The sequence below is a fragment of the Taudactylus pleione genome, unplaced genomic scaffold (assembly GCF_031769625.1).
Source record: "Taudactylus pleione unplaced genomic scaffold, aTauple2 ptg000201l, whole genome shotgun sequence".
NCBI lineage: Eukaryota > Metazoa > Chordata > Amphibia > Anura > Myobatrachidae > Taudactylus > Taudactylus pleione.
The window spans coordinates 48,474,411-48,762,768 of record NW_028284603.1 but is presented as its reverse complement, the minus strand read 5'-3'; the positions used below and the strand labels follow the sequence as shown (position 1 = coordinate 48,762,768).

The following is a 288,358-nucleotide window of genomic DNA, read 5'->3' as shown; positions in this document are numbered from 1 at the left end:
GTGGTTCGGAATGGCACCAAACACGGTCTGTTTATCATGTACTAAACCTGAGATCATAAATACAGTTGCTTTATTACATAATTAATAATTAATATAATATTGGATATTAACCTTAATGCTGGAGAACCTTTCTATGTAAGTGTGTAATGTGTAAGTATAAGGATATTAAGGAAAGATGCTAGTTAGCGTTGTATGACTACGTATTTGTGGAGTACACCGTGGTACGTGTTTTGCAGGGTTGTTCATATTATATGTTTTAGTAAATGTATGTATTTATATAATGAGGATTTTTAACATTGTTCTATTGCGTGGGAATCGCACGGCGCTAAATAATATAATTGCCGTATGTACTGATATTGTGGGATTCGCTAAAATGGCATTGTGCGGCCATTCGCAAAATGGCGTCTTGTTGCCATTCGCAAAATGGCATTGTGCAGATTTTAATTTTAACAGATTCCGTCTCAGCCAATTATCCGGCTTCGACAGTCCACCCTTTGATAGCAAACAACATGCTATCACACTCTGATTTTAAAAATTAATTTAGGCTTACACTATGACATATTATTTAATGTTATATTATGGGATGGCATTAGGTGGTTCATCAATAATCTTGGGAGATCATGGGAAAGATGTGGGGATGCATCTAACCTATAAAGGAAGTCTTGGAGGGGATAGGGACTTACATTATTTAAGATGTTTAAAATAACATTTCATAATACATCATCTGATGGTACATTCTAGTTCAGGGTTGTAATGTAGTCTTATGTAGTCCTCAGTATTCATATTGTTACTACTGACCACCATCATAATTTCATTCCTTTGATTTACCTTATCTTTACATTTTCCATATTTCAACACAGTAGGAACACATTTGACACATAAGCCAATTACTATGATGACAACCAATATGAGGATCAAGAGTTTACCTATACTAGCAACCATTTCCTGGACCCACTCTCCTAGACCGGAGAACCATTTCACTGGGTTCAACCATGTGACCCATTCCTCTACCTTCTCCTCTACTTCAGCCATTGAAGCATTATGGTTCTTCCGAAATTCCCATTTCAGCTGCAGAATTTTCGTCCATCTTCCGGTCTATCACCTTCTTGGGGTCACTAATATCGTTTGTAATATATGTGCAACACTTTACACCAAATTGGGTGGCCAAAGTTACAGAATACCCTCCAGTGACAGCTGTTAAATAACACTAGCCTATGTTGCACAAGTTCTTTCTTATAAGCTTGTAACGCCCTACCTGTATACCTAAATGTGTCATCATACATCTCGGTGATATTATCTATTAATTTAGCAAGATCTTGGATATATCTAAAATGTAGTGTACCCCGAGCGATCCTGGTGCGATCTAATGTGACTAAAACTTGAAAGCCAGTTGTTTCACTAATCAATTGTGTGGCTTTATGTACATCACAGGGTATCATATTTCTTTTGTCTCTATGTTCATACTGTGTGTGAAGATATGGTGATAGTGCAATGCTGGTATTCATAAAAACGCACTATGTGTAAGGGTCATAACCTCTGGGAGTACTCTTCCCAGATAACACAAACCTTCGGAACTTGGAGAGAGCCACTTATACGCTTTTCTACCACATATAAAATATACATCATCGGGGAGAACATAAGGGATAGTAAACCTCATTCTCGTCACACACATTTCCCTAGCAAGTGATCCTATTTCAGGTTCTCCCATTTGACTCATGCAAGTTTCTGGCTGTAATACCTTGGCACAATACTCTTCTGGTACCCTACCAACCATTTCTTTGGTGGAACTTAGTGTATATTTATACCGGAAGTGTCTTCCACCTAGTCTAATTGTGCGTAAGAGTTCAAGATTTATAGGTTCACTATCAGCTCTTAGTGAGAAGGTCATCATCTGGTTATTCCCCGCCACCTCCCAACTTCCTGGTTTATTGAAGTTAGTGATGTTCAAACATAAAAGTGATTTATCTACTTGGTACTGGTGGAGTTTAAAATGAGGCGGTTTGGATTTAAGACATTTTCCATCCAGTGCATCCCCTCTTTGCAGTTCTAAGACCACAGAGACATTTAATGGGAACAGCACTAACCCTACATTATGCTGTCCCTGAGGCACATGAGAACACACTCAACAGTCAGTCTGGTTTAAAACTTTGCCCACCATAGTATGATAATCCTCTAAAGGATACCCACCCCAATACTGGTTATACTAAGGCTAGCACCATTGGATGCATCTCTCATTGACTACAGACCCACAAAACTCACACATACAATAATCCTCAGACAATAGACTTTCACAGTCTCAGAGTTTCCAGAATAACAGATCTCTTAACAATTACTGTACTGGGTTTGGTCAGGTACTGCCCTTGTGACTGTATTGCTTCTTCTCCCAACTCCACTCCATTGATATCACCATCAGCTCCCCTCTCCATCCTCTGTCCTCCATCCTCCATCACAGAAACCAGAGATCCCGAAACAACCCAAGATAATGAGAACTCTGGGAGAAAACACAAAGATAACCACAGCAGACCAATCCATTGCTGAAAACAATGATCTACAAATTTCTTTAGCTCAGGTGTCTCACTGTAACCTTTAACCTTCCCGAAACAGACTCGCAATTGACAGGTCTACGTTATCTGCCTCGATTCCGCCTTGTCTCTCCACTGGTTAGTTGACCTTCTTACAGTGAGTGGAATGAACCCAGGTATCTCTCTCCGCCACTTTCAATGAAGTTGTACTCGTCAGCAACACCTGATACGGACCTTCCCACCGATCTGTCAAACAACCTGAATGCAAGAAATTTCTGATCATAACAAATTCTCCAGATTCAACATCATGACAGTTTGTTTCTGGCATATCATGTGACAACAATTTCAGTTTCTGCTGTTGCTGCTTTAACTGTTTACTCATTGTTATAAGATACCTTACAGTAACCTCCTTGTTACTTTTCAAATCTTCCTGTGGGCTTATAATCAAATGAGGTTGTCTACCAAACAGTATTTCAAAGGGGGACAGATTGAGAGGGGGTCTAAGAGTTGTCCTGATACTATGAAGGACAAGTGGTAGTGCTTCTGGCCAACCCAGTCCAGTTTCCACCATTTCGCAGCGCGCATGTAATGCTGCTTAGCGTTGCGTGCGCACTCTCCTGCATCGTGCACGTGATGCTGGTTTGCGTCGCATGCACACCCCTTAGCCACGTATCCCCCTCGTGCTGCCACAACTTTAAACAATCGAGAGAGCACCATACAGATGCTATATCGGACATTGTTCAATACCTCCTTATCAAAGCTGCCAATTTTGGGAAAAGGTCATTCTCGTCATCTTAAACCATACATCACAGTACATAGTTGCATATGCACCATACTTTGTATGCATTATATGCCGTGCCGAACCAATTGGCGCCTCCAAGAGCAGCACATCATCTAACATCTCTACCATTTGCTTGGCTCCCATCTTGGGAAAATAACACTAAACTTTTCAATAGAGATTTAAATCGGTGAAAGAATGTCAAGGCTACTTTCACTTACCTGTGGACGATATTAACAGGCCGCGTCCACACACCTATGGAAGAATAACCAGGCTGCTTCCACGCACCTAAGCCCTTTTTGAGTACTTTGCACTGTTAGAATTTAAGCATTCCAATAACACTTACCCTTTTCAGTGATTTCGTCCACCACTACTCAGTTGACAATCACAATATGCCGCAACTGTGCGGTTCATTCACAATGCCCATTAACCCTAACTGATCACTGGATGCTGCGATCACACTGAGAGCCGATACCTAACAGAACAACAACTACACGTGTTGTGTGTATAGACTTTGGTATCTACTACCGAGCCACTAGGCCGACACCAGACTCCTAGCCCCTAAGGGTCCTACGATACCCCTAGCTAGGGAACATGTTACCTCTACCAACACACATTCACTGTTACACACCTTTTTCCTGTGCAGAAAAATAAATGTTTTCCCAGATCTGGCAGCACTGACTAAGATCTTTAAAAAATGCTATCACGCTATCAAAATCACAATGCAATCTCAACAGCTTTGTTTAAACACGCGGCAGCAATACAGGAAATATGTATACGCTATTGTGCAACTAGTCGCATACACAATAATGTGACTGCTACACAAAACATATTACCCTTACGCTATTGTGCGACTTCCCCTTTTAACATGAAATTTTATCAACGAAGGAATACAAACTTTTTCCTCCCTTGTCCCTGGATTCTACTCAGCGCTCCTTGAACTCACATAATAACGGATAGCAGTCTCTCAGCAACAAAGTGGTAGCTGGTATTCGAAGACACAATGCGTTCTTTCCTGCGTATGGCACCTCCACCCTTTTGCTGAGAGATTGATAACCGTGTGTTACCATGTGAATGGTAGTGTGATTTTACTACGAGCCCCCATCTATTGATTCCTACCTATCTATACACTCTAAATGTCACTATTTATCGTTATAAGTCGCACAAGAAATAATTGCTTTCCAGACTTTGATTGTGTTTCCAAAGCACAAAGATTTTATTCACCAAAAAGCAGATAGTTACACGCTGTGATCAAAATACAATTAGTGCAAACAGATTATACAATCACTAGGTACAATCGAATACATACGCATACGCTCTGAATCCAGATTCCTGGCATCAACTATGAAACCTCCGTCAACAGCAAAGAAAAGATGACTGACTAGCAGATTCAGGGTACTTGCATATAAACCCTTGCAGAGACAGGCAATACAATAGAACAAGTTGGCATAATCCCATTGGTTCTTCTTCTTGGTTCTCCTGTTACGATGCAGTTCATAGGTCAGTTTGTATTGTAATAGTTCAGCCTCCAACAGCTTCTTTGTGTCTGTTTTCCCGCCGAAGAACAAGTCTAAACTGGCTAATAAACATTACATTACATGAAAAGAGTACATTTCAATGCCTATCTCTCTATGATCCATAATTCCCAGACGCATGTTGCGATTTCCTTTGTTGATGGAACCGAAAATCTGCAAATAAACAGTGGTTCAGAATGGCACCAAACACGGTCTGTTTATCATGTACTAACACTGAGATCATAAATACAGTTGCTTTATTACATAATTAATAATGAATATAACCTTGGATATTAACCTTAATGCTGGGGAACCTTTCTCTGTAAGTGTGTAATGTGTAAGTATAAGGATATTAAGGAAAGACGCTAGTTAGCGTTGTGCGACTACGTATTTGTGGAGTACACCGTGGTACGTGTTTTGCAGGGTTGTTCATAGTATATGTTTTAGTAAATGTACGTATTTATATAATGAGGATTTTTAACATTGTTCTATTGCATGGGAATCGCATGATGCTAAATAATATCATTGCCGTATGTACTGATATTGTGGGATTCGCTAAAATGGCGTTGTGCGGCCATTCGCAAAATGGCGTCTTGTTGCCATTCGCAAAATGGCGTAGTGCAGATTTTAATTTTAACAGATTCTGTCTCAGCCAATTATCCGGTTTCGACAGATGGGTCAGAAGTACTAATGAGCTGTGGAGCCACAATCAGCTGAAAAGACAGTCATAGATTTACTCTGGGATGGTACAGGGACATCACTGAATTATACTTTGTGATCAGGCAAATGTGTGTCCTTTGTTACTTCCCAACTTTAACCATATTACCTGGAGCCCTCATCCGCATGGTGCATTCTTCCATCCAAGACCTTGGTAGAGGTTAAGTAGCTGCCCTCTATTATTCATTGCCCAATCTAGTGGGCCACGCTGGGCCCAGGTAAAGAGGGGGCGTGGCCTAATCGTGGGAGGCGTGGCCATGTCCCCTTGAAAAAAACCTTAATGCTGTGAGCCCCTCAGCCCTGCGCAAAGCCAGAGGGGGGCGCGATCACTGTGATCGCTTCCCCCCTTCAGGCATAGGAGATTGCTGTGGCTGCTGCTTAGCAGCCACCAAGCAATCTCCCACTGCGGAGGGAGGAAGTGAGGAGCCCAGGTAAACTGTACCCGCTCCCCCCCTCTCGGCGCCCCTGGGCAAGTGTTATCTAGCTTCAGTCCCATCGAAACTACACCACTGTGGGCATTGGGCCAGATTTAAAGAGTAGGCCCATCCACCTTCTATTTCTGGGCAAATTGGCTAGGAGTCACTACTCCTCTTGAACTGGTCCAGGATCATGTCCAGGTGAGCATCAAAGTCTCCACTGACTTTGCTTTCCTTGTGGACATGCCAAAAGCAGGAGGACATTAAACTTGGTTCTTGCCCAGGCTTGGACTGGGCCGCCGGGGATTCGGGGAATTCCCCGGTGGGCCCCAAGTGTAATATAGCCACGCCCTCTATAGCAGGAGGGCGGGGCTTTCTGCATGTCACCAGCGCCTTTGTTTAGCTGCTTGCTGGGTAGTCATACAGCTGACTAACCAGGCGGCAGCTGCAAGTTGCGGGTGGCGGTTACGGGCGGCCGGCTCCTTTATCAGTAGCATCTCCTTTATCAGTAACACCACTGATTCCAATTCCGGAATCAGTGGTGATGTCATGGGGGCGGGGCTTAGCGCATATCACCGGCGCCGTTGTTTAGCTGCTTGCTGGGCAGTCGCAGTCAGGCTATGACTGACTTGGTGGCAGCTGCAGACTGTGGATGGTGGGTACGGGCCGGCAGCTCCTTTTAGCGGTAACACCACTGATTAAATTTCCGAAATCAGTGGTGATGTCACGGGGGCGGGGCTTAGCGCATGTCACCATTGACAGCTGCAGACGGATCTGATCGTGCACCACTCAGAATCACTGGTGATGTCACGGGAATTGGGAGGGGAAACAGCTTAGCAAGGCTGCTGCAGACAGGAGACAGTTCCCTTATTTGTTGGGTAGAAGCTCCACACTTTTAAAAAAAAATTATTATTCAGATCCAACTTCAAAAACGATTCATATTCAAACATACCACACTACCTAGTCAGTACACTCAGATTCATCTTGACATTCCCACTAGGAACTAGGAACAAAACACATACCCCACCCACAAGTCATATCGCCTAGCCTGCCATATGCGAACTTAACACATATGTCCACTGTGCATATGTAGTTAAAGCATTCTCTAATCAATTCTGTCACACAGAACAGGTGACCAGCACCAACTACAATCCGTCTGGAAGCTGGAACTCTCTCTGAAGCAATAATCATCAATATACACTAGACATTGTTTAGGCTTATGATTAGAAAACTATTACCAGTGGCTCATTATCAAAATCAAATTAGCACTAACACACCATCGCTAAAATACCCCTTATACGGGATATGTTCAATATCCCAACACATGGGATTCCAGCAGTCAGAATCTTGGTGTCAGCAACCCGACCGATGGAATCCCGAAAGGTAAGTAGCGGGATTAGGGGGAGGGTTAGGGTTAGGCACTAGGGAGGGGAAGTGTTAGGTTTAGGGTGCAGGGAGGGGGAGGTTAGGTTTAGGCACTGGGGAGGAATGGTTAGGTACTAAGTGGGAGGGTTAGGTCTAGGGTGCAGAGAGGGTAGGTTAGGTTTAGGGTGTGGGGAAGTTAGGTTTAGGCACTAGGGGGGAGGTTAGGTTTAGGCAAAGGGGCAGTGACAAACGCAGGATTTCTAGAGGGGGGTTTCCAAATACTTAATTTTAGAGCGAGTGTGGCCAGTCAATGAAGAGGGCAGAATTAGTACTGAACCAGCTTTAATAAGCGTCATACAAAGTGTATTTTGTGTATGAATTCCAGTATATACAGGACCAGTGATCACAGTAAGCCATTAGATGTGGCAGTAGGGCCATCCTGCCTGGGCTGAACGTATGTATTTTAGATGTGGGTATCATTCCAGACTATTGGAGAAAGTCCGGGAGCCTGGAGGAGCAGCAGAAGAACCTAGCACTGCCCCGGATATATATGTACATATTGGGCTCTATAGCAGTGTATCTCTAACAGTGCATGTTTTCCAGATCTTCTAGTTGGTGCACAGGTTATTTATTACTGGTTGATACATGTTAAAAGATCCACAGGTGGTGCTAATTATTTCATTTGTGATGCTGAGAAGAACATGCAGCACTAGTAACAATCTATTATATTACTATTTCTATTGTGGTCATGGTGTGGGCTGGGGAGGGGGTTTCCAGGCAGACGGAAACCCCCCCTGCGTTTGCCTATGAAGGGGGGAGGGTAAAGATATCTACCGACAGGTGTTGGTATCCTTACCCTGTCAGAATGCCAGCATCGGAATTTTGAATGCCGGCATCCCATACCCAACCCCCCTCATACAAATGTTATGTACTTGACACAGCTCAAATTAACATTAACAAATAAAAAGCCCAGCATAATCTGGAGCACAGGTTCTCAAACTCGGTCCTCAGGGCCCCAAACAGTGCACGTTTTCCAGGTCTCTTCACAGAATCACAGGTGAAATAATTAGCTCCACCTGTGCATATTTTAAAATGTGTCAGTGAGTAATGAGTACACCTGTGCACCTGCTGGGTTACCCTCCCTCCTCCCCACTTCTTCATTATAGCACATTTGTCCTGCGTCCATCAGTCCCATTCACAAACCCCTATCCTCCCATTGTTATGTTTATTGTTACATGTTTGTCCAGCTGATGTGTATATGAATTGTGACACAGTTGGTTAGGGGGTCCCTCTCCTGGGTAGAGGACTCCTTCCTTACACACACACACAGCAGCAGGGAAGCAGCACACCAGTCTGGATGCAAGTACAAGCTGGTCGGCGCCAGTCTTTATTGTACAATGTCAGAAACAAACATAAAGAAAACATAAACATAAATCCTAGCCCTGTCGGGGCACTAACTTCACAGGTAGTTCCCTCACTACCAGAACCTGGCAGGGCCTAATGCCCTCACCAGCAACAAGGGCACAGCACAACACTTACAGTTAGGTTTTCAAGTGTCTCTGAGCAAACTCCCTGTCTGCTCTCCCAGGTGAGACAATCAGCCCTCAACACACTAGGCTTATATTGGCCACTCTCAGGTGGAAACCCTAACAAGCCTGTTACCAGGCTAAGAGAACCAAAACCTGGAGTGGCCATGGGTGGAGCCCTCTCTCTCCTCTCACCCACAACCCCCAGGTCCCAAACCGGCTTTTCAAAAAGCCGAAACTCAAGCCTGCTATACTGCAGACTTTCTCCTGGGGGTTTAAAACACATAAGACAGGAATCTGGGACAAATGTACCTGCCACAGACCACTTTACCAATGATTCTATCACATATCCCCCCCCTTTGTTTCGACCTGTGGGGCGGAACAACTGAAGCCCCCAAACAATGAACGCGTGACAACGCATCAGCATTGGCCAGCTGGCTTCCTGGCCTGTGTTCCACTGAAATTTAAAAGTTTGTAACGCCAAGAACCATCTCGTAATTCTCGCATTACTGTCCTTATTTTTGGACATCCACTTCAAAGGGGCATGGTCAGTGATCAATTTGAACTTTCTTCCAACCAAGTAGTACCTGAGAGCCTCTAATGCCCACTGTATGGCCAACGCCTCCTTCTCCACTGTGGCATAGTTTCTCTCATGTACATTCAACTTTCTACTTAGATAGAAAATAGGGTGTTCCTCACCCTCCTTGTTCTGGGACAGGACCGCTCCTATACCTACTTCTGATGCATCGGTTTGTACTATGAATTCCCTTTCAAAATTAGGAGTCATCAGGACTGGTTGGGAACACAACGCTACTTTCAACTCCTGAAAAGCTTTCTCCGCCTCAGGACTCCATTCTACCATGACTTTTTGTTTGCCTTTGGTCAGGTCAGTCAGTGGGACTGCCATGGTGGCAAAGTTGGGTATAAACCTCCTGTAGTACTCCGTAATTCCCAAGAAGGCTCTCACCTGCTTCTTATTCAGAGGCCGTGGCCAGTTTTGTATGGCATCAACTTTATTGAGCTGAGGCTTTATCAGGCCTCTGCCAATGGTGTATCCCAGATATTTTACTTCCTCCATGCCTAGACAACACTTTTTTGGGTTGGCTGTCAAACCTGCCTTATAGATGGAGTCCAAAACTGCTTGTACCCTGGGTAAGTGAGACTGCCATTCAGGACTATGAATGACCACGTCTTCCAGATAAGCAGCCGCATACCGTCTATGGGGCCTTAGAATCCTGTCCATCATTCTTTGGAAGGTAGCAGGTGCCCCATGTAGCCCGAACGGCAACATCTTGTACTGAAACAAGCCCTCTGGCGCTGAAAAAGCTGTCTTTTGTTTGGCGCTCTCGGTTAACGGTACTTGCCAATACCTTTTGGTTAGGTCAAGAGTGGTTAAATACCTTGCCGTCACTAGTCTCTCAATCAACTCATCCACTCTTGGCATCGGGTAGGCATCGAATTTTGAAACACTGTTCAACTTTCGGAAGTCATTGCAGAAACGCACACTCCCGTCAGGCTTTGGAATCAACACAATGGGACTTGACCATTCACTATGTGATTCTTCAATAACCCCTAACTCTAGCATATTCTTAATTTCTTTCGACACCGATTCTCTTTGTGCTTCTGGCAACCTATAGGGCTTTAGATTAACTTTAATCCCTGGGTCAGTGATGATGTCATGTTTAATGACCGAGGTTTTCCCGGGTACGTCAGAGAACAGCACCCTATTTCTGATCAGAAACTCCTTGGCCTCTTGTTGTTGAATTGCCGACAGGGTTTTTGCCACTGTCACTTCGGGAACTAAGGGCCCTGGATTTACTGGAGGGGCTCGGACGGCCGACAGTGCCGTTCTATCTTTCCAGGGCTTTAACAGATTTATATGGTATATCTATTCCGGCTTTCTTTTCCCCGGCTGGTAAACTTTGTAATTGACCTGCCCCACTCTTTCTAAGATTTCAAAGGGCCATTGCCATTTAGCCAAAAGTTTATTTTCCACAGTGGGAACCAATACTAACACTCTGTCCCCAGGAGCAAAGCTGCGTAACTGAGCATTGCGGTTGTATACCCTCTGCTGTGCCTGTTGAGCCTGTTCCAGGTGCTCTCTCACTATCGGCACTACCGCAGCAATTCTCTCCTGCATTTGAGAAACATACTCAATCACGGTTTTGTAAGGACTAGACTGCCCCTCCCATGTCTCTTTGGCAATGTCTAGTAACCCCCTTGGGTGTCTCCCATACAACAAGTCAAAGGGTGAAAACCCGGTGGAGGACTGGGGAACCTCTTATGGCCAACAATAAATACGGCAATAAGTAATCCCAATCCCTACCATCCTTGTCGACCACTTTCCTAAGCATGTGTTTTAACGTCTTGTTAAACCTCTCGACCAGCCCATCGGTTTGGGGGTGATAAACCGAAGTTCTTAACTGTTCAATTTTGAACAGGCGACATAACTCTTTCATGACTTTTGACATAAACGGTGTACCCTGGTCAGTTAGTATCTCCTTGGGTATACCCAGCCTGCTAAAGACATGAACTAGCTCTCTGGCAATGGTCTTGGTTGACGTATTGTGCAACGGGATCGCTTCCGGGTACCTGGTAGCATAATCCATTATGACCAGAATATACTGGTGTCCCCTGGCAGACTTCATTAAGGGTCCAACCAAATCCATCGCTATTCTTTCAAACGGCACCTCTATGATAGGCAATGGAACTAGTGGACCCTTAAAATGTGGCCTGGGAGCATGATACTGACACTCAGGACAGGATGCGCAAAAGTCAGACACCTCTTTATGAAGCCCGGGCCAGAAAAACCTCTGCATTATTCGCTCAGTGGTTTTCTCTACCCCTAGATGACCTGCCGTTATATGACCATGGGCCAGATCCAACACTGTTCTTCTGTAGGCTTTGGGAACTATTAGTTGTTCCACAATATCTTCCCCTTCTTAGTCACCTGATATAACAAATCCTGACACATTGCCATGTGGGGATAGGACAAAGGACCATCAGGGTCTACGGGTTTACCATCAACTACTTTTACATTCTCCCTGGCTTTTACCAAAGTAGGGTCATTCAACTGCTCCACGGCAAAGACCTCTCTTCTGACCTCTAAATCAGGCAGATGATCACCTGGCCCAACAACACTTCCCACCTCAATGGGAGGCACATCAGTTGGCGGGCCACCATCACGTTCTGCATTCTCTAGTTCGCCAACCATAGTAGAAAAAGGGAATAACTCTGACTCAGAAGAAACTCCCTCCTCCACTACATCGACAACCTTCTCAAATGGATCGGGGTTGTTCACCTCTGGAACAAAACGGCTTTCCCACAACTTCCAGAAGTGAGCAAAGTCTCTCCCCAATATTGCATCGTACACCAGACCATGCACCAAACCCACAGAAACTATAGCAGAGCCACATGGTGTCTCGATGTTCACCTCGGCTGTAACATAATATCGAGTATCCCCATGTATGCAGGTCACACCAACAGTTTTCCCCTTACGCCTCAAGGGGTTCACCAGCTCAGCTTTTATAAGTGTCACCAAGCTACCAGAGTCTAACAGTGCCTTTACTCGGTTGCCATCTACAGTGAGTACACACATGTGCTTATCAGTCTCAGCCTGCCGGTCAGCCGTACAGGCTGTCTGTGCAAAGAAAGACCCCCTGCGGTAGACATGAGCAGTATCACATTGCATAGGTTCAGTTGTAAGTGAACAATTAGCGGCAATATGGCCGAAGCCACCACATCGGAAACACTGAGTCATATTAATGTCTGGTCGTTTACGGTGCAAGAACCTTCCTGGCCTGGCAGGCATGTCTCCAGGTTCTACACCCTCAGTCTTAGGTAAATTCCACCGCCCAGCACCCTTCTCCCCTGGAACAGTCTTACCAGTGTCTGTGGGAGTTCGCCAGTGCGCCATCGGGGCTCGGTGGGGCATACTCATCAGCTCCTCAGCCGCCACATACCTCTCCACCAGCTCGACCAACTGGTCCGCGGACTTAGGGTTTGCATGGCTCACCCACTTGCACAGAGTCACAGGTAATGATCGAGGGTAGCGGTCCATCACGACCCTTTCCACGATCCGTGGTCCCGTCAGCGTCTCGGGCTGTAGCCATTTTGAGGACAGATGGACTAGGTCATGCATCTGTGAACGTGGAGGCTTGTCCCTATGGAACTCCCAGCGGTGGACCCGTTGGGCACGAACAAAGGTGGTGACTCCCAAGCGAGTTAGGATCTACTGTTTTTGCTTTTTATAGTCCTTGGCATCAGCCAGGCATAAGTCGAAATATGCTTTTTGTGGCTCCCCAGACAAAAAAGGTGCCACCAGACTTGCCCACTGCTCCTGGGGCCAACTCTCCCTTTCGGCCGTTCTTTCAAATGCGGCGAGATAGGCCTCCACATCATCGCCCGAAGTCATCTTTTGGAGGAAGTGACTGGCTCGTACGGAGTGAGTGGTGGTGGGAGGACCAGTATTAACATCTCTGGGCCGGGCGACCAGGTGCTGTACCACCTCTCTTATGGCCTGGCTATTTTCCGCTAAGGCCTGGCGGGTTTCCTCAATGGCGACCTGTTGAAGTCTGTTAGTCTCCTGCTGAGCTCTGGTAGATTCCTGCTGAGCTCTGGTAGATTCCTGCTGAGCTGCTGTAGCTTGGAGCAAGGCCTTAATCATGTCCTCCATTTTGTCCTGGGGTGTAGGTTGGAAGCTGAACCTTGCCTCTCTAAGCATTGGCTGACGCCTCCTCTATGGGACTCCAAGGACACAGTGTTATTTCCACACTCACAAATTGGGTGTCTGTCCCTTTAATTTTTAAACGGAAGTTTTCCTCTTGCTGCAACTTCAGTGTGTGTGGTTGCCCGCATTCTCTACCATATTGTGACACAGTTAGGTTAGGGGGTCCCTCTCCTGGGTAGAGGACTCCTTCCTTACACACACACACAGCAGCAGGGAAGCAGCACACCAGTCTGGATGCAAGTACAAGCTGGTCGGCGCCAGTCTTTATTGTACAATGTCAGAAACAAACATAAAGAAAACATAAACATAAATCCTAGCCCTGTCGGGGCACTAACTTCACAGGTAGTTCCCTCACTACCAGAACCTGGCAGGGCCTAATGCCCTCACCAGCAACAAGGGCACAGCACAACACTTACAGTTAGGTTTTCAAGTGTCTCTGAGCAAACTCCCTGTCTGCTCTCCCAGGTGAGACAATCAGCCCTCAACACACTAGGCTTATATTGGCCACTCTCAGGTGGAAACCCTAACAAGCCTGTTACCAGGCTAAGAGAACCAAAACCTGGAGTGGCCGTGGGTGGAGCCCTCCCTCTCCTCTCACCCACAACCCCCAGGTCCCAAACCGGCTTTTCAAAAAGCCGAAACTCAAGCCTGCTACACTGCAGACTTTCTCCTGGGGGTTTAAAACACATAAGACAGGAATCTGGGACAAATGTACCTGCCACAGACCACTTTACCAATGATCCTATCACAGAATATACAAATCCAATACCCTCCTAACATATCTGAGGACTGTCCATCCCCTTATCTGATACATATTAGCCTTTTAATACAACTTTAGTGTGACAAATGTTTATTCAATAAAATCATTACATTTTACATCTGCATCCATTGTGTTAATGACATATTTAAAGGTTTAGCGCTTGGGTATACCATACTGTACTGTACCAATTTTATAGGGAAGTTGGTTACCTCCTAACCTAAAGCAGCTTCTGCCACAGGAGTGACTAGACTTTCGCGCTTAAGCACAGAATACCAATACCACCAGAAGCTCCACACTGTTGACTAACCCGTCTAGCTTGGGGTGCGGGTGGTGTACACAGGACCTGATTCACTACGGATCACTATTCTGCTTATATGCACACAACGCAGTTGCTAATATCAGCGGTGATATTTAAATGTTTGTATTCGCAGTGCAATCACAGCCTGACGTAAGGACGCCCACTTCCCCTTACTCACATCTGCATACTTGGCCAATATAGAGAAACATTCGGTAACATCGGACAGTTAATGAAGACCAGACCTTGCTCAGGAATTGCCTACTTCAGAGCATGATATGAGTTCTCGGACGGCCTCTGGCTAATTTATGCACGCGCCGTTGAAAGTTGAAACACACTGGCAAGCTTGTGCTCGCCCGACCACACCCCGTCCTCACCCACAAATGGCACTTCTTGTCACTCACTCTGCCATGGGTCTGTGTATCCTCTGTGAACGCTGTCACGATCGCAGTGGCTAGTTTGCGCACTGCGATGCATACGCATTCGCAGTACGCAACAATCGACCGATTGCATGCGTATAAGCAACTGCGTTCCTTGCTGAATCAGGCCCACGGTACAGTTCGACGGAGTCAGTGTACTATACTATGTAAGCAGCAAGGAGGTGGATCCATGGAGCCTTCAGCCAACAATGTCAGTGTTGTTGTAATAAAGAGAGAGTGGACTCAGGAGTAAATGTTTAATTTTAAATTTACTGAGCTGATTATAGATCAAACTGTCAGTGGCAGTGTTATGAAGATGCATTACAGATCAGACTGTCTATGCTTGCTAACACAAACTATTGAATTAAATTGCTGTATTGATAATCCTTTGTATTATATTTGGGGACATACACTGTCAGTGTGTCTCCCCAAAATACAATGCAACATAGGATTAAATACAGTAGTAAATGTGAATCTGGCCTTATTTGAAATGTAAAATTTTTTTCTTTATATACTATACTATGGCGCTCCTATAATGGATGGCCACTGCTCTCTGGTCAGATGGCCACACCCTCTTTCAGCTATTGGCCAAGCCACGCCCCTTAGTGGGCCTCTGTGGTTCCATTCCCCTGGTGGGCCCTTCATGCCCCAGTCCGACACTGTTCTTGCCCCACGAGTAGAGGAGGAAATATGGTGTGGTTTGGTGGGCGGTAGTACTCCAGAGGATAAAGTGACTATAGGCCATTTAGGGTAGGGCTGATATTCCTTTTTACTCTGCGTAAGCCCAGATATATCTATGTGTTATATAAAATAAATGTACTTTTGTATCTTCTAGTTGTTTGCCTAAGTGATTAGAAGAATTCGCGGAAGTGAATTCTGGCTGCACATATGGCATCTTCATGTGACCAGCCCACGCTGAGTGGATATGAAGAGCTAAGGGTTAGCTAGATATACTAACACCACATCCTCACTATTAAACAAACATGTTATCATTATTATAATGTTAAGTTACTCATTTTGCTACACTTATTTGAAAATAAAGTATTTGTATTTTCAGTATGTATATTTCTAGACATTACTTTATACCGCATCTCCATGCAGTTCCAATATGCATCCCCCGTCGGTAACCATTGGTATGCATGCGCCGTGTTTCTCGGATGCATTACCGATTCTTACTTATTAATGCAGTCATTTACTTGATGACTTTCGCTTTGATTGACCTACAGTACTTAGCAGATATACTCAATCACTGATATATCAATACAATGATTATGTAAAAGCATTATAACAGCCAGGGAAGAGTGTTTTGCTTGTATTGAAAAATGTAAAAATGAGATATGTTATGTTGAAAATGATAATGACCCATACACCACTACCTATTTGTGTGAGTTAATTTAGTGACTACCTAAATAATGACATGCGTGTGCCTATTTCTAAAAAGATATACTACTTCAAGGATATTAATATTAATAAGCAACACCAAAATAGTTATGGAGAATTGAGTCTATAAGCTGTTTGAATAATTTATGATGTCTTGATATAAAAATCTGAACATAGGTTACAAGGGGATGCAGTACAGTGCCTGAGAATGAAAGGTTTGCCAGCCACCAAAGAGGATAAGAACCATTATTATAAAGTAAAACAACCATTTTAAAGGAAATATCCACTGAAAATACACTTTCTGAGCCTGATTCACTACGTATCGCTATTCTTCTTATACGTACGCAACGCAGCTGCTAATATCAGCGGTGCTATATAAATGTTTGCATTCGCGTTGCGATCGCAGCCTGACATAAGGATGCCCACTTTCCCTTACTCACATCCGTATACTAGGGCAACATAGAGAAACAATCGGTATCATCGAACCCATATGCAATGTAGCCCAGACCCTAATCAGAAATTGCTTACTTCTGAGCACGCTATGAGTCCTCAGTTGGTATCTGATATCGCAGTGGCTAATTTATGCACGCCCATGCAACAGCGTTGAAAAGCACTGGCACGCCTGTGATCGCCCGACCCCGTCACCACCCACAAACGGCAATTCCTGTCAATCACTCTGCCATGGGTCTGCGTATCCTCTGCGATCGCAGTTCTGTACGCAACATCTCGCTCACGCACTGTGATGCATACGCATGCGCAGTGCGAATTAATGTATGTGATTTAATCTCTCATCATGCTTACTGTATCTACACTCTGGATAGAACTTCATGCAATCATATGCAGTATTAATTGTATGTAAATTAATATTTTGCATATATTTATTATTACCTGTTAAGGCTATATTGTTCAGTGAAGCATAGTTTATGGTATATATCTGGCCTGGTTTTTGCTCCAACTCAGAGCAAGTTATCTCCTTTGATCTGCAGACCAATTGACTCAAGCTGGCCACACATCTAAAGATTACACTGTACAACAAATTAATACTTTTAATTTGTTTCTTTTCTAAAAATAGTCATACATTACTAATTTGAGGTCAAGAAAAACTAAAATGATTTCAGAATGTTTTTACTAGCTCTATCTTTTGAGCTACACTACTTGCACTACATTGTAAGTACATTAGTAATATAGTCATAGTGAAAAGCTATTTTAAAATAATCTGATATTTTCTTGATAGAAAATAAATAACAGTTGTTTTAATTCAATCAATCACAAATAAGAACACAAAACGAAACAAACATACAGCATACGAAACAAACATACAGCATACGAAAGTACAATCTAATATAGTGGCCTATTCATGAGGGTGCTTTCTCTTTACTTGTCGCTTGTACTCTTCTGGGGCATCTCTTGTCACTGTCCAACAGTAGTGATCACCTACCCTGATATCTTTGTTCCATTGCTGAAATGTCTTGGTGGAATCGCTCACTATGCTTGTCACTCAGTGTACCACAGTTATCTTGTGTGGGTAATCCCGTGAATCGCATATATTTGAATAGGGGAGGGGACAAATAACTGATTCATTTAATTGGATCATTAGGTTCCGCCCCCTCTGCGCGGAACGCAGATTGCTGGTAAGATTCTCTCCATTCTGCCCACTTCACTAGGAATACCCCTACATCGTCAGTTACTGCCTCACAGCACTGAGGTCATGGGTTCAATTCCCACTACGGACCTGTCTGTGTGGAGTTTGTATATTCTCCCTGTGCTTGCGTGGGTTTCCTCCGGGTACTCCGGTTTCCTCCCACACTCCAAAAATATATTGGTAGGTTAAACTTCATGTAAACTGAAATGACAGCCATGGCTTTCCACAGTAACAAAACACTTACTAAAAATCTAACGTAAAGTAGAATGTCAGTGGCGTAAATTTCTTACTCCAAATAGTAGGAATCCAACCATCTCTCATCCTAACCCTCCCATGCTCACTGTCTACCCGTGTCACCCCTGTCTGTCTTCCCCATCCTTTTACAATGTAAGCTCTCACAAGCAGGGCCCTCATCCCTCATGTGCTTTTCCTTTCTTTACTTATATTGATATCTACTCTAAACTCCTTACAACAGCACCTAACCCTTGACATTTGCCATACTGCTACTGTTGCAGTAATGTTTATATACCATGTACTTGTCCTGTAATGTCTTGTACTGTGTGTCACTGTATTCTTGTTCTGTTTATGTTTATTTACTTTGTTTATGTACTTTGTAAGGCGCTGCAGAACCTTTGTGGCGCCATATAAATAAAGGATAATAATAATAATCGACCGATTGCATGCGTATAAGAAACTGCGTTCCTTGCTGAATCAGGCCCTCTGTGAGGACTACTATACCCAATCAGCTCTTATACTTTTGGAGCTTAGTAAATTGCCCTAGACTGCAGTTCCCTTTCAAAATAATGGATTTGCAGTGTTAGACTTTTCTTAAATTGCCCCAATACTTATAACATGCAGAAACAGCCTTTTCTACTTGGTTTTAGCATTAATATATAGACCCCTATATCTAATATACAGGGGCATATCTATATACCCTGCACCCATACTTTGTAATACTTACCTCTCCAAAGTCCTGAGTTGTTTCCCAGTGCTGTTCAAACGCCGGAAAATGTCCATGGCATTTTGCGCATGAACTGTGAGATCTCCGGGAAAATGGCAGCCGCGCCATTTCCCCAGCAATTTGCGCATGCGCAATAGACCCTGGGCACACTCTAGTGCCCAGAGTCTATTGATTCTGCAGTGGCCGGCCAGCCGCCTCAGTCGGTTGCCGGCCACCGGAGTGAGAGGAGGGGGCCCATGACGGATGATGCACACAGGCCTCCTCCTATCTAAAGACGCCCCTGCTAATATATGGTATCGGTATGATTGGTTGGAATCCCGACACCAGGAGGCTGGCAGAGGAGGAAATCCCAATCGTCGAAAGTTAAGCACTAACCTATTTCTAACCCCCTAACCCTAACCCTCCTTTATGGTGTCTAACCCTAACCTTCCCCCCCAGTGCCTAAACCTAACCCCCCCTTCCCTGGTGCCTTAGCCTAAGTCCCCCGGGGGAGTGCCTAACCCTAACCCTCCCTCCCCCTAGCCTAACCCTAACCTCCCGGGGGGGTGCCTAACCCTAAGCCCCCCCCGGGAGCCCTAAACCTCCTCCCCCGAGGCTGTCCGCAGCGGCGCCCGGCATCACTTTTATGCCGGGTGCCGGTCTCCCGGCGTCAGTAAAATAAGGACTTTGATAGCAATAGAAAACTAGTGCCAGCAATTATGTATCCTAGACACAGAAAAGTGTTGTGCGATGACAGCCTCAAAGACAAGTCAGGCTATGGAACTGTTGCACAGGTTCTGGATGGAATGGTGACGCGAATAGCCATGAGTGATACTAAGAGACCAGCGTGAGAGCTGGTTAATGGGTAAGCAAACCCACTGTCTCTTCCCAAAGTCAGCAACAAGAACTGAGGCACCATCAGCATTGGTGCAGAACAAAATGGCATCAGTAAGCATGCAAATTACACAAATGTGGGCAGTCTATGCTGAGTGATGCATGCTTGGAGAAGCAGTGTCTATGTCAGTATACGTAAATAATCGGGCACCCACAGTTGCTGTAAAAGGCAAAACACCACTGGAGGCATAGTATGGAAACAAGCCAAATGTCAATCATCTCAGAGTGTTTGGATGCCAAGCTTAAGCACACATTCCATAAGAAAAGAGACGTAAGCTGGATACATAGTCAGTATAGTGTATCTTGCTTGGATTCGGTCAAGAGAGAAAGGGATACATACTATGGGACATTATAAATAAAAACGTATAAAGTCCATGGATGTAATGTTCTAATCACAGCACAAGTTTTTTTCGTTGGATATGCCTACAGCTTGAAGCGTGTCTGATTTGGAGACAGGGGTGTATCTATACTGGGTGCAGGGTGTGCGATGCCCAGGGGGGCCCCGCACCACACACCCTGCACCCATACTATCTAAAACTTACCTCTCTGAGGTCCCGCATCGGGTTGTCTCAGTGCTGCACAAAATGCCGGAAAAAGGCTGCTGGGGCCATTTTTCTGGTGTTTTGCGCATGCACAGTGAGAAAATCACCAAGAAAATGGCGTCAGCGCCATTTCCCCGGCAATCTGCGCATGTGCAGCAGACTCTGGGCATACCCTAGTGCCCAGAGTCTACAGATGCTGCAGTGGCCAGCCAGCTGTGTCAGTCAACTGCCAGCCGCTGGGGAGAGAAGAGGGGGCCCCAGACGGGGAATGCACATGGCCCCCCTGTTCTCTTAAGGTGCCCCTGGTTGGAGACTGCCAGTGTGGATACCCAATAGCAGAACAGTAGTTCTGTAATAATAAACAAAGAAAAGCCCCCCAAAGAGATATCAGAGTTTGCAAATATCGCTTTCTGTGAGACCCAAATTATCCAAGAGGCAAAATCAAGCAGCATCATTGCAAGACAATAATATGTGGACTCTTGTAAACAGGCAAAGTCACCACAAGACTTTCAAAAACAAATGGGTCTTCTTGTAAGAAGTTAAATATAGACTAAACCGTTTAAAAGCCCACCTTGTCGCTAAAGGATATACACAGAAATCTGGCATTGACTACAGTGAAGTCTTCTCACCTGTGGCAAGGTACAGTGCACTGTGTTTAGTCATAACAAATTATGCCATGTGTGATTTATTGCTGTAGATTCAGCTTTTCTGAATGGAGATTTAGATGAAGTGATTTATATGGAACTTCCTGAACATTATAATGATGACATGTTCCAAAATGAAAATGTTGGAAATGTGTGTACAGATGGTGGATTTGCAGAGTTAATGTACACACCAGCGGAATGTTTAATTAACCCAAGGATAAGTCCAGTGTAGTTTAACCAGCCAGTTCATTGAGGAAATTATAGTACGGCTGTACTCACTGTTACACTGTTTGGAAAGCATGAAGTGGAGCGGGGTTCAGACAAATCACCAGCCAGTGACTGTCTATTGGATGCGGTAGCAGTAAGAGTGCTGGAACAGTGATATTGCGGGTAATAGGTCACAGGTGCCAGGAGCTAAGGCAGAGATATCTGTCTCCCATTACTTCACTCATACACAGTGGCAAAATGGCGCCATGCATGTGCAGTAGTAGGGTTCAGCGGCAATCTTTGTAGGGGAATAAAGTGTCATCTCTGGAGGAGACACAGCACAGTAGCACTCTCCTATTCTAACAGATATTGTCTGTCTATTAAAGAAAGCATTGTACGGTCTCAGGTAAAGCATCCGCTGCTGGTTTGTTAAGTTATACGCATTAGTACTTTTACAAATGGACTTTGTGCATTCAGAGACTGATCACTGTCTATACCACAAAACAACAGAGCAGCTCTTCAGTAGAGACTCTTCATCATTGTTGTGTATGTGGATGACTTGTTACTAGCAGGTTAAAAAAGGCACATAGCCAGTGTCAAGCATCTTTTAGAGCAGACGTTCAAGTTGAAAAACTTAGGGCCTGCACATCACATCAGACTTGTGAAGCTGGTAAAATTTGACTAAAGGAATCTTCACAGTTGAAAAATAAGGATATATTAATGTAGTAAATAATAAGTATGCAATGTCAGAAGTAAAGTCAGTAAATACTCCCAATAACAAAGGCACTAAATTAACAAAAGCCATATCACCAACAAGCGAGGAAAACATAGAGGATATGATAAGGATTCCTTATTAGAGCACTGTTGGGAGCTTAAATGTATGCAAGTATTGGAACTCATACTGACATTATACATGCCATAAACCAAATGAGTCAGTTTGCAATTAATCCTGGGAAGCAACACTTGGTTGCAGTTAACAGAATCCTGAAGTATCTAAAGGGTCCAAGTTCCTTGAAATTGGTGTTTTCAAAGCATGGAATCTCTAAGCTGAAATCCTTCTGTGATGCTGACTGGGGAGCAGATGAGGCTTTCTCTAGTTCCTACATGGAATATCTATTTGTACTGGCAAGTGCAGCCATCAGCTGGGCAAGCAGGAAGCAACCCACTGTTACCCTACCCACCCCACCACTGAGGCAGAGTATATGGCACTTACAGAGTCAGCCAAGGAACACGATGAAACTATCAACATAAAGCATAACAATAGAGTGTGTTCCTAAAAGCGTGTGGATATGTGTTGATATCTTTCATTGTTTTTTGATGCATAACCCAAATGTTTCTGGTTACAGGATGACAGGATGCCAAATGATTATTGATTAAAGTGTGATATATGTTTTTATGTAACCAGAGATGGCCCAGAGCAAGGGCAGCTGTTAGAGAGCAGTGCACTCTGGTACGGTCTTCCCTCTCTACTATACATGCTGGGTACGTGGATCTAGAGTCAAAGGGAGACGTGACCTCCGATCTTATGATGTCACCGCTGGGGTACTGCTCAGGTGCACCAGGCACCATCTTTAAAATGTAGAGTGTCACAGTACTGTGAGGATGCACAGTATTTAGCTCCTGAGGATGAGACACCTAAATAGTGCTGTTAACTCCTGCGATTTTGCTATTCTGCTTACCGGTGATACCGCTATGTTATCACTGTTACCTGTTAGCCTGTTGATATCAATAAACCTGGCATCCTGGTTAAGGACTCTCTGTGTGGTGTAACAGTCCCTTTCACATTTCGCCTGACACCACCACAATAGGCTATACCAATAGGACTTACCATAATTGTGCACATTCTTATGTAGACAGCAATGCAGAAAAACTGTGCTGATTAAAATCAAGGATAGATGGGAAGGGTGCTAGTATCAGGCAACAGGAGGCTCTACCTTCAAGTGAACTTTATATATGCAAAAATACTGACAAGGGGGGGCTGGACTGCACACCCTAATTTTAAACATAATAAGAAGTGCTACCATGCTGAGCAATGTTGTAACAGGGCTTTACGGCACCCTGTGCCGGGCACTCCCCCTTTGAGCATGATGTCGTGCATAGGGGGCGGGGCTGCCACCACCCGGAAGTGCACCAGTTCCCGGAGAGCCTTAAAGAGACTTAGTGCAGCTGTACACATGGCAGGGTGCCTGCCTGTTGTGTCCCAAGGATGCTATGAGCGCACTGCCACAATTATCCTGGCTACAGGGTGCAGTTACAGGCACCCTGCTAGTCAGAAGCAAGGGGTGGTGACGGTGCCACCCACAGGGCCCCGCACTCTGGACCTCATTCAGAGTCGGTCGAAGCGGCCGTACGGTCGTACGCCACCGATGTTCGCTATACTGCGAAAACGTAAAGTTTGCAATGCGCGTGCGCAAACTAGCCACTACGATCAGAAATTTCTATCTCCTTGAACACAGCCAGGTCGGTAGTTTGAGTGACAGATGGAGGCGTTTGTGGGTGGTAACAGGGGAAGGTGCTTGAAAACGGGGGAGTGGAGATCCGAACGCAGGCGTGCCTCATTATGCGAACGGCGTTTTATGGGAGTGCATACGGATTATGGGAGTGCATAATTAACAAAGTAGCGTCATGGCACATGTGACATGGGAGGTTTTTACACTGACATGATCGTAGAGCTTAAGAGAGGGTATGGTCAACCTTAAGCTCTACGACCAGTTCCGATGGTTCCCGATGGTCTCGATTAATCCTTATATGCCCGGAGATGACGTGCAAAGCGTACGAGAAGGGGGCGTATTTTTTTGTCTTCCGACCGCATCCTCCCCTTGGTCGGCGAACTACCGATCCGAATTTAGGGACGCAACTTGCAAGGGAATCATTTGAATATCCGGCCCCTTTTTCCATACGACCGTGCGGCCGCTTCGACCGACTCTGAATGAGGTCCTCTGTGTGGTAGCACTGGTCACACACCCCTAGTTATGGCCCTGATGCTGAGACTTGTAGTGCCATGCAGGAAAAATAAATGCAGGTGCACACTCTAAGCACTAAGAATACTGATAGCGTATTAGCGATGCAGGAGAATGACATTAAAAAATGGGTCTAAAGACCTATTAAATCAATTACCATGCAAACTGGAAGCATTGGGATTAATGTTATGCTCTCTTTGCACATTGCGCCTTCAGCAGGATGGGTAACTATAAATAAATAGATCATTTACAGTCTTGGTATAAAATATTTTGTTCATATGAAAGAAAAATGGCCAATGCTTTTTAGATGGATAATCCATGTAATTATTTGTCACTCGCTCTAACTGTGATCAGAGTTGAGCAGAGGATGCTTTTCCCAGTACCTTCCTTGGATGAACAAAAAACTTTTTTCGTTATTGTTTTCACTAGGTCAGTGACCACATAAGAGTGTTACAATCCGGTTCATTCTCTTGAAAATGATACCTCTTATTGGTACCTGATAAAATATCTGAATAATTAGATCTCTGCTTCCTCCAGAGCCAAGAATAAATTGTAATTGTCAAAAGCAAACCATAAACCCAAGCAATTCAAATTACAATTATCCTAAATGAAAGTTATTATTTTGCTAATCCTGGGAACAGCTTGCAAAGGGAGATTTGGGTCTTTCTTTAATAATGTAAAGTTAATACGTAGTCCTCTTGTAATTATCTTTATCAGAAGGCCCTTGTTTAATCTGCATGTTTAGCAGAAAAGGACCAAATCAAAAAGAGATCTGCTTTAAAGCAGTTGATGTAAGCTGTTTGTAAATCGTTTGCATAAACAGATGAAGCATGGAATTGCAATCCAGGTGCAGAAATGGAAATCACATAAACTGATGTGGTTAGGACACTTCTAAGGTCATGTAACATTTCTTCTCATTTCTTTACAGAGTGAGAACACATGGCACTAGGCTGCTGCTGCACTCTACTGTCAACCATAATGACTTGGTCTGGGATGATTTCAATGCAAGTAGAATAAGCTTAAGTCTGCATGTAAGGACCAAGATCATTCACTCTCTATAGGATGTGACTGCTGATATTTTTATTATTGCTAGAAAAAAATATATAGTACTATAGAATAAAAATATCAGCAGTCACATCCTCTAGAGAGTGAATGATCTTGGTCCTTACATGCAGACTCATTTGCAGTTACAAAACCCACAAAAACTAGAAATACACAAAAAATATATATACATTTATAATAGTATAGGCAACATGTATCTCTATTATATCTCTATTTTTTTTACAAGTCCAGCAGGAATGGAATAGAATACCGATGGATCAAAAGCCGCTGGTTCAAATCCCGACAGTGGAAGGCCGACAGTAGGAGATCCCGACGCTCGGTGGTAAGTATCCTAACCCTCCCCTAACCCTCCTTTAGGGGTGCCTATCCCTAACCACCCCCCCAGTGCCTAACCCTAACCTCTCCCCAGGGGTGCCTAAACCTAACTCTCCCTCCTCGCACCCTAAACCTAACCCTCCAAGGGGGTGCCTAACCCCAACCTCCCCCCGGTGGTGCCTGACTCTAATCCCCCTCCCCTAGCCTGACCTAACCTTCCCCTGGGGGGTGCCTAACCCTAAGTCCCCCCGGGGTCCCTATACCTAACCCCCCATCCCCGGGCTAAGTGTTATACTTACCTGGCACATGACGATCAGGATGGCAGGGGTCAGTCTTCCAGCGTCGGGATTAAGATAGGTGTTGATATTTCGATGCCTATCTTAAGTCTGTGTTGGGCAGGTACTATCGGGATTTAATCTATTAACTACATCCCGTCCAGCACGCCTTATCAGTTTTTAATTGAGAGAAGTTACTGAGAAAATTATTACTGTAATGTAGTATATTTAACAAATGTAAGTACCCTGCGGCCTGCTGGGACTAGTTTCATAAAAACTGTAGATACGCAAATTGCCTATATCTGCATTAGACTGTAAACTCATGTTCTTAATATTAATCTTGAATCCACATGTCAGCTTCTTGCTTTGTAGGGTACAGCAAAATATTTTGGTTTAATGAAAATTATATTATCGATAACACCACATAGCAATGTATATGTTTGCGCTATAATAATAGCACCAACACAAAATACGCCTACTTTAGCTACATGAAAAATATTGAAACAGTAAAAATTACATGATAAAATACTATAGATATTAATACCCTTAACATGGCTTTGTAAAAAAAAATTATACTATTATTTGTAAGGAAAACAGGACTGACAGCCAACAGAAACAGATAAAAATATCAAAATCTTTTTTAATAAAGCAAATAATTTTAAACTGCTATAAATATGTAAGATGACGTGTTTCAGAAACATGATGCCTACAAATGTTCAGTAATAGGGGTCGATTCTATTCACCAGTTCCTTTTGGCATAAGTGTGTCAATATGCCTGCGCACAAAAATCTGCAAGTCCAGGGTGAGATGGTCTACACGGTTCCAACGTCAACTGGCCCCCCTCGCACTTGATAGGATCGACCCCATACAATTATATAAGCCAGAGGTTCTGATACTTTTTGTCTACACTCACATGTGTCTCTGGAAATCAACTTTGAGATCAATTATTCAACCAAAATTATTTATTGCTTTTTTTATTAGATAGAGGTAGTATAGTATTTTTATTGAAATGCAACTGTTAGGAAAGTGGGTGTTGTACAAAATAAAATATAATTAATTGCTATGCAAAACTGTGATTCCACATTATCAATATGTGGGCCCATTTTTGGGTCACAACTAACAACCCATGATCTAAATTATTAAATATAAATTACTTTAGAGAGTAATCCTTTTTTAATTTAAAAAACAATGCATTCGGGGGACTGGCTTGTGAGGTAGTAAAGGAAGCTCATTTATTCTGACTGGATTCCCTTTCCAAACCGAGCCAGGAAAAGTGACGCTGCGTAATCTTTTCTGAGAAATGTGTGTCCCTGCCAACTGGGATTGCCCACTTCGTGCTCAAAATGCCTGGCTCTGGTTTCACATTGGAAATATGCACCTGGTGAGGAGACACTGCACCAAACTGGTCAGATGTGTAAATCAGAACCTGGTTAGTCCAGCAATAGTCCACATGACATGCTTTCTCCTGTTACTAAGTTCTATATTAGAACCGCACAAAGTTAATTCAGATTAGAGATGAGCGTGTTCGGTTCTCAGAGAACAGAGCCCACTCGAATTTGGCAGATCCGGGTCGGATCTAAGCAGGCTCGGAGTTTCCCGCCTGACTCGGATCTCGAAACTGAGGCAAAACCATAGTCGGAAATTTCGCAGTTCGCAAGCTTACGTCTCTATGATCAATGTAGTATATAGGGACCACGCGGTGGACGCCATTTCACTTCGGCTGTGGAGACTGAATAGGGAGGGTGGGTAGTGTAGGGCTGGGAGAGTGGTGCTGTGTCCTGGGCTGGTGCACTGCTGACCCATTCCGGGCTGGTGCTGCTGAGTGGTGATCCATTCTGGGCTGGTGCTCTGCTGTCTTCTGTGTCCTGGGGTGCTGCAGTGCTGATCCATTCTGGGCTGGTGCTCTGCTGTCTGATGTGTCCATCTGGGCTGGTGCAGAATACATCTGGGCTGGTGCTGCATCCATCTGGGCCCAAGTTCTGGACTTCCAAAAATATATATATACATTTAAAAAAAAAAAATAATAAAAATAAAGTGTCTTCTAGTGTAATATTTTTCTCTATGTGTGTGCGTGTTAGGCTTACTGCACAAGATCCAGCCAGCAACGCAAGTTGCAACCTAGTGCTGCCCAACTCCAGTCGTGATCAATCGGTGCTCTGGGCCCAAGCTCTGGAGCATAAAAAAAAAAAAAAATTTCTTTTTTTTTTTATCTTTAACTTTAACTGTCTGTGTGTGTGCATGTATCCAGCCAGCAACGCAACTTGCAACCTAGTGCTGCCCAACCAATTGGTGCTCTGGGCCCAAGTTCTGGAGCATAAAAAAAAAAAAAAAAAATCGTCTTTTTTTTAATCTTTAACGTTAACTGTCTGTGTGTGTGCATGTATCCAGCCAGCAACGCAACTTGCAACCTAGTGCTGCCTGACTCCAGTCGTGATTAATCTGTGCTCTGGGCCCAAGTTCTGGAGCTGAATTTTTTTTAAAATATATTGTCTTTTTTTTGTGTGCGTGTCAGCCACACCTGGCTGTCACTGTCATCGGTGTAGGTGCGCAGGGGTGCTGTGCTCCTGTCTGTCGAGGGGCTGCTGCCCAGAATAATAAACAATTTTTATTGTGTGCATGTCAGCCACACCTGGCTGTCACTGTCATCAGTGTAAGTGTGCAGGGGTGCTGTGCTCCTGTCTGTCGAGGGGCTGCTGCCCAAAATAATAAATAAACAATTTTTATTGTGTGCATGTTTGCCACACCTGTCATCGGCGTAGCTGTGCAGGGGTGCTGTGCTGCTGTCTGTCAAGGGGCTGCATGAATATTGCAATAAAACTTTTTTTATGAAGTTATTGGGTTACAACATTTTTTTTAATCTTAAACATAGCAGAAATGTTATCCTAACAGCTTATAAAGTTATATGCTCTAAAAAAACTAAACCCTATATTTATTTACAAACCTATATAGAGTAGACATCCTAAATTCTAAAACTGTTCTATTCAAAAGGGTAAACAAAAGTCAGGAGAGGCCTCAGAGAACATGAAAAATATGCTCTAGGTGCTGAACTTCAAGCGATTTCTCCATCATGTTCTGCAGTGTGGAAAGTTTCATTCACATGTTTTCTATAAAGCAGTTCAAAGTTACAGCCTACAAAGTGTCTGGCTATAACACCAGGAATTACCAAAGATTATTACAAGCAAAGGATTCATCTGTCCGGAATCTGTCTGGGAATTCATGGATCGTATTTGGCCTGAATGCACTAAGACATCCAGTGATTCTGTCACTGTGTTCTGTAGCCGACTTTATTCCTACCTGAATCGCAAACTGAAATACAGAATAGTAAGCACAGACAACATGGAGGTCTTTGTTATTTCGCTGCCTGCACGCCAACCAATACCTCCTAGACTACACCCACTGGGGGGGACCAGGTCTTGATAATGACCATCCCCATCTGTTGCTAGGCCTTCTTCTTCCAAACCATCCATCCTGGACTTCCTGTCCAAAAAGGGTGAGCAGGGTACAGAAAGAGGAGCTAGATGTCCCGATGTCCCCGATGACATTTTTTTTTATCTATAATAGATGATGTGGAGAGATAAGAGCTTCTGATGTTGGAACAGGGGCTCCTACCTATTTGGCTCCCCTCCAGAGAACAGAGCTCTGTTCCTCAGGAAGTGTCTATGCCTGAGCTGATAGGTAGGTAGTCTCTGTCTGTTGGTAAACACCCTTCAGGAGATGGCAACTCAAAATAACAACAACTATAATAATGTGTCCACTGATAACCAGCCTGATCCCTTAACAGCAACATACCCCATATGGCCAACTCATAACATGATACCCAGTTTGCAGCCTCCTCTTCCTTATGACACTAATCCAGTCGCCATGGTTGATCAATAAGCCATGTGTGGAGAAATTCCGTTACAGAACAGAAGGTTTGCAAAGGATTATTTAAGTCAATTGTTTATTTATTTTTGGAAAGCACGCTTCCTGGTCCCCTTCTGGGATGAAAAAAATCCACTCCCAGCAAGCAGGCATGGCACTCAAGAAAGAATTCCCTAGAAAGACACAACGTAAGACTTAAACCTTAAATCTGAAATGTTGCATTTGCTGCTCTGTTCCGCTTGTTCACATATCTCATATGGTTAAGTGGACATTGGGAACAAAGGCAGTTTGAAGGCCACTTATTATGTTTTTTTATGTCCCTGTACAGGTTGGGATATGCCTTTATAGAAGATTTGCAAAGCATTATTTAAGTCAATTGTTTATTTTTTTGGAAAACACTCTTCCTGGTCCTCTTCTGGGATGAGAAAATCAACTCCCACCAGCAGCAGCAGCCATGCTCAAGGATGATTCTTCTGTGGCAAGGACTGATGTAAATGTACTGTATCACAATTTTTTGTAAATGCCTCCTCCCCTCCCCTTCTCCCTCATAAATTTTCTTTTGAATCAAAAAATGAAATAAAATTTACTACCAATCAATCCTTCCTGTCCCTTCCCTACCTTCAACTACATACATACTTCAACTCCTTCAGGCCTCTCTTGAATAATAAAAGTGTTTCCTGATGTGCCATGTTTGAAGTTGAACTGCCATGTGTTTGTGCCGCCCACTGCTGCAGCTTAGCTTAGTCAGCCAGCTATCTTGGTGGAAATTTTGGGCCTAAACAAGATGAACAAATCAATATTGTGAGCTGTGAGGTGGTCAAAATCGACTGGAAACGAGTGGAAATAAATGTTATTGAGGTTATTAATACTGTAGGAACAAAAAGGCCCATTTTATGTGATTTTAGCTGTTTTTTTTTATTTTTTAAGAAAAAATCCAGATCCAAAACCAAAACACGAAAACAAAACACGGAGGTGAGATATTGGCAAAACAATCCAGATCCAAAACCAAGGGAGATCCAGATCCAAAACACAGGGGTCGGCGCACATCTCTAATTCAGATGTGTGTAATAGCTACTCTGTTTCTGGAGGTGCAGACATTAATATAATTTCTTTCCACTGATTATGCAATTGTATTTAGAGTGAGTGCTGAAGGTTTCTGCAACGACTGGGAGTTGTCCGAGTACAGTGATTAAGAAAAAATTGTTGGCCTCACTATGACTGTAAAAACAAAGAGTCCCTGCCTAATTTACTATTGTTAATTAGACTGTCAAAGATGTGCAAGGTCTGAAGACATGTAAGGTGGCAGGGTTTAGAGAAGAGCAAGTCGCATTGGCAGTGCCCATTTTACTAACATATTGGCTGTTTTGTATGTCGTGTGGGAGAATATTTCCTACTGGACTAAAGAACACAGCAAGGTGAAACAGTTACAGTTTGAGCTTATTATGAAACAATTATTTTTAATTCAGTTTCCACCAGTTTCATTATATCAACACTTGTAAATATATACATTAGAGATTGCTGTTTCAAACGTATCTATAGTGGGATTATGTTTTATTCATGATTGTTTTGCAATATTTTCGTTTATTTATTTTAATATTCCATTCTTACAACACAGTCCGTAAAGCTGGGTACACACTAAACGATGTGTGTACCCAGTGATCTGTTGGATCGGGCGAAATATTGTCTAATAATTTATACCCACCTTAACCTTTTATTTTAGACTGTTTTTGTTACTTTTCTCTATGTTTAACAATCATTCTTTCAGTTAATATTAATGGCCCCTCTGGTAAAAAAAAATTTTTTGGCAGTTAAACCTTGTTTTAGTGATAGGCAAAGTGTACAGTTTATCTGGAGGGATAGTTTGTTTTTCTGTAATTGTATTCTTGTGGGGGATCCAGGGAACAAACTATGGCCCTCATTCAGAGCCGTACGCTCTGAGCAGAGCGCACGCTCTGCATGAGGGCCGGGCTCCATTTTCATGGAGCGTCCTCCTGGACGCTCGTATAGCTGTGGGTCACCACCCACAGGCTATACGAGCGTGCATTTTGATGGCCGCGATGGTCGTGACCATCGCGACCATCGAAATTGCGAGCCGGAGCCTGCGGTTGAGGTTTTCAACCGCAAGCTCCGGAGTGATTTTGGCTCTATCAGAGCCAAAATCACTCCCACTGACATCACTAGTGATGTCAGTGGGCCGGCTTCTGACGGGAGGCGTTCCCGTGGGAACGCCCCCGTCAGGGAGGCACGCCCCCGGCACGCCCACCAAAGGGGGCGTGCTGTCAATCAACATTGACAGCACGCCCCCTTTGATCGGACACAACGAGCGAAGGAAAGTCCTTCGCTCGTCGTGTCTGGCGCATGCGCACGACGGAGCTCCCTCCGTCGTGCGCATGCTCAGTGCAGACCATCGACCCACTTGCGAGCGGACAGCCGCTCGCGAGTGGGTCTGAATCAGGCCCTATATTCCACTTTTTATACTCTGTAAGTTTTTGCTCAAACTTTCTGACTATAGGTCAGGTGGTTCCTACTATCAGTGGACAGAAGTTCGTAGGGGAGAGAGGACTTAAGGGGAGAAACGAATGACTGCAATTAGTGGCTACAGCCAGATCAGTCTATTGCATGGATGGCTATTGGTGGGCTGTCCACCATCGATGGTTCAATTGGTGATTACCATTGATGGCACAAAACCATCTATGGTGAACAATCGATGGTTTGCACCCCTTGATGGCCACCACTGCCTGGAGTCACGGCAGACTGTGAACCAATCAGCACTGAGGCTTATCAGGTGGGGCTTAGTGAGCCACTGGGGGCAGAGCTAAGCCCAGTGATGTTGGGAACCAAAAAAAAAAAAATCATCCATTCCCAGTCTGCTATCGAGGACAGAGAACCATTGGATCTCTGCCATTGATGGCAAAAACCACCAACTTTCAATGGTCGATGGCCATCCCTAGTCTTTTGGTTGATCAGGTGCTGCTTGCAGCTGGGCTACTGCTTTAAAATAAATAAATAAAAATAATTATAATTTCTCCCAGGGTCAATAGAGTTCCACAGGGAGACATTGGGGTGTAGGTGGGATCTGGAGGACCGGACACCAACAGCAAAGCTTTTCAATCCCAGGATGCTCTGGTCCTTAACCCATACCCCGCCCACAGCCTGAGGGCACTTCAGTTTCGTTGGTGTCTGGTAGGAGCTGGACCACCATTATAACAGAGGGCTACATTAAGCAACCCAAGCTTTAATTTTATGATTTCATTTATTTTTTATTTTTTACCAAACAGGTGAGCAGTCCTCCGGACGTCTGTGCTGCCACCCCATTACCTCTCCACGGCGCTGTGACACCAAGCCTGTGCTGGGTACTCCCGGTGGGGCTCCAAGTGGGACTAGCCAGCAGGCTCACCAGACCCCAGACTGCAGCCTGGAATCCAGGGAACAGGTAAGGCAGAACCCCATTCGCGGGTACCCACGTCTTAGTGCAGTCTTGCCTCCGGTCTCAGGAGATTATGTCCACAACATGAAATAATAAGTGTTGCCCTCATAAAAAATATTTTTTTTATTGCCCCATTAACAATTAAATCTGAATTATTATAATTTATAAATAACATTGTCCTCTAAATATAGGTATGCATTAATATTAACAATTGCCCCCCCTTAATCAATAAATAATGAGTGCCCTCATAATTAACAAGTGTATTGTGTCTTTTCTAGCTCAGACAGCATGCTGTTATTCTGAGGCCTTTTCTCTGGGCAGAGAGAGGACATGTACAAGACGTACACTTCTGTGAGCCGACACATATGTGCAAGTTCTGTTCCATGTGATACCCTGTTTATCTTCTACTAGCTGTGATACCCAGCGTTGCCTGGGGTTGAAGACTGGACCCTGAAGTACACCTGCAGCCTTTATTTGTTTACATTGTCCTCAGCTATAACCCCATTCCATTGATCCTGAAAAGGACCCCATTGTTTACTAACATGCATGCATTTAGTGGCTGCAAGGGGTGTGGCTGCTATTTAGCTACCTCTGTGACCCACTGCTCTCCCAGCACCCTGTCACACACACAAGGTGGGCTGATTCAATCAGTGCAATCAAGAGGGCCCAGGTGACAGTGGTGTTGATTTGGTGCCGGCCTGCCAGCTGATTACAGCTGGCGCACCGGCAGGCAGACATGGAGAGACATGGAGTGCCGCTGGTCTCGAGGCAATCAGAGCCAGCACTGTCTGTCCATATCTGCCGCTGCCTGCTGGTGCACCAGCTGTAATTAGCTGGTGGCCCAGCCCCAAATTCACACCTGCTGGCTGCTTATGGCAGGTGAGAGGCTGCTGGAGGGACATGGTGAGGTGTGTTGCTGCAGAGGGGGGGGGGAATGTTTAAGGGGCATTACTGAGTGGTATAATGTTATTAGGGACATTACTGTGTGGCATAATGTGTAAGGGGGAACTACTATTGTGTGGAATAATGTGTTACATTGGGCACTGCTACTATGTGGCATAATCTGTAAAGGGCATTACTGTGCAGTGTAAGGGGCATTACTGTGTGGCAAAATGTATAAGAGGCATAATGTACAAGAGAAGACGGATCTCTGTCCGTGCTCCTGTGTCTAATAAAAATAAACTTGTGCAAAATCAAAATAAAAAAATGGCGTGACCCCTCCCCCAAAAGAGCAACCAGCCCCAGGCTTTAGTGACCCAGTGCTGGTTATGCAAAATATGGGGGACAAACAACATTGGGGGAACCCCGTACTTAAGCACAACCAGTACCGGGCTATTCAGAACAAGTCCTGGTTGCCAAAATACAGGGGGCAAACAACGTAGGTGTCCCCCGTACTTTAGCAACCAGCACTGGGCTCTGATCCAGACCTGGTTCTGGAAATACAGGGGAAAAAAATGCATAGGGTACCCCTGTATTATCCAGAACCAGCACTGGACTTTTTTTAGCAGGGGGCTAATGCCACAGCCAGGGGATCCCTTTCACTGCCCCCCAGCCGAAGCATTAACCCTGACCGCTAGTAGGTCTCTGTCCAGTCCATAAAAAAATAGAAAAGAGAATTTAGGAAAGAACAGAGCTATGGGCAAGGGATCAGGAGACATCCACTGTGATAGAATACCTTTCTTTGCCGCTGCTGCCAGTTTAATTAGTAGTATGCAGTTGCCTTTTGGCAATATACACATATTCCCATGGGGATAAATACCCCATAAGGCCCAAGTATTATCAATTGTGAATTCCAACTTTAAAATATTAGTAATATATACTTGAAGGGCTGTCCATAATGCTTGTACCTGAGGGCAAAACCATAAACAATGCATAATATCCGCATCAGGTATCCCACATTTGTAGCTATTGGAAATAAGGCGCCTCACCTATAAGAAATGTCAATTTCGGGGTAAAATAGCATCTATGTAGGATTTTCTGATGCAATTCCATATATGAAATAGAAACCAAAAGATTATTTAATTTAGTATCAGCATCTAAAATAGTTTTCATAGAGAGCTCAGGGAAATCTATCCTCCAGTTCAATAGCCCCACAGTGCCCAACTCTAATGCCGCACATCCACTAGGCGACTAGGGAAAGACATCGTAATCGTACCGTCGTTCCCCACCCCCCTGCAGTGCCTACACTGAACGACTAGTCGTTCAGTGCAGGCACCCTCCCTCATCCCCGAACATGCCCAATCTGTCGTTATCAGCAGATTGACCGGAATGTTTGGCCGATGATTGATGTCGGAAACGACCAGCGGGAGCGCGCATCGCTGGTCGTTTCCAACATTATAGTGCACAATTTGTGCATGATTAATGAGCGATTGCACGATTACGATGTCATAATCGTGCAATCGCTCATTAATATCTGCTAGTGGATGTGCGCCTTAAGTTGAACACAGGGCACGAATGTTCGTATATAGACGAGGTAGAAATAGGGTCTCCAGGTCTGCGATATGTCAATTTATCTAAACCACATATCTGATTTAAATCTCGCAATCCTCGTATAATAGTTTGTACATTATTAATAGCTTGCAAGAACCGCAAATAATGTTTAATAAATAGACCTCTCAATGAGAAGTATATAGACTAGAGCCTTCCACTTCAGTAGAGAAACACAATTGCAAAGGTATCTCCTGAAAGCAGAGAGTAGGCATCTTATTTTTTTTTGCCACAAAAAATCATCTTAATAATACACATCATAAAACGTAATACACACAGTAAAATATAGTATGTAAAATATATAATAAAATTGAGACTATGAAAGAGGAAAACACAGGATTCTTATATGTGCCATTCTACACTTACATTTAGTCAAATCCTATATCACTGTTTTCTATATGTGCATAGTAAGTGTGCGATACATGTACTGTGTCTAATATAGTTTACAAATTATATTGTACAATAAATAAACTGTTTCAATAAAAAGGCCCTGCATTGCTCCCTTTTTGTAATAAGCATAGCCATAACTAGGGGTGTGCAAGCAGTGCCCCCAAACAGAGTGCAGAGCCCTATGGGCGACACTGTCACTGCCCCACGACCCCTGCATCTGGCTAGCAGGGTGCCTGGAACGTCAACATGTAGCCAGGATCGCTGCTGCAGTGCCACCTGGAGTGTCCTTTGGCTTGTGATGTTGTCATGAGCTCAGGGTGCATGGCAGCAGTGGCGCCCTTACCTGTCTTTGCACCCGATGCGGCTCCGACTATTGAGGGCGCATGGCCTCACAGGAGGGGCATGACCTCACGGGTGGGCGTGGCCTCGCGGCCCAAACACTCATTTTTATTTCACACCGAGGGTGTGGGAGGTGCAGGCTGGCTTCGGGCACCAGCCTGTTTGAGTGCCTGCTCCCTCACTGTGCTAGGAGCCGAGTGCTGCACGTAATGCAGCACCCAGCTCCTGTCACTGCAGGGGAGCCAGCACTTGGGTGTCGCCCCTCACTTGGTGATACCGGGTGCAGCCAGCACCCCCTTGTTACGTCATTGCGTGGCAGTACCAGGAAGCTAGTCAGCCCTATTATGGCATTGGTAATAAGTGATATTATAGATATATATTTCTTTAAAAATTGTATAAATGATGTAAAGGAATGATTAAAGTTACAAGCCCTCTGACTTTTTTAGCATCTTATAATTATTTCTTGACTTTAGGGAATTGCAGGCATCTGTAATCAGGACCGTAGAGAGCCAACCCGGGCTCCATTACTATCGAGGGGGCCATGCCCCCATAAAAAAACCCCTATTTGCAGTGCCGCGAATCCAGGGGGGCGCATACAGTGTGATCGTACCCCCCCCACGGGCAGAGGAGAGGAGACTGCTGCTCAACGGCAGCAGTAAGCATTCTCCCAGTGTGTGCTGGGCTGCTGACAGGTAAGAGGTTGGGGAGGTTGCATCAAACCCGGACCCCCCAACAAGCCAAGGCCCAGGTAATTAGTACCTGCTCCCCCCCTCTCGGTGCCCCTGCCTGTAATCCCCAGTCTTGCTGGTGAAACAGACAAATGTGTAGTGACCATGGTATAGAGAAAGTCATACTAAATGTATAAACAAACATGATACAATTACAAAGCTATTTTACTTTTACACACTTTCCTATATCAGTAGATCACAGAACGTCTGACAGTACATGCATGTAGTTTGTATAGGATAAGAAAAGGTATTATTGGCAGAGCCGCAAGAAGGGTTCTGAGCATCCTGTGCCACCCACTTTGCGCATGATGTCATGACGTCGTGCATAGGGTGCAGGGTCACCGTCACCCGGAACTGCAGCAGTGCCAGGAATGTCTTGAAGACAGTCCAGGCATCTGTAATTATGGCAGGGTGCCTATCTGTAGCGCAGGCAGCACTGCAGCAGTGATTCTGGCTGCAGGATGCCATTCCACCCTGCTAGCCAGAAACAAGGGCCGTGGGATAACAACGATGCCGTCCACAGAGCCCTGCGCTCTGTGCGGAAGCCTTGGTCGCACACCCCTAGCCCTGATTATCAGTATATGTACTGTGTACAGGTGCATATTTATCTGTGGTTGACTTCTAACACCTTATTGGTTCTACTTGTCATTCATGCAGCTTCCTGTTTTTATTAGTTCTATTTTCACCTGTTATCATAGTGTGATTTACAAGTGCCCTCCCTGCATTGCACTTTCAGTGGAGACAAAGTCAGCAAGTATTCTAATAGCATAAACAGCCTCATGTTAGTGCCTTTGAGAGAGAATAGAAAGTAACAGCAACACGTTTATTTTAGGTTTGAACACAATTAATTACAACACAAACTCTTATTAGGTGTATGTGTAGGTGGCTATACATTTTATACAGGATATCGGTTTCTTCATATAAGTTGTCTTTTTGGATATTACAGAATTGTGTTGCCTCAGTGCAAATCCAAGTGATATAATACTGATCACAATATAATTATACTGTATTTTGCAGGAGAAAGAGTGTTGGATTGCAATGGAGCAATAATGCAAACAGTCACGTAGAGCCAATTACAAGGGATGTATAGTCACTACTCTCATACAAACATGGGCCCTCATTCAGAGCCGCTCGTTAGCGGCAGTACGCTCGTTCCGAGCGATGTTTGCACATCTGCGCATGCGTACGCTTTTTAGTACGCATGCGCGAACCAGACAGTGCGGCCGAAAATCCTTTGTACGCTATATAGCGAGTGCCTGCTATTTTGAGTGACAGAATGAGGCGTATGTGGGTGGTAACAGGGGAAGGTGCTTGAAAATGGGGAGTGGAGATCCGAACGCAGGCGTGCTTAAAGGTCAAAACGGGCGTTTTATGGGTGTGTATATTTAAAACAGCAGCGTCATTGACCACGTCACTGGGTTATTTTATAGCCAGAACTGCACGCAAATTTGTGGTAGCAAACACCAACCACAAGAATAGCGAGCAGTTCATACGCTGGTCGATGTACTCGATTAATCTAATAAATAGCGGACATGACGTAGGATGCGTGCGGCCAGGGGGCGTTTTTAACAAATAAACGAGCGTATGTTTTGCTCGTTCGTTCAGACTTAGAGGTGTGAACAGACTGCAATGTGCGTACGGATCATTTGAATAGCCACCCCTTGTTTTTAAACGAACGACCGCAAATAGCGTCCGGCTCTGAATGAGGGCCATAGTTCATAGGGATTTACACAGACACATAGGCAAACGCAGGGGGGGGTTTCCGGTTGCCTGGAAACCCCCCATCCCAGCCCACACCATGACCACAATAGAAATAGTAATATAGTAGAATATTACTAATGCTGCATGATCTTCTAAGTATCACAAATGAAATAATTAACACAACCTGTGGATCTTTTAACATGTGTTAGCCAGTAATAAATACACCTGTGCATCAACTAGGAGATCTAGAAAACATGTACTGTTAGGGGTGCACTGCTATAGACCATCAATAGGCTTAATTATTAATACCATATAATAATACACTATCCAGTGCATAACGAGACCAATATGTACATACAGTATATATCCAGGGCAGTGCTAGGTTCTTCTGCTGCTTCTCCCCCAGACTCCAGGATTTGCTCCCATACTCTGCAATGGAGCCTACATCTGAATCAAAAACATTCAGCTCAGGCAGGATGGTCCTACTGCTGCATTTATTGGCTTAGTGTGATCACTGATCCTGTATATGCTGGAGTTATGACACTCAAAAGTTCAAAACACTTTGTATGATGCATATTAAAGCTGGATAAGTGCTAATTATACCCTCTTCATGGGACTGGCCACACTCGTAAAATTAAGCATTAGGAAACCCCCCTTTAGAAATCCTGCGTTTGCCACTGCAGACACACACACACACACACACACACACATTCTATGTGACTGTTTTAATAAAGCATGTGATAAAAGTAAAATAAGACGTAAACCCCAAACAGCTACTTGTTGGCTGCATTTCCCACAACACAGGTGATAGTGTCGATGTAAGTCTTTCTATGCAACTACATGTTAAAAAGTGACAGTATTTACAAACAAAATACGCATACTGACAGATATCTTTCTTTTTGGAGCAAACAATGACATTGCAGGAAACTATAAGAAAAATACTCTTCTGGGCTCATCCTGCTTTTTTCTAATTGTATTAGTTTTCTACATTGTATATGTGTGTTTATATATTTACTAGTATTCACTACAATCTTCATATATAACTACAATCTTAATGTATCACTACAAGCTTCTCCTTAACACCCCAAACAATAACTTATATAGGACAGCATGGAAAGAATTCTGTTATTATTGCTCTGAGTTGTGTTTGTGTAAAGGGGGAAATACTTAGCATTTAACCTTAAATAAAGGTTGGATTAAAATTGACTTTCTTCCCTCAATTGTTCACGCAAGGATTAACCCTAAACATGCTGGATCACTGGTCACTTCAATGTCAGTAGGGTTAGGCTTGTGCTTCCCCCGTTTCCTCATGGTGTTGGTAATATCAGAACCCCCTGTTGTGGTCTGGTAGTTATGTGTCAGAATCAATCAGAGGGCAATGAAAGGGAGGGGTTTTAACTCACTGTGTTAGGTCACTATGTGCCATTCACTAATAGACAAAGGGTCTTCTCAACAGATGTAAAGTTAAGTGAAATCTGTCATCCTGGGTAGAAAAAAATGACCACAAGGAGGAGGGAGGGGGAGAGAGGAGGTTAGAGCCAGGGAATTTATTGGATTGAGAAGGATGGCTGGGAGGTTGGGGGTGAATTGGTGCCAATTAATCCTGTGGGATTGGGAGAGAGGTGGAACCCACTCTGAACACTGTGAGGGGCATGTCCAGGAGCTTATTGGAGCCAGGGAGCAACATAAAAACCCCCTGCCTGGCACTGACCTATTCTATCCTTCAGATCAGACTGATAGCAGGAAAAGAGAAAGTAAACTTATCATCTATCCACACAGTCATGACTGGGCGAGATGACATCTCAGAGGGAAAATCAAAAGTAAAGATCCTGGTCCCCAGTGCAGGAAATGAGAAGTCAGGACGGTTTCATGGACCTGGAATGAGATCCAAAGGCTTTGCCATCACTGACCTGCTTGGTCTGGAAGCGGAGCTGCAGCCACCATCAGTATCTCTGCCCAGCTGCGAAGGTCCAGGAGGTGGTCTAGGGGGGGTCTCCTTGACTAACGGCTCACTGCCCCTTGGGCTGGGGTTTCTGTGTGGTTTTGCCTCTCAACAGCCCACTGGGACTACCTGTCTTCTTCCAACCCACATTCCATTTCTCCAGCCTAGAACAGAACATCATTACCTCCACAGTTCAGATAAGCACAAGGAAAATATCTCTGGTAACTGCAAATTCTTCATATATCTATACATTCATACAAGTCATTCATACATTTCCTCTAACTGCAATCCTAACTTTGGAAATGGCCCTTTATAGATGGCAGCCTTGTGATGGGATTATGTATTTCATTAAAAAGAGAAAGTACTTTACAGTATTATATCTAAAAGATAAGTTCCTGTATAAATAATGCATAGTTCTGTACCAAACTGCATCTTACTTTTGAGCTATAAGTTGTATATGTACATTATAATTGTCATGTATTTAATATGACATGTATACAGTTGCTGGGGTAGGCTGCTTGCTTGAGTGACAGCAGCCTGAGAAAGTGATTGCTGTAGGAAACGGGATGCTCTGGCTGAGAGAGCTGTCCAGCCTTTGTGACCTCTCTGTGGTGCTGAAGGGAAAAGTGCAAATACAGCACACAACTTTCCCCTTTCCCTCATACACAAATCATGTTACTCTAATCACTTCCCTAAGTGCTCACGTGAAAGCCAAATACAGTATATTTAAATCTGTTCCCCAAACAAAATTTTGTACCGTAAAATCGAGCATATTTTTTTATTTCAAAGAATTGATTTCACTTGACTGCCTAATCGCTTTATTTTACCATGTGTTAGTGCCACAGCTGAGGAACTCAGGGAAGTTACTACAGCCTATGAAATGCACTGTTATAGAATGCACAGTTAGTAAGAATTCTAAGAATACTAAGTAACTTATCCCAATTCTTGCATTTCTAGATGATGACAGCATTCTGGGTGATAAAAGCGATTTGAAGGCATCTGGCTCGCAGACAAAAAGAAAGAAAAGACGACACAGGTAACATAAATAGAATCCCACGTGGGTTCTTTTATGTAATAACAAGTTACCTATTTATACTGTGCAATCACACAACATTTAGTGCACATTCACCTTGTTGTGAAATATCACAACAAAGAAACATGTAACAATAGTAGTGAATATTAAGCAAATGATAAATTGTCACAAATGATGTCTTGAGCAGACTTCCATGATAGCTGTTTACTGATGCCACAGACTTTCTTGCAGCATTTACAAGTTATATACAGTAGATTAATATCATACTTTTTCTGTAGACTTGTGGTATTTAGCATTTCACTGCACTGTAGAATATGAACTAAAACCTGCTCCATCTGTGCCATGTAGGGTGTACATGTCTATCTAATGTATCTATGTCCCCCATATAATTTAGAACTATGAGGAATTTCATCTTTTTACAATATTTTATAAGAACCTTAATTATTTGCACTAAGCAGAAGTATTCTCTTATTGTATATTGTACTGTATACTGTACACTGTATATTTTAGAACTGGCTGACAGTGACTGACCAGGGCATGTTTATTTCTGCAGAACTGTATTTACAGCTCATCAGCTGGAGGAATTAGAGAAAGCCTTCAATGAAGCTCATTATCCGGATGTGTATGCCAGAGAAATGCTGGCTCTCAAGACCGAATTGCCAGAGGACAGGATACAGGTAACCGCAGTCTCAGTTCTATATTTACAATTACCACAATATATCTACCTGTAGAGGAATGAGACTGGGATGTTTCTACACAGGGCATAATTCAACATTATTCCATTATTAATTATGGTGTTTTAACAACTATCACCACTGAAATATGTTACGTATTGGACACAGTTAAAGAAATGATCTTATTTACTTAACTTTTAATTATATAGAAACAGCGACAACAGCTGATAATATTTTGTTTATATTGTTGGTGTTATGTAACTTTATCCAGTTATAACAGATGTTAGAATAAAAGTATTTATGACCTGGCAGAGGGTTTATACGATGTCCTTCCAGACAAGTAATTCTGCATGGGTTATTAATAATCAGAAAATAAAGTTATTACGATTGCCAGTGCCAAGGAAGTGCTTGCACTGTGTGCTGTTTGCAAATAAGTTTGATTCACGGCAGGAAATGTGTTTACTACAGTATACACATCTTACACAGTAAGAATTACGGAGCACAGCAAAGGTGGATCCTCTCCTGTAGACATTATATGCTCCCCGCTAATATACGTACAATGTAGGTTGCAACCAGATAGACTTAGGAACCTACCTAGCAATATACACAATAACGAATTCAGACCATCATTTTGTACAGTGCATTATAAGTGAGAGCAGTGATTGCCATTATAACTTGTGCACTGATTGCATTTTGCTGGAATATTTTACAGGTTTGGTTCCAGAACCGAAGAGCTAAGTGGAGGAAACGTGAGAAGTGTTGGGGCAGGAGCAGTGTCATGGCAGAATACGGCCTTTATGGGGCTATGGTCAGGCACTCCATCCCACTACCTGAGTCCATTATCAACTCAGCAAAGAACGGACTGGTTGGCTCCTGTGCTCCTTGGCTATTGGGTGAGGACCCCCTTTTTTTCTGTAGTTACTACAGTAAATTGTAATTTCAACAATGTGAAAGGTTACAATAAACAAGTATACTGATATTTACGCTGAATAAAATAAACCTAGACCGTAATTGATCATTTGTGCTGTATGGTGAAACTTGTACCGTGATTTGGTTCTAAATAAATAACAGGTGTCCTCACTATAGCTGTTGGACCATGATTTCTCACCTCCAGTTCTCTGGGAACCCTAGCAGTGCATGTTTTCCAGGTCTCCTCACAGAATCTCAGTTAAAGTAAATAGAACCACCTGTGGATCTTTTAAAATGTGCCAGTCAGTAATGAAATCACATTGGCTCCTGCAGTGGGTATGGAAAACATGCACTGTTAGGGTTCCCTAAGGACTGGAGTTGGGAAACACTATGTTGGACTATTATTGTAACACAAATGGCAATATGGCTAAGGTACAGCTTGGGTGGAGTTTACTGCAGTAAATTGTTTTCTCTGCAGAATGTTTTAATATTCCATGCTACTCACACATAAATAATAGATCTTTCACAATAAGATAGCATGAGCCTTAGCTATAGAGCTGCATTCACAGCAATAAACATTACTGAATAAATGTAGCATTTGCATACTTGTCTTGTTTACAATTAAACAGCCTAATAATGTATATGAACTAATGTATCACTTGTCAGCAGTTTTTGGTTTAACATCTTGTAAATGTATAAAGAAAGTTCTTGTTTTTTCTCAGGCATGCACAAAAAATCTGTAGACATCTCTAGGAAGGATTTGGAAGAAATGGCAACAGATAGTTGCAGGGCGGAACAGCATCATATTGACGCATTGTTATCCAGACCAACAGAATCCCAAAGAAGCACACAGGACAGAAGCAATACAATGGACACTTCAGAAGATAGAGCCATTGACCTCTCAAGCACAGCAAAACTAGAGACACAATGCAATATAAGGCACAGATCCTCTAGAGACAGTCACAGTGAGCTTACAGACAGTGAGCACTGATCCAACTGCTTCTTAGATGAAGAAAAGCAGGTAGTTGGGGTCGGAGCAAGGAGGAGAGTGGAATGGCCATGCCACACTGATATCGTGGACTTTAATTATTGTAGATGTATTTCAAGCAATATTTTCAGAAATTTTTTAAGTGACGTTTTATAACAAGAGATTTTTATTGAGCTGTTTTCCACATCAGAACATAAGCTAATGACGTGCTTGTGTAAATTATTATTTACTTTCTTCATTTCATTTGTATCTATCAGGAATAGGCAGTTGTTGATGCTTTTGTACAGACAACTTCTGGTGTTTTTGTTTTTGTAAATAGGTAACTGCAATTCATGCTATCTTCTGTATCATACCATCACAGCAAAAGTATAATAAGCAAACAACACATAAAACACCTACTGTACATAATAACCAAGTACACTGTATGCTCAGAAAACTTACACATACAGTAATAAGCAAGCATCCTGTAAATCTCAGCAAATATACAGTACATCATAAGCATGCAAACTGTAAACTCAGTAAATATATACATAATAAGCATGCAAACTGTAAACTCAGTAAATATATACATAATAAGCATGCAGACTGTAAACTCAGTAAATATATACATAATAAGCATGCAGACTGTAAACTCAGTAAATATATACATAATAAGCATGCAGACTGTAAACTCAGTAAACATGTCCATAATAAGCATGAAGACTGTAAACTCAGTAAACATGTACATAATAAACATGCAAACTGTAAACTCTGTAAACATGCAGACTTTAAACTCAGTGAATATATACATAATAAGCAAGCACACTGGCTGTAAGCTCAGTAAACATATACATAAAAAAAGCACGCAGACTGTAAACATGCACATAATAAGCAAACATACTGTAAACTCAGTAAACATACATAATAAGCAAGCAGAATGCAAAAACATATACATAAAAATCAAGCACAATATAAGTTCAGTAAACATACATAATAAGACAGCATACTATAAACACAGTAAATACATACATATAATTAAGCTTTGGTATATACTATTTTATACTCCGCTTATTCTGTATATTAAGTATGTTATAACATCCATGCTAAAATATCATTCACTTTAAGATATTATAAATTACAAAAGTATACTCATGTCAGAAACATTGCATTATATTTTAATTTTATTTCTATGTATAGATTTTGAATCTGCATAGATTACATATTCATGTTCCAGACAGAGACCTTTACATTTCTGCAACATATTTTGTGACTGATACTAGAACATTGACATTTGCACATCCCTAATATATATATTTTTTTTATTAAAAGGTGTTTTCTTCCCTTCATTGATGTGCCTAGCATTGTATTTAGGTGCAAACTTGTAATGTCAGCAGTATGCAATGTACTTAATAATGTAGTTTATTTTTATATAGTGAGAAGGAAAATATTTATGATAAAAAAAACATTGTCAAGATATTATGGGAAACAAACTGCAGATATACTTTCTGTATTCAGAAAATAAATGAGTTCCATAAAATAACAATGGATTTGAATAAGTGATTGATTTTAAATATTTGTAAGATAACCATATTGCTTGCAGTTATGCACAGAATGGGGTGGCACCATTAGACAGTCATTCTCAATATTACTTCACAGTTCAGTGTTGCTGTGCATACTGTATATGATCCTACTTGCACATATAAAATAAGCTTTTCTACCTAGAAAAAGGTATTGAATCTGCTGAAGTGTAACAATGTGCTCTGGACTTTTATCCAAATAACTCCATAAACTTCTCCAACAGGATTCAAGTATACATACTTTGTAATGTTTTTCAGATGAGGATATGATATAAAGGTCATTTTGTGTAAAATATGTTTAGCATAGATATACCATTGGTTTTGGTTTTAGATATGTATTGCATTTATAATACAATAAATTATGGATGTTATTTTTAGGTGAACCCTTTCATTCTAAATGATATGACAATTAAAATGTTGTCTTTAATAAAATGGGAATAATTACAGATTATGAAAAAATATATTGTTTTATCATAACAAAGTACAAATAACTCAAAGCCATATATAATATTTGATCTAGTACAAGTTAGACAACAAAAGCTAATCAGCTATATTGAGTTACTGAATATTGACAGCTTTACATTTTGTTAATACATAACTGGCAGTATGTAGTTTGTGTTTTTTGCATAAAAAAAACAAAAAACAAGTTTCATTATTCTCCACTTGCGTTTTGGGAAGGATATTGATATTTCTGCACTAGAGGTCTGGTCAGTATGAACCTCAGTATCTGTAGTCAACATTGGGGCTTTATTTGACTTACAAATCACTTCTGTCACTAGAAATAATTTAAGTTGCAGCCTTACTGACAGTTGGGGGTAAATTTACTAAAGGTCGATTTTAATTGATTAAAATCGTTCTATATCGAACAACATTAATGTTGTGTTTCAGGGGCTAAATCGCACATTTACTAACACTTGAATAATCAATATAAAAAATTGTCTTTTAGTAAATGTGTGATTTAGCTCCTGAAACACAAAATCGATGTTGACCGATTTACTAATAAATTAAAATCGATCTTCAGTAAACTTACCCCTTGATGTATATTATTTATATAAATATAAATCTGTATAAAAACCCATCTAGATACTTATTATCTATGCATAGCACAAGGCAAAGTATGCTGAAAATATTGAATAGAGGACTTATGTTTCTAAGGAGAAAATGCTCTATATTTTGAGAAAAAATATTAGAAAATGTTTTTTAATTATTTGAATTGTCTGTAAAACAGTATGTATGAAAGCCTTTTTATATTTATGTATTGATGCACTTTGGTAGTAAGGATTTTTTCCAATATGTTTGCTATATTTGATCTTGTATTTATAAAGTATAAGGCAATAAAATATTCTGTATCTTTCAGTTTCAAAAATCAGTTGTGTTTATGAGGGATGACTGAAAATAAGGTATACGTTCAGGAAGCCGGCGGACGGAATGCCGACCGCCGGCTTCCAGACACTGTTAGCCCGACTAGGGACGAATGACAGGCGTCTAAATCTAGACACCTGTCATTTCACCGACGTCGGGAGACTGGCGCCCGGCATCCCGATCGAGCGGACAGCCGCGGGTTGGTTAGGTTTAGGGCTCCCGGGGGGGTCTTAGGGATAGGGACGCCCCCCGGGAGGTTAGGGTTAGGCTAGGGGGAGGGAGGGTTAGGCACCCCCGGGGAGAGGTTAGGGTTAGGCACCCCCCTGGGGGACTTAGGTTTAGGTGGCGGGGAAGGGGGGGTTAGGTTTAGGCACTTAGAGAGGGTTTAGGGTTAGGCACTGGGGGGGAAAGTTAGGGTTAGGCACCCTAAAGGAGGGTTAGGGGGTAGATTAGGTTAGCCAATACTTACCTAGGGACGATCGGGATTTCTTCCTCTGTCGGCCAGGCGCTGTCAGGATTTGAACCGCCGCAAGGGGTCCAACGGTAATTCATACCGATTCCGACAAAATGGATTTGACATGACAGAAACACAGAACTGCCCGGTACTATTTCAGTTTCAGAGAATCACATAATATTAAAGTGTTATTTTAATACATATCAATTACCAAATTTTAAAGACAACGCATTAATATATTACTTTTTAATCTATTCAACAAAACCTTACATGTATAGGTACAGTATCTTTTAACACTACATACATCTTAATTAATATAAAACATAATTTTAATGTATTCACTTTAATTGTATATAAATATTAAGTTACTCCTTTGACCGACGTGTTTCTATAATAAATAAATACTTTTACAACTCACAGTGCATGTCCAGCCCTTCATTAATGTATATTATGTTATCCAGTGGATGTGGCCACTTTGTGGGTGAATTAATTTTTATCAAATGGAGTTTATCTTGTTCACTATCAAACACTGATATCATTGAGCCATGAGGTACCATCTGGAATTTTGAACTAATTAGATTAGAAATGGATTCAAATTTATTATTTGTACATAGGTCAAGGAAGAAATTTGAAGCTTCTACAGAGAAATGAGTTGTTGGTTTTTGCTCCTGAACATTTGCAGAAATCTAGCAAATCTAAATGTTGTTTGGAATTGTATACCAGTATTTCAGTTTAAAAATAACTGCTAGATAGACCCGTAAGTGCAAAGAGTTATGTTTATTATTATATCCAATGATTTAATAAAGAAATGTTAATCTGGCCAGAGGCAAGAGTTGCTTTATGTACTAAAACATGCAGGCCTCTCGCATTTGACATCAAATGGTTTGTAAGTGTTGAATGAATAACAGAAATAATCTTGTATCCAGAAAAACAATGGCCCTCATTCAGAGCCACTCGCTAGCGGCAGTACGCTCGTTCCGAGCGATGTTCGCACATCTGCGCATGCGTACGGTTTTTAGTACGCATGCGCGAACCAATCAGTGCGGCCGAAAATCGTTGGTACGCAATATAGCGAGGGCCTGCTATTTTGAGTGACAGAATGAGGCGTATGTGGGTGGTAACAGGGGAAGGTGCTTGAAAACGGGGAGTGGAGATCCGAACGCAGGCGTGCTTAAAGGTCAAAACGGGCGTTTTAAGGGAGTGCATAATTAATACAGCAGCGTCATTGACCACGTCACTTGTTTTTTTTTAACTCAGAACTGCTCGCAAAATAGCGGTTGAAAACACCAACCACAAGAATAGCGAGCAGTTCATACGCTGTACGATGTACTCGATTAATCTAATAAATAGTGGACATGACGTATGGTGCGTGTGGTCAGGGGGCGTTTTTATCAAATAAACGAGCGTATGTTTTGCTCGCTCGTTCAGACTTAGAGGTGTGAACAGACTGCAATTTGCGAACGGATCATTTGAATAGCCACCCCTTGTTTTTGAACGAACGACCACAAATAGCGAACGGCTCTGAATCAGGCCCAATGTGTTCGTTCTGGATCTGAATTCATTCCAGAGGATGAACTGCCGGAGACAATGGAGGCGGTCACCTCCGGATGCCAGCCCTGAAGGGGGCACCTCTTCTCTATTGTCCCAGCCAGCTTCTTCCATCCTCTAACAGTAAGTACCCGCAGCTAGCGCAGCACCGCCACCCCCACAGCCAGGGTCGGACTGACCTGCTGGGCACAGTGTAGCAGTAGCTGCTTCTTGGGCAGTCAGCTGTTCAATGACCCAGAGGTGGGACTTCATCTATGTGTGTGGCTGTGTCCATCAGCAGCACCACTGATTCATGAGGGGAGGAGACAAGATGCTGCCGGCGCTCACTCAGGGCTTCCTGCATCCACAGACACAGATGAACAACTCCCTGACAAACATCCACCCCCCCCGCCTTATGCTGCTCACATACAGGGGGTGGGGCCAATATGGAAAGCTCTGCCCACTCCCAATTCCCCGCTAGCCAAGGGACCATTCATTATACAGTATATCCAAATGTGTGTGTGGTATATATGTATATGTTGTATAATATATATATATATATATATATATATATGTGTGTGTGTGTGTGTGTGTGTTTTCATTTGTTTCTTTTCTGGGATGATGTGCTTTTATACTGTCTGTGGTGGTGGGGTGGTCTATTAATGTGTGTGTCAGGGGGGAGGTGTTAAATGTGGGTAACTGTTGATGGTCTCTGCATTATATGGCAGACACTGCAATGCTCTCTGCATTACATGGTGGGCACAGCAACACTGCATTATATGGTGGGCACTGCAACACTCTGCATTATATGGCGGGAACAGAGCCACACTGCATTACATTGCGGGCACTGCAATACTGCATTATATGGTGGGCACTGCAATGCTCTCTACATTATATGGTGGGCACTGCAACATTCTCTGCAAATGGTGGGCACTATTGGTCTCTGTATTATATGACAGTCACAGCGATACTCTGCATTATATGGTGGTCACTGCAATGTTATATGGTTTGCACTGATGGCCTCTGTATTATATGGCAGGCATTGTGATGCTCTCTGAATTATATGGTGGTCACTGCAACATTCTCTGCATTGTACGGTGGTCGCTGGTGTTCTCTGCATTATATGGTGGTTACTCAAATGCTCTCCGTATTGTCTGGCCGTCACAAAAATTATCTCAGTGGTGTATGGCAGTCACTAAAATGCTGTAAGTATCAGCTGTAAGGTACCAGGCTCAGACTGGGTTGCCGGGGATTTGGGGGATTTCCCAGTGGACTCCAGTGATTTACAGCCACTCTCTCTGCTGTGAGACCAAGCCCATGTCACCGGTCCCTAGCCAGTGTTACCTGTGCAGTGTTACAAAGATTGCAGATAAATCCTCTTCATTAAAAACTGCAGCTGCTTGCCGGGCAGTCAATTTACTGATCCAGCGGCTGTTGGGAGTGGGCAGTGAGCGGCTGGCTTCAGGTGATGTCATGGGGAGGAGCTTAGGTAAGCCACTGCAGTGCCGATGTTCCCCTCTTGCAGGGCAGTCAGAGGCTCCCTGTTCACTGACCCAGCTGGCAGCAGGGAGTTTTGCGGCGAGCGCTACCTGACATCTTTGTTGTGGCAATCTGTGTTTTATAATTGCAGTAGCTGCACTCTGATTCCTGTGTTATGTCACATGCAGCCAGCTAGGGGAGGATCCCAGGGCAGCTTCACAGACACAGAGCAGAGGAGCCAGGTCCATCCATCACTGAGAGACATATACTCGCTCTGAGCAGGTAAGTAGAAGTGGTGGTGTGAAAAATGTTTTAGTGTTATCCAGTGGTGTAACTAGGGTATTTGGAGCACAGGGCAAGATGTAAAACGGAGGGGCCACTTCCCCCCCCCCAACTATGTGAGGACGCCAAAAAAGTGGGCATAGCCACATGCCACAAGGGCCATGACCACTGAAAATAGGGGCAAGTCAACATGACACACCACTGTTTTCATCACTCTGGAAACATTCCTTTCCATTCCATATGCAACTCAATGTCCCCAGTAGTAGTGCCCTTTATGCAATGCCCCCAGTAGTTATGTGCCTTATGTAATGACCATAGTAGTAGTGCCCCTCATGCAATGCCCACTGTAGTAGTGCCCCTTATGCAATGTCCCCAGTAGCAGTGCCCCTTATGCAATTCCCCCTGTAGCAGTGCCCCTTATGCAATGCCCCCAGTAGTAGTGCTCCTTATGCAATGCCCCCTGTTGTAGTGCACATTATGTAGTGCCCCCAGTACTAGTGCCCCTTATGCAATACCCCCTGTTGTAGTGCACATTATGTAGTGCCCCTTATACAGTGCCCCAGTAGTGCCCCTTATACAGTTCCCCCAGTAGTGCCCCTTATGCAGTGCCCACAGTAGTGCCCCTTATACAGTGCCCCCAGTATTGCCCTTTATGCAGTGCCCCTTATACAGTGCCCCTTATGCAGTGTCCCCAGTAGTGCCCCTTATACAGTGCCCCCTATGCAGTGCCCCTGCAGGGTCACTGCATTGTCCTCTGTATTATATGGTGGTCACTGCGACACTCTGCATTATACGAGGTCTGTCTAAAATGTTCGGTCTGATATATCTGTATGAAACGCTTGCAACAGGGTCGCTCATGTGCGCTAACATGCATGGACCTGCCCCTAGTCGGGGTTTGCCCGAGGCCGCCACCGCACTGCCATTGCATTCATTTCAACAGCAGTGTGCGTCGGAACAGCAATGGCGTTAGTCTTCCACCGATTCCTTGCCACTGTGAAAGCGTGCAAACCAATCGTACACACATTTTCTACTCACAGCATCCTGCCCATACACTTTCACCAACATTTTGTGCGTCTCCAACGCCGATTTACCCAATTTGAAGCAGAACTTAATGTTATGTCCCTGCGCCCTGACCCTTGGAATTGATTGGTCTTAAACTGGCTCCTATTAAATTTCCTAGTCCCACCAGGTGAAGTGTTAATAACATACTCATGATTGTACTTCCATGATTCAAGGGTATGCAATCATAATGTCATCATTCAGAATGTCATCCTCAAAATGTCAACATGGTCTGAATGTCGGCATTCATATTGTCGTAATATCGACAGGAAGAATGTCTACAGCCTAGTTTAGTGTTAGGGTAAGGCTGCATTTAGGGCTAAAAACAGCTGAAAATGTTGACATGCCGACAGTTAATATGCACGCTGTTGACATTCTGGAATTGTTGACTGTAAACATGTCGACATTATGGTGTCTGAACATTTTGTCACACTAAGAGCCCAATTAAGACCCGTTCGCTAGATGCGTTCGCACGCAGCCAAAGTATGCAAATCCCGCGATCGCACGGGAAAGACATTAGCACGCCCACTATGTCTTGGCATGCGATCGTGGTGTGTATCTAGACGCCCACCAGCCTGTCTTAAGACGCCCACTTTCCCACGTCATCTCCAGGAAGTGTATGTAACAATCGGTAACATCGAGTAACATTGGACTCATACGCAGCACTTGTGGCTGACCATACCTTACCGCAAGCACTGCGAGTGCTTCAGTGTTTAATTCAGCCATGTCATGTGTATTATGATGCTGCATCTTAATAATGCACGCCTCTGAAACGGCGTTAAGAGGGTCAGACACACCTGCGTTCGCACCACCACACATCCGTTTCCATCGACCATCCCGTCACCATCCACAAACGGCTTTTCCTGTCACTCATTCTAGTGAATATATAGATAGGGGAAGGGGGAGGTATGGAAGGATGGATTGCACAGGAATATTGTTGGGTAAGGAAGATCGTTATAAAACAATAAAGGTGGAAGGTGCACCCTAGGAGTAAATCATATATATCAGAGAGGAGAGAGAAAGGACTCCGTTTGTGGGGCACACTCCTATAGAATTAACAAGTTATAAAAAATAAATTTTATTGATATTCATTAAAAAAGGAGGAAAAGAGAAAAAAATGGGCAAAAACACCTATCAGGTTTGAACAATACAAACAAACAATTCTCCAATCGTAGGAGATACACTACAATATTACTGCAATTTGTGTTGTATATTTTTTGTCAATACCTGTGGAAAAAATACATCATGTTCATATCTTTCAAAAACCACAAGGCAGGACATTTGGTATTAAAATATACAATTTGGAAGTAATCGGTAATCACAATTGTTTCCTGTGTATATTGAAATGTATATAACAACTGGTGATCACAGTTGTTTCTTTTATATATATATATATATATATTAAGGATACTGAATTTAAACCTCTATACGCTCCTGCCTATACCTTCTAAAACCTGCCTATACCTTCTAAAATTAACGCTATTTGCGTACGCAGTCATACAGTAAAATAAAAGCCTTCAGACCTTGAAAATGTGTTTCCAAAGCACAAAGTATATTATTCAACATAAAAACAGTAGGTTACACGTTGTGATCTAAAGACAATTTAGCGCAAAGAAATTATACAGACCCAAGGTACAGTTATACATACACACGCGCACTGGGACCAGTTACTGGCATCCATAAGAAACCTCCATCAACAGCATCAGCATGAAGACTCCAGATTGGGGTCAGAACACACATATATACCCTCACAGAAATAGACAATACAATAGAGAGGTTTGTTGCGATCCCATTGGTTCTCCATCACGGTGCTTCTGTTACAAGACATTTAACAGGTCGATTCAAATGGACAAAGACCAGCCTCCAACAGCCTTTTGTCTCCGTTTTTCCCACCTCATGCAGATCTAAGCTGTTCATTTTACAAAGTACATTTTGGTATTTTAACTCTCTAAGGTCCATAAGTTGAGAATGCATGTTGCGATCTTCACACCGATGATACCGGAAAGCTGTTGAGAAAGTGTAGATCAGTATAACACCAAACACAGTTTACTTATCACGTATTAAACCTTAGATACCAAACAGCCTTTATTTCACAGTATTAGTAATAAATTAATAAAACTTGAATCTTACACTTTGAAGCTATGGAACCTTTTATGTGAGTGTGCATGTGTAAGTATTAGGGGTTTGGGAAACAACGCTAGTTAACTTGGGGCAGATGCGGACACATGCAGGATATTATGCATTCGCTAATAATAGCATCGCCATATGTACTTAAGTGTGAATTTAGCTAAAATGGCACTGGGCGGCCATTTGCAAAATGGCGTCTCGCAGATCTCATTTTCAAGATGGTGTCTTGCGGCCATTCACAAGATGGCGTAGTTTCGATCTAATTTTAACCTGATCTTGTCTCAGCCAATTATCCAGCTTTGACAATATATATATAGCATTTAGCAATGCAGGTATTCAGGATTGCCTCTGAGCACTGAGGAACCCCCAGCAGGCTGATCGACACGTGTTTCGCCGGGGCTTTGTCAAGGAAGCACAAGATTGTGATGATCAGACCAGAGCTAAATAGCCTGCTGGGGGTTCCTCAGTGCGCACTCTGGACTCCGCACCACGGTTACCACATATGAATGGAGACTAGGTATCAGGTTCTTCCTTCTACTCCCTACTGCCAGCCGCCGGGACTCCCTACGCTGCTGTTAGGCAACAGGGACAACGGTGTGAATTGGCTTTAAAAGCAGAAGCACCTTATCTTACTTCATTGTGCCAGTACTGGGGACTCTCATTTTCTGGCCTCTGTATATTTATAAGAGAGGAAACAGCAGAACCCAGGTGTATAAGTACACAACTCTTTCATCTATATCTATCTTAATTTTGTTATACTCGGTCTCATAGGAACCAATATTAAATATATTACTGTGGTTATCCCTGGTGTATAGCAATTTTAATTGAGTGTATTTTTTTCACTTTCATATGATTTATTATCTATTTGTTATTTTGCCCTTTTTTGCACTCAGAGTGCTTATTTCACTTTAATATGCATGTGTTTTATTGCTGTTACCACACTTAGGAAGATTCCCTGCTTATTCCTCTATTGAGAATGGATGCATAGTAGAAATCTGCTCAGAGGCAATCCTGAATACCTGCATTGCTAAATGCTATATATAAGAAACAACTGTGATCACCAATTGTTATATATATATACTGTATTTCACTATACACAGGAAGCAACTGTGATTGCCGATTACATCCAAATTGTATATTTTAATACCAAAAGTCCTGCCTTGTGGTTTTTGAAAGATTTGAACATGATATATTTTTTCCATAGGTATTGACAAAAAATATACGACACAAATTGTAGTAACATTGCAGTGTATCTCCTACGATTGGAGAATTGTTTGTTTGTATTGTTCAAACCTGATAGGTGTTTTTGGCCATTTTTTTCTCTTTTCCTCCTTTTTTTAATGAATATCAATAAAATTAATTTTTTATAGCTTGTTAATTCTATAGGAGTGTGCCCCACATACGGAGTCCTTTTTCTCTCCTCTCGGGTATACTCATTCTAGTGAGCTAGCTATGCGTAGCGAACGAACGCTTCCTAATTGCATGGACTAGTTCATGCACTGCGACTTATACGCATTCACACATTGCAATCATCGGCAGGCTACGTGCGAACGCAGCCTAGCGACCGGGTCTGAATCAGGTCCTAAATTCGAGCTATCATGTATTGCTGGAAAAGCCATGGAGAAATAGTGTAAGAAAGAGCAGTAAGCAGGAGGTGCGGAATTCAAACACTGAGCCACCAGCAGGGAAGCCTTCCTTTGGGGAGGAAGATAACTACTTCCCTTCTCCCATGGCCTGAACTGGGGATGAACGGGATGCAGTCAGGAAGCCGACGGTCGCAATGCCAACCGCCGGCTTCCCGACTGTCTAATCCCGGCAAGGTACTAATGACAGACGTCAAAATCCCGACGCCCATCATTAGACCTACGCCGAGAGCCCGTCATCCGGCATACCGATCGAAGGGAAGCCGGGCGCCGGGTGCGGACAGCCGCCAGGAGGGGAGGGTTAGGTTAGTGGCTCCCAGGGGGGACTTAGGGTAAGGCACCCCCCCCGGGAGAGTTAGACTAGGGGAAGGGGGGGTTAGGCACCCCCGGAGGGAGGTTAGGGATAGGCACCTCCCCGGGAGACTTAGGTTTAGGCTGTGGGGAGGGGGGGGTTAGGTTTAGGCACTTATGGGGGGTTAAGGGTTAGGCACTTGGGGGTGAGGTTAGGGTTAGGCACCCCTAAAGGAGGGTTAGGGGGTAAAATAGGGTTAGTTGTACTTACCTTTTTTACCTTCGGGATCTTCACCCCTGCCCGGCTTCCGCTGTCGGAATTGAACCGCCAGCCATTCCGGATGAACTACAACAACCTAGCCACAGATGAAATAATACTGCAAGATGCTTAGTTGTTTTGCTTATTATGTAAATGTACCTGCTACTTTATTGAAAAGTGGACAAAAACATAGCTGCACAGCTGTCTTCATCTACGGTACACAGCCATTCACACCTGGCAAAGTGTAATGAATATTTTATTACATGTTCTTAACTTTTTTATCGGGATTGACAGTTATTGCTTTTGTATCCTTCCTTTTCTATTTTTAAAAAAATATAACATTAGCTATATAGGCCAATCACAAGTAAAGTATGCAAACCCTCCAAACATGACCCCTTCCACCAGGTACAAAACGCTCTGCTCCTGGACTTTCTACTTGATTTCTGATTGCAGACACCTGTGTTGAACTGATTAATTGATAAGAAGGGAGTTTTAGCACAGGTGACAGCAATCATAAATTAAGAGTGAAGTCCAGGAGTAGATACTTTTGTACCTGATGGATGGGGTCACGTTGGAGGGTATGAGTATGCACATACGATGAATGCTGTGTACTGTGCTATAGCGTATGTCTGATAATGGTCTGCATTGGTACACCTGCTCAGCTATTTTTGCTAGCTACTTATGGTTCCCATACCATACATGCTTCATTTTAATAAATATAAGACTAATTTTTCTAGCCACTCACACTGGAATGTTGCTGCAGATATTGGCCCGCTGACTCGAAATGTGTGTAGTAGTACGAAGACTGTATTGCCTAATAATAATCTGATTTTGTTAAATGAGGATGGAAAATGGCTGCACTTTAATTGGTCTGTGTGTTCGGTCACCTTCCAACCACAATAACAGGTGCCAGCCCATGTCACAAGTGATCCCGACACTAGGTCTGAGGGGGCCGACTGGCAGGATCTCATCTAATTTGGCCAGATATGTGTGTACGGCTTAACATGCAAACACAAGTATAAACAAATGAAGAGGGTGATTATATACATTTAGACAGATTAACATAAGTAATCTGTGTTTGCGTACATTGATAAAGACATCTGTGTTTGTGTGGAAGCGAGTGTAGGCGGTAAGCTTCAATGGGGCAGGGACTGATGTGCATGTTATTATCTGCACAACACTCTGTAATAGGATGGAACTGTATAAATAACTGGTAATAAATAAATAAATAAAAAATAATATACATAAACCATATTTCTTTAAATACATTTCAAATTAAATAAACCTAAATTTAAACAAACACACGTATATTACAGCTCTCTTTCAAAATGCTTTAAATACAGACTTCGATTTGGAATCAATAATACAAATATTGCTTCTTTCAGTGTTGCCGTTAGACGTGGAGCACACTTTCAGTTCATCTCTGAGGAGCTGATTAGAAAAACAAGTCCAGTAAAAAAAAAAAAAAAACCTGCCACAAAGTGCCTTGTTATCCGGAGGAAATCAAGGCGTAATTAGACTGACAGTACAATACAACAGCCTTGAAACATTTCCAACAGGATCTGCTGGCCAACTTGTAACTGAATAAAGGACAAAAGATTTATTAATTGAAATCTGGGTAATTCCCATTTGGACTGAATCCCAAAACAGTTCCACACATGACCTGCATATTAATAAGCTGACCCATCTGCCTTTGGGTTTCTTCACTTATATAGACTGGGACCTTACACCAGCAGACACAGTGATTATAGCTGGTATATATGGCACAGGACAGCATACAGTTGTGCTCAATATTATACTTATTAGGGAACTGTCAGAGCTGTAGATAGATCAGGATCATATACTGTACAAACCATTTATGCCGTGAGTACAAGGAGCATAGAAAGGAGTAATCATTTTCCCACACTTCCTTCAGGTCCTTGGTGAGTCGGTGGAGCTGGCTGCTGAGTATTTACACTTATATGGCACTTGCCCTATGGTTTATTTGTTTATTGAATTGTTTTATGAAACTTTTATGTCTAGTTCAAACAACAGTAATTTAAATAAACATGTAAAGCATATAAAAAAATAATTATGTACATTTGCTCAGAAGCGCATCTTTTATGTTTTCAGTATCATTTATATTCAAAAATGACATTTAAAAATAACAATATTTTATAAACATAATAATAATTTTATAAAAATAATAATGTTGTAATCTAATGCGAATTAGAGAAGGTGTTGCTGTTAGCTGGACATCTCCTGCTGCAGTAATGTATCTAGCGGCACTGGTATGTCTTATGCCGGATACACACTAAGCGATATGTCATCCGATCCGGTGGATTGGAGCGACATATCGGGCACATCGGCCAGTGTGTACCTGCTATGTCGCTGCCGATGCCCGCTCCTGGGCGTCATCAGCAACATCGCCGAACGGACCTGCATGCAGGTCCGATGGGTGACATCGTTAGCCCCTGCCGTCGCTTCCGGCATCAGCAAGTGTGTACGCACTTGCTGATGCCGCCACCCTGTCGTCTTCCGTCGTTAGGTCTTACCAGTTTTATTTGTACTATTTCCTTTAAAGAGAGGTGAAAAAACTTTAAGTTTTTATTAGAAGGGAGCCGTATTTATCTATATATGGTACATTTAACGCTAATACCAAATGTGGCAATTTTAGATGAATTTGCATTTTGAGGTAAGGCAGTATATGTGGGGCCCTTGTATTTATACTTACATTTAACTGACAAGTTCATAGTCTGATCATTAGCTGGGCAGGCGAGAACTCTCTGTGGTTTCCTCACTGATCATGTCATCAGTCTGACTGGCTAGCATGGTAACTGTTTAACCCTAGAAGTCTAACCTTAAACAAATCTGTAGTATCCAGAAAAATAACATTTACTGAACAATGCTGCAGTACATGGCTTATATATATTCTATTTAAAATGACAACTAAAAAATAAAAAACAAATTCATTCAAATACACAGAACAAATCATTGCCGGTGTTCCATGCACATCTGCTTGTGACACGTTACATTGGTATTATGTATGTCGTTCATTTTTAAATGGACATATTCCACATCTCTTGGCCTTTGGTAGAAAATAGAAATTGATTGGTTCCAACTGCTGGTGTATTTTTTGCAGAATATCCTGTAACGACATCATAACTGATCCAGGTAATGATGCCATGAATGTTCTTTAATGGTCAAAGTTGCATATATTCAGCAAAGGAGCAGACGTAGCATGAAAATAGTAATATCCATCTGCAAGTTGTTTTTAACCGGTTGTATCAGTGCGAGTGTGAAGGTGTAAATTCCCACATCTACACTTGGCTTTTCATTTTACTTTATTTTATTAATTTTTTTCAACAAAACAATTGTTCCTGGTGTAAGCAACCAAAGTACTCTTGTGCTCACTAGGGAATGACTAAAACAGTACATAAAATTATCCACATATGGGGACAATTTAATGTCCTGATCTCCCCCATTTAATGCAGTAGGTTTCTAGTTTAAAAAATGGCGGCCTTCGTGTGGCTACTTTATTTTTCCTATACTATGGGGCATATCCAATAACTAATTATCCAATGCTAATTATCGCGCTGGGTGGAATTCAATTAGCGGGGAATGCACGCGCGGGTGTCTCCGAGACCCCGTGCGCGAGTTCCCGCTGTTGGGCTTTACCCCGCACCTCATGTAGGTGAGAGATAAAATCTGCGTGAAGCCACCCTAATCGGCCTCGCGCGAGAGGCAATAACACACTGTTTCCGCATTTCTCACGGTAACAGTGTGTTCCCGTGCGCGAGAGCCGATTTAATGGCGTGGGGAAAAAGCTATTTTATTGAATAGCTTAACCCCGTGCCGCGGGACTTTCAAGCCACAATTACTCGCGGGAAAAGTCCCGCGGGTAATTGGATATGCCCCATTGTGTTTAATTCAAGACAAAGTTGGATTAATGCTAAAGCAAGAACTGCAAAATATTTCTTTGTGGATTTTTTTTTTTTAACTCACAAGTGCTTTGTTCATTTTTAAAAAAAATGTCAATAAAAAAAAAAACACTTTTTGGCCATCTTGGTTACATTTTATTCTACGTATTAAACTAGCTACACACTGTCACATTTTTTGATTGGGACGAGTAACGGGGCAATTTTTCTGCAAATTGAAAGCTCCAATATCTGTGCTACACATTATGACATTTTTATTAGAAGCTACTGATTTTACAACACAACACACTGATTTTGCATATGACCACAAACAAGGAGGATGACATAGTGACAGGAGAACACGGGGAATATGGGCAGATTATTGAGAATGCACACTCACTGCTCGATATCAGGAAATTGAGGTGTTCCTTCTTTAGCGACAGATCGGATAATCAAAGAAATGTGCTTGTGGATGTTTTCTAACCTTTTTATCGGTGAAACTCTAAAAAGATCGTTCATATACACTATACAATAAATGAGGCCGATCTCCCGATTATTCACAAAACGGCCCAATAATTGTATGGTGTGTAGCTAGCCTCAGAAGACTAGTGATATTTACAAAAATACGTCTTCTAAAAAAACAAGTTGTACTTTGTGCGGGTACTGCATTGAAAAGGTTTCTGATATTGATGTTGGAATGTTTAAAAAGCGCAAACGTAAAAAAATGGCCTAAGCCCAGGGGTGAGAAGACCCTCAGTAGAGAAGGGGTTAATAATATATCAATGGTTTTGAAATAAAGTGTTCAACAAGCATATAGGGAGTGATGTTTGTGTCTACATATTACATACTTACTGGTGGCCTTGTAATGTATCTGCTAATTGAAAGGATAAAGGCTTAAATACAATAGTTGTAAAATACTTATGGAATGTAATAAAATATAACTAGATAATCTCATGCTGACAGATAATAATTAAATGATGTTTACTATTGTGTGTATTCTAGTCTGTAAATTGAGGGCAAGCATCTTCTGTATTCCTCTGTTAAATACTTAGGGGCATATGGCTAATTGTCGCGCTGGACGGGATTCAATTAGTGGGGATTCCACACGCTGGTGTCCCTGAGAACCCGCGCACGAGTCCCTGTTGTTTGACTTTACCTCGCATCTCATGTAGGTGCGAGGTAAAATCAGCGTGAGGCCGCCCTATTCGGAATTCGCTGTTCTCATGGAATCAGTGTGTTCTCGCGCAGGAGTCCCGGTCTAATGACGTGGGGAAATAGATATTTAATTGAATAGCTAAACCCCGCGTCGTGGGACTTTTGCCTGTCAATTAGCCGTGGGAGAAATCCCGCAGCTAATTGGATATGCCCCTTAGGGGTCTATTTATTAAGGGAAACATATCCCCTGTGATAATTAAGGACTGAATTTGCTGCAAGGACTGAATTTGCTGCATTCATCATGCCTCTAATACTTATCACTTCCGAAAAGCTGCTCCTTTTGCGGAGATAACTTTTCGGAAAAAGGAGACATTTCTCCTGCTTTACTGTCTAGAAGTTGCGCATGCCCAGCTTGAAGACAGGCTGTAAAGAGACAGTGAAGCAGAAGGGGAGAAGTCGGGGAAATCCAGTCCCCCTCCCCCGCTCGCTTAGGCGCACCTCCCTGCTCATCCCCAGCCAACCTCGCTGTCTATCCCGCCACCGCAGAGCTGCAGCCACCGTGGGTGTCTGTGACTCCCGCTGAGACCGCGCAGCTCCGTAGCACCAGTCCCCCGCCACCACTGCTGTGCCCTCTCCCTTGCTCTCGGCTCACAGAAGTAGAGCTTGGGGAGCCGGGAAGGAGCTTTAGTAAGGTAAGAGGACACAGCAGGGTGTACAGAGTAGTATATAGTATCACTTTTAAGTTAAAAAAAAAATGCTATTTTGGAACTTATGGGGACTGTGGAAATAATCGGGGGACAATTGTAACCAGGAAATATCATTGATCCTGCAATACAAGAATGATTAATTATCCAGGCACTTAATTTCTACAAAAATAGGTGAAAATCTGAAGTGATGATGAATAGACCCCTTAGTAACTGTCATTACATTCTCTATTGCATTGTAAGGTAAACAGTCATTAGCACTCTGAATGATTGAATAGCTCTGTACTATTTTACAGGCTTAGAAGGTAAAATGACTGTAGAATGCTTGTACTATCTCCAAAAGATGGTCAAGCTCGCCCTCTGGTGGTAGTTTCTCAACAATTCTAGTGTACTAACATTCAATTGTCTCTCCATTTTATGTTAAACTAATTGATACAAAAGTTCATAATAATTCTAGTAGTGATAAGAATTGTTGATTCTCTCTATCCGTGCACTGTATACACAGGACAAAGCTACCAGTCTGGCAATTTTTGGCATTTTCCCGGACTGCTGGTTTGGTTGAGAGTGTAGTAGGCTGGTCTTGGCTCTCAAACCATTGATGAAAAAGGCTTCACAATAGAAGTGCAAATAATAATGTCATGTAAACTGTTTATATCCAGGGCCATAATGAAGGGTGTGCGAGTATCACCACTGCCAGGGAGCAAGGCTGAGGGAATGGCATGGTTGCTGCCCCGACAACACCCTACAGAGGAACTATACTGTACAGAAGGGCGCAGTACACATCTTTAGGTGCTTGATGCCACGTGTGCAGAGGGTGAAGGGTGCTGCCCCAGGGCTCAGTACCGCCCTTCTAGTGCACTGTATATATCTCTGTATTACCTGTGCCTCTTCTGTTTATATTATGCTTACCCTACTGTGCATGTATGAAAGTCTTAGCAAAGGCACTGAGACAGTATTCAGGTTGTTTTGAAGGAAGGCAGCCAGGCAGGCAGGGGATGTAGTCAGTGGCGTCCCTCCCCGGTGCGGGATGCTGACTGTGCCGCTGAACAGGGGCGTGACCCCGCGGGCATCGAGCGTAGCCACGTGGCCTGTACCCCCGTGGTCCGTCTCATCACCGTGCTTATTACTGGGGGGCCGGGGGATTTCCGGAGGTGCAGACTGCCCTGTGTGCAGTGCAGGCCGGCTCTCTCACAGTGGGGCAGATGTATGAAGCTCTGGGAAGTGATAAAGTGGAGAGTGATAAACGACCAACCAATCAGCTCCTAATTGTCATTTTTCAAACACAGGGGTCTAGTTACTAAGCAGTGTTAGGAGACAGAGTGAAAAGTGATAAGGTGCCAGCCAATCAGCTCCCAACTGTCATTTTTCAAACACAGCCTGTGAGATGGCAGTTGGGAGCTGAGTGGCTGGCACCTTATCACTTTTCACTCTGTCTCCTAACACTGCTTAGTAACTAGACCCCGCAGCCTGTAACATGACAGTTAGGAGCTGAGTGGCTGATAGTTTATCACTTTTCACTTTCCATAGCTTCATTCATCTGCCCCACAGTGTGCCATGAGCCGAGTACAGCACATAATTATACAGTGCAGCACCCGGCTCCTGTCACTGAGGGGGAGTCTGCACCTTGGTGTCAGACCTTGGCGGTAGCCCCCCAGGGGGGTGCGGCCCGCACCCTCCTTGTGACGCCACTGGATGTAGTCAGGATCCCAAAGGTCAGAATGCAGACGGTCACAATACTGACAGATTCTGACGGTGAGTATTAATGTTAGGGTTAGGTTAGGGTGAGGCACAAGGGGGAGGGTTAGGCTGCAGGAGGGGACAGTTAGGGTTAGACTGTGATAGGGGACAGTTAGGGTTAGACTGCGGTAGAGGACAGTTAAAGTTAGACTGCGGTAGAGGAGTTAGGATTAGACTGCGGTAGGGACAGAGGGCCTCATTCAGAAGCGGTCGTAGGATACAAGCGGTCATTCTGAAACAGGGCGGCCGCTTGCATCCTGAACGGCCGCCTCCATGTCGGTCGTTAGGCTATGGGTTTACACCCACAGCTCTAACGACCGCTAAGGGTGATGGTCGCGATGGTGAAGACCATCACGATAATCGGGGCTTACGACGAGACCCTAAGGGTCTCGTCAACCTTAAGCCCCAGGGAGCTTCCTGTTCTGTTTGAGCAGGAAGCTCCCCACTGATATCACTGATGATGTCAGTGGGGCCGCCCCCAAACGGCAAGCGTTCCAATAGGAATGCCTCCGTTTGGCCAGGCACGCCCCCGGCCCGCCCAGCAAACGGAGTGAGCTGTCACTCAACATCGACAGCTCGCCTCGTCTGCTACGAGACCCCTAACGACGGATCACCCGTCATTAGCCGGGTCTCACACATGCGCACGACGGAGCCGGCTCTGTCGTGCGCATGCGCACTGGAGCAACATTGACCCGGTTGCGAGCTCGTAGAGCTAACGACCGGGTCTGAATAAGCTTCAGAGTACTAGAGACGCTGGTCTGTGACTTTAACCAAACAGGATTTTACACATGTACAAATTTGCAGATAACGAAGCATGCCGTGAGAAAAAGCAGCGTCCGCTCGCATCTGAGCCTTTTTTACACAGATGCACATATATATATATATATACACACATATATATATATATACTGTATATATGTATATATATATATATATATATACGCACACACACACACCTTGGGGCCAGTATAAGAAGCTTTCAGCTCCTTCATTTGACTCGTCTAGATGCAGGTCTTCACTATGCAAGTTCTGCATATGGCCGATATTCAATCGCCACATGTGCATTAAGGCCCCTACACACTAAACGATATTGTGAACGATTTGGCCGATTCCGTGGCATCGTAACGTCAAATCGTTAAAATGATCAAGTGTGTAGGCACTATGCGCACTCCTGCTGCATTCGTTGCAGCTTCATATCTTTTGTATATGCAGGAAGACCTGTCAATCTACATGCAGGAAGGCCTGCATGTTCGGGCGATGAGCGACAAAGACAAATGACCAGTGGGAGCGCGCATCGTTGGTCGTTCATCGTTTTTGCACAAAAATGTAACAATATTTTGGACGACTGAATGATAATGATATCATTATCGTTCCGTCGTCCAAAATATCGCCCAGTGTGTACGCACCTTTAGTATAGTACAATAGTGTTATCAGAAACTACGTAAGCTAACTAGGCAATCAATATAAATTTGATTTTCTACATGTTTTCTATTTCTATAAGTTTGTTTAATTGAATTCAATTTATCGCTATTTTAAAAATAAACATACTATTAAGTTAAGGTATCATGCTGCAACAGGATCTTCTTCATAGCCTTTTGTATGGTAACTTAATACATATTTTTTATTTTTCATTGAAGAGTCCTTCCTGTCTACGGACTATGAAAAGTTAACTATATTATATGCCGATATTTTCACAATATGTTAGGCTATGTAATAATACTTATATTACATTTTGTAATGTATTCTCTCTAAAACTTTAATAAATTGCGTTATAAAAAAAATTAAATAAACATACTGAGCCAAATGTAATAGTTGCCGGAACTGATGGTATTTCTGCAAAGTAGCCATGAGATTTAAAGTAGCTATTTTGTTTTAGGCAAAACCATGTTTGTTTTGACATTGAAAAAATACTGATTTAAATCTCATGGCTAAATAACAAGAGATATGGTAAGAACTTACCTTTGTTATCTCTGTTTCTACGAAGTCCATAGGGTCCACAGGGTTGATCTTGGGGTATAGCTGGATCTGGATCCACGGGCACCACACAGTTAAATCTTTAGCTCCCAGGATGCAATGGGTCCATCCTCCTCTATACCCCGCCCCCGAGCCACAGGCACCTCAGTTGGTAAGTAGCCAAGGCCGGAGGAGGAAAAACAGAGAGAAGGAAGACTGGAACACACAAGAACCATACTTACAGAAAGGAAGACGGGAAACCGGTGACCAGCCACATAGCCCATATGAAGCCAGGTTTTTTCAGGCGGGTGCCCTATGGACCCTATGGACTTCGTAGAAACAGAGATTACAAAGGTAAGTTCTTACCATATCTCTTGTTTTCTTCTTCATGGTCCATAGGGGGTCCATTCAAAAAATGATTGTTGCTGCTAGTTGTCCAAAGACTGCACCCCCGCAGAATAGTACTTATGTGTGATATGAGACAAATATATACATGAGTTGAAATCAGGGTTTTTTTTCTGGTTCTTATACCAGATTTATAACATAATATAAGTACTGGTGCAGTGGATATTTTGGTTTTTGTATCCATAGGGGGTCCACAGGGTTGACCTTGGGGATGTCCCAAAGCAGTTCATCTAATGGCGGGGACACTCCTGTGCTGAGAGGAGAATCCGGTGCCCGAAGGATGTATCCTGAGAGGCGAAGGTGTCAAAAGCATAGAACCTGAGAAAGGTCTGGATGGAAGACCACGTGGCCGCCTTACACAGCTGAACAGCCAAGGCACCACGGCTAGCAGCCCACGAGGGACCCACAGACCTAGTAGAATGAGCCTTAACAGAGGCCGGAACAGGCAAACCATCCTGTGCATAAGCCTCACAAATAACCAAATGAAGCCAATGGGCCAAAGGTTGTTTGCCAGCAGGTTATCCTCTCTTGTGAAAACCAAAGAGGACGAACAAGGAATCCGACTTCCGAATGGAACTAGTCCAGTTTACATAAACTTTGAGAGCAAGGACCACATCTAAGGAAGCCTCGCCAGCCGAGAGATCAGGTGACTGAAATGCCGGCACAACAATTTCCTGATTAATGTGGAACTTAGAAACCACTTTAGGTAGAAAACCCGAGCGAGTGCGAAGTACCGCCCTGTCCTGGTGAAAAATCAGAAAAGGAGGACAACACTAAAGCACCCCCAATTCTGACACCCTTCTGGCCGAAGCAATCGCCAGGAGAAAAACAGTCTTAACTGTCAACCACTTGAGGTCCACCGACTCAAGAGGTTCAAATGGAGGACCCTGTAAGGCCCGAAGCACCACCGCCAAGTCCCAAGGAGCCACTGGGGAAACAAAGGGCGGCTGAATCCTCAGAACACCCTGGAAAAAGGTGCGGACATCTGGTAAAGTAGCTATCCTATGCTGGAACCACACAGATAGGGCAGACACATGAACTTTCAAAGTAGGTAGGTGTAAGCCTAGGTCCAAACCAGACTGAAGGAATGCCAAAACCCTAGAAACACGAAACGCCTGAGGATCATAATTTCTGGACTCACACCATTGAAAATAAGTATGCCACACTCGGTGGTAAATCCTGGCGGAAGCAGGCTTGCGCGCCTGTAGCATTGTGCTGATGACTGAGCTGGAAAAACCCCGGGATCTTAAGATGGATGTCTCAAGAGCCACGCCGTCAAAGACAGATGACCCAGATCCAGGTAAAGGCAGGGCCCCTGAGACAACAGGTCCCAACATTGAGGCAGAAGAAACGGAGCGTTGATGGAGAGGCTCCGAAGATTGGAGTACCAATGATGTCTGGGCCAAGCTGGAGCCACCAGCAGAAGCGTGCCGTCGTCCTGTTTGAATTTCTAGAGGACCCGAGGCAGCAGGGATATTGGAGGGAATAGATATGCTAGCTGAAACATCCATTTCACTGACAGCACTTCGACCAGGCCTGCGTCAGCGTCTCTTGTCCTGGACTCATACACGGACAGCTTGTGATTGTGATGGGAGGCCATGAGGTCTACCTACGGCAGTTCCCACCTGTCCACGAGTAGTTGAAATACCTCTGGGTGAAGCGACCATTCCCAGGGATACACGTCATGATGGCTGAGGAAGTCCACCTCCCAATTGAGGACTTCTGGAATGAAGACTGCCGAGATGGCCGGAAGGTGGCACTCCGCCCAAGACAGGATGCGTGACACCTCCGACATCGCTGCTCGACTGCGAGTCCCCCCTTTGACGGTTGATGTACACCACCATGGTGGCGTTGTCGGATTGAACTTGCACGGCTTCCTAGAAGAGCGTGACTGGACAACTGGAAGGCCCTGTACACTGCCCAAAGTTCCAGAATGTTGATGGGAAGACCCGCTTCTTCCACCGTCCAACGACCCTGAAGCGTGGACCTGTCACTGCACCCCAACCCTGGAGACTGGCATCTGTCGTGAGCAGAACCCAGTCCGGGATCCAAAAGGGGCGACCCTTGTTGAGATGTGATGTTTGAAGCCACCAAATAAGCGACAGGCACACCTCCGGAGATAACACCAGGGTGTGGTAACCCATTCCATTTGGATAGAATCAGCCCCTGCAGGCATGGAATTAAACTGGGCATACTCCACCATGTCGAATGCCGACACCATGGACCCCAGAACTCTCATTGCCGAGTGAACCGACACCTGGGAACTCTTCAGACAACTCGTAGTTGTAGGGTGGAATTCTTTTCTGGAGTCAGAAAGATCCGTTGCTGACGAGAGTCCAGAAGGGCTCCCAAATGAACCATCCTTTGTGACGGAATCAGGGAGGACTTTTTCCAGTTTATCAGCTACCAGTGCGCTTGCAGACAAGCGATCGTCAGGTGCAGATGTTGTAGAAGTACCTACGGAGAGCCAGCCAGCAATAGGAGGTCGTCCAGATATGGCAGAAGCCGTATACCCTGGCTGCGCAGATGGGCAGCCATGACAGCCATCATTTTGGTGAACACCCTTAGAGCCATGGAAAGGCCAAAGGGCAGAGCCTGAAATTGGAAGTGAAGCTGGCGTATAGCAAATCTCAGATACCGCTGGTGTGAAGGTACTATAGGAACATGGAGGTAGGCGTCCTGGATGTCCAGGGAGACCATATAATCCCCCGGTTCCATAGCCAGAATGATGGAAAGCAAAGTTTCCATCCTGAATTTGGGCACTCTGAGGAACTTGTTCAGCGACTTCAGGTTGAGGATAGACTGATGAGACCCATTGGGTTTCGGAACCAGAAACAGAGAAGAGTAGTAACCCGTCCCGTGTTGAGGAAGCGGAACGGGAACAATGAACCCTGCTTTCAGCAAGGACTCTATGGCTCCCTGAATCTGCAAGGCCTTGGTCTTGTCCTGAGAAAGACTCGTGCAGAAGAACTGTTGGAGGGGGGGTCTGTGACGAAAGGAAAGGGAGTACCCATGAGAGACCACTTCTCGTACCCAAGCATCCGTGGTGGTATTGCACCAGCACTGGGCAAATTGAAGAAGTCGGCCTCCCACTCTGAGATCCCCCAGAGAGAGGCCAGTCCCATCAGGCTGAAGGCTTATCCTCTGGCTTGGAAGCAGGGCGTCTAGAGCTCCAGGCCTGCTTCTTTGGTTTAGGGGCAGCCTTGATGACTGCCTTGGGAAGGACTGACCCTTGGACTTACCCTGAGTATGAAAGGACCGAAAGGCCGAGGTCCTAGCCTTAGAAGGCACAGCTGCTGATGGCAGAAACGCAGACTTAGACTCTGCCAGGGTATCAACAATTTTGTCCAGGTCAGGGCCGAACAAAATCTCTCCATTAAAGAGTAAGGCCTCCAGGCCCTTCTTGGAATCTGCATCCGCTCTCCAAAAACGGAGCCACAAAGACCGGTGAGCAGAAACTGCTGCCACCGAAACGTTGGAAGTCAGAAGACTGGCATCCAAAGATGCTTCTCCAATATAGGAAGCGGCATCCCTCATCTGTCCCACTAAAGCTCTCTGAACCTCCGGAGCGTCCTCAGGAAAAGTAATTTCCAGGACATTGGCCCAGCTCTCAATGGCTTTAGCCACCCAAGAGATGGCCATGGACGGACGGGCCACCGCCCCTGGGAGCGAATAAATTGATTTTAAACAAGTCTCCACCTTCCTGTTTGTGGGATCCTTTAGGGATGAAATGGAAGGTATAGGCAAGTTAGCACTCTTAGTTAAGCGAGTAACATGAGAATCCACTGCAGACGGGGTTTCCCACTTTTTGCAATGACTTGCAGGAAACGGATAACTAGATGCTAAACGTTTCTGTGGCTGGAACCTCTTACTAGGCAACTGCCAGGCCTCCGCCATATGATCAGTCAGCTGGTCAGATAGAGGAAAAACAGTCACTTTTGCCTGCTTAAAATTTGGAGACTTGGACTTAGGAGCCGGTGCGTCATCCTCTATATCAAGAATGGACCGCACTGCTCTCACCAATGCCGGCACATTAATGGAATATTTCGTTTCCACTTCCCGGACATGGGAATCCCAGTCAGAGTCCTCAGGCAATTCCCCCTCATCCTCATCTGCGCAGACTGGGATGACATAATAGGGCGTTTGGACGACTTCTGAGGCTTGTCACTCCGTAACATAGGGGGTCATTCAGATCCGCTCGCAAGCAAAGGACACTCGCAAGCGGGTCGATGTTGTGCGCATGCGCATGATGGAGGGAGCTCCGTCGCGCGCATGCGCGAGACCCGGCGAGCGACGAGGAATACGTCACTCGGGGTCTCGCACCAAAGGGGGCGTGCTGTCGATGGTGAGTGATAGCACGCCCCCTTTGGTGGGCGTGCCGGGGGCGTGGCTGCCAGACGGAGGCGTTCCCATGGGAACGCCTACCATCTGAAACCGGCCCCACTGACAGTCAGTGATGTCAGTGGGATGTCTGATAGAGCCAAAATCACTCCTGGGCTTGCGGCAGCGAGACCCTACCACAGGGTCTCGTCGCAAGCCCAATGGTCGCGATGGTCTTGACCATCGCGACCATCTTTTTGGCCGCTCGCATATGCTGTGGGTGGTCACCCACAGCTATGTGAGCGGCCAGGAGGCCGCTCCATTTTCAGGTAGGAGAGCACTGATTCAGAGCGAGCGCTCTGGTCAGAGCGTTCGGCTCTGAATCAGGCCCATAGTTTGAAAGGTGGAAGATGAGGTTGCCAAACTCTGGACTGAACTGGAGAACACAACCACCCATGGTGGTTGACCCACCTGCGGGAGACCCTGGAAGGGAATGACGGACTGCTGCGTCAACGGAGAAGACTGAAAATACTTAGGTAACCCCGTATATGGATTAACAGTCTGAGGCCCAGGGGGGGACTGCAATAATTGCGGTATACCCTGAGAAGGGGGGATGGCTGTCTGGGGTAACCCCCTATGGGGGAGAGCAGTTGGGACCGCCATACGGTCCGCGATGGAAGCCAGCACCTGAGAAAACACCACCCAAGGAGGATCCTGTCTCGAATTTGTGAGGTTAGAGGGACCAGGTAACTGACGGCACCTCACACACAGCCCATCCTGTGATAAATCCTCCATATTTACCCCTGCAGCGCAGCGACTGCAGGAGAGCAGAGTGAGAGCCGCAGAGCGCTCAACTTCCTCCTCAGACATGATAAAATATATATACAGATATATATAAACACGACAGGAAAGCTCAGTGTTACTCTTGGCGTACCCACAAGCATGCAGCATACAAGCCCACAGATATGGCACCGTGTAGCACACAACTGTATGTGACCGACCTCACAAATACATAAATTTATATAAGTGAGATCCAAGAAAAGCCCTTCCCACACACACCTGCCAGGGCTGTAGCAGAATAAAAGGGATAGGTATAAACTAACAGTAAGTAGAAATAAAGCACAGACAGTCAGCACTAGCAAAAGTCACATACAATGCAGAAAGTTAATACTCACTGCACCTTTACCACTACATTCAACCTGCCCAGATTCAGTGTTTGGGAGGGCTATAGGGGAGAGGTACACAGGGGGACAGGTCCACACGCTGCCCGAGAGATCTGCGATGTGCCAGGGAAGATGGCCGCCGGAGAACTCACTGGAGGTGTGGCCGTAGGAGAGCAGCACAGCGTCGCCAGATCCAAGCGTAAAGGCGCGCTGAGCTGAGGGGAGGAGCCGCTAAACATGGAAGGCTGCCTCCCCTGGCTGGACATTAACCCCTGGGATGACGGCTCCCGCTTACCGCCATATTTCCCTGGTGGTCTAGTGGACATGCGGGCCATGTCTCTTAAGAGGGGGAGCCCGCCGCCACCACCAGCGCCTCCGATCTGTCCCCAGAGACCAGAGGCTGAGGACTGCAGACTGTACACGCAGGTCACCAGCAGCGGCGACCCGCGCGTCTTAACTGATCCCCGTCGATCTGGCCACAGTCCAGGGATCCCCCAGAGTACGGCTAGTACAAACTCTGGGGTCCCACCATGATCCCCAGATCTGTACTGATGCCACAGCCACTGGACAGTCCGACGCTGCCACTCTGATGAGTGTAAAGTAAAAATAAAACTAAGAACACAAAAAATAATAAATATAAGCTTAGGGGCTGCTAAGCAGCCCCCCTGTGCAAACGGTGACCCGACTCCGGCCGGCACCAACTCAAACTGAGGTGCCTGTGGCTCGGGGGCTAAAGCTTTAACTGTGTGGTGCCCGTGGATCCAGATCCAGTTATACCACAAGGTCAACCCTGTGGACCCCCTACAGACCCTGAAGTAGAAAATCAAAATATCGACAGTTTCGGCAATCCGCAGGCTATTACATTTGGCCAATTTATTGGAAACATTAATGAGGCTTTCTGATCACTGCCTGTTGGTGGCACAACATCTATCTACTTATCAACTTACTATAGAGTTAGAAATAACTTATATAATATGCTGACAATAATAGTTTACATTCCTGTAATAAGTACTAATAGAACAGTATTTGAAGGTAGTAAAAACAAATGTATTTTAATATTTTAATACTGCACTTTAAGTTGGAAATAGTGTATTGTCGAGCCCCAGAGCTAAACACGTTGGGGCCGAGCGATGCTACTATATAGCCTCCTGGGAATCACCACTTTGCAGAGGGAGGAGCTAGGAGGGGGAATCTTCTGAGCATGTGCACTATGCATTTGTGACACTGCACTCTTCAGAGCATTGCCGGGTCCCCATTGCCGGGTCCCCATTACCTCCAGGCCCTATAACTGCCAGATCCCTGCACCTGTGGCATTTTTGCCACTGCTGCAATTTATTTAGATGTTTAAAGATAAAGGAGTAGATGTACTCAGCCTTGGAGATAGATAAGTGAAGAGGGATCAAGTATCAACCAATCAGCTTCTGTCATTTTTCAAACACAGCCTGTAATGTGAGTTACAGTAGGAGCTAATTGGTTGGTACTTTATCTCTCTCTACCTTATGTCTCTACAAGGCTTAGTGCATCTCCTCCACATTCTGCCTCTGTAATGGAACAGAAAGTCCTCTAATGTACTTAAGAGAGGTGTCTCAAGCAATGCTATTTTCCATGTCTCTCCTTCTCTTTCCTAAATCATGTCATCAATTACAACTGCCATAGCACAGTAAGCATGCAAGTCTAGCGCCAAGAGAATACTTCCAAGTCCTTGGTGATATTGAAGCTGTTCTCTCCTGGATATAAAATGATGTATGTGTATTTTATATATTTCACTATTTCCTTTCCCCTATAATGTTGTGTGCTTACACAAATGAACCAAACAAGGCAATCTGACCCGTGCAGGATTTAAGTTTGCTGCGAGTTATCTAAACACCCAAATATCCTAATGGAATCCACAATCGCTGCCTAAGAGAAGGATAAGCAAAAGTAAGTTTTTTAATCACTGGAGTGAGAAAATAAACAAATGCCTGCAGCTAATCCTGTGATCATCGAGGCTTTTAGTGGTCTAAACTCTTTAACCCAGATAAACTTGAAGAAGGGTTCACTTTAATGGACGTGATCCCTCCGTATATCCCCTCATCTTAATAATGCCTTGAACTATTTTCAGTTCTTATCAGCTGCCCTGATGAATATTCTATAGAGATGGTGACCTTAGGGATTTCAATGAAGCTTGTATGTGTGGAGTCAATCAGGAAGTCTTAAGCTGCCCCATTGCAGCCAGTAACTTTCTCACTTCTCGGACAAACTTGCTAATATATGTAAAAACACATTGAAACACTTCATTAAAGTATAATAAGTACTAAATTGCTTATGAGAAGTTATGTGTTCAAAAATGTTATATCCCAACATAACTGCTTGTATCTTTGATGAAGCAACAATTTAAATAGAGCAAACTTATAAGTCTAGCACAATATATATACCCTGTTAGTAAATGATTGTATTGCTGTAAGTAAGTAGACGGTATGGACTTGGCCATACAGATGTGTCCACATACATCTATCCTCTGTGCGCTACAAGTCACACCACACATAACGCGGGAGCTCCTTGTGACTTGGTAGCTCCGAGCGTCTTTTGTGCGACTTTTTACCTTCAAATACGAAAAGATAGCACAAACAGCTTCTGCTGATTAAAATGCTATGCAGCATGCCTATGTGTGCATCTGCGAGTGTATCTGTATGTGAAATGCTACGTTACAGTGTTACAGCCGCTGACACTGTAACGTAGCGTTTCGCATGCAGAAACACATGCACTTGTTTACAGAACATAGGCATGCTGCATATAATTTTAATTAGCAGAAGCTGCTTGTGCTATCTATTTGCATCACTGTGCGAATAAGATGCATTTGAAGGTAAAAGTTGCACAATAGACGATTGGCGCTACCAAGTCACGCCACGGCATGGCGCGACTAGAAGGGCTGTTTAATGTGCAAAGAGGCTAGATGTATGAGGACCCATCTTTATACGTGTTTTAAATACATTGTGTGAGGTGGGAGAAAAATGAATGTCACTATTTGGCGGAAATGTGATGAGATTTTCCAGGTTCTTCAAAAATAAGCCCAATATCCAAAAATAAAGTTTCTGCTACAGGCTTACTTATTTTCAGCACATTCAGTATATAGGGTCTCATTCAGAATTGCACGTAAACCCGATGGTTTAAGTACAACTCCGATGGTGGTTAATTTGCGCATGCGCAAGATCTGCACTGCTTTTATGCCGATCTGTGTCTGCTCGCTCGCAGTGCCCGGATGCCGCAGCTTGATTGACAGGCTGCGGCCTTTTGGGCGGCACCAGTCAACTCCCCAGGACTGGGGCCGTGTTGGTCCCATTTTTTTGGCATGCTGAAGCCAGTGGCTGCCTACATGTACGCCGCATCACTGGCTTCAGCTGCGTGCAAACACCGGCCATCCTGTTTAACCTGAAAGTTACTCAGATGACCGATGGTCACGTAGAGTGGTCTGATGCTGCGTCCTCGGATGCAGTAGCCGATCACAGAAGCCAGCAGGAGGCATCTATTTAAACAAGACATTTCCTGTGACATTAGCATATTTTAGCATTGCTGCTGTGTCTTTGGATGTAGCACGGAGGCACTAGTGGCCATTAGGAAGGATTCAGCATCAGTCACATATTGCTCAGGCTCCTAGGGAGTCAAGAGGCCAAAGAGCTGTGCAGGCAGACCCAGATGTGCTGGCGAATAGCTCCTATGGGGAGATGCATCAAACCTTAGATGAAGTGGAGAAGTTGCCCATAGCAACCAAACGTCTGTTGTTTTCAAATGATAGTTAGAAGTTAGGCAGCTCCTCCCTGCAGCCACCAGGCTGCCCGATCACTGCAATCCACAGTGATGGGGGAACACCTTGAGAAGAGCCTCAGATGTGACCATGCCAGGAAAAGTCCAGCATCTGATATGACCATACCAGGCAAATGGTTAATGTCTTCTGGTATCATGTAATACGTTTTCTTTTCTGTAACACTTTGTGACTTGACCTACGAAAATCATTCATCATATATGTACAGTAAGGCTTTAATAAACCCTATGTATATTGCTGGATTATCATTGCTATTTTTTCTATAATGATGTTTTTTTCCTGTCACATAGAATTAACTAATATTTTTTTGTGTCCTTTCCTTCTAATTTTTTGTGAAATTTCTTTCTAATTCCTGAGAAGAACCCACTTACTATTCCTTTAATGGAATATTTCTCATACAAAACCTTTTTTTCCTACTTGTTTCATTTTTATATTTGTGCTGAGTTCTTTTTTGATAACACACTTTATAGTTTGAATTACTGTGTATGGGAAGTAAGAATGTGCTGTGCAGTCTTGAGCTATATCTGAGAAGGCTGAAGCCTTACTTTTGACCATTTGGATGCAGAAGCCATCCTTAGATCTCAACTTCCTATAGTTCTGGGTCTCCGGTGGTTTCCAAAAGCCTTTTTCTTCTAAATCCTTTGCCTTAAGAAGATAGGCTGATTTTGATCTCCATTCCATCTCACTATTCCATCTTTAGGCTTATTACTAGAGGATTCAGAATAGAAAATGTGTCTCCCACTGGCAGGCTGGAAAAGTGGACTGCCATCATCAATAAATGCTCTCTAGATTTGATGCTTCTGGTAATAGATGAAGTTAAAAAGCACAGTGTAAGATCAATATAGTATCTGACCCCAAGATGAAAGGCATGCCTTATCAAACCTAAAAGACCTCAAGAGGTTTGTCATCAGGTTTAATTACAGATAAGAAATTATTTTGCAATTAAGTTGCTCTGATATATATAGAAAACTGGAACAAGATACAACTATGGTATTCAAACAATAATTTATCTGGTTACAATGGGTTACAATCATCCATCCCAAAAGGCCATATATATATACCCTACTGAAGATCCATGATACTGTACAGCAGATTAGAAAACCTATGTGGCCGACCTATCATTTAATCAAATTAATTTCTTTACTAAACACTAGCACTATGAGTGGACACATTCCAACAGTGCATCAAAGATCAATAGTTTCCTCTTTGATACTTCACAAATTGTTGCTATCCTTACAGGATTTACCGCAATTATTGATAGACTTGGATGTATCCAGTTTATAAACACGTATCCTACATGAACATGGCATAAAGTCAGTATGGAAATGACTCTAAGTCTCTTTGTATACTGGTCCCAAGGTTGAATTTATCATAGAACTTTTGAAAACTATCGTGAGCATCAACTATGTTGTATTTGAAGACACAAATTATTTGCAAATGAAAGGGACAGCCATGGGTTCTGCCATTGCACCAGCATATGCTAATATTACATGCAATTCTTTGAATAGGATTACTTATTCAATTCAAAATCTAAGGAACTGAAAATGTTGAAAATAAGTCTTTCGAAGACACATTTTCAACATATTCCTCATTTGGACAGGACCGTTTGAGACCACTGAATCAATGGTTAAGAATATAAATACATAATGTCCTATTAAGTTTGTGATGTCCCATAATGTCGAGCTACATTTTTTTATGTCCATGTAAACATTTTCGATCAGGCAATCACTACATTGTTGATTGTAAAATAAACTGATGTTATTAATGTCCTATTGGACACAAGCTATAACCCCATGAATCCTGAAAAGAAGTTTCCGATGATCTAAATTGTTATGCATCAAAAGAATGACTTCAAACACATAACAAGCAGAGGAGAACATTCATATCATGGGTGATACATTAATTGAGCATGGCTACAGCTACATGTAGATCAACAAAGCAATAAGTTTTGTACTCAATATTCCCAGAAATTCACTTCTCCACCAAATTCATGATCCCAAGAGGCAGATTAAGAAGTTTTTTTTTCTCATAATATCCAAGTTCAAATAGAAATCTAGCATCTTAATAAAAATTGTTAAGTCCAGTTATTGAAAGTGATGAATCATTACCTGTGTTATGTCCAACTCAACCATTCATGAGCTTTCAGGGAGGACAGAACCTTAACTATGTTAATATACCCATTAGAGAAAACCACAGAAGGTATTTTTCCTTCTAAATTACCAAAGGCTAAGTGAGCAGCTAAAATTTGCATCTGCCCTCTCACTTGCTTCTCGGTTTATACAATTGGATCCTCTTGGGCCAGGAGTTTGATGTGGCCACCACCAGAGTGGATATTGTTGAATCTCCAAAAAAGGATGTGACCCCAGAGTGTGCTCTAGCTATAGACAATATCTCTCTTGAATGTATATTTAACTTTTTGTTGCAGCATTGGTTGATCCAGATCAGGTTGATTTCATCCCAGTCCTCCAAGCGGCTGATAACACCCAAAAAGTTTGGCTAATAAGGGATCCCTTCCTGCTCTGGTGGTGGCCTTGGATGCAGAGAAGGCTTTGATAGAGTAGATTGGACCTTCATGTGCGTAACCCTTCAAACATTAAGATTCCATAAGATCTCTGTACGTGGAGTTGCCTTGTTGTATTTCAACTCTTTTGTCTTGATCTTAGCAAACGGTTTTGTCTCAGCCTCTTTTCAATATCAACAAGATGGGTGTGCATCCTTTTGCCTCTCTTGTATGCTCTGATTATGGGGATTCTGGTATAAAGATTACGCAATCACCCTGGGATTTAGGATGGCCCCTGGGACCAGCTGGCTCTTTATGTGGATGATGTCCTGCTCACAATGACACAAACTCTTGTCTTGCTTTCCTCTCCTCAGCAAACTACACAAATATGGAAAAGTTTCCCATTTCTTAAATTAATGCTGATAAAACAGAAGTTCCTCTCTTAAACACTGACCCCTAATTGCTCCATCAATTCAACTATATATTTTTGATTTTCACTAACGACTATGAATACTAAAATATTTAGGTATTCAACTCACTAAATTCTATAGCTAGTTATTTGCTGCAAATTTCACTCACTCATGGAGACTGTCCAGAAGGGACCTGGTGAAATGGAATTGTCAATTTATATTTAGGATTGTTCACATAAGTGCCAACAAAATTTATGAACTCTTACAATTTTATTATCTCTTCAAGACCCTTCTGGTTTATGTCTTGAAATTCATGCGGTCTAGTAAACTAAGGGTTCGGTTCTGGATTTTGTGTAAGTGATTTAAAGGAGGAGACTTGGATTTGCCTATTTGGCTGCCCACCTTACCCAAGCCATTCTTGCTCATGCAAATACTAATTTTAGTGTGGCTAGATATAGAGGCTGATTCTGTTGGTTTTCTCTCATCCTATTGCCATTTTTAGTCTCCACCCAAACATAGGCCTCCATCTTCTTCCCACCCTTAGATCTACCCTCTTGATTTCGGACTATAGTGCTAGAGTATATGGTCTGTTTCATATTTTGCCTCTCAACTCCACTATGGAATAACAAGGCCTTCCCTCCAGGTATCGATGCACTGGGGACCAGAAACAATATAACATTATAACAATATAACATTACTGTGAGATCTTACCCTTGGACCACCAAGAAAGATTTGGTATCCCCTCCAAGACTTTTACCAATAACTCCAATTCTAACGCTTGCACTCTTCCCTTTCAGGCACCTGCTGTAGACCACGGTATTCCCTGCTAGAATAATTTTGTCTGCTTAGATTCAAATCAAAAGGACTCATATAGTCACTATATGGTCTCTTGATTTCTCATAATCATCCCCTGAAAGAAGCACATGACTAGGCCTGGGAATGAGACATGGGAGACCCTGGAGCAGAAGAAGTGACAAAGATGGCACTTTGTGCCTTTATCACTTATGTACTATTTTTCCTCAAACCTCTGATAGATGTTAGAGGTGATGCAGGGAAGTGAGTGCCCTGGCCCACATACGGTTGTGTTGTCCAAAACCTAGGTCTATCCTCAATATATAAATATACACAAAGTTGATCACATACTTACTGATTGCAGAGTACAGAACTTTTCTCAACCACTTCCCTGTACAACTCGGTTCAGCATATATACCACTTAGTTCACATCACTAGTATTCTTGATTATCGGCTCAAAAAATGTTTTCAGCATATGGTTAACATGGATCTCATACAGGGCGGGATGTACTATGACTGAAATGTCATCCTTTCCCATATGTATCAAGTTTGAGAAAGCTAAACTTTCTGGAGCTCGTACCTGATAGGTAACAGCATCTATAGATGGCATTGCCTATTGAAGCCTACGGGCTTCTTTCGAGTCAATCCCTGAGAGGGATCCAATAGGATTCCTTCCAGGGTCCCCCATGGCTTGTACATGAGATGGCCGGCCGCCGTGCATGCGCAGAAGGACTCCCGGGTCATAAACTATGCATGCAGTATGGCGGGATGTATCGCATTCAAAATGCGATACTTGATACATCCCACCCACAATGAGGCCTCAAGCTAAATTCAATTCACAGTTAATTTAATTTAGTCACCGTTAACACCAGCACTTTCCTTTCCGATTCTCTCCTCCTCCTTTACTATCATTCTCTTACCTTTGTCTGCCTCCCTCCCTCTCACTCTAATCGCTGCACCCACTTATCAGCTAAGGGCCATATTCAATTAAGCTGCGAAATTCGGAATCGGCGATAATTTATGGCCAATGACGTCATTTTCGCATTTTTTAATTCTCCGTGTATTCAATTTTCTTTAAAAAAAAACGGGATAAGTTTTCACCATGTTTTACATGGTGAATAAAAGTGCAGAATTGGGGTTTAGGGGTGCAGGATTTAAAAAAAATAGACTGCACCCCAGGGCATAGCCCCTAAAAATGAACTGTGTCAAAAAATGTAAAAAAAAAAAAATAGGGACACCCCAAAAAAATTATTTTAATTTGGGGGTTAAAAAGAAGGAAAAATATGGGAAACAAGTTTTTAACTAACAAAATAAATTCAGGGGGGGATCCCAAGTAGGCGGCAGGTGTTTTAAAGAATGCGGGTGGTAGCGGCAGGTGCATTTTTGAAGTTTAGGGACTTACACCCATTTTCATATACCCCAAATATGCTGGGCATATTTTTTTTTCCCCCAAAAAAACCTAAGTGCTATTCTTCACTCTTTCTTCTCAGGCGCAAAAAAGCACCTTGCGCGAGTGCGTGGCCTGACTGTGAAACAGAGAGGAAGCACCTTTGGGATCTCTCCCTGAAAAATAGCCCCTTTTAGTCTGTATTTGGACTACCCAGAACCCCTCTTAGCAGAGACCCATCTCTTACTTGTAGCACTACTGAGTGCCCTGTACTTGAGGACCCCCTGAGCTATCCGGACGCCTTTTCTCTATTCAGGCCTAGCTCCACAACTGAAGCCAGGGACTGGAGTCCGGGACCGGAAGTCCCGCGGACTCCTGCCGGGCGCTACAGTGAGACCTCCGGACCTGCCTCCAGCGGTACAGCCTAGAAGCCTCTTACCCCGGGTGTGACGGCGGGACATCTCCACGGTGCTCCCGGGCTGCCTGCCTCCTTATCAAGCCTGACTGCTGCTGGTGCGTCTATGGCCGGCATCTTGGAAAGCGGACCCTGGCTCCCGGCTCTTGAATACCTGCTCCCTGCACTCCTCTCCTCAATTACCGCGGTGAGTGATCTGTCAGCTGGTCTGGGGTCTCTGCTCTGCCTCCTCCGTTGCACTGGGTGTCAGGGCGCAAAGCGGTGCTCTCACAGTCATTGGAGTCACAGCTGGCCTTGAGCATCCATTTACTTGCTGCCCCTATATCCCCCTCACCCTGCATATGGATACCCTTCATGCTACCACCTTGCAGTGAATAAACAGTAGTATTTTTCTACTTTATTTATCTTCTCCATTTGGCTATGAGTGCATTTAACTCCTAATGGTCTCTAACAGTGAAACTCTACTGCCATCGTGTGGCTAATGTGATTCATTACTCCACAAGGAATCTCCTACGATTCAGTATGCCCACAATACTCTGATTCCTCTTTAATGTGACTATTTTCCCACCACCATTGCAGCTACACACCGCATAACATATCCCCATTTCTTCAGTGATTACTCAAACGCTAATTCTCCAATCAGATCTATAACCAGAAAACATGGGGCCTAAGAAAAACAACAAATTGGCTAACGGTATCCCTCCAGTGAGCTCTCTCAAGACTACATCTGTGACCCCTCCGCTGTCAAGAGATTCCACACATTCTTCACAACCACGAATGACAGAAGATAAGCCTGCCTCTCCCCCTACAGCTTCGTCCCCGCAAGCTTCCTCAGATGATGCCTCTATGGACGAACAAATCCCTGTGAGGCGCATTCTGCAGCTCCTCGGTGATCTTAAGATAGATATCACAGCTGAATTATCTTCTACTGTTGGGGAACTGAAGCATGATGTCGCTGAATTAGGTGGTCGCACAGACCTTCTCGAGAATAAGATGGGAGAGGTGGTCGCCTCTCACAATGACCTAATATCCGCCCATGAAACTACCCAAGCGGAACTTTCTGCACTTCGGGATAAACTGGCTGATCTTGAAGACAGGGTACACAGTAACAACCTTAAAATCCGTGGAATTCCAGAAACGGTACTGTTTTCTGAACTTTCTGAGTTTGCTGTGGCTCTATTTCAGAAATTACTCCCGGACTTGCCTCCCACACAATTCCTCTTAGACCGCATTCACCGTCTCCCTAAGGCTCGCAATGCCCCTGAGGCCTCTCCGCGAGACACTATCATGAGGATGCACTACTTCCATGTGAAGGAGCGCCTACTTCAAGCATCTAGAGATGCTGGACCCTCCTCCGCTGCACCAGGCAACTTACAAATATTTGGAGATCTTTCCCCAGCTAGATTAAATAAAAGAAGATCCTTCTTCAGCATCACATCAGCTTTACGCCAAGCTCAAATTCCATATAGATGGAGATTCCCAACGAAACTTATTGTCACTTATGATGGCTCTACAAAAGTGCTAAGCTCCTTGGAAAACGTTATGAAAGTACTGGACCTTTGGCGGATCGTATATGCTACCAAATCTACTGAACACATTCCTACAATTAGTTCAGATTGGTCCATAGCAGGCAATAACGGCTGATTGTTTTACTGCCTGCACTTCCTCAATTCAATTTAGTTCTTGTTTCTATGTTTGCGGTGTTTCACCTATAGTGGCCGTTGGACATCTCTTTGGGTCTTTATAGTTCATACAGTTCCTTACAACTCCAACTGCCTTCTTTACAAGCCGCTAAGATATGGATCATCGTAACTATATTTTTAATTATATTTGTTTTCAATGTTGATTGAAGCAATGTGTATTTGTATTGCCATTTTCTATGTTTACTATTGCCATAACAGGCTTAATTTCAAGTAATATATGCTATTTTAGCTATATATGGTGTGTCTTATACAATTGTTAAGTGCTATTTGCTATTTCCCCCCCTTTGTGTCCTTTCCCTCCCCCAATTCAGTTTACAGGCTATATGATGTTTATCTTTTCTGCATTTCTCTATGTCAGTGTTGATCGACCCAGTTTAGATGGGATATTCTTGCTTTGCCTCCGCATTTCTCTAGATTTGTTAAGATGGTGAATTTTATATCTATTAACACTAATAGGGGTATTCAATATGGGTGCGATAACATCGTTTTTTGCGTTAATATCGCACTTTTTAACTTTTTTTTGCGTTAATATCACTGGTTTTAGTTTTACACCGTATTCAATTGCAAAGACTTATCGCAGTTTTGAAAAGTCTTTGATAAAAAAGGGTGATAACTTTTCACCATTGAATAGGTGTCGAAAAAAGTGCAGAATTGGGGTTTAGGGGTGCAGGCTTAAAAAAAATAGCCTGCACCCCTGAGATTGACATTTAAAAAAGAACTGTGTCAAAAAAAGTTTTTTAAAAAAATAGGGACACCCCAAAAAATTAATTTAAAAAATGGGAAAAAATTGTTTAACAATAGGGAAATAGGTTCAGGGCTATTCTGCATGTATGCGGCAGGTGTTTTCTAGAATAGAATTATAGCGGCAGCTGCACAAATGCAGAATTTTTAAAAAATTACTTTAGGGACACCAAAATATGCTAGTACCCATTTTCATGTACCCCAAATTTGATGGGACCACTTAAAAAAACGAAAAAAATAACCTAAGTGCTCTTCTGCATCACTTCTTCAATGTCGGGAAAAAAACACCTGCTGCGGCTATTTAAATCCCCGACTTTCAATTAAAGGCTAAAACGGGGGTACCCATAGTGTTCCCCCATGTTTTTACAACTTTAGGGGGGTCTTACAATTATTTTAAGGAAAAATTAGTAACTTTACGCAAATCCAACTTCGGAGTTTCCCGTTTTCGTTAATTTTATTTTGAATACGGGGATAAGCGGGAGCGCGCACCATACCTTTACGCAGAAAAAAACTCAGATATGAAACGTTAACTTCGCCAGGGAAGTTAACCTTTCATATTGAATACCCCTCTAAGGGTTTAAACTCACCTCAGAAACGTAAGATTGCCCTCCACTATTTTAGAACCCACAAAATGGATTTTATAGCGATTCAAGAAACCCATTTCGCCAAAGATGCCTCTCCTACCTTCTCTGACCCTTATTACCCGTCTGGTTATTTTGCTTCTGGCCCCACTAAAAAAAAAGAAGTGGTAATCCTTTTTCAACGCCACTGTAACTTTGTTTTAAAATCCCAAGTAGCCAATCCCCTAGATAGATATCTTGCTCTGATAGGGGAGTTAGAGGGGAAAGCTGTTACTACAGCATTTGTATATGCCCCAAATACTGGTCAAATGTCCTTTATTAGAAAATTTTTCAGGGTTACCCAGAAGGTGTGCTCAGGTTAGATTATTCTACTTGGTGACTTTAATCTAGTCCTAGATCCTCGATTGGATAAATCTAATAATGCAGGTGGTGGTGCTTTTGCTGATCCTACTGGTGCTTCAGGGATCTTTAGTCGGTTGGTCCTGGAGTATGGTCTGTATGATGTTTAGCGGGCTATGCACCCTACGACCCGTGATTACACCTTTCTCTCTCGTGTGCATGGATCATATTCCAGGATCGATCTTGCCCTTATGGATAAATGGTAACTACAACAGGTTAGAGGCTTAAATAGCCTCCCTATCACATGGTCTGACCATGCCCGTGTGACACTTCAATGGGATTGTAGTGGGTCTTTCCCCTCCACCAGACCATGGAGATTCAATAACTTTCTTCTATCCTCTGTGGAGGCGAAGCAGGCCATCCAGTCCGCTCTTTCAGATTATCTCCAAAATAATAAACACATGGATACTACACCCTTTAATTTATGGTGCGCCCTTAAGGCAGTTCCTAAAGGATCGGTAATTCAGGTAGCATCTAGAATTAAGCACCAAGAAGCTCAAAAGCAAAAGGAAGTAGAAGCTAGACTTCGGGCCCTAGAAGATCAACATAAATCTGACCCTTCCAATTCCATACCCTTACAAGGAATTTTAAAAGTTAGAGAAGAGTTAGAGGTCTATACTTTGAAAAAGATCAAATTCACTATTGATAGGATGAATCAAAGATTCTATGTTGATGGTAATAGGGCATCCCGCCTCCTAGCCCGGAAGCTGAGAGGAAAAGAGGCTCATGCTTCAGTTCGGGCCTTGTATAATTATTCTGGGGCCAAACTGACCAATCCACTAGACATCTCTAACACTTTTGCAGAGTATTACTCTCGCCTTTATAATCTGAAAGATGATGTACACACAGCTCAACCCACATCAGAGACTATCTCTGCTTTTATTTCAGATCTTTCCCTGCCCTCCCTTACCAACTAGTCTTTAGACTCCTTAAACACTCCCTGGACAGAGGGAGAAGTGAGAGATGCCATCAATTTCTTGAAATGTGATAAAGCACGTGGGCCTGATGGCTTCTCTAATAATTTTTCTATGGAGTTTCAGTCAGATCTTATATTGGCGCTGGTGCAGGTGTTTGAAGCAGGGACCAATTCAGGCTCATTCCCTCCTGAAATGCTTGAGGCTCGAATTATTACCATCCTCAAACCAGGCAAGGACCCCACACATGCCCAAAATTATAGGCCCATAGTGCTACTGAACACTGATATTAAATTATATGCAAAAATGGTAGCCAATAGATTGAATCCGTTGCTCCCTGATTTAATCAACCCAGACCAGGTGGGCTTCGTGTTGGGCTGACAAGCTCCAGACAACACACGAAGAGCCTTGAATATTATTGAGCATTTTACACAGGTAAGGGACCCGCTTCTGGCGCTTTCATTAGATGCTGAGAAAGCCTTTGATAGGATACACTGGGGATACATGAAGTCTGTACTTTCCAAATTTGGCCTTTCAGGATGGTTCTTAGATGCCATTCTTGCACTTTATAGTTTACCTGGAGCACGTGTTTGTTGCAATGGTTTCCTGTCTTCTTTATTCGTTATAAGCAATGGCACCAGACAGGGTTGCCCCTTATCTCCCTTAAGTTTTGTTTTAGCAATAGAACCTTTAGCAGAACATATCCGCACCACCTCCCTCCTTCATGGTCCTCTCATAAATGGGTCACAGAATTTGCCTTTTTGCGGACGACGTCTTTCTGTTTGTAACACATCCGGAAACCTCTCTCCAAAATTAAGAACAGTTGCTTCATGATTATTCTGCGGCCTCATATTATAAATTAAAAACACATCTACAACGGAAGTATTAGCAATAAATGTTCCACCCCAGCTCCTGTGGGAGGCAATTGGGAAGCCGACTGCCTAAATACCGGCAGCTGGCTTCCCGACTGTCTTATCCCGGCAAGGGTGAAATGCCGGGCGTCTAGATGTAGACGCCCGCATTTCCCCGATGCCGGGAGACTGGCGCCCGGCATCACGATCGTAGTGATGCCGGGCGCTGCGAGCGGACAGCCGCGGGGGGGAGGGTTAGGTTTAGGGCTCCCGGGGGGACATAGGGATAGGCACCCCCCTGGGAGGGTTAGGCTAGGGGGAGGGAGGGTTAGGCACCCCCCGGGGGGGACTTAGGTTTAGGCAGCGGGGAAGGGGGTGATTAGGGTTAGGCACTTAGAGAGGGGATTAGGGTTAGGCACTTGGGGGGGAAGTTAGGGTTAGGCACCCCTAAGGAGGGTTAGGGTTAGGGGGGTTAGGTTAGTGGATACTTACCTATCCATGATCGGGATTTCCAGCACTGTCGGCTTCCGCTGCGTCGCACTCTGCTTCTGTCGGGCTGCCGCTGACGGGAATAGACCGCTGGCCATGCGGCCGACAGTATTTCATACCAATTCTGCTCCTGTATTCCCTTAAATCACTCTTCTTGAATATAATTATGGCACTCTGTTGAACCAATTTAGTGCCTTCACAAAAGATTGGATGAATCATGAGGTCTCCTGGATGGGCAGAATGGCGGCCATCAAGATGACTCTTCTTCCTAAACTCATGTACTTATTTAGGTCAATTCCCAGGACCCTCCCTCTCTCATGGTTAAATAGATTGTATGAAGTGCTGAATAAATATATTTGGAATAATAAAGAGAGCCAGGATTGCTAAGAAATATCTAATGATGTCTAGATCGTCAGGGGGCTTGGCTTACCCCAATCTAGCACTCTATCAAGCTGCGTGCTTGGTCAATCAGCTTAGTGACTGGTCAAATGTTCTTAACCCTAAACCTTGGGTTAGGCTGGAAAGCGATATGCTAGGCAAATTCCCCCTCTGTGACTTACTCTGGATTTCATCCAGCTCTAGAGTCTCTTTAAAATCTATGTCCAGGGCGACACTAGCTTCCCTCAGAGCGTGGGATGGATCTACTCTTCTACAATTTAACCTGCCATCTCTCCACCTTTCTATTCAGGGTTTATCATATTTAATCCCAAATCTAAATTTATCCTCCTGGCACCTCAATGGTATCTGTATCCTCCGTGACCTCTTTATAAATAATACCCTCCTTTCCTTCGCCCAATTACAAGTTAGCTTTTCCATCCACTCTAGAGATTTCTATAAATTCCTTCAAGTCAGGCACTGGATTCAATCTTTTCCACACTTGGTAAGCTCGACTGGTCTGATTTCGCCTTATGTTTTTTCACGTATATCTTCAATCTCCAGCAAAAGAAGTATATCTTTTTGGTACTCTCTAATACTTACAGCGGAAGAACCAGATAAGTTACCAGTTATTATTAAATGGGAATACCACCTATATATGTCTAGATCCGCATGTATGGTCCCAACTATTCTTTTCTATATTTAAAATGTCTAGATGTATTTCACATATTGAAATGTATATGAAATTACTCTACCGCATCTATTTGACCCCAGATAGATTACACAAAATTTGGCCTTCCCAGTCTAGTTTATATTGGTGTGCATGTGGTCAAATTGGTGAGATCTTCTGTATTTTCTGGAATTGCCTTCTATACGCCCCCTTTGGCTGGAAGTAGAGGATTTGATCCTGAAGGTTACCAGACTGCGGCTGTCTTTGTCCCCCTCCACTGCTCTCTTACATATATTCCAGGATGATATCCCAGTTAACCACAGGTATTTTATAGGTCAAGTACTTATTGCTACCAGGGCAGCCATTGCTCAGTTCTGGAAGCAGGATAAACCTCCCCCTCTTTCTTTGATAAAGTCCAAAATAAATTATAGTTTCCTGATGGAAACTTTGAACTGCCCATATTCTTCTTCTGCTAACTCACCAATGATAAAGTGATTCAGCTAGCATGAATTCATCACAGTGGGTCCATGCCTTCCAATAAACACAAACTGATATTTCAAGGTTTTGATGTGTTCTGTATTTTGGTTTGTCTATTGCAGTTGTGGAATGTCCTCTGCTATTTGTGTATGCCATACACTGATTTTGATTTGTGTTTTGGTATAATGCCATGTTTTATTTCTCTTGAATGATATTTGCCTGTACTCCCCCATGTTTTTTCTTCCCATTCTTTTTATTTCTGTACCCCTTCCTTTCTATTTGCAAAAAAAAAAAAAAATTCAATAAAAATTATTGTTCAAAAAAAGCACCTGCCGCGGCTATTTAAAAACCCAACTTCCCTTCAGCAGCCAAAACGGGGGTACCCATAGTGATCCCCCATGTCTGGACATCTTTATGGAGGTCCCAGGACCTTTTCCCAAAAATTCCATTTTTATTCCGAAACTTACCTTTCCGCCGGCTCCCGTTTTCGCTGATTCCTAATTGAATACAGGGATAAAGCGGGCACGCGCCCAATACTTTATCCACGTAAAACCTCCGATGTGGAGCGAAAAGTCCAGCACAGACTTTTCGCTCAAATTGAATACCCCCCTAAGTCTCTTTGATACCTTTATTACTGCTAGTTGTCTACTATATCTACTTTGTCACTCATGACTCCAACATCCTGCTCCTGGGTTTTTTGAGTGCTATTACGTATCTTTCTTGCAGTGTCACTTCCAGGGGCGTTTCTAGAGAGGAGGGGGCCCGTGTGCAGTCTCCGACACGGCCCCCTCCTCTCCACCCGGCAGCGCACTGAGCTGTGCGCGGCCAGCGCCGCAGTTATAGACTCTGGGCACTAGAGTGTGCTCAGAGTCCTTAATGTATGCACAGGTCACCGGGAAAATGGCCGCGGCAGCCATTTTCCCTGTACTGTGCATGCGCAAACAACGGGAAAATGGCCACCGTGGCCATTTTCCAGTCGTTTTACAGCGCCGGTCCCCGATGTGGGACTCCGGAGAGGTAAATAATATTATGGGTGCAGGGTGTGCGGTGCGAGGCACCCCTGGACTCAGGGGCCCGTGTTCCCCGCACACCCTGCACCATTATAGAAACGCCCCTGGTCACTTCTGTTTTGTGTGAAAAAATCAGTAAAAATGTATTTTAAATAAAATCTGGGCTGCTTTAAATGTGTAAAGAACCTCACCTGCCAATCTATGCGCACAGGTAATACTTCCTCTCAATCCAGGTACTGTATGACTATCCATTTAAAATCAAATATTCTCTTTCATTTCTGAGTGCACACTATATAGCCTATATATAATTTGTTTGGCCAATGTCAATTATTCTATGTAGACAAAGCTGAGCATACCTTTAATTAACGCATGGCTATTCATCGCTCTGTATGACGCTAAGGAAAAAAACAGCCAGTGGTGGACCAGGATGAAACACAGCGCAAATTCCCTAACTCACCAATACCTGAGGAGAGATGACAGAAGCAACATACCTTTATGTGCAGAGGCCCAGTGGACCCACAAGCTTAGACTCTGGGGGTAGATTTACCAAAGCTTCCATAGATTAACCATAACAACCAATCACATTCTATCATTTTCTAGGATGCAATATAGAAATAATAGACTTAATCCGATTGGTTGCTATGGTTAACACCACCACTTTCATGTTTAGAAGCTCTGGTAAATCTACCCCCTGGAGGCCTGAATTAAATTTTGTTTGAAAGATTGACCTGATTTATTGCTCTTCGGTATCTTGTCGGTTGGGGTATTTCTCTGTTATGTAATTGATTTTGGATTGATGTTTTTCTGCTTCTTGTATTTTAGTCATGCATAGGATATTTGATAACTTTAATATTGATGATATCAATATATGCACTATAGTGCTAATCAGTATAATGTTTGTCCCATATTACAGCCCAGTCCTACTCAGACTTGGGGGTCTATTTACTAAGACTCTGCGTTAATGCCACTCCTGCTTCGCCTGCTACCGCTGCGAAGCAGGAGCTTGCTAACGCAGCAGGTACTGAAAATAGACCAGCCGAGGAGGGTGAACGCTAAGTCACCCCCTCGGCGGTAACAGCTGAGACTCCCTTCCCCTACAGCCCTATGTTACTCACCATCTCCGGGCTCCGGCCGGCAGCGACTTTTTTTTTCCACCAAACTTTATTTAAAAACGGCCAACCTGTCACAGCTGAAGTCCTGCTTCTCCAGTGAGGAGAAGCAGCTACCGGCAGCTACAGGAGGCGATATCAGCGCTGGAGAAGTCAGCAGACGGTAAGTGACATCTCTCCACTTAGTAATACCTGGGATACTAAAGGTGTATACACACCTATATATATATCTGTTCAATCTGTCTGGTGGGAAGGAAAATCTGGTCCGTTTTCCAGTGTTTGGTAACAAATTTCTATTGTCATTTGCTCCCATACATTACCAGATTTTCCATCCCACCAGACGGATTGAACAGAAATATCTATAGGTGTGTACGCAGCTTTAGCGCTGCCATAGGTGTCTATGGCAGCGCTAAGTGCCCCAGGTGCAGTGTGATATTGTAGCCTGCACTTAGCACTGGCAGGCTGCAGGCAGAGAAAATCCCATTAGTACATACTGAGAAGCGGTGTGTACAGGGATTTTCTCTGCCTTTAGCGTTTTTCCCCCTTTTATCCCCTTAGTAACTAGACCCCTTGGTGATTTGGGGATTCGTATCAACACACCTTGCTAATCTAATGTTTCAGTGGTTTGTTTATACTACACATCACTAACACTCCCTGCTGCTTTAAGAGCATGTAAAACAAGTTACACAATTTAAACTCCCTTTCACAGTATGTTCAGAAGTTCTCAGTATGATAATAAGCTCTGTATAACGGCCATTATATCATTGCATGAATTATTTTTTATTAATTGTGGCCATTTATATTTAGTTTTCATGGTTTAGTATTATGCTTTTATACTTCCTACTTGCTACCATATTTGGGACTATACTCAGCATGGTCATGGTAATATAGCATATTTGTGGAATAGATCACTATTTCATGATCACTGAGATATTATGGGGTCTATGTATAAGCCTTGGGGGCCCATTTATCATTGAATATTTGGGGTAAAATCACTGAAAACACTCATTTTCGGGGGTTTATTTTGAATATTGAGTTTCCCCCGGTTGTATCAAGGAGGGACCACAGCATGTTTCTGCTCCATTCCCGCAGGCAGCCGCATCCCCCATAAGTTTCTATGGGGGATGCGATGCTGCCAGATTTACTAATATCCCGATATTCCGGATATTGGCCCCCGCAGCTAACCCCATGTGGACTACCACCGCATAATTAGCCGGCGGAGGGCTCCCCAAGAACCCTCCGCCGGCAATGGCCATCAGTCACCGGGACTGCGCATGTGCAGCAGCCCGACACTGGCCGGCAGCTCTCCGGAGACATCGCAGGGATGGTCTCCTTCAATGCCCGTGTCCCTGCATGTCCCGGATGATACATCCGGCCGTTATGATCCCATTTTGCAATGCGATCATGGGCGGTACTGACATGCCCTGATCACATTGCAAATGCGATTATTAATAAATGGGGGCCCTGGAGAGAAATAAAGTTAATTGAGATAAAGGGTGGGATGTACTAAGGGCAAAGATGCAGTAAACCCCAAAATGCAGTTTTGGGGGGTTTTACTGCATTTCTCATATGTACTAAGCACCCCGGTGGGTAACGCCATCTTTAGACGGCATTACCCAATAAAAGCCTATGGGCTTCTTTTCGTGACGCCCCCTGGAAGGGATCCAATTGGATCCCTCCCAGCACCCATGTGGTGCACGCGTCCTTCTGCACATGCGCAGAAAGACGCCAGAGGGACTTCTGGGTAATAAACCAGGAAGTCCCTCTATCACAAAGGACGGCTCTTACCGGGAGATCTGTCCTTTATGATTTTTTAGGTACATATTATCACCAATAAATGTACCCGATAATGGGCGGTATGTACGGCATCATGGATACGATGCTTATTACTTCCTGCCCAAAGTACCAACCAATCAGCTCCTAACTTCCTAACTGTCACTTTACAGGCTGTGTTTGAAAAATGACAGTTAGGAGCTGATTGGTTGGTACTTTATCGCAATCTACTTTATCTCTCACCAAGAGGTTTATTTACTAAACTTTGTTAGGAGAGAAAGTGAACGGTGATAAGGTACCAGCCAATCAGCTAATAACTGTCATGTCACAGGCTGTGTTTTAAAAATGACAGGAGCTGATTGGCTGGTACCTTATCTCCCAGGGCCGAACTAGGGTAGTGTGACCAGTACCATGGCACAGGGCACCGCAGGACAGGGGACACTGTTCGGGCCTGGTGATTTTAAGATTGCAGGTGGGCGTTAGAGGCGTATTTTGAAGGTTTTTTTTTTACAAGTGTCTTTAAGTGAGACAAATATACACTTATAGGCATTTTTATGCACCGCCAATTTAAAAAGAACAATTATTTTGCCAAAAACCCACTTGTTTTCCATCATTATTTCACTGTTTCAGAAATATGCATATAACAGCCATTTGACAGAATTTAAGAACCCCAAATACTTTTATTAGGGCCACTAATGCATTTCTATATTGTTATCCTATGTCAGATAGCCTTATTTTGGGGTACAGACAGATTTCCCCATTTCCACCTATACTTATTGCGGGCAAACCAGGAAGAATTTTCACGTGAATGCCCCATCGCGACTTTTGGAATTGGATTTCGCAAAAACGTGCATGGGCATAGATGCGATATACAAATTTTGCATACGAACGGTGAGAAAACTTAACGCGCATAAAATTACCACATTATGGCGACTGATTGAATTCCCCCCTTTGTTTCCTGCTATAAGAGGGATGAGACTTTCTCTCCTCATTATTATGTCCTGCTAGATCTTTTTATTATGTCCATTTTGGGGCTGATTCTGAGTCGGACGCACTACCGATGTCAGGTGCAGTTCAGCTTTTTTTTCTTCTATGCTGCGCATGCGTCCAGAGTCCATTTGCACCGAGTCACAGTTGCCTTGAGATGCACAGGAGACGCACGGTCTCAGTAATATCTTGAAAATGTATTAGACGCCCCTGGGAGTTGACTAATGGTCTTGTGTCTTATGGGCGTGTTATGGGAGTGTAGCTGGCGTCTCGCTGATAGAGGTTGCGTTACGTAATATGCCATATTCAAACAGATAATCTGCCCCTGCCATACGGCCGATGCAAATTTTGATGGTGCAACCTTTTAAAAAAGCTCAAAGTGGGCGTCTCAGTCCTTGCACATGCAGACGCACAGCTGTACACCAGGGAAGGGCTTGTAGTGGTTTATGCATAAATTTGCAGCGGCAATACCGGCAAAAGACGCACACGTGGATGCTGCAGTGTCATACTCAGAATCAGGCCCTTTGTCGCTATTTTGTTACGTTTATTATTATGTTTGTTTGTTTACTTTGATTCATGTTTGAAGCTTACATGATTGTGGGCGGAATGTACTAAGCATCGGTACATTCCACCACTTATCGGGTACATATGCCGGCATGTACCTAGAATTGAGATTCAAATTGCAAAAAACAGATCTCCTGATAAGATCTGTCCTTTGCGATAGAGGGACTTCTGGGTTTATGACCCAGAAGTCCCTCTGTGCATGCGCAGTATGACGCGTTTACTGCTGAGGGTGCTGGTTTGGATCCCTCTTAGAGGAAAATGCGGACAGAAGCCCATACGCTTCTATTGGGTAATGCCATCTAAAGATGGTGTTACCCACCGAGACCAAACTCTGGAATGTGTCACATTTTGGAACTTGGTACATATGGAAATGCGGTCAAACCCCCGAAAACTGCTTTTTCTGAGTTTTGGGGGCAGTTTTACCCTTAGTACATCCCGCCCTATGTCATTTGAGCCATTTGGTTGCTCAGTTTGTACATTTAATGCTGTCACACACACACATATATCAAGCTGAAACCTCAGTGTGGTGCTGAAAATCTTAGGGACCTATATTTTTTTACAAAATGATGTAGAAACTGCAGTTTCTGCATTATTTTATGAATTGTTGCTATGTGCTAATAGCCTAATACAGGAGATTTCACCTCATCAATGGGGACTATGGTCTGATCCTTATGTACTATACTCCAAAAAGCTAATTTGGCCCCGTTAGTTTACACTATCTTCAGATCATGTTAACCGCATTAAGCCTATGGAGACATTCACAGGAGAAGGATCTTCTGATCCCTCTCCTGTAGCCTCCGTCTGGCAGCAGAAATTGGCAAATAGTGAGCAATGTCAGATTCCCCATTCACAAATGTGAAAGACTCCTCCAAAATGCCAGGGAACTAACTTGCAGGAACAGTAGTTATTGCTACCGCTGTCCCTGCGGATTAAGTTTAGTACATAGTGGGGATATTTTAATTAAAAATTAAAATATCATTGTGAAACAGATTGTTAATAACAGCGCCAGTGCCATGATTATTAATACACAGGCCTCTTAGTGACAGCTACTGTATAATGAATATCCTGGATTGCTGGTGAAATTTTCCTATGTGATGCGCACACATTTGGCACATACTGATAATATACAAGCATTCCCTGCAGAGGAGATAGTTGTGATAAGGACAATTGCATCTGCATACAGATAAGGAACCCTCACAAAAATGATCAGAAGTGGAAAGACACAAAACCACATGTGTTATTTGCACAAGGATTATATAAGGACAATGAACTGCCATAGAGGTGCAGAAAAAAGTTTCAATTTACATTTCCTGGATATGAAATGAGGAGGAGCTCCTAGCTGTAATTCTATCAGTACAGCTATAGCAGATGGTTAGCAGTTGCAGTTATCATCAGCACTGAGGTCCTTCCATCTGAGAACCTGTTGAAACTTTTTTTTTTATCATTTCTTTTGGAAAGTTATGTTGCAAGTGTAACCCTGAAATCATGGCAGCAAATCTCACCAGCAGACTTCTCCTACAGCAGCTATTCTGCAAGCAACACAATCCTGCAAGGATCTGTCCCTGGAGAAGAATCGGGGTCAGATACTGTGCATCATACCAGAAACAGAATGTTCAACCATCACACCAAGTTACTGGCCCCCAATGGGATGTCCATGCCTACATGCCAGAAGCCACGGCTTTACCCAGTGTACGGACCTACCAGGATCTCCTACGGTTGTCACAAGAAGACCCTGAGACATTTTGGGGTGTCCTTGCTAGGGAGAGGCTGATCTGGGTAAAACCACACCAGACAGTCAAGGACTGTGACTTCACTCAAGGCCGGGTGAGATGGTTCCTGGGTGGACAGCTGAACGTATCCGGTGAGTGATAATCCCCTTTCTGTGTATGAGGTGGAAGATTAGTAACATGAGGGATTATTCTTGCGCAAAGATCTGATTTAACGCGAGTGACGCAAGCAGTCATGGAATTGCGTCACCGGTTTAATGCTTAAATACTATAGCTGATATTTTTGGTGCTCTGCAAAGCAGCTATTGTTACTTTTTTATGCATTACTCTGCATGATGCATTTGTATAACTAGAAGCATATGCTATATCACATGTCAGCGCATCACTTGCATGCACGATCTAGGAGGGATCTCTCTCCCATATGGAACGTCTATCTCAGCAATGGAGGCTGCTCCAGTAGTGAAACGACTCTAGTAATTACAGCGATTTCCTTTTGGTTAGGTGCAAATCCACATTTTCTCTGCAGCGTGTTAAAACTTGAGAATTCACTGCAACTCTTTCCATCGCTGGAGCCGTTTTAGTGGTGACAATGTAGAGTTCTCTAGTCTGCATACTAAACTATCAATCAACCATATGATCCAGCAATTAGTGATCACATCTTCTGTGTGTAATTAAATAATTGGTTTTATTTTATTGATCTGATTTATGACATTGTCTGTTTCTTCGTTTAGGTAGCTTTGTTGCACTTTAATGCATCATTTATACTTGTTTTTGGGCTGCGATCATTGTTTTGTAGAAGCAGGAACTGAAGGGGTTAATACTGTCTTCTCGACTCCTTGGCATGCGCACTGTGACGCTGCTTATGCTGCGCTCAGAGGAGTGGGATGGGCTCGTAGATTGCTTCGGATTGGCTGAGATCACTCCCGAGTGTAACACTTCTGCATCTGTCACGTGTTGTGCTCTGGGTCTGGCTGCAGCAATGTATCAGGCTGGTTTCTATATAGCCACACAGCCATAAACTAGTATTTCAGAGAGTCTCAGCCTAGAACACAACACAATAATAACACTTGTGTCTGTTGTATGCTTCATGGACTAAAGTTCTGGCACATACAGCCTATAGATGTATTATACTTCACTGAGCAAATAGAAAATTCTCTTACTACCCTATAGTGTACACGGTATTGCAATACTCGTTAATTGTGTTTTGTTTATTTAATGCTTATGGTTATACTTATTTGCCTTGAGAGAAGATACTGTATATTGTGTAAACTTCATATGATTGCATGAGTCAGCTTTATGGGTGCAATATTTGTACTACCTTGGGGAAGCACAGTTGGTGTAATAGTTATCATTAGTGCCTCACTCACTGCACTGAGGTCTTGGGTTTGATTCCCACCAAGGTCTTCTGTGTGGAGTTTGTATGTTCTCCCCATGGTTGCATGGGTATCCTCTGTGTGCTCCAGTTTCTCCTCCACAAAAAAACATACTGGTAGGTTAAAAACAATGATCATGTATATGTCCACGTGATAGGGTATATATATTGTAAGCTCCGCTGGGGCAGGGATGTGAATGACCAGATATTCTCAGTTAAGCACTGAAAAATATGTGTGCGCTATATAAGTAACTATTAATAAATACCTATGCCACTAACCATTATTATGCATGGCACTACTGTCATATGGGAGATGTAACAAGAGCACCCCCATTTATTTTTTAAAGTTGTCACTTTTGCTTACAATCCACCTTCCTTTACGGAATGACTGTGTGTACTGGAGATATGCGATTATTAATGGTACATGGTGTTGTCAGAGATAAGATGCTATAAAATGACATTCTAGAGTTGCAGAATTATAGATTTCTAGGCTCCTATGGAAGATCTGTAAGGACACTTCCTGCATTCTCATGTTCCAAAACATATCTCTGCTATCGGCTTCCTGACTACATACCCTCTGCTATATCCGCAGCTCAATAGGATATCACAACCATTTAAAGGTATGAGAGAGTGTGATGGATTTCATCATGATGACAAGGAGGAAGTATTAGCAGGCGTACCTTCTGTATTCATAAGAACTGCAATAAAACCATTTGATATGCTGCAAGTACTCCCACCAAGGCTGATATCATACCAATCATTTACCAAGCTGACTATTTCTTTCTGCTGCCTAATCTCAGGAGCATTTTCATGAACTTTTGCAGCTATCCTACAGCACGTCATTGGCTTTTTACAATGTGTGTCACAACCTAGAGTAGTTTACATCCAAAGAAATGGACCTGGATATCAGCAGCTGTTAAATTAGCGCTAGGTGATAATGCTAAGTGCAGTGTTCCTGAGTTTAGACACTTTAGAAGCAGCTCATGTGCCAGTAAAGAGACTTTAGTGATATCAACAACAGATGTTTGCTGACTTTTATTGATACTTAAAATACTGCATCTAGAATGCTGGTCCGACACAGGTCTAAAGTGTCTATTTTTGAATCTGAGAAAAGCCTTTCCTCATGTAGCAGCCGCTCATTGGCTGGGACCCACGTGGGTTACAGCCAATGAGTTGCCGCTATATGTGAAGCGGCCACTGATTGGCTGGCGGAACGTGGGAAATCCTGTGACGTCCCGTCAGCTGGCATTCGCGAAGTATCGGTATGTGTGGCAACACACATACCCATACTTGTCCGTTTGGCTTCAGGAATTCGTGTTGTTATTTTGCAAAGACCCCCCTGGATCCTGTGGAGACCAGCGCAGGGATGGAGGTGAGTATAGGATCTTTGTTGCAGGTACTTCCATTGGATTGTACGGGGACTTGGGGACAGAAACACCTGGCAGCAGGTAAGTATGTATGAGGGAGATATGAGTGTACTAAACTTGTACTAAATACGGTGTGTGTGTATTGTCTTTATTTAACTATTTATTTTACAATGGGGGTACGGGTGCTGGCCGCCTGCTGGCACTTGTAGTTCTACAAGTGCCAAAGGGCAAGCATGCTGGCACCTGTAGTTCCACTGTAAAATACAATAGTTTACTTCAATTTAACACTTTATTACCCCCGTACCCACAGCCCAGGGGTGCGGGGAAGAGCCTCAGGCTCCAGACCAAGCCTGGGGTTTTGGGAGAGGGGGGGACCCCTTTTTTAGGGGGTCCCCACCTCCCCTGAGATCACCGGCTTGGCCTGAGCGGCTTGGGGTGAGAATGCTTTGGCCCTGGAGACCTGGTAATAGGGTCTCCTGGCTGTGGCATTACACCCCCGGTTGTTTTGGGTCCGGTGCTGGTTTTAAATATAGGGGGACTCCTACGCAATTTTTCACCCCCTATATTTAAAACCAGGACTGGCCCTGCAGCCTGGTGCTGGTACCTAAATTACGGTGGAACCCTACTAGTTTTGTTACCTGTAATTTTAGGTACCAGGACAGGCTGACAAGTCCGGGGCTGGTTATGCTTTTGGAGGGGGACCTCACGTCATTTTAAAAAAAAATAATTTATCCCATTTTTAACTAATTAAAGGTACAAACATACACAAATCACAATGATTTGTGTATGCTTCAGGCTCCTCGCAGCACAGGAGGAGAGTTTGAAAAGTGATTTGGCCAGAGAGTTTGCTGTCATCTTACCCGAGCTTGTCATCCCGATTTTTTGAAAATTTGAGAGATGTATATTTTAGGTGAAAAATGCTTCCGATTTGCCCGATGGTGAGTTGATTCGAGTTAGCTATCTCCCCCGAGTTTTACGAGTGAGAAGAGAGAAATCTCTCTCTCACCTGACTTTACCTTTAGTAAATTTGCGAGATGAAAATCAACCCTTAACTCACCCGAGATTGACATCTCGACCAATCTCGATTGTTAGTAAATTTACGGCCATCATCTGCTTGTGCCCTCGGGTCCCGGCGGCCAGTGGGGGGGCCGGAGCATGTCCCGTCCCCCTCCTCGCGGCTGCCACTGTGTGTGTACCCCCTCTGCAGACATATCTGTCCGTTGGCTGGGCAGCACAGCCAATGCGATATGTTTGTGAACGACGACATTCACCGACATATCGTGGCTGATATGCAGCAGATATATTGGCTGATCAATTGATCGGCCAATGTGTCTGTCAGTGTGTTCCCAGTATTAGACTGCCAGCAATACAGAGAAAACTCTTGCAGAGGTGCTGGGAATTCTCATTGGTAAATTGCATTGCTACTAAAATCTGCACCGAAACAATAAGCAGCAATGCAGATTGTTAGTTCTGACTCTTGATAAATATTGCCCTAAACTCTAATGCTGGCTACACACTGGCTGACCCTTACAGGCGTGCAGCGCCGCATCGCAGATGTTTTTTTTTTCTCCTGAAGGGGGCGTGGCCATGCCTTCCGCAATTACGCCACGCCCGAGCTGCTGCAGCATGCAGTTGATGGTCGTACAGTGTGTATGAACGACCATCATCTGCAGACATATCTGCAGATCACTCGATCTGCAGATATATCTGTCAGGTGTGTACCCGCCTTAAAGAGCTCTGAGCAAGTAAGAGTTCATTCACCCTTATTGTTTCCTGTGCAGCCTAAGGCACAGGCACGGTACATTTGTATACAACTTAATGGCTGTTTGCTTATGAGTAATCAATAATTTCAGGGAACACATAGTTTTAGATTATACTACTTCATAGCCATTGTTACTTTCACCAGGCATGGTACCTGCTGACATCAAGCAGGGGAACAAACAAAGCAACACGGACATAAAAACTGTGCCAATGAATGGCATACCTCCTGCATAAAAATCTCGGAACATGTGCTCCTTATAAAGATTAGTAGAGAATGGTTCACTAAAGATCATATTGCAGTATAATAGTACATATCTAATCTGGAATTCTTCCTTTTTATTATATGTCATACAGTATTTGGAAATCTTCCATTGATTCCTCCTAATTCTGACCTGGCAGCAGCATACATTTGGAATGTTTTTAAAAGTACTTTATGCTAACATTAGAAATCTTTCATGAAGTGCAAAATTGCACAGAGATCCCATTTGGAGCTGTGCATTTAAATTTGAGTAAGTGAGCTAGATTCCTGCTAAAGTGCATGTATATGTATCTGTATCTGAGAGTACAGGGGTTCACAGCGGCTGATAAACAGTTTGGTGGAGGGAGAATCTTCCATTCTCTGTACACGGTATTCAAAGCCAGGGGTGAAAACAACAGTGGTAGCAGGGGATGCAGCTGCTTCTGAGTTTGTCACTATTGTCAAAGCAACCACTTGCAGGCCCTCTATGAGGGAGGTATATCAAACCTTTGTGAGAGAAAGAGTGGAGAGGTTTCCTATAGTGACCAATCAGCTTCTAACAAGCATGTTATAGACTGTGCTAGATAAATGCAACTTCTCCACTTTATCTCTCTCAAAGGTTTAATACATCTCCCCCTGTATTGAACACGGGATGTAGTCAGGAAGCCGACGGTGTAAATGCCGACCGCCGGCTTCCCGACTGTCATATCCCGCCATGGTAATAATGACAGGCGTCGAAAACCCGACGCCTGTCATTAGACCTACGTCGGGAGCCCCGACACCCGGCATACCAAACGAAGGTAAGCCGGGCGGGGGGATTAAGTATCAGGGCTCACGGGGGGACTTAGGGTTAGGCAGCCCCCACAGGAGGGTTAGGTTTAGGCTAGGGGCAGGGGGGGCTAGGGTTTAGGGTTAGGCACCCCCGGGGAGAGGTTAGGGTTAGGCACCCCCCTGGGAGACTCAGGTTTAGGCTGCGGGAATGATGGGGTTAGGTTTAGGCACTTAGAGGGGGGTTAGGGTTAGCCACTAGGGGGGAGGTTAGTGTTAGGCACCCCTAAGAGTGGGTTAGGGTTAGTCATACTTACCTTATTAGCGATCGGGATCTTCACCCCTGCCGGGCTTCTGCTGTAATACTTACTACACCCATTGAACACATGTATTTAAGGGTTTTGCATAGTTATTTTGCATAATGATAAGCACTAAAGACATTTGAGAATACCATTTATTTTACATATTGTTACAGTCGTGAGAATACACATTTTCCCTTGTAATGTGTGATAAAAGTACATTGAAGATGAAGTCTTGCGACATAGGACTAAGGTGTCAGGTCTGGATTATTTTTTTAACCCGGGGTGGATGCAGGAGAAGAAACAGGAACGGGTTTGTAGTATTGGAATGCAGCAGGTTTAATAGGAGTATTATTATTCATGAAGTGGTTACAAATATATAAACTGACAGAAAATAAACAAGTCCAAGTGAAGTGAGGCTGAAAATAAATGTCTGGCAAGGAAACAAAGTCCAATTAATGAGGCTGGAAACAGGTGTCAGGGAGAAAAAAGAAAGCCCTATTAGTGAGGATGGGAGCAGGTTTCAGACAGAAAAAGCAAAGTCCAATGGAGGTGTGTCTGAGGAACAGTGGTCTGAAGTACTGGAGGGTACACAAACAGGGGGGTGAGTAACGGGGTATAGCAGGGTAGATGCGGGTATCCAGGAACAGCCTGTGATGGAGACAGAGCAGGAAATGGAGCACTGCTGGGACTGCAATAATCACACCAAGCTAAGGAGCAAGAGAACTCTCACAGGGCTTGCGCTGTGTATACATTGCACTGGCAACTAGAGGGCATGCTGAACACCCTTAAGTACCATGGGAAAATGCATGATAGGCTGCTGAGAGTAAACACAAGATGCTCCAACCTGATTGGCCCATTCAGGTCACATGCCCAAAACCAAGATGGCGTCGTCCAGCAATCCTCAGCGTGGCAGCACTGCCAGTCTTACCTGTCACCACATGGCTTGTACCCCTCAGACATCCACGAGCACCTCACGCCAACCTCTAGGCACCAGCACCCCACAGATAGGACCGCGCCAAAGCACCCGCACAGGCAGAGACCGCAACTTACCAGGTACAACAACTCTGGTCGTGACATAAGGAAATCACACAGAGCACACATGAATTTGTAAAAACATTGCTTGATCTTACATGCCTACTTTTGAAAAAGCATTTCAGGGAGATGCATCCAAATGTAAAGAAGCCCCAAAGCAGTTATGTCCCGTACACACGGGACGATCAGAAATCGTTGTCTGATCGTCCTGCATGTGCTGGATGTTCGATATCGAACATCCAGCACATGCACCAACCACCAAACTACTATAATAACTAGAGATGAGCGGTTCGGATTCTGTGGAATCCGAACCGCTCCGAACATTGGGGATCCGAGTCCACCCGAACCCTGTTCGGGTGTTCACCGCCTGACTCGGATCCCCGTTTGGGGCCGAACGGCGGCTGCCTGATGTCGGATTCTCACTAGAGAATCCGACATCAGGGCTCCTATTGTGTAGGGCAGAGCGCTGTGATAGCGCTCTGCCCTACACAGACACAAACACACAGCCGCCAGCGGCAGCTGTGTGTTTGTTACAGCAGCCAATGAGAGTCACACAGACTCTCATTGGCTGCTGCACGGAGGGAGCCGGCTGGAGCTCACACATGAGCTCCGTCTTCCGGCTCCCTCAGCGTGTGACAGCAGAGCGGACGGCGCGGGAGCGGGGATACAGGTAAGTTTTTATTTTTTTATTTTTTATCTGTGCAAGGGCCGGGGGCGCTACTGGGGGGGTCTGCTACTGGGGGTGCGGGGGGCCATACTACTGGGGGGGGTCTGCACTACTGGGGGGGCTATACTACTGGGGGGCCATACTACTGAGGGGCCTGCTACTGGGGGGCGCTATACTACTGGGGGGGCCATACTACTGAGGGGCCTGCTACTGGGGGGGCCATACTACTGGGGGGGCTTACTACTATTGGGGGGGGCCTGCTACTGGGGCAGCCTACTACAGGGGGGCCCATACTACAGGGGGGGCTACTACTGGGGCAGCCTACTACTGGGGGGGCCTGCTACTGGGGCAGCCTACTACTGGGGGGGCCATACTACTGGGGGGGCATACTACTGGGTGGCATGCTGATGGGGGGCATACTACTGGGGGGGCCTGCTAATGGGGGGCATACTACTGGGTGGCATGCTAATGGGGGGCATACTACTGGGGGGGCCTGCTAATGGGGGGCATACCACTGGGGGGCATTCTACTGGAGGCACTGCATAGTGGACCCTACTACTAAGGGGACTGCATAGGGGGCACCACTGCTGGGGGCATTGTGTAAGGGACACCGCTACTGTGGGCATTGTGTAAAAGGGGCACTACTGTGGGCATTGTGTAAAAGGGTCACTACTGTGGGCATTGTGTAAAAGGGGCACTACTGTGTGTCGTAACATAAATAAGAGACACTACTTTATGGTGTAATGTGAATCAGGCCCTAAGTGCGGTGTAATGTGAATAAGATTGTGCACTGTGACTCCTTGGGCCGTAGCCCACTATGTAAACAAGTACTGTGATTCTGCTGGCCGTACCCCACTGGGTGGTTGCACTTCTTTTCATTTCTGCCATTGCTGTGTGGCAATGTGTCATAGATGTGCTTTATACTGTGGTGTCTGTGTCGTTGTGCCGCTGCTTTGTCGCTTAGTAACCAGTCAGCTCACTGCAACCTTTGGCCAATAATGTTGAAAACAATATTATAAGCTGTGATATGGTCTAAATTGACTGGAAATTAATGTTATTGAGGCTAATAATACTCTAGGAAGAAAAAAAAGACCAATTTATGTGATTTTAGCTTTTTTTGTCAATTTTTGTAAAAAAATCCAAATCCAAATCCAAATCCAAAGCCAGTCACCGCAGTTTGGCAAATCCAAATCCAAAGCCGGACGACGAATTAGAACCAAATCCAAATCCGGCAAAAATGGTCCGGCGCACATCCCTAATAATGACCCATGATCAACGATCGTGGGTACCTATAGTAAACAGTATAAGAACAAACAGATATAATTTGCGCTCCAAATTAGGAGTGCAGCCACTCGACTCAAAATATGGAGGTCACTATCTCCAAAATGAACTGAAATAAATACAAACAAAAAGTTGGGCGCTCTCCACTGGGTTACAATCAAAATCTTTTGTAAGTCTCACATATAAAACAGTCTTATTTGTTCTAGTAAAAATTCCAATTTCCATCCATCGACGTAGGTGATAATAAAAAACCTTTTATTCAATCATAAGGCTCACAGGAACCGCACATAAAAGAGAAAAAAAAAAATATATATCATTTTTGCTCTGTTGATGGGATTAAAACAGTGGTTGGCATTAAACAAATTAAACAACATTGGAGAGAAAGAGGGATTGATAATGAGTTAGCCAAAACTGAAATGAAAATGATTTATGAATTACGAACATTGGCTCCATCAGGTCTCAACAGTGAATTTGAGATCAAATGGTTTTTATGATTTTGATATGACCTTTTAGAATTTTGCATTTTTATATTTATTTTTATGTGTATTTTTATATCCACACTTTTATTGTAAATTATGAGCATACTACTGTCTGCACTTTATTTGTTATTTTGCACATCATTAATAGCACTTTGCCCAGAATCAGTAACATTTCCTTAGACTACTAATAAGTACTGTATTATTTATATTCCACCTATGGATGGATACTTGTTTTTTATGGTTCACTCCAAATATGCACATCCAATTTATTATGTATGATATTCCTCAGTGAGTTAAGCATTATACCAGTTCTAATAATATCTTATTAGATATATTGTTTTCGACTACCAATTCCGGTAATTTTATTTGCGTTCCTTACTATGGAACGCATTGTTGATTGACAGCTGACCCGCCCCTGGCACCGCTTATATATGTTGCTCACGTGACCGGAGAGTCTTGACCACGTGGTGCGGTCTAATGCAGTCCTCCTTGGGGGTGTGGCAGCCTACTACGCATCCCCAGATACCCGAGTCACGTGACCGGAAAGTTCCGATCCTGTGACAGTAAAAGATCCACCTGAACGCCCGTAGATGCGATCACGTGATGCGACCATGGGAGGTGTCTATGTTAATAATACGTTTTGCTGACTCGTGATCGGACTATAATGATCACGTGGTGGGGTTACTAGGCAGCGAGTTGAATACCCACCATCCTTCAGGTGCGTGTCACCAGCCATCCGAACCCGGAAGTAACGATTTTACTTGAATAGGTTAGTAGATGTATTCTATAAGAAAGTATTTATGTAAGAAAGTATTATGCTCATTATGGTCTTGTTTATATATATATATTGCACTGTCCAATTAATATTTTGGAAAATGAGTATATCTTACCTCCCAGCCAATAACCAATGACAGGAAGGGAGGGGGTATATAAGACTGTATTTTATTCAAACGCATACACCTTGACAAAGACCCTGGCGGTCGAAACGCGTTGGTGAAAGGAGGGAGCGACTATCAGAGGGGAACATCCTGGAGGATTATCTGCACTAGCTTGTGCTGGAACAGGTTTATATTCCGGATTTAAATCTGTTGAATTATACGTATGCTGGTGTACTGATTACACCCCTACCTCTGGTACGCATTTTCAATCCCACTAATCGTGGAGATTCTTGTTTTAGAAAGTTTTAATATTTACTGTACTTCACTATATATATTTTTATTTTTTTTCTCTTTTATGTGCGGTTCCTGTGAGCCTTATGATTGAATAAAAGGTTTTTTATTATCACCTTCGTCGATGGATGTAAATTGGAATTTTTACTAGAACAAATTAGACTGATTTATATGTGAGACTAATGGAGCGTACACACGGTCAGATTTGTCAGACTTGTCAGATTTGTCAGATGAACGACTGAACGATTAAACGATTTGAACGATTTTACCTAAGTTTTGAACGATTTGAACGATTGAACGATTTTTGACTGCACTAAAATGAATGGAATCGTCCAAGTCTGACTGCAAACCCATCAGATGTCAGATATCGTTATCTGACAAACGGGAATGCGCATCGTTGATCGTCCATCGTTCAGGCATATCAGATATGAACGATTTTCCTTCAGATATGAACGACTGAACGATTTTTAAATCGTTATCGTTCATATCTGAAGGAAAAATCTGATCGTGTGTATGCACCATTACAAAAGATTTTGATTGTAACCCAGTGGAAAGCGCCCAACTTTTTGTTTGTATTTATCCCTATAGTAAACAGGCTAACCTGGTCGATATAACCTGGTGAATATTTCGACAGAGTTAGTAAATCCTTAACTTAAGGGTTCTCGTCGTGCGTCCCACATATTGAAGCCCACATGAGCACTCAAGTAAATATATTAGATTGTCACTGTCGCATGTCGCATGAAAATGTACCTTTGATCCTATATTACTTATTGGTTTGATTTGATTTAATAACAGTTGTGGGTCTTGTGCTTGTGTACCCCAACAATTTGCAATTGGAGCATCTCCCACAATGGTAGAAGCCTTCCCCAACATTTTTCCCATCAATTGTCTTCTGTCTTACATTTTTGGTATTAGTAATGTCTTTGAGATGGTTATGTACTAATTTTTTTTTTATATCAGGGGCTTTGCGAAACACTACGGTTTTTCTTGTATGACAGTTTTCAAACTATTATTCAGATGCAAAATGTGCCAATATTTTTTAAGGATACTCTGCACTTTATTAGAGGCACCTGAATAATTGGTCATGAAATACACTTTCTCATGTTTTCCAGTCAATGCTGGTGGTTCCGTCTTGGAGTATTCTAACAACGTATCTCTAGATCTAATTTCTAAATCTCACCTGTGTCAGTGGTGTTAGAAAAAATACTCTGAAGAGGAGAAAGGTAAGGAAGTCCCAAAGAGTACAATAGTAAAGATGAAACAAAAAAGGTAACGCTAAGAATTATCCATATAAAAAAAACGAGTGCTAATGAGAAAAAAATAACATAGGAGAGCGAAGAAGTATATTGAGTAAGAGGGTGAAAGAGAGGAGGAGAAAAAGAGTGGGAGGAGTGCTGAAGAAAGAGAGGAGGAAGATGCTCAGACTTAAGTGATATCACTCTTTGCTAATCTTAAATGGTGCTCCAACCAATCAGTCCCTAACTGACATTTTTCAAACACATGTCAGTTAGAAGCTGATTGGTTGGAGCACCATTTAAGATTAAGAATATCACTCGTTGATAAATCTGGGCTATAGAGCTAGGAGGAAAAAGAGAATGAAAACTCAGGCAGTGCCATGGACAACATTCAGAGCCTCATTTATCAACGAGTGTTCAGGCAAAAATGTTTACTTCCCTGGCAAGACACACATCCCCTGCCCATAGCTGGCACAGCAGATCTGCATGGAGCAGGCACCATGAGGACATAGTATAAGGGGTCCCACCATCAGATTTTGCTTTACAATCAAAGTACGTATCCCCCCAGGTCCCTCTTTTGTTGAGTGGGAGCCATAGAAGGTGACAAGGTCGACAATAATGGGGGATTGGAAATGGGGAGATTGTCGCACAGATAGAATATATAAATCTGGTATCAGTTAGTAAGTAACCACTATTCCTATTACATAGCTTAATATCTAAAAAGAGAAATTACTGAGGTAGTGGTGGTGCTCACTAGGGTTGGAATCACTGGTGAGAAAAAAACAAGGAGAGGAAAGAACTCTGTGTTGTGAGCACTCTTTGTAATTGAAAGATGAAGATAATTTAAAACATAACCTTTAATATTATTAACTTAAAATAAATTCTTTATGACACCAAATAGGCAAACATACCAAAACACATATAAAGGCCATTAATAGCATAAAATTCAAAAATATCAAAATGCTTAGAGGTATGAGGCATAAGTACCTTCTAAGCCATAATCGGGGCAAAATATTAGATGACATCAATTTTATATCTCAAGCTTCAATGGCGTCATTTGTGGTGTACCCAGTTTGTATATTCAATGTTGCATGTGAAACAATTAGATTACTTGTAAAAGAGAAGTACAGTATCAGAATGGTCAGGGAGATAGAACTGCTACTCTCAACTGTACTACACCTCACTTGGCCAGATGGCCATCTATGAAGGGTGAGAGATTTGATTGAGAGCAGTTAACCCTTAGAAACAACAGAGTGGGTGGCACGTTACTCAGGTTTCCCTATCTGCTTTCGGATGTCTTACTTATACGCAGAGGCAGAGCCGTAGCTAGACTTTTTGGTGCCCTGTGCCAGAAAGAGCATTGGCACCCCCCTCATTTTTCAAAGGGACAGAATGCACCCAAAAAAGGGGAATGGCCTCATGGGGAAGGGCCAGGGAAAAGATAGGGGAGGCCAGGAGATGCTGGGGATGAAATAAGAGGAATCTACAAGTGAGAATGATAATAAACAGAAATTTGACTGGCCCAAACAGCGCCCCCTGACCTGTGGTGCCCTGTGCGATGGCACCGGCCGCACTACCCTAGTTACAGCTCTGCGCAGAGGACATCCGATGAGAGTATTACTCACCTGAGATAGTTGCCACACAATTAGAGCAATAGTACTAGACTCTAAATTGTACCGAATGACCCCTTGGTCCTAAAGTCCCATGTTCATTTGAGGGGCACACATGAATATCACATCAATGTTTCAAGGATATTGCATCTAGTACTAACAATCTAATATGAACACACAGGGTATTATAAACTGCAAGTGCTATTTGAGGCAACCAATCTGTTTGTGAACGCACACCTCAGCACAACTGTTATATTTAGCAGCAAGAAATAAAGTGCCTGTGCATAAATTAAGTAATCACAAGTAATCCAATTCATACATAAAACATGACATTATCACAAGGCTATTAATGCATATATAACCAGTTTAATTGATGTATCATGAGTACATGCAAATGAGATAGCTCTAATGCAACAGCCTCCGTGTGAAATTCTATAATAAAGTGCAAGTGCTGTAGAAATATAACCCCTGCAGAATACAGCAACTATATAATAGTAGTAAGAAAAACGGGAGAATACCTGTGCATAAAGTATTGATATATATCTACAGTAAGTAGGTCAGTTTGCGTGTGCACAGTACAGCAGCTTGCTGTCAACACGGAGCTGTACTTAAATAGGAGAGCCTGTGGGGTCCATGTACAGATGTGTCCTGCTACATCTTTGCCGATCGAGCTACAAACGTGTGCACGCATCGCGCCACGTGATTACCTGCAGCAGCATACGCTATGCTGCGCTATGGCGTGAATTGCGATCACGCAATGCATTCCTATGGCGGCACGGGTGCGAACGCAGTGCACGTATCTATCTGCTCGCGGACACACGCCTCGCGCCATGCGTAATGCGATTTGCTGCGTACGCAGTAAAAATGTAGCAGGACACATCTGTACTTAAGTATTACTTTGAGCAGAGAAACAGCCGATCCTGCTTCATCTGTTCCCTTTGCGAAGCAGGAGTCGGCTTTCACGATTATTGCTCAGATTTGAACTGCCAAAGGATCAGTGAAAACTCAACATCTCAGGGGATGCTGGTCAGACACACACTTCGCAAATTGATGCGTTTCTGCGCATGCACTAAACCCATCATCCAATTAAATTAGCCCAATAAGTACTGTCATGAGAAGCGCAGCAGCTATTAAAAAACCCCAAAACTTTATTAACAAATGAACAAACAATGATGACGTCAAGATCACAACTCTATACACTGCAGGAGCCAGATAACGTCAGCTGGAGAAGACAGCTGATGGTAAGTGACCTGTCTCTTTAGTAACAGCTGAGACACTCCATAGATGCCTATGGCAGTGGGTAAATCTAGCCTTCACAGCGCAAACAGCCAAAATGCAGAGAAAATCCTTTGGTACGTATAGAGAAGTGATATATACAGGGCTTTCTCTGCCTTTTTCATTTCTGCCGCCTTATCTCCAGTTACTACATAGACCCATGTGATCCCCCAGTTATTGTGGCACCATGGCACCAGCCGTGGTTTGTTAAGCTTGTGCTGGCTAGTGGAAAATTTGGGGGGCCCCAATGCTCTTTTTCTATATTAGAGAAATTTGCCTATATTAGGCATATTTGGCCACACCTCCTTTCATTAGTTTACGTCCCCTTGCCAGTTCCTGGGCCTGGCTCTCTCCGACCCTGATTACACTGTGTGTACAAGTGTACAATGAGGATGAATAATGTGGTTAGAGGGAGGGACTAGATAAATAATAGTCAGTCCCTCTACGGTCCGGCATCAGCATCTCCACAAATCTGCCATGTCCTACCAGCATGCTATTTCTTGGGCTCCTAATTTTCCTTTTGAGCTCTTCATGCGGTAATCTGTCACTAGATGTACACAATACAGTGGCTAACCAGTCTATAGGCACATGACTTATGTTTCCATCATTTCCAAGTTTATTTTCCTGAGGAAAAGGTGGATGTAAACACATCACACGTGGTACACTTTCTGTGGACCTTTCACTGCAATCTCCTTATGACACGTTTGCTGAACTTGGTATTACTATGCAATTTCGGTCCTTCCAAAAGACCCCCATGCATTAAATATAGGGATTAAGACTATATAGTGAAATATGCATACATTATACTGATAAATATTATTGGATAGTAATGTTAAAAAGGGATATTTCCAGGTACAAAACTCTCCATGATACATCCTTGGAAAATAATTTGGCGCCTATGTGCAATAACTGTAACACATACATTATTAATAACTTAGCACCTGACCTAATATATCCTTATTTACTAGTGATTGTTTTCTTGAACAATATAACTCTTATGTAATGCTAATATCTAGCTACTGTAGCTAGACTCTGCATTCCCATACATACTCCTATTAACTGAGCAGTCATAAATTTAATTTGTCTTCAATAGCACCTCAATAGAAATCTGTACTTGCTGTTTTGTAGTGTGTGTTGCCTTGGTGACAATTGTGCAAGTTACTGTATCTATTATCTTGCTTTGTCCATGTATTGTGTCTGCATTCTTCAAATAAACCAACAATTGCAATCAAAAACCTTAGATGGATATTACACAGTACATTATTTCGGGCTGTTAAATAGAGACACTACATTACACTTTATGGCAGTTCCTGAGACTACTTTATAATTCCAATTTAACTAAATATATCCCATATAGTGATCATAAGGGTTGTTAGCCCATATGAAAACAAATAAAACTAATACAACCTGATTTTTGGGCTAATTTTTTTCACTTGCTGACAATCGCCATTCATAAAAGCAATATATTACAATAATGCAAAAACGAAAACTTTTTCAAGTGAAGTTAAAAGCTTGAAAGAGATTAAAATAAACTAATACTCTGAGCTTGTCATTATATTCATTTATTCTCTGAACAAACAGACATTGCAGTATATGTAATAGGGGCCAATTCTTGGCGATTAGATTTAAAGCAGCAATAATTTAAAAGGCAAAACCAGGTTGGTATTGCCTTTCTTAATATTGCCATTTTAAATCTACAGGCTTAATCTCCAAGATGGCTCCAGTTCACGGAAATTGCCCCCTATTATATGTACACAATGTCTGCACCTAGACTTGCTACATTTTGTCCTAAAAAGAAGTGTGTGCAGGATTTTCACATGTTAAATAGCTATAGCTGCTTCTTATCAAATGTACATGTAAAAGTAACGTTTCAGAATATTGTAACTCTTGTTAAAGTTTATATAAAATTGTTATATATATATATATATATATATATATATATATATATAATATATATATATTTATAACATATTTTTTTCTTTAGGCTGAAAAAGGCATGAATGCATCACATTCAAACTTTCATCCTGTATTGCTATACACTGTATTCATATCCACCCAAATGTCTTCTATATGGTAAATACTGTAAATATACCTCAGATGGTCTATCATCATTATTTAGATTTTCCCCAGCATTCCCTATTCTTTATCCAGTTCCCAGGCATACTATGTTTGACTAGGGCTTGACTACCTTATTGTATTCAGTCTTTATCTCAGCTTGTCTGTGTGTATCTTGATGACAAGGCTATCTGATCGGGTTGGGTACGTGATCCCGGGATGTCTGCAGGCTAGCTTATCAGATCACCAGTAAATTCATATGGAAAGCAGTGATCTGTCCACTTGTGTCACTGCGTAAGAGAGCACAGGTCTGCATGTCATGGGCAAAGTCATGATGTGAGATAGGGCCCTTCCCCCGACCTAGATAATGCACTTTATTTCTCCATAGGACCCTGACAAACCTTAATTTTCCCTTATATGTACTAAGGCAATCTTTTCTTTGCTGACTGCAGGAGGAGACATATAGTGGGGTGTGAGGTCCCACGCCTGATCCGCTCAAACCCTGTACTAATCTCCCCAGACCTACCACTTGTATGGGAATGTGTGTTAATAATAATAATAATAATAATAATGAAAAGCAGGATTTTACCAATTTTCTTTTTCTCCATGTCCTAGCAAATAAGCCATTGTCCTACACAACTTGCCCACCGTGGTCTTTTTCAACTTTTTATTTTTCTATAAGCTTGATATGCTGGACTTGACTATGTGGTTGGCAGTCAGCAACTTGGAGATAATTTGGTGTCTGTTTCGGTACGCAGTCACATCGTCAACATTCAGAATGTCAACAGTATAATGTCAACATTGTCAGAATATCTAAATTGTGAATATCGACAGCCAAAATTTCAACACCTGAATTTACTGTTAGGGTTAGGACTAGGGTTAGGTTAGGACTAGGGTTAGGTTAGGACTAGGGTTAGATCAGGGCAAAGGTGCATATCCACTAGCAGATAGTGGAACGAAAGTACAATTACAACATTGTAACCGTACAGCCGTTCCTCTTCCCCACGCAGTGCCTACACTGAGCGATATGTCCTAGTTTTTATGCTTGTCCCCCCACTTTTTACTTTTTCTCCCCCAAAATGAAAGTTCTTAACTTTTTTTCGGATTTTTTGACACAGTTGTCCTTTGGGGGGCTGTCCCAAGGGTTCTGAGTGGCTTCCCCACCTGTTAGGGACCCACCTGGTGAGGTCACCATGAAGTGGGCAAACATCTTTGGCCAAACATGTACTAAGAACCTCTATATAACACCATGTTAATTGATAGTTTTATTATATATTTTTGATATTTATTATTCTTAGTACTTAGAGTGTGCATCAGCTTCCCCCCTTTTTTTCTGGATTTTCCACCTTTGCACCCAAAAATAAAAATGTTGCACTTCTCTTCTCCTGCTATTCAGAGGCAAATCTTTTTCGCCTATTACATTTCATTTACTTCGTGCATACGTGAAAAGCAGGTGGAATTGAATACGAAGATAAGTTTCCGCCACGCGAAAAGCCGTGATCGGCGATACTTTTTCGCGGATCGCGGCTTTTCACGTCTAATTGAATTGGCCCTCAGCATGAGTTCCTATCATAACCTGAGTTTGCGGTGTTCTTGCGTATTTTCTACCTGTTTGTAGTATCCTGACTGCTGTGTACCCGCTGATGTGTACCCGCTGATGTGTACCCGCTGATGTGTATCCGTTGATGTGTGTGATTAACCCTGCACCGTAATAAAAGACACAAAGTTGGAACTTTCCAGTCTCCTCCCCTCCGGCTTAGATAGTTTGTTCACATTGCGCTCTTACTTTTGGTTAGACATCTCCATCTAGTACAGTGACCTAAACCTAAAACAAATTCTCATTTTATTAATACAGTAGCTCGAGTGGTAGAAGTTGAGTCAAGTAGTTGTAGCTTGAGCAGTAGATTTAAGGTTTGGAGCAACCCCCCGGGCTACAACAAAGATCCCTGGAGCAGTGTGGAGCAGATATTAAGAACTTGTCTTGGCTCTGGAGCCAGCCTAGAGTGGGAGCCAGTGTGGAGCCAGAACTGGCAGACCTGGAGCATTGCCATGACTACTACAGTGTAAGTCCTGGAACTCTTAGGGTGGCCATGTTGGTGACAAATAGTCATACAGATCACTTCCAAAACAAACTGAGGCCAATTTCTCCACACATTCCAATTTATAATCAATTATTATTGAGCACCCAGGTCATTTGGTGGCCACATTTGCTGCGATAGTGGCCAGTCACCAAATATTGGCTACTGTATCACAGCATACCGTATGTGCCAACATTAGAAGATACATCAGATCTGCAATATAGATGTGGCTCTCCATTGAAGGCACATCATATACAGGTAATGTTATGTACACTTTGCTAGAGAGTGTATACAACCAATGAAAACAGCTTGGCAGGTACTGGTATTTTCATGAATGAAGCCTTGGATCTATAGGGGTCAATCCAATTAGCCATGAAGGGTGCGAGTTGCCGTTGCAACGGTGTTAAAACGCCGGGATCGGACCGGCATGTCGCACCCTTCGTGGCCCGCTATGAGCCCATATTCGCAGAATTTTGCAAATTCGGGCTGCCGTAAAGTGCACCCATTGCCGCAATGACTTACACCGGCGAGATCATCGCGGCTAATTGGATCGACGCCTAAAAGTCTAATTTAGGTAAAAAAAACCCCTCAAATATACACACCCTTTAAAAAACTGGATGTGTGTTAGAGTTGCACTTTCAAAATATTGGCAAACGACCTTTGAGCTAGTTATTCTGTCTTCTGTATGGATTGTTAAACTATGTGATAACTAATCTATTCTGGTTTCTTATGGAATTATTTGTACATTAACTTTTCACAGTCCATTTACAACAGTACACATGACAGGCCTGGAAGATTATAAAGCTGGTATGGTTGAATTCCACTGGGCTGCTATTCATCTGAACATACGGTTTCAGGCATTTTGCATTATACATTCTATGGCATAAATTTACTAAAGTGAGAGTTTTTAGAAGTGGAGATGTTGCCCATAGCAACCAATCAGATTGTAGCTATTATCTTCTAGAAGGTGCTAGTTAAATGTTAAGTAGAATCTGATTGGTTGCTATGGGCAACATCTACCATTCTAAAAACTCTCACGTTAGTAAATATACCTCTATGTGTTTATTTATATCAAGTCAAAGAAAAATGACAGCTAATATACGATTTGCCAAAACCAAAACAAGAAAAACAAAAACAGTGTGTGTTATGTAAAGGGCCGGCTCTAGGGTGTTCGACCACTCATAGAGGGCGCACTCCTCCCCAACATCCGGATTTCGGCTGGACAATACTGTCCCGCTGTTCCACCCGTGGGCCGAAGTGGCTCGCGGGTGGTAAAATCGGGAGGTTGGGGACCCCCACTGCCGCAGCTGTGCGGCAGTGCCGGACCCAGGAGTCTGAATGGATGCTGCGCGCATGCGCGCGGCATCCATTCAGTGTCGGGAGAGGGCTGGGGGAAGCCCAGCTAGTGAGGCTTCCCCCCAGCCTGACGTTATTTGGAGGCGTGCCATGCAGGCACACCTCCAAATAACGTCACGTAGGGGCGTGACCTATGGTAATTTGGCTACACCCCCATTTTCGGCCACGCACGATGTAGGGGCACAATACAGAGAGCCGGCACAGGGTGCTCCAAGTTCTAACCAGGGTAGTATCTAAAAGAATCATAAAACTACATTTTATTAAATTACTTTATAATTGTATCCTAGTTCATACATGTATTATATTACTACCGGTAAGTAAAATATTTAATAAAAAGTACAAAAATGTGAAATAAAACAATTAAAAGTGATGTCTCCTTATTTTGATATAGCATATAGAACAAATTGCTCCTTATATTTTATTTCAGTTATGACCAACGATCGAGGGTCTCGATATCGATACCGGGGACAAATCTGGGAGGTGTGGCCATGCACCCCCAGTAGAAAATAATGGAAATATTCTCGGCGCTGCACGTTGCAAAGGGGACAACAGATGGCCCTGGGCCCCTCGCCAATACCCTCCAAGAGGCCAGAGTAATTAGTACCCCCCCTCATCAGCGATCAGCTGCATCTGCCCTCCAGGCACTCTCATGAAGGGGAATAAATAAATGTAGGCAAGTTTGGCTTTACCCCTAATTACATCTGTATATTTCATGACATAGTACAATCAGGGGCAGATTCAGTTTAACGCCAAAGCTATTCAATTATTAGTCAATTTCCCTGCGCAGTAAACCCAGGTGTAGCGTATGTTAACCCATAGATTCCACGTTAAGTGCTCCAGTCTGTGGGTTTCCCCATGCATTACGCCCCAGAGGATGCATGTAATGCAGATTTTGTTTCCTCGCAGCTCCTGAGATTGAGAGAAAAAATTGCATTAAGTGCACCCTCTGCGGATTAATGCTTGGGGATGTGGCACTTAAATAGCGCAGGGCTGACAATTAGGCTAATTGTATCTGCCCCTCAATTTTGATAAAGTCTCTAATAAATAACTATATTATTTGTGTTATGCTGCATACACACAGGACCTCATTCAGAGTCTCTCGCAAGATGCGATCGCTCACTGGCAAAAAGGGGCTGGATATTGTAATGAAGTGCTCGCACTGCGTCTCGTAAGTACGTCCACTATGTTTTATCCAGCTACGTCAAAGTGCGCTCGCAAGTGTCTAAAGACGCCACTTTGCCACTCGCAACAGACGTCATCTCAGGGAAATGAAGGATTAATCTGGACCAACGAGAGCCATCGGAGCTGCTCGCAGCCCTTGGGGTTGCCTTAGCCTTCCGCAAGCTTACGCTACTTTGTAAATTATGCATGCCCTTTAAACGGCGTTTTGGTGGCCTGACACGCCTGCGTTCGCACAACCACTCCCCCGTTCACAAGCACCTTCCCCTGTTACTACCCATAACGGCGCTTCCTGTCAATCAACTATCGGGAGTCACTTCCAGCTCGCAAGCCGTACAAGCGACGGATTTTGTGATCGCAAGGACTCGTACGCACATGCGCACAACGAAGCGTACGCATGCGTGGTCTGTTAACATTGTCCGCGTACGAGAGACTCTGATGAGGTCCACAGTACGATCTGCACAACCAAAGATATCGCTGATAGATTTCCCTCCAACTTTCTGTAGTGCAGGGCAAACGATTTTGAGTAGATATCTATGATAGATATCTATGATAGATATTTCAGAAGAGCCATCCGTTTACAGGCAAATCTTTACAAAATCGTCCCAAGTTGGCCTGCATGTACGGTTGACCATAGATATCGTTATCGTTCATGTGGGAACGCGCATCATTGGTCGTTCGTCGGTCGTTCACTGCTTAAAAATGAATGATATGAACGATTTATCATTGAGCGATATCGTTATCGTTCATATCGTTCAGGAAAATCCTCCCGTGTGTATGCAACATTACACTGTTGGTGGAAATTCCTCACCTGGATTATGTAGTTATATAATTTTAGTTGCTATAGTAATTACAGGAATATGTATTGACAGATTGATATGTAGTGGAATGTATTCATATATCTCGAATTGTTGCCACACAGAAAAGCTCCAGTGGAAAGAAGGTATACAGTATATCTATTTGTAAACACGGTATAGGTATACTAAAATAACATCCTGTGTTCCCTCCACAGTGAATTGCCTAGACAAGCATGTCCATCAGTGCCCAGAGAGAGTTGCATTGATCTGGGAAAGGGATGAACCAGGGACCCAAGTTAACATCACGTACAGGTAGGACATGTATATTTTAGTACATTTCATTTAAATCATATAAATCTTTGTGCCACAGTGTATATAACCATAAATGTACTATCTAGATGTACTCACTTGACAAATACAACTGTCTCCTGATTGTCTGTTCCTGAGGATTGTGCATTACTTAATTTTGCGTAAACTTCCATCATTAGGGGCTTATTTATCAAATAGCATTTGCGGGTGTTTTCGTGGGGTACCTGCAAATATTAAGCACCCCTGAATTTAACATGTCAACAAAATCTGCCGCTGTCCCTCCATTTCCAACAGCAGAACAGCCTCCGTAGGTTTCTGAGTCGCACACAGCAGCTGCATGCCATGCCAGTGCCAGTTCCAGGGTGCCCCTGCATTGTCATTTTTGCCACATGAGACCCTGCTGGTCCTAGGGTTGTAAATGTAGTATCTAGATAGTGGCAGAAGGCAACTCGCAGATTATTCTGTCTTTGAGTAAACAGACCAGTACACGTCTACTATTATAATTATGGTCAAATAAAGCTGTGACCTGTTTTATCCAAGAATGTCTGCGTGATTTGATCAGTTATGTCTTCTTCTTACCAGTTATTTATATAGTGCACACATATTCCGCAGCGCTTTACAGAGAATATTTGGCCATTCACATCAGTCCCTGCCCCAGAGGAGCTTACAATCTATATACCCTACCCTTTCTACACACACATACACACTAGGGTTAATTTGCTGACCATTACACTGCCTGTGCTTGGTCAAACATTTACTAATAGTTTGCGTATGTCCCATATATAAAATCATCAGTGTCCTAGAATACATTTACTGACGTGGATTAACATTATGTATTCATTTATTTCCCTAGATTGTAAGCTCCTAGGAGCAGGGTCCTCCCCCCACTGTCTCACAGCCTTCTTCTCTAGCACTTCTATGACAGCCTTCACCTTCATTGTGTTGCTAATTGTTACTTGTTCTCTGTTTATATTTTGGTTACTGTACTGTAATGTAATTTTCTGTGTACCCTTTACTGTATGTACGGCGCTGCGGACCACTTGTGGCGCCCTATAAATAAAATGTAATAATAATTATAATTTGTTCTATACATACATTTTTATAGATTTTTGCATTTTGAAATTGAATCGCTTACAAGTTTTGCAACATTTTTATCATCCTTGCATTTTATTGACCCCTACATTTTTCTCTCATATATATATATATAGCAAGTCCCTTAGGGTGGCACTCCCAGGAATTCAAAACAGCGTTGCAGGTGCCTTCCAATAGAAACCATAAACTGGCCCCATATACAGACATTTAATGAATAATCACCGATGTTTCGGAGCCTCATTATTGCTCCTTCATCAAGGTCTTACCTTGATGAAGGAGCAATAAAGAGGCTCCGAAACGTCGGTGATTAATCAATAAATGCCTGTGTTGCCTGTATTGATTGAGTGCCACCTATTAGGACTTTATATATATATTTTTTTATATTTAGGTTTATTTGCTTTTTTTTATTTATTTTTTGCTGCTGAGTACCCATGCAGAATTACTGGTATAACTGTTGGTGCCCCTGAAAAATGTACGCCCTTTCAACCCCCCTATCTGCTATCGGTAATCTTGCTACACAAATATCCCAAATTATTTAAAACTAGCATCACTCCGGCAGTGTCACTTTAGGTCCTCACTTCTTCCATAACCTTCATCATTCTGTTAAACTCAGACCGATCTCAGCTGGCCCAACAGCTGTACACCAGTGATTTTGAAATCACTAGTGATGGTGAAAAAGTGATCCGGGGCTCTTCTGAATCCTCCGCTTTTTGCATTGTGCAGAGTATATCACAATATCTGGTTAAACTAATGCTGGGTACACACTGGCAGATATATTGGCCGATCAATTGATTGGCCAATATATCTTGTGCCCGTCGGCCAGTAGCTGATGCCCAATATAACTGCAGATATATTGAGGCATCACGCCGTGTGTACGGATGGTCAGCCGACCACCGGCACACATGCTGCAGAGTCCGCGGGGAGGGGGGCGCAGCACGCCTCATGGCCAGCGGGACCCGCGGCCAGATGACAGATGATAGTTGTTCATAGTGTATGAACAACCATCATCTGCAGGTATATCTATTATGGTGTGTACCCTGCTTAATTCTCTCGAGCTTTCACTTCTGGAATGAACTAGAGTACAGAAATCATCAACACATAAAATTACAATTTCTATTACAATCCAGCCTTTGTTATATGTGCAGATCATAGGGCAGAAGAACATGTATTTCTTGTTACTGTTGACTAAACAAAGCAAACTGGCAATGACTGTGAAACTTTTTTATTTATGTTGAACACTGAGCGTCTCAGAACCCTGAGCTAAGAGATATCTAAAGTGCTCTGTGGCAAAGTTATATCTCTACTCTACCACAGAAATAATGAAAATGATAATGTATAGGTCAGAATCTAGATCTTTCACTGCAGGAAATGTCCGATCACAATGGGGGGTGATTCAATGCAGCACGATGCTGAATAGCCCCAGGAAGGAGTTTTTAGAGCTATTCAATTGACTGCGCTGTAAACCAGACTAAAGTGAGGGATGCTGTTTTCGGGCTTAGCCCGTGCACATGCAGTATTGCACACGCCATTTTAGTCGGAGAATGCATGTTACCACGTCTAAACACCCAGCTTAAGGCGCGGTAACCAACATATTCTGACTTAAGTGGTTCTAGTCGGGCTAAACAACGCTGTCAGTTGAATAGCTCCAGGAATATCCTTCCCAGGGCTATTCAACATTGCGCTAAATTAAATCGCTCCCAGTCAGGGGCGTATCTACCCATTGGCCAGGATGGCACTCGCCGGTGGCACCAGCCAAAGGGGGGTGCCATCCGTGGGTGCCACCCATGGCCAGGGGGTAGAATGAAGACAGAGCCGCCAGGACTGCAGTCCCGGGTACGCCCCTGTGGCTCGGCGGCTCCTCAGTGCAGCAGTGACGGCTGCCCGAACCTTGACATCTAGGAAGTTTCTAGATGTCAAGGTCTGGGCAGCCGCCATCGCTTGGTACACTAGTAACATTAGTTGATCTGCCAGCACTTAGCAGTGACAGATTGTAGATGCCAGTGCAGGGGGCAGGAGCTCAGAGTTAGTGTCGGGACTCGGCAGCAGGTACTTACCTCTGTGTGAACCTGAGGTGCCTGGTTACCCACTCCTACACGGCACGCGCTCACTCCGGGCCACCGTACCACTGACTATGTGACTGAGTGGCCAGCTACGCCACGTCCTTTCTAGAGCTGACAACACTCAGTTGTTTGGCTAGAAAAATCAGTGTGGCAGGAACATGAGCCAATCAAACTCATGGAGACGTGACCGTAGGCGGAGGACCACGGGAGCGCACAGCACCATGGATAGGAGTAGTATTAGCCAGTAGTTAAAGACAAGGGGCGGGAGCACTGATCCCATGTGGCTGGTATTTTGGGGGGAAGGGAGAAGGATGAACAAAGGGTATTAGAAACGGGGGAAAGGTGAGAGAAGTGGGAGAGTATTTGGTTATCTTTTATCAGGGTGTGAAATACACTATATATATATATATATACACACACATATATATTAGAGCTACATATATACTTTGTGTGTATTTCTCTCCATGGAGCAGGGGGTCTAGGGACTGGAACAGTGGGCTGGACCTGTGGGCCAGGGACTGGAGCCCCACATTACAGGCAGGCTAATGGCTGGGGAGACGGGAGGGGGTGACTGGGGACACAGAAGTGGGATGGTGCGGTGGGGCTGGGGAGACAGGAGGGTGATGGCTGGGGTACAGGAGAGGGGTGGCTGGGGAGACAGGAGGGTGATGGCTGGGAAGACAGGCGGGTGATGGCTGGGGAGACAGGAGAGGGGTATGCAGGGCAGCAGTGAATGGGACATACCTACTAACTTCCCTGCCACTGTACAGACTTGTCAATGGGTGAGACTATGGGGCTGATACCTCAAATCCGGGCTGTCTCACCTAAATAGGGATATTTGAGAGGCATTACATCATGACCATGAATATACAGTCAAAACATTTATAGTTTATTGATAGCCAAACAACTCCATAAACTGCTCCATAAACTCATGATTTTGAACAATAAGTTAAAAAGCTTATAAGATTTTACAGAGGATACTGTTCCGATCTATGCAGACCCTAACAATCCATATATTCTTCAAGGGTACATAAATTTTATTTACAAATATTCTGGAGAACTCAGACTCAAGCCTGGCTCAAAAGTTGAGTAAAGCTAGTATATCATTTGGAATACCTAGCCACCATTACATAGGTCATAGTAAATAAACTGCATGATTATCTGTACCTTTTGTGGTGAGGACAGACAATAATCTCCATTCTAATGCCGGGTACACACTATACGATGTGTGTACCCAGCGACAGCAGATGCGACAGCACAATATATTGGGCGGCCCACACACATTGCACAATCCGGTGTAAGACGCCCCAAATATCGTTCCCCCGCCACATCCAGAAGCATGGTGTCGGCCGCCGGATCTTCAGATTGGCCTGCACTACAGGCAGATCTGAAGAAACAACGAACAATGCACGGGAGTTCTCAATAGTGTGTACACACTGTACGATGTGAACGATTTGTCGCTCCGATTCGCCTCAAAACGACATATCGTCCTAATGATTAACAACAGTTAGCACCGTATCTAATTACCAATTCATCTTGAAATACTATTTAGATCTAATAATAATTTAGGGACATATACCCTATTCCGAAAAACTGGGGGCCTGATTCAGCAAGGAACGCACGGATGCAGACGCACGCAATCGGTTGATGGTTTTGGTCTGCGCATGCTGGCCAGTGCGATGGAGTATGCGTACACAGGGAGTCCGCAGCCCCAGAGACAAGTGATTGACACGAAGTGCCATTTGTGGGTGGTGATGGGGGAGTGGTTGGCCAAATGCATGCGTGGCGTGCATAATTAAGCCCTTGCTGCAGCGGATGCAGCCTGAGGTCTAGTTGCATACAGGAAGTCTCGCTATGCCTGCGGGTGGGTCAGGTCGACCACTATTGTGCGTATGGGTCCGATGGTTCTCGATGTTACCGATGTTTCCGCTGTCTTGCCAGGTATAGAGGAGGAAGTGAAGGGAAGTGGGTGGTATTATGTAGTGCTCGGCGTCTGCTTATTTTGCTGCGATTGCCATGCGTATGCATTCAGTAGCATATTGTCGCAGCAGCTGGGTGCGTGTGTCTGCATCTGTGCGTTCCTTGCTGAATCAGGCCCTGGATTTTTCCTTACAATCCCTGCAGAATGGGAGCCAATATCATGCCTGGTGTTACTGCTTTAGTGGTAGTCATAGATACTCATGATTGCCACCCTGGGGACAGTGCCTGACAGTGTTTCCGCTATGTGCAGTGTTTTCCTGACTTGAGGGTGGATCCTAATTAGCAGATGAAAGACAAGGTCAAAGCTCACCAGGCTAATCCTTTGGGTTTCCCAAGAAAACAAGATTCACTGAGAAATACTTTTTTGTATATGGGTCAAGTTTGAAATCAACTAATGTCTCCTTTACTGGGTTGTTCTACATCGTAATTATCCAGGGATAAAATAGCTAGTATTGCTACTTGAAAACTAATTCTATGCAGTTTACATGATAATCCTGGCCGCACAAAAGATTGCCTTAGTGCCCTTGATAGAGGTGCAATCAAGTTACTTAAATAGCTATTGGGCAGATGAGTATATATTGTTGTGCTGGTATCCCAACCTTGGATTGAGACTGATGATTGACATAATTCAACCAAGCACCTTAATGCTGCCACAAGAATTTGTTTAGAGCAATTTTTTTAATTTGCGCATGCATCGGCGACGCAAAGCATATGCATCCCTATAGTTGCAGTCAGTAGACGCATATCGAAATTGCATGGAGATCTATTCCGATATACGTTCCTGAGCGTGACTGGGGTGGGTGGATTTGTTGGTGGGCGTGTCAGGAACAGAACAATCAAAGTTCATGCTGCCACTTAAAACCCGCAGCCGGTAGGCGTCTCAGTAGGAAGCCATCGGCTGCATTAGCAGAAATTTGCAGTAACAGCTGCAACAAAAAATCGTAGTGCACCTCCATCCACCTCCAAGTCAGGCCCAGGGTTTGGTGTTGCTACTCTTTTCAAATCTGATGATCTCTGCAAGATGAGGTGTTTGAGGGGACTGACTGTAATGAGTCCCCTGTACCCCTAAAGGAGCTTCAGGACTGTAAAGTGCAAATGGGGTGGAATTGGTATAGCTCATTTTGTTAGATCTAAGAAAGGAGGAGTCCAAACAGGTCAGCATGAACAGACGTGTTCCTCTCACACATTCAGAGCCTTGAATTACCGTTTATTTTGTCAAATTACCACATGCACCATGTCAAGACAATCCCTGATACTCCTCTAGGTAGTTATTAGAAGCGCTGTACTTGAAAGTCAGTAAATCTTGTCTATGACACCTGACCCTTACCTTTACAAACTGCTTTGACCTCCATTCTTAACATACCTTCTTTACAATGTATCAAGATGAATTGAGCGTTTATGAATATTTTCAGTTTCTACAGATTCAGGATTTAAAAGATGACGTGTACAGAAATGTAACACCAAATGAAAAGTTATCCTCCATTTACCTTACCACATAGTGACAGGAGAACATTGTATTGCTGAACCTAACATCACTAGTATTTAAAGATGCAGTAGGGTTGGAGTTGTGGTTAGTATTACTACCTTACAGCCCTGTGGTCTTGAGTTCAATTCCTGATCATCACACTGTCTGTGTGGAGTTTGCATGTTCTCCATGTTCTTGCATGGGTTTCCCTTGGGTGCTCTGGATTGTTGCCACATGCCAAAAACAATCTGGTAGATTAATTGACTTCTGGCAAAACTTATCCCTAGTGTGTAGTGTACGTGAGTCCACGTGATAGGGAACATAGGGCCTGATTCAGCAAGGAACACACGCTAGCAGACGCACGCACCAAGCCGCTGCGAGAATATGCTAATCAATGCATACACATGGAGACCGCAGCACAAGATGCAGACGCCCAGCCCCATATTAAACCGCCCATCTCCCTTTACTCAAAGCCTGATCAGTACGCTAGATAGCGTAAACATCGGTAACATCGAGAACCATCGACCACATTTGCATAATAGTGGTTGACCAGACCTTGCACAGGATCTTGGCAACTTCCTGTGTGCACGGAGTCTCATCACTGCGTCCGTTGACACACTGGCTTAATTATGGACGCCCCTAAAACGGCGTCCCAACGCACAGGCACGCCTGCGTTCGCACGACCACCCCCCGTCACCACCCACAAACGGCTCTTCCGGTCAATCAATATCGGAAAGGGTCTGCATACACGCTGCATGTAGTCTGCGTACGCTTACCCGATCGCACGGGCTAGGTCGCGCACACGCAGTGCAGTACGGAAACATCGGCAAGTGCGTGCGTTCTCTCCTGTGCGTTCCTTGCTGAATCAGGCCCATAGATAGTAAGCTCCACTGAGACATGGACCGATGTGCATGACTGAAATATTCTCTGTAAACCACTGCAGAATATGTATGCGCTATACAAATAACTATAAAAATAGAAATTAAAATGCAGGACCAATCTTCCACATTGTGTCAGTACTTTTGACAGTGGTGTAAAAGGTAGCTGAGTGTAAGATTAAGTACACAGGGCGGGATTTACTAAAGCCTGTAATGCGGTCAAAACATTGAAAACCCCCGTTTCCATCGTTTTGGTCGCATTTCCATGTGTACCTGGGGGTGGGCTTCTTTTCGCGTTTCCCCCTGAGAGGGACCCAATCGGATCCCTCCCAGCACCCCTACGGCGCACACATCATTCTGCGAGGGACTTCTGCATCATAAACCTCTATCGCAAAGGACAGCTCTTACTAGGAGATATTTTAATCGCATTTCTAGGTACATACTGGCAATATTATCACCGGTATGTGACTGATAAATGGCGTAATGTACGGTATCGCGGATGCGATGCTTAGTACATCCCGCCCATGGTCATGTGATGATCATGTGGTAACTATTAATATTTCCACTAGAATATTGTTCAAATTTGTATCAAACTAAATAACCGATAGGAAATGAGGCTGAATAAATCCCATTTGTCAGCAACAAAGCAGCTGTGTTATGATGTAATGCATCAATTCTTTTATGAATGTTATTTCTCAGATCCATTTGACAGAAAGTAATTTACAAGAATGGCCAAGATACTCTTCCAAATGCCTTTTCAACACTGAAAGCTACTACCGGGGAGTGGAGACGCTGCAAGTGTGATTCATGGGTTGAACTATTGGTTCAGCGTACAGTATGTTATCCTACGGGTAGGCGACGTATGGCACTCCAAGTGTTTATAAACTATACATCCTTCACAACATGCCCTTCCACAGTTTTATCATGGAAACAGGAGATTATCCCCGGCACTGAGAAGGGTACTTTATAGATCAAAACTTCATTGTGACACTTCCACTGTGCAGCACCAGTCCCTTACTCTCTATTAATGGGAACTGAGCAATATAGCACTGTTAAAGCTAGTGTCAGCACTTAATATATAAGTGGTAAAACATCCTCTTATCAAAACATGAAATATGGGCTGCAATTGGCAAATAAGGGATGACCCAACAACAAATAAATAATAATCAAATGGTTTATTTGTTAGATTAATGGCTTCTTAATACAGCTCACTATTGTCATGGATAAATTAAATGTAAAAATAACTAAATAATTTTCACTATTGTAGACAACCATGGTTAGAGGGATAACTAAAACTACAAATAATTTTAAAATAATTTAAAAACACAGCGTCACAAGTTAAAAATCAGACATAAAAATAAAGCATAAAAGAAAAATGTAATTCTCACTTAAAACAGCAACGCATTTCACAGCACCTGGCCGCTTCCTCAGACAGTGTTGAATGAACCTGCGACAAGGTAAGGTGAAATGCGTGTGCTGATTAATTTGATATAATAATAATAATAATAATAATAATGTTATTTATATAGCACTTATCTCCTAAAGGACTCAGAGTGCTTTACATTTGCCCTTACAGCACAAAATACAAAACAAGCTAAACAAGGGACATTACAGAAATGCTTGGGTGAATAGGGGAGTCTTGAGTCTATTTTTGAAGGATTCTAGAGTGGAGGCCTCTGAAACTGTGCGGGGAAACGAGTTCCATAGAGTTGGAGCCACAAAGCTGAAAGCTCGACCCTCGGATGAATTCCCAGGGATTCTAGGTACTGTTAATAGTCCTTTGTCAACGTATCGCTGTAATCGAGTGGGACAGTAAGGGATCAGAAGTTGCTTCAGGTACCTTGGGCCCTCGTCATGTAGGGCTTTGAAAGTCAGTAATCCAATCTTTAAAGCAATTTGCCATCTGACAGGCAGCCAGTGATGGGACTAGAGAATGGGTGTTATGTGGCTGGAACGGGGCTGCAACACTTGTCTCTCAGTCAGCATGCGAAGTGCTATGATGCAGCGGCTGCATCTTTCTTCAACGCCAAGTTCTGTTTACAGACAGATATACAAGTGTCAATTATCAACTTAATCAGCACAGTCTCCTGGTGCAAGTAATGGTGCATACACACTGTCCAACTTTGCAGGACGATATGAACGATATCGTTTATCATTATATCGTTGATTTTTTTGCATTGAACAACCAACGATATGCATGTCCGTATGGACAATAACGATATCTGAGGTCGACCGTACATGCAGGCCAACTTGGTCGATATCATCATTTAAATATTGTCAGATGTCATTCATCGTTCATGAAACCGTTCAACGATAACGTTCATTTTTAAAATAGAACAAAATCGTTCAACGATATCGATGATCGAGCAAGTTGGACCGTGTGTATGCACCATTAGACGCATTTTCGGCAAAAAAAGACGCCAGGCGCTAGCAGAGTTGCACAGGACCTGGCGGCTCACTCACGCCAGGCACATCGTGCTGCATAGCGTATTGTGGCTAGATGAACAAGGACACATCTGTAGTGTGGAGTATTCTCTAGACCAGGGTGAGACAATGTGTGGCACTCCAGCCATCTGCCCGAACTACACATGCCGGCATGCCCTTCTATAATCTTGAATGTTAGGGCATGCGGAAACTGTAGCAGGGAATGCTGGCATGTGTAGTACCACAGGAGCTGGAGTGCCATGCTTGTACGCCCACTGCTTGTGTCTGTACCTCTATTCCAGCCATGGTCTTGTCCCCCTAGGTATCAGACCCTCCAACATTATGGGCCCCATCCATCTGCGATGGATTGCTACGATCCCGCGATGCTGCACCCCGACATGGCAGGATCACAGAAATCCAACATGTTGGATTTCAGCGATTTGACGATCGCGATAAAAAAATGATTGCAATCGTCAAATGGGGGACATTTAACATGTCAAATGTTCGCGATCCGGCGACGGGTCGCTGGACATGGATTATGGGCTATCGGAAATATCCGATGGTGATCGGAAATTTACGACCGCATCCCTGCATCGCGGCGATCAGCCGCAGATGTATGGCCACCTTTAGCTACAAAATGCTCTGCTCCTGGACTTCCTTTTTTATTTATGATTGCAGCCAACAGTGGTGAAATACCTATCTCATCGATTACCTAGTTCAACACAGGGGACTGCACTCATACATTAGGTGGGAAGTCCAGGAGCAGAGCATTTTGTACCTGATGGAAGGGGTCATGTTGGAGGGTAGAAGGTATACGCCTGAAAAAAGATGCACATACAGGCTAAAATAATAATAATAAAATAATAATGCAAGTTTCCAAAAAAGCCTCTGAATAAGGCCCCAATTGTGCTAAACTGTACTGTTCTGCAGAATAACTTCCTGCTTTCCTGTGTTCCTGAATGTTTATGAAAAAATAAACCTACTTTATAAATAAACTATATTTTACTATGGTATTTTGTCTTGACTGACTGTTAAAATTGTGATTGGTTTAAAATGCCAGTGGAGAGAACATACAGCTGGCAATGTATACGGAAAAATGTATTAGAAAACCACAAAAATAAAAACCAATAATCCCTATTCTAGAAGGGGGATTATGTAAATGTTTAATTCCCCCCTGTACTTGCTTGCGGGGACCTGTACTGGACCATAAACTACAAAAGCTTACTGCATGTACTGCATGTACTGTTATAAATGGCTGTAGCCTTTCAGTGTCCACTCCAGCTTTGCCCACTGAGACTGATTAGAAATATGCTATTTTGAAAAGCAGAGTTCAGTGCCAGGTTTCCAGTGTCGCAGGGGTATATAGAAGTTCAGTTCCTCTTAGCAGCAAGAGATGGTGTAGGAAAGAATGCTTGTCACTGGAATGCAAATACAAAGAAGTTAGGGGGAGATTTAATAAAGCTTGGAGAGAGATACAATTGGAGATAAATAGCACCAACCAATCAGCTCCTAACTGTCACTTTACGAGCTGATTGGTTGGTGCTATTTATCTATAATTTCTCTCCAAGATTTATTAAATCTCCCCCATAATCTGCAAAATCATTGGCCACTTCTGTTTTAACGCAGTTGTTTAGTGGTGGTTTAATTCAATGAAGTAAGGGCCTGATTCAGGTTGGATCGCAAGGCTGCGTTCGCATACGCAGCCAGCTGATTTGCATTCTGTGCCTGCGTATAAGACTCAGTGCGCATGCGCAAACCAGGCGCTGCGATCGGGAATGCGATCGCAGGCAGTACGCAGACCCAGTACTCAGTTATTGACAGGAAGTGCCGTCGAGAGAATGCAGACGTATCAATGCTGTCGAACGCCGCTGCAGGGGCGTGCATAAATTATCCACAGCGAACCCATACGCAGCCTGAGTATTCACTGCGTGCAGGAAGTTTAGCAATTCCTGCAGGAGGGTCAGGTCAACCACTAATCTGCGTCTTGGTCCGATGGTTCTCGATTGTACCGATGTTTTCACAATCTTGCACATTATTACGGATGTGAGTGAAGGTAAGGGGGCGTCTTTATGATGTTCTTGGCGTCTTCATAATTTGGTGCGATGGCAGTGCGTATGCATTAATTAGCATATTTTCGCAGCTAGCGGGTGCGTGCGAATGCAACAGTGCGTTCCATGCTGAATCAGTCCCTAAATACATTTCCATCTAAGTAGTTTTTAAAAAAGAAGAAAAAATAAATCTGTAGGTGGGATGTGCTCAGGGGCATGATTAGGACTATTGAAACTGCTTATCAAATTTGGAACACCCAGGGACATTACAGATGTGTCCTCATACATCTAGCCTCCTTGCGTGTTAAACAGCCCTTCTAGTCGCGCCATGCCGTGGCGTGACTCGGTAGCAACGAGCGTATTTTCGTGCAACCTTTTCTCTTCAAATGCGTTTTATTCGCATAGGACGCACAAGCAGCTTCTGCTGATTAAAATGATATGCGGCATGTCTGTATCGCCTGCGGCTGTATCTGCATGCGAAATGCTACATTACAGTGTCAGCGGCTGTGATACTGTAATGTAGCGTTCCGCATGCAGATACAGCTGCAGTCACACACATGTTATGTGTAACGCGACTTGTAGCGCACGGAGGATAGATGTATATGGACACATCTGTATCTCCTTACCTTCTTTAACTTAGCTGCCTCCTCCTCCGCTACCGTGCACTGCATATTTACCTACTTAGAAATTGTGTGTCTTTTCGGGAGATCCGGATGGGGAGATACAGGTGTGTGGATCAAAAATTTGTGTAACCCAAGACCCTATGTGGAATGTCGTAATATGTAGCATCATGCAGCTCGGGAAGAGGGATATGACGTCAATCATCACAATTTCCAATTGATAAGGCTGCTCTACTCTCTCCGGAGTCCGGGAGAGCTCCCCAAAATTCGAGAGTCTCCAGGACCAGTGGCGGCTGAAGGCACAGGCTAGCAGGGCGGTCGCCCGGAGCGCCATAGCCTGAAGGGTGCAGCCCTGCGCTCTCACAGAACAGAGGCAATCACTATCGCCCATCCGCTGGCATTATTGGGTATACGCGCAGAGAAGCCTAGCACTGGCCCAGTCCAGGACATACTGGGATATACTTGGAGAGTAGGAAATGATGGAATGCAGGCACTAAGCTCCCTGCTTACAGCGTACAACACAGAGGATAGCAGGGCCCCAGAGCAGCAAGGAGTGGCACCTTTATCTGACCAGCTGATATGCTGGATATGCTTTATTTGTGCGTCTATCATATGTTTTTTAATGGTTTCTCCATGAGTATTATAGTATGACAAAATGGCATTATGTTTGTACTACAGCACAATGGAAAGACCATGGTAATGTACAAATATATTATATATCTACCAGTGCCGGAGGAAGGCGATTTTGCACCCAGTATTGGCCCTGACCCCTGAACATGTGACATCATGATGTCATACCGAGGTGCTAGGCCGCCGGCACCAGGAAGTAGCGCACTGGCCGGCAGCTCTGTACCGATTTTGTCACTACAGTCCTTATTTCAGGGGATTGTCCCATCGTCATTTCTCCTGACTCATAGGACGTTTATCTGTATGTCCCTGTTTGCCAAGGTGAGAGAAGACATCATAATGGAAAGTGGAGCAGTGTGGTACACCACATGTGGTAATCCAAGTGTAATTTGAGGGGTGATCGGATGGGGGCAGCATGCCCCCTATATGACATAACCATATGCCATTTTTGTGTCCTATATTATATTATTGGGAGGACACAGGCAAGGAAAGTGTCACTTGTCTGTTTTAAGGCTCGTACACACTTAACAATATGCTCCATGAGTGATTTCGTTAAGTGTCTCCCCTGCACTGCTGGGCTCAATGTCGTTAATGACATTGAGCATACACACTGAACGATATCGTTAGGTTGCCCTGCAAGTACGGGCGATGAAAGACATCATTAGCGATCCGCGGAGCACGCATCGTTAACGATATCTTGCATACACACTGGACGATATTGAATACGATGAATGATGACGATATCGTTATCATTCATATCGTCCAATTTATCGTCTAGTGTGTATGTGGCTTTAGACTGTGGCTGACTCTCCAGGTGAGAAGGAATACTGAACTCAGGTGCATGACATTTAGAATTAACTTAATGACTTCCAACCAAAAATCTATTTACTGTTTTGCGTGGAACTGTATTTTACATATCCAAGTCATCAGGTTGTATTTTCTATAATAACTATTCTGTTATGACATTTTTCTGTTTTATTATGTGTGCTTGTTAGTGGACTTGTGATGACTGATTAGATTTAGATATATGTTTTTAAAACTATGGCCCTCATTCAGAGCCGTACGCTCTGAGCAGAGCGCACGCTCTGAATGAGGGCTGGCCTCCATGAAAATGGAGCGTCCTTCTGGACGCTCGTATAGCTGTGGGTCACCACCCACAGGCTATACGAGCGTGCATTTTGATGGCCGCGATGGTCGAGACCATCGCGACCATCGAAATTGCGAGCCGGAGCCTGCGGTTGAGGTTTTCAACCGCAAGCTCCGGAGTGATTTTGGCTCTATCAGAGCCAAAATCACTCCCACTGACATCACTAGTGATGTCAGTGGGCCGGCTTTTGACCGGAGGCGTTCCCGTGGGAACGCCCCCGTCAGGGAGGCACGCCTACCAAAGGGGGCGTGCTGTCAATCAACATTGACAGCACGCCCCCTTTGATCGGACACAACGAGCGAAGGACTTTCCTTCGCTCGTCGCGTCTGGCGCATGCGCATGACGGAGCTCCCTCCGTCGTGCGCATGCTCAGTCCAGAACATCGACCCACTTGCGAGCGGACAGCCGCTCGCGAGTGGGTCTGAATCAGGCCCGATGTCTCCTGCATCCAGACTTTCACAGTGCATCGCCTCCTAGGTTGTCAGATCTGCCCTACTGCACAGAAGATTTGAAGATGCGATGTGCGACCAGCGGTGACGCGCATCGCATCGTGATCGTGAGTGGGAACTCACGATTTACTCACGATTTGGCCATATTTTACACGATCTGTTGTTCCAATGTGTTGGAATCGGCCAGATCGGGTAAAATATCGCTGAATCAGGCCCTATGTTACTTATTGTGTATACTGTAATCTCGTGACTTCTCTATAACAAGTGACCTTGTTGCAGGTACACAGTAAACCTGCTTTTTTTGGTACTAGAATATTATGCAAGATTTATAGTCATATGGTGTAGTAAGGTATATTAAACAGTGATGCGTATAAATGTAAATCACATGAAACCCTTATTCCTGTGGAGTAAAAGTTATTCAGTGTCAGTGTAAGAAGCTATATGACTTGAACCATGCAGTGCTACTTTCCATGCCTGAGGTAAGCAGAAGATAAAACTGGCAGGCACTAGTTTGATCCTACCATGATCAGTATATTCACAGAGACAAATCCATTGGTTTCACCCTGGGGTGCATAACAAGCTGTAAAAATGTTGTAAAGGGACACCATCCCAAAACATAACTTAGTAAACATTATTAAACGCTATGGTTTAATATTATGAATTTTCATATTAAGAGTTCCCCCCTCAAAGGATCTGTGTTTGGGTTTGTCCCCTTACAAAGAAACACTCCTAAGTGTGTTATGTACTAAATAGCCCTGGGGAGAACCGCCAACTTTTGAACACTCGATATAACTTTTGAGAAATATATATCTAAGCACATTTATGGCGTGACTATTGTATTGTACATTTTCCTGTCCTGTGCAGGGTAACAAAACTCAACGTGACGACATTGTCAGAATGTCGATATTAGGGTTAGTATTACACAATAGAGGGAGGGCTGGGGTAGGGATTAGGGTTAGGCATAGCGGAGAATTACTTACCTGAATGCCAGAGGAACACAACTCTAACCTGGAAGTAACAGTCACATGACCATTGGGACCCAGAAGACTCCACTGCAGCTGTCAGGTAAGTCACTGCTTGGCCACTAGGAATGATTTGTCGACATTAACATGTCGAGTTTTCAACACTGTTACATTATGACTATATAGACATTCTCATGTCGACACGATGGATGCCGACATTATGACTGTGGACATATTATACCCCCCCAAACTGCTGTAGCAACCTCCATTTTATCTTATATACCACAGGACATTGCTGGGAACTCATTACAGCTGATTACATACCACTTCACAATTTTGCTTTGTTAAAAAACACTCTGTGATCTTCTGTATGCAAGTAGTTAAAAAAAGACTCACTTTGCCTCCATCATGTATATATTTTGCATACCCTTATCTCAGATATTGTGGCTCTGCCCAAAACTTCTCCACAATGAAGGGTGCAATAAAGAAATAGTCCATAAGCTGAATCCATGTCAGCAAAATCTCATAATGCAAAGCTCCAAGCCAGTGATACAATGCACAGCGTCCTTTCTAATATATACTATTGGCTCTAATGGCGTTGTGGGGAGAGCTGATATGGGACTGGCTTTCAGACTTTGGTGAATTAAGTTGAGCCTGCCACTGTTGAAACCTGACAACATTGTAAACTCTGTTGCTGTTGCAATGAGCCAGCAGCCCTAAGGGGGAATTCAATTGTTTTGGCTGCCCATAGCTCCCATCTAAAGTAACCGGGAGCTATTCAATTGTTTTGGGCGCCCATTACTTATCGCGGATTTCAGCTTGCAGCCTCTTGATGAGCGAGCAGAAATCTAACCAAAGTAGGGCTTTTGGGTGCCTTAACTGCCACTTTGCATGGGAGAAGCTGTTTAACGGGACTAATCCCGTGCATTTTGGGTGCAAGAAAGCAGCGTGGGGCTGGTCGTACAAACAATGGAATAGCTCCCTTCACTTTAGATGGGAGCTATGGGCATCCAAAACATTTGAATTCCCCACTAAAGCCCGTATTCAATTTGGAGTGAAAAGCCGGAATCGGCGAAAAAGTTTCGCCGATGACGTCATTTCGCCAGGCGGATAAGTATCGCCGTATTCAATTTGAAAGACTTTCCACCTAGGCAGAAAGTCAATGCAATGTAATAGGCGTAAAAGTTTCGCCTATGAATAGCAGGCGGAAAAAAGTGCAGAATTGGGGTTTTGGGGTGCAACATTGCGGGAACCCCTGTGTTGCCTTCAGACAGTCCCCCAAAGGTAAACTGCGTCAACAAAATAAAAAAAAAAAAACTTAAGGACACCCCAAAAAAAAATCACTTTCAATTTGGGGGCGAACAAAAAAAAAATGTTGGGGGACAAAGTTAAAAACTAGCGAACTAAACTCCAAGGGGGTCCCCAAGTATGCCCCAGATGTTTTTTTCATTGCAGGGGCTTGCGGCAGGTGGATTTTTCACGATTTTTTAAACTTAACTTTACCAACTTTTAAATATGCTGGCCCCCATTTTCACGTACCCCAAATTTGCAGGGATAAGTTATTTTCAGCAAAAAAAACTCCCGCATACTATTCTGCACCACTTATACGAAAACGCTATTTAGTAGCTATTGAGCCCATTTAAAAACACCAAATACCTTCAGCAAGCCAAATTGGGGGTAACCATAGCTAACCAGTGGCGTCCCTCCCCGCGGTGACACCCGGTGCGGGGAGGGACGCCATGCGCGCGGCACACGCCGAAATGGGACGTGGCCTTCGGGAGGGTGTGTGTCGGGGGCATGGCCTCGCAGGTTGGACCTTCGGGAGGGGCGTGGCCTTGTGGCGCGAACCCGGCCCGTGGCCGTGGTAAACAAAATGTATGATACATTATGTATCAATGGGGTGGTGCCGGTGGTGGGTGCGGGCATGGGCAGTGCTGGCTCCCTCACTGACAGGAGCCGAGTGCTGCACTTAATGCTATACCCAGTAATACCCCTTTTTCCACCTAAATTCCGGGTCTGACCCGGAGTTGGAACAAAGTTCCTATACGGATCAGACCCGGAATTTTGCCGGCGCCGACTCGGGATATTCCCGAGTCAGCGCTGCTCACACCGCAGTCGGGTCTGCGTAGACCCGGCTTTTGCAGAGTGAAAGTGGTCGCTTGGAGATGACGTCATCTCCAAGCTCCACTGAAGCCGGACCAATCGGCCGGCTAGCAGCGCACTCCAGGTCATCGTGACCCGGAGTGCGCTGTTCTCACAGCAGGGTTTCACGGGCTGGGCCCGTGTTAAACCCTGCTAGTTACCTGGGTTGGATTGCCGGGTCACTCGACCCGGCGATCCAACCCTCTCCCCTTTTACACCAGGGAGCTGCCCGGGTTAACCCTTCAAAAACCCGGGTTTTAGCTTCGGTGTAAAAGGGGTATAAGATAGCATATAGCAGAGGTTCTGAAACTCGGTCCTCGGGACCCCACACAGTACATGTTTTGCAGGTCCCCCAGCAAGTGCACAGGTGTATTCATTACTCACTGGCACATTTTAAAAGATCCACAGGTGGAGCTAATTATTTCACTTGTGATTCTGTGAGGAGACCTGGAAAACATGCACTGTTTGGGGTCCTGAGGGCCGAGTTAGAGAACCTGTGACCTATAGAATCTGCGTAGGCTGCTATGATTATATACTAGTGGTGATAAAGGTTTTTCCTCTTAGGAGATAAGGAAAAGGAAGATTTTTGTAATCTAGCCATAGGTTTTATATCTTATACATTTTCACCTCTGTCTCAGCACGTGTCATATTTATTCTGCTGCCTGAGGCACGTTCTAGTATAACACCCTTTCCTTATTCCACAAATTACCAGAACATTTGTATATGACCAATGTAATATATGTATATATTATATATATATATATCTCTATCAATCATAGGTTAGTGTGACGAGGGCTACAACAGGCCAGAAGAGCAGTCCACTATGGGGAGGTACAGAATGACTGTTTTTGTGGCACTCTGTATGTCCTATTTTCTGAAGTGGGCTTAAGATCTTCATCTTCAGCCTCCCAGAGTTCAATGAAGCAGGGAAAATTCTTTATCCTGCCACATAAGTAAAGAGGAAATACATTACATACTGCCACAGTAGAGGATATTCTTTCTCTCCTGGAATGTGTTCACAGCTAGCTGAGCTTATTGCTTAGGAAATTGCCTTTGCAGAGACATTGTCTGACATTTTTATTAGGGCATAGTTTTGGTTGCTAATGTATACTCCTTGTCCAGTGGACTCTGCAGCCGCTTATCCTAATAATCAAGTGCTGAGAGCTTCCTTTAGTCTATTGTTAAGACAATCTTTAGTGTGTGCACAGAACAGGACACGAGCAACGGTGAGAGGTGAGTTCGAAAATTGAAGTCAAGAGATATTGATCTGCATTTTATAAAGCCACCATAAATATGTTCTGTTTTGTAAAGGAGTTACAAGTGATTTGGGGGAAAATGTATGAAGCGGAATCGGTATGAAATCCCGGCACTCGGGCTGCCTGCTGTCAATATACCGACAGCGGCATCCCGATGCTCAGGATCCCGACAAGGGTCCGGTAAGTATGGTTCCCCTTCCCTGTTTCACTCCCTAACCCTAACCCTCTGTTCCTGCATCCTAACACTAACCCTCCCCCGCAACCCTAACCCTCCCCGTTAGTGCCTAAACCTAACCCTCCCCCCTTAGTGATTAACCCTTACTCTCCCCAGTAGTGCCTAACCCACTCCCGGGGTTAAATTATGTCATCGGAGCCTAATTGACGGCTTTTCGGAGCCTAATTGAATACTGCCCAATATCTGTATGAACTGATTAATGCTAATACACACTGATTCAGGGTTGTGAGGCACAGCAGGGAAGCGGCTGTGCAGTACCGTACAACATATGCAAATGCAGCAGGAGACATCTGGTGTAAATAGAGGACTCCTGACTGCATTGCAGATCCGATCTGATCTTCTGTGATACCATCTGAGGTTACTCAGATTGCCCCTCGCTGCTCTGTACCCTGGCCACACCTACAAAACTGGGGCGGCATCGGGTTTGCATACTATACTGAATCGGGCCCAATGTCTTTGCGTAATAAGTCTTCTCATTTCAGGGAGCAGCAACCCTATGTACAGTATACTGTTAGTTTTTGGTTAACAGACTCTTGTATCATGTGTGCATATACTGTATATAGTAGCATATTACAGTATAATATAGTATAGTGTAGTATATATATTCTCATCCTATGCTGAGCGAAAAAGTGCAGAAAAAAAAGGACTAACATGATGACTCTCCCACGACACAGCTGTTTCATGCATCTGAATAGTCTCCGCCCTGTTGCCACCCAGAAACACCTATTTCACGTTAGACTCTGTCTGCTCTAGATACGACACGGACAGAGCGACCTGTTACTGCAGATGCAACATACAACGCATACACAGACCCCATTTTCAGTTTTGCACGCATGCGCAGTCAATGGAATATCGCGAAATGCGTTGTTTCTGCAGATGTATCCAACTCCGTATCAGGTCCTATGTTTACAAAACAAATAATTATTGCTCAATCTTGCAAAGGAAAAAAAAAAAAGAGAGACTAATTAGTTACACAATTATAACAAAAGGTATTACTACACACACAGTAATTCTAAATCTACATAAATAACATAGAAATACACACAGTCACAGTGATAAGCAGGGATAGGTACTGCCAGTAAAACATTCACAGGGTAGCTAACCCTAACCTCCCCCTCCTCTAGCCCAACCCCCCCGTGACGCCTAAACCTAAGCCTTCCCCATGTGGCTAAGACCTAACCTGCCCCGCAATACTTACAATCGGCAACCTGGCTGTCGAGATTCCGGTGTCGGCATATCCACTACTGTTGGTATTCTGGCGCTGGTTTTCTGGCCGGGTAGTGGCATTCCGGCACTGGGATTTCGTCAGCCGGGGTGCTGGCTGTAGGTATAATAATTGCATCCCGTATGAAGCCTTGGAGAGAAATGAAGTGGAGAAGTTGCCCAAAGCAACCAATGAGCTTCTAACTGTAATTTATCTAGGAAATTACAATTATAAGCTGATTGGTTGCTTTGGGCAGCATCTTCACTTTATCTCTCTCCAAGCCTTGGTACATTGCCCTTTTGGCATCTATGTTGTAAAGTAGCTACCAAAAACTTGGATTTTGGGGTCCACGTACTAAAGTGATCTAACCTAGCTGTTGAAATAACCTCTGGCATGGGCACACTGCAGGACCTGGTACTAGTGAGCTTTGATTCCCCCAATTCAATTGGGGTAGATGGGACCATTGGTTTCCATTTGTATAGTAGCTACCAGTCATTTGGGTCCTGCTTTGTATAGATATATATAATCATTCTAGTGATCTCTATATGCTGTTGTCCCTGGCAATGCCTTCTTTCTTTCTTTCTTTCTTTCTTTCTTTCTTTCTTTCTTTCTTTCTTTCTTTCTTTCTTTCTTTCTTTCTTTCTTTCTTTCCCTCTCCACTCTTTTTCTTCCCTTTTTCTATTCCACTTGCTTCTAACAAGATTTGTTATCCAATCTATCTTCTCAGATTTATATAGTAAATGAGCAAGAGGCCTCTGATGAGTAGGCGCTTTTTTCAAATAGGGACATAAGACTCGCACTCGAAAAAGGAGTGCCCTGTGGGACAGATAGTTCCATGTGTAAGGTTTCTGATTGCCATGTGAGATGTGATGGGTTTGAGTCTCTCGTATGATGGTATTTTGAAATGTGTGTGTTGTAAATAAAAGAGGATGTGATTGAAGGTGCTTGGGTAGGTGGCCAGATGGAAGGGGAGTCAAACAGGGAGGGAATGGGGCGGCCAGGAGATGCCATGGATAAAAGAAAAGGAAACTAAAAGTGAGAATGATTCTAAACAGAAAATTGACAGGCCCGAGCAGTGCCTCCCACCCTGCGGTGCCCTGTGCCGTGGCAAGTCTCACCACCCTAGTTACGGCCCTGCCCAATAATATTGTGCCTGGAGGCAGCCTGATCCCTAAATCCGCCCTGATACATGGCACCAGTGTGACTGTTTGAGGACAAGTGGAGGAGCTGGAAATTAATAGATGACTATAGTCTGGAGCTCTTGGTCACCAAAATGAAACTGTGCATTGTATATGGTTCTCAGAATTTGTCAGCAATATTTTGCTTTGAAATTGTAATTTGTCTTCCAAAACAGCTTCCAAGCCTGTATACATATTTTTGGTGTACATTTTTTTTACTGGGTGTGACTTGTACCAGAAACTTGAGAACCGTTGGCATGGGTAAATGTGTAAAAGTGAAATTGAAGCTGAAGCAGATATTGGTAGAATGGTTGATTTTAACAAAGGAAACTAGGGAATGGTCTCAATTAGAAGGAGGATGTATTCTTAAGTAACTGTATTTTAAAATTAAATAGAAACAGAATATAAACTGCTGCAGTCTATTCATGTTTTATTGTATAACAAGCTATAATAAGTTAATTATATCAATATTTTTATTACCAATTAAAGGTGATAGTCATTATATTGTAACTTGAAAATAATGAATAAATGGAAATATTAGCATGTTTTGTTGACAAGGGAGTGTGCTACCGCACAAACTCCATTTTGTTCCTCCAGAGAGGCTTTATTCCCTGTTCCAAGATGGCCGCCGAGGTCAGTACATGTGCAGCCCCATCTTGCCATAAGAGTGACATAGTGGGAAATGGACATCTTCCACATAATTCTTCGCATATTACCACTATCACCGCTGTTCCAGCATCCTGCACCACTACCTACTAGAAGTATACACTCACTGGCTGGTGAGCTGTATCACACCCTGCTTTGCTCAAGCTTCTCTCAATTACAACCACCCCAGTGTGAATACGGCTGTACATCACCTATCTTCTAATAAGCCATCCCACTGGTTAAGCAACTGGGTCTTCTGTAGTGATAAGGCATCCGCTGGTGTGTACATAACTCTGCCATACCTCTGCACCTGTACCCACATATTTCCAACATGTTTAAAATATCATTATTTTCTGAATGGACAACTGGTATTTCATTTACATCAAAGATTGTGTAAATTAAATACAAGTGTGCTAGTCATGCACACAGCTCTACTTGGTTAGTTCTGGAATTTGATATTCTGAAATTCAAGGACAGCAATGTGTTTATTAATTGCATTACATTTTCCTTGCTTCTTGCACAATATAAATTTCATTTGTGAACGTAAGAGACGTAGCCTGGCTACAGTATATAAAGCCATTCATAATTTACTCATTTGTATTACTGTATGTCCTGTGACAAGGTCATGTTTGGAGACTGGATGTCTTATTTGCATTTAGCGATTACAAGTGAAAGGCATTTCTTTAACACCCTGTTACATAATGAGAATGTGCTCCTTGTTACAGGCTGCTCTACAAACAAGCACTTTTGTTTGTTTTTTAAGACAATGCTAGTTATACCCATTTGCAGTAAGTTTAGTATTAGTGCTTTTGCTAACTTTTGGAGCTCACTATAGGCTTCCCCAATGGATATATCCATGGTAAATACAAACAGAATAGAACACGATACATTCAGAAAAAAGGAATAGTAGTAAACACAATTAAAAATGGCTCAAGGTTTGGTGACATAAGAAACAATGGTCTCTAGTGACAGACCCATTTCTATAAGTTTTTAGAGCATTAAAAATGTTAGTGAATTGCATATAAGTGCATGTTCTATTTATACCCCTTTTTACACCATAATCCTGACCCGGGAATTTGAACACTAGTCAATCCCGGGCCGAACCAGGCTTCAGACACCGTTTACACTGTACCTCGACCCAGGTTGTTCCCAGGTTGACCCCGTTTACACTGAACCTGGGTAATCCCTGCTTTTCCCTATAGATGTCATTAAAAATGTTTTTTTTTTTTTTTAACTAAAAGACATAATAATAATGTTCCAAACAAGTTTTTTGTTTATTTGGTTCGAAAGTTGTTTTTTTGAACAATAAATATGTGCATATATTAATGTTTTAAAATACAATATAAAAACAGTATTAAACAAGTGTCAAGTATCGTTTGGCCACAGAGGGAGGCGATCCTGGGCCACGGTATAAATGGTGCTTTGTTACACACTGTATTAATATATAAAAAAAGTGCCTTTCAGATCCCTGCAGACAAAACTAGACACAATACAAGAGTACGAAATACAGTTTAAAAATAGTATTAAACAAGTGTCCAGTAACGTAGCCAGACAAGGAGGAGATCCCGGGCCACACTATGAAATCTTACTTTGTAACATATGAAAATATTAGAAAAGTGCCTTCACACTAAACATTTTACATTTACTGACACAATGGAAAAAACAATAATAAATAGTAAAAATGCCAGTTGGTACAATGAACAGAATTTTGAAAATAGGCAAGTTTAAGGCAATTGCCTATACACTGTATACTCTGGTGACTCTAGGTTTATTTGTGTTCTATTAGTGCTAGGGTTGTAATAATTGGGCCCCCTATTGTACTGCCCATATGTGTGTTCTGGGTACACTGGAGCCTGTGGTTTTTGGTATGTTTGGTTTGCAAAACCACGAGCAAACGTGCTCTCAAAGAAAGACATTTGTCTCTCCTGCATAGCCACTAACTGCCTCATAAATGACTGCTGCAGTTGCCTTTCTGACTCTAGAAACCTCTCCATTCTAGCATCCTCCTGCCTCTGAATGTCGGCATCCAATTCACAGAGATGCTCCACGATCACAGAAGTCATCGCTCCAGCAGCTTGCTCCGACCTGTTTAGCTTCTTCTTTCTGGGCGGCACATTGTAGACTGCAAAGGGGAGAAAGAAAAAAACAAATTATAATATATGTAATATGCAGTGAGGCGATATAAAGATAGCAGTGGTGTTTGCGTACATGTGCTTGTGGCCTTGTATCTACCTGCACGCTAGCAGCACTCTGCAATAGTTACTATATGGATTTAAGTGAATGTAGTGTGTGTGTGTAATGTGTGTGATTTTAATTTATACTTACTATTGTAGCGGAGGGGTCGTATTGGGGTGCACTGTCTCCGAGCTTGCCTGAACTACATCATCTATGGTGGTAGTGATACTGTCAGCATTCACAGATGAATCCATCCCACTACCTTCTCCAGGCTTGTCGGTCAGTAGGAGCTGTGATGTTGGTCTGCATTGTGAGGACGGCAGGGTAACCTGTGTAGCCGTTATCGCTTGACTATCCTCCCGCTGGCTGGAGCAGGATGGTGCGTTTGAGGAGGACAGTGCTTTGGGGTTTGTAAGCACTGTATTTCCAAAAGCGCTGTAGCTTAATTCGTAATGCACCCATTCCTGGCGGCCTGCATCACTTTTGTTGTGGTTATGATCGTGCACTTTAGTGAACTACTTACACAAGGCCTTCAATTTATTGACCACTTGCTGCTGCGTGCGTCTTATCCCTCGGGACTCCAGCATCTGGGCTATATTGTGGTACACTACCGCATCTTTCACTGTGCCGGTCATCTGGCGTTTAATTTCTTTCTCCGCCCTGATGAGCAGTAGCTCTCGGATCTCGGTATCGGTCCAGTTCGTGGGAGCACACATGCTGCTGCAGGAACAGGCTGTGGGTCAGGCTGCTGTTCTGGCTGTGGCTGTGGATGAGGCTGTGTTTGTGGCTGCTGGTCAGGCTGTGGTGCAGGCTGCAGTTCTGACTGTGGCAGGCTGTGTATCAGCCTGCGTTTGTGGCTGCTGGTCAGGCTGTGGTGCAGGCTGTGTGTGTCTGCCTGCTTTTGTGGCTGCTGGTCAGGCTGTGGTGCAGGCTGTGTGTGTCTGCCTGCTTTTGTGGCTGCTGGTCAGGCTGCTGTGGTGCAGGCTATGTGCCTGCCTGCTTTTGTGGCTGCTGGTCAGGCTGCTGTGGTGCATTTGGTTAGGCAGGCAAGCGATGGCTGCATGTGCATGTCTCTCTGCAGGGCACTGACAAATGACATCATATGCCAGCGCCCCAGATGCTCCAATGAGCATCCGTCAGAGCTAGCCGGGTCAAATAGCTAGCACCCGTTTACACTGCCGCATGACCCGGGAACAACCCGTTTTCAACCCTGCTCTCAACCTGAGTAAGATTGCCGGGTAAATCGTCCCGGGTTTTTTTTGGGAGCCGTTTACACTGAGGCTCGACCCGGATCGACCCGGCAATAACCCGGGTTATTCGGTTGATGTAACAGGGGTATTCTGCATACTGAATGCATGTACCTTTTCGTCTCATTTTTTCCGCTTTGTAAGTTAATATTATATTTAAGACGAGTGTATACAGCACAAATGATGTGTAATGTTTAGTAAATATGAGTTGTGGAATTGTAGTTACCAAAGTTCTTCCTAGACCAGTCCAGCAGCTAAGTGTTACTGGAAAGTATTTTAAAAAGTGTTGGTAACTATGTAAAATTACGTGTGTTCTTTATTTGTTAGACATTTGCACTTTTGCGTCATTTTGGACTTTTCGCTCCACATCAGAGGTTTGACGGGGATAAAGTATCGGGTGCGTGCCTCCTTTATCTCCATATTCAATTAGGAATCAGCGAAAACGGGACCCGGCGGAAAGGTAAGTATCGAAAAAAATTGGTGAATTTTCGGGAATTCATCCTGGGGCCCCCCTACTAATATCCAGACATGGGGAATCACTATGGGTACCCACGTTTTTCCCAGCTGAAGGTAATTAGGGTTATTAAATGGCCGCAGCAGGTGTTTTTTTTGCGGTTCAGAACAAGTGATGAAGAATAGCACTTTTGCAAAAAATAAATATGCCCATCAAATTTGGGGTACCAGAAAATGGGTGCAAGCATATTTTTAAGTCCCTAAAGTGCATTTTTAAAATTCTTCTAAAATGCACCTGTCGCTACTACCCGCATTCTGGAAAACACCTGCTGCATACATGGGGACCCCCCTGAATCAATTGCGCTACTTTAAAACTTTGTTATCCTATTTATTTATTTTTTTACCCCAAATATCGAGTTCATTTTTTGGGGTGTCCCTATTTTTTTAATTTTTTTTACACAGATTACTTTTAGAGGCCATTCCCAGGGGTGCAGGCTATTTTTTTAAGCCTGCACCCCTAAACCCCAATTCTGCACTTTTTTTCCGCCACCTCTGCATTGGTGAAAACTCATCCCCATTTGTTTACAAGGACTTTTCATACTGGCGAAAAATCATTGTAATTGAAAACGGGGATAAATAAAAATGTTAAATTATGTCATCGGAGCCTAATTGACGGCTTTTCGGAGCCTAATTGAATACTGCCCAATATCTGTATGAACTGATTAATGCTAATACACACTGATTCAGGGTTGTGAGGCACAGCAGGGAAGCGGCTGTGCAGTACCGTACAACATATGCAAATGCAGCAGGAGACATCTGGTGTAAATAGAGGACTCCTGACTGCATTGCAGATCCGATCTGATCTTCTGTGATACCATCTGAGGTTACTCAGATTGCCCCTCGCTGCTCTGTACCCTGGCCACACCTACAAAACTGGGGCGGCATCGGGTTTGCATACTATACTGAATCGGGCCCAATGTCTTTGCGTAATAAGTCTTCTCATTTCAGGGAGCAGCAACCCTATGTACAGTATACTGTTAGTATAGTGTAGTATATATATTCTCATCCTATGCTGAGCGAAAAAGTGCAGAAAAAAAAGGACTAACATGATGACTCTCCCACGACACAGCTGTTTCATGCATCTGAATAGTCTCCGCCCTGTTGCCACCCAGAAACACCTATTTCACGTTAGACTCTGTCTGCTCTAGATACGACACGGACAGAGCGACCTGTTACTGCAGATGCATCATACAACGCATACACAGACCCCATTTTCAGTTTTGCACGCATGCGCAGTCAATGGAATATCGCGAAATGTGTTGTTTCTGCAGATGTATCCAACTCCGTATCAGGTCCTATGTTTACAAAACAAATAATTATTGCTCAATCTTGCAAAGGAAAAAAAAAAAAGAGAGACTTATTAGTTACACAATTATAACAAAAGGTATTACTACACACACAGTAATTCTAAATCTACATAAATAACATAGAAATACACACAGTCACAGTGATAAGCAGGGATAGGTACTGCCAGTAAAACATTCACATTATGCAGGTACTGTATGTATGATGTCAATCTAATAATGGTACTTTATCTTAATGGATTATTAAATAATCATAAACAATGACCACACGCTGTAAGCACTGGCCATAGCTGTCAGACCATGTGATTTATTGTAATTATACTGCAGATAAAGAAGTTCTCCAATACAGGACAATAGCTACATAATATCTCATTTTTAAGCAAATATTTAATTGTGTGACAGGTGCAGGAAAAAAAAATAAACCTCTGTAAATAACCTTTTTACTACTGACTGAGCACATTTCCCGCTGGCCCTAAAAGATGGGTTTTTTTTATAATTAACAACTAAAATAGAAAATCTGTTTTTGTGACAACCTCCGGTAAAACTCATGTATTTCAGAAGGACAATAACTTAAAACAAATATTTTCTTCCCTACTAGATATATAATGGATGAATGGTAATTTTACTGTATCCAACAAAGCTTCTCATTTACTGTATTCCATATGTGAGCCTACAGTTACCAGAAACCAGATGAAAATCCTAAGTCACCCATAGTTTTATTATTTTACACAACACTCTTAAGCTATAACTTAACTAAATAAATAAGACACAGACAACTGTATAGAATTGGTAAAAAGAGGTCACAGCCAAATTTATTATATGAAATTAGAATTGATTAATTAGTCCTGGTGGTGAAAAAGCAGTGCTACCTCGGTCCACAGCTCATAATTAATTGAACGCTTTACCAAAATGGGGTGGAGTTTTCCCCACCCTCTGCGCGAGCTAACCTGGGTAGAACCACCCCCCCTTAACTAGCATAGTGCTGGCCCCTCCCTAGGATGAAGACCTGGTTCTCCCTTAAGGTAGCAACCGACTCGCTTTTCTCAAAGGGGGAATGCTAGCCAAGCCAAGCTCTGCCGCGCTAAATTGAGCCGCCGAGGAGCACTGCTTTCCGCCTGCTGCGCCTCACCTGTTGGAAAAAGAAAACATAGCATATTCCAACGAGAAACGTATTGGCACACACCAATTTTCTCAACTAATAACTATTGGTACAAACCAATTCCTCACCATAAATAAATATTGGTACAAACCAATTCCTCAATATGCCGGGTGGGTGGGAGGGATCTCAAAAATGGCAAGAGGCAGTTGACTCCTCCTCCAGCCTTAAAATACAGATGTTAAACCCCGCCTCGACGGGGCAGCTAATAGGCTAATCAAATAATGATTGGCAACTGACCTCAACCAATACAAACTATCAACAAAACCAGCTCTAACTAGTACTGTACCAAATAACAAACAGTGTGCTTATATCTTCTCAAGCTTATTCAAGCATTCGAATATTCTAAGTCACCCATAGTTTTATTATTTTACACAACACTCTTAAGCTATAACTTAACTAAATAAATAAGACACAGACAACTGTATAGAATTGGTAAAAAGAGGTCACAGCCAAATTTATTATATGAAATTAGAATTGATTAATTAGTCCTGGTGGCAAAAAAGCAGTGCTACCTCGGTCCACAGCTCATAATTAATTGAACGCTTTACCAAAATGGGGTGGAGTTTTCCCCACCCCCTGCGCGAGCTAACCTGGGTAGAACCACCCCCCCTTAACTAGCATAGTGCTGGCCCCTCCCTAGGATGAAGACCTGGTTCTCCCTTAAGGTAGCAACCGACTCGCTTTTCTCAAAGGGGGAATGCTAGCCAAGCTCTGCCGCGCTAAATTGAGCCGCCGAGGAGCACTGCTTTCCGCCAACAACGTGGACAAAATGAATGGACACGTAACGCCACCAAACAAAAAACACAGCCCCTACTAACTATTCCAATGAGGCTAGAATGTCAGATACGAAAAAACCTAAACCTTCCTCAGTGAGGTGCACTCCATCTGGCCTATATAAATGTACCTCCTCATTTCGAAGACGAGGGTGCTTGATAGCACGCCCGCCCAAGCCAACCACAAACCGAGAGACTGCAGCATTCAGCTTCCTTCTTACTCTGTCTAGGGCCGCCCCACCTTGTGTACCCCGCCAGAACCTCCTTGGAATCATCTCAGACCAGCAAAGTTTAACTAGTGGCCAACGTTCCGCTACTAATTTCAAATCATGCTTAATGGCAATGATCAATTCCACTCCTTTACACGTGCCAAGGTCATTACCACCCAAATGCACGACCAGACAGTCAGGGGTCCCCCACTTACTCTCTGACTGCCATAGCAGGTCCAAAAGGCCGCTCCACCTGAAACCTCTCAACCCTATCCAACGGACCTTGAAATGGGCTAAACTGGCCCCATTATGCCTGCTAGCCCAGTAAACAAAAGAATGCCCAACAATCCACACCCGGCAATCTTTCTCCAAAAAACCTGTGATGGGAAAAAACAGTATAACATAACGTTAATAATTTTGAATTAACTTTTAAACAAAACTTGAAAACAGAACGAAAACATGGAAGGGGAAAACTGAGTTGTCTAGGTGACCCAGATGGAGGTGAACAACACCAAACCTCTTTCTTTGAGGGAAAAGGTGAAAAGAACTCCAATCCCCCCTAGCGGCGGGTAGCATAAGGCACTGGGTTTCCTAAATAACAAACTCGCCAGGGGCGCCACTACTTCTGTAACTTATCACCCCTTATATAACCCTTATAAGCTGCCGACTTCCATCTACCCAAGTGCTTGATTGCCTCCGCGGAAGAACCTGATGCCGCAGCGCAAGTTGCAGCCCCAATCCTAAATGAATGGTTGCCAAACTCTTCAGTCGGCACATCCAAAGCTATTAAGCATCTATCGAAAACGCTTGCAAACTGGAACTTAGATAAAGGGGATAGATCTTCATGAATAAGCCATTGAGCTCACCCTTTTGGACGCTGCTGATTATATCTGTTGGCTAGAGTGACCGGGCAGATGCATGGCTCAGGGTGCGAGGGAACAGAAATCCAACGCCCCCGACCCATCTGATCCGTTTTTGATTTTTGTATTTTTAACAGTATGGCACTTTCTTTTACTACAACATTACATAGAAGCAACCCTGAGTTGACTGATGTTTTATTTTTGGCGACTAACTCCCCAACCCGTAAAGCGCCAAAAAATGCCAGCACAAAAGCCAAGCTAAACAAATTTGCCTCGAATTCACCTTTAGCTACTCCTGAGACTGCCAAAACTAAATCCCTCAACATGCACACATCTATCGGCCTACGGGAATCGCCCGGAGTCGCCTGTTCCCTCGTCCAGCCTCTCATCGCCTTAGAAATTATGAATGACTTCGTAGGATCATTCAAACCGTACATTCGCGAGAAGTACGAAATGCCAGCTAAGGCGCCCGACATGGAAGATTTTGAACGACCGCTCTCATGCCCCTGCCACACAAATTCAGACATACTGACATGCAGCTCCTTACCCTTCTCGGAATTTGCAAGAAAAACCTGCCATTCATTCCAAGCTGCGGAGTAAGACCTAAACGTACCTGGAGCGAGTGCCCTCAAAGCGAGTCCCTCCATGCCGGATTCATGATCTGCCAGACAAAATCAGGACAAGGCAAACCATGAATCCTGGCAGCCGGTGCCAATGCCCTAAACCTACCCCACTGGAACCGTGACAAGGCATCCGCTATCTCATTCTCCACACCAGGAATATGCCTGGCCTTAAAATCAATGTTTCTCAACAGACAGACAAAAATTAAATGCCTAAGCAGCCTGAGCACTTGGGGGCAGACCGACCTCTGATTGTTAATGGCTTGGACCACCCCCAAGTTATCGCACCAAAATACTATTCTCCGATTGCTAAACTTTGAAGCCCAGAGCTCCACCGCCACCACAATCGGAAATAGCTCCAACAGGAGTAAATTGCGTGTCAAACCCTCCAAATGCCACGACTCAGGCCAAGCTGCCGCGCACCACTCCCCACCAAAAAACGCTCCAAAACCTAATGCCCCTGACGCATCTGTGAACAATTGAAGCTCGCGATTGTCGACAGACGAAGCGAGCCAAATGCGAACCCCATTGAACTCTCGTAGAAATCTTAACCATACCTTAAAGTCTTCCTTCATGTCCGCCTAAAGGCGGACCATGTGGCAAGCCTTTTTGACGCCTGCAGAGGCACGCTCCAGCCTGCGACAAAAAACCCTACCCATGGGAATTACGCGACAAGCAAAATTTAGCAAGCCTAGCAGCGACTGCAGCTGCTTCAGAGTTATTTTCTTAACTGATGTAAAATGCAGTAACAACTCGCTGATCTTCCGCACCTTTTCACAGGGGAGCCTGCATAAACTCAAATCAGTGTCGATTTCGATACCCAGGTAAGATAAACTAGTAACGGGGCCTTCGGTTTTTTTGTGAGCAATGGGAACGCCCAACGAACTGAAAAGCGCCTTTGCCGAAAAAAGCAGGTCACTACAGACTGCGCTATAGGCCCTACTAACAGGAAATCGTCAAGATAATGAGTGACGCCCGAATGGCCAGTGCCTGCTTGCAGACACCACTGAAAAAAGGTGCTAAAACACTCAAAAAAGGAACAAGAAATAGAGCAGCCCATAGGTAGACACTTATCTATGTAAATGGAATCGCCTATCCGAAAACCCATTTACGTAAATGATTCGGGATGCAAAGGGAGCAACCTGAAGGCCGATTCAACATCGATCTTTGCTAACAAAGCCCCTTTACCAAAATCCCGAACGATACCAAGTGCATCCTCAAATGACTGGTATGTGACACTGCAATCGCCCGGATCTAAAGCGTCATTAACTGACCCTCCTTCCGGGTAAGACAAGTGTTGTATTAACCTGAACTTTCCCTGTTCCTTTTTTGGTACCACGCCCAGCGGGGAAATGCAAAGATTTTCCACAGGCGGTGAGGCAAAAGGGCCACACATGCGCCCCAAACTCAGCTCCACCTCTATCTTTTCCGCCACAACCTCTGGAAAATCTCTAGCTGACTTAAGATTTCTTCTAGCTACAACTAAAACTGGACGAACTAGTGGTAACCTAATACCTTCTTTAAAACCTTGTAGTAGGAAGGCCGCGTCCTCCTTAAGAGGATAACGCCTCAACCAACGCTCTAATATCTCCAACTTAATTGGAGACACCGCTTTATTTAGCACCTGTACGCTGATCCCCTTTTGCTGCTGCGGAACCACCGGGGCGATTGCAATCCTTTGCAGTGTGACTTCCCACACAAAGCATGCACACGTGCCGGTAGCGGCAACTGGCCCCTCTGCTACACTGGGCGTTATTGAAAGCGTAGCACTTCCTCTTGCCTCCGGTATTATAACCGGGGCGGGCTGGAAAGGGATGTTTACGTCCCAGCGCAGGCTCGACAGCTGATCGGGCCTGCTGCGTCACCTCCAGCCACACCTCCACGTCCTTGAACCCAAAACTTAAAATCTTTTGGCCATCCTGTTTTTTCCTAAACAGTTCATCATACTGCCTCCAAACATTATGCCTAGCTGCGACCTGCATACCCTGCACTAAATGCAGGTACTTCAGCACATTCAGACATTCAGCTGGGCGTGTCTCGATATAACATGCAGCAAACACATATATACCAGTCAGCCAATTCTGATAGCTCCTCCTGGCCTCCTCAGCTGCCACTCCCCCCTTTTTTGCTGCGTCTAACGCCTTCTTAGCGTCATGAGTAATGGCGAACATGTCAACATAACGACCCTTACGAATTCGCTCTCTGATTTTTGACCTAACTCCCCTTAATATTGCCGTGTTTGAGCAATGGACCGCATTCCCCGAAGCGTCTGGAGCCGAACTGGCCGCTATACTACCCGCTTTTTTGGGACTCTTGCCCTTACCCTTCAACTGCTGTACAAAGTATTTCATGAGCTTGCGCGGCCTCTCACCAGAACTAGAGGAGTCTGAAGACTCATCAGAGTGTGATAACTGCGCAATTGAAGGAACTGTAATATTCGTCTCACCTGTTCCAGACGTCGACGGGACCTCGGGTAGATGCCTAGAGGAGGAGGCTTGACTCTCGTTGTGCGGCGCGCCCACCGCGCTTACATCAGTGACGACGACCCGGATGCTAGTGGCTGACTTAATGTAACCTGCGGGCTCGAGACATTTGCGTTAGCAACGGGAGCCGAAGGAGGACATACAGCAACAGGCGCGGGGGTTGTGCTCTGTGGCGGGGAAGATAATGGGGGCTGCGCAGGAGGAGGAATTGCTGGGGAAGGTGGTAGGGGCGGGGCTAGAGTAGGGGAAGGTGGACGCACCACTGGGGTGGATGGCGGGGGCGGGGCTTGTGGAAGGGGGGGTTGACGCACCAGCTGCTGGCTTGCATGCTGCCCAGGATTAAATTGAAACTGCTGGTGCATGGGTGCAAAATTGCCTGGGGCGGAGATGAACTGTTGGGGAAAAAACCCCGGCGCTTGCCCGTATGGGGTGGCATAAAATTGCCGGCTCGGACCCATGAACGGGTTTGGGATTGACTGCTGGTATACACCTTGGCTAAAATAAGGTGAAAACCCAAAGGGAGGGGTGGGGGCGGGGCCAGGCCCATAATTCAAGAACTGCTGCCCCGCATTTGCGCAGGCCGCAGCGGGTGGGAGGGGCGACATTGGTGCCAGCAATCTGGGCCAAGAGCTCTATCCTGCTGCGCCAACGGCCTAGGGAAGTGGATGAAAGGGGGCCGGTGCAACAAATCTGCGGGCCCGCTACCTTGGGACCTATGATAGCCCTGCGCCCTAGGCGCTGTGGCAAACCCCAAAACTCCAGTCCCTGAGACAGAGAGGGGGGAATCTGAGGAGGTAAAAATCTCCTCAGCATCCAAAATGGCCACCGGAGGCGAGGGGGTGTGGCTGCCGGCCGGGGAGGCCTGGCGCACAGCCCCTAAAGCCACCTGGGTCAAATTAAAGCTGGGGGTCCCTGGTGTACCCGCCGGGCCTGGCGGGTTTATAATATAAAACTCGCCTGCCACTGCAGCCGCAGCGGCGGGCGGGAGACAGGGCCCCGCGTGGTCCAAAATGGCCGCCGGGGATAGCCGCGCCTGTGGAGCTGCCGGGGGAGCCGGGCGGGCGGTCCCGCCAATGTCCGGCGGAACGATCTGGCGGGGGGTGCTGGGAGCGCTCTCCGCACTCCTTGCCAACCAAGCCCGGAGGCCGGATGGCGAAGGGGCGGGTGGGTGAGAAGCGCCGGAGCTCCCCGCGGCCGCGGCGGCGGGAGGGGGGAGGGGGCCCGCGCGCACTGAGGTCAGGCGCGCACCCCGGGCAGGGGGAGAGGCTGCGGCGACCGATAATGGTCTGGCCGCTTCAGCAAGGCGGCGGGGAGGGGGGGCATTACGGCGGGGACGGGGCATTCTCAGTTAATAATGGGGGGGTAGGATAGAGAAGACAGTAATGAGGAAGAAGGGGGGGGTGGGAAGAGAAGAAAAAAGAGGGTGAAAAGAATAGGAGGAAAGAGACAAAAGCTGTGTGAAAGGGAAAGAAAATATAGATAGTGAAAGCTGAAATTGAATAAAATGATACTGGTACTTATCACTCAGATAACAAAGGTACTTGTCACTCTGATCTCAAAAATGGCAAGAGGCAGTTGACTCCTCCTCCAGCCTTAAAATACAGATGTTAAACCCCGCCTCGACGGGGCAGCTAATAGGCTAATCAAATAATGATTGGCAACTGACCTCAACCAATACAAACTATCAACAAAACCAGCTCTAACTAGTACTGTACCAAATAACAAACAGTGTGCTTATATCTTCTCAAGCTTATTCAAGCATTCGAATATTCAAAGATGAGTATCTGTATATTGCGTCTGATTATTGGCTTTAGGGTCTCATTCAGACCCGCTCGCGAGTGCTGTACGCTCGCAAGCGGGTCGATGTTACCCAAATGTGCATGCGCACATCGGAGGCGCCTCCGTCGTGCGCATGCGCGAGACCCGGCGAGCGACGGGGAAGCCGTCGCTCGGGGTCTCGCACCAAAGGGGGCGTGTTGTCAAGGGTCTCGTCGCAAGCCCGATGGTCGCGAGCGTCAAGACCATCGCGACCATTGGGCTTGCGACGAGACCCTGCGGTAGGGTCTCGCTGCCGCAAGCCCTGGAGTGATTTTGGCTCTATCAGACCATCGACCCGCTTGCGAGCGTCCTGCGCTCGCGGACGGGTCTGAATGAGACCCAAAGTCTTAGTTGCAACTTAGATACATTTACAGCAAAAAAGACGCTCAACGCTTACAGTGCATAGACGCGCTGAGTGGTGCTGTTTGGCAAGACTGCATTAAAGAAGAGGGAGGACACATCTGTAATTGAGGGGGTAAACTATAGGTTATAGGTTGAGGGGGTATACAGTAAGAAAGATTTAAGAAACACTGGGCCTGATTCAGACCAGCTCGCGAGCGCACAGCACTCGCAAGCGGGTCAATGGTCCTTCACTGCGCATGCACACGCCGGAGCCGGCGCGCATGCATGAGACCCGGCCAGCGGCGGGCGCTCCGTCGCTACGGGTCTCGCACCAAAACGGGGCGGCTGTCGATTTTGATTGACAGCTTGCCCCATTTTGGAGGCGGGCAGGGGGGGTTGGCTGGCCAAACGGAGGCGTTTCCGAAGGAACGCCTGCCGTTTGGGGGCAGCCTCAGTAGTGAGCTTCCGGCTCTAATAGAGCCGGAAGCTCACTGGGGCTTGCGATGCACGAGAGCCTACCACAAGGGTCTCGTCGCAAGACCGAAGGTCGCGAATATCGTGACCATCACCTGGCCGCTCACAAAAGCTGTGGGTGGTCACTCACAGCTATGCGAGCGGCCAGGAGGCCGGCTCACAAACAAAAAAATGCCGCCCTGATTCAGAGCATCCGGCTCTGAATCAGGCCCACTATTCTGTATGTTATGCACTAAATGCTATTGATGTGTGGTGGAATCAAGGCTGTGCCTAACATGGCTATGCCAAGGGCTCTTTCAGCTGATGAATAAACATAACAGGGCCTCCAGCAAATAAGCATAACAACATAATATAGCTAAATAAAGATAATTTTAAAATGAAAGGACATTTAGGGTAAAATCATATTTAATCTTTTCTCTACAGAGAGCTCCTTGATTCCACGTGCAGAATTGCCAACACACTGAAGAAGTATGGCGTGCAAAAGGGTGACAGGGTGGCCATCTACATGCCCGTTTCACCGCTGGCTGTGGCATCCATGTTAGCTTGTGCCAGAATTGGTGCAGTACATACTGTTGTTTTTGCTGGTTTCAGTGCTGAATCCTTGGCAGGAAGAATCAATGATGGTAAGTCATATTTACTGTTATATTTTATTATTGATATATTGCCATAATATTACACAGCATGATACAAAGCAGTGTAAACATATGTGTTGCATACAAAGCTTAGTAAAAATGTGGAAAATGAGGGTCATACTTACAAGAGTTTATAATCTGATCTTACTTAGGGCAGTGGTTCCCAAACTGTGTGCCGTGGCGCCCTGGGGTGCCTCGAGGTACTTGCAAGGGTGCCAGGGGGTTCAGGACCAGATCAAATTATTTGTGGTCCATGTGGTAGAGAAAACCAGAGCTGGTGGTTGTTAATCATAAATATGTGCACAAACAGAATCGCAACCCTGTCCACCACCACATAACTGAATCTAAGGCCACGTAACTGGACCTAAGGATTGCACATAACTGAATGTAAGGCCACGTAACTGGACCTAAGGATTGCACATAACTGAATCTAAGGCCACATAACTGGACCTAAGGATTGCACATAACTGAATCTAAGGCCACGTAACTGGACCTAAGGATTGCACATAACTGGATCTAAGGCCACGTAACTGGACCTAAGGATTGCACATAACTGAATGTAAGGCCACATAACTGGACCTAAGGATTGCACATAACTGAATCTAAGGCCACATAACTGGACCTAAGGATTGCACGTAACTGAATCTAAGGCCACATAACTGGACCTAAGGATTGCACATAACTGGATCTAAGGCCACATAACTGGACCTAAGGATTGCACATAACTGAATCTAAGGCCACATAACTGGACCTAAGGATTGCACATAACTGAATCTAAGGTTGCATAACTGGACCTAAGGATTGCACATAACTGAATCTAAGGCCACATAACTGGACCTAAGGATTGCACATAACTGAATCTAAGGCCACATAACTGGACCTAAGGATTGCACATAACTGAATCTAAGGTCGCATAACTGGACCTAAGGATTGCACATAACTGAATCTAAGGCCACATAACTGGACCTAAGGATTGCACATAACTGAATGTAAGGCCACATAAGTGGACCTAAGGATTGCACATAACTGAATCTAAGGCCACATAACTGGACCTAAGGATTGCACATAACTGAATGTAAGGCCACATAAGAGGACCTAAGGATTGCACATAACTGAATCTAAGGCCACATAACTGGACCTAAGGATTGCACATAACTGAATCTAAGGTCACATAACTGGACCTAAGGATTGCACATAACTGGATCTAAGGCCACATAACTGGACCTAAGGATTGCACATAACTGAATCTAAGGTTGCATAACTGGACCTAAGGATTGCACATAACTGAATCTAAGGCCACATAACTGGACCTAAGGATTGCACATAACTGAATCTAAGGCCACATAACTGGACCTAAGGATTGCACATAACTGAATCTAAGGCCACATAACTGGACCTAAGGATTGCACATAACTGAATCTAAGGCCACGTAACTGGACCTAAGGATTGCACATAACTGAATGTAAGGCCACATAACTGGACCTAAGGATTGCACATAACTGAATCTAAGGCCACATAACTGGACCTAAGGATTGCACATAACTGAATCTAAGGCCACATAACTGGACCTAAGGATTGCACATAACTGGATCTAAGACCACATAACTGGACCTAAGGATTGCACATAACTGAATCTAAGGCCACATAACTGGACCTAAGGATTGCACATAACTGAATCTAAGGCCACATAACTGGACCTAAGGATTGCACATAACTGAATCTAAGGTCGCATAACTGGACCTAAGGATTGCACATAACTGAATCTAAGGCCACATAACTGGACCTAAGGATTGCACATAACTGAATGTAAGGCCACATAAGTGGACCTAAGGATTGCACATAACTGAATCTAAGGCCACATAACTGGACCTAAGGATTGCACATAACTGAATGTAAGGCCACATAAGAGGACCTAAGGATTGCACATAACTGAATCTAAGGCCACATAACTGGACCTAAGGATTGCACATAACTGAATCTAAGGTCACATAACTGGACCTAAGGATTGCACATAACTGGATCTAAGGCCACATAACTGGACCTAAGGATTGCACATAACTGAATCTAAGGTTGCATAACTGGACCTAAGGATTGCACATAACTGAATCTAAGGCCACATAACTGGACCTAAGGATTGCACATAACTGAATCTAAGGCCACATAACTGGACCTAAGGATTGCACATAACTGAATCTAAGGCCACATAACTGGACCTAAGGATTGCACATAACTGAATCTAAGGCCACGTAACTGGACCTAAGGATTGCACATAACTGAATGTAAGGCCACATAACTGGACCTAAGGATTGCACATAACTGAATCTAAGGCCACATAACTGGACCTAAGGATTGCACATAACTGAATCTAAGGCCACATAACTGGACCTAAGGATTGCACATAACTGGATCTAAGACCACATAACTGGACCTAAGGATTGCACATAACTGAATCTAAGGCCACATAACTGGACCTAAGGATTGCACATAACTGAATCTAAGGTTGCATAACTGGACCTAAGGATTGCACATTACTGAATCTAAGGCCACATAACTGGACCTAAGGATTGCACATAACTGAATCTAAGGCCACATAACTGGACCTAATGATTGCACATAACTGAATCTAAGGTCGCATAACTGGACCTAAGGATTGCACATAACTGAATCTAAGGCCACATAACTGGACCTAAGGATTGCACATAACTGAATCTAAGGCCACATAACTGGACCTAAGGATTGCACATAACTGAATCTAAGGTCGCATAACTGGACCTAAGGATTGCACATAAATGAATCTAAGGTCGCATAACTGGACCTAAGGATTGCACATAACTGAATCTAAGGTGACATAACTGGACCTAAGGATTGCACGTAACTGAATCTAAGGCCACATAACTGGACCTAAGGATTGCACATAACTGAATCTAAGGCCACATAACTGGACCTAAGGACTGCACATAACTGAATCTTAAGGTCCCATAACTGGACCTAAGGATTGCACATAACTGAATCTAAGGCCGCATAACTGGACCTAAGGATTGCACATAACTGAATCTAAGGCCACATAACTGGACCTAAGGATTGCACATAACTGAATCTAAGGTCGCATAACTGGACCTAAGGATTGCACATAACTGAATCTAAGGCCACATAACTGGACCTAAGGATTGCACATAACTGAATCTAAGGCCACATAACTGGACCTAAGGATTGCACATAACTGAATCTAAGGCTACATAACTGGACCTAAGGATTGCACATAACTGAATTTAAGGCCACATAACTGGACCTAAGGATTGCACATAACTGAATCTAAGGCCACATAACTGGACCTAAGGATTGCACATAAGTGAATCTAAGGCCACATAACTGGACCTAAGGATTGCACATAACTGAATCTAAGGCCACGTAACTGGACCTAAGGATTGCACATAACTGAATGTAAGGGCACATAACTGGACCTAAGGATTGCACATAACTGGATCTAAGGCCACATAACTGGACCTAAGGATTGCACATAACTGAATCTAAGGCCACATAACTGGACCTAAGGATTGCACATAGCTGAATCTAAGGTCGCATAACTGGACCTAAGGATTGCACATAACTGAATCTAAGGCCACATAACTGGACCTAAGGATTGCACATAGCTGAATCTAAGGTCGCATAACTGGACCTAAGGATTGCACATAACTGAATCTAAGGCCACATAACTGGACCTAAGGATTGCACATAACTGGATCTAAGGCCGCATAACTGGACCTAAGGATTGCACATAACTGAATCTAAGGCCACATAACTGGACCTAAGGATTGCACATAACTGAATCTAAGGTTGCATAACTGGACCTAAGGATTGCACATAACTGAATCTAAGGCCACATAACTGGACCTAAGGATTGCAAATAACTGAATCTAAGGTTGCATAACTGGACCTAAGGATTGCACATAACTGAATCTAAGGCCACATAACTGGACCTAAGGATTGCACATAACTGGATCTAAGGCCACATAACTGGACCTAAGGATTGCACATAACTGGATCTAAGGCCACATAACTGGACCTAAGGATTGCACATAACTGAATCTAAGGTTGCATAACTGGACTTAAGGACTGCACATAACTGAATCTAAGGCCACATAACTGGACCTAAGGATTGCACATAACTGAATCTAAGGCCACATAACTGGACCTAAGGATTGCACATAACTGAATCTAAGGTCGCATAACTGGACCTATGGATTGCACATAACTGAATCTAAGGTCGCATAACTGAACCTAAGGATTGCACATAACTGAATCTAAGGCCACATAACTGGACCTAAGGATTGCACATAACTGAATCTAAGGCCACATAACTGGACCTAAGGATTGCACATAACTGAATCTAAGGCCACGTAACTGGACCTAAGGATTGCACATAACTGAATGTAAGGCCACATAACTGAACCTAAGGATTGCACGTAACTGAATCTAAGGTCGCATAACTGGACCTAAGGATTGCACATAACTGAATCTAAGGTCGCATAACTGGACCTAAGGATTGCACATAACTGAATCTAAGGCCACATAACTGGACCTAAGGATTGCACATAACTGAATCTAATGCCACATAACTGGACCTAAGGATTGCACATAACTGAATCTAAGGTCGCATAACTGGACCTAAGGATTGCACATAACTGAATCTAAGGCCACGTAACTGGACCTAAGGATTGCACATAACTGAATGTAAGGCCACATAACTGGACCTAAGGATTGCACATAACTGAATCTAAGGCCACATAACTGGACCTAAGGATTGCACATAACTGAATGTAAGGCCACATAACTGAACCTAAGGATTGCACGTAACTGAATCTAAGGTCGCATAACTGGACCTAAGGATTGCACATAACTGAATCTAAGGTCGCATAACTGGACCTAAGGATTGCACATAACTGAATCTAAGGCCACATAACTGGACCTAAGGATTGCACATAACTGAATCTAAGGCCACATAACTGGACCTAAGGATTGCACATAACTGAATCTAAGGTCGCATAACTGGACCTAAGGATTGCACATAACTGAATCTAAGGTTGCATAACTGGACCTAAGGATTGCACATAACTGAATCTAAGGCCACATAACTGGACCTAAGGATTGCACATAACTGAATCTAAGGCCACATAACTGGACCTAAGGATTGCACATAACTGAATCTAAGGCCACATAACTGGACCTAAGGATTGCACATAACTGAATCTAAGGCCACATAACTGGACCTAAGGATTGCACATAACTGGATCTAAGACCACATAACTGGACCTAAGGATTGCACATAACTGAATGTAAGGCCACATAACTGGACCTAAGGATTGCACAGAACTGAATCTAAGGCCACATAACTGGACCTAAGGATTGCACATAACTGAATCTAAGGCCACATAACTGGACCTAAGGATTGCACATAACTGGATCTAAGACCACATAACTGGACCTAAGGATTGCACATAACTGAATCTAAGGCCACATAACTGGACCTAAGGATTGCACATAACTGAATCTAAGGTTGCATAACTGGACCTAAGGATTGCACATTACTGAATCTAAGGCCACATAACTGGACCTAAGGATTGCACATAACTGAATCTAAGGCCACATAACTGGACCTAATGATTGCACATAACTGAATCTAAGGTCGCATAACTGGACCTAAGGATTGCACATAACTGAATCTAAGGCCACATAACTGGACCTAAGGATTGCACATAAGTGAATCTAAGGCCACATAACTGGACCTAAGGATTGCACATAACTGAATCTAAGGCCACGTAACTGGACCTAAGGATTGCACATAACTGAATGTAAGGGCACATAACTGGACCTAAGGATTGCACATAACTGGATCTAAGGCCACATAACTGGACCTAAGGATTGCACATAACTGAATCTAAGGCCACATAACTGGACCTAAGGATTGCACATAGCTGAATCTAAGGTCGCATAACTGGACCTAAGGATTGCACATAACTGAATCTAAGGCCACATAACTGGACCTAAGGATTGCACATAGCTGAATCTAAGGTCGCATAACTGGACCTAAGGATTGCACATAACTGAATCTAAGGCCACATAACTGGACCTAAGGATTGCACATAACTGGATCTAAGGCCGCATAACTGGACCTAAGGATTGCACATAACTGAATCTAAGGCCACATAACTGGACCTAAGGATTGCACATAACTGAATCTAAGGTTGCATAACTGGACCTAAGGATTGCACATAACTGAATCTAAGGCCACATAACTGGACCTAAGGATTGCAAATAACTGAATCTAAGGTTGCATAACTGGACCTAAGGATTGCACATAACTGAATCTAAGGCCACATAACTGGACCTAAGGATTGCACATAACTGGATCTAAGGCCACATAACTGGACCTAAGGATTGCACATAACTGGATCTAAGGCCACATAACTGGACCTAAGGATTGCACATAACTGAATCTAAGGTTGCATAACTGGACTTAAGGACTGCACATAACTGAATCTAAGGCCACATAACTGGACCTAAGGATTGCACATAACTGAATCTAAGGCCACATAACTGGACCTAAGGATTGCACATAACTGAATCTAAGGTCGCATAACTGGACCTATGGATTGCACATAACTGAATCTAAGGTCGCATAACTGAACCTAAGGATTGCACATAACTGAATCTAAGGCCACATAACTGGACCTAAGGATTGCACATAACTGAATCTAAGGCCACATAACTGGACCTAAGGATTGCACATAACTGAATCTAAGGCCACATAACTGGACCTAAGGATTGCACATAACTGAATCTAAGGCCACGTAACTGGACCTAAGGATTGCACATAACTGAATGTAAGGCCACATAACTGAACCTAAGGATTGCACGTAACTGAATCTAAGGTCGCATAACTGGACCTAAGGATTGCACATAACTGAATCTAAGGTCGCATAACTGGACCTAAGGATTGCACATAACTGAATCTAAGGCCACATAACTGGACCTAAGGATTGCACATAACTGAATCTAATGCCACATAACTGGACCTAAGGATTGCACATAACTGAATCTAAGGTCGCATAACTGGACCTAAGGATTGCACATAACTGAATCTAAGGCCACGTAACTGGACCTAAGGATTGCACATAACTGAATGTAAGGCCACATAACTGGACCTAAGGATTGCACATAACTGAATCTAAGGCCACATAACTGGACCTAAGGATTGCACATAACTGAATGTAAGGCCACATAACTGAACCTAAGGATTGCACGTAACTGAATCTAAGGTCGCATAACTGGACCTAAGGATTGCACATAACTGAATCTAAGGTCGCATAACTGGACCTAAGGATTGCACATAACTGAATCTAAGGCCACATAACTGGACCTAAGGATTGCACATAACTGAATCTAAGGCCACATAACTGGACCTAAGGATTGCACATAACTGAATCTAAGGTCGCATAACTGGACCTAAGGATTGCACATAACTGAATCTAAGGTTGCATAACTGGACCTAAGGATTGCACATAACTGAATCTAAGGCCACATAACTGGACCTAAGGATTGCACATAACTGAATCTAAGGCCACATAACTGGACCTAAGGATTGCACATAACTGAATCTAAGGCCACATAACTGGACCTAAGGATTGCACATAACTGAATCTAAGGCCACATAACTGGACCTAAGGATTGCACATAACTGGATCTAAGACCACATAACTGGACCTAAGGATTGCACATAACTGAATGTAAGGCCACATAACTGGACCTAAGGATTGCACAGAACTGAATCTAAGGCCACATAACTGGACCTAAGGATTGCACATAACTGAATCTAAGGCCACATAACTGGACCTAAGGATTGCACATAACTGGATCTAAGACCACATAACTGGACCTAAGGATTGCACATAACTGAATCTAAGGCCACATAACTGGACCTAAGGATTGCACATAACTGAATCTAAGGTTGCATAACTGGACCTAAGGATTGCACATTACTGAATCTAAGGCCACATAACTGGACCTAAGGATTGCACATAACTGAATCTAAGGCCACATAACTGGACCTAATGATTGCACATAACTGAATCTAAGGTCGCATAACTGGACCTAAGGATTGCACATAACTGAATCTAAGGCCACATAACTGGACCTAAGGATTGCACATAACTGAATCTAAGGCCACATAACTGGACCTAAGGATTGCACATAACTGAATCTAAAGTCACATAACTGGACCTAAGGATTGCACATAAATGAATCTAAGGTCGCATAACTGGACCTAAGGATTGCACATAACTGAATCTAAGGTGACATAACTGGACCTAAGGATTGCACGTAACTGAATCTAAGGCCACATAACTGGACCTAAGGATTGCACATAACTGAATCTAAGGCCACATAACTGGACCTAAGGATTGCACATAACTGAATCTAAGGTCCCATAACTGGACCTAAGGATTGCACATAACTGAATCTAAGGCCGCATAACTGGACCTAAGGATTGCACATAACTGAATCTAAGGCCACATAACTGGACCTAAGGATTGCACATAACTGAATCTAAGGCCACATAACTGGACCTAAGGATTGCACATAACTGAATCTAAGGCTACATAACTTGACCTAAGGATTGCACATAACTGAATCTAAGGCCACATAACTGGACCTAAGGATTGCACATAACTGAATCTAAGGCCACATAACTGGACCTAAGGATTGCACATAAGTGAATCTAAGGCCACATAACTCGACCTATGGATTGCACATAACTGAATCTAAGGCCACGTAACTGGACCTAAGGATTGCACATAACTGAATCTAAGGCCACATAACTGGACCTAAGGATTGCACATAACTGAATCTAAGGCCACATAACTGGACCTAAGGATTGCACATAACTGAATCTAAGGCCACATAACTGGACCTAAGGATTGCACATAACTGAATCTAAGGCCACGTAACTGGACCTAAGGATTGCACATAACTGAATGTAAGGCCACATAACTGGACCTAAGGATTGCACATAACTGAATCTAAGGCCACATAACTGGACCTAAGGATTGCACATAACTGAATCTAAGGCCACATAACTGGACCTAAGGATTGCACATAACTGGATCTAAGACCACATAACTGGACCTAAGGATTGCACATAACTGAATCTAAGGCCACATAACTGGACCTAAGGATTGCACATAACTGAATCTAAGGTTGCATAACTGGACCTAAGGATTGCACATTACTGAATCTAAGGCCACATAACTGGACCTAAGGATTGCACATAACTGAATCTAAGGCCACATAACTGGACCTAATGATTGCACATAACTGAATCTAAGGTCGCATAACTGGACCTAAGGATTGCACATAACTGAATCTAAGGCCACATAACTGGACCTAAGGATTGCACATAACTGAATCTAAGGCCACATAACTGGACCTAAGGATTGCACATAACTGAATCTAAGGTCGCATAACTGGACCTAAGGATTGCACATAAATGAATCTAAGGTCGCATAACTGGACCTAAGGATTGCACATAACTGAATCTAAGGTGACATAACTGGACCTAAGGATTGCACGTAACTGAATCTAAGGCCACATAACTGGACCTAAGGATTGCACATAACTGAATCTAAGGCCACATAACTGGACCTAAGGACTGCACATAACTGAATCTTAAGGTCCCATAACTGGACCTAAGGATTGCACATAACTGAATCTAAGGCCGCATAACTGGACCTAAGGATTGCACATAACTGAATCTAAGGCCACATAACTGGACCTAAGGATTGCACATAACTGAATCTAAGGTCGCATAACTGGACCTAAGGATTGCACATAACTGAATCTAAGGCCACATAACTGGACCTAAGGATTGCACATAACTGAATCTAAGGCCACATAACTGGACCTAAGGATTGCACATAACTGAATCTAAGGCTACATAACTGGACCTAAGGATTGCACATAACTGAATTTAAGGCCACATAACTGGACCTAAGGATTGCACATAACTGAATCTAAGGCCACATAACTGGACCTAAGGATTGCACATAAGTGAATCTAAGGCCACATAACTGGACCTAAGGATTGCACATAACTGAATCTAAGGCCACGTAACTGGACCTAAGGATTGCACATAACTGAATGTAAGGGCACATAACTGGACCTAAGGATTGCACATAACTGGATCTAAGGCCACATAACTGGACCTAAGGATTGCACATAACTGAATCTAAGGCCACATAACTGGACCTAAGGATTGCACATAGCTGAATCTAAGGTCGCATAACTGGACCTAAGGATTGCACATAACTGAATCTAAGGCCACATAACTGGACCTAAGGATTGCACATAGCTGAATCTAAGGTCGCATAACTGGACCTAAGGATTGCACATAACTGAATCTAAGGCCACATAACTGGACCTAAGGATTGCACATAACTGGATCTAAGGCCGCATAACTGGACCTAAGGATTGCACATAACTGAATCTAAGGCCACATAACTGGACCTAAGGATTGCACATAACTGAATCTAAGGTTGCATAACTGGACCTAAGGATTGCACATAACTGAATCTAAGGCCACATAACTGGACCTAAGGATTGCAAATAACTGAATCTAAGGTTGCATAACTGGACCTAAGGATTGCACATAACTGAATCTAAGGCCACATAACTGGACCTAAGGATTGCACATAACTGGATCTAAGGCCACATAACTGGACCTAAGGATTGCACATAACTGGATCTAAGGCCACATAACTGGACCTAAGGATTGCACATAACTGAATCTAAGGTTGCATAACTGGACTTAAGGACTGCACATAACTGAATCTAAGGCCACATAACTGGACCTAAGGATTGCACATAACTGAATCTAAGGCCACATAACTGGACCTAAGGATTGCACATAACTGAATCTAAGGTCGCATAACTGGACCTATGGATTGCACATAACTGAATCTAAGGTCGCATAACTGAACCTAAGGATTGCACATAACTGAATCTAAGGCCACATAACTGGACCTAAGGATTGCACATAACTGAATCTAAGGCCACATAACTGGACCTAAGGATTGCACATAACTGAATCTAAGGCCACATAACTGGACCTAAGGATTGCACATAACTGAATCTAAGGCCACGTAACTGGACCTAAGGATTGCACATAACTGAATGTAAGGCCACATAACTGAACCTAAGGATTGCACGTAACTGAATCTAAGGTCGCATAACTGGACCTAAGGATTGCACATAACTGAATCTAAGGTCGCATAACTGGACCTAAGGATTGCACATAACTGAATCTAAGGCCACATAACTGGACCTAAGGATTGCACATAACTGAATCTAATGCCACATAACTGGACCTAAGGATTGCACATAACTGAATCTAAGGTCGCATAACTGGACCTAAGGATTGCACATAACTGAATCTAAGGCCACGTAACTGGACCTAAGGATTGCACATAACTGAATGTAAGGCCACATAACTGGACCTAAGGATTGCACATAACTGAATCTAAGGCCACATAACTGGACCTAAGGATTGCACATAACTGAATGTAAGGCCACATAACTGAACCTAAGGATTGCACGTAACTGAATCTAAGGTCGCATAACTGGACCTAAGGATTGCACATAACTGAATCTAAGGTCGCATAACTGGACCTAAGGATTGCACATAACTGAATCTAAGGCCACATAACTGGACCTAAGGATTGCACATAACTGAATCTAAGGCCACATAACTGGACCTAAGGATTGCACATAACTGAATCTAAGGTCGCATAACTGGACCTAAGGATTGCACATAACTGAATCTAAGGTTGCATAACTGGACCTAAGGATTGCACATAACTGAATCTAAGGCCACATAACTGGACCTAAGGATTGCACATAACTGAATCTAAGGCCACATAACTGGACCTAAGGATTGCACATAACTGAATCTAAAGCCACATAACTGGACCTAAGGATTGCACATAACTGAATCTAAGGCCACATAACTGGACCTAAGGATTGCACATAACTGGATCTAAGACCACATAACTGGACCTAAGGATTGCACATAACTGAATGTAAGGCCACATAACTGGACCTAAGGATTGCACAGAACTGAATCTAAGGCCACATAACTGGACCTAAGGATTGCACATAACTGAATCTAAGGCCACATAACTGGACCTAAGGATTGCACATAACTGGATCTAAGACCACATAACTGGACCTAAGGATTGCACATAACTGAATCTAAGGCCACATAACTGGACCTAAGGATTGCACATAACTGAATCTAAGGTTGCATAACTGGACCTAAGGATTGCACATTACTGAATCTAAGGCCACATAACTGGACCTAAGGATTGCACATAACTGAATCTAAGGCCACATAACTGGACCTAATGATTGCACATAACTGAATCTAAGGTCGCATAACTGGACCTAAGGATTGCACATAACTGAATCTAAGGCCACATAACTGGACCTAAGGATTGCACATAAGTGAATCTAAGGCCACATAACTGGACCTAAGGATTGCACATAACTGAATCTAAGGCCACGTAACTGGACCTAAGGATTGCACATAACTGAATGTAAGGGCACATAACTGGACCTAAGGATTGCACATAACTGGATCTAAGGCCACATAACTGGACCTAAGGATTGCACATAACTGAATCTAAGGCCACATAACTGGACCTAAGGATTGCACATAGCTGAATCTAAGGTCGCATAACTGGACCTAAGGATTGCACATAACTGAATCTAAGGCCACATAACTGGACCTAAGGATTGCACATAGCTGAATCTAAGGTCGCATAACTGGACCTAAGGATTGCACATAACTGAATCTAAGGCCACATAACTGGACCTAAGGATTGCACATAACTGGATCTAAGGCCGCATAACTGGACCTAAGGATTGCACATAACTGAATCTAAGGCCACATAACTGGACCTAAGGATTGCACATAACTGAATCTAAGGTTGCATAACTGGACCTAAGGATTGCACATAACTGAATCTAAGGCCACATAACTGGACCTAAGGATTGCAAATAACTGAATCTAAGGTTGCATAACTGGACCTAAGGATTGCACATAACTGAATCTAAGGCCACATAACTGGACCTAAGGATTGCACATAACTGGATCTAAGGCCACATAACTGGACCTAAGGATTGCAAATAACTGGATCTAAGGCCACATAACTGGACCTAAGGATTGCACATAACTGAATCTAAGGTTGCATAACTGGACTTAAGGACTGCACATAACTGAATCTAAGGCCACATAACTGGACCTAAGGATTGCACATAACTGAATCTAAGGCCACATAACTGGACCTAAGGATTGCACATAACTGAATCTAAGGTCGCATAACTGGACCTATGGATTGCACATAACTGAATCTAAGGTCGCATAACTGAACCTAAGGATTGCACATAACTGAATCTAAGGCCACATAACTGGACCTAAGGATTGCACATAACTGAATCTAAGGCCACATAACTGGACCTAAGGATTGCACATAACTGAATCTAAGGCCACATAACTGGACCTAAGGATTGCACATAACTGAATCTAAGGCCACGTAACTGGACCTAAGGATTGCACATAACTGAATGTAAGGCCACATAACTGAACCTAAGGATTGCACGTAACTGAATCTAAGGTCGCATAACTGGACCTAAGGATTGCACATAACTGTATCTAAGGTCGCATAACTGGACCTAAGGATTGCACATAACTGAATCTAAGGCCACATAACTGGACCTAAGGATTGCACATAACTGAATCTAATGCCACATAACTGGACCTAAGGATTGCACATAACTGAATCTAAGGTCGCATAACTGGACCTAAGGATTGCACATAACTGAATCTAAGGCCACGTAACTGGACCTAAGGATTGCACATAACTGAATGTAAGGCCACATAACTGGACCTAAGGATTGCACATAACTGAATCTAAGGCCACATAACTGGACCTAAGGATTGCACATAACTGAATGTAAGGCCACATAACTGAACCTAAGGATTGCACGTAACTGAATCTAAGGTCGCATAACTGGACCTAAGGATTGCACATAACTGAATCTAAGGTCGCATAACTGGACCTAAGGATTGCACATAACTGAATCTAAGGCCACATAACTGGACCTAAGGATTGCACATAACTGAATCTAAGGCCACATAACTGGACCTAAGGATTGCACATAACTGAATCTAAGGTCGCATAACTGGACCTAAGGATTGCACATAACTGAATCTAAGGTTGCATAACTGGACCTAAGGATTGCACATAACTGAATCTAAGGCCACATAACTGGACCTAAGGATTGCACATAACTGAATCTAAGGCCACATAACTGGACCTAAGGATTGCACATAACTGAATCTAAGGCCACATAACTGGACCTAAGGATTGCACATAACTGAATCTAAGGCCACATAACTGGACCTAAGGATTGCACATAACTGGATCTAAGACCACATAACTGGACCTAAGGATTGCACATAACTGAATGTAAGGCCACATAACTGGACCTAAGGATTGCACATAACTGAATCTAAGGCCACATAACTGGACCTAAGGATTGCACATAACTGAATCTAAGGCCACATAACTGGACCTAAGGATTGCACATAACTGGATCTAAGACCACATAACTGGACCTAAGGATTGCACATAACTGAATCTAAGGCCACATAACTGGACCTAAGGATTGCACATAACTGAATCTAAGGTTGCATAACTGGACCTAAGGATTGCACATTACTGAATCTAAGGCCACATAACTGGACCTAAGGATTGCACATAACTGAATCTAAGGCCACATAACTGGACCTAATGATTGCACATAACTGAATCTAAGGTCGCATAACTGGACCTAAGGATTGCACATAACTGAATCTAAGGCCACGTAACTGGACCTAAGGATTGCACATAACTGAATGTAAGGGCACATAACTGGACCTAAGGATTGCACATAACTGGATCTAAGGCCACATAACTGGACCTAAGGATTGCACATAACTGAATCTAAGGCCACATAACTGGACCTAAGGATTGCACATAGCTGAATCTAAGGTCGCATAACTGGACCTAAGGATTGCACATAACTGAATCTAAGGCCACATAACTGGACCTAAGGATTGCACATAGCTGAATCTAAGGTCGCATAACTGGACCTAAGGATTGCACATAACTGAATCTAAGGCCACATAACTGGACCTAAGGATTGCACATAACTGGATCTAAGGCCGCATAACTGGACCTAAGGATTGCACATAACTGAATCTAAGGCCACATAACTGGACCTAAGGATTGCACATAACTGAATCTAAGGTTGCATAACTGGACCTAAGGATTGCACATAACTGAATCTAAGGCCACATAACTGGACCTAAGGATTGCAAATAACTGAATCTAAGGTTGCATAACTGGACCTAAGGATTGCACATAACTGAATCTAAGGCCACATAACTGGACCTAAGGATTGCACATAACTGGATCTAAGGCCACATAACTGGACCTAAGGATTGCAAATAACTGGATCTAAGGCCACATAACTGGACCTAAGGATTGCACATAACTGAATCTAAGGTTGCATAACTGGACTTAAGGACTGCACATAACTGAATCTAAGGCCACATAACTGGACCTAAGGATTGCACATAACTGAATCTAAGGCCACATAACTGGACCTAAGGATTGCACATAACTGAATCTAAGGTCGCATAACTGGACCTATGGATTGCACATAACTGAATCTAAGGTCGCATAACTGAACCTAAGGATTGCACATAACTGAATCTAAGGCCACATAACTGGACCTAAGGATTGCACATAACTGAATCTAAGGCCACATAACTGGACCTAAGGATTGCACATAACTGAATCTAAGGCCACATAACTGGACCTAAGGATTGCACATAACTGAATCTAAGGCCACGTAACTGGACCTAAGGATTGCACATAACTGAATGTAAGGCCACATAACTGAACCTAAGGATTGCACGTAACTGAATCTAAGGTCGCATAACTGGACCTAAGGATTGCACATAACTGAATCTAAGGTCGCATAACTGGACCTAAGGATTGCACATAACTGAATCTAAGGCCACATAACTGGACCTAAGGATTGCACATAACTGAATCTAATGCCACATAACTGGACCTAAGGATTGCACATAACTGAATCTAAGGTCGCATAACTGGACCTAAGGATTGCACATAACTGAATCTAAGGCCACGTAACTGGACCTAAGGATTGCACATAACTGAATGTAAGGCCACATAACTGGACCTAAGGATTGCACATAACTGAATCTAAGGCCACATAACTGGACCTAAGGATTGCACATAACTGAATGTAAGGCCACATAACTGAACCTAAGGATTGCACGTAACTGAATCTAAGGTCGCATAACTGGACCTAAGGATTGCACATAACTGAATCTAAGGTCGCATAACTGGACCTAAGGATTGCACATAACTGAATCTAAGGCCACATAACTGGACCTAAGGATTGCACATAACTGAATCTAAGGCCACATAACTGGACCTAAGGATTGCACATAACTGAATCTAAGGTCGCATAACTGGACCTAAGGATTGCACATAACTGAATCTAAGGTTGCATAACTGGACCTAAGGATTGCACATAACTGAATCTAAGGCCACATAACTGGACCTAAGGATTGCACATAACTGAATCTAAGGCCACATAACTGGACCTAAGGATTGCACATAACTGAATCTAAGGCCACATAACTGGACCTAAGGATTGCACATAACTGAATCTAAGGCCACATAACTGGACCTAAGGATTGCACATAACTGGATCTAAGACCACATAACTGGACCTAAGGATTGCACATAACTGAATGTAAGGCCACATAACTGGACCTAAGGATTGCACAGAACTGAATCTAAGGCCACATAACTGGACCTAAGGATTGCACATAACTGAATCTAAGGCCACATAACTGGACCTAAGGATTGCACATAACTGGATCTAAGACCACATAACTGGACCTAAGGATTGCACATAACTGAATCTAAGGCCACATAACTGGACCTAAGGATTGCACATAACTGAATCTAAGGTTGCATAACTGGACCTAAGGATTGCACATTACTGAATCTAAGGCCACATAACTGGACCTAAGGATTGCACATAACTGAATCTAAGGCCACATAACTGGACCTAATGATTGCACATAACTGAATCTAAGGTCGCATAACTGGACCTAAGGATTGCACATAACTGAATCTAAGGCCACATAACTGGACCTAAGGATTGCACATAACTGAATCTAAGGCCACATAACTGGACCTAAGGATTGCACATAACTGAATCTAAAGTCACATAACTGGACCTAAGGATTGCACATAAATGAATCTAAGGTCGCATAACTGGACCTAAGGATTGCACATAACTGAATCTAAGGTGACATAACTGGACCTAAGGATTGCACGTAACTGAATCTAAGGCCACATAACTGGACCTAAGGATTGCACATAACTGAATCTAAGGCCACATAACTGGACCTAAGGATTGCACATAACTGAATCTAAGGTCCCATAACTGGACCTAAGGATTGCACATAACTGAATCTAAGGCCGCATAACTGGACCTAAGGATTGCACATAACTGAATCTAAGGCCACATAACTGGACCTAAGGATTGCACATAACTGAATCTAAGGCCACATAACTGGACCTAAGGATTGCACATAACTGAATCTAAGGCTACATAACTTGACCTAAGGATTGCACATAACTGAATCTAAGGCCACATAACTGGACCTAAGGATTGCACATAACTGAATCTAAGGCCACATAACTGGACCTAAGGATTGCACATAAGTGAATCTAAGGCCACATAACTCGACCTAAGGATTGCACATAACTGAATCTAAGGCCACGTAACTGGACCTAAGGATTGCACATAACTGAATGTAAGGGCACATAAATGGACCTAAGGATTGCACATAACTGAATCTAAGGCCACATAACTGGACCTAAGGATTGCACATAACTGAATCTAAGGCCACATAACTGGACCTAAGGATTGCACATAACTGGATCTAAGGCCACATAACTGGACCTAAGGATTGCACATAACTGAATCTAAGGTCCCATAACTGGACCTAAGGATTGCACATAACTGAATCTAAGGCCGCATAACTGGACCTAAGGATTGCACATAACTGAATCTAAGGCCACATAACTGGACCTAAGGATTGCACATAACTGAATCTAAGGTCGCATAACTGGACCTAAGGATTGCACATAACTGAATCTAAGGCCACATAACTGGACCTAAGGATTGCACATAACTGAATCTAAGGCCACATAACTGGACCTAAGGATTGCACATAACTGAATCTAAGGCCACATAACTTGACCTAAGGATTGCACATAACTGAATCTAAGGCCACATAACTGGACCTAAGGATTGCACATAACTGAATCTAAGGCCAGATAACTGGACCTAAGGATTGCACATAAGTGAATCTAAGGCCAGATAACTGGACCTAAGGATTGCACATAACTGAATCTAAGGCCACGTAACTGGACCTAAGGATTGCACATAACTGAATGTAAGGGCACATAACTGGACCTAAGGATTGCACATAACTGAATCTAAGGCCACATAACTGGACCTAAGGATTGCACATAACTGAATCTAAGGCCACATAACTGGACCTAAGGATTGCACATAACTGGATCTAAGGCCACATAACTGGACCTAAGGATTGCACATAACTGAATCTAAGGCCACAGAACTGGACCTAAGGATTGCACATAGCTGAATCTAAGGTCGCATAACTGGACCTAAGGATTGCACATAACTGAATCTAAGGCCACATAACTGGACCTAAGGATTGCACATAACTGGATCTAAGGCCACATAACTGGACCTAAGGATTGCACATAACTGAATCTAAGCCACATAACTGGACCTAAGGATTGCACATAACTGAATCTAAGGTTGCATAACTGGACCTAAGGATTGCACATAACTGAATCTAAGGCCACATAACTGGACCTAAGGATTGCACATAACTGAATCTAAGGTTGCATAACTGGACCTAAGGATTGCACATAACTGAATCTAAGGGCACATAACTGGACCTAAGGATTGCACATAACTGGATCTAAGGCCACATAACTGGACCTAAGGATTGCACATAACTGGATCTAAGGCCACATAACTGGACCTAAGGATTGCACATAACTGAATCTAAGGTTGCATAACTGGACCTAAGGATTGCACATAACTGAATCTAAGGCCACATAACTGGACCTAAGGATTGCACATAACTGAATCTAAGGCCGCATAACTGGACCTAAGGATTGCACATAACTGAATCTAAGGTCGCATAACTGGACCTAAGGATTGCACATAACTGAATCTAAGGTTGCATAACTGGACCTAAGGATTGCACATAACTGAATCTAAGGCCACATAACTTGACCTAAGGATTGCACATAACTGAATCTAAGGCCACATAACTGGACCTAAGGATTGCACATAACTGAATCTAAGGCCACATAACTGGACCTAAGGATTGCACATAACTGAATCTAAGGCCACGTAACTGGACCTAAGGATTGCACATAACTGAATGTAAGGCCACATAACTGGACCTAAGGATTGCACATAACTGAATCTAAGGCCACATAACTGGACCTAAGGATTGCACATAACTGAATCTAAGGCCACATAACTGGACCTAAGGATTGCACATAACTGGATCTAAGACCACATAACTGGACCTAAGGATTGCACATAACTGAATCTAAGGCCACATAACTGGACCTAAGGATTGCACATAGCTGAATCTAAGGTTGCATAACTGGACCTAAGGATTGCACATTACTGAATCTAAGGCCACATAACTGGACCTAAGGATTGCACATAACTGAATCTAAGGCCACATAACTGGACCTAATGATTGCACATAACTGAATCTAAGGTCGCATAACTGGACCTAAGGATTGCACATAACTGAATCTAAGGCCACATAACTGGACCTAAGGATTGCACATAACTGAATCTAAGGCCACATAACTGGACCTAAGGATTGCACTTAACTGAATCTAAGGTCGCATAACTGGACCTAAGGATTGCACATAAATGAATCTAAGGTCACATAACTGGACCTATGGATTGCACATAACTGAATCTAAGGTCGCATAACTGAACCTAAGGATTGCACATAACTGAATCTAAGGCCACATAACTGGACCTAAGGATTGCACATAACTGAATCTAAGGCCACATAACTGGACCTAAGGATTGCACATAACTGAATCTAAGGTCGCATAACTGGACCTATGGATTGCACATAACTGAATCTAAGGCCACATTACTGGACCTAAGGATTGCACATAACTGAATCTAAGGCGACATAACTGGACCTAACTTCATTTAATAATTTTTGCAGAATTTCTTAATTAGAAACTTTGGCTTAGCGGTGCCGTGAAAATGCTGATGCCCTAGGGCGCCGTGATTTAAGAAAGTTTGGGAACCACTGACTTAGGGATGGACTCAGAGATGTATTCTAATTGCGCTGCAGCAGAGAATTTGTACGCAGCATCTGTGCGAAAATATGCAAATGTCGCAGCCGCCGAGATTTGTATTGAAACACCAAAAACGTGACACGTCTCCATTTGACTCCCCGTTGCTGTCCACATAGGTCCCTGCCACTCAGTCACTTTGATAATAAATCCTCACTGTGGGCGACATCAGTAATGAAACTTTACGCATGCACAGTGCGAATCAGATGCATGCTCAGATTACTGATAATCGCTCAAACGACTTAAACATCAGCATTGCGTCCCTATATGAATCAGGCCCTTAATCATGGGATAAATGCCCTGATTCAAATGCCATCGCTGCTGCGATATCTCACGGATCGCAATTGCGAAAAATATGCTAATGACTCACTCGCCGCCCAGCGCTTAGAGACACCCACTGACAGCCGCCGCTCACGCATAAAATCGGAAACATCGAAAACATTGAATGCAGATCCTGCGGCCATCAGCCCCCTGAGTAAGCTAAGCTGTCGCAGACACAGTGTGTCCCCAAACACGCAGGGGGCTCTCCTGCTGCGAGCCCAGAAAACAGTGTTTAAATGGTCTGACAAACCTGCGTTTTCTAGCCATCCCCCTTACCTCCCCCAAATGCTGACTACCTGTCACTCACTGTGCGAGTGAATCCTCTGTGCGTGCGCAATCACAAGACAATCGCTGCAGGTCCAGAGTGTGTCTTTCGCGTATTTCACAATGTCTAATAATCGCTCAAACTGGGTAAATATCGGCGTTGCGTGCACATGTGAATGAACCCCAAATTGTATTGTATTGAAGAGTTAAAATATATCATAGTAGCTCAAAGTTACACATAGCCACATTTAGTGGGCCTGATTCAGATTTGGGAATAGCCGTCAATTAAGATATTTACACTAAATAGCTATCAATTGAAGATATTTACATTGAAAACTGACGTGGTAAGGGAAATAGCATTGTACAAGATGGTTATCATCCTAATCACTGCATTTAGGTGTATTAAAGCTAGAACATCTTAATTTAAGAAAAAGCTTTTTCCCATCTGTTACCAGTTTTAATCAGAAATGGTGATTTGTAACTATGGCCCTGATTCACTACGGATCGCTATTGCGATTGCAGCTGTGATTACGCACTCAGGCCCACTGTGAAAATATAATGAATGCTATCGCAATGCCATCGCAGCCTAACATAAGGATGCCCACTTCCCCTTACTCACATCCGTAATACATTGCAAGTCTGCGAAACCATCAGTTACATCGAGTACCATCGCAGCCTCATGCACTACAACAGGTCTGACCTTACTCAGAATTTGCTAACCTCATTGCACACAGTGAGAGCTCAGGCTGTGTATGCCGTCGCAGTGACTAATTTATGCACGCCTCTGTAACGTCATTCCAATGCACTAACACACCTGCGTTTCGCCGACCACCCCCTGTCACCACCCCTAAATGGTACTTCCTGTCAGTCACTCTGCAATGGGTCTGCGTGGACACAGTGATCGCAGTGGAGCCTTCGCGCACGCACAATGCGATGCATACGCATGCGCAGTACACAACAATCGCCCACCTGCGCGTGTAATCGCAGTTGCGATCCGTAATGAATCAGGCCCTATATGTGGGTGACATGGATTGTAATTTCGTTTTTTTTTGCAATCACAATAAATATCTGTCTATCTACTATGATAGAGCAAGTAACTGTACACCTGAACAAACCATGTTGCAATGCAAGGGGTACAAATACATACATTTTATTTTGCATGCGTGGTAAATACCGGGTGCTTTTGAATGTAGCCCACAAATGCTGGACAGCTTTATTTTTACACTGCAATTTAGATTTCAGTTTGGACACACCCCTCCCAAATCTAATGGTGCATACACACGGTCAGATTTTTCTTTAGATCTGAACGATAACGATTTTAAAAATCGTTCAATCGTTCATATCTGAAGGAAAATCTGACATATCTGAACAATGAACGATGCGCTTTCCCGATGATCAGATAACGATATCTGACATCTGATGTGTTTGCAGTCAGATTTGGACGATTCCATTCATTTTAATGCAGTCAAAAATCGTTCGTAGTTCAAATCGTTGGTCAAATCGTTCATCAAATCGTTCCGATCGTTAAATCGTTCATCTGACATATCTGGCCGTGTGTATGCACCTTAACTCACTCTGCACACTTTACATCTGCCCCACCTCAGTGCAGCATCGTTTTACCAAGATGCACAGTTACTGGCTATATCTTACTCTGGGGGTCATTCAGACCCGCTCGCGAGCAAAGTTCGCTCGCTAGCGGGTTGATGTTGTGAGAATGCGCATGCGCACGACGGAGGGAGCTCCATCGTGCGCATGCGCGAGACCCGGCGAGCGACGAGAAATACGTCGCTCGGGGTCTCGCACTAAAGGGGGCGTGCTGTCGATGGTGACTGACAGCACGCCCCCTTTGGTGGGCGTGCTGGGGGCGTGGCTGCCAGACGGAGGCGTTCCCATGGGAACGCCTACCGTCTGAGTCCGGCCCCACTGACATCAGTAATGATGGGCTTGCGGAAGCGAGACCCTACCGCAGGGTCTCGTCGCAAGCCCGATGGGACCATCATCATGGACGCTCGCATAAGCTGTGGGTGGTAACCCACAGCTATGCGAGCGTCCATGAGGACGCTCCATTTGCAGGTAGGAGGGCCCTGATTCAGAGCGAGCGCTCTGGTCAGAGCGTTCATCTCTGAATCAGGCCCTCTATTCCCAACTCTGAATCAGAACCACTGTTTGTGGATGTTACTATGAGCCTTTAAAGATAATACAATAGTAGTTGCTTGTTTAGTTTTACCAGGTGCAGCCTGTGAGAAGTCTTAAAACCCTGAGTATTAATAAATGATTATGAATATAATATTTAGCTGCGTGTGCCTGAGGTCTGAGTTAATGAACAAGATGATGTTTTGCAACACTTGCATCAGTTTTTATCTATGGGTTCTTGAGTTTACAGCGGGTTAGTTACGATTCTATTTTGGTCCATGTTCTCTCACTACATCAGACCAACGCCAAGATATATTTCCAGCTATCATGTCACTGACACTTCTACTGAATAAATAACATTTGAGTTGCAATTAAAACTTTAAAACATTATAATGCTTCCTTTTTAATTATATATATATATTTGAAAACAAAGTGTTACTATAAATATTTACAATTTAACAGATTGCTACAGAAAATTATCACACTGAACTAGGGAAATGCTTCAATAATACCCGTTTTACACCGTCCTGAAAATCCCGGGTTGATGCATGTGAACACGCATCAACCCAGGATTTTTGTCAATGTAAACGGATCCACCTGGGTCCAGAGACCTGGGGATCCAACTCGGGTAGCTTGCAGAGTTGGCCAGGGGTCGTTCCCGTATCACCCTGCAGTGATGACCCAGATCGTGCCGCATGCTGCTCGCTTGGTCGGCTTCAGTGGCGCTTGGAGATGACATCATCTCCAAGTGTCCACTGCAGTGCAACGCTGGAAAATCAAGGTCACTGCAGACCCTTCCCCGGCATGTCCGGCTTCAGTGGCGCTTAGAGATAACATAATCTCCAAGCGTCCACTGCAACGCCGGAAGAGCTGGGTCACTGCAGACCCGGCTCCAGTGTGGCCGGCTTCAGCGGCGCTTGGAGATGACATCATCTCCAAGAGTCCACTTCCACGCCGGAAGGGCTGGGTCACTGCAGACCCGGCTCCAGTGTGAACGGTGCCAAGCCGGGCATAGCCCGGTTCAGTGCCGCAGTGTAAAAGCGGTCTGTCCTGGGTCTGATCTGGGTTGGGAACGTGTTCAAAATCCAGGGTCAGACCCAGGACTTTGGTGTAAAAAGAGTATAAATCAGTAAACTAACAACAACATGGCGCTGGCCTGGCTTTAGTATATGTTAGTTTCAGCTAAACAGTCAAAGCAATAGTGAATAAATTTTGTTTCATTTTTAGATAATTGATATTGGCTAAATCAGTATCAAAACAGCAGCTTGTTTCGATAAATATATGTATACTATTATATTGGACCCGGTACCTCGGTCTGCCTGCTGCTCTGCCCCCCTCTCTGCACCCCCTCTTCCCGCTCTATATACTTACTCCTTCCAGGTACAGAGTGATCCTCCTTCCAGCTGTGTCCTGTTGCTTGTGGGAGCCGTTGGAGGTGGGATGCAAGTATCTCCCTCTGTGCATGCATATTAGAGACAGGACAGACCTTAACAGATTATTATATGGATGTAAGTAAATATATATTTTGGGACTCAGGCCCTGATTCAGAGCCGGACGCTCTGACAGAGCACTCACTCTGAATCAGGGCCGTCCCTGCTCCTTTTTGGAGCGGCCTCCTGGTCAAGACCATCGCGACCATCGGGCTTGCGACGAGACCCTGCGGTAGGGTCTCGCTTCCGCAAGCCCTGGAGTGCTTTTGGCTCTATCAGAGCCAAAAGCACTCCCACTGACATCACTAGTGATGTCAGTGGGGCCGGACCCAGACGGCAGGCGTTCCCATGGGAACGCCTCCGTCTGGGCAGGCATGCCCACCAAAAGGGGCGTGCTGTCACTCACCATCGACAGCACGCCCCCTTTGGTGCGAGACCCTTAACGACGGCTTGGCCGTCGTTATTCGGGTCTCGCGCATGCGCACGACGGAGGCGCCTCCGTCCTGCGCATGCGCACTTGGGCACCATTGACCCGCTTGCGAGTGCACAGCACTCGCGAGCGGGTCTGAATCAGGCCCTCAGTCTGAGTTGGGCCCAAGCCCAAATACAGATGTATACCGCCGATATCTGCAAACTGCACATGCAACTTAGAAAGCAGTTGCAGAATGCACATGTACTATACCGTGCTTACACATACCTCCCAACTGTCCCGAATTCAGCGGGACAGTCCCGTTTTTCTGGGACTGTCCTGCTGTCCCACCCGTGGGCCGCAGTGTCCCGCAGTGGGGGGAGAAGTTGGGGAGAGCACATACCACTGCTTTGCATAGCAGAGCAGCGGGTGCGCAGAAGGTGAAAAAATGCCGTCTTCTCGGAGAGTGCTGGGCACGCCCCCTGTAATGATGCAAACGGGGGTTGCTGCCAGGCTCCGCCCTGTTTTTGATAAGCCCCACCCCTTCTAGTGAAACTCCTCCCCTTTTCAGGCTCGCATGTCGGTGGTGCGCTAATGGTCCCTCTTCGAGGAGTGGAAATGTGGGAAGGTATGCTTACGCATATGGATGGAGATTGAAAGTTCATCCATTAATGCGTCTCTCTTTGTGGGAATTGGGCGCTTCTGTATGGCTACAGAAGACGCACGCAACAGATCTGTCTTGTGGGAAAGTCATGGGAGTGTTATGGGCGTGTAAGCTGACTTCCGTGCTCGTTTGGAGCGTGCGGTTTGAGATAGGGTGCCTGCTTCTGACGGACCTTTTGTACACAGCACGGGGTGAGCGTACAATACTAATTATGATGGCTACGACTGCATGAAGACGGACGGATAATTGGCACAGGGGTGGGTTCTCGCATTAGAATAAGGTGTTAAGCAGTCTCACGGAAAGCCTATGGAAAAACATCAGAATCAGGCCCAATTTCTGTACATATACTGTATATACATATGTAATTAATCTACATGTATAGGCACTTTGTGATTAAAAAAATATGTAGTATATTTTAAAGAATCATTGGTACTATCTGATAAGCTTACTTTCTCATATCGCTGTACAGTTTTTAAAATCAGTGAAATATAATTATAATGTAGTTGCCATTAGTCTGCAAGGCACTGATGGCAATATGCACTGTATAACTAGTTGATAAGTAAGTTCTTAATATAACATTATAGTTGTAGACTGGTCATGTATATGGTTAGTATTGGTTATACGACTTGAAGATCACTATTGACCACCTAGTGGCCCCATTCATTTATTTTGTAGCTATGTAAGTAAGCTGCCTCCATTATTATACATATTACAGCTACTGAGAAGATGTCGTGTCCATGTTTCTTAATTGTTTTGGCAAGTTGGTGTTTAGAGATGGGTGAACATAAATACTGTCATTATAGTAGTATATCATTTTTATCTAAGCTAATATATCTAATAGATCTTGTTTTCAGCTGAGTGTTGTATCTTTCTGCTGAATGCGACTCACTGTATCTCCACCTTACCTATCTCAATAGCCAGCTGCAAAGCTGTCATCACATTCAACCAGGGTGTGAGGGGAGGACGACTGACAGAACTCAAGAAGACTGTGGATGAAGCTGTCAAGAACTGCCCTTCAATTAAACATGTCTTTGTTGCTCAGAGGACCGACAACAAAGTCCACATGGGTAATCTTGACATACCTCTTGAAGAAGTACGTCATTTAGATGTATACTTAGTGCTAAAGGGCTATGGTGAATGGTTGTTTTTTGTTTCAACAGAAGATACAAAAATGAAATGAATACCCGGTATACCCTAGCTGAATCAGGCTCTGACGCTACCTAGGTCTCTTTGCTGTCTGTTATATACAACAAATTGAAATGCAACATTTATATAAGTACAGTACAGACTGAAGAGCTAACAACATACATGACAGAACTATTACACAGAACTGGATAAACAGATGTGACGACTAAGGGCCTGATTCAGACCCACTCGGGAGCAGCTGTCCGCTCGCAAGTGGGTCGATGGTCTGCACTGCGCATGCGCACGACGGAGGGAGCTCCGTCATGCGCGAGACGCGACGAGCGAAGGACTTTCCTTCGCTCGTAGTGTCTGATCAAAGGGGGCGTGCTGTCGATGTTGATTGACAGCACGCCCCCTTTGGTGGGCGTGCCGGGGGCGTGCCTCCCAGACGGAGGCGTTCCCAGAAGGCGGCCCCACTGACATCACTAGTGATGTCAGTGGGAGTGATTTTGGCTCTGATAGAGCCAAAATCACTCCTGGCCTTGCGGTTGAGAAACTCAACCGCAGGCTTCTGCTCGCAGTGGCGATGGTCGCGATGGTCAAGACCATCGCGACCATCATACTGCACGCTCATATATGCTGTGGGTGGTGACCCACAGCTATACGAGCGTCCAGGAGGACGCACCATATTTATGGAGGTGGGCCCTAATTCAGAGCGAGTGCTCTGGTCAGAGTGTCCGGCTCTGAATCAGGGCCTAAAATTCATCAACTTATTGACAAATGACCCTAAGAAGATGGTTTCCTATTGAGCTAATGGTGTGAGATGAGGAACATTTGATCTAAGAGTCACTTCATCTGCTATTTTGTCAGGTGGTGATTTTCCAAGCTACCCAATGATGTCACTACAATTACAGTCGTACGGTTTATAATTAATTGGCAGCTACCATAAGGGCCAACATAGCGGACCACATGTTCTTTCATCCAGTCATCCCTGGTTCCACTATAATTAATAACCCTTATAATTGTAGATTAAACTTTGTTTCTGTTTAGGCCACAGTTCAATGTATTTTTTGTAATTCATTTATATTGTAATAAAATTCTAGATTTTGCTAGCAGAATGGCAATAAGTTAGCAGCATACTTGTCTTTACATGGACTGATAGTAGAGATTATCGGACTGATTCAGAGTTATACACAAAACCGATGGTCTGTAGGGGCGTCCTGAAACAAGTGGCTGCGTCCATGTCCGCTACTTCACCTGGGTGAAAACACGGGAAACCTGAAGTTTACTCAGATAACCAATCGTCACGCAGCATGATTTGCAGCTGCATCCTCGGACGCAGCTGCAGATCACAGAAGCTGGCAGGAGACGTCTATTTACACAAGTCGCCACCTGCGGCATTAGCAAATTTTAGCATCGCAGCAGCATCCAAAGACGCAGCAGTGATGCTATAACTCTAAATCAGGAACAATATCCCATCTCACAAATATAGCGCAGCTGATGGAATAATCTGAGAGAGGTGGAGACTTGTTTTGATGATGAAATGACGTTACCTCTCTAGCCAGCAGATAGATGAGCTCAGTCAATAAATTGTTCTAGGCTAATAATATTGGTTTCTGATGTCACTCGTCTCGACTCCAGGACAAAATGGATGACTGAGTGTTATAAAAAGTTGCATTTAGTGAGTCGTGTTACTAGTTCTGTAGGTTTATATTTGCAAATTTACTTACATTTTTTACATTTTAACAGTTCAACTGCCTATGTAATTGTAGCTTAGCTTGTGAATTTTGGTTTTCATTGTTTATTATTATTTATTATTTTTCATGTTCCTATTAGTGTTGGAGTTACACAGCTGGTTTTCACCCTAGAGTAATTAGCTCTAACATCAGCACACCACAAGCCTGTCTGCTATATCTATGCAACATCTTCTAGATTGCGTTTTATAAACTTGTTGCAGGCAAGAAAATAGTTTGTTCAGCACTTTAGGGAATGCTTTGGAGATTGTTAACCAAGATACATAATCTTACATTGCAGCCGCAGTTGACTGACAGTTGACTGATAAGTGCCCTTTATGTCTGATAACTACATTTATGGTGATGTCCTGATCTAGACAGTTTGGCTGTAGTTTCATACTTGTATCACTTCTGTAAAATGGAATGCACAGAACTCTGACAGGTATTAAATGCCAGTGCAGTGGTCTTGTCCCCATCCTCGGATTTGTGCCTACACCTATGTATGTTATGTAAAATGTCTATTTTTTTTTATAATTTACGCAAGTAGGATAAGATATCACTGTATCCTACACTAGCAGTGTATCTCTTCCATGTATTACAGTGGGGATTCCTCATTGTCTGACCTCAGACCGTGGGAGATTTGCACTATATAAATAGAAGTGATAGGTCTTAGTCATTCTGATTGGGGCTCTATAAGGAGCAAGACGTCGTTGTCAGTGGTTATTTTGCAAAGCTGTGGAGGCCTACATGGAACTAAAAGAATCCTCTGACATAAGTGAGCAATCAATTGGAAACTAGAGGGGTGTGCTGGGTACTTTTTTTATTCAGTGTTTGCTGTCATTTGGTCTCATTTCTCCTTGCTGCACTACAGGTCACAGAATGTCCTGAATGTCATAGACACTTCTGGCAACCATGGATATGCTAGAGCTTGCAGTACAACAAGTGCCAAAATGCCAAAACACTTAAAGGCAGCCTGGATATGCTGGGACCTGTAGTCCACCAGGGAAAATGGAAATACCCCTATTGTACCAGGAGGGTGCGAGCAAAAATGTGCGAGAAACGTGTGGTTAGGGCACCCTAACCAGAACTTTAGATGGGTTTAGCCTTGTAAAATGGTCTAATAAAGCGTGAAGAGAGCGATAGTTAATGTCACCCAGAACAATTGAATTGCAAAACTAGGCGCTCATTAATTATCACTGCCCACGCAACAATAGAATCGCCCCCTCAGAGTCAAAATGGAGTGTCGCATTGCAGCAATAATAATTTGGTAGTCGTATCTGGGTGTGGTTAGTTTGGATATGGGCATGGTTTTAGTGGATCAGGGCGGGTTGGGGGATCATGGGAGGAGCTTATTTTGTCCCAATTTTTCCTTTTACTGTAAAGTGTCTTACTTGTGCTCTGAGATAACCTGTTGCTGGCCATTACTTTCAGTGAGACACATTTTGCTCCATCTAAGTGTAATTTACACAGAAAAGTACAATGGGCCTGATTCAGGTTGGTTCGCACGCAGCCAGCCGATGTTTGCATTCTGCGCATGCGTATTAGACGCAGTGCATGTGCGCAAACCGGCCGATGCGATCAGGAAGCGATTGCAGTGAGCAGGCAGAGTCTTCACGCAGTGCTTGACAGGAAGTGAACATTTGAGGGTGGTGATGGGGGGTAGTCAGAGAAACATAGGCGTGCCTGTGCATTTAAACGCTGTTACAGGGGCGTACATAATTAAGCCCCTACGATAGCATACGCTGGCAGAGATCTAGATTGCAACAGGAAGTTTAGCAGTTTCTGCGGTTGGGTCAGGTCAACCACAACTGTGCGAATGGTTCCGATGTTACTCGATGTTACCGATGTTTTTCCTGACTTGCGGATGCATGTCATGGGAAGTGGGCAGCTTTATACAGTGGTGGGCGTCTTGGTATAGAGCTGCGGTTGCCATGCGATTGCATTCATTAGCATATTTTCGCAGCGAGCGGGTGCATGCGAAGGCAGCGTTGCAAACCAACCTGAATCAGGCCCAATGTCCTTTTTCTATAATAACTTATCCAAGATATTAATGAGGCTCGGCTTGAGACCGCAGTATTTTCTTTTCCTTTTTTGTTTTATTAACAGTATATCATTTTTTTTTATTTTTTTTATTATGAAGATGTCATCAATTTCTGCACTTTTTTAATTCAGTTACTTGGTTATATTGACATATGGTTATGTTGCCAATTACACTGGCATTTTACTATCTCATATATAAATTCATAGGCAATTAATCATTGAATTGGTGTTAACAACATGATACATTTCACCTTTGTGTGTTTTGCCAGGAGATGGCCAAAGTGGAAGCCGTCTGTACTCCAGAAACGATGAACAGTGAAGACATGCTGTTCATGCTGTACACTTCAGGCAGTACTGGGAAGCCTAAGGGAGTGGTCCACACGCAGGCAGGTTACCTGCTCTACGCTGCCCTAACACACAAGGTATGGCTACTCTACATGGTTGTCAGCAACCAGTCAAACTCTTTATTCAATGCAGTCTCATGTTAGGTGCAGATTTTCCCTCTGAGTATGGCCTCTAGTAAGACGGACCATCTTTGTGCTTCTGAATAGCCACCTCCCAATCACTGCACTGGAAGGGTTAGGTACGCAATCCCGGTGGTCAGAATCCTGGAAGCGGAATCCTGACGTTGCAAATCCCATTGCATGCAGGTTAGTATTCTAAACCTTCCCCTAACCCACCCCTCCCGCAGTCTAACCCTAACCTTCCCCTTCGGCAGCCTAACCCTAATCAATTGATCGGCCAATATATCTGCTGCCCGTCGGCCAGTGTGTACCAGCGATATGTCTGTGAACGACGTCATTCACAGACATATCACGTCGGCTGTGCTGCACAGCCGATGCACAGAAATGTTGCAGCCGCAGGGAGGGGGCGGACCCGCCCCTGGCCAGCGGGACCCGCGTCTGCCGGATAGATGATGGTCATTCAGTGTGTATGAACGACCATCATCTACAGATATATCTGCAGATCACTCCATCTGCACATATATCTGTCAGGTGTGTACCCACCTTATGCCTCACCCTAATACTAATAGACCCACACGTAGTATAAAAAAAATCGCTCCAAAGCGTGAACTTCAGCATTAAGTCCGTGTATTTATTACTATACTATTTATTTTACTGCCTGTAGGTAAATTCACTGCCAACTATGTCATTGTTTATGTATCATGTATGCAGTGAGGTAATGTTTTTATCATGTAAATAATATGCATTTCTTACATTTTACAATCTTTCCTGAAACTGTTCTTTTTTTAGACTTCAGTCTTTGCTGTTTGTATTGAATGAGACAATTATTGAATTGGAAAGGAATGTTGTCTAGGATATAACAGTCAAACAGACCAAAACTACTATTAAATAAATTTTTCTTTTCTGATTATGGGCCTGATTCAGCAGAGGACGCATTATTATTATTTTTTCATGCAGATTCCCAATGTTCGGGAATCTGCACATGTGCCGGACCCGTTCTGCGCATGTGTCGGACCCGTTCTGCGCATGTGCCGGACCCGTTCTGCGCATGTGCCGTACGGGTGTGCGTTGCTACTCGTAGTTCAGCAGCAGGCTATCAGTGGTTGACAGACTGGTGTCGTTTCAGTGCTGGGAGGGGGCGGCGATGGACTCCCTTTCCCAAAACGGGGGCGTGTCATTGCCGCTGTGGGTGAGTGATGAGGCCACGATCTCCGTCAGCTGACGGATATTTCCTGGCCTCTTTTTACCAACTGCAGCGGCCGGCTTGCGTGAACCCATGGATGACAGCCAGCCGATGGTCTCGCACATCATCCGATATTGCGTTCTAGAATGCAAGTCGGATCAGTAATGCATGCAGGAGGTATGACGCCTCCTGCTGCATCATCATATTAGAGCTAAAACAACTTCTACCATGTAAGCCGTTGCGATAGGTATTGCCCCCTCTGCTGAATCAGGCCCTATGTCATGGGCACCTTTTTGTTATAATACTTCGGAAATATTTTCGGAAATTACAATATTTCCAGGCGTGTGCGGTAATGCCGGGGTGCCCCAGTCATATCTCTTTGCCACAAATCGACCCAATAATGTAACGATACTGCCTTTGGACCTCTATACACCCCTGCCTATACCTTCTGATATCCTGCCTATAAACCTCTAAGGATGACGCTATTTTGCGTACGCAGTTATATAGTAAATAAAGACTCCAGACCTAGAACCTGTGGTTCCAAAGCACAAAGTATTATTCAAGTAAAAGTACAGTCAGTTACACGCTAGTTATAAGTACAATTTAGCGCAAAGGAATTATACAGACCCAAGTACAGTTATACATACGCAGCGCTCTGGACCAGATGTAGGCATCAGCAAGAAACCCCTCGTCAATTAGCATTCAGCACGAAGACTAGAAACCCAGGGTCAGAGCACACATATTTATACCCCCCAGAAATAGACAACAGAATAGAGAAGTTTGTTGCTAATACCATTGGTCCTAAAGGAGAGGGCATATGTTACAAGGCATGTAACAGGTTGGTTCAAATAGACACAGTCCAGCCTCTAACAACTGGTGGTCTCTGGTTTCCCGCCTCATGCAAAGCCTAACAGTTGGTCATATAATGTACATTTTGTTGCTTGAAGTCTCTGCGGTCCATAAGTTGAGAATGCCTGTTGCGATCTCTACATCGATGTTACCGGAATACTGTTGAGAGAGTACGCATCAGTAAAATACCAAACATGGCTTACTTATCACATATAAAACCTTAGTTACAAAATAATTTTTATTTCATAGCAATTATAGTAAATGTGCATACTTGAATCTTATACCTTAAAGCTTATGGAACCTTGTATGTGAATATCTAATGTGTGAGTATGTGGGGTTTGATATAAAGACGCTACTTAACTTGGGGCAGATGCGTGTGCATGAAGCTAATATTCAACGTTTTCATACAGGATCTTATGTATTCGCTAATATGCTACTAGTTAACTGCACAATTGTGCATATTAATGTATGTATGAGAAATGGTGTAAGATGCAATCGCATGATGCTAATAGTAATATCGCCACATGTACTAAAGTGTGAGATTATTAAAAATGTCGCTTGGGCGGCCATTCGCAAAATGGCGTCTTGCGATTTCATTTCCAAGATTGCGTCTTGCGGCCAGTCGCAAGATGGCGTCGCTGCGATTCAATTTTAAACTGATCTTGTCTCAGCCAATAATCCAGCTTCGACAGTCCACCCTTTGATAGCGAACAACATGCTATCACAATCTGATTTTAAAATATAATTTAGGCTTACATTTATATACTATTTAGTGTTATTATGGGATGGCACAAGGTAGTTCTTAATCGAAATGTCATGTACATGTTTGCTGGTAGACTTGAAGGAGCATCACCTAGTGGGACATACGTCCTCACCGTCTTGGAAATCGTGATAATCCCGCCTAAATTGGGACAGCTGGGTGGTATGGGATGTAGTTCAGATCCCGGCGCACACAATGCCGACAGTCGCAATACCAACGCCGGAATCCCTACAAGGGTCAGTAGCCCGGCTCCACAATCCCGGTGGCCGTGATCCCGAAGGTAAGGATTAGGGTTAAGGGTTAGGCACTAGGGGGAGGGTTAGGTTTAGGGTTAGGCACTAGGGGGAGAGTTAGGTTTAGGGTTAGAGGTTAGGCACTAGGGGCAGGGTTAGGGTTAGGCTACATGAGGGGGGGTTAAGATTATGCTGCAGGAAAGGTAGGTTAGGGGTAAGGTTAGGGTAAGGTTTAGTTTACTTACCTACAGGAGTCTGCATTTCAACCGTCAGGGGTCCAGAATCTTTATTGCGACCGCCGGCATTCTGTGTGCCAGGATCACGTACCCCAGCCGGGGGTATGCCTCTATGTGAGCTAAAGGTTATACACCCAACTTTTCTCTTTTCACAGGAAAACAAACTTGAAACGCAGAACCTGAAACCTCTGTACTGTTCTATATTTAATAGGTTTTCCTTCCCTCATTTTCTAAATCATAACAGATAAAAACCTATAGGATATCTGTGTCATGTTTATGTGGCAGAATTGTAATGTAGAGATATGAGACATTTAAATGAATAATACACAGTTTATTTTGTGGATAACTTGATATTACATATCATTGTAGTTTCCCTTATTTGTTTCCAGTGTGAAGGCACTAATGATTATTTGTTCTGTTAGTATGTATTTGATTATAAACAAGGAGACGTGTTTGGGTGCGTCGCCGACATCGGCTGGATCACTGGACACAGCTATGTTGTGTATGGGCCTCTCTGTAATGGAGCAACCACCGTCCTGTTTGAGAGCACCCCGACATACCCAGACCCAGGTGAGGATGTGTAAGGCTGAGATGTTCAAAGGATATTGCAATATTTGTCCCTGAAAAGATATTTCTTTATTATCTTTATTTATTGCTGCTTAAGGTATCTGCAGCGCCATAGAGGGGTAACAGTACAATTGAACATCAATACATAGATAACTACAACAAAACAATACAAGTAAACGCAGGATAGAGTTACGGGGGGGGGAAATGAGTGACACATTTGCAATCGGACATGTTGAGTTTGAGAAAGTGCTGTGACATCCAGAATGATGTCCCACTACTTATCAATGTAAATAAGGGTGGGCCTAAACAGATTTTCCCTTTATTCATGTAAATAGTGATTTGGGAGCATTTTGGATCCAGATGTTTTTCATTTATCTGGGCAGCGCTGCACAGTTACACGTGTTATAAGACAGTGCTTTACCATAGAGCAGAGGGCCTGATTCAGATAGGTACACATTGCCAATATTTATGCAGTTGAGCGACTATCGGCCGACTGTGCATGCGTCAGCCACAATGCTCAAGCTCGGCGACTGAATTGCAATTAAATTTGACTACAGTTGTAGTGAGAATTTATTAGTGAGTGATTGACAGGCATGGGCCATTTTGTGGGAAGTAACACAGGCGTGTATCTGACTACATCTGCGATCGTGTACAGAAAATATGGCGCTAGTGTCTTAATTCCCGTGGCCATTCTGCTCAAACATAGGATTAGATTAGATGGTTGATTATCGGAGGATCTGCAACCACTGCTGTGTATTTGTACGCACTTGCTTGGATCTACGCCAGTGGGCGTCCCGATACATTTGCAGATGCCTGTATGCATTAGGGTGTTTTCACGCAGCAGCTGCATACAGGATCAACGCTGCGATTGCATTAGCATCACATCTGAATCAGGCCCAGAGGTGGATCTTAAGGTGCATATCCACTACACGATGAAAGAAGAATTAAACAATAACAACATCGTTATTGTTCAATCGTTCCTTATATTGGGCAGTGGATAATGTGCCCACAGTGAACAATATGTTGTTCAGTGCAGGAACTCTCCCTCATCCCCGAATATGCACAACCTGACAATATCGTCAGGTTGGCCTGTATGTTCACGCGATGACAGATGCCGGCAACGACCAGCAGGAACGTGCATCGCCGGCATGATTACTGCACGATTAGTGAACGATTGAATGATAACGATGTCGTTATCGTTAATTTTTATCGTGTACCGGATATTCGCCTTTACACAACCTGGGATCCTCAATTGTCTGGCTATGTCTTCAGCATGCCTCCTATAATTAATTCTACCTCCCACACAAACAGATACAGGGGGTAGAAAGAGGATATCACAAACACACATTTAGCAGCATTTTCCCACCTGGCCATTATTTCACTGAAGAAATACAGCATATTCTATACCAGTGTTTCCCAACCTCGGTCCTCAAGGCACACTAATACCCCTTTTACACCGGAGCAAAAACCTGGATTTTTGCTGGGTCTATCCGGGTCGCAGCTCAGTGTAAAAGAGTCCCTGAAAAATAACCCGGGTCAAGTGACCCAGCAATCCAACCCAGGTAGCTACCAGGGTTGGACCCAGGATGGACCCGGGTAATGGTACAGTGTAAACAGTGCAACCTGGGTTATCTGACCTGGGTCATGCCTAAAATGATTGGTGGTTGTGGAGCATTTACCTCCCACTTTTTATGACCTCACAGGTTTAGCAGGGCAGACCTGAGTTCAGTGTGAACAGGGCTGACCTGGGAGTAACCCAGATCGAAGGTGCAGTGTAAATGGGGTTTGACCTGGGTTGGAATCATGTCCAAAAACCCAGGTTGGACCTGGGTTTTTGGTGGAAAAGAGGTATAACAGTCCTGGTTTTAGTGATATCCATGCTTGAGTACAGATGGTTAAATCAAAATAACTGAGGTACTATTTAAGACACCTGTGCTCAAGTATGGCTATCCTTATAACCTGGACTGTTAGTGTGCCTTGAGGACCGTGGTTGGGAACCTCTGCTCTATACAATGCTTTGTATATATTTCATTGTAAAGTAAATGGTCACCATACAACCTGTGATTGAGGTAAAGAGGTATGGAAATTAACTAATTGCGCACTGGACTTAGGACCTGATTCTGAGTTGGGAATAGAGAGAGACATAGCACTTAACTGTGAACCTGAACAAACCATATTGCAATGCAAGGGGTGTAAATACATAAACATTTTTGCATATGGGGTAAATACTGGCTGCTTTTGAATGTAGCCCACAGATACTGCACAGCTTTATTATTACTCTATAAATTAGATGTCATTTTGGACACCTCCCTCCCAAATCTAAATCTCTCTGCACATTTTAAATCTGCCTCACCTGCAGTGCAGCATGGTTTCACCAAGATGATCAGTTTAGAGAGATATCTCACTCTGGCCCTGATTCAGAGGCGCCCGCAAAAAGCGAGCGCTCGCTCTGAATAAGGGCGGGAGCTGGTTTTTTTAGTTGCGGTCTCTTGGCCGCTCGCATAGCTGTGGTTTACCACCAACAGCTTATGTGAGCAGCCAGGTGATGGTCGCGATGGTCAAGACCATCTCGACCATCGGGCTTGCGACGAGACCCTTGCGGTAGGGTCTTGTTGCCGCATGCCCCAGTGGACTTCCTGTTCTAATAGAGCAGGACGTCCACCTACTGACATCACGAGTGATGTCAGTAGGGCCACCCATAAACGGCAGGCGTTCCTGCAGGAACGCCTCCATTTGCCTAGCCACCCCCCCCCCCCCCCCCCGCCCCGACTTCCAAACGGGGCAAGCTGTCGATCCGCCCCTTTTGGATGTGAGCGCCGGAGTGAGCACTGGGCCACCATCGACCCGCTTGCGTGTGGGGCTGAATCAAGCCCTCTGTTCCCAAGTCTGAATCAGGCCCTTAGTCCTATTGAGCAGGGGGGGGGGGGGGGGGGAGATGCACTTACAGGAAAGGATGTCTGGCCTTCTGGCAATTAATAAATAAATTGTGGATGGTAATTGTGCTCCTTATCCCCCTTGGTTTTACTTGTGTCTTATTCACAAAATTATAAGCAATTAAAATGTGTACATAAGTAAATGATTATTAAACCCAATAATAGTGTATACAGACATAAATGGTAATGCTGTGGCAAATTCAATTAAAATTGAATGAACCAGAGATGATATGAGGATAAGGATGATAACTGGTTTGCACTGTGCACAATATAGTTAAATAATTTAGTTGAGGTAACATATGTAACAGTAGGCAGCTCACTTTTATCTGACTTCATAAATTAAATTCCTAAAATGCCAACAGTTTATACTGGATGTTTGTATGTAGGTGATATAACAATAGTGCATGTGATTTTTATTACCTGATTATGCTTTTAGCTAAATGTGTTAAGTTTACAAGTGAGGTAAAATGATTCTGTTATGACTTATCACAAGGGGAGGATTTTAATGACACTTTCTATAAATAATGTTATTGGCATCATTTAGGCCGCTACTGGGAAACAGTGGAGAGGTTGAAGATTAATCAGTTTTATGGAGCACCAACTGCAATACGTCTGCTGCTGAAATATGGAGATGAATGGGTGAAGAAATATGACAGGTCATCCTTGAAAATGTTGGGTTCAGGTATGTAGAGAGCAACGGTGTATTTAATCTTCCACACCAATATATCTGTATATATTGAATTTTTATAAAATCTCCAATAAACAACCATGTTTTATACATTGCACCGTTTGCACCAATCCCTCCCTATAATTCTTACATACAACGACCAGCAGCACTTTCCTAGAGGTGGTTAAAGGTCCCAGTGCTATGACAGCAAGGGGTATTTATAGCAGGAAGAGGTGTTTACTACTATAAAATTTTTCAAGGGGGCTTGGACTGTACACCCTGATTTTAAACATAATAAGAGGTGCTGGGACTTGTAGTGCAATGCAGGCTTCAAACAACACAGGTGCACACTCTGAGTATTAAGAAAAATAATCCTGATAAACTCTACAATTAAAATGGAGTATAAGTGAGGTTCTTAGTACAAGTTTGGCCAAAATTTTCTGCCCATCCACCATGTCAAGGTGAATCCCATAAGATGCGTCCTTAACATTCCTAATACTAACACATTGGGCGGGATATACTAAGGTTGCGGTGATCATTCCGCCAGTCACCGCAATCTTACTATTCGCATATGTACTAACTAACGAAGCAGCCGATGCCGGGTGACGGGGTCTCCGTGGGACCTCGCCCCGGGAACTTCCTGCGGGTGACTTGTGCATGAAGTTCCGGGCTCCTCCTCCTCCTTCCTGCACCCGGAAAAAGATTAGGAGGCGAGGACCCAGGAGGAGCATGGCCAGCGACCATGGAGAGTCATGGGGGCCATTGCAGGGCGTCGAGGAGGTGGCGAATCGTCAGGTGCAGGGTCTGGTAAGAAGCCCACAGGCTTCTATAGGGTAACGCCAGGTTTTTCTGGCATTACCCTCTGCACCGATAATAGGGTGGCCAGGGCTTAGTACATACGAAAATGCAGTAAAACCCCTGAAAACTGGGTTTTTACAGCATTTTTCCTTTAGTACATCCCACCCAGTAATTCAATTTATCCAGGACACCTCTAGTAATGTAGGAACCTATGCAGATGATTAAAAGCACCTAAGGGCAGATGGGTGGGGTGCAAATACCAAGCAGAAAGAGTGTCAGCCTTCAATTGTACAAAATACATAAATATAGTGGAAAGGGGAAAGGGGGCTTGGACTGCATATATACATATATATTTTGTTCTAGATAGTTATTTAATTAATTAACAACAGTGAGATATAAATTCAGGTTTCAGTCCATATATGTGTATTTGTCAGGACAATCACAGCATGTCTAACAGCAGAAAAGATGTGACCGCTCACCGATGGGTTATTTATAGCCTCTTAACAGCTTTTGTGTCCTTGGAATCAATGCCAGCTTAACACAATAGTAACCTGGATCTTACTCCTACCCCATTTCATTGGAGGAGAAAGACGGCGCAGTGTAGTGAGCTGATGAATCTGGTAGCTACTGTATAAACCAAACAATATTGAACACGGATATATATTGACTACAGAAACTTCTATAGTAAAAATATTAATAATTCTTTATTGATACCTCCTTAAAAAACCTGTATGAGTTCCATATAGGAGCACATAAAGAAAATACACAGATTACATATAAAATATGGTCATATGTATGAAAATAAAACCATAGGTATAAAGTAGTGCAATTGTCACTAATAAATGAAGATTATAGGGGCACCTGGATCATATATAAACTCCAGAGCGGAGTGAGTCTCTCCAAATCATTGTATTGGCAAGTCTGATGCAAGGAAAAGTTCCTTACTAAATGGTAAGACGTGGCACGGTAGAAATATCCGGAACAGTAGTGGCCTCTTCACTGCAGCATGTGCAGACCCGACCAGGAGTAGGTGACAGAGTATTACAGATGCTGGGTGCCAAACAAATGGAGGATGATTCAATACCACATGCAATGGAGGATATCAGAAGAGATGCAGGCAATATCCTGAGGCAATATCCTCTGAAAAAGCTGATTTTATCATGGATATGTGTAATGGTGGGAACACACTGACAGATACATTGGCTGATCAATTGATTCTCCAATATATCTGCTGCACGTTGGCCAGTGTGTACCCGCGATATGTCTGTGAACGTCGTATTTCACCAACATAACGCATTGGCTGTGCTGCACAGCCGATGGACAGATATGTCTGCAGACATATCTGTCCATCGGCAGGTGTGTACGGGGGGGTCGGCAGACCGCCCGTACACACACAGCGGCAGCTGCGAGGAGGGGGGCGCCCTGCCGCCGGGACCTGAGGGCACAAGCAGATGATGGCCGTTCAGTGTGCATGAACGACCTTCATCTGCTGATATATCTGCGGATCACTCGATCTGCAGATACTGTATATCTGTCAGGTGTATACCCACCTTTAGGCTGTTTTGAATATTGTGATACATCTTGGAAATCTATAGAACTCTCTTTTATATACTTTAATTCACCACAACGGATATTGCCTCAGTAGGTGTTTTGGACCCACACCTGCATCCCATTCTGATAACCTCCATTGGATGTGGTATTGAATCACCCACCATTTGTCCTTCCCCCATCACTTTTCTTTCTTTTTGTTTTATAGATCCCATTTCATACCTGCCATAGAGAAGGAACTAATACATTCACAAACATTCATACCTCTCGTCATATTCAATCACCACAAAATAAAAGCATTCATACCAGACATAAACAGCGTGCGTACCACTCAGGAAGGCATCCTTCTTTCAGTCCAAAAGGAGGTTAGATTCCATTTCATACCTGCCATAGAGAAGGAACATTCACTAACATCCATATCTCTCTTCATATTCAATCAGCACAAAGTAAAAGCATTCATACCAGACATAAACAGTGTGCGTACCACTCAGGAACGTATCCTTCTTTCAGTCCAAAACAGCGATTAGAGGACTATTAAGAACGATTGTCATCAGTAATTTAGTCTCACAAAGTAAGGATTACATAATATTAGACTGGATGTAGTCAGCACCTCGGCGTGCGGGATGCAGACAGTCTAAATACCAGCATCGGGATCCCGGCTCCAGTATCCTGACCGCTGGCATCCCAAAGGTAAGTATTGGGGGTTAGGGGAGGGTTAGATTTACGGTTAGGCACTAAGGGAGGAGGGTTAGGTTTATGGTGCTGGGAGACGGAGGTTAGGTTTAGGCTCTAGGGGAGGAGGTAAGGTTTAGGCACTGGGGAGGGAGGTTAGGTTTATGGTGCTGGGAGAGAGAGGTTAGGTTTAGGCACTAGGGGAGGAGGGTAGGTTTAGGCATCAGGGAGGGAGGGTTGGGTTTAGGGTGCTGGGAGAGGGAGGTTAGGTTTAGGCACTAGGGGGGAGGTTAGGTTTAGGCATCGGGGAGGGAGGGTTAGGTTTAGGGTGAGGGGAGAGGGAGGGTTAGGATTAGGGTGCTGGGAGAGGGAGGTTAGGTTTAGGCACTAGGGGGGGAGGTTCGGTTTAGGCATCGGGGAGGGAGTTTTAGGTTTAGGGTGAGGGGAGAGGGAGGTTAGGTTTAGGCATCGGGGATGCAGACTTATGGTAGGAATCATGGTTAGTGCTAGTATACTTATCTACGGGTGTCGGGATTCTGTCTGTCGCGATACTGCTGTCGGTATTCTGACCAGCGGCATTCCGACCGCAGGGAACCTATAACCTACCCATATTAGACAGCAGTGCTTAAAATGTGGGTTCATTTGGTGAAAAAATGCACCAATTAAAATGTACAGAAAGCAATCAAAACAATTAGCAATTACCGTTCGTCTATCTTGTGAAAGTCAGGCTAATGAACGCAAATGTTTGGCTGTTACAGGTTTGCACATTAATAGACTTTTTACCTATATTAGTGACAAAATAGTCTGGAATTAAACTATGAATGAGTCTCAGAAGTAACACTTTATTTACGATTGATGCCAGTCTTACATTTTATACATTTAATCCAGCTTGCCCTGATACATACAGTTATTTTATTTGTAATCTTTCTGTAATATATAGGTGGTTGTGCAGACATAGGAATTACAGGCAATAAGTTACAGTAGTTCTGTGTGTTCTGCTTATTTGTTTTTATTCTGTATTTATGGAAACCTGTAGAGTACCACCTGTCCTACTCTGTGTGATGGTAGACTTCTCAGTATCTGTTACTTGTATTTATGTACAGAAAACCGCACATCCCTACGTCTTCTATCTGACTACCTGTACTCGTAATAGGCAAAATCTTCTGTGTGTTTTTCATTTGTGACATTTAAGTGTTTCTGGTGCATAATCGCTGTGTCTACAAGGCTATCAGACTACAAGAGTTCTGTCTGTTTTGTAAGTGACTGAAAATTATTTTCATGATTTTATGTAAAAATTAGAGATTGTAAAATTGAAATTACAAATTTGAGAAATGCTGCTTTTGCTTATTATCTTCCCACCACTGCTTTGCTCTCTGAGATTTATGAATAATTTTAACCAACGGTCAACTACAGACTTCTTTCCATGTCACAGGGACAGACGTGTTCATAAAGCATATAACATGTGCTGGTAAACATAAAACATTTTAACACATTACACATTTTATTTCACATACATCATGTAGTAAAAATTTAATTACACTGAAGTTAAAATATAATTCAGAGCCTGCTCACAGACTTTTATTATTTTTAAAGTCCTGTAGTGTATAATGAGCCATTGCCATGCAAGGGCATTTCTGCCTCCAGCACATGTGTCATCACAAAAAGCTGGTAGTAGGAGGTTGGTAACTGGGCACCCCTACCTGTGACCCCTACCTCCAGCACATGTGTCATCACAAAAGGCCGGGAGTAGGAGGTTGGGAACTGGGCACCCCTACCTGTGACCCCTACCTCCAGCACATGTGTCATCACAGAAGGCCGGGAGTAGGAGGTTGGGAACTGAGCACCTCATACCTGTGACCTCTATCTCCAGCACATGTGTCATCACAAAAGGCCGGGAGTAGGAGGTTGGGAACTGGTCACCCCATAAATGTGACTCCTACCTCCAGCACATGTGTCATCACAAAAGGCCGGGAGTAGGAGGTTGGGAACTGGGCATCCATACCTGTGACCCCTATCTCTAGCACATGTGTCATCACAAAAGGCCGGGAGTAGGAGGTTGGGAACTGGGCACCCCATACCTGTGACCTCTATCTCCAGCACATGTGTCATCACAAAAGGCCGGAGTAGGAGGTTGGGAACTGGTCACCCCATACCTGTGACCCCTACCTCCAGCACATGTGTCATCACAAAAGGCCAGGAGTAGGAGGTTGGGAACTGTGCACCCCATACCTGTGAACCCTATCTCTAGCACATGTGTCATCACAAAAGGCTGGGAGTAGGAGGTTGGGAACTGGGCACCCCATACCTGTGAGCCGTACCTCCAGCACATGTGTCATCACAAAAGGCCGGGAGTAGGAGGTTGGGAACTGGGCACCCCTACCTGTGACCCCTACCTCCAGCACATGTGTCATCACAGAAGGCCGGGAGTAGGAGGTTGGGAACTGAGCACCTCATACCTGTGACCCCTACCTCCAGCACATGTGTCATCACAAAAGGCCGGGAGTAGGAGGTTGGGAACTGGGCACCCCATAAATTGACTCCTACCTCCAGCACATGTGTCATCACAAAAGGCCGGGAGTAGGAGGTTGGGAACTGGGCATCCATACCTGTGACCTCTATCTCCAGCACATGTGTCATCACAAAAGGCCGGGAGTAGGAGGTTGGGAACTGGTCACCCCATAAATGTGACTCCTACCTCCAGCATATGTGTCATCACAAAAGGCCGGGAGTAGGAGGTTGGGAACTGGGCATCCATACCTGTGACCCCTATCTCTAGCACATGTGTCATCACAAAAGGCCGGGAGTAGGAGGTTGGGAACTGGGCACCCCATACCTGTGACCTCTATCTCCAGCACATGTGTCATCACAAAAGGCCGGAGTAGGAGGTTGGGAACTGGTCACCCCATACCTGTGACCCCTACCTCCAGCACATGTGTCATCACAAAAGGCCAGGAGTAGGAGGTTGGGAACTGTGCACCCCATACCTGTGAACCCTATCTCTAGCACATGTGTCATCACAAAAGGCTGGGAGTAGGAGGTTGGGAACTGGGCACCCCATACCTGTGAGCCGTACCTCCAGCACATGTGTCATCACAAAAGGCCGGGAGTAGGAGGTTGGGAACTGGGCACCCCATACCTGTGACCCCTACCTCCAGCACATGTGTCATCACAAAAGGCCGGAAGTAGGAGGTTGGGAACTGGGCACCCCTATCTGTGACCCCTATCTCCGGCACATGTGTCATCACAAAAGGCCGGGAGTAGGAGGTTGGGAACTGGGCACCCCATACCTGTGACCTCTATCTCCAGCACATGTGTCATCACAAAAGGCCGGAGTAGGAGGTTGGGAACTGGGCACCCCTATCTGTGACTCCTACCTCCAGCACATGTGTCATCACAAAAGGCCGGGAGTAGGAGATTGGGAACTGGGCACGTCCTAAGGATGTACCCGGTGACACTCCAGACACCCCTTGAAGCTGGTAACAGTTACACCAAGGCAGTAATTGTGCAACGCCCTAGGTGGTGGCACTGTTCACATCACCCTTGGTATACCCCTATTATGAGCAATAGACATGAGCAGAATGTTTTCTTTTACTGCAACCTCTATTATGTGCAAGGCATAGACTAGCAATCATCAGAGCACAATTACATCTATATGCTGAGTCACATGCATCTTAAGGTATGTGCGACCGAGCACAATATGCAAAATGTGTGTAAATGCTTAAAGCATGATGATGATGATACCTGGTGTTTTAATGCTCATAGCCAAGGCTGGTTGCAGGAGTGTTAAACAGCCTGGAATCATCCCTGAAAAAACATTGCCAGCACTAAGCTGTGACAGACTGGGCTTTTGACATTATAACAGAGAAACCTGCAGCATGTGATCTCGCTCATTCCTAGGATTTTCAGCACAGTGCTGAATTTTGCATGCAAAGAACAGCTCCCCCTCTATCGAAAAACAACAACCCTGTGCTGAGAGCATTAGGGCTCCTGCCAACATCCCTTGACTGCAGGCTTAAACTGTTTGGATATGCTGCTACTTGCAGAACAACTAACATAACATGGCACCCAGGCTCCACGGAAAACTGAAATGCACTTGCATACAAAAAAGAAAAACACACTGTGAAAAATGTATTTATAAAATATACACACACAGACTCTTTTATCAATTTACTGCTCTCCTAAATCCAGGGGCAGGAGAGCACTTACAGGGGGTTTCCAGGTGCCTGGAACACCACCACAACTCAACAGCTTGCCAGAAACCAACTTCCATAACTGTTTCCAAACCAATAGAAGCATTGCATGAAACAGGGGTTTTCAGGCACTAGTGCCTGGTCACCCCCCTCCACCCCGTCTTATGGTCAGAACTGTCTTTGTTTTCTTCTGCAGAGAGAAGCACCTGAGCTGCGGTTCTTCTCTCTGCACTACAATGACATCAGATGTCAAGGAATGGAGCTGCTATACATGCCCACCCGCAGCAGCGCCTCCCATGAGATATTACGGAGCTCTCCTCCTCTCCAGGGCAGCCCTGGCACAGGGGTGAGTCATACTGGCTATTTCAGTTCATTGCTTTAAGCAAGCAGTTATTTCACAATGATTAAGAAAAAAAACAAAACAGAGATCTGATTCATTTATGTAACAATATAAAATAAAGAGAACAACATGTGCTATGGGGAATAGGAAATGAGCTAAATGTGTGTATGATTTATGGCTATGCACAATGGATGCATGAGTGATAGGTGCTGTGTAATAGCAATCTAATGTCCAAACTATTAAAAGGTATTCATCCAATGAAATAAAAAAGCAAAAAGAATACAGATATGTCCTCATACACTAATGCTGCAGTTGCACCAAACATCCCTTCTCGACATGCAAAGTAACCGTACGACTTGCGCTGAACGTTTTTTAATGTCATTTTTGCTGGAATCTGCGTCTTAGTTGCAATCGGATGCAGCAAAACCGCTTCACGATACCTCACTGATTAATTTCATATGTGACACTTGTACATCTGTGTGCGACTTAAGGTGCATACACACTAGACGATTCGTTGCATGAGCGACATCATCTAGTGTTTCCCTGGCAGGTGTGTACTCAATGTCGTTAACGAAGCACACATACATTGAGACATTGAGCGCACATACTGAACGATATCATGCACAATATCTTTCAGTGCCGGACACCCTCCCTCATCCCTGAACATGCCAAAACCTGACAATGTCGTCAGGTTGGGCTGCATGTTCTCGTAATGAATGAAAAAGACCAACGACCTGCGGGAGCGCGCATCATTGGTCGTTATCGTTCATCGTTTTTGCTTAAAAACTGGACGATATAGTGAACGGCTGAAAAATATTGTCTGGTGTGTACGCACCATAAGCCTGAATCTGTATGCGAAGTGCTACGCTGCAGCGGCCTCGGCTTTCTTTCACGCCAAGTTCCATTGTGGTTCGTGTACAGAGTCAGTCTCAGTCGCACACAGATATACAAGTGTCGCATATCAAATGAATCAGAGCAGTCTCGTGAAGCAGTTTTGTCGCATCCGATTGTGACTAAGATGCACATTTCAGCTCAGCACGGCTCACTCGCGCTATGAGTCTCGCACCGCATGACGTACTGAGGCTAGGTGTATGAGGAAATATCTGTATATGTAATGAAGGTCTGCAAATCAATCTGCTGGCAGCTATGTGAATAGTGTGTCAGTTTTGGTACATTTATTTTCCATTTTTCCCAAATCAAGCATTTGGGAATCCTGCATTTACCCCTGAGGGGAGATCCTCTCTTCTTCCTTTGCTTGGACAGCCTGTCCTCTTCATTCTGAATCACTACAGCACAGAACCACTTGCACACACCGGGCCTGATTCAGAGGCACACACAATTTGAACCCAATGCCGAAGGTCATGTACCTGAGCGATTATTTGCTACTGCACTTGCGCGAAAAGTCCTGAAAACCCCAATGGCGCATGTGTTAAACAGCGTGTACGCACAATGATTCTTTTGTGATCTGGGCAGATGTTACCAGTTATGGGGCAGCAAAGTGATGGGCGTTCCTAGGTGGTGACTGGGAAATGGCCTGAAGTGAATGCAAAAAAATATACATCCCATGGGCGTGTTATGGGAGTGTCGCTGACGTGTCCGTGAAAGCGGCTGCGTTCTTAGACACAGAGGCCATGTTCAGACTGAGACATGGCACCCGCTATAGGACTGGTGCAAGTGTTGATGGTGCATGCAGTAGTGCACTAATGGTGGTGATGTTACAGCGTGCACAGATGCTGGAAGTAGGCTTTCAGGGCTTGCTCATTCAGATGTTGGCTTGTGCACCAAGGGCAGGCTGATACTAGCATTTGCATATTATAGCCGCGACTCCACAAACAGACGCACCAGAGGATGCAGCAGTGTCCACCTCTGAATCAGGCCCACACTGTCCAATCAGAGCATAGCCACTCTGTACTGATTAGAAGCTGGCGAGCCACCTAACTGCATGTTTCCTTGCTATAGTGTCACCAGCCCAGCCCACGGCTTTTTGCTTATGTGTTTTTTTTAGTGTGTAATTTAAAGTCAGATTTCACAACAAGGTTTGTTCATCATAGGAACTATAGGCATATGTTTTTGAAAATGCTTTTTTAAAATTCTTTATTATTTTCAACCGCCATTGCTTTTATAGGATATATTTTAATTGCATCCAACTTCTGAGTAAGAACTTGTACTGCACTACACTGCTTACAACCTTACAAACTGATTAACGCAAAAATAACAACAAAAGCATTCTGGACTGTTATGACTTACCCAGGAAATCACATTAATACCAAGAACCACACTACACTACATATAACCCAGACACTCTTACGGCATCTAAAATAGAGACAGATTGTTGGTCTTTTGTCAAGGATAAAGGTATTTTTGAACAGTAAGCATCAACGTGATCAAAATATTAGTGGAACAAACTACAAAAATATTTAATTGTACAGTCATTATGGAGCTAAATGGTCTTCTACTCTCCACCTTCCAAGAAAGATCTGGCCTCATTCTGTATTTTCCAAGCAGTAATCTCTGAAGATTTTAAAATGCCAGAGACAGAATATGTACAGTAAATTATTGATTAGGATGTGCATCCAGTTCAGTGGGTTACAGGTGTTCTAGATGCATGTTGTTTTCCATTAGGTTTGGGTGTACAACTACCTGGTGCAAGTGGCAGCAAGCAAAGTGTAAAAGTATATGGCTAAGTATGAACTCTATTGCAAAAGAACATTGGTATCTCCTATTTCAAGCTGCAGGTTTTCCCATAGAGTGAAATTGAGTTTCCACTGAGATAGATATAAATGGAATCCAGCTGCGAGTTAAACATTGATTTATTCAAGAGACTGTTAAGGGGCCTATCCATTACATGACTTTGTGAATAATCCGACCAAAACCAGGAGGTTTTGGTCGGATTGTTCACAAAGTTGTGTAATGGATAGCCGGCAAGGACCAGCGATGCGCGTGCACGCTGGGTCCTTGCCGTCCCCGACTGTCTACTGAACATGCCCGTCAACCTGACGACGCTCGTCAGGTTCGGCATGTTCAGAGATAGTAGGTCGGACTCCTGCACTGAATGACGTTCAGTGAACGCTGTTCAGTGCGGGCACCGCACTTCGTGACCTGAAGGTCTGAACGCTAGACGTTCAGTCTTTCAGGTCGCCTAGCGGATAGGCCCCATTAGAATATCAATATCAAGGAATTCACATGTAGGTCAATAGAGTTTAGCACTCTGCAGGGTTGGTATAAATCCCACATAACCTACTGTAGAACAGAAATTCTTTGTCATTATCATTACACTAGAGAAACAAATATAGCTGGAGACCCAGTCGAGCCGTGTGATATTGTCACATGCCTTGGAAAAAGTCGCCCCATGACATGTTTGTCCTTGTGTTGCCTTGCTAGGTCACTGCTATTGATCTATGTATAAAATTGTAGATTGAAAGCTGTCATGAGCAGGGCCCTTTCTACCTACTGTGTCACATCTGTGCTTCTACACAAACTTGTATGTACTTGTTCTGGTTTTTTTTGTGATTTGTTTTTTATTTGTGATTTGTTTTATGTTAGGTTTTTCTTTTTATGCAGACTGTTCGGCACTAGTTTTGTTAGTGAGTTTTGCGCTACTTTACAAATAAAAAATGAGATAATTAATATTGAGTTAATGTCTCCTGTACTTTCATTTTAGTGGGTGAACCAATAAACCATGAGGCGTGGGTGTGGTATTACAACGTGGTCGGAGAAGGAAGATGCACCCTTGTAGACACATGGTGGCAAACAGGTAAATAATCCACTGTTTATGTATCTGGTATTCTGGTTGTCTGCAGTGAATTTACCTAAATAAACTCATGAATTACCCTTTAAAGTCTTCAAAGGAGCTGTATGTGACACAATAGTTAGAGCTACAAACAAACACCTAACATCAGGCTAATGAAAACTATGAATTATATGATACACTTTAAAATTGCACAAGTAAGAATTTAACTCACCGTGACCGCTAAACAAGCAGCTTTTGCATTTCCCCTGCAGTGGCCTTACAGATGAGCATGACGTTCATAGGACAAAAGGCAATGTGACCCTCTCCTCAAATGTCTTCAGATCTGTCTTTGGCCCCGTTTTACGGGATTTGCAAGGCCAGGATCTGCATCCATAGATGCAATTCCTGGCCTCGCAAGCCGGCCAGCCTGCTTAAGCTGATGCTTACTCAGCTGGCCGGCGCAGTCCACCTTCGCGACCGATGGTCGCAATGGTTATCCCAGCCTGTGATGTTGGTCGCAGTGCTGGAATCGCCTCCTGCTGCGTTTGCATATTTGCTTGCCTGCGGCTTTGCATTTCCTTCCTCTGATGAATCGGCCCCAATGTGCGCAGTCTGGCAAGGTGCTTTATGCTGCTGAAAGAGGCTACTTCCATCAGAAAAAAAACATTGCCATGAAAGTATGTATCTGGTCCACAACTAGTTTAGGTGGTGCGGGCGCATAAAATGAATGTCCACATAAATGACAAGATCCAGAGTTCCCCAGCAGAACATTGCCCAAAGCATCACACTCCACTGTTTTGTTTTCTCTCCACAATGCATCCTGGTGCCTTCTCTTCCCTTGGTAAATAATGCACATATACCCGGCCGTCCACATGATGCAATAGAAAATGGAATTCATTGAAACAGGCAACCATTTTCCATTGATCTAAGGTTTAATACCGATGATCGCATGCCCATTGTAGACACTTTTATATGTGTACATGCGTTAGCATGGGCACCTTGACTGGCCTGCAGTTACGCAGGCCCATACACACCAGGGTTCCATGCACTATATGTTGTGACACATTACTCCTGTCACCATCATTAACAATTCCTGGGATTTTTGTAGCCATTCGCAACAATGAGTCTTGGTTGTTGGCGGTTCATAGTTTTTCCGTCCTCGGGCCACCGTTGGTAGGGATTTCCCATGCCAAGCCTTGCCATTTCTGGCATTCTCTGACCCAATTGACTGGCTATAACTTATCAGAGTTGCTCAGGTCTTTAAGCCTGCCCATATCATCTGCATCCAACACGAGTACCTAATGTCAACTTTCCATCTACTGTACTATATCCCTGACCTCGACATGTGCCACATTATTCACTTCATACGGGAGTGGTCATAATGTTGTGGCTCGTGGGTGTATTGCCTACTGGATACTTTTGTGTTTAAATGTATGCTGCAAACCATATTTTTCAAGCATTTCTCAATAAATAGCGATTTTATCTCCGAAAGCTTACTAAAATACACTTCAGTTTCCTCACCCCAAGCTCACTTTATCCTTAGTCAAGGACATATTTGCAACACTGAATGGGAAATTACCAGGGCATTGGACACTGGGCTACCACCAGTAAAGCCCTAACATGCATCTGTATATAACACCACACATTTTTAATGGCTATCTATCAAAAATGGTGAGGAATCCTTCCCATTACGTTATGTCACTCACTAAGGGGTCTATGTACTAATAAATGTACTAATAATTGCAGACCAGCCTCCATTATTATCTATCCATATCGCCGGTTATATTTTCATTTTTAATGACAATATCCCCACTATGTACAAAGGGGAACTCGCAGGGACAGTGGTTGCGGTAACTGCTGTCCCTGCGAGTTATATCCCCGTCAAATTGTAGAATTCTGTGAAAGACTTCTCCGGGGAAAGCTGACAATGTGCATGCACACAGCGTCAGCTTCCTGGACTGGCCGGGGGCTGCGAGGGAGAGATCGAAAAATCTCTCTCCTGCTCCTGGAGTGTAAAGTACCGGGACTAAACTCCGAAAAGCATTGCTTTGTTTAGTACATAAGGGTCAGATCGTAGTCCCCATTGATAATAATGGGGACTGGGATCTGAAGTTCCAATTAGCACTTTGCCGAATGTTTCTGTGAAATCTCCTGCATTGTGTCATTAGTACATGGGAACAATACATAAAATGATGCAGAAACTGGAGTTGCTGCTTAATTGTATATTCAAAAAACAGCTTGATACATAAGCCCCTAAATTCTCCAGGCATAGGAGCTTGAGGAATTAGAAAATTGAGAAGAATGTAAGTGAAATAATAATAAATAAATAAATAAATAAATAATGGATACTAGAGTTTTCCTTGAATACAAATAGATTTGAAGTGCCCTGCAGGTAGCGGAGAAAGGCTACAAACAGTTAGGGCCTGATTCAGACCCACTCGCTAAGATGCATACTCTCGTTGTTGCCGATGGTATGCATTGTGCACATGCGTATGAATCACAGTGCGCATACGTTTGCGAAAGTTCACAATGCATTAGCTTGCTGCGCATAGACAGCCCAGCAGAGTGAGTGACAGGGGAAGCCGTTTGTAGGTGGTAACAGGGGCTGGCCATTAAAAACGGTGGAGTGGAGGTGCAAACGCAGACGTGCCTGAGCATCTCAACGGCGTTTTAGAGGTGTGCATAATTATAAGACAGCATCATAGTACACGTCACCTGGCTTGTCTTTACACTGAAGTGCTTGCAGTGCTTGCAGCAGGGTATGGTCAACCTCAAGCGCTGTGATAGCATCCGATGTTACCCGATGTACTGATGGTTGTATACACTTCCTGGACATGACGTGCACAAGTTGGCTTCTTAAAACAGGCTGGTGGATGTCTGCATACACTATGTGATCGCTCTCTAAGAAATACTGGGCGTGCTAATGCCTCGCTGTGCGGGAGCACTGCCTACGCAATTTGTATACACATCGTGTGAGCGATCGCATCTAGTGAGCGGCTCTGAATCAGGCCCTTAGTGAAGGACAACTAATGCCCCTTTTGCAATTCAACGTTAAAGATTGATAGCCTGTTACTCACCAGGTGTTGTTGAAGTTAAAGTATTCTCATGTTTAGGCCACTCATGTAGTCTAGCCCTGCTTTAAATAGCTATATACAACTCTAATATATAGCCTACTCAACTTCTATACTGTACACATAAACTAATATACATCAAATACAATATTCAGGCATATATAAATACATATTATTAGATATGTTCACATTATAAACTAATTAGACACAATGGGGTCAATCCAATTAGGTGGGAATTACGAGGTATGAGTTGATATTTTCTCTTCGAATTCGCATAGCGAATTCATTTTGCAATCCAATTAGCAACTCGCACTGAACCAGTCAGACCGAATTCACATTTTTCATTCGCAACTCCCTGAGAGTGAGATATGGAAAGGAAAATCTTTATTATAAGGTTAAAATGTCGGGACACTGTGCTGAGCCCCTTGGACACTCCCCCTAATGACTAATTAGGCAATTGGAAGTTTCCAATTAGCTTAATTAGTCCAATAATTAAATATCATTTTTTGGGGTAAAAAAAAAACATGTCCTCAAATTACCCCGAAATCAACTTTTTCGTTTAGGCAAACCAAATTTAATTACAATATTTTTTTAATTGAAAAACATATATATTTTTTTATTATTCTCTTATTTATTTTTTTTACAATTTTTCAAGATACCCTGAAAGTACCACCAAATCACCTTTTTTCCTGCTTTTTTTTTGCATTTTTTATTTAATTTGTTTGAGATTAAACAAAAAAAGTTTGCTTTTTATATTTTTTTTGCATTTAAAAAAAAAAAAGCACAAATCAGCCATTTGACACCATTTAAAAACCTGCAGTACCTTCCTAATGTCCACAAACAGCCTTCTATACGGTCCTGCTAACAAAATTATCCATTTTGGGGGGCCCAGGATGGTCTCCCCACATTTTTATGCACTTCTCTCACATCTCATTTGGCAGTCAATTCGCAAACCTCCCCTGCGAGTACCGCGAATAGGCATTTTAATTGAATCGGAGAGTTCTAACGCGGATTAGTGTGAAGTCTGCGAGTTTCAGGAAACAAACTCGCTACTCGCAATTCGCACCTAATTGGATTGACCCCAGTGTATCATACATACAAATATGCTCACAATATAAACACTTTACATAAACATGAAAAAATGCAGTATATAAGCTATACATTCACTGGCTCCTCCTATGTCTCCTGCTCTGCAGGACTGTACAGCTACAGACATCAAACCTTATTGACACTGATTGGGAGACATTATTGCAGTTCACACCACAAACAGCATTCCTCTTTTTCAGCACAGCAAGCAGAAGAGAGACAGGAGGTCAATAGGCCTTGTCGGCATCCTAGATGAATGGGTCAAACTTCTTGCCTCAGTCCCATCTGCCCCTATTACTGTAAAATCCACCATTGCAGTATTCAGTGGGAAATGTTTCAAGCTTTCTAAAAAGTGACTAAGTGGAGAAGTTGGCAATAGTTAACAATCAGCTTCTACCTATTATTTTATAGAATGTACTTGATAAATGCTACCTCTAATCTGATTGGTTGCTATGGGCAACTTCTCCAATTGTCCACTCTTTAGAAGGTTTGATAAATTTTTCTCTGAGGGGTCTATGTACTAAGCCTAAAGGTGGCCACACACATGGCGATCTGCACACGATCAGCCGATGTGTACGATTTGTGTACGCTTTCCCTTGAAACTCTCCCCGGCAGCTCTGCACACAATTTGGTGTCCAATCTTCAAACGATGGCCCTCATTCAGAGCCGTACGCTCTGAGCAGAGCGCACGCTCTGAATGAGGGCCGGCCTCCATGAAAATGGAGCGTCCTTCTGGACGCTCGTATAGCTGTGGGTCACCACCCACAGGCTATACGAGTGTGCATTTTGATGGCCGCGATGGTCGAGACCATCACGACCATCGAATTTGCGAGCCGGAGCCTGCGGTTGAGGTTTTCAACCGCAAGCTCCGGAGTGATTTTGGCTCTATCAGAGCCAAAATCACTCCCACTGACATCACTAGTGATGTCAGTGGGCCGGCTTCTGACGGGAGGCGTTCCCGTGGGAACGCCCCCGTCAGGGAGGCACGCCCCCGGCACGCCTACCAAAGGGGGCGTGCTGTCAATCAACATTGACAGCACGCCCCCTTTGATCGGACACAACGAGCGAAGGACTTTCCTTCGCTCGTCGCGTCTGGCGCATGCGCATGACGGAGCTCCCTCCGTCGTGCGCATGTTCAGTCCAGAACATCGACCCACTTGCGAGCGGACAGCCGCTCGCGAGTGGGTCTGAATCAGGCCCGATGTCTCCTGCATCCAGACTTTCACAGTGCATCGCCTCCTAGGTTGTCAGATCTGCCCTACTGCACAGAAGATTTGAAGATGCGATGTGCGACCAGCGGTGACGCGCATCGCATCGTGATCGTGAGTGGAAACTCACGATTTACTCACGATTTGGCCATATTTTACACGATCTGTTGTTCCAATGTGTTGGAATCGGCCAGATCGGGTAAAATATCGCTATGTGTGTGGCCAGCATTAGAGAGAGAAAAACTGGACAGAGATAAAGTACCGACCAATCAGCTCTTAACTTTCCCTATTACAGGGTGTTTTTGAAAAATGACAGGAGCTGATTGGTTGGTACTTTATCTCCATCCACTTTCTCTCTCTCTAAGGCTTAGTACAGGGGTGGCCCACCAGTCAGAGGCAAAGAGCCAAAAAATATCTATGGTCAAGTTGAAGAGACGGGCGCTTGCACGCCAAAGGCAAAAATGGGGCGTGGCCTAGCTGTCACAAGGACACACCCCATTTTTGTGCGCACATCTTTGGTATGACATTCGCAAGAGCATGACCTTGTGTCACACCCCTGTTTTTAGTCACGCTGGGGGCGAGCTCAGCACATTGAAAATACACAATTTACATAACGTTCTCAATATAATTTTCTACTTCAGGGTCCATAGGGTATCCACAGGATACCTTGGGGTATAGGTGTGACGTCAGTCGCAGGGCACCAAAGAGTTAAGCTTTCAGCCTCCCAGGATGCACTAGGTCCCCCTCCTATACCCCGCCCCCGGGCCAAGGCACCTCAGTTTAGTTTGGTGCCCGGCCGGAGTCGGGTGCACCTGTTGGAGTGGGGGCTAGAAGAGCCCCTGAAGCTTATTCTTCATGCAGCTGTGGCTGCACATCTGGATGAACAGCATGGACAGTCAGTCCTGACGTCCATGCTGTCTTCCCTACACCCCGCCGGTACCAGAACGCCGGTACTGATCCGGGGATGCTGGTGGGCGTCTGGGGTCACAGCTAGCGGTGACCCCAGATGCTCCGGACCATGGCCGGATTCAAGGGGGACAGAGGTAAGCAGCGGGGTCCCGCGGTGGGTCCCCGCTGATCACATGGTCCTAAGTCCCCAGGCAGGGGGCTCCCTGGGGACTGGCTGCAGCGTGGAGCCAGGCGACCAACCTGCGCTTCCACTACCCCCTGGGACAGCGGACCGCAGCAGAGCGGTAGCGCTGCGGCGTCCCAGGGGTTAAATGCATGCCAGGGGAGTGCGCCTTCCCTGTCTCACAGCCGGCGCCTCCCCCGCTGCACACAGCCCTCTCTGCATGCTGCCGACTGGTCCTGTGGCAGCGCTCCTCCCCCAGGCCAGCCTCCTCTCTGCTCCTCGGCGGCCATCTTCTCCAGAACGCATGGTGAACGCTGCTGGAAGCGCTGGACGGAAGCATCGTGGTCTGGGTCCCCCCGCATACCTCTCCTCCGCTGTGGCTCAGGTCTGTGTATGCAGCGCTGTGTCCTACCAGGCCCTGTGTCTGTGTAGTTGAGTAATCAGCGCTGTTAGTGCAGGAATTGTTATTTCTCTGCATTGTATGTGACTGTGCTAGCGCTGCTGCCTGTAACTTTTCTTCTCTAAACTGTCAGCTTTATTACTGTCCCTGTTCTTCTGCTAAAGCCCTTGCGGTGCGGTGCTGCAGGGTGGTCTCTCGCCTATTTAATACTTAATTGGTGAGAGAGGTCACATACGTGGTGCCATCATGTCTGAAAGTGATTTTCCCCTCCGGCTACAGTGTACCACGTGCAAAGTACCGTTAGCGGAGGGGGAGGGTAGCGCGGAGGGCCTTTGCCGGCAGTGTTTGTCCATGGCGCGGCCTATTACGGTTACAGCACCGGTACAGGAGCCGCCCTGGGCTTGTTTCGCTCAGGCGTTAACAGCTTTAGTGGGCCAGTTAGCTCCGCAGCCCGCGTTTACTCCGAGGGGTTTGTCCCAGCAGTCTGTGGTGTCGTCACCCATGCAGGGGTTCCCACGACAATTGGTGGTACCCCACAGTCTCCCTATTTCCCCGCTCCCGGGTTCTCAGGAGCCAGCGTGGGTTAACTCCCTGACTAGTTCTGTACAGCACTTGTCGGATGTGTTGCAAGGGGAGTCTGTGATGCGGCCTCATAAAAGGCCGGTGGCGTCTCTGTCCGCTCCTTATGAGGATGACGAAGGGACGTCTGATGATGGGGAGATTCTTGATCCTTACGATCAGGAACCTCTCCATACTAAGGACGCTGATGCTAAGTCCAAAGTATATATTCCTGGACTTATTCGGGCGGTCCGCACAGCCTTGGTGATTGAGGACGAAGTTCCCCCAGCGGCTAAATCTAAGTATGCCTTTTTCAAAGATGTGAAGGGCGATGCCACAGTCTTTCCTCTTTCGGGTCAGTTGATGGACCATTTAGAGGAGGCGTGGAAACAACCTGGCAAAAGATACCAGCCGCAGAGACGCCTGGCGGTGGCTTATCCGTTCGCGGATAATTATTTTGCTAAGTGGGAATCCCCTCCACAGGTGGATTCTCACGTGACCCGTCTTGTCCGTAGTGCCACATTGCCGATGCCATCCATGTCCTCCCTTAAGGATGCTACGGACCGCAAGGTAGAAATCTGCCTGAAGTCCGCTTATTCCCTTGCAGGGGGGGCAGCACGGCCGGCTATGGCCATTTGCTGGGTTGCCAGAGCGATGGAGCGCTGGGCGGATTCATTAGAGGCTTCTTTTGAATCCGACTGTCCGGCCGAACAGGCGGAGTTGATTGGCAATCTCCGTGATTCGGCCACCTACATCAACGAGGCGGCTCTAGACATTAGTACTCTGGTGTCTAGAATTTCTTCAGCAGCGGTAGCTGCTCGTCGCACCTTGTGGCTGCGATCCTGGAAGGCGGACGCAGATTCCAAGAAAGGTCTGGAAGCGTTGCCGTTTACCGGAGAAGTTCTCTTCGGTCCGGATCTGGATAAGATTGTGGCCACGCTGGCGGCAGCCAAATCTGCTTGTCTCCCGTCGGCCGTTGCTCCTTCTGGTTCGGGACCATCGTCCTTTCGGTCATCTAGGGCCCAGGGCAGGCCCAAACCACAGTCGTTTCCTCGACAGGCTGGCCCTAAGAAATCGGTCAAGCCCCGGAAGCAGGCATGGAGTACCAGACGTCCGGCCCCCAAGCCAGATGACAAGCCTGCGGCCTGACGGTCCGGGCCTCCCTTTGGGGGATCCCAGGGTGGGAGGCCGCCTGCTACAGTTCGCCCAGTGTTGGTCGACCACTACGACAGACACTTGGGTTCTGGAGGTGGTTTCCCACGGATACGCCCTCTCCTTCCGGCACAGAGCCCCGGCTCGCTTCTTCACCACGGGTCTCCCATCAGACCGGAACAAGGCTACGGAGCTGCGGAAGGTATTGCACACTATGCTCCAGGCTGGAGTTATAGTGGCGGTTCCATTCTCCCAGAGGGGCCAGGGTTTCTATTCAAATCTATTTTTGGTACAGAAACCCAATGGGTCATATCGTCCGATTCTCAACCTCAAAGCACTCAACAAGTCTTTGCGGGTCCAGAAGTTTCGGATGGAGACCCTACGGTCCATCATTCTGGCGCTGGAACCTGGGGACTACTTGGTGTCATTGGACATACAGGACGCTTACCTGCATGTCCCTATTCTTTGGCGCCATCAACAGTTCCTCAGGTTTGCAATCCGCAGCGACCACTTCCAGTTTCGGGCGTTACCTTTTGGCCTGGCAACAGCACCACGTGTTTTCACCAAGGTGATGGCGGTCATGGCGGCTTCTCTGCGGCTGCAGGGAGTCCGCATGTTGCCGTATTTGGACGACCTGTTATTGGTGGCAGGATCTCCAGAGCTCCTGTTACGCCACTTGGACCTGACCATTGCACTGCTGCAACGGCACGGCTGGCTAATCAACTGGCAGAAGTCCACTCTAATCCCGTCTCGGAGGATTCTGCATCTTGGAGCCTTATTGGACTCGGGACAGCAAAGGATCTTCGTGACGGAGGACAAGATCTCTGCTTTACAGTCAAGGGTGCGCAGTTGCCTGCACAGCCGCCGGGTGTCCTTACACTCGGCGATGAGGTTACTGGGCTCCATGGTGTCGGTGTTCGACATGGTGGAATACGCCCAGTTTCACTCCAGACCTCTGCAGCACCTGATCCTGTCCAAGTGGAACGGGCTGACTCAGTCTTTGAAGTCCCAGACGATTGTGCTCACCCAGGAGGTTCGCCTGTCCCTTGCGTGGTGGTTACAGACGACCCACCTCAACAAGGGACGTCCGTTCTGGGTTCCAAATTGGGTCCTGTTGACAACGGACGCCAGTCTTCGGGGCTGGGGAGCAGTTTCGGGTCCACACTTGTTCCAGGGCAGGTGGACGCCGACAGAAGCGGAGCTTCCAATAAATATCTTGGAACTCCGTGCGGTCTTCAATGCTCTCCAGCAGGCACAGCGGTTTCTCCAGGGTCGCCCGGTGCAGGTCCAGTCGGACAACGCTACCACCGTGGCCTACATAAACAGGCAAGGAGGAACTCGCAGTCGGGCGGCTCTCGTAGAGGTCTCTCGGATCCTGGTTTGGGCGGAGCGCAATCTTCCGGCCATATCAGCGGTCTTCATCCCGGGAGTGCTAAATTGGGAGGCGGACTTTCTAAGTCGCCAGGACGTTCATCCGGGGGAATGGTCCCTGCACCCGGACGTTTTTCAACTACTGGTGGACAGGTGGGGTCTTCCAGAAATCGACCTCATGGCGTCCCGGCACAACAACAAGTTGCCGGTGTACGGGTCTCGCACAAGAAACGAAAGGGGCGTCTCTGGTGGATGCTCTGTCCGTCCGGTGGACGTTCCGGTTCGCATACCTGTTCCCTCTGGTCTCCCTTCTTCCACGGGTAATCCGGAAATTCAAACAGGAAGGAGGGACGCTCCTGTTGATAGCTCCCGCGTGGCCCAGACGGCACTGGTTCTCAGACCTTCAGGGTCTGTCCGTGGACATTCCTCTGCGGTTGCCGCTACGACCGGACCTTCTGTCTCAGGGTCCTTGCCTTCACCCGGACCTGACTCGGCTGTCTTTGACGGCGTGGCTGTTGAGACGGCCATGCTGAGGTCCCGGGGGTTTTCCAGCTCTGTGGTGCGTACCATGTTACGAGCTCGGAAACCGTCTTCCGCAAGGATATACCATCGCGTGTGGCATACGTTCTTCCAGTGGTGTCGACCGAGAGGTTATGCACCGCGGGAGTTTCGTCTGTCTCGGATTCTCGCCTTCCTGCAAGCGGGACTAGATCATGGGCTTCGCCTTGCTTCTTTGAAGGTACAGGTTTCGGCCCTGTCTGGTTTCACCGTAGGATTGCTACAATCCCGGATGTGCGCACCTTTATGCAGGCTGTTCTCCGCATTCAGCCGCCCTTTGTTCCACCTGTGGCGCCTTGGGATTTGGCTGTGGTCCTGAGGGCTCTCCAAGGACCGCCGTTTGAACCACTGGGCTCAGTGGATCTTAAATGGCTAACAGCTAAGACTGTTTTCCTTCTGGCCATTGCTTCGGCCAGACGTGTTTCTGAGTTAGGGGCTCTTTCTTGTAGACCCCCTTTCTTGGTTTTTTATGGGAACAGGGCAGTGCTCCGCACTCGGCCCTAGTTTCTTCCCAAAGTTGTTTCCCAGTTTCATGTTAACGAGGAAATAGTTGTTCCGGCCTTTAACTCACCGGGTCTTTCCGTGGGTGAGGCCTCTTTGGATGTTGTGCGGGCCTTAAGGACTTATGTTGACCGCACTTCTTCGTTTAGGAAGTCGGACGCTTTGTTTGTCCTCTATGGCTTCCGTAAAAAGGGTTGGCCTGCTTCAAAGCAAACTTTGGCAGCCTGGATCCGTATGGCTATTTCTGAAGCTTATCTTCATGAAGGCCTACCGGTCCCTCCTTCTCTGAAGGCTCATTCCACTAGGTCTGTGGGTCCTTCGTGGGCAGCTCGACGTGGTGCCTCGGCAGTTCAGATCTGCAAGGCTGCTACGTGGTCTTCTGTCCATACCTTCGTGAGGTATTACAGGTTTGACACCTTCGCCTCTCAGGATGCTTCCTTCGGGCGGCGGATTCTCCTTTCTGCACAGGAGCATCCCCACCCTTAAAGGATACTGCTTTGGGACATCCCCAAGGTATCCTGTGGATACCCTATGGACCCTGAAGTAGAAAATATGAGATATGGTAAGAACTTACCCTTGTTATCTCTATTTCTACGAAGTCCATAGGGTTCCACAGGACTCCCGCCCTGTCGCACCTGTGCTGCAGATGGGCTTTGCTCTGGTCACCGGTTTTCCGTCTCCCTCTGGTGAGAATGTGATTCTTGTATGTGTCCAGATCTTTGTTCTCTCTCTTCCTTCTCCTCCTCCGGCCTATGGCTTGGTAACTAACTGAGGTGCCTTGGCCCGGGGGCGGGGTATAGGAGGGGGACCTAGTGCATCCTGGGAGGCTGAAAGCTTAACTCTTTGGTGCCCTGCGACTGACGTCACACCTATACCCCAAGGTATCCTGTGGAACCCTATGGACTTCGTAGAAATAGAGATAACAAGGGTAAGTTCTTACCATATCTCATATTTTTTCACTGTTGAAGTGAAAGAAAAAGCCAGAGCAATATAGAAAACATTGAAATAGCCACGTTCGCATAAAATACACAGAAACAAGCCAGATCCACATAAAATACAGATCCACATAAAATACATATTGAAATCCAGAACCACATAAAATACATTGAGAAAGCCAGTGCCCATTATGCTGTGCCCTCTTGTAGTTGTGCCCATTAAGCAATGCCCCCAGTAGTTGTGGCCCTTATGCAATGCCCCCTGTAGCTGTGCCCATTATGCAGTGCTCTCAGTAGTTGTGGCCCTTATGCAATGCGAGTGACGTCAAGACTGGGAACGCTGGCCTCTGAAGCGATCAGAGGCTTCTTTAGTCTCTGATTGCTTCAGAGACCAGCATTCTCAGTACTAGTGGGGGTCTACCTAGCAGCAAGCCGGGAGTCGCATCGGAAAATCAAAAGAGCTGCATGCGGCTCGAGAGTCACGGGTTGGCCACCCCTGGCTTAGTACATAGACCCCTAAGTCTCGAGTATACAGCATCCATATCCAATACACAACCCCCAGTCTGCACCACATATCTCCCATTATTTATCCATTGTTATCATTCAATTGTCTGCAATATCGTACAGTGGATATGCCGTCAATGACCAGCGATGCGCACTCCCCCTGGACGTTGATGCCGTCGCTCATCGCCCGAACTTGCTGTCCAACCTGATGACATCGTCAGGTTGTGCAGGTTGGGGGATGAGGGAGGGTGCTGGCACTGAACGATCTATCGGTTAGTGTAGGCTCAATGTCCACTGCACATTATAATTGATATCATTCAATCGTTATATCGTGTAGTGGATAAGCAGCTTAAGGTTCACTTGGACACTGGAGACCTAATATGTCCAGCCCAGGGATTTGTGATTCAAAAAAGTCTGCAATTTAACAGACCATCATAACACTAGCTCTGATCCTTTAAGCCTAGCTATGATGTCTGGCACATTTATGAGAAAGGGAAACTTCTCAGAGTTTGGTTTGATAACCATTAATGCTTAAACGTCCTGTTATTATATCTATAAACTCCCCACACACCCCAAAAAAAAGTATTTCACAGTCAAAGGAAACATAAGTAACATACTCATAGAAAGCAAAATTTCACCTATTGCAGAAAAAAATGAAACTTAGATCAATTATTTTCATGGTGATGTAACCAATCGTGCCAAAAAACCCTCAATAATTCACCTAAAATATACTTATGCAAAAATGATGCAGTATATTTTATCGTCATAAAGGGTACTTGTCTCTGTTTATGGTATTCAGCAATAAGTAGATAATGTTTAACATGTTTAAGTACTATGGAAAGGAATGCAGCTACTTTATCGCTAGCCTGTAAAGGTCACTTGCTTTTCTAAACTTCATTTCCCATACTGGAATTTTCCACTGTATGTTCAATTGTTATAGCTGGTTATTCTCATCATATTTTACTTCTTTTAGGTGGAATAGATTATAAATGTAATGAATCTAGAAGCATAAGCACTATAATTAAACCAGCGTGTGAGAACCCGCATTCCTGTAACCGTACAGAGTGCAGTGATCAGACATGTTGATGGGGGTGGTGAGGTGGTGAGACGTGGCAGCAAAGTTCTGTGGTTGCCAACTGATTTCTGGCACACTCTGTGCAGTTAACCATACCTTAGAAAATTGTCCTTTGCAATATACAGGGAAAAATGGCAAAAATAGGGAAAATAATTAGTAACGGTTATTCTATCACAATGATTTACCACCATCAGGATTGTCCTTATTACTATTATAGATTTTTTTTTGCATTAGTGGAAGAGCCTGAAAACCTAGGTATGCACATGAGTGAGGGGACATCGGAACCTTATTTATTGCATGGGTCACTATTGTCTAGAATGTACATTGAAGCTATGGTTTGTGTCCGCTCTCTGGCATCTCCGAAGATATGGAAGCAGCAAGTATTTTTGACAGGGTTAAAAATGCTGTTTGTTCTCTTGGAAACAAGCAAAGTCATTGAATGCAGCCTCTAATTTATACATTCTTGTCATGTGGGTGCATAACTAGGGACATTTCTGTGCTTGGCCCGCATTCAGTACAGATCACGCTGGTCAACCAGCAATTTCTAATCTATTATTTGACCTGTGTGGAGGATAGCTACATCTCTATTAGCGCCATTTTTGAGTAATAGCATAATAACCCGAAAGCCTAGATAATCGCTTGACAAAGTGATTTTGCTGTATTAAAACACACTAAGGAGTATATTTACTAAAGGTCAATTTTGATCGAATTAAAATAGATCAAAATCTATTAACATCGATGTTGTGTTTCTGGGGCTAAATCACACATTTACTAATACTTACAAAAAAATCTAATATTGTTTGTTAGTAAATATGTGATATAGCTCCAGAAACACAACATTGGTCTTAATTTTTAAATCGATTAAAATCGACCTTTAGTAAATATACCCCAAGAGTGGACAAACACGTATATCATATACAAATGTGGATAACATATAGTTTAGTAATGGCTTGCAAATTTTAAAGGTTAGTCATGTGGGTGTAGACAGGCCTATACTGACCTTGAGTAACTGAGTACTGCCTATAGTTTTAAGGCAGCAGATAGCGATGGTATGAAAGACATCCCTGCCTCTCACCCGGCACATATCCCAAGTGTTGGACAATTTAATAACCCACCCTGTCCACGCTCTACACCTTTGTGCAGGGATAAGAAGTGTTACTGGGTTGATGGCTATCTAACAGAGCGTGCAAGAGCACACTTGATTGACAAGGTAACATGCCTGCCCTTCTTCTGTTGTTTAACTAAAAGGGGGCACTGGTGAGAATAGTCTCTATTCTATAGGGCTTCATTAATGGATTCCTGCAACAGTAGTGATGTTGATATTTCTCCTATTGCACGCTGCACAACTGAAGAGTAGGGGTAAGGTTATGTAAATTAAGCCAAGTACATTACTAAGGAGAAAGAAAATTAATGTAACATTTAGTAGTTCATTAAGTGACTCATGGATGCAGAAGAGACCTGCTGTAACTGCAGACCCAACTAAGATGCAGGCACTGGCAGCATACTCATAGTACCATTCCTACATGTACACCTGCTATTATTTTGGAATGCATTAAGAACATAACTCTTTTCTAGGTAAACAATTGACTTTGTTTTTATGTTGGTCATCTATGATGCCCTTTTGTATTGTGAAATAAATGTTTCTACAAATATAGCATAACAAATTCAGCTGAGGAAAGGGCTGATCAGAGCCTTCCATATGGGTAACTTTACAAAATGATTTATTACACTTGTTACATCATGTAAGTGGTGGCAGAACCTTGATATTTAAACAATCAGAGTGCTATAACTGTACATACTTCCAGGCATAACATTCCTTAATGCGAGCCCAAGAGCTTTCTAAGAACTGAGACGTGGCAGATATTATATATGGATAAGGGTTGTATCAATACCAGAATTTCAAAATGATACTGTCTGTAACCTACATGCACATTGCATTTTATTTCATACAGATTAGTATTTTGAAAAGATTAGTATTTTATATAGATACTATGGGCGGTATTCAACTAGTTTCGCACCCGCAATAAAGTTTTGCATGCCGCACTTTTTGCCTACATCGCGTATTTTAGCCGCGGAAACTTATTGCGTGCGCCCCTGCTATTCGCCGTATTCAAATCCAAAAGACGCGAAAACAGCGACACGCGAAGTCAGAACAGGCGAAAAGTGGTGTAAGAAACAGGGAAATCAACCTGAACCCCCCCCAATAAGCTGCAGAAACATTGGGGATCAATGTAGTAGTCCCCGATTAGCCCTAATAAAACTGTTTGGGGTACTTAAGTGCGCACAATTGCCACTAATTAGAGTCTTTGCACAAGTGGTGAAGAATGGCATAAAGCTGTTTTTTGGGGGAAAATACGTAGTCCTGTCAAATTTGGGGTACCTGAAAATGGATGCAAGTATCTTTTAATGTCTCTAAAGTGAAGTTTTTAAAAAAAGTGAAAATCCTTCCCCAAAAATGCACCTGCAATCCCCAAAACACTTGACCCCTTCTTAGTGCACCCCCAGAATCTTATTTCGCTAGTTTGCGAACTACCCTACCTACCCTAGGTTTGTCTACCCACTTTGCTTTTTTTTTACCCCAAATTCAAAGTACTTTTGTTGGGGTGTACTTAAGTCTTTTTCTGGAATTTTTTGATGCAGTTGTCCTTTGGGGGGCTGTCCCAAGGGTTTCCCCAGCTTTGCACCCCAAAATTAAAATGTTGCACTTGACCCCTTCTTAGTGCACCCCCAGAACCTTAATTTCGCTAGTTTGCAAACTTGTACCCCCACTGTGTGCTTTTTCGCCCAATATTCAATGTACTTTTTTGGGGTGTTAAGTTTTCTTTTTTAGGAATTTTTTGACACAGTTGTCCTTTGGGGAGATAATCCAAGGATTCTGAGTGCTTTCCCCACCTTTGCAGCCCAAAACAAAAATGTGAACTTCTTTTCTTCACCTGTTCAGAGGCAAATCTTTTTTGCGTATTACATTACATTGACTTTCCGCGTACACCAGAAGCGGATGAAATTGAATACGGAGATAAGTTTCCAACAGGTGAAAAGTCGCAATCAGCGATACTTTTCCGCGGATCTCGTCTTTTCGCGGCTAATTGAACACGGGCCTTTGTAGGTGTTGGGATAACAAGGGTTTGAGTGATATAGAAAACATGCTTTAGAAGGCTAAATAAGAAAATCTGCAGCTATAGAGACCTACATACAGGGCATCCAGGCTGTCTTTGCTGTTATCACACAGATTCATCGAGGAAGCTGCTGTAACAAAAATCATGGCCATGAGAAAAAGACATTATAGGTCCATCTATCTAGAGATGTCGGGTCAGACGTATGTGCAATAGAGCAAACAGAGTAAGGTATACAAAACATAAGACATTTGCATAGGGATTTTGTTCATATTTTGATCAAAACATTTAAGCTTGCAGTCTATCATCAAGAGACCCCAATCTCTGCAAATTCCTACACTAGCATATATGCCAAATACACCATTACATTGTAGTTAAATGCACTCACCTCTCAGGTACAGAGGGTAACATCCAGACAAGGGAGCCACACCAACTAGGCCTTATATAGCCTTGATTGGAAGCAGCCATGACAACACTAGGCAAAATGTTGAAACAAAACAGAAAATATGTCGGTTTTACCCATTGTACATGGTACTACCTCCGTGGCAATTTTAATGCCATATATCAGAAAGACTTTAGCTTCTGTGCATTTAGCAAATAAAAGCAGGGGGTTTTGTTGATATTTTGATCAAAGCATTTAAGCTTACAGCCTGTCATCAAGGGTCCCCAATTCTCTGCAAGTTCCTACAGTAGCATATATGCTTGACACAACGTTACATTTCATGTATACCAAGTATTTAGAATACATTCTATAATATAAAGCCACCTGAAACAATAAATAACAAATAGCACATTTATTATTCATAACACTGCTCTGGAAACGGAATTAGTGAAAAAATAGATACTTGTACATACAGTCTTCACCTTCTGTTTCATGTCATTGTATGTCATTTGTTTGTGTCATGATCATGTCAATGCGCTACTCTGGGTAATATCTCAGTGCTTTATACATAAAGGATAATAACCAGTACAAAGATAAAATACATAATGAGACCCCTTCATCCTTGCTTTAAAATGTATAATTTTGAGATTTTGCCCATTTTAAATCCATTGGAGAAAATTAATTTGGTAAAAGCTTCTTTTAAAACAAACAAACAAATTGCCAATTAAAAAATCTTTATTTTTTTTTTTTAAATGACAACCCTATATGGAAATGTTATCAGTTTTACTCTGACAGTAGCTTTTTACATGTTTATGATGGTATACAGATGTAGTGAATAAGATAGTAAATTATACTTCTGTTCCCATAATGAGATGAAATGTCGCTTGTTGTTAAAGGGTTAACTGTTCTTGCAAGAGGATAACCATCATATGTTTAACCAATGTTGCCTTCCAAGGGACCTACTGTACCAATTACAGTTGAGCTGCATTTAAGGAGATTAGAAGCGATTAAGTTACGGTAATTAGAGGGGGTCTCATTTGCATGTACTTAGTTAAATTAATTTGTCGAGGTTTATTTAATATCTTTTCAATTTGTTAAGTGGTCCTGGTGGATCCCAGATGAATTTTGTTTACTAACATTGAAGCCATACAGAAGCATCTATATTCCTCTTACAGCCGTATTGGCTATTTGGCCACAAGTTGGGGCTTTAAAGGCTTCAATTAAGTTGGATTCTACATGGGGAAATCTCTGAATGTATCTAATTTTGATCTGCCCGGAATGAGAATGATTAAGATTTGTGGTTCTACAGCAGCGTAATCTCTGGACGCAGATAATGGTCAGCATGTCCTAATGCTGTGTAATAAAAGTAATTTGGTGCCCCAAAGCTCTTTATATATTCACTTTACTTCTTTACTGGTTAGGCAGAGGATAATTCTTTCTCTAGATAAATGAGTTCACTTTGCAGAGGCTTACTTAATTGTTACAAATGGCTGCTTACAGTACAGCCGTTCATTATTTTTACTTTTGTTCTAATGAAAGGACTCTGGGATTTGAGGTTTCATTTGTCATTAAAATCATTTAGTAGTTAAAGCCCTGATTTCAAAGACATAGATTATATAATAAATGTCACCATTAAGTAAATTAAATTAATTTAAAGATGTGACTTAGTCTTGTCTCCTGTTCTGGAATAAAACTCAATGTTTGCGTTTATTATTTGCTATGTAAATTTGAGTTTATTATTTTCTATGTAAATAATTTTTATATACTTGCTTTGCCACCTCTATGTTAGAAGAGGTATTAATAATGTATATAAAATACAAAACTATCTCATCATATAAAGAAATTCAATAAAATCTGAAGTTTTATCATTTTAGCACATTGCAGAGATCAGTAGAACCATATTAGAAAGTGATACACCCATGGCTTTGTCACTTGGGTGGAGTGAAGGGTTTATTCCTTAAAAAATAGCTGGAATTTTACATTAGTGGACTCTGCAGAGTTCAAGACTTCAATTTAAAAAATGTAGACGCCTGCCTAGTCCAATACTGCTATAGGGAAATACAGAATCATGATAGCACAGACTGGTTGAGTTAACAGTTATTAATATCGCACACACAGACATACACAGTTACACACTAGTCAGAAGCTAATTAGCCTACCAGTATGGTTTTGGAGTTTGGGAACGGAGCACCTGAAAGAAACCCACGCAAATACGGGGAGAGAATATACATTCCACAATTTGCTTGGATGGTTATAATGGAGTGTTAAATGGATTTGCAAAATGATCAAAATTAAGATGAAAAGATATGATGTTATATAGGGATGATAGTGCAGGCGTTAAGATACTTATAACAGATCCTGGATATCCAGTTAGGAATACAGTGTATTGTTCAATACTACTACAATGCAACTTTTGGTTTGCCTGGTATTCCTAGCATTGGTAGTATGGTTGTCATTATGCTGTACTGATCACTTCTCTGTGGTCTGCTCATACTGTCTTCACTTCCAGTGAATGTAGCACAGGGCAACATGCCGCAGGCAGATGGACACCCACCCATGAGTATGTGCCCATTTTGTAAAGGTTCTAAACGCATGTAGAGGTTGGCTTGAGTCCTAGGGGTATATTTACTAAAGTGAGAGTTTTTAGAAATGGAGATGTTGCCCATAGTAACCAATCAGATTCTACTTAACATTTAACTAGCACCTTATAGAAGATAATAGCTAGAATCTAATTGCTTGCTACAGGTAAATTCTCCACTTCTAAATACTCTCATTTTAGTAAATATAACTCCTATTCTCTAATCAAGGGAGGGTACTTGCTTATGGTAAAGGCTCAGAAATCAAGGAAATGGAGGCTATGGGTAGGTGCAATGCGTAAAGTAATTCTCGGCTATGATACTGTATGTGAATATGTGTAAGTTACGGAGTGCAGTTGACTTGAGGGTCGGTACATTGTGCCAAAACATTACTGCTTAGTTTCACAGTTATCCCTTAGTAGCAATAGATTTTATGTATATTGCATATTGCTCTTAAACATGTGCCTCTTCCTCCACATTTAGTGTTGGCTAATGAGTTCATACTGCTTTACAGAAACCGGAGGAATCTGCATTTCCCCCCGGCCCTCTGAACAAGATGCTGAGGTCATCCCGGCAATGGCGATGAGGCCTTACTTTGGAATAAGACCTACACTCCTAAGTGAAAATGTAAGTGTGAATTAAAAATGTGCATTCTGTGACATGGGCCAAGAAGAAAGACAGACAGGCATCTATTTCTCGGCATACGTTTCTGTACCAACACATCTCACATTTATACGGTATACCAACATACGGATTTGTCTGCATACACCTATCCTCAAATCACGCCAAGTAGACCCGACAAATGACAGCGGTCCTGTACGAGTGACTCGCACCAATCATCTTCATGCTTCATCTGCTATTTTATACCGATTAATTTGTGACAAAAAATACTAATCCTTAGTACATTACTTAGTACAGATAAGCGAAATAAGATGCAAAATTTGGGAAACTGTACTCAAGCACTGGAACTACCACCCATGGTGGAGCGTCTAAGTAACGCCACGCGTCTCCTGTTATATGGCACATACAGCATAGGTACATGAGGACACATCTGTATATTGCTGCTAATTGTAAGTTACATGCACAACATGTGTAAAATGTGGCACACTCCATAAAAGATGCCACACATGGATGTTACCAATTTGATCCTTTATGTTATAATTTTTTCCTCCTAAATTTAGCAGATGATGGGGGTATGCTAACCGGTAGTATATCCTCAGGAGATGAGTGTGCTGATCTTGCGGGAGGAATTGACCTGTCCAGTCATGGGATTACGTTTGTGAGGGCAGGGTTATGGTAATAGAGGTATGCAGTAAGATGGGGACTGAGGCCCCCATTTACCAACAAAGCATAACCTCTTTAACGCTCCCTTCTTGTCACAGCATCACTCTCGCCATCTTTTAGATGGTGAGAGCGATGCGGTTCTCATTGCCGGCAATGGAGACCCGGCGGTGCCTTTCCAGCTTTGGCAAAGCCTTCCAGGCACTGCCGGGTCCTCATTTCATGCACATGCGCAGACAGACGGTCGCGCATGTGCATAATGGTGCGTACACACTAGACGATTAAAATGAGCGATTGAACGATATCGTTATCGTTCAATCGCTCATTAATCGTTCATAAATCGTACAGAAAAATTTTGAAAACGACCAACGATGTACGCTCCCGCTGGTCATTTTCGACATCTATCATCGCCTGAACATGCAGGCCAACTTGCCAATAACGACAGATTGGGCATGTTCGGTTATGAGAGAGGGTGCCTGCACTGAACGACATATCGTTCAGTGTAGGCACATTGTCGTACCTCTACCGTCTAGTGTGTATGCACCATAACACTGGAGCCCTGTTGCTGGCAGCATTAGGCTGCCGGGAGCCCACCGGAGGACCTCGCCGAGGACGAGTACTTCGCGGGACCTCGCCGGAGGGGTAAGTATTGGTAAATACAAGTAAATTTTTCATTAGTATCACAGTGATACAAACAAAAAATTCAGCTGGTATTTACGTTTGTTGGTAAATGGGGGCCTGAGAGTTAAATAGAGTAAAAAACAGGGTCCCCAACAGCACAGAGTAGTGGTATGAGGCTCCAGTAACATTGATATGGGAAAACTGTAGTTTCAGACTCATATGGTATTGAATTAAGCTTTTATAATAAAACTGTTAAATCCGAAGCTGCAAATGAGACGCTGCTAGCCAGAAAATGCACATTTTTAAATTGATTCCCAATATTTTTTAGTTCCTGAAACCTGCTGCCTGAGACAACCTCCTCAGTGTACTTGCTTATAGGACAACGCTTGGACAGCAGATTATGTGATAAATTCTGACTATGGTGGTGACTGGATCAGAATAAATCACATATTAATCTGCTGTATAGACTGTGTAATTCATAAACTATTGACAAAAAACATATTTTGAGACTTCTAAATATGATATAAAATATTGGTGAATTTGAAGCATATACAGGCAATTTAGTATATTATATATGCACAGTAATATGCATGTAGATTCAGCACATAGCCGATCCTTAGGCAAATACAATATTGAAACACATGCATGTGTGCCCTTAAACAGAAGAAACAGAGAATAGTAATTGTATTAGTTATTGGGGGCGATTGTATCAAACAGGTTGAAGAATAGATGTCATACAAAATCTAGATCCATACAAACATTCAGTTTCCTGTGTGTGTGTAAGTTGGATGGCATATGATCCTAGAAAGGACCATAACTAGGGTGCTTGGCATTACTGCTTCACAGTTCTGTGGGTCATGGGCTCTGTCTGTGTGGATTTTGTATGTTCTCCCTTGAAGCTCTGCACGATATGTTGATGCTATAAATCAAGGTTAATACTGTAGTAATGACTATTCGTCTTGTGTTTCTATTGGTAGGGGAAGGTTATTGAAGGTGGAGATGTTTCTGGTGCACTGTGTATTGCACAACCATGGCCTGGTATGGCCAGATCCATATATGGAGATCATCAGAGATTTGTTGATGCTTACTTCAAAACCTATCCAGGTAATAATAGTCTATGTAAGACCTGACAACTTGAAGTTTCCTTGTTTTTTATGGTGTGACCAGGGGAGCTGAGAGGGGGGTGCGGGTACTAATTACCCAGGTATGCCGCCGCCCTCCCCCTCCCTCTTACCTGTCATGCTGCTGTGTGTTGGGCTGCAGTGAGAGAGCAGCAGTCTCCACTCCACTGATTGCGCCTCCCCCTGGATTTGCACCGGGCTGAGGGGCTCACAAGGCTCTCTACGGCCATGGCCGTGACTAGGTTCTAAATGAGCACTGCATGGTACAAGCTCAGGGCTTTATTCAGAGTCAGTTTTAAGCACAATTTCAGATGCTTTTATGTCTAACATTGCAATCTTTCGCACTGTGCATGTGCAATATTTTGGAATCTGAGTCTTTTTGTTTATGTCTGACTTGAGACCTGCAAAAGACCGGAGCTGGATTGGTCATGTAATCCCGTGAAATAGGACTGAATGTGACCGCAGTGGACATACAGTCACAATGAAAGTATAGTAATGATGTGGTGTGAGCATCGAAATCTGTCAAACGCAGCTTCTTGAAGGGAATGGGCTTGTGTCAGCTCTGACCCTGGTGTAAATGTAAAGTTGATAGTGGCTACTGCAAAACTGCTAAAGATGACTGCACCCGATTGGTCGCAAATATATATACTGTATATAAAAAAAAACATTTATTGAAATACATGAAACTATCAGGAGCAGTGTTTAATAAGTTACTTTACACTACAAGGAAACCTCATTTTTCAGAAATAAAGATTTTTAGTGTTCCCAGTACTGTCCGTGAAGCCACGCCTCCAGTAACAATTCAGTCTCATCTCATCCAGATACATTAATGCTGGGTACATACTGGCCGATATATTGGGCGATCAATTTATGTGTGTACAGGCGATATGTCTGTGAACTGCGTTGTTCATAGACATATGGCATTGGCTGTGCTGCACAGCCGATGGACAGATAAGTCTGCAGACATATATGTCCATCGACAAGTGTGTACGGGCGATCTGCAGACCGCTGGTGGAAACATGGTCAAACATTGAGGTGTGTAGTGTGATCAGATTTCTACGTCTAAAGGGCACATAAGCAGCTGAAATTCATCGCCAACTTGTCGAGGTGTACGGTGATAACGTCATGTCATGGAAACAGGTTTGGGTTTGGTGCATTGCCTTTGATAACGGCAGGACACACGTTCAAGATGAGCAGCGATCTGGACGGCCAAGCATGTCCACCACAGATGACAATTGCGCAGCATTGAAGGTCTGATTCAGGAGGACAGACGCATTCCAGTTAGGGATATTGCTGATGAACTTAACATCTCAGTGGGTTCTGTGCAAAACATTGTTCATGAGCAACTGGGATACAGGAAAAAGTGCTCACGCTGGATACCGAAGCAACTTGCAGAAGTTTACAAAACCAATAGAATGGGATTGTCTCTCTCATGCACTTGACTCAGTACCATGAGGAGAGAGTGCAGTTCCTGCAGCGTATTGTTACAGACAATCAAACGTGGGTGCATCATGTGACACCGGAGATGAAGTAGGCATCCATGACATGGAAACACGCATCATCCCCAACAACCAACGGTGAAGTTCTGCAGCCGTCGTGTCCTAGCTTCAGGTGCTTAACACTGATTTCTTCTATGCCGGGATAGATGTCTTGGTGTGTGTACTGTTGGATCAAATGCTTGGACAAGTATGGCTACTATGTGGAAAAATAATCTGTACCAAGGTCATACTATTGATTATATGTAAATGTACGAGTTGAATAAATGTGCAGTGAGAGGTCTTGTTACCTTTATTGAACCACCCTCATATATTTCTATAACTGTATCCAGCAAACACTAGGAAAGCCAGCACACCTTTAAATGTCATGAAAAATAACAATTTGTCTTTTTATCAAATATCCAACAACCAGCACATATATAATACTACCACCAGTTACAAAAAATGTGGCTGCCTACTGCATCTCAGTGCTAATATGGGAATGAAGGATCGCCTGCTGCATATCAGTGCTAATATGGGAATGAAGGATCACCTGCTGCATCTCAGTGCTAATATGTAAATGAAGGATCACCTGCTGCATCTCAGTGCTAATATGGGAATGAAGGATCACCTGCTGCATCTCAGTGCTAATATGGGAATGAAGGATGACCTGCTGCATCTCAGTGCTAATATGGGAATGAAGGATCACCTGCTGCATCTCAGTGCTAATATGGGAATGAAGGATCACCTGCTGCATCTCAGTGCTAATATGTAAATGAAGGGTCACCTGCTACATATCAGTGCTAATATGGGAATGAAGGATCAACTGCTGCATCTCAGTGCTAATATGGGAATGAAGGGTCACCTGCTACATATCAGTGCTAATATGTAAATGAAGGATCACCTGCTGCATATCAGTGCTAATATGTAAATGAAGGATCACCTGCTGCATCTCAGTGCTAATATGTAAATGAAGGATCACCTGCTGCATCTCAGTGCTAATATGTAAATGAAGGATCACCTGCTGCATATCAGTGCTAATATGTAAATGAAGGATCACCTGCTGCATCTCAGTGCTAATATGTAAATGAAGGATCACCTGCTGCATATCAGTGCTAATATGTAAATGAAGGATCACCTGCTGCATCTCAGTGCTAATATGTAAATGAAGGATCACCTGCTGAATATCAGTGCTAATATGGGAATGAAGGATCACCTGCTGCATCTCAGTGCTAATATAGGAATGAAGGATCACCTGCTGCATCTCAGTGCTAATATAGGAATGAAGGATCACCTGCTGCATATCAGTGCTAATATGGGAATGAAGGATCACCTGCTGCATCTCAGTGCTAATATAGGAATGAAGGATCACCTGCTGAATATCAGTGCTAATATAGGAATGAAGGATCGCCTGCTGCATATCAGTGCTAATATAGGAATGAAGGATTGCCTGCTGCATCTCCGTGCTAATATAGGAATGAAGGATCACCTGCTGCATATCAGTGCTAATATGGGAATGAAGGATCACCTGCTGCATCTCAGTGCTAATATGGGAATGAAGGATCACCTGCTGCATATCAGTGCTAATATGGGAATGAATGATCACCTGCTGCATATCGGTGCTAATATGGGAATTAAGGGGTTGATTCAGCAGAGGACGGAATTGCAAAGCTGCACACAAGCAGCTTTGCAATTCCGTCCGTGCAAATATGCAAATGCAGCAGGAGGGGCCTGACACCCAGCATTGCATTGCATTACCAATGTCGCAGGCTGAGATACCGATAGTGGACAGCGCCAGCTAGCTGAGTAAGCCTGGTCTTGCCACGCCCAGAAAACGAGGTGATGATACGCCCCCATTTCCAGGAACACAGGCCGTCGCCCACCCCTGCTCCACCCCGTAAATGCATCCGCCTGTCAATCAGGCAGAGGCATAGCAGAGGCGATCAATCAAGACCCATTCTGCACATGCAGAAGCATTTTTTTTCCAGTTACAGTGATTAAAGAATAACTTATAGAATTGATTACCTTATTGTACTTTGTATTACACATTGTTAATTCTTCCAGGCTATTATTTTACTGGGGATGGAGCGTACAGGTCAAAGGAAGGTTATTACCAGATAACAGGTAGAATGGATGACGTGATAAACATCAGTGGGCACCGGCTTGGCACTGCAGAAATTGAAGATGCTTTGGTATGTACGACATCATCATTTTCTTTAAATTGTTTCCGTATATTAAAATAATTGTTATATACATGTCCTACAGCATCAAAACTATGTATGAAACAAATGAACAGGCAAAATATGGGGCAATACTTGCTTGCCATATCATCCCTTTAATTCGGGACACAAATGAATGCCACAGGTCCTGTGTCAGGTTGACATCAGGGGGTATATTTACTAAAGTGCGGATTTTCAGAAGTAGAGATGTTGCCCATAGCAACCAATGAGATTCTTTGTAACATTTATCTGGGTTTGGTATAAAATACTGGCACTTGGGATGCCGCCTGTCATCCCGATGCTGACAATCCCTACAGGGGGACATTAAATACTGTAACCCTGCCCTGTTCACCCACTAACCCTAACCCTCCTTTCCTGTATCCTAACACTAACCCTCCCTACCCCGCACCCTAACCCTCCTGGTTAGTGCCTAAACCTAACCCTTCCCACTTAGTGCCTATCCCTTCCCCCTTAGTACCTAACCTCCTCCCTGGTGGTGTCTAACCCTAACCCCCCTGACCGCAGCCTAACCCTAATTACCCCCCTCCAGCAGCCTAACCCTAATTACCCCCCTCCAGCAGCCTAAACCTAAGTCCCCCCGTGGTGCCTAAACCTAACACTCCAATCCCCCCCCCCCCCGGATAATAGCTAACCCGCCCTGCTATATTCATGATCGGGATGCCGGCTGTCGGGATTCCGGCGTCGGCATCTCTACTCTTGTCGGAATTCCAGCGCTGGTCTTCTGGCTGTGGTTCGGTATTTCGGCAGCCAGCATCCCGGCTGTAGGTTTATTAACACATATCCATTTATCTAGCACCTTCTAGCAAATAATAGCTAGAATCTGTTGGCTGCTAGGGGCCCCATTTCTAAAAACTCGCACTTTAGTAAATATACCCCCCAAGTCTCCATTTCACCTGGTTTTAATCAGCTACAGAACCTGTGTAATTTACTTGTCCCAAATTAAAGGTATAATATGGCAAGCCTAGCAATACTTATACCTGCCAAAGGGATGCAAGGCTTTGCTTCATCTCTGCCAATTGTAAATATGAGCATATTACAGTGAAACGCCACTAGGATACTGCTGAAGCAGAGAAAGACCTTGCAGATGGGAATTGCTAAATAATGGCGCAACTAAAATCTGTTTTGCCATGAAAAAGTGACAATACAGATTTTCAACAGCATATGTGTTTTTTTGTGCGCACCCTCCTGAGCAGGTGAAATGGTGGGTAAACCTTTATTTGAATGTAAAAAATGTCAGGACACAGTGTAGAACCTCTGACACACTCCTCCCAATGAATAATCATGGACTTGGAGGGGTATGAATAGCATAATTTGTCCAATAAAGACATGTTATGTATTTAATGGTTTTCTCTAAAAAGCTCAAAAATGGGTTAAGTGATGTGAGACATGTATGGTGAGGTGTAAATGATGGGGGACATGTATGGTGAGGTGTAACTGATGGGGGACATGTATGGTGAGGTGTAACTGATGTGGGACAGGTAATTGGAGGTGTAAATGATGTGTGACAGGTATGGTGAGGTGTAAATGATGGGGGACATGTATGGTGAGGTGTAAATGATGGGGGACATGTATGGTGAGGTGTAACTGATGTGGGACAGGTAATTGGAGGTGTAAATGATGTGGGACAGGTATGGTGAGGTGTAAATGATGGGGGACATGTATGGTGAGGTGTAACTGATGTGGGACAGGTATGTGGAGGTGTAAATGATGTGGGACAAGTATGTGGGGGTGTAAGTTATGTGGGACATGTATGTGGAGGTGTCAATGATGTGGGACAGGTATGTGGAGGTGTAAATTATGTGGGACAGGTATGTGGAGGTGTAAATGATGGGGGACATATATGGTGAGGTGTAAATTATGTGGGACAAGTATGTGGAGGTGTATATGATGTGGGACAAGTACGTGGAGGTGTAAATGATGGGGGACATGTTTGGAGAGGTGTTAATGACATGGGACTTGTATGTTGAGTGTTTTATTGATGAGAAATGGGGTTTTAAACTTGGAGTTGGGAGTTACAAGGGTTTTTTCCAACATTTTTCAAACTTGTATAAAAACACTGAAACTTTACACTTTAATTGTCCGGCTATCTTTTTAACACCATTAATAAAATATGGAAAAATCAACCATTTAACTACCTCCAATACCTTGCTAGTGTTCACTAATAGCCTTCTATACTGTCCTACTATTTTAGTTGCCACTTTTTAGAGGTTCAGGATGATTTCACCACTTTTTCATGCACTTCTGCCAGGTCGCTAGCCAATGAAGCTTGTGCATACATCTGTTGCTGGATCTAATTAAGCATTAGCTCCCGCAGCCTGGCCAATGGAACATCGACAACAATCGCGACCGATGATCACGATTGTTTCGATGGAGACCGATGGTGACCCCAGGCTGCGACTTGGATCGCAGCGCTGGGATCACGCAAATGCAGCAAGGAGGTGTGTGACATCTCCTTCTGCATTTGCATTTTAAATGGACGGATTTGCACAGCCGCTTGTATGTGCCTGTGCAATTCCGTCCATCTCTGAATCAGGCCCAGGATGTAATGGATATAAGCAAAAATAATACATGCTCTATGTTAGTCATGTTTTCCATACATTGGCTCTAAGTAAAATATATTTTTCTGCATATGCGCGTATATTGGTTCCAGGTAAGATATCATCTTGCTGCATATATGTGTATAGGGGGTATTAAGATAAATAAAAGATTGTACATGTTTTACAAAAGTAAAGTTTTCCATACATTTGTTCTAATGAAGATATAATTTTCAGGCGTTTACTTTTCAGGATACTTTTATATGACTATATGATATTATTTTACTGATACATGGGAAGTTAATTTGGAGACACGTGTACTTGCAAATTTGTGTGTTTCACTGGATATGTAAATGTGACTATTTTGTGGATAAATTCCTGAAATCAAAGGCGTTAACCTGGAGATGCATGTACTTGCTGCCGTTTGCCTTACAGGATATGTATATATGATTATGTAATATCTTACTGGTTTATTTCTGATATCGTAAGGAGACAAATGTTTCTGCATTTAACATAAAATCATTACTTCCCTATATTGTTTTGAGAGGAACACCCTTCCATAGGGGAGCTGTAGCCGGCAGCCATATTGCAGTATGAAACTGCTTAGATATTTATTTACATTGTGATAGAAATATTTTGGCTTTTGCAGTGTAGAAATGTTCTATTTGCCATTTGTATATGAATATTTGTTGTTTTTTAGTAATGCTTCATATATATTTTAATGTTTAAATATTAAAAGTTAAATGTTACTAAGTCTTTCCCTTATAGATGTGTGCCTCCACATAATAGTGACTCTGGGGAGCACCACTGGCTTGCCTACTAGTATACCACATAAGACCTATAAGTAGGATGGAAATACTCCCTGACAGTGGGTAATTGTTTTCCAGTTACAAGGGAGATAGACAGATAATAAGATTACATGATATCATAGATTACTTTTCCCAGATATTCCATTGTGCGGTACTGCCCCCCTTGTTTTGTTTGATAGTACATTCTGTAATCACAAAAAGAGAAGGAAAATGAACTGTCATGGGTGGTGCACCACCCATGACAGTTAATTTTCCTTCTCTTTTTGTGTTCATATATATTCTATAGCTGTCAGTGGTAGCACCCCTCAACAATATTTTTTGATAGTATATTAGGAGGGTCCCTGCTAACTGCTAATTTCTAAATCGTGAGTTATTGTTCTTGTGCGACTGTTATTGCTTCTAACATTCTGTAATCATACAACAGTTTTTTTCCTACCGCACTTAAAACAATCAATTCTTATACAGTGGAAGTAGTCTAGGGCTGTTATGGCACCAAGGTATTTTCGGTTTTTTAAAAAGTGCCTTATGCTCAGTGCCAAAATATGTGCAAGGTGCTCATGTACCCCAGAGACAGGCCCTTTTATCCCCTGACCAGTGGAAGTCCCTTAGGTGGCAAAGGTCTTCGGGCCTCCATCTGTCACAAGGCTAGGTGATACCCCTTATCCCTGAGATATGCTGAAGCTTGCCCTGGGAAGAAAAAGCATTTTTTAAATTAAATAATTTTAATTTCAATATTTTCAGCAAAATTTTATTTAACAATTGTCTGTGTTTTTTTTTATTATTTTACAATTATATTAGTATAATGGAACAGCGTTTTATACTAGTATGCACTGAGGGCCTGATTCAGACCCGCTCACGAGCGCTGAGCGCTCGCAAGTGGGTCGATGGTGCCCTAGTGCGCATTCGCACGACGGAGGGAGCTCCATCTTGCACATGCGCGAGACCCGAATAGCGACAGCCAAGCCGTCGCTATGGGTCTTGCACCAAAGGGAGCGTGCTGTCGATGGTGAGTGACAGCACACCCCCTTTGGTGCCCAGACGGAGGCGTTCCCATGGGAACCCCTACGTCTGGGGCCGGCCCCACTGACATCACTAGTGATGTCAGTGGGAGCGCTTTTGGCTCTGATAGAGCCAAAAGCACTCCTGGGCTTGCGGCAACGAGACCCTACCGCAGGGTCTCGTCGCAAGCCCGATGGTCGCGATGGTCTTGACCATCACGACCATCTTTTTGGCCGCTCGCAAAAGCTGTGGGTGGTCACCCACAGCTATGCAAGCGGCCAAGAGGCTGCTCCAATAATAGGTAGGACGGCCCTGATTCAGAGCGAGCGCTCTTGTCAGAGCGTCCGGCTCTGAGTCAGGCCCTGAGTTGGCAAAGTTCCCACACCACACATCATCACCCACAAGCTATGGGTGCCATGAAGAGATCCAGTGATATCTGAAAGTGAGGGCAGAAAGTGGGAATTAGAGGAAAATAAATAATGTACCATTTTCTTGTATTAACAACAGTGTGGTTAGATTCTCCATATACTGGTCTGGGCAGAGTAACGTTTTTGCAATGATTTTTGTTTAATGTGCAATCCTGGGCTCTCTATGCAGATTAGAGCAGATCACACACAAAAAAATATTACATCTACGTGAATCTTTAGTATGATCCCACAGCCAGACCTTACAGTTATTACATCTCCAGAAATCTAGTACATGTACTTGTCATATATGGTACAAAATCACCCCAAACAAAACACGGCATATACAGCACATATCCATGTACCTAGTATACAATTGTTTGCACTATACATGTTTTATACATAAATTGGTAGATTTATCAATTTCAATTTCATTTGCAGGCAGGTCATCATAATGTACCAGAAACAGCTGTCATTGGTTTTCCACATGATATCAAAGGAGAAGGTAAGATTCAGAGAGTACTATACTTGTTATTGGTTTATTAGACATACATCGGGTGGGTTAGTATCCCCAGATGGACTTGTGTACATAAGATGATCATTATACATGGGTAGTTATTAATAAGCTGTACTCAGGAACAATTAGCTGTTTGGACAAGAAATAAATAAATGCTGTTTAAGTGTTATTAAAGGTGAAGTTGTTAATGCAATTTTGTTTTTATTTTCCATGGCTTCTTAAATCCTATTAGCAGAGTGCTTTTATTTAATTTGTGGAAATTCCATATGTTCTTTGTAAAGGAACAAATACAGTATAGTTTAACTCACTTTAAGGGGTATAATTATTATAGGAGATAAGTCCTAAACCTTCCAACTAGTGATAGCTTTTAAAAAAAAATTAAAGTGGAAATAGAAGCCCAAATCCATGATTCAGGCCTCCCAGCTGCACTGTGATGGTGACGATTATCGTTGGTGCAAGCCATACATGGTTCGCTGTCAATTGTTTCCTGCCATCAATGTAAAACACAGATGGCACCATCGATGGTGGACCCTTTGATGGCCATCTCTACTGCAGTGGAGATAGAGGAGCTAGAGTCCGTCTGTGTACCTGATGACTTGTCCCTGATAGGCTAGAATCAAAACTTCTCCTCCTGAGGATGCAGCTATCAGCCTATCAGTGAGTGGGAGCTGCATCGACAAATGCAGGGATGGAACAGTATGGAGAAGGGGGGATGTCAGTTTTACTTGCAGTAGGTGCTCCAAGGGGGGGGATGAGAACTCTCACAGCTGAGCAGGATAATAGTTCCTGTGTAGCACCCAATGAGGAGACACACACTGCACACACTGCACCCATGTATACACTTTTTACACTTTAGTTGTGATTAGTCTAGTTTGAACTTGTGATGAACAAACAAGTTTCTTGCAATTAGCATGACATTAAGGTGAGATTTGTGATCTTATATTAAGTGGCAGGCACAAAGCACCTCTTCCTACAAAGCTCCACTCCCCTTATGTGAGGTTTAGTCATTTCACAAGGGATGTCACTTGAGTGTTTGCTCACTCCACTTTTTTGTTGTTGCCATGAAAGAGATCCTTCTGTCCCTAGCACCACCTCCTGTCATAAATTCAGAGTGTCAGATACATATGTGATGGTAGCCCATCAATGGCAGGCTAAGTGGTACATGTAATGTGGCACCAAATTTGAATCTACTCCCTATATAAGTAAGTCTTTGAGCACTATACAGTGCCAGAGTATTAGGGTCACTACCTGATCTGTTCTGCTAGACCTCCCAGTGTACTTACCTGTGTTCTGGTCCGGTCCATCTGACGATTCTCCTGCCTGCTCCCTTGGTTCTGCTTCTAGTGACTTCCTAGTACCACATTGTCCACTTGTTTCTGACCTGTTTCTGGCAAGCACTCTTCAGTATGCCTCATGGCGCACAGTTTACTGCCTACCTTCAGTTCCTTCAGTATCCACCATCCCTTTGCATTAGATACCCAGTCAGGGGCCCGCAACCTTACTATCATGGAGCCAAAACCCCCTGCAGGGGTCCCTGGTGAAGACCACCGATACTTTAGACTCTGCAGTAGCCTATATTTACTAGCACTGTGCTCAGGATTAAGCATAAATTATTGAATATATATTGTGGGGCTGCTTTGTAATACTAGCTAGACTACAGAGGTGACCTGGCTCCTTTATATCATACACACAATGCTGACAGTTAAGTATCATATCTATAAGATAAAACTATTAGTGCCCAATTTCCGATGATAAAGTGCATTATCTCCTGAGTATGTATTGATCCGAACATTATATTTATCATTTACACATAGGCAGGCAGTCAAAACATATCATTTGTGAGATATTATTCTACATAATCTCAAGGACAGTTATACAATAGGCTAATGCATGGAAACTCTTCATTACAGTTATTCTGAGCTAATGAATAACCTTTCATAAAAGTGACTTTGCTGTATAATCCAGGTCTCTTTTACGGAAAGAGAGCCATAAATAAATATTACATACACTCTCATTGGAGCTTTTTCTCACATATCTGTGTAACTGATTGTGAAATATAAAAGTAACATTTAGTGGAAATACATATTAGCTAAACTGTCTTTGATACTCTGCATAGATAAAATGTAGCCAAATTATACAGGTATTACTGGCACTGGGTTTGAGCCCAAGGGACAATTGACTTTAGGTGAGGTGGCAAAGCTGTTAATGTTTCACCTGACTCATGCTTGACGTTGGATAACGCATCATTCTCAAAGCTATTAAATTGCACAGTTCATTTACATGAGATTACTCTTGGATTACTGCCATTAACACCAAGTGTATTGCACTACAGACTCCTGTAGAATGCTTTTTTAAGCATAGCTCTGTACAGAATTGCATGACAACCTGTGTTCTTATGTGCCCCTGCACCTGACAATAAGCACACCTATATACCCACCCCATGGCTACATTTAGAATTTACAGTATGTTACCCTACATAAACGTGATTGATGATACCCTCTGACAACATTATGTGGCAGATTCATGTTGGCAACTGCAAATTTTTGTAACTACTGATGGGAATATTCCAAGGGTGGAGAAAAACTCTTTTTGCCCTTTCCTGTTCAGTAGGGGAGGGGCAAAATCATTGGAAATCAGACCATGGGGTGGGGGGGTACAATAGCCTCTGAGCTTGAAAAAACTGGTGAGTTTCTGGCAAGTTTCCAGTGAGTTTCATTAATTGATTACTATGGCCCTAATTAACATTAAAATATTATTGTCTACATAAATTTAAATATTATTTTTAAACTTAGTTGCCCAACAATAAGATATTTAAATATTTGTGGCTCATTACTACTTTTATTTAGGGGTGAGCGGGTTCGGTTTTACTCGGATTTACTCGGATCTTTAAACGGCATTTTATTGGCTATCGCCTATCATGTGTTTTGGATAGCCAATATAATAAATCCGAATTTGCGGTAAAGTGGCGATAAGAACCGAGTAAATCCGAGTAAAACCGAGCCTTCACATCCCTACTTTTATTATGTTTAGAGGACCTTAATAGAGTATTAATCAGGTACACAGTAATACATATGTGTAATGTGGCTCATAATGTTCTACCTGGACAGATAGCTCACAATGGATGTACAGTAGTCTGAGCCATTTTCTGGTGAGTTTTCAGTGAGTTTCGGACTAATTTGTCCTTTTTTTACCTGTCACAAATCACTGAAATCACTAAACCTTACCTTCTCTTACATCTCCTGATCTTATTACATTCAGCCATTTGGCCTATGCCAGTGATAGGCAGACTGATACACTTTGGGGGCTGTGCTGGGTGGCCCTCTTAACATTCAAAAGGGACTCACATTATTCTTAAACTGGGTGAACATATAAAAGACATTGCGACTGACCGAGCGGCCGATTAGGTAAGCTATAAACAGTTACCAATCGGCTGCTCAATATGTCGGTCCAGACATCACAACTGGGTGGGCAGTTGTGATGTCAGCATTAGCAGTCAATGCAGCAAGTGTACAGGCAGTCAGCGGGTTGCCGGTACACACAGCCAGACATGCGGATATATCTGTAAGACATATCGGCATCGGCTGTGATGTAGGGCCGACCTGATATGTCTGTGAACAACATCGTTCACAGACATATCGGGTATACACACCCGCCAATCCGCTACCGATATATACTTCATAGTTCGATTGAATGATAGATCTAGTAGTATGTATACAGCATTATTATTAGTAGTAAATTAAATTAATACATTTAGGGCCTGATTCAGAGATGTTTGCTAACCCGATGGTTAGTGCACATCTCCGAAGTATTCTACTCTACGTGTGCGCAGGACTCGTTCTAAGCATGTGCAGAACTGGTCCAGCGATACCGCACGGTCTTCCCCCAAGCCTTTGCCTGTTTGACGGGCAGAAGTGTTTGAGGGGTGGTGATGGCCTGCGTTCCTGGAAATGTGGCGTGCCGCCCCCTTTTTTTGGGAGTGCTAACGTCTTGGCCTCGCAAGCCGCCAGGACCCGATCAGCCTGGCCAAAGGGAAAACAATTGCGACCGATGGTCACGATTGTTCTGATGGTGATCTGAAGCTGTGACCTCGGTCGCAGCACTGGTATCACGCAGATACAGCAAGGAGGTGTCTGTTTCCTACAGACACCTTCTACTGCATTAGCATTTGAGATTTAATTCCATAACCGCTCGTGTGCAGCTCTGCAATTCCGTCATTCACTGAATCAGCCCCTTAGTCAATGATAAAGACACCTATCTGTAGTAACATAACAGCAGACTTTTAAACAAGCATTATGAGCAATAACCAACAAATATAACAGTAAATCAGGGAGGATCTGGAGGCTGCAGGTGAAGACTTGGAGGGCCACCGGTTTCCCATCACTGGCCTATACTTTCAATGGGAATTTTAACCACCGGTGACCAAAACAGTAAAGACACTCCAATATTACAATATTATCTTGCATGTCTTTAAAGGATAAGTTTGCCTAAAATGTATAATTTATAAATAAATAAAAGTAGATGATAATGATGATTATTATCCTTTATTTATAGGGCGCTATAAAGCTTCTGCAGCGCTTTACAGAGTACATATACATAGACAGTGAAAACATAACATGATCTAAAGTACATACAAATTACAATACAAGCAAAGCAAGATACAAACCAAAATACACGTTAGTCAATTAATACATATAATGCCACAACCTCAAAATCAGCACTGGCTGGATCTTAGATTACTGCTGTTTGTCAAGTATCACTCTCGCCATCTTTTAGATGGCGAGAGCGATGCGGTCCCCATTGCCGGCAGTGGAGACCTGGTGGTGCCTTTCCAGCTTCAGCAAAGCCTTCCAGGACTGCCGGGTCCCTGTGTCATGCACATGCTCAGACGGTCCGTCGCACATGCGCATTACACTGAGCCCCGTCGCTGGCTGTGTTAGGCTGCCAGCAGCCCAGCGGAGGACCTCGCAGAGGAGGAGGACTTCGCAGGACCTCGCCGGACGGGTAAAGTATTGGTAAATACCAGTAAATTTTTCATTTGTATCACAGTGATACTAAATGAAAAATTGCACTGGTGTTTACCATCGTTGATAAATGGGGGCCTGAGTAGCATAGAGTAATATGTTGAAAAATAAATTAGGAACTAATCAGTCCCAAAATAACAGAATTCCACTAAAAACATTATTTCATAAAACAGTTTTATTTTTTCCAAAAAAAGCAAATGGTAGGTAGCACACGTACAGAAAGTATATAGAAAAGAGCTTATCTGTCCATAGGGGAAGTAGCAGCAGTCCCAACACATTTCATCTCATGCAGGAGACTTCATCATGATTCAGAGCCGGACGCTCTGAAAGAGCGCTCGCTCTGAATCAGGGTGTTTTTTTTTTTGTGCGGCCTCCTAGCCGCTCGCATAGCTGTGGGTGACCACCGACAGCTATTGCGAGCGGCCAGGATGATGGTCGCGATGGTCAAGACCATCGTGACCACCGGGGCTTGCGACGAGACCCTTGTGGTAGGGTCTCGTGGCTGCAAGCCCCAGAGAGCTTCCGGCTCTAATAGAGCTGGAACTCTCCCACTGACATCACTGGTGATGTCAGTGGGGCCACCCACAAACGGCAGGCGTTCGCTTGGGAACGCCTCCGTTTGTGAAGCAACTCCCCTGCCACACCTCCAAAACGATGCGAGCTGTTGATCAAAATCGACAACCGCCCCCTGTTGGTGCGAGATCCGGAGCGCCCGTCACTAGCCGGCTCCGGCGTGCGCATGCGCAGTTGCCAAACATCGACCCGCTTGTGAGCGGGTCTGAATCAGGCCCTTAGTCCCCCATTCAATTTGTTAGCAAGCCTTCCAAATGCATTTAATCCATGATGACCCATAAGTCTTATTTTAATGAAACTGTACATATGTAAATGGTTAGACCTGTCTAGTTCTCCGGTATGCCCCTATTTTACAGATCTGATGAGATAATGAATATTAAATAGCACATAAGTGTAGTATGATTCAATCTTCTCTGACCAAAGTCTTTTTTGTACTATCCCTATAGCAAGAATGCCTGTGCTGACTATTACTGAGGAACTGATGTTAAAATCATACAACAGTATAAATCCATCTCTTGGATGCCAGCCACATTGTTATCACTGGGAGATTGTAGTAATAAAACTGCTTATTGCTTTCAGTCACACAAACACTAACAAATCACTTACAGTGTAATATGGTTAATAGGTTACACACACTGTAGAGCTGAGAGCGATGTTTAAGTAATTTCAAAAGAAAATTATAACTTTATTAAGTGTCACTGAGCAAGACATGAACATAATATGGTTGTGGATGTTTTGGTTTCCTGTATATAAAGTAGCAGACATCATTTTTACCTACAATAAGCTTCTTGCCCTTGTGATATGATTACAGTTACACAATCTGACTCTAATGATGACCAATAAACAACGAGAGACAGGCGGAAGAGAATTTTTAATTTTAATAATCAAACATATTTTTTGCACAAAATGTATCAGTGCGCTGCTTTTACTACCATAATGCTTTAGACTGTGGCTTTACTCATTCTTAGGGTGCTAACAGCAGAAAATTACAGATATTGTATGGCTTTTGCCTTTTGCCCATGTCTATGAATAAAGGCCCAGATTTATCAATGAGTGATATTCTTGTTATCAATCGTTATTAATCTTAACTGGTTCTCCAACCAATCAGCTCCTGTCATTTTTAAAATACATAGGGGTATATTTACTAAAGTGAGAGTTTTTAGAAGTGGAGATGTTGCCTATATATCTTCTTGAATGTGCTAGTTAAATGTTAAGTAGAATCTGATTGGTTGCTATGGGCAACATCTCCATTTCAGTTTTGACATTTGTTGCTACAAATCCTACATTAGAAATAGATTGAAGTAGGATTTTTGCCAATTTATTTAAACCTTTCCACTTAATATTGGAATGAGTGCAATATATTACCTCAAATGTCAGATAATTCAGTCCACCGGTGTAAAATAATTAGGGTTCACCTGTCAATTATTTTAAATATATAAATATCCCTATTGACTGTGAGGTCCTACAGTATTGTAGATACTTTCCAAAAACTAGGACACACAATGACGACAAATTAACATTTTAAACTAGTCAGGGACATGGCTGTAGAGAAACACAAACCAGGGGAAGGGTACAAGACCTCACAAACAGGACTGGCATAACACTCAAAGTGCATCAAGAGGGGATCACAAACCAGGGGCTCCCACCAAATTATTGTTATCAGCATGGATGGGTTGGAGGGATGCTGGTCAGAGCCGGATTAACAACAGGACTGACAGGGCAGTCACCCAGGGGCCCCTACACACTGGGGCCCTCCCCCACATAGCTCCATCACTAGCATGGGGGCACTGTTGTGTAATGTGAACTGGAGTTTGTGTGGCATAGTGGGAACTGATAAAGTGGGTGGGATGTACTAAAAGGAAAATGCGGTAAAACCCCCGTTTTCGGGGTTTTACCGCATTTTCTGTAAATATCTTCAGCTGGCCGCCGGTAACGCGGAGGGTAACGCCAGATCGGATCCCTCCCAGCATGCCCCGCGACCGTGGCACTCTGCGCATGCGTAGATGGACTCCTGGGTCATAAACCCGGAAGTCCAAGGCACAGAGCACATCGCAAAGGACAGCTCTTATCGGAAGAGCTGTCCTTTGCGCTACTGATCACATATGTTAGTGCATATGCGATCAGTAGGAATGCGAAGCATGGCGGGATGTACTTCGCAAGGTTAGTACATCCCGCCCAGTGTGTTTAACACATTTATAGTGCTAGGAGTATTTACACATCTCCAGCATATCTTATTGACAATTTTATTGGTAGCAGCCCCCACAGGTTAGTTGTTCTGGGCCCCTACAAACTTTAATCCGCCCCTGGTGGTGTTCCACACTTCTGAGACCCTTGTTGATTGCAGAGAGGGTACTCTGGAGCCTCCAGATCTTAGGGAATCGGTATGTTTAGCCAGCGGATCAAATACCAATAGCGGCAGCCCGGCGGGTCGAAATCCTGACAGCTAAAGGTAAGTACTCTAACCCTCCCCTCTCCCCCCCTAACCCTAACCTCCCCCCAGTGCCTAATCCTAACCTCCCCCCCGTTAGTGCCTAAACCTAACCCCCCCTCCCCGCACCCTAAACCTAACCCTCACGGGGGGTGCCTAACTCTAACCTCCCCTCCCCTAGTGTTGCCTGAGCCTAACCCCCTTCCCCTACCCTAACCCTGCTGGAGGATGCCTAACTCTAAGTCCCCCCCGGGGGTCCCTAAACTTAACCCCCCCCCTACGGCTAGACGCTAAAACACCCAGCATACCTTGGTTCTGTAAGCTGGGTGTTGGGATTCCGTAGTGGGGATAATGATAAGCGTCGGGATTTCGATGCCTATCTTTAATCCCATGTCGGGATGTAAGTGTCGGGATATTAGCGGGCAGGATAGCGCCCATCTGTATCCTGACTGCATCCTGATCTTAGTGCAGTCCATTGTATAAAAGTGGAAGGAATATGAAACTACAACCACACTCCGTAGATCAGACAGACAGCATCCCCTAAATGTAGTTAAGGGATAAATTAGAGACACTGCTGCAAAGCTAACTGTGACATTGATGAACTACAGAAGTAGTGGTTGGTGTTTATAGGAGAGTCAGGAGAAAGAAGCCATGGCTAAAATAAATAAATAAATAATTCCTGCAAAAACTTAGCAAAACACCATCTAGTGCAGTGGTTCCAAAACCTCCGTGAATCACAGCGTATCAGCATTTTTCTCACTGCACCCCTAGGCCAAAAGGTTCTTATTGAGAAATGCTTACCTGTCACCCTTAAGGTGCGTTTCCACTTGTCGATTAAAATGAACGACTGAACGATATCATTATCGTTCAATCGCTCATTAATCGGTCATAAATCGACCAGTATAATGTCGGAAACGACCAGCGATGCGCGCTCCAGCTGGTCGTTTCTGATATCAATCATCGCCCGAACATGCTGGTCAATCTGCCGATAACGACAGATTGGGCATGTTCGGGGATGAGGGAGGGTGCCTGCACTGAACGACATATCGTTCAATGTAGGCACTACAGGATGAGGAACGACTGAACGATTATGATGTCGTAATTGTTCAAACGTTCCTCAGGCGGCAAGTGGATATGCACCTTAAGATTCAGTTATGTGGCGGTGGAAAGGGTTGTGCTTCTGTTTGTGAACATATTTTATGATTGTGAGCACACAGCAGTGGTTTTGCCACTTACATTGACCATAAATAATTTGATTTGGTCCAGGACCACCAACCATGGCACCACTGCAAGTGCCCTTGGGAATCACTGATCTAGAGGATACTGTAGAGCAGTGACATGCGGTGAGGTAATTGGCTGGGGAGGCACTGGCTAGTATCAGAACCAGATTTACACATACATATATGAACCGGAGGGTTCATGTGGGCATTCTACAGAGGTGCAGCAGTATATAGTGCTGGAAAGTTGGTGTGTTTTGATCAGGGATGTGCAGAAAAGGTAGACAGAGGAGGCAGTGCCTCACCTGCCATACACTTTATACTCCAGAGTATTGACTATAAAATTATTAGAATAATACAAAAAAGATATTTATAATACTTTATTTTTTTCTTATCATTTTTATAGTCAAAACTTTGGAGTATACATAAGTATGACAGGAGAGGCTCTGCCTCACCTGACTGCACATCACTGCTGTAGAGATGCATCAGACTAAAGTGGATGTTTTTGACCGGAATGCTAAGAGATACTATATTTAAGGCACAAATCAAACAACTGCACACCAGTCAGGTGACTACATCCCCATCATACATATCGCAATAATAGCAGCATATTATGGGGATGCTTATAAGCACACCATAACAGGACCAGCAATATTGTGAGAAGATAAATGGTGGCTATTTCAGACCAATCCTAGAGACTGCCAAATGCTTAAACTGTTCTAGAACTTTGTAATTAGAGTCCTGACACTGATCCCATTGAAAATCTGTTTCAAGACCACACATTTGCCCCCTGTTCCTGTTATCTAACTAACCTGGCTCTGCCTGAACAGTTGCAAGAAGGTATTATTATATTATGGTTAACTATGATTTTTCTTTTAGTTGGTCTTTGTGAAGATTAATGTGTGACTCGCAGATAAACATTCCTATCTAAAAAATATAAATATTCCAGCTGGGAGAATATTTAGGGTGAATAAAAGATGGGGGCTGAATTCTAGTTTTAGGCACTGACAATATACTGTATATGGTGATGTTTCTTCTAAATATATACGTTTTGGAACTTTCTTTCAATTGTTTCATCTTCAGCTGCATTTGCTTTTGTTGTATTAAAAGAAGACACAAAAGACCCAGAACAAATAATAAAAGAGGATCTGAAAACTATAGTAGCCACAAAGATAGCCAAATATGCCATTCCTGATCATATCCTGGTAAGTAGAGGGTATAAACGCCCTAGCAATAATGTGTAATGTGTTCCACTCTTTAGCCACTATAACATGTTTCTTCATCTTGTACATCTTGTTTGTACTACTACCCTTTGTCTTTTTATGTAACCTCATCTCTGGCTTACCCATCTATTACTGTATATAATTCTGCAATATGTCTGTCCCTGTCATGCGGAGTGAGAGCCCGATACATACACATGTGCACCCCTCACTCACAGCTCCCACTGCCACCAATCAGGGATTTTATGTTACCGCTCTCAACTGCATGGCCTGGGAGTAGTGCCGGTAAGACATGCAGCTGAGGAACTCCAGCCTTATACCATCTCCTTGCCTTTATACTGCCATCTAACGTTCACCAGTAAAACATATTTATTAGCCTACAGTACAGTGAGATGGACTGTAAATTATCAGGCTGCAGCCTGTTTGTCTGAATTAGATCTTCTTTACTGCTGGGATCTGCAGCTTGTGGATGGCTACTTGTCCTACATAGCAGCATGCTGCATGTCGGGAGCTAAACCCACCAGGATCCCTGGATAATGCTGGGTGCACATCAGCCAGTGTATACAGACAATATGTCTGTGCTGTACAGCCGATGGCAGTTATATCTGCACATTGTGCTGTGTGCACGGGTGGTCGAACGACCACCCGTACACTTGCTGCAGAGGCCACGGGGAAGGGGGCGCAACGTGAGCCCCGGGAAGCAGGACCCGCAGACAGATGGCAGATGATGGTTGTTCAGTGTGTATGAACAACCATCATCTGCAGATATATATTTTAGGTGTGTACCCACCTTAAGTCTGCAGATGAACACATAGACAATAAGAAAGGGGAATAGAGAGAGATGGGGAAGAGGACTTAGAGGGTCGGGATAAGAGAGGGGGAGAGAGAGATGAGGTAAGAGGGGGAGAGAAAGATGGGAAAGAAAGGTAGAAAAGAAAAAAGCCTGCACAACAGCTAGTGAGCAGCTGGTCCAAAATACTAATCTATCCATTATCTTCTCTTCGTTGGGAGATGTATCAAACCTTCTAAAGAGTGGAGAAGTTGTCAGTAGCAACCAATCAGCTCCTAGCTAGCATTTATCAAGTACATTCTATAAAATGAAAGGTAAAAGCTGATCGGTTGCTATGGGCAACGTCTCCACTTAACTCTTTAGAAGGCTTGATACATCTCCTAACCCTATTAATGTGCTGTGCTTGTATCTCCCTCACCTAATAGTGTATTTACAATCTATTGTACCCCCAAATCCTATATTAAGCACACTCAAAATGTTTCATACCTTCCCTAAACTTAATTTTTCATGGTCATTATTTAACTAATTATTTTCCCCAGACTCCCTAATTTTCTGTTTGCCTCCAACTTTGTTTACCACATATTAGGTTTTTTCAAAGACTTAGGGGGTCATTCAGACCCACTCGCAAGCGGCAGTACGCTCGCAAGTGGGTCGATGTTCCCCACTGCGCATGCACACAACGGAGGGTGCTCCATCGTGCGCATGCGCGAGACCCGGACTGCGACAGCCATGCGATGGTGACTGACAGCACGCCCCCTTTGGTGGGCGTGCCGGGGGCGTGCCTTCCAGACGGAGGCGTTCCCATGGGAACCCCTACTGTCTGAAGCCGGCCCCACTGACATCACTAGTGATGTCAGTGGGAGTGATTTTGGCTCTGATAGAGCCAAAATCACTCCAGGGCTTGTGGCTGGGAAACCCTACCGCAGGGTTTCCGTCGCAAGTCCGATGGTCGCGATGGTCAAGACCATCGTGACCATCTTTTTGGACTCTCGTATATGCTGTGGGTGGTGACCCACAGCTATACGAGCGTCCAGGAGGACGCTCCATTTTAATGGAGGAGGTCCCTGATTCACAGCGAGCGCTCTGGTCAGAGCGTCCGGCTCTGAATCAGGGCCTTACTTTGTACTACAGGGGTAAAGGGAAAGGGACATCATTAGATGACAGTGTGCAGTATAATTTATATTTCTGGCTTTTTGAAGTAATGTATATAACAATGCACAGACAGTGGCATCTGATAAGATATACAGTAGCAGTATTACCAGCTAACGTGAGATTATGGCTGTTAAGATTGGTACAATCAAACGCTTTCACTTCAGATATGATGCAAGTGGTGTGAGGAATGTTACAATAAAATGCTTTCTTCTATAATATAATGTTAGAATAGATTATCCCCATAGTTATGTAATGTGGTCTCTATCTATTAGATGGTGAAGCGCCTTCCGAAAACACGCTCAGGGAAAATAATGAGACGAGTGCTGAGGAAGATCGCCACAGGACAGACAGAAGATCTGGGAGATATAACAACATTGGAGGATCCGAGCATCATTACAGAAATACTGGAGTCATACCACCAATACAAGGCACAACAACAGACTCCATAATAACTCACTGACGACTGTTAATGTTGAACAAAATGACAGGAAAAACTTAAGAACAAAATGTCCTTTGGAGAAAGTAACAGAGCCTTGCTTCAGGCACGAATAAGAATAACTTATGTGAGATATTTATTGTACTGCAGAGAAGCATAGGAGTAAATTTACTAACCTGTGGTTTTTATGCGATTGATGTGCGGTGTGTAAGATGTCTGATTTACTAACGGAGAGACAGCACATCACCCCATATGGAAGCATTTGCGATATAGAGACCTTACTACAGATGTGTCCTCACACACTGATCCCTATTGTACCATATGGTGCATGACGCCTGGTTTGATTCTGTGGTACTTATTCCTCAAATTTGCCTCTTAGTGCACATATAGGGGCTGATTCTGAGCTGGGAGCAAAGCCAAGAAAGCCCTTAGCTTTGTAGCTGGAAGAAATCATGTTGCAATGCAAGGGGTGCAAATACATTTATGCTTTTTTGCTTTCAGGATAATACTGGCTCTTGTGCATGTAGCGCACACATGTTGGTCAGCTTTATTTTTACACTGTAATTTAGATTTCAGATAGAACACCCCACTCTCACATCTAAATCTCTGTGCACAATTTAAAGCTGCCCCGCCTGCAGCGTAACATGGTTTTGCCAAAGTGCATAGTTACTTGCTCTGTCTCGCTTTGCTCCCAAAAGAATCAGCCCAATAGTGTACAGATTTATGCAATTGCGGAATTTACGCAGATCGAGCAATTGTTAGTCATTACGCATACGTGAACGCTACACTGCGCATGCGCAGCAATTGCATTGCGATTACTCTCAGCCAGAGGATCCACTCGCAAGTTGAATTACAAGTAGTCAGCGTTTGGGTGCGGTAACAGGGGGTGGTTAGAAATATACAGGAGTGTCTGACCATTTCAACGCCGTTTTATGGGCGTGTATAAATTAGCCATTGCGATCTCCTTCGCAGCATGAGAGCTCTCTGCAGTGTTTAAAACAGGTCAGACTTGACTTACAAGCTGCGTGGCTAGCCAATCTGCATCAATGTTACATATGTCGTCGGACGGATATGAAAAGGCAGCAGTGGGCGTCCTTATGCTTGGCTAGACTTTGGAAGGCATTAGCTTATTTTAGCAATTACAATCCGTAAGAGATTGCAGATGCAATTGCATAAGAGTAAATCTTGGAATACCCTAGGTACTTAGGATTATAAAGTTGCAGATGAAGCATCTCTCTTATTGGACCTGTATTTTGCCATCTTACACAGACTGCAGATTTTCCTCTTCCTTTGCTACTTTCTCCTTTTATTGTGCTACTTTTTCCTCAGTTTTGTGTCTTATTTCGCTTATAGGGCCTGATTCAGCAGCGTACGCAATTGCAGCTGCGATTTCGTACGACATGCAGCTGCGAAAATATGCTAATACCTGCTACAGCTCAGCCGGTATAAAGACGCCCACTACTGCCTTCTCATATCCGTCCAATGTCGCTCTTCTGTGTAAACATCGGTACCATCGACACACATCGGGCAGTCACCCAGCATTTGCACCAGGTCTGACCAGCTGCAGACACTGCAAGTCTCCTCACACGCAGAGGGCTCTCATGCAGCATATGCAATCACAGTGGCTAATTTATGCACACCTATGAAACGGCGTTAAAACGTACAGATACACCTGCGTTTTTCTGACCACACCTCCCCACCACCACCCCCAAACGCTGACAGCCTGTGGATTGCTCTGTGCGTCCGTAATCACAATGCGATCGCTGCACACGCACAGTGTTACTTATACGTACCCGCGATGGTAAACAATCCCTCAATGTGTGTACGTAATCGCAATTGCGTTCACTACTGAACAAGGCCCATAGTGTACTTGGTACTTAGGATTAGTGTTTTAGTGCAGCTAAGTAGCAATGTCCATGGTGCGCTAAACATGTCTATTTGGTTTGATTTGAGGATAGGTGTAGGAGGACAAATCTGTAGGATACAAAGTATCTTATTTATCATATGGCAGGGCAAACAGTCTTTGTATAATCAAGATAGGTCAAACTGTACGCTGTGTGAGCTATCTCGCCTGTCAGACAGAAATAAAGGAAGAGAATGTCCCCTATCTTACATACTTATGCAGTTTAACCTAATCAGCATTGCGCTCTGTCATCTTTTGGGAACCTGAAAAAATTATCATGTCTCACATAGAGAGAACCTGCCTAATGCTGACAAGCACTGGTCCCATTTACTACCCCTGGGAGTTGGGTATCGGGATAAAACAATCAAAATATATTGCAGCCTTTTGGGGCACTACAAGTGACAGCATGCATTGTCAGCACATGCTGACCAAAAGCTCAGCGCTTTTGGCCAACATATGCATGGGTGCAAATGCACTATAAATGCATAAATAATAAATAACTATAGCCCCATTAATAAATAAAGTATGTCCCTGTAATTAATAAAGGCTGTCCCAGTAATTAATAAAGGCTGTCCCAGTAATTATTAAAGAACGTCATCATAATTAGTAATTATTTTTCCACCATAAAAATTTTATATGCTGCCCCCAGAATAAACAGTTTCTTAAAATATTCTTTATTTTTTCCTTGGTCCGCTGTTGTCCAATATGGAGAATTGAAATAAGTCTAAGTAACACGCGGGCAAATCCCAAAGCGCACAAGATAACTAAGCAATCTCCGTTGAGCACGGACAGTTAATAGCTGGGCAGCCAAATAGCAGAGGTCAGCACAGACACCCACATAATATCTATACTAATCTGCAGTTTAAGTACATTCTCCCCATAATCTTACGGAAGTACATACAAGTCACAGTAGTTCCCATCTATTTAACTCTGTAATGGTGAAGGAATTTCTTAGAAAAAGATCATTATTTAATAATTACAAAGTTCAGATTATTTATTAATAAAAATAAGACATGCCAATGTAAAGTTCTGCACCTGTATGCCCTTCATAAAATGAGTGCTATCCGGGTATAAGGGCAATCACAGACACTGCTGTGCAGCATATAATCTAACTATAGGTATTAGTAATAAAGAATGGTTCATTCTAGTACAGCTCTGTTTTTCAGGGAATGGGTATCACAAATAAGCAGTGCACTCGTTCCATTACCAGTTCTATAACTGTCATACAAGGGGGTATGGTACTGTTGGGACCATCAGACGCTCTAATCCAACCTCCAGTACTGGCACAAAAATCAAAAAACTGTTACAAATGTGGAGAAGCTGTCAGATCAGCAGCAACTGACATAGAGCATCTGCCAGATGTGAAATGATACAGGTGACAGAGAGTAGCGGTTAGTGTGAGCCACTGTACAGGTGCTGAACTGACAGTCTCTTCATATGGCAGAAATGTCCTAGTTCTTGGCCTCAGTAACGGATGTAGACTTTCAGAATGTAGATGAGGATTCAAAGGAATATGACTGGTGGGGTCATATCTGGGCTGGCATGGTCTGGTTAGATCATGGACAGGATTACTTTGTCCCAATGTTCCTATGTAAGATGTTGGGAGGTATGCGGCTGGGTGGGCATCTCCCCACTATTCTGCTAGACAAGTAGCTTTAGGAGAAATGTAGGATGCAGTCTTAGAGGGGTATTCAATATGAAACGTTAACTTCACTGTCGAAGTTAACGTTTCATATCGGAGTTTTTACCTGCGTTAAAGTATCGGGCACGCTCCCGCTTATACCCGTATTCAATATAAAATTAACGAAAACGGGAAACTCCGAAGTTGGATTTGCGTAAAGTTACGAATTTTTCCTTTAAAAAATTGTAAAACCCCCCTAAAGTAGTAAAAACATGGGGGAACACTATGGGTACCCCCGTTTTAGCCTTTAATTGAAAGTCGGGGATTTAAATAGCCACAGCAGGTGTTTTTTTCCGACATTGAAGAAGTGATGCAGAAGAGCACTTAGGTTATTTTTTTCGTTTTTTTAAGTGGTCCCATCAAATTTGGGGTACATGAAAATGGGTACTAGCATATTTTAATGTCCCTAAAGTAATTTTTTAAAAATTCTGCATTTGTGCACCTGCCGTTATAATTCTATTCTAGAAAACACCTGCCGCATACTTGCAGAATAGCCCTGAACCTATTTCCCTATTGTTAAACAATTTTTTCCCATTTATTTTTTTTCACCCCAATTTTTAAATACATTTTTTGGGGTGTCCCTATTTTTTTAAAAACTTTTTTTGACACAGTTCTTTTTTAAATGTCATTCCCAGGGGTGCAAGCTATTTTTTTTAAGCCTGCACCCCTAAACCCCAATTCTGCACTTTTTTTCGACACCTATTCAATGGTGAAAACTTATCCCCGTTTTTTATCAAAGACTTTTCAAAACTGCGATAAGTCTTTGAAATTGAATACGGTGTAAAACTAAAACCTGCGATAATGACATCATACCTCCGATATTAACACAAAAACGATGTTATCGCACCCATATTTAATACCCCTTTTAGTGAATAACTCTTTTAACTTCAGGGTATCTAGCAGCATAAAGATACATTTATTTCACCCATAACAGTAGATATAGAAAAATAATTGAAAAAGTATCTTTCAATGTCCCGACAATATGTTTGTAGCACAAAGTCAAATACACTATTGCGGTTTTATATCAGTTTTTTTTTTAACAGGTCAAGGAGAACTAATTATTTCAATAAAAATTATTTACTTATTGGTGTTTTTTTTTTTAAATTTACTTAGTCCACTGAAAAATATATTATCCAGTAGTCTGTATTCCACCTACTGCAGAGGTTCCGACGTGGTACTCAAGCCACCCCAACAATTCAGGTTTTAGAGATATCCATGGTTGAGCACAGGTGGTTAAATCAAATTGACTGAGGTACTAATTAAGTCACCTGTGGTCAAACATGGATATCCTTTAAATCTGGACTGTTAGGGTGCCTTGAGGACCTCATTCAGAGTCGGTCGTAAGCGGCCGCTCAGTCGTACGCATCCGATGTTTCCAAACCACGCATGCGTACTGTTAGTTGTGCGCATGTGCGTACGAGACCTTGCAATCCAAAATGCTGTAGATCGTACAGCTTACGAGCAGGAAGTGGCTTCCGAGAGTTGATTGACATGAAAGGCCGTTTGTGGGTGGTGACGGGGGAGGTGGTCTGAAAAGGCAGACATTCCTCACCGTTTTCAGGGCGTTTTAGGGGCGTACATAAATTTCCTGCTACAACTGACATAGAAGGCCGGAAGTAGTAAAACGTCACTCTGCGAGCAGGTACGAGGCCTGGCTGATCGTACAGCTTGAGGTTGGGTATGTGCTCTCTCAAGCCCCAGAGTACAATCGATACTATCGAATGTTACTGATGTTAGGAGTGATGTTTCTATTTTGAGCCACACAATGCAATCAGCTAATAATCGTTTGTTGTAGCTAATAACACTGCTAATTGGCATGTAATTGATTCAGCTGCGTTAGCATTAGCGAATAATAAGAATAAATATATTTCTTGGGGATGGCTTATTCTATGCGTTTTTTTGTTAATTTTTGGTGTAATTTGCACACAACACAAGCGGGCGCAACCATCAGAAGAAAATTAACATACAGCGACTGACAACGATTGACTCGATCACTAGCTGCTATCACTCGCTAGCTAGAGGAGGTGAATTGTTCACGTATGGGCGTCACTTTGGTTGCGACCGACAGGCTGTGCGATCGCTTCCTTTTTCAGTTTTGCGGTCATGAAGCGTACGACCGAGTGCCCGCTTACGTCCGACTCTGAACGAGGGCCTGAGTTTGGGAACCTGATCTACTGTATAAAAGATCAAGTACTGGGATCTAGGGGTGGAGTGGAGGGGTGTATTTACTAAACTGTGAGTTTTTAGAAGTGGAGATGTTGCCCATAGTAACCAATCAGATTCTACTTATCATTTATCTAGTACCTTCTAGAATATAATAGCTAGAATCTGATTGGTTGCTATGGGCAACATCTCCATTTCTGACAACCCGCACTTTAGCAAATATACCCCTTATAGTGCAAAACATTGCAGCACATGGACTACAAGGTTTATAATCATTGCTGCATCAGCAGTCATAGGGCCTGATTCAGATTTGGGAATAGAAGTTGTGATTTAGCATCAGACAGAATTGCAAAGTTGCACGCAGGCAATTCCATCCTTGCAAATATGCAAATGCAGCAGTAGGTGTATGACACCCCCTGCTGCATGTGCGATCCCAGCACTGCGACCGAATGCCGTCTGACCCCGCACCGTTCCTTAAATGCCTCTATCTGTTAATCAGGCAGAGGCATCAAACTTGCGTGCAATACTGAATCAGCCCCAGAGTAAGAAAGAGCAAGTAACTCAGCATCTTGATAAAACCATGTTGCACTGCAGGTGAGCCAGATGTAAAATATGCAGAGAGATTTAGATTTGGGAGTGGCGTGTCTAAACTGAAAATGTATGTATTTGTACCCCTTGCATTGCAACATGGTTTGTCCAGGCACAGAGTTAAGGCCCCATCAGAGACGGATCGCCGCAATGCGTGTTGGATTTCACAGATTTGCCGATCACGATCAAAAAATTATCGTGATTGGCAGATTGGTGAAATTTAACGTGTAGAATTTCAGCGATCCTGCTTCGGATCGTGGAACATTGATGTCCGTCGGTCTGCATTTCCGATCCAATCGCAGGATTGCAGCGATCCATCTCAGATGTATGGGGGCCTTTACTGTACTTGCTGTGTCTTACTCTATTCCCATCTGAATCAGGTCCATAATATACATATCGGCAGCGTTGGCTGAACTCAAAGGTTTGGTGCCATTGTAGGCAGTGGGGAGGAGATGATGGTATAAGGGGTCTATTTACTAAGCAGTGTTAGCAGTGGTGTAACTATGAATTTTGGAGCCCAGGGCAAGTTTAAGAATGGCGAAAACCCCCCCACAAACATTGCGCGCCTACGGCACGCAGCAAAACATGGTGGGCGTAGTTGCATACCGAAGTAGTGTGGTCACATACCGAAAGGGCGTGGTCACTGAAAATGGTGTGTGCCGACATGACACGCCACCCTTCTCTCGTCACTCTGGGAACATTACTTTCCATTCCATATGCACCTTACCTATGCCGTGGTTTCTCACAATGTGGTACCTCTGAAGAGATGTATCTTCCCTGGGACGACGGCGTCTTCAGTCGGTATTCACTATTCATGTACTCTAGGTCACATCGTCCGGAAGATGCCTGTTTGTGTAGGAATATGAACAAGGTCATCATCATACAACAGCGGTTCACCCAGATGTGTGCCCCTTGTGTAACTTCCTGCCCCCTGCGTCTCTCAGCCACACAATCTCCCCCTGCGTCATCTCTCAGCAACACCATTATCTCCCTCCCTGCGTCGTCTCTCAGCCACACTATTGCCTCCCCCCTGCGTCGTCCCTCAGCACACTATCACCTCCCCCCTGCGGCTTCTTTCAGCCACACCACCACCTACCACCCTGCGTAATCTCTCAGCACATCATAACCTCCCTCCCTGCATCGTCTCTCAGCCACGCTATCGCCTCCCCCCCAGCGTTGTCTCTCAGCACACCATCACCTCCCCTGCGTCGACTCTCAGCCACAACACCGCCTACCCCCCTGCGTCGTCTCAGCACACCATCATCTCCCCCCTGCGTCGTCTCAGCACACCATCATCTCCCCCCTGCATCGTCTCTCAGCACACCATCATCTCCCCCTGCGTCATCTCTCAGCACACCATCATCTCTCCCTTGCATCATCTCACAGCCACACCATCGCCTCCTCCCTCTGTGTCGTCTCAGCCACACCATCGCCTCCCCTCCGTGTCGTCTCTCAACACACCATCACAGATACCCCCACTGACACAGACACACATACACACTGACATACGCACACTGACGCACACTGTCACACGCACACTGACACAGATACACACTGACACACACACACTGACACAGATACACACACACAGTGACACGTACACTGACACAGATACTCACACACTGACACAAATACGCTGGCACACACACTGACGCAGATACACACGCACAGTGACACACGCACAGTGACACAGATACACACACACTGACACAGATACACTGACACACACACACACTGACACACACACTGAGAAAGATACACACACACACTGACACAGATACACACACACAGTGACACACGCACACTGACACAGACACACACACCTTTCACACAAATGCAGCCTCTGCCAGCCAGCCAAGTAAAAACATGGCTGACATCAATTGAAAGTCACCCTCCCCCCAGGAAGTCCAACACCCCCCCTCCCCCTACCAGCAAAAAAAATAAATTTGGTCCGGAGAAGAGACAGCGCTGGGGAGGGAGAATCATCCTGGCCTCCGGCAGCAGCTCTGGATGGCAACACTGCCTGGGTGGGGCTGCGCACTTCTGCTGTAGCTCCCCCTAACAGTCCCCAGCAGCACACTTGCCTGCTCGTTCAGTAGTCTTCACACAGTCCGGACCGGGTGCAATGGTGGGGGGGGAGCGGTGCGGGTACGAAGTCCTGGCCGGCGGCGCCCCCCTCTGATGGCACCCAGGGCACGTGCCCCGCTCATCCTGCCTTAGTTACGCCACCACACAGTGGGCCTGATTCAGACCCGCTGAGCGCTCGCAAGCGGGTCGATGTTGGCCCAGTGTGCATGCGCACGAGGGAGCTGGCTCCGTCGTGCGCATGCGCGAGACCCGGATAGCGACGGCCAAGCCGTCGCTCCGGGTCTCGCTACAAAGGGGGCGTGCTGTCGATGGTGAGTGACAGCACTCCCCCTTTGGTGGGCGTGGCTGTCCAGACGGAGGTGTTCCCATCAGTGGCATAACTAGGGTATTTGGAGCCCAGGGCAAATTTGAAAATGGAGCCCCCCCTTATGTGCGCGCGCGGTGAAAAATGGGCGTGGCCGCTGAAAAATGGGGCGTGTCAACATGACACACCCCTTTCTTGTCACTGGGAACATTTCTTTCCATTTGCACCTTAATGCAGTGCCCCTTATACAGTCCCCCTCTATGCAGTGCTCCTAGTAGTGGTCCCCCTTATGCAGACCCCGATTAGTTCCCCTTATACAGGCCCCCAGTAGTGGTCCCCCATATGCAGTGCCCCTTACACAGTGCCCCCAGTAGTTGTCCCTCTTATGCAGTGCACCCCTGTAGTGGTTCTCCCTTATCAGTGCCCCCTATAGTGGACCCCCCTGTGCAGTGCCCCCAGTAGTGAGCCCCTTATACAGTGCCCCCAGTAGTAGTCCCTCCTATACAGTGCCCTTTATATAGTTCCCCCAGTAGGAGTCCCCATTGATGCAGTGCCCCTTGTAGTAGTCCCCAGCAGTGGTCCCCCACAATGCAGTGCCCACAGTAGTACCCCCCCCAGTGGTAGTCCCCTGTAGTGGTTCCCCACGATGCAGTGCCCACAGTAGTGGTCCCCCCTTGAAGCAGTGCCCTCAGTAGTATCCCACCCCAGTAGTATCTCCCCAGTAGTGGTCCCCCCCTAAATCAGTGCCCCCAGTGGTATCCCCCACCCAATGGTAGTCCCCAGTACTGCCCCCCCCACCTGAAGCAGTGCCCACAGTAGTATCCCCCCCAGTAGTGCCCCCAGCAGTAGTCCCCTTCTTTGTAATAAGTTTTAAGTGATTTGTAAGAGCCTAAAGGTTTGGCAAGCAAGCAATGGTCCATGCCAGCTGTCAGCCCTAGGCCATGCCAAAAATACATACTGCTGGCCTGAAATACCACTTTTCCAGAAAGATGTAATATTGAACATGAGGAGCAATATGCTATTTTTTGTCAGGTTGTAACCTTGTGATGTATTTAGCATAAACCATGTGAATGCATCCATATGCTCTTTGAAGAGCTAGACTTCACTCATAAATATATCCATTGCAGGAATTTATCTTAACAAGTGTGGTTCTTTTTCAAAGGATGTTTTTTGTTCAGAAAGAAGAGAACATCCTTTTTTGCCTGGTAAAAAAAACAAAAGCTGCACCATCAAACTTAACAAGAATATATGTTTTATAGCATGTAAGGAAAGGCAAATTTAATCCAACATTAAAGGGGATGAAAATCCCCAGCTGAATTGAATTTAGAAGCAGATGGTGTACCTAGCAAAAGAGTTAGCCAGACGGAGGACTCATATTCACCAGTGATGTGGCCAGGTAAGGAACACTGCCGTTGATTGTGTAAAAAAATGTGATTTGGCTGAGGTTACTGTGGTGGAGTGTGGACAAGATCAGGCCTACCTTTTCCTTTTCACCCACAATTGCCGAGTGGGGTACTATGTGTATATGTACAGTGTTTTTAAATCACCAACTGGCACATACTTAATTTGTTTAAACATGCAGTTTACTATACAGATTGTGTACGATATTCTGGCAGTGACCATCCTGGCCGTCAAAATACTGGCAGTGAAATCCCGATGGTCATAATCCCTAAGAATGATGGTAAGCATTCTAACCCTAACCTTTCCACTAACCTACCCCTCACACAGCCTAACCCTAACTGTCCACTTTGGCAGCTTAATCCTATCCATCCCCTCCTACAGTCTAACCCTAACCGTCCCCTACCACAGACTAACCTTAACTCTCCCCCCTAGTGCCTAACCCTAAACATAAACCTAACCCTAAAACTCATCGTCGGGATTCTGGAGCAGTGGCGTAACTAGGGTCTGCGGAGCCCAGGGCAAGTTTCAGATTGGCGCGCGCCCCCCCCCACACACACACACACAAACACTAAAAATATATCTTGCGCGCCAAAAATATGGGTGCGGCCACCTACCAGAAGGGGCGTGGCTACTGAATATGGGGCGTGCCAACATGACACGACACCCATATTTTGGCACATTCCTTTACATTCCATATGCACCTTACCTCTGCGGTGGTTTCTCACAGCGTGGAACCTCTGAAGAAATGTATCCTCCCTGGGACGATGGCGTCTTCAGTCGGTATTCACTATTCATGTAGGTCACATCGTCCGAAAGATGCCTGTTCGTGTGGGAATAATAACAAAGTCATCATCATACAACAGCGGTTCAACCAGCCTCGTGCCTCCTGTGTAACTTCCTTTCCCCTGCGTCTCTCAGCCACACCATCATCCCACTGCATCATCCATCAGCCACACCATAGCCTCCCCCCTGTGTCGTCTCACAGCACACCATCACCGCCACTCTGTGTCAACTCTCAGCACACCATCATCTCCCCCCTGCCACATCTCTCAACATACCGTCACCTCCCCCCTGCATCGTCTCTCAGTCAGGCGATCAGCTCCCCCCTGCATCGTCTCTCAGTCAGGCGATCAGCTCCCTCCCTGCATCGTCTCTCAGTCACACCATCATCTTCCCCCCGCGTTCTCTCTCAGCACAGACACACTGACACAGATATATATACACACACACTGACATGTATACACACATATATATATATACACACACACACACACTGACATATACACACTGACATATATTCACAATGACACATATACACACACACACTGACATATACACATACATACACACTGACATATACACATACAGTACATACTGACACATAAAAACACACTCAGGGCCGTAGGGAGGGTGGTGCGGCCGGTGCCTCCGCACAGGGCGGAATCCTCTAGCGGCACTGGCCACGAACTGCCCGACTCCAGAGAGGTCTGCAGAAAGTGACCTGCAGTGCTGCGCGGCGCACACCAGCGATGCCGGCGAAGATCCCCGTCCTCCACCCACCTCCGAGAGGAAAAGGTAAGCGCTCAGGGGGAGGAGGGGGGTGGGGGTGAGCGAGAGGGGCAGAAGTGCAGCACAGGGCGCACTGCACATATACACACACTGCCATATATTCACACTGACTCATATACACACACACTGACATATACACACTGACATATACACATACAGTACATACTGACACATATACACACTGACATATACACATACAGCACATACTGGCACATATACACACACTGACACATATATACACACACACTGACATATACAGAAACATACACACTGACATATACACATACATACACACTGACATATACACATACAGTACATACTGACACATATACACTCACTGACATATAGACACACACACACAGACACACGCTGACACAGACGCATACAGACACACACACACACTGACACAGATACACACTAACACAGATACACACACGCTGACACACATGCTGACACAGATACACACATGCTGACACAGATACATACATGCTGACAGTAACAGATACACACATGCTGACACAGATACACACATGTTGACACAGATACACACACTGACACATATAAACACACACTGATGCATATATACACATGCTTACACAGATACATACATGCTGACAGTAACACAGATACACACATGCTGACACAGATACATACATGCTGACACAGATACACACATGCTGACAGTAACACAGATACACACATGCTGACAGTAACAGACACACATGCTGACACATATATACACACATGCTTACACATATATACACACGCTGATGCACATGCTGACACATATATACACACGCTGATGCATATACACACATGCTTACACATATATATACACGCTGATGCGTATACACACATGCTTACACAGATACATACATGCTGACAGTAACACAGATACACACATGCTGACACAGATAGATATATGCTGACACATATATACACACATGCTGACACAGATACACACATGCTGACAGTAACAGATACACACATGCTGACACAGATACACACATGCTGACACATATATACACACATGCTTACACATATACACACGCTGATGCATATACACACATGCTTACACAGATACATACATGCTGACAATAACACAGATACACACATGCTGACACAGATACACACATGCTGACACAGATACACACATGCTTACACATATATACACATGCTGACACATATACATACATGCTGACAGATACACACATGCTGACACAGATACATATATGCTTACACATATATTAGGGATGTGCAGGCTCGGATAGGTTCGAGTTTGCACGTGGAGTTCGGATTTTTCCCTCCAAAAAAACGGAACTCAGAACGAGGCAAAACGTCATCTTACATGGACGAACATCATCATTCCTGGTCTTTTGTCCAGGAATGATGATGTTCGTCCATGTAAGATGACGTTTTGCCTCGTTCTGAGTTCCGTTTTTTTGGAGGCAAAAATCCGAACTCCACGTGCAAACTCGAACCTATCCGAGCCTGCACATCCCTAACATATATACACATGCTGACACATATACATACATGCTGACACATATACATACATGCTGACACAGATACACACATGCTGACACATATATACACACATGCTGACACAGATACATACATGCTGGCAGTAACACAGATACACACATGCTGACACAGATACATACATGCTGACAGTAACACATATACACACATGCTGACACAGATACATACATGCTGACACAGATACACACATGCTGACACAGATACATACATGCTGACACAGATACACACATGCACATGCTGAAACAGATACACACGCTGACACATATATACACACGCTGATGCATATATATATGATACATCAGCCCCCCCCCCCCAATACTTACCAGTGGTGAAGCTGCAGAGAAGGAGAACTTTCACTATCCATGTCACCCGGCGCCGGCAGCAGCTCTCAGCCTCTCAGGATCAGCAGCATGCTGTAGAATACCAGGAGGACTGCCTTGGAGGGGCTGTGCGTCTCTGCTGCAGCTCCCCCTACAGTCAGCACCAGCAGCTTGCTGCTGTAGTAACTCACTACACTGTACTGTGTAGTAGATTTCGTCGGGGGGGGGGAGAGCGGGCAGTGCAAGTAACAATGCCCTGGCTGGCGCCCACCTCTGCTGGGCCTGCCACGTCACCCAGGGCACAAGCCCCGCTCAACCCCCCCCTAGTTACGCCACTGGTTCCCATGGGAATGCCTACCGTCTGGGGCCGGCCCCACTGACATCACAAGTGATGTCAGTGGGAGTGCTCTCGGCTCTGATAGTGCCGAAAGCACTCCAGGGCTTGCGGCAGACGAGACCCTACCACAAAGGTCTCGTAACAAGCTCAATGGTCGCGATGGTCTTGACCATCGCGACCATCTTTTTGGCCGCTCGCTATAGCTGTGGGTGGTCACCCACAGCTATGCGAGCGGCCGGGAGGCCGCTCAAAAAAAACAGAGGGACGGCCCTGATTCAGAGCGAGGGCTCTGTCAGAGCGTCCGGCTCTGAATCAATGCCAGTGTTAGGAGACAGAGTGAAAAGTGATAAGGTACCAGCCAATCCGCTCCTAACTGCCATCTCACAGGCTGTGTTTGAAAAATTATAGTTGGGGGCTGATTGGCTGGTACCTTATCACTTTTCACTCTGTCTTCTAACACTGCTTAGTAAATAGACCCCTAAGTGAGGGAAGAGGGCCCTGCTCGTGTAATAAGGACAAAGCAATATACTAGAGCGTGAATAAAACAATAAAGTGAGCCTTAAGGTGGCCATACATCAGATACCGGATTTTGCGATCCAGCGATGCGATGAGAAGTGCCGGCGTTTCTGGGTTGAAACGCCGACCTCCCACCATCGATGTTTTGCAATCCGTCGCCGGATCACAGACATTTTCCATGTTAAATGTCGGCGATTTGACAATCGCAATAATTTTTTGATCGTGATCGACAAATCGGGAAAATCCAACATGTTGGATTTCTGCGAAGCCGGCTTGCCGCATCGCGGGAACGCGGCGATCCATCACTGATGAATGGGCCCCATCATACAAGTAAATGAGCAAACTCGAGATAATTAATCATCATCCTTACAGACTTTTTTTTTTTCTTTTGTGTGCTATCCACTTATAATCACAAAATATTAAAGCTACTTTAGTAGTGTGTATAGATTTTCAAAGTTAATTTTGCCAACATTTCACGAATGATCACTTCACTAATGGGACCCATCCATCAGCGATGGATTGCCGCGATGCGGCAACCCGGCATCGCAGAAATACAACATGTTGGATTTTCCCGATTTGACGATCGCGATCAAAAAATGTTTGTGATCGTCATATCGCCGACATTTAACATGGAAAATGTCTGCGATCCGGCAACGCATCGCAGAACATCGATGGTGGGAGGACTACCAAATGGGGCGAGCTGTCACTCACCATCGACAGCTCGCCCCCTTTGGTGCGAGACATGGAGCACCCGTCGCTAGCCGGGTCTCGCGCATGCGCACGACGGAGCCGGCTCCATCGTGCGCATGCCCAGTGGGCAAACATCGACCTGGTTGCGAGCGCTCAGCGCTTGCGACCGGGTCTGAATCAGGCCCTGTGTTTGATATATACATTTTACAAAATGGTGTAAATAAGGTTGGTGATTTGATAATGATAATCTTAAAATATGTGCAACTCAGAATAAAGCTGTATGCAAACTGGGCATTTTTATGTCCACTCTACATTGGGACTATAATTCATCCTTGTACAGCACTGCTGTTGTGTCTTAGCACAGAAGAAGCTAGAAGCGCTTGGCCCTAGGGCAAAGTATGAGAATGGGACTCTCTATGTTATCTCCACCACTGGCAATAGCGCAGCATTTTCCCAGCAGTACCTAGGATCGTGCTAGTATTGTCTAACGATTTTCCATAATTCCCAACTATATTTGTGCACATGCTAATATCTGACTATTATATATGTATAATATCCCAGCAAGGACTATTTCAGTAAAATATCGCCATTCGAGGGGGTGACACCAAAATAGCAGAGCTGCTCTGCTATTTTGGTGTCACCTCATCAGATGGTGTCATCGAGCAGCCGCAACTCAGTGAGAGGCAGGGAAGAGGCTGCCGGAGCGCTGGGTAAGTGCCGAGAACAGGGCGGCGTGACATGCGGTCACGTCCCCAAGATCAGCACACATAAGGGGGCATGGCTTTGCGGAACGCAAAAGAAGTCCTACCGGCCGCACCGGGTGTCACCCAAGTAAGTGACGCCGCTGCCAGTTACCCATGGCTCGGTTACTGGGGAGAGCCACACCACTTCTCAAAGCAGGGATTGTGTCACTAGAAAGGAGTGACCCACATGTTTGTTTTCTTTTTTGCATGTGTCTCAAGCCCCACACTGACCAAACCAGGGGCCTGATTCAGATTTGTATGCAAACTCCCCCTTAACCATAGCATGATAGACATGCTACAACGTTTGGGGATGGAGCAGGGACGGCGACCAGAACCGCTCTCCAAAATGGGAGCTTGTCGAGCCTATGTTGGAGGCGTGCCGAGCCCAGGGTGTGCGTTGTTGGACACAGACTTCCTGGACCAATCTGTCCAGTTCCATCGGGCAGGCTGAGTAAGTCTCAACTTATGCAGACTGGCCAAAGCAGCAACCCGTGCCATAGGCAAACACAGGGGGGATTTATGCTTGCCTGGAAACCCCCACCCCAGCCAACACCATGATAACCACAATATAAATAGCATACAGTATAATACTAAAGTTGCAGTTTTTAAGATCCCTATTATTATAACTTGCGAGGGCAAAAAAGAAAATTCCTTTTGTGGGGCACTCTTTACTAGAAATTTAATGATTGTGATAATTAAAACTTAGGCCCTGATTCAGACCCACTCGCGAGCGGCTGTCCGTTCGCAAGTGGGTCGATGTTCTGCACTGAGCATGCGCACGACGGAGGGAGCTCCGTCATGCGCATGCGCCAGACGCGACGAGCGAAGGACTTTCCTTCACTCGTTGTGTCTGATCAAACGGGGCGTGCTGTCGATGTTGATTGACAGCACTCCCCCTTTGGTGGGCGTGCCGGGGGCGTGCCTCCCTGACAGGGGCGTTCCTAAGGGAACGCCTCCCGTCAGAAGCCGGCCCACTGACATCACTAGTGATGTCAGTGGGAGTGATTTTGGCTCTGATAGAGCCAAAATCACTCCGTGGCTTGCGGTTGAAAACCTCAACCGCAGGCTCCGGCTCGCAGTTTCGATGGTTGCGATGGTCACGACCATCGCGGCCATCAAACTGCACGCTCGTATAGGCTGTGAGTGGTGACCCACAGCTATACGAGCGTCCAGGAGGACGCTCCATTTTTATGGAGGGCGGCCCTCATTCAGAGCATGCGCTCTGCTCAGAGCGTACGGCTCTGAATGAGGGCCTTAGCTTTTATTACCTACTTTTAAAAATTAATAAATAAATGATTCAAGGCGAAAATATATTATAACAAATGTATTCCTGAATGATCTATATATCTAGGAACTAATCTCCAACCATAAATGTTCAAAAATAATATCGTTTGTGTTCAATTAATGAATTCATATATCCCTTATTTTATCAAGAGAGTAGTAATAGAGTGTGCAAGTTATATGACACCTTATTATTTCACAATTCCCTATAGGTAACTTAAATAATGGCAATGTGGTAAATTACACAGAATCATAAAGATATTTATGTTAGTACAGCAATTAAACCCAATATCTTGGATATTATATGTACCCCAGATATTGGTGTATTACAATGGACCCTTAGGAAAAAATTCAAATGTCATTATAATACAATAACAAAAAGGAAAGGGAAAATACGGAGTTAATGACTATCTATATGTTAACATCTATAATTGTAGTAACAGGTTCTGGTCTATATTCAGTTATTGCAATAATAATTCAAAATCCAATTAGTGTTAATTATTGCACAATTCCCTATAGGTTACCAAGATTTTATAACCATTAAAATATTGTACATAATTCATGAAATAACAAATTGCACATGTCCATAATATTGCCACATGTCCCAAATGTAAACATACAATATAATATCACACAATTCCCTATGGGTTAAAGTAATATCTTATTCATCACATTGCTTGTACTTGATGTGAAATCAACAAATTGCACATGCCCTAAATCATACCATACGTCCTAAATGTAAACAATTATTGCCGTAATCATTGCACATATCTCTGTGGGACATATTAGTATCCAGTTATATTGCACATATATTTTTCTTCCAATTATAAAACAACACAATGTTGTGCAATACACTATAGGTTATGGTGATTTGTTGTGAACAAGCTCTGACGGCGAAACGCGTCAACTCCATTCATGCTACTTTCCTCCTGACGTCAGCCCGATCAGCTGACCGGCAGCTGGCTGACGAGCCTCTTCCTGCATGCTGCCTCGTGTCCCCGGGCTGATGCTCAGCCATACGCGGCTATCCAGCCTTACACACACGGGCTAACTAGCAGACAGGCTGACGGATCCCTCCAGTGCACGCTGACTCACATTCCTGCACTGATGGTCACAAATGACTACTATACACAGATGTGGTAAACAGGAGTAGCGCTCCGTATGATTTCAATCTATTGCATACATGGGGGATGTAAATGTTCATTAATAAAATTAATATGAGATCAGAATAATTAATAATATAACAACTCTGCTTACAGGTTACAATTAATCTATCTTTTCTGGTGGTATTCCTGACTGGTCTGGGCGAATTTAACCCTTGCAATACCAAATTGGCACCAAGGATTATCTAACACCCATTACAAAGACCCTTAACAGAATACCACTGTACTATATTTTCTACAGACACTAGATTCCTCACTCTCTCATCACCAGTTAAATAAGTGGGAATCGAACAATTGGTGAAAGCAGAAGTGAGGGACACTTAAAGTGTCTCACTGATGTATATATTTTATAAATTGACCTGTTTCTAATTTACATATTAATGGGGATAATGTATTATTGATAATTAAATTATTAGAATAGATAGGTCTATACGGACTGTCTTATCTACAATTATCATGGTCCCCTTTATTAAATATTAAGACTATTGTTACTATTAATTGTGCTATATATTTTTATTTACGTGTTCTGAATTAAAAGGTCTTGTTAATAACACCTTGATTGATGTTACTACAGAGTCCATTGCTGCTAATTGTTGTTTAATACTAGACCTAAATCCCATGAAAACTGTTTTTTTATTTATTTATTTAAAGCACAAGATCAAGGAAAGAAATAGATGTGCTTTATAAGTAAATGCAATTAGGATCAACAGGGACATGTGCAATAATTAAGATATTAATTGTTTACATTTAGGGCATACTGCAATATTCAGGGCATATGTAATGTTTTGATTATATGTCAAATGCAAACTGTGTGTGATGATTAGAATATCACCATAATCTATAGTGTATTGCACAACATTGTGTTGTTTTATAATTGGAAGAAAAATATATGTGCAATATAACTGGATACAAATATGTCCCACAGAGATATGTGCAATGATTACGGCAATAATTGTTTACATTTAGGACATATGGTATGATTTAGGGCATGTGCAGTTTGTTGATTTCACATCAAGTACAAGCAATGTGATGAATAAGATATTACTTTAACCCATAGGGAATTGTGTGATATTATATTGTATGTTTACATTTGGGACATGTGGCAATATTATGGACATGTGCAATTTGTTATTTCATGAATTATGTGCAATATTTTAATGGTTATAAAATCTTGGTAACCTATAGGGAATTGTGCAATAATTAACACTAATTGGATTTTGAATTATTATTGCAATAACTGAATATAGACCAGAACCTGTTACTACAATTATAGATGTTAACATATAGATAATCATTAACTCCGTCTTTCCCCTTTCCTTTTTGTTATTGTATTATAATAACATTTGAATTTTTTCCTAAGGGTCCATTGTAATACACCAATATCTGGGGTATATATAATATCCAAGATATTGGGTTTAATTGCTGTACTAACATAAATATCTTTATGATTCTGTGTAATTTACCACATTGTCATTATTTAAGTTAACTATAGGGAATTGTGCAACAATAAGGTGTCATATAACTTGCACACTCTATTACTACTCTCTTGATAAAATAAGGGATATATGAATTAATTAATTGAACACAAACGATATTATTTTTGAACATCTATGGTTGGAGATTAATTCCTGGATATATAGATCATTCAGGAATACTTTTATTATAATATATTTTCGCCTTGAATCATTAATTTATTAATTTTTAAAAGTAGGTAATAAAAGCTAAGTTTTAATTATCACAATCATTACATTTCTAGTAAAGAGTGCCCCACAAAAGGAATTTTCTTTTTAGCCCTCGCAAGTTATAATAATATACATATTTACATATTTATTCCAGGGAGCACCACCAACACATTGTTATTTATACGATTATTTATCTAGAATAATAACGTGTTATAGTTGTTTTTTTTTATTAATACATACCTATATATATTTATTTTTCCTGTACAGGGTCCTATTCCCCTTTCCCTTTTAATTAGTTTTTCAGATCCCCTCAGTGTCACAAATTAAATAATTAGCACCACCTGTTGGTCTTTTAAAATGTGTGAGCTAGTAATGAGTACACTTGTGCACCAAGTAAGAGATCTGGAAAACATGCACTGTTAGGGGTGTACTGATGTAGACCATCTATAGGGTCAAGTATTAATACTGTATAATAATACACTATCCAGTACATAAGACCAATCTGCACATATATGTTCAGGGCAGTGCAAGGTTCTTTTGCTGCTCCCCCAGATTCCTGAATCGGCTCAAATGATCGGGAACGGAGCCCACATCTGAAATAAAAACATTCAGCTCAGACAGGATGGCCCTACTGCCGCATTTAATATCTGTCTGTGATCACTGGTCCTGTATATGTCAGAATTATTACTTACACTATACTTTGTATGACGTATATTATAGCTGTTAAGTGCTAATTATGCTTTCTTTATGGATTGGCCATACTTGCTTGAAAGCATTGGAAACCCCCCTTAGAAATTTTAGGTTTGCCTCACACTATGGCAACTATACCAGTTATAGTGTGATTGCCTAGCCTTGTTCAGTATTTAATTTTAACATTGTGTTCACTGTTAAAAACTGTTCTTTGTATTACCTCATTGCTCATCCTGAACTTGGCTTTGTCCATGACCCGATTTCGTCTGATCCCTGGTACTGCACTTGGTTCTGGTTTTGACCTTGGCTACCCTCCGTGACCTGCATCCTGTGAGTTCTTGCATTACCATTACCATCAGCTTGCATTCCAGTTGCATGCTGATCCCACTTGCACTGCGTCTATTTGCTGGTTGGGTTCTGCTTGTGTTCCAGACAGTTTCTCTGACATTTTGGATTCTACCATGTTATCAGACTTGTGTCTTGGATCAATGATTGCAGGGGCCGGCTGTTACATACCGGGTCTGACAGCGTTGGGGACCTGGCTGGCAGCGGGCGGGGAATCCCCGGCGCCCACTGCTGGCGTCCTCTCTTCCGGCTCCCGGTGGTCAGCAGCATGCAGACAGCCGCGGCTCCCATAGGGACGTGCGTGCTGCTCTATATTCATTAATGAAGGGCCATGTACACCAAATAGGTGATGTCACAGGAGGACAGAAGGTGCCAGATTCAAGCCCTGCCTATTTAGGAAGTCCATGGGAGCACTCTTGTGCAAGAGTATAGGCTCCCAAACCTTACTCCAGCGTTCCAGTGTATTACTTCATTGCTCGTCCTGACCTTGGCTTTGTCCATGACCCGATTTCGTCTGATCCCTGGTACTGCGCTTGGTTCTAGTTTTGACCTTGGCTACCCACCGTGACCTGCATACGTCTGCTCCCTGGTACCGTCTTGTCCTTTTGGTTCTGACCCGGCCTGTCAACTACGCTGAACGTCTTCATCCTTCTCCGCTCCATCCAGAGCTCACCGGCACCTGTATAGGGGAACTGTCACAATCCGGTGAAAGTGATCCTCTGTGGAGGACAGTGAGCCGGGGGGGTTCAGGTGACTATCGGAGTGACTGTGGCTAGGTTTCCTATTTGCGGCCGAACTCAGGTTTGGCTAGACCTGCCCAGAGGTGCGGAGTCTAACTCACTTGGTGGTTTTCTCCAGTGACCCCTCCAATTGGGATTTGGTTTTCCGCTGCACCAAGTGAGCAGGTCGCGGCCCTCTGGACAGGTACCTGGGAATGGCAGAAGACCGGAAACTATATTACGTTAAGTTATTGCTAGAACACTGGAGATACACTGGAACACAATTAGAAATCCTGATCACCGACTAGCATGAGATTACTGAGAATGTACTAAGAATCACTAAGAAATCCTGGAGCTGACTAGCTCAGCAGCTCAGGGAGACGTGGACACAGGCAGGTACTGGAGTTTGTTAAATATGCAGGAAAACACAAACATATACTGGGGATTGCACATACAAGAGTAGAGTGAACTCAAGGAATATATTGGGAAAGCTAGAAATGTGGTACTGGACAAAGGCCAAATACTGGGAGAGCTAGAAATGCTGGTTCTGGGCAAAGGCCAAATACTGGGAGAGCTAGAAATGCTGGTACTAGGTGAAGGCAAAATATTGGGAATAATTATATATGCAGGTGCAGATTGCACAGACAAGACATATAGAGAAGGTAGGCATACACTGGGAGAGTGCTAACTGCAAGTGCAGATTTGCACTGACAAGACACAGAGCAGATTGACACAGACATGTGCTGGGGGGTCCAGCTGTGAGCTAATTAATACCAGCAAGTAATCTGACACTTCAGTGATACAGGGTAATAGCCACAGGAAAGCTGCAATAGAATTAGCAGCACATATACAAAGACACACAGGGAAGGGACATGAAACACTGAAGGACTGTGAGAAAGCTAAAGTCTCAGAGTAAGGTTTAGCATGGAAGCGAATACAGGAAACTGGGAAACTGTGAGCAGGCTGAAGCAACACGCTGAAGGATTTAGCACAGAGCACTTGGAATAACGAAGTTGAACAGCGTCTTCCTGGAGTTCTGGAGGCAGATTTATACCCAGGGGTAGCAGATTACTGGAGCACAGCATCAGCTGACTGAAATCATGCTACCATAGGTTAGGAGTACTGTCACATGAGAGGAACTGTCATGGCGGCGCCCATGATGAGAACTCCGATCCCCAGCACACACAGCCGACCATGGAAGCTCGCAAAAAGCACCTAAGGCAGAATACTCAGCCCACATCCATCACTGCACCAGATGTCTGACCGCAAGGAAGTCAGGTGAAGCCGGCAAGGAGGTGAGAGAGGCTGATCCTAGGCTGAACCCTGACAGGAACCTTGGTGAGGGGAATCGGTATGTAATGCCGGCTGTCGGGACGCCTACTGTTAACATACCGATAGCGGCATCCTGATGGTTGGTATCCCGACAGGGGTTGGGTAAGTATACTTACCCTCCCCCCTTCTCCCTCATCTTGTAGCCTAACCCTAACACTCCCCATTAGTGCCTAAATCTAAATTTGTCCCCTTCGTACCTAAGCCTAACTCTCCTCCCTTAGTGTCTAACCCTAACCCCCCCAGTGGTGCCTGACCCTAACCTCCCCCACTAAAACCTAACGCTAACCCCGCTATGCTACTTAAACCTAACCCTACCCCCTTGCGGCTAAAACTAAGGGTGCCCCGGCTTACCTTCAGTCGGGCTGTCGTCTCCTGGATTCCGGCGTTGGGATTAAGATAGGCATCTGTATTTTGACGCCTATCTTAAGTCCCTTGTCGGGCTTCCAGCGTCGGGATTGAGACCGGTGGGATTGAAACCTGACTATTCCTTTCAGGGCAGGGGGCGCTGTTTGGGCCTGTCAATTTTCCTGTTTATTACAATTCTCACTTGTAGCTGTCTCTTCTTTTATCCCCAGCATCTCCTGGCCTCCCCTATCTCTTCCCTGGCCCTTCCCCATTTTCAGGTGCAGTATTTAAAAAATGGGGGGGGGGCAATGCTCTCTCTGGCACAAGGCACCAAAAAGTCTGTTACGGCTCTGCTTGTGCACAATCTGCCTCTAGACTAGCGATTATTTTCCCTTCCACACGTGGAGGAGTACTTCTGGATTGTGTGTTCCGAGGTCGGGGAGTAGTTGTCCACCTCAATGTGTGCTCAGCGCATCATCTAAGCTCAAAAATGCTAAACTAAAGTGTTTCCTACAGTCATCATCGATACATTGTAAATTAGGTCCTTTGTGACTGTACTAGTTATATTTATATATGTAGTAAATAAGAGAATATAACCAAGTACATCTCTCTTAATGCATCTTTACTATTATGTTTCATCAAACCATTTTGCAGGCTGACTACATTTCCTCTCTGTGTTTACATTGCTCTTTAGCTCTGCATCACTATTTATAGCCTGCGGCAGATGGAATGGGAGCCGGGCAAGCAGCGGGAATCTGGATGGAGAATGTGTTTTAGCACATAAGGAGTGGAGTGATTGTCATCCAGTGATTATTATCTCATATAATGGATACCTCTGCTTTACAATGTCTGGAATGTCAACCGGCTACATAGGAAGAATAACTGTACGCAACATACAATATCAGATGTAGAACTTAGAAAAGTTAAACATTATTATGGTCATTAATTGGTTTTAATTTGAAAGGAACATATAAAATAGAATGCAGCCAGTTTAGAGATACATCATGTAAACTACAATGTCTAATTTAGCAATTTTAAATCAACCTTAATATAAGTATAGACCTTACAGTATATCACAGAAAAATGTTTTAAGTGAGGTTTTCAACAAGAATGCATTAAAAATAGGGATGTGCAGGCTCGGATAGGTTCGAGTTTGCACGTGGAGTTCGGATTTTTCCCTCCAAAAAAACGGAACTCAGAACGAGGCAAAACGTCATCTTACATGGACGAACATCATCATTCCTGGACAAAAGACCAGGAATGATGATGTTCGTCCATGTAAGATGACGTTTTGCCTCGTTCTGAGTTCCGTTTTTTTGGAGGGAAAAATCCGAACTCCACGTGCAAACTCGAACCTATCCGAGCCTGCACATCCCTAATTAAAAACGGGTTTAGCGTTAGTTACAAGCTGCTGTAGGCTGTTGCAGACAATGATGGGTTACTGGTGGAAGCCAATATATGTACTAATACATGTCACGTTTACCTACTTAACTCATCTCTGGGAGAAGCCCGGAGAGGAGATGCAGCTGACAGCATTGGGGGCAGGGCCGGGCTATCCACGTCATTAGCCCCGCAGCCTCTGGCAGATGCGATTTAGCCCTGCCCCGCCATATGGACCCGCAAATTCCCTGTATAATCTCCCAATTCTGCCCACTTCACTAGGAAGTAGGTGGGATGCAGGAGATCCGCCTACTCTTCCGGGAATATACAGGGGAGTAACCCGAGAAGTTGGGAGCCTCCTGCAGCTTCCGGGAGAGTTGGCAAGTGTGATGCCTTTTTTGAATTTTTAAAAGTAAAACCACTGCAAATGCCTGGCAAACTGCCGCAGGGGTTACTAAATGAGGCAACAGTTCCTTCATAAAGTGCAGTTATTTGAAGGTCCTCATTGGTAAATTTGCCCCCAGGTCTTGAATGGGAACACGACCCTAAGAGATTCTATTGTCCGGGCAGTCTTTTCTTTCCATAGCCCTTAAACCAGCAACACACGGGCCAATCCTGAGAATCAAAATGAGCACTTTGCCAAAGTATAAAAGTCCAATGTGGTCATATATATTTTTTTAAATTGAGTATTTTTTATTGAAAATGTATTCCAAATGAACAACAAAACAATAAAACAATAACAAAAAATAATAATCACACATCACAATCGTAAAATATATCCATCATAAATATAGATTACATATTCGCAAATTGCAGAAAATAGCAGAGAGAAAAAATACATCATATATAAACATGTAAGCATACAAAAAAAGAAAACAGAATAATAGACTCAGTGCAGAATAGTATCAAAATCATCTAGTACAGAATATACAATATATTTTATGCTAGAGCATTCACACTTAAATGATAGGGCACATAATGTAGAAACCTCCATTCCCAATATGCTTTAGATAATCATATATAAACAGCATTGAGCAAGATACAACTAAAGTCTGACTCCCAATCAATAAACATAACATAAAATGTAGAGTCTAGGTAAAGTATGCTGATTCGGCGGCAACTTAGCATATGTAGATTGTAACCATCTCTGCCAAATTCGGCTTTATGAGTAGTATATAAATACCGCTCATGAGATATTCTGGTATTGACAAGAGCAACCCATGTTTGAACCTCAGGGGCAGTAGTAGCCATCCACGCTCTCGCTATACATACTTTGGCCAAGATATATAAATTAAGAATGTATTGTCTAGTGTACCTATCAAAAACATTCTCGGCAAAAGTTGGAGTCAAAGTTGATTGGTTTATATTTGATTATGCAATCACTCCAATTACCTGGCTCCAGAAACTGTGTACCTTTGGTCATATAATTAGTTGGCATAAAGTTATCTGGCTGTTCACCCGTTGTAAAGAATGATAGGAACTTCTACTGTGGGGCCATCAGCAGATATAATGTAACTGCATGATTAGGATCTTTTAGCACTTATGTTGGCTTTGAGAGCATAAGATACAACAGGTATACTGTGTAAATACAATTGCATACATATTCAAGAAAATTAAATAAACAATTCTGCTTAGAAGATAGTTTGAAAAGAAACCAGAAACAAATACAGGATTTCCACGTCGGGACGGTATTAGTAGTTAAAAGAAAAGAATATACAAGCAAGTCCATGCATATAGGAACTTTTTACTGGAATAATACTTCTTAAGTATCAGCAATTCACAAGTCCCATGATTGTTTGTTTTAGGGGCAGATTCAAATGAGGTTCCAAAGTTCAAGGACTATAGTAATGCGGTGCCTGGTTTGTCCAGTTGAGGTGGATATATGAACAACGGCCATCGATGCACCAGCTAATGTTTTATGCTCCCGGATACAGAGGGCAACATCCAGACAAGGGCTGGGATCTGTAGTACCACATAAATACTGGAAAAGAACCCACACACTTTATTATTAACATTTATTTATATAGCGCCATGGCGCCAGCTATGGGTGTAACTATAGTGAGTGCACCCTGTGTTGCTGCTGTGGGGCCCAGAGACTTAGGGAGCCCACCTCTGCGGCCTGCATCCCAGTTCACATTGCAAAGCTTAATTAAGGGGATACCAGCTGTTCTGGGCTCACCTCTCCTGCCACCCGCAGTGGCCTTTTTTCTTAATAAAAATAGTCTGATAAACACGCCTCAATCAGGGTCCAATTCTCAGGGGCAGGGCAGGGGTGTTTATCAGGTCATTGCATATTGTTGATGGTACTGCCATCTGCAGGGCCAACGTGATGTGCTCAGCTGGGTAAGCAAAACAGGGTGGTGCTGGGTTGGAGAGGCACTGTCCCCACTCCATTCCTATCCACTTTGACTGCGCCTGTCAAACTATGGCAGGCAGCGGCGTCATTTCAGTGCTGTTACCCCACGTCACTCCATAGCGCATTTGATTGCGGGTGCCCCCTTCCCCAGTTCAGGGGCCCACAGCCGGCAGCTTTATAATGAGTCAATCTGAAATTAGTACGCCCCCGCTTCGTGGTTCGTGACTAAGAAGATGCAGTGACGTGGTCCGGCCGGAGGAGGAGCCAAATTTCTCCCTGACTGCCTTCTGAGAATCTGGGACTGGCTGGGTTCTGACGGGGAGGTGGTGCCGCCAGGGATGATGTCACGATCGCTACAGGGCAGATAGGAGAAGCCACCCTGTCCCTGCCTGCACTGTCTGCCCATCTCACAGACGGGTCTACTTACTAAGCCTTGGATGGAGTTAAAGTGAACAGAGATAAAGTACCAGCCAATCAGCTCCTAACTGCCATGTCACAGGCTGTGTTTGCAAAATGACAGGAGCTGGTTGGTTGGTACTTTATCTCCGTTCACTTTATCTCCAAACAAAGGATTGGTAAATAGACCCCAGGCTGATCCAAGCCAGCCACACTGATGCTCGGGTGTGGGCCCTCGCCCCAGCAGTAAGTAAACTTCCCAGCCCACACTACTGCCTTGTCACCTCTGCCATCCTGTCACCTACTGTCTCTCCCTGCCTCCCTCAGCCTCTCCCTGTCACCATCTGCCTTCCCTTCATCCATCTGCCTCCCTGTCACTCTCTACCTCTCTCTGTCTCCCTCTACCTTCTCTTGTCACCCTCTGCCTCTCCTTGTCACCATCTGACTCTCTCTATCACCCTCTGGCTCTCCCTGTCACCATCTGGCTCTCCCTGTCACCCTCTGGCACTCCTTGTCACTCTCTGGCTCTCCCTGACACCATCTGGCTCTCCCTGTCACCCTCTGGCACTCCTTGTCACTCTCTGCCTCTCCCTGTCACCCACTGCCTCTCCCATTTGTAGGAGGATGTAAATTTATCATTTGCAGGGGGATGTCAAACTCCCTAGAACCGGTCCTGGCCATCTGCTCACTGCTGATGACATAATAGCGTGGAGGTTCCTAGATGCTTAACGTCCCTACCTCTACTTACTGTGGTTCCACAACGGCTACAAATGGCTTGACAAATGTTGTCAGGATTTGGGTAAAATTAATTCCACACAAATGATGTGGATTTGTTGGTTCTATGCCCAGGCATGGCAATGGCCTTCTTATCTTGGCCAAGAGCTGCTTCCACTGGTGCCTGACTTATGCAAACAAGATACTCATCCTCAACATCCTCATTAGTGCCAGCGTCAGCTGCACATATATTCCCCTCATCCTCTTGCAATTCCACAGTGGCATCCTCAATTTCTATGTCCTCGGCAATACTGCTCATCCCCACAAATACAGATGGAACAGAAACTGTGGAGGGTGGCTTCTCTGAAAGGTCAGGCTTACACATAGCAATACCACTCGTGGGCCCACTTAAACTCTCAGGGATTTCTGACATTTGTGTTTCTGAAAACACAGTTTGATCTACGGCCTTAGTGGTTTTACATTTATTTACACTTCTTCTACAGTCAGATTGAAAAGGTCTTTTATTGTCATGAGAGGCACAAGATGCCTCACTGACAGTTGCAGAACCACCAATCAGAAATAAAGGCCAATGCCTGAGCCTTTCCTTGCCACTACGTGTGGTGAATGGTATGTTCCCAATTTTCTGTTTTTTTGCACTAGTAGTAGTCTTTAGAGGTTATTTTTTTATCTTTACCCCTGTGAAATCTAGATTTTTTGATTTCATATACCCTAATTTTTTTAATCCTCTACGCCCTTGAGCATCAGCTTTAGATGATAGTGATGGACTACCAGCAGCTGCAGTGCCAGCATTTGCTTGCTGCTTCTGCTCTCCTCTGGGTTCGCTGTCGTGATCCATATTAACAATATCACTAAATTGTACAAAAACTACTTAGTAATAGTATTGTGTATTTATTTATAATATTTATTTATTACCACCACTCACTGTGAACTGGAGTCACGGAGCTTGTATACACACAGTGGGCTTATGCCCCGTCACGGAGCTTGTATACACACAGTGGGCTAATGCCCCGTCACGGAGCTTGTATACACACAGTGGGCTTATGTCCAGTCACGGAGCTTGTATACACACAGTGGGTTTATGCCCAGTAAAGTCACAGAGCTTGTATACACATAGTGGGCTTATGCCCAGTCACGGAGCTTGTATACACACAGTGGGCTAATGCCCAGTCACAGAGCTTGTATACACACAGTGGGCTTATGCCCAGTCATGGAGCTTGTATACACTATACACAGTGGGCTTATGCCCAGTACAGTGGGCTTATGCCCAGTCATGGAGTTTGTATACACGTAGTGGGTTTATGCCCAGTACAGTGGGCTTATGCCCAGTCACAGAGCTTGAATACACACAGTGGGCTTATGCCTAGTAACGGAGCTTGTATACACGCAGTGAGCTTATGCCCAGTAACGGAGATTGAAATACTGAGTCTGACTCTAACAATTAACTAACGGAGGTCACACAGACCAGACTAGACACCTCACCTCTCTAATTGAGTCCTGGGTGCCGCGCGTGAGAATCCGACGTCGGCCGGGTGACATTCGGCCTCGAGGTGGAATCCGAGTCAGACAGGAACACCCGAACTTGCGTTCGGGTGGACTCGGATTCCACCTGTTCGGGGCGGTTCAGATTCCTCAGAATGCTCCCAGATTCACAAACAATGAAGAGGAATGTAAGGTCATGCCACCATACCACATTGTTGGTGTGCAGATTGTCCTGACTCCTGGATCCACAAAATTGGGATTTATGTGGATAAGCATGGCCGCCGAGACTTTCTGCAGGCACATATGCTAGGAAGTACGGCTGTTGGAGGAGGCACAGCAACACCCACTCCCTTGTTGTTTACATTGCTATGGTGCACCAGTGCGAACGTTCATCAGCAAATGCATTGAGTGGCATGATGAAGGCACTGCGGGGTCACATATTTACTTCTCCCCTGCATTCCTGGGCAATCTGTACTTGCTGCTTCCACCCTCACTCATACCTCCCAACAACTGAAAGTCCTGATCAAGGGAGGCAAAGTGCCGTCTCCGTATACCTGGTATTGGGAGCAGAAACACCAATGCATGTGGTCTCTACAAGCCAATCAGACATCTCTGAAAATATGGGACATCTATGTGTCCTAAAAGATAATCCTATTATTCAGATATGGCTGATAAGTAAAACATTAGCTTGGTTTACTTTTTTAGTGCTAAAGGCAGCATATAGTTTAAATACAGTCATGGGGATATATAGATTTAATTTGTTAACAGTTATTATCAATTATCATTAAACATTAAATCATAAGGAAATGCTATGTGTAATAGGAAAAGTTTGAAAACCTTTGTGTGTACTGTATATACAAGCTGACTTTTACTATAGCTCATATCTGCCACCTAGTGGTTTTTTATTGTAATACCTATAGTCCCAGTTCTATTTTATGGGGTCAAATACAGTATTTGCCAAAAATATGTAGGTGAATTTCAATCCTTTTATAGGATGATGTCATACAAAAACTTTGTACCATTTTATTGATTTATTCTTGATGTCTGTTCCGGAAAATAAGCGGAGATCCACATGCAATATATTTTATAATGTACAGTATAAGTAGTATTTAATTATTTTTGGACCATGCCATAAATTCATAAATAATGAGAACATTGAACATTTTATCTGTTGGGATTAAAAATTTTATAATCGATGACAAAAAGGCGTGTTAAAATATGGGCAAAATGAAATGTGTTGTCATGACTTATTGCAAATACAGAAAGTGAAAATCATTATCATCATAATCAACGTTTATTTATGAGGCACATTTAACCATACCTATCAAATCTGACACCCCATGTGTGTAGCCAACTGAATATTGCTCCTGTTGCGCTGTGCTCAGATCTGGTGGCACAATCGGTCTGTGGACCTCATTCAGAGCCACTCGAAAAATGCGAGCGCTCGCTCTGAATGAGGGCGGCCACTTCCCTGTAATGAGCCGGCCTCCTGGTCGCTCGCTAAGCTCCAGGTTGATGGTCGCGAAGACCATCGCGACCATCGGAGCTTGTGACGAAACCCTTGTGGTAGGATCTCGTCTGCCGCAAGCCGCATTGAGCTTTCGGCTCTTCCTTCGGGAACGCCTCTGTTTGGCCAGCCACCCCCTTACCCCGCCTACAAAACGGTGCGAGCTGTCGATCACCATTGACAGCCACCCCTTTTGTAGTGAGCCCCGGAGCGAAGGAATTTCTCTCTCGCTCTGGGGCTTGCGCACGCGCAGTGCGGCCGCTGTGCATGCGCAGGGCCTCAACATCGACCCGCTTGCGAGCGCTCAGCGCTCGCGAGACGGTCTGAATGTGATCCTCTGTGTGGCAGCTACAGCATAGGGGCCTATTTATATACAAAGTTGGTCTTGCCCCCAAAACTAACATTCCTTATCACCTCATATCAGGGCATGCCAGGACGTGGGTTTCGTTACCACTTTCCTTTGTGTTAAGACCCAGTCACATGAGTGCACAGTGACAAGATCCCTCTGACCAGACTTGTTTATACCATACTTGCCGACATTTGGGCAGCCCCTTCCGGAAGGGGGGCGTGTTGTGATGAGTATGGTTCAGGGTTGTGATACGGGTGTGACCTGCCTATAATGATCAGTGTGTATCAGGGGTGTGATATCGGGGTGACCTGTGTATAGTGATGAGAAAATATCAGGTGTGTGATATCGGTGTGACCTGTGTATAGCGATCAGTGTATATCAGGTGTGTGATATCGGGGAGGGGGCTGCCAGGTCGGTGCAGCAGTAAAGGTAGGGACGGTTTAGGGTGTGCCGACACGATCGTGTCTTATTCGCGGCGATCGCTTGGGCGCCATTCCGGGGGACTTGCTTACTTTTGCGAGGTGCACCCAATTTTCGTGAGGCTCCCGGCAGTCCCAGGATAGTAGGCAGGTATGCTTTATACAGATAAGCACATGACCTCGTCTTTAGATTGTGTGGCTTTATGCAGACAAGCTCCAAAAACTTTCAGTTTTCTAGCTTGGTAAATTGCACTACTACATGATCTTCCCCAGACCAACAAAGCTATAAAAGGAGCTAAAAAAAATTTGCACCTGGAACATACCATATTGCAATACAAGGGGTACAAATGCACTTATTTATTGCATGCAGGGAAAATACTGGCTGTTTTTGCATGCTGTGAAAAAATACTGGGCAGCTTTTTTTTAACACTGAAATGTAGAACTAAACTAGGACATACTCCTTCCAAACACTATATATCTCTGAAAATGTTAAATCTGCCCCAAGTCATCTCCCGCAATGGGTTCCGAAAACCAAGTGGCATTCCCGCCCCTCCCGCAAGAGAGAAAGTCTCCTAGTGTGGCCGATGACGCGATTCACGCTGAATCGCGTCATCGTAGCCCCGTCCCTGCTTTACAATGCTGGAAATCTCTTTTTTTTTCATTTGCTTGCTCCTGAGTCTGAATCAGGTCCTGGGGATGGCTGTATAGGTCAAATGTAGGAGGTATCTGTGATATCTCCCACATTAGTCAGTTAGGGCCTGATTCAGATCCACATGCATGCCAAGAAAACAATGTTTAAACGCTACCGACAAGCCTGCGTTCCTCTAGCCATCCCCCCTTACCTTCCCCGAATGCTGACTACCTGTCACTTAGTTTGCGAGTAAGTCCTCTGTGTGAGAGCAATTTAATCACTGCGCGTGCACAGTGCAGCTGTCACGTATGTGCAATGGCTAATTGCTCAATCTGTGTAAACATCTGCAATTTGCGTACCGATCTGAATCAGGCCCTTAGGGTCACGGATGTGTTTGGTTGTGGACCTGGACTAGAGTTCTGGGTGGAATGACATCTGAGAGGTCTTGGAGGAGCTGGGATGTTTTATGTAACTTTTCCTCATGCATTTGAGTGGCTTAGAGAGGAGTGGTAATGACTGATAATGGACTCTGGAATACTGAGTGCCGGGAGTGAACCGGAATACTGGACACTGGGATTGAACCAGAATGCTGGACACCGGGATTGAACCTGAATGCTGAACACTGGTATTGAACCAGAATGCTGGACACTGGGATTGAACAGTAATCCTGGACATTGGGATTGAACCGGAATATTGGATACTGGGATTGAACCAGAATGCTGGACACTGGGACTGAACCGGAATGCTGGTCACCTAGATTGAACCGGAATACTAGACACCATGATTGCACCGGAATAATGGATACCAGAATTGAACCGGAATAATGGACAATGGGATTGAACCAGAATAATGGACACTGGAATTGACCAGGAATAATGGACATCAGAATTGAACCAGAATACTGGACACTGGGATTGAACCAGAATAGCTGGAGCCAGGAGCGCTGGAAGTCACTGTGCTGAAGAATCTGAAAAAAATCTCTATCAGCTTGCAGCAGGATACAGACAACAAAACACAGGCAGCAGCAGACTGCCAGGAAGTTCCTTATATACGAAAGGGAAAGATTTCTGGACTGCACAACCTGACTATATATATGATGGGAGGTGCTACCTGATGAGACTAATTGCAGGCACAGAAACAGACAAAATCACAGGTGCACAACTCCAAATCATCAATAATATATATAAATGCAATAAAATTTTGCAATCAATAGAGGTTTTTAGCATAATCATGGCCAAGGTTATAGGCCTACCCACCATATCCAGGTAACCTCTTTCGGGTAGGTCCCTAACATACTAAGGTTCAAATCCAGAGCGCAGGACCCCCCAAAAACGGCCCAGCCAAGCTTCCCCAGGGCACCACCATAGTAAGAAAAGTGCAGTGTAAAGAGATAGTTAGGAGCAGCTGCAGCTGCATATAAAGAATGAAAATAAAAAGTGAAGTACATATATATTAGACACACAGTGAAGGGTTAAAATGTGTTAAAGGAAAATGTGTTATAATGCAGTGCCCTGAGACAGACCAACCACCGCAATCCAGGGGGACCCACGCCCCAAAAATTAACCAAAATTGCACTACAGTATATAACTTGTAGGACTTACCTAGAATTGTGCCTAATACAGTGTGCATATACATTACCATACTCCATGCTTTTAAACCAATAAGGAAGGGTGTATATCTATGTTTGTATCACCTCAGCGGGTTGCCCTGGTTACTCACCATGGCAACCACGCTCAGTTCGGCTACGTCAGTGTGTTAGCGCTTTGTCCCGCCCTGATGACGTCATCATCGGCGTGGTCAGCGCTACACAGGATCACTATGGGATGTCACTTGGTATAAAGGTATGCACTGTATCTTTTGTTCTCAGTTCTTGATAAAAGTCGCCAGACTGAAACGTTGAACTTTGACCTGCTGTGTCGTGAGTCTTCCTTATCAGAGTCTTGTGAGTGCCGCTGTTATTTTTATACATGTTTGGTATTTTTTCCATTGGATGGCACCCGGCAATTATTCAAGTTTTTGTGGAGTGCCGGCCAGTTTGTACTATATATATATATATATATATATATAAATATATATATGTATGTATCAACTGCACCCACCACTCCTAGATCTGGGGTGCATGTTTGTGTGCGTGTGTTCCTCTCTGGGATTTGAGGAATCTGGTTGGCTTAAGGTGCGTACACACTAGGCGATCAGGAAAGACAGTAATATTACGACATCGTAATCGTACCGTCGTTCCTGATCCCCTGTAGTGTCTGCACTAAACGATCAGTCGTTCAGTGCAGGCACTGTCCATCATTCCTGAACATGCCAATCTGTCGTTATCGGCAGATTGTGCTGCATGTTCAGGCGATGGACAATGTCGGAAACGACCAGCGGCAGTGCCATTCGCTGGTCGTTTCCGTCATAAAAGTGCATGATTGTCGTAATCGTGCAGTTGCTCAGTAATATTGCCGAGTGTGTACCCACCATTACTCCTGCCTCTTCTAAAACTAAGGACCAATATCTAGTTACATTTTGTAACTTCTGTTTGCTTTGTACAATACTTTGTAACTGCTTAAAAAGGGAATGCACTGTATATTAACTAGAATGAATTTTATAGAAACAGTTTGAAACTCCATATACTGTATGTAATCACATTATTTTTTTTATATCAGCCAAAGACCAGTATGAATAATTTTTTTTAAGTATATGGTGTCAGTGGCTTGGTTGCAAAGATTCCAGTAACTGTAAAACACATCTAACCAGATACACAGCCAATATTCTTCCAGATTCATGTTTCCATGGATATGCGCTAGGTCAACCATGGTCCTCAAGGCACATTAACAGTCCAGATTTTAAGGATAGCTGTACATGAACACAGGTGTCTTAATTAGTACCTCAGTTATTTAGATTTAATCATCTGTGCTCAACCATGGATATCACTAAAACCTGGACTGTTAGTGTGCCTTGAGAACCGAGGTTGGGAAACACCGCTTTAGGGAGCTCATTCAGACCTGATCGCAAGTTGCGGCTGCTCGCTGGCAAAAAGGGTCTGGATATTTAAATGAAGTGCTCGCACTGAGTCACTTAAGGACACGCTCTATGTTTTAGCGAGCTACGGTAAAGTGCGCTCACAAGTGTATAAAGACACCCCCTTGCCACTCGCAACACACGTCATCTCTGCGAAATGTAGGGTTAATTGGGAACATCGAGAGCCATCGGAGCTGCTCGCAACCCTTGAAGTTGCCTTAACCCGCCGCAAGCACATCGATTAGTGCGGGCTGAAATACATGCAGGTGACGTGTATAATGATGCTACTTTGCTAATTATGAACGCCCTTTAAACAGCGTTTTGGAGGCCTGACACGCCTGCGTCCGCAACACCTCTCCCCTGTTTACAAGCACCTTCCCCTGTTACCACCCACAAACGGCACTATCTGTCACCCAAACTAGTGAGCTGATAGTGGCTTACGAGCAACCAAAAACAGATTGCAAAGTCTGGCTTGTGCACGCGCACTGTGAATTATACGCATGCACAGATGGGCAAAACTCGCTCAGAGCGAGCGAGCGCAACTTAGCGACCGGGTCTGAATCAGGTCCTAGGTTTTGTAAGTACTAACTCTGACATTCAGTCTGTGATTCTGCTTTTCCCTTTCCTACCACCAGGAACGGCTGCACGTTTCTTTCAGTTGTGTTTGTTCATAAGCCTGGAATGGAGTACATCAATGTGCATATCCCAGCAGATGAGATGGCAGCTGTCGACATATTAACGCTGGCATCCAACCACCGGGCAAAATGCCAATGCCGCTATCGCCTTATGGATCAGGATACTGGTGTCAGAATCCCAACAGCCGGCATCTTGATCGCAAGACACCGGAGCCAGGTAAGTCTTAGCTGCACGCCAGGGGGAGGGGGCATAGGTTTAGGTTCCCCCTGGGGGGACTTAGGGTTCTGCACCCCCAGGGAGGGTTAGACTACGGGGAGGAGGGATTAGGGTTAGGCACCACCGGGGGAGGTTAGGGTTAGGCACCCCCACCCAGGAGGGTTAGGTTAAGGTGCGGGAAGGGGGGTTTAGAGTTAGGCACCACCAGATTGGGGTTAGGCACCCCCCGGGGCACCCCCCGGGGAGGTTAGGATTAGGCACCACCAAGGGAGGGTTAGGGGAGGAAAGGGGAGGAATTGGGTACTTACCAGCCTCCACCAGAATCTTCAGCTGTCGGGCATATTGTCAGCTCAAGTGGCACCTGATGCAGCGATGGCTTCTCCTTCAGTTTCTCCTGCAAAGCTTTCAAAACACCCACTGGTGATGCAGATGCAGATGAGTCAACACAACCTAGTTTTGACATCTGGTTGAGTCAGAATTGCCTACAATTAATGACACCTCTACCGTGACTCCATCTGATACGGTCACCATTCAAAGAATTGTTCAGGACCATTTAAAAAAATTTAATTATAGCATCCAAATAGGCATGTCAGACAGTTCGTTTGACTACCGGCAGGAAAAAAAGGTAATTTGGAGGCCCTTGCACAAACTGGCTTTGCTTTACTTGAGCTGCCCACCTCCAGTGTGAAATAGTTTTCAGCACAGCCGGGAACCTTATCAGTGATCGGCCTATGAGGCTACTTCCCCAAAATGTGTAGCAGATGATGTTCATCAAAATGAATTACAAATTCCACGAGGAAGACCTTTACCAGCAAGTAAGTAAAAAAAATACAGAGGCTCCTGTAATAGTGGATTCCAGCAGGGATGAATTAATATTGTGTGAAGAAAAGGATGTACACACTAATGGGGATGGAGATGATAATGACGATGATGATTACATCATCTGATGGATGCGCTGCAGATGACGTAACAGGATGGAGGTTCCTAAATGATTAAGGTCCCTATCTCGATTCTCTACTAATTTTGGCTTTACAAATGGTACAGATGCCTTCACAACTGTTGTGTCACAAGCTGCCACACTGTATGCAGGGCGAGGCAAACGCTGGGTGAGCGTTTGTTGAAACTCCTCCTACCTCTTTACCATCATGCTTGGATCGATCTGGATTGGCTCCTGCTTCTATTACCTCCTGGTGTGAATGCTGCTCCGATGTGGGTGATAGCATTTACCTGTGTACAGGTTCTGGCATTGTCTTCTGTTATCCAGTCGAGTATAGTGTCCTCCTGCCTATTCTGTATACCTGCAGTTTGTGCCATCTGGGCAGCATGGTTCGCATACCATCTACCTGCTGTTTGTGTCATCTAGGCGGCATGGTCCGCAATCCAGCATCTGCTGCTTGTGTGAACCCGGCGGCAAAAGCCGCACTCCAGCGTTGTCAGTATGCAAGCCAGCGTACTCGCGCTTGTGTCAACCCAGCGGCACAGGCCGCACTCCAGCGTCCTTCATATGCAAGGCAGCGTACTCACGCCTGTGTCAATCCGATGGCATAGGCCGCACTCCAGTGTCAGCTGCTTGTGTCAAGCAGGCAGCACAGGCTGCACTTCAGCGTCCAGCGTACGCAGTCCAGTGTGCCACCGCTTGTGTCATCCAGGTGGCACAGGCTGCACTCCAGCATATCATTGCTTGTATCAACCTGGCAAAACAGGCCACAGCCTGTCAGGACTGCTACACGGCCCAAAGGCTGCATCACATTCTACGGCCCTCAGGCCACAGCCTGCCAAGGCTGCTACATGGCCCCCAAAGGCTGCATCTCATCCTACAGCCCTAAGGCCACAGACTGCCAAGGCTGCTACATGGCCCAGAGGCTGCATCTAATTCTACAGACCTCAGGCCACAGTCTGTCAAGGCTGCTACCTGGCCCAAAGGCCTCATCTTGTTCTATGACCTTCAGGCCTCAGCCCGCCAAGGCTGCTACATGGCACCAAAAGCCGCATCACATTCTACGGCCCTCAGTTCATAGCCTGCCAAGGCTGGGACATGACCCAAAGGCTGCATCTCCTTCTACGGCCCACAGGCCACCATCAGCCCTCAAGGCTGCTCCATGGCCGCAGCTAGCCAAGTATTCCAGCCCACAAGGCTGTAGCGGGACTTTATTATACTTCAGAGCATAACACCTTCTTGACTAAACCTCTGATTCCTAACATGTTGTCAGGATTTGGGTTCAAATAATTCCACACCCAAGATGTGTCTTTTGTGGTCTTATGCCCAGGCATCACCCCCAGCCTATAACCCCAGTTTATATCGTTACCCCAGTCTATACCATCACCTCAGATTATATCAGCACCCAAGCCTATATCGTCATCCCATCCTGCGTTCCCTGTTAGATTGGGGATTCATTGTCCTCTTTAGTGGATGTGAGCTTCATCTTAGTCCATATAACCACACCCCCTACACATCTTCTGACCTGGGCTACAGGAGGAGCAGCTGGACTCTGGAATACGGTTGCATGGAGTTGCCCCTCTGAATCGCTGAAATTCAGGTAGAGGGGCCATGGGTAGGGAGTAGGGACACTATAATCAGAAAACGCAGTTTTAGCTGCTTTATTCCATTTTTTAAACCATATCCACTATTTTCACCTTTTGAAAATATGTTTATGTGAATCTCAGCTGAGGCGTTTGTGTTGTCATTATATTTTATATATTCTGCACGTTATTGTAGTCAGCATGTA

General features: G+C 44.1%; 2 protein-coding genes and 1 pseudogene across 3 annotated transcripts; 2 read left to right on the top strand and 1 right to left on the bottom strand.

Moving 5' to 3' along the window:
• Positions 1-40,568: 40,568 nt before the first annotated feature.
• VSX1 (visual system homeobox 1) lies at positions 40,569-47,208 on the top strand. Its single transcript, XM_088477598.1, has 5 exons — positions 40,569-40,998; positions 41,735-41,813; positions 42,364-42,487; positions 43,197-43,377; positions 44,116-47,208. The coding sequence occupies exons 1-5, from the start codon at positions 40,617-40,619 to the stop codon at positions 44,382-44,384; spliced, it is 1,035 nt and encodes a 344-aa protein (XP_088333724.1). The 5' UTR covers positions 40,569-40,616; the 3' UTR covers positions 44,385-47,208.
• A 47,875-nt stretch (positions 47,209-95,083) lies between these two features.
• ACSS1 (acyl-CoA synthetase short chain family member 1) lies at positions 95,084-253,782 on the top strand. 2 transcript variants are annotated; one of them, XM_088477359.1, is made up of 14 exons: positions 95,084-95,560; positions 117,663-117,759; positions 154,569-154,768; positions 181,564-181,739; positions 185,814-185,966; positions 189,692-189,839; positions 193,314-193,451; positions 204,646-204,738; positions 224,791-224,903; positions 227,156-227,282; positions 230,839-230,966; positions 236,202-236,265; positions 246,600-246,721; positions 248,951-253,782. In XM_088477359.1, exons 1-14 carry the CDS (start codon positions 95,185-95,187, stop codon positions 249,125-249,127), a joined length of 2,112 nt encoding a protein of 703 aa, XP_088333485.1. In that variant the 5' UTR covers positions 95,084-95,184; the 3' UTR covers positions 249,128-253,782. The 2 variants fall into 2 exon arrangements, with proteins under 2 accessions (XP_088333485.1, XP_088333486.1); XM_088477360.1 differs by lacking the exons at positions 117,663-117,759; positions 154,569-154,768.
• LOC148518371 (uncharacterized) lies at positions 142,200-143,059 on the bottom strand (annotated as a pseudogene).
• Positions 253,783-288,358: the final 34,576 nt, after the last annotated feature.

What these genes read in the sequence shown, in the direction of transcription:
- VSX1 (XM_088477598.1), top strand. Translation starts at nt 40,617, where the DNA reads ATGACTGGGCGAGATGACATCTCAGAGGGAAAATCAAAAGTAAAGATC. An exon ending in TGCCAGAGGACAGGATACAG is followed by an intron (nt 42,488 to 43,196) that starts GTAACCGCAGTC and finishes AATATTTTACAG; the next exon opens with GTTTGGTTCCAGAACCGAAG. An exon ending in CTGTGCTCCTTGGCTATTGG is followed by an intron (nt 43,378 to 44,115) that starts GTGAGGACCCCC and finishes GTTTTTTCTCAG; the next exon opens with GCATGCACAAAAAATCTGTA.
- ACSS1 (XM_088477359.1), top strand. Translation starts at nt 95,185, where the DNA reads ATGGCAGCAAATCTCACCAGCAGACTTCTCCTACAGCAGCTATTCTGC. An exon ending in CTTGAAAATGTTGGGTTCAG is followed by an intron (nt 193,452 to 204,645) that starts GTATGTAGAGAG and finishes CTTTCATTTTAG; the next exon opens with TGGGTGAACCAATAAACCAT. An exon ending in CTACACTCCTAAGTGAAAAT is followed by an intron (nt 224,904 to 227,155) that starts GTAAGTGTGAAT and finishes TTCTATTGGTAG; the next exon opens with GGGAAGGTTATTGAAGGTGG.